We start from the raw sequence: 240,830 nt of genomic DNA on the forward strand, positions 1-240,830 counted from the left end.
TGCAAATAGATTTGAAAGTATTAAAAAAATGCTACAAATAATGTCTTGAAATTTAAATGACACTTGATTTTGATTTTAATTTTAATTCATATATGCGCATGTTTCTAGCAAATGAAATAACTAGATTAATCTAAAAATACCCAAAAAAATCTCAAAACCTAGGACGTCTAGACAATTGCCTATTGCATTTACTTACTTATTTATTTATTTTTGATAACCCAGCCTTGAATATATGTAAAAAGTAACAGTAAATAATTTTTTATACAAACAATATAAAATAAAATAAAAGTCCATTGGCAATAATTTGTTTACATAGCATCAAGATCCCAAACATCGACATGTAAAGATTCCTTTCTTTTTTTAAAAACTCTTTTCAAAAAGGGGAATGTATTTTTCCCTTCAAAAACCACAACAGTAGCCAACTGGTGCAGTCAGTGGTAGATTTCCGTTTAGACTGATTAAGCAGTTTTCTTGAGCCGCTGAGCTAAGAATCATGGCCAAATCAATAAAAAGACGTTATTAGTATCTTTTTAAATAAATTTATAAGAAAGATTCATTTCATGAATTAAAAATTAAATGAATTATAAATGAATAAAAAAATAAATGAATAAAATTAAATGAATTAAAAAATATTCAAACAATACTCACTTTTATACTTAATTGTTAAGGTTTCTATCTGTTTCATTCTGTTCATTTAATTATTACTTTATATATATAAACCTTGAACATCTGCTTAATAACACTGCGCACAAACAGGGATCCTGCGCATCCCTGTTTTTCATGAGTCATAATAAATAAATAAATAAAAATGTATAATTTTTTAAATAAAACTAATATAAAAAATAATTATAGATAAAGCATTAACATTCTCGTTTACTTATAAATGTGTGGAAATATGAAACTTAACGGACAATTGCATTAAATAAAGAGCTTTATTAAGTGCATTCTGCGAATCGCAATACGTCTAAATTCGCCATTGGGTGCATGGCCAAGTTAATGAGAGTCTATTACTCGATTGTCCTATAGCTTAGATTCATATTAACAATGTACTTTTTCAAACATCTTATAGCATTTGAAATTGATTTCTTTCTATTCTTTCATAGAAATATAATATATTCAAACTCAAGAATTACTTCATTCGTATTCTAATGAACAAATTGTTTTAATAATATACTAATTTAAACAGAATATGATGTAGAAAAAGATGCTATTTTGTGAGGATAAGACATGATTCAAGCCAATAGGAGTAAATCCCTATCACAAAGGAAACTTTTCACAAATTTTTGGTTATTATTATCCATGTATCTTGTAAAAAGATAAATAATTACGATTATCACTATATAAAGAGAAATTTTCGAATTTTTCTTTGAAATATTCGTTTTAATAATACAGTCTATTTATATATTATTAATCCCACAAAAAATGTTTTTCAAAAACATATGCAGGATACTGTTTTGATTCGTTTAGTCAAGCAAACTGTTTGTTGAAAGGATGTAAGGATCGATACAATAATGAAAGAAAATAGAAGCTTTTCCTTGGTGGAGGAAAAAAAAAAAAAAAAAAAAAGGAAAAGATGGAGATGTAATGAGGCGCCATCTTTCGAATGATTTACACAGAAACAGTTAAATTATTGTCTTTTTTTTTTTCCAAAATATTTTTAATCGGAATGTTGGAAGATTTTTTTAAAGCAATTTCTATTAAATCTATTTTGGAATTTCTATTTCATACTGGGTAACGGGATGTACTACAATTTTGAAAGAGTTGAAGAATAAAATCACTCTCACACAAAATTTAAATGTTAAATTTTTAAGGGGGAAAACGCTATCACTTTTACGAAGAAGCACTTTTTATTTTTATATCTCTTTTATTTTTTAATATTTTTTGCTACTTTCAAATGATGTTGGATGATTAAATCTATTAAATAACACCCTGAAATTGGTATTCTATAGTCTGTAAATAATTTAATTTTTAGCAATTATTTAAATTTTAATATGATCATTATTTCAATACAATTATTACTTCAAGAATAATTATATTTAAATTTAATCATTAATTAATTTTATAATAATTATTAATTTTCAAATATTTCGATACCTGATTATTAAATACTTATAAAATAACACCAGTTTTTCAAATCAGGTTCGTTAAAATTTGTCATCATTTTGAAATTTTCTAGTGAGTCAAATTGAGGGAAAAGAAATGTTAAAAATACCACTAGTATCTCAAATTTATTTAAAACAATGCAGTACAAGCATTTAACAAAAGCCGAGAATTTGCAGTTTGTGATGAGGAATTAAATCCTGCACAATTGTCATGCATATCCCACCACGAAATACCCAAAGGCAAAATACAGGACAAGCATTACTGCATCTGTTTAAGGAATTCATTTGATTTAATTTCTTTCACGATATAAATATGGATTTAATTATGCTTAATTGTAAGCTAATTGTTAAGTTTAGATTTTGATGAAATTATCATAACAAAATATGACCATGATGGATATTTTTTCTAGCAGAATTCTTTTTGGGCTATTTCGAATTCCATACAACATAACGCTCTGATTTATAAAAGTCAGATTAAGGAATGGAAAAAAAAAAAAAAAAAAAAAAAAAAAAGAAGGGGAAAAAAAATCCCAAATCCAAAAATCGCTTAGGGATGTATGAGAACTGATCTTTCATATTCGTGAAATTTAGGGGTTCAAAGTTTAAACAGCTGAAAAAAAATTGCCAATTCAATGTAACCAAAAATATATAATTTTCGTAACTGATAACATCATATTCTGAAAAGTATTACCTTAATTTTTTAAAAGTAAATCTGTGTATGTATATGTGTTTCTCTTAAATAATTGGATGAAATTCAACCGAATATTGAGCACTTATTTAAGACAAAAGAAAGAATATTGTCCACTTAAAACTCAAAATCTTTCCATTTTACTAATATCAGTTGTTTATACATCACAATATTTCTTTCAGACATTATTAATTTTTGTTAAGAAAATTTAAATACAGTAACATTAATGTAATCTTTAACTACTATACAACTATTTAATTTTAATTTTTGTTTTTAATGCATATTTTTTTATTAGGTTTTCATTTATTTCAAAGTAGAGATTCAATAAAGCCATAAGTTCAAACGTCCATTAAAGCCATTCAATAAAGCTAACACAGCCATAAGTCAATCTCTCAAACAGAGACAAGAAAGGTATACTTCTATCGAGCAAATGAAACTGATGTTCGACAACGGCAACGATTTTAGGCTATGAGAAAATAACCAATAGTTTGCATTTTCAACACAAAAACATGGTAGGAAATTATCCGTCAGTGGGCTTGTCTATGACAAGTGCCATTAGAAACAACAACCAACACATTTTTCTCACTTTTTCATAAAATTGATGTATAATGTTTTACGCACTACAAGATCACAAATCGAAGAAGAAGAACCTCAGTAATAGTTATTGTAACATTGTGTTTTTAAAATGTATTTAACAGAAAACTTACGGAAACCGTCAATTTAACATGTTTCATTTTTCTAGTGTTAAATGTGTCAAAAAACATTAATATTTTGGATTAGAAATATATATTGATTATTAAGAACATACTAAAGCGTATATTTATCTCAATTATCTCTCCAGGCGCTCATATTTCAAGTATCCGTATGCAATATATCTATTTTCCTGAATACCCGCCAAATTAAAGGATCATTATCTCAGCAGTTTCTTGTTCTTGTTTTAAAAGAGCATTGTATTACCCTTATGGACTTGATAATTATGAAAATTTAAACATGTTACTCAAAGCGCAACACAGATACTTATAAAATATGTAAATGTATGACTAAATCCTTTCACAAGTAGCGATAGTTGATAAACACAATTTTCGCAAATTATATCTAAATATGATATTTATATTTATTCGTCAATCAATTGTTATTTGTCTCACTTTACAGTGAGGAGCGCAGTTTGTAGTTTTATAACGGTTATATGAGTCGTAATTGTAATGATTAAATCTGGTTTCGTAATAGTTTTTATGTAAAAAATAAAAGGAAATTACGTTAATATACAGGGTGTTTATAAAGTCCCGGACCCATTTTGATGTTTAATAACTCGTAAAATAATAAAGATATAAACAAACTTATGGCATTTATTGATGAAATAACTCATATATTTTCCTTTTCAGGATTGAAAATTTTTCTTTTGTAAATATCGTCTGAGCGTGTGGTTAATTTCAGATAATTTCATTTTCCAGTCTAAATATCTGTACTTTTCTAAATATTGTCTGCTTATTAATTGCATTTTTCTCTCTTTTGTTTTTGTCAACTATTGCAATATTATGTTTACTTTGGATGTGTTTGTTCTATGTAGTACTTTTGTATGTGATGTTTTATTCGAGCGGATATTAAGGAGAATGCATACACCACAAGAGAAAGCACAGATTTTATGGTGGTTCATAGAAATGAAATCGATAGTGCAAGCACAGAGAAATTTCAGAAGAATTTACCAAAAAGATCCTCCATCCAAAAACAGCATCTTGCGGTGGAAAAAGAATTTTCTAGAAATTGAAAGTATCGAAGATAAGAAACGTTCCAGACGTCCTTGCACAAGTGATTTTGATGTTGAGCGTGTCAAAGAGACATTTTTACACAATCCTAGAATATCTGTGAGATCAGCGGCAACAGAATTGGATATGCCAATTTCGACGGTGTACAAGGTTATTAAGAAAAAATTAAGACTGCATGCATACAAAGTTCAAACTGTTCAAGTTTTAGAACCGAACGATAGGCCTAGAAGGATGGCCTTTGCAACAGATATGCTAAGGAGGATAGAAGATGCTGCTGATTTTCTGAAGAGCATAATGTTCTCCGATGAAGCATCCTTTCATGTTTCTGGCATTGTCAATCGCCATAATGTGCGCAAATGGCTCTGTGGATGCCGACATGCTTGTCGCTACCTGGCGTGAAATTGACTATCGACTTGATATTCTCCGTGCGACGAAGTGGGCACACGTGGAAGTTCATTGACAAGGGTCATGAAACTTTTTGAGTCTATTTAACCATTTATGTTATTTATTTAAATCTATCTTTATTATTTTATGAGTTATTAAACATCAAAATGGGTCCGGGACTTTATAAACACCCTGTATTAAAAAGTGATTTATTTCACCTGACAAAAAGGCACATTTCAAAATCAGGTATAGAACCAATCCTCGTAAATTTAGAGTTACAAGAGAAGAGAAAGATTCGCGCCCAAGCATAAATTAATTGCAACAAACCAGTTTATTACATAATTCATCTTGCTACATTCATTCTTTTTACCTTAAAGCCATTGTATCTTCTTCATTACTGAAACATTCTTGTCTAATTTCATTAATTATCATGAAAAAAATTCAATAAACAATTTTTAAAGTATATTTTTAAAAGTGCACTGAAATGTTTTATACTATTTTATTACTTTCATAATTAATCAGCATAAAGTTTTATGAATACTAGGTAACTTTGGAGAATAGATAGTACATTTTGACTAATGGTTACAAAAATTTTGAAACTAAATATTTTATATAATTGTTCTGAATTTTTTTTCTTAAGAAAGAATTTTTAAATTTCAAAATTTGATAGATGTGCAAGACACACAATATTAAAAGACTTACACTCTACTGTTCATTGTACTATCATCTTCCTAATTTTCTGTCAGTTCTTCCTAATTTTTTGAAATTGCAGCTTTAATTTAAAGCTGAAATGATTACATTTTAATTAATATAAAAATATTCTTGCTAAAAATATTCAAAAAATATTAGATTTTAATATTTTTTTCGTCATTGTTTACTTATGGAATTAAATCTTATTTACAAATATAAAAAATTATTAAATACATAATTCAAGGAGAAATTTACTCATCATGGAACAAAAGTTTCGTAATCAGCAATGGAACAACTACATCATTCAGTTAATAATTCTTCAGGTCTTCATTATCAACAATGAAAGAAAATTCCAGGATGAAATGGTAATAAATAAAATAGATTAAACAATTAAACGGTTTGAGTTTCTTATGAAAATATACTGTTGTCTGTCTTCAATTGTGAAATATATGCTGTTGTAAAAAAGCTCAAAATATTTTTTAAATGAATTAAAAGCTGTACAGAAATTAAATAATTATTATTAAAAAGATAATTTTTTTGATTTTTTTTCATTTTTTGTTATAATACTACCAACAATTATAAGACAGGATTTTAAAATAATGCTTAATTTTTAGTTAATAAAATTTGTAATTGAAATTTCAGAAACAGTCTCTGAGTTGACATTCCTATCCTTCAAAACTCATCTGTGACAAATTTAGTAGATCTGTGCCTAAAATTATGACATGTAAATGAATAAAAATTATGAAATTTTTAATTCATTTTTTTCAAATTCACTAATAGTAAAGAATTCGTCTTCTTATGATATTAAAATTTAATTTCTTTATTCAACTAACTGATAAATATGCTATAAAATCTAAGAATATTGCATTATGAGGTCGTGTTAATGCAAAGAACCTAATAACTATAACACAAAACTGAGTGAATATAAAATCGATTACAGAGTTCTACTTTTGCAAGTTACAGTTACAGTTAGCCAATTAAACTAAATTATTACAGTTAGTAACTGTAATATTACCAACTAATTATTACAGTTAGCCAATTAAAAATGTACAATGAAATGAATATGACAAATAGACTAAAATACAAAACAAAATTTTAATACAAAAGACGAGGTTTGCTAAATGGTGATATAAAAACAGGAACAAAAGGTAACAGTTGAATTATATACACTATGTACAAACATTTGAACCCTAATTATTATTGCAGAGAAGATTTATTCATTATCTCGTCCCATTATCAAGGTGTTATTGTAACCGATTGGCGGAAGAACTTAAGTCTTTTCTTTTGAGTCTCTATTTTGTCACGGATACAGTCTTTGAGCTTAGGATTTTCCAGTTCATCTAGAACGGAAGTCGACGAATGCGGCTTTTCAGACATGCATCTCTTGATCTTCTCCGATGGATTTTCGGTGTCTGTAATCATTGGAGTCGGTTCTGGTTCGTACCACAACTTCTTTTCAAAGAACATGAAGGGTGCCGCGCAAGTGACGTAGCATATGGCTGAGAGAACAACAGTAAAAACGATGTATGCTGTTGCATATACTGCCTGTAATACAAATAATTATGTCAATATGTTGTTGAATTGTAAATTTTGCTTGTACTGAATAAACACTATTTCTAGCATAAAATACAAAACAATATTGTTATGATATAGTCTGGTAATCAAAATATAAAATAACGTCATGGAGATAATGTATAATATCTTTTGTTAATAGGGATCGCTTTATTAAAAGATTATTTTCTCCCAAATACTTTTTCGCATATTCTCTAAGAAACTTGCATGGCGTACAATAGATACAAAATATTAATTTGTGGCAGGAATTTAGCATTTTTACTGAACCTATCGCTTGATGCTTGGCTAATGTTTTGGTGAGTAATGCCTAGAATGCGGTTAACAATGCCCCAAAATCGAATTTGGCTTTTAGATACGTTTTCCCCAACCTATTGAAACAAAAATTTGGTACTTGTAGAATTGAAAAATCTCATACCTAATTTCATATATTTAGGTAACTGCGAATTTGAAATATCGTGTTGGCATGCTTCTGAAAAAACAAACCAACAGACAGTCAACTATTTGTTTATTTTGGCTCAAACTTCGGCACGTGTCTGTCCTATATATGTTAAATCTGAGTATCGAATCTTATCCATATAACTTTCTTCGTTTTGTAGTTATCGGTAAGAGAGACTTCCTCTGAAAATGTTTTACTCAAAATTTGATAGAAATCTGCAAATTTGACGTAAAGACCTTATACCAAATTTCAATTGTATAGCTTTTGAGTTATATTTGCCATAGATAAACAGACAGAAATTTACCAAAAATATGTTTTTCGAACTCAGGAAGATCTAAAACATCCGTCCAAATCTTGAGTTTGAATTTTTTGACGGTTACTATACTTTCTCTATACTACTTATGCGAGAAAGTAAAAAAATAGGTGGCCACAGTTAGAAAATCTATGAAAAATTTGATTTTGAATTTCAAATTTTCCTAGAATTATGCAAATTAATTTTAAATTAAAATTGTTACTCTGAATTTTCATTGATGCTTACTAAGAGCAAAACACCCGATTGCAATAAACTGTGATAAATTAAATTGCTACACAATAAACACGAAAGAATACGAACAAAAAGGAAGAAATTCTTTTCGTATTTTGATAAGAACAATGCATAATTATTTGGGTGTTATAAGGTATAGTAAATAAATATTAATCTATTAGTTGTGAAGGATTTCTGATGACGTTTATCTAAAAAAATCTTTAAGGCATTTTTTTCCTAAAGTGTTTAAACTTTTTATTTTTCAAATAAATGCTCAAAATATGAATTGTTAGTTATAATATATATGAAAATATATTAAATGTTAATGATCATTTAGTTAATTTAAAATTGATATTTAATGTGATATTGCAAGAAGAAAATTGAATTCACTTAGATATGTTTGTTCTCAAGGGTATACAAAATATGGAAAGAATTATTAAGCACATTGAAGTTAAATATTGAATTGTTGTACAAACATAAAGCTATACTAACCTGATCCAAATGTCCCATGTATATTTTTTCCCTGAGTTGGCCTTCACGCAGGAACAAGATCAATGGATGCAGTACATAAAATAAGACAGCAAGTCTGTCAAGTGGTATTAAATACTTCCAGGACAAAATAGTGTTGACGATACCTAAGGGATGAAATTTCAAATTTTACTTTCGAAAAATAAGACAATTAAAAGAAATTTCTTAAAACTATTTTAATTTAATTGAATGAAGACAATATCCATATGTATTTAAACACTCATGTAGGATATTTTTTAATTTAGCATAAAATATATATTCAAGTTACTTTCTATTGAAAATTTTCAATAAATCCACCTTTTGAGATTTAGTTTCTCACAAATTTTTTTCATGATAACCTTTTACTATGGTAGACGATTTGTGGCAAAATATTTATTGTAGCAAAAAAAAGTTATTGTAGTATTTAACCATTAATTTATTACTTAAAAGTTTTGATACAAATTACAGATGCCCTTCATAAAACGATTCATAACCTTAATATTTATTAAAGTTAATAAAAAAAACGATCTTCATAAACCTTAATAAAACGATTAATTTAGAATATGTCTGTAGCTCAATAAAAAGAGTAGCGGACTGTAGGTTTATAAACCGTTTATTGTGAAACTCAACAAATATGCTAATTAAATTAACCTTCCGTCGGGCGCAATGCAAATCCTAACACGATCGGGTGCAATTCATCTAAGAGATTAATGTACTCAATTAATGCAATTTTTGAATGTATGTTAAAAAAAACATATTAAACAGAACTTTTCACTTACATTTGAGTATATTTAGTATGAGTATTTGTGTATATATGAGTACTCAATTAATGTGACTTCATCTCACAGATTAGTTGCGCCCAATGGAAGGTTAATAAAGCTTTAAAATATTGAAACTTTTCATCACCCCTCACTTAATAGGAGGAAATGTAAACAATAATAAGTCAGAGTATTTCGTCTCCTGCTTAGTAGAGGAGCAATTATCTCTGGGTTCAGCTCGTACAACTCAGTCTGAACTGAGGGGTTTCTTCTTTCGCCACCCCAGGGGGAGTTGGCGCTGCAAGTGCGCGTAAACAGAATATATTTCAATAATTCGGTCCAAATTATTCACAGTCAATATCCTCAAATCGCACAACTTCTATACATCATTGTTCAAAATTTGAAGCAGATGTGTTTGAATACGGCAATCGATCTGACATTTTTATTTTTACATGGCTTGTTTTAATAAACTTGAGAATACCTTCTACAACAGAAAATTTACTTATAAACTCTTTTGTATGTACTAATCTCATTGGTTTAATTTAGCAAAGGTTTGACATAACAAGGACTGATTCAACTGTGCTATAGAAGTGGTGAACATACTTGGGAAACTACTTTGTGCAAAAAACTAAGCACTTCTAACAATTAATCGCTTTGTATAATCTTGACTGATAATAAAGATGAATACGTGCGCGCGCGTGTATGTTGGCGATCTACAGGCTACATTACACCATTCTACAGCTACCAAATTTGGAACATATATGCATTGGAGAGTGGCAATGTGCACTTCTGAATAGGTTTCTAGAAATTTTAATTAAATAAGAATTGAGTTGAATTTTAGAGTTTTTCCGCGATAACTTCCGAAAATATTGTGGCACAAAAGATAAATTTGACACTTTTTGAAAATTTAGAAAATTTTTCTTTTTATTAATATCAATTTAATAGTCGTGTAAATCCTTTTTTCAAATTTTGGCAATTAAAAAATCTTTTGTGCTTAATTTTTAACAATAGATTACATTGTTGCCTGGAAGTTCAAGCCATTTTTATTGCTTAGTCAATTATCTGAATTTAATCTCTGTGTAGTTTACAAGACATGTAATAAGCGGGAGTGGTCTCTTCAAAACTTTCTTTCATGCTCTGTAATAAACTTGGCACTCCATAGATGCCTTTTATGGAAGAAAGTGTAGAATAATTATGGCGTAGAAGGCGTAGAATAATTATGAAATATAAACTTTTGGCTTGAATTTATTATTTTTTATTGACTCTATTGTGTAACCTAATCTGATATATTTAAGTCATTGCATTTTTGAATTATCGGGTCAACATATTTATGAAAGTTAAGACAGACAGACAGTCAACTCGTTGTTGATTTTGTCCCAAACTTTGATAGGTGTCTACGTTATAGATGTTACATCTGTGTACAGAAATTTTTCTGTATAGATCTGTACGTTTTGTAGTTATTGTGCTATATTCGAACTGACGGACTTCCTCTGAACAGAATTTATTCAAAATTTGGTAGAAAACTGAAAATTAAGTGTCAAGACCGTATACCAAATTTTAACCATCTAGCTCAAAGCGTTTTTGAATTATCTTTGTCACAAACAGACTGATGGATATTTCCCAAAAATGTGTTTTTCGAACTTAGGTTTAAAATGTGGAGATTCGTCAAAATCTCGAGTTTGAATTTTTTGATGAATACCATATTTTCTCTATACCAAGTTTATGTGAAACTAAAAAAAAAGATTGAAGTTACAATATGGCGGAATTTATAAAGTTGATAAGCCACACTTTTGAATTTAAATAGCGCTATGATCTCACTGGACTTATCTCCTTTAAAAAAGTTTCATGTATTTATGAGCGAAGCATATGTAAGATAATTAAAGTAACGCATCTTTAAAGTCTGGCAATTTTACAGTATCAGGGATATGAAGTTATATTTAAACGCTTTTATTGGAATTAAAGATAAACAATGTTCTCAGCTAGCCAGTTGGTCACAAAAGGCGACTAGTATTGTAATAATTTTTTTCCTGTTGTTTGTAGAGAGCGCAAAATCCTGTTTGTTGTTATAGTGTAATAGGAGTGATTGTTGTTCGTTCACTAAATTATCATAGCGCTACATCAGATATGTTGATAATTTTTGCGTTTAATTAAGAGATTTTTTAATGATTTTTCTGAATTATATGCTTTTTTACTAAAGAATTATCGAATTACTTTATCAATAGGGATAGAAATTAAAACATTTATGCAAATTATTTGCCTTCATTTTAATAGGTGTGCAAATAGAAACTTGGCACCTAAGTTTAACGCATACAATTCATCCTCCATTCCGGATATATACTTAGCCATTGTTGGGTTTGTTTTTGTTTTTGTTACTTAAGCTTCAGTCATTTACTAGGTGTCATTTCGCGTATATCAGTTATATAAGAAATGACTGTCGTTAAGGCGCATTTATGCCATTGCATTCTATTCTGCTTTCAAATAAAAAAAAAACTTCTCAAGCTATGGAATGCAAGGAATTGATTAGTTCGACGTTGAGTAATCATACTGTTAGTCAAAAGCGATTTGCAAAATTTCTTGATGGAAATTTTATTCTTGAGTACGATTCACGTCCAGGTATAATAATAAAAATTTTCAAGACGAAGAACTTTAAGTTTGATTGGATGAAAATCCATTGAAACTCAAGAAGACTTGTAGAACAGTTAGGAATTACTCATCAAGCAAAATCGCTTCGATTGCATGCAGTGGCAAAGAAACATAAGGAAGGAAAACGGATTTCTCATAAACTGACGAAAAAAAAAAAAAAAAATCGAAGCTTTGACATCTGCAAGAAATTGCTTTTTCAGTAAAAAGCAAAAAGAAATGTAACTTTTTTTGTTCAAAAAAAATTTTTTTTGCACTAAATCTTTACGGATGATGAAAAATGAATTTTGTATGACAATCCCTAAACACAGAAAAGTATGTGTTGATCCAGGCCGGCCATCAACATCAGTTGAAAAAAGAAATATTCATGCTAAGAAAGTGTTTCTCTATATCTGGTGGGGTTGAAAAGGAACAATTTACAATAAGCTTCTATAAACTCATCAAATTTTGCAGCTGAACGTTACCAGGCCCAATCGATCAAATTAAGTGATGTCTTGGAAGTAAAAAGACCATTTATGTGCCAAGCAAGCTGAAAAGTGATATTGTTACATAACAACGCTAATCCACATACAATAAACGAATCTAGGAAATCATCTCCTTCGGCTAGCAAATTTTCTGAATGCGTTTCATTCTCTAAACTTCTGATTACGACATATTTAGAACGATGTCATCATATTTGAAAGACCAGCAATGAAAGCTGAAGATATTCGGAAATGGCTCGATGGTTGTTTTGTTTCGTAGTCGCCAAATTTATAACGCGAAGGCATGCATCATCTATTCGATAAATGGCAAAATATAATAAATAGTAAAGGTAGTTATTCCGATTGTTAATCTTTGTAACAAATACCTTTTCAATAAAGATGAATTTGACCAAAAACGCTTTCTTGCACATCTGTTATATTGAAGAGATTATTGTCTTTCTCTCTCCCTCTCTCTGAATAATATTATTATAAAACTAATTGCTACACATCTTACTAATCAAATATATTTTATCACATGTTGGCAAGAAGATTTGTTGTATGAATTTTAAACTGAAGAGCATTTATATTTTGATCCTTCTCCGAAACGTTCAAACAATTTATCCGAAAACTTTTTAATACCATTTACATCTCCTACATATCATAAAAGAAATGATATATTATTTCGCATACTATGCATTATCTTACCTCCATAACCGTAATAACATGCAAATATTATCCAAGCCATTCCTAATGACCACACGCTCCTGTGAACAGATGCGTAAGTTGCTGACAAAGTCATCTCCATTGTTTCACCATCGTGGTAACCGTACAATCCACATAATACAGTCAAGCTGAGCCCAGCGGCAAAGAACCACCCGACACAAACAGCTATCTGAAAGAAAAAAAACCATAATAAATATTAAGTTTGAGTTTGATGTTTATGGTGCAAGAGCCAGGCTTGGCTATACTACGCCAATAATAAATATTAAAACTCCTCCGTCTTATACAAATTATAACAATCATTTGTTCAGTGATTTTCAGATAATAATTTTCATCTTTAAATTAAGTAGAAAATTGGATTTAAATAGTATTAGTTTTATTCAGATTTGCTTTTTTGATATCCCATGACTTCATAAAGAATGAATTCATACATTTAAAATAATCGCGAAAATCTAAGAAAATGCCCCCCCAAACTCAACCACAGGTCCGTTTTTTCCAATTTTTGCTTCATATGAAAGTTTGTGATGTCTAGATTTGCCATTAACGGCAGCTTGCCTCCCACCATTATCCATTCTTGGGGGGGGGGGAAGAATCTCGAAAATATTTATTGTACATTCACTATGGTGGAAAACGAACACACAACAAAACTCTTCAGCCTCAATAACATAATCTATTTCGCACATTTTTATTTCATATAAAAATTTATAATTTCTAGATATTTTATCAGTGCTTGCGCCTATCCTCACTATCACCATAGCTCCCATTTTCGAGACAGCTTCACTAATATAATTTCGCTGGATTCTGTGGCTTTTGAATATGGGTTCATATGCATAAAAGCCATAAAACTATCAAGCAATTATCTTTTGGTGGCTGCTTGTATGAAAGTTAAAAACAAGTTCAAGAAAATGCTGCGCCATTTTAACCATTAACTGAGAAATTTAAGTATTAAAATTTAGTTCAAACATTAAAGAATTTTTTGTGCACAGGTAATATTCACATACTGGTCGTCATCGAAGGCAGGCTAGTTAATAAATAAAAACAACAGTTTGAAGTGAATACAATACATCATAAACTTCTTCATCATTACATCTTGCATGCATGAACTTTACATACCCATTTCTATAAAAATTGAATAGTGAAAATAAAAATAAAACTTTCAGTAATGTTTTTAGTCACAAATATTTTGTTCATAAAATTCTTGATTAATTGAAAGGATCTGCCTCACAAATAATTATCTCATGAATCAAAATTCTAAATTACTAAAAAAATCGAAATTAACTTTATTGTAAGAAAACCCATGTTTCTCCAGAAAATCCAATTTTATTCCATGTTCTAAGATAAATTTTCTAGAAAAAATTATCTTAATCATGTTTATTATTGTAAATACATACTAGAATTTATTCAAAGTATAGTTCATTATTTCCATAAACGATTCATATACCGATAGGAATAACTTATGAATTTAGAATTTTAATTTCAAAATCTGTTTATAATTACTTACCTTACTCAGTTTAACTTTCTCATACCGTGTGAGAAAGAATCCCAACAATATTCCTACGCAGAAAGGTCCAACATGATCATAAGCTTGAATAAATACTTTCTGCCAAATTGATTTAATATTTCTACAGGAAGAAAAAAATCTTTTCAAAATATTGTTTCTTACGATATTAAAAATAAGTTTTATAAAAAATGAAATATAAATTTTATGCAAAAATCCAATAATAAATAATTATTATGCTGGTTGTCTTCTTCTTATCTTGGAAATGTGTAAAATGTTTATGCTCCAGATATTTTGTAAAATATAAATAGTTGTTTAATTTATCTTTAAAATTTTATCTTTGTTTTAATTACTATCTATATTTATCTGTTAAATCACATTCACAAATAGCAAGATCTCTTCAACACCAGTCAATGGCTAAGATGAAAGTGTCAATCATCAAAATTAGTTTAAATTCTTCCATCTTAACTGTAGTACTCCATTGTTAATTATCATTTATTCTTTTCCTTCCATCTTGTGCTCATTCAACTGGTCAACTGTGCTCATTCAATTCAATTATCAGTCTGTCATTATTTAAATCGACAGCCGTAATTTGCTTTTTTTTGAGTAATTAGGAAGTGACAACTCAAACAATCAGCATCAATACATGGACTCTAATTTTCAGGAAATCATATCTAATACTTTTGGATGATTTTATCCACCAAGTGGTGATATGCATTGAATAAGATAAGCCCATTTCCAAAGTTTTTTATTTTTAATTTAGATTTCATTGGTGTCTAGTAAGATTAGTTTTCTCTCAGTTCTTTTCTTACCTGCTTGTCATTTTAAGCAGTGCAATTTTATTTTAAAATCTTGTGCAATCATTGTTCATTTGGCTTGTTCATTTTTGTAGATTATCCCTTATTATTATGCCTCCTAATTCCACTGATAATCGAGATATAATAATTACTAAATAAAATGTAAACATCTCCTTCGCTATTTTTTTTTTCATTTTCTCGCCTATTTTGGTAAAATAAATACCTTCTGGCGCATGCTTAAAAGCGTGGAACACCGTATCTGAAAATAGATAGTACTTATATTGTAGTGTCTAGACTGAATTTCTCAGCTTTCATTTAAATAAAATGCAGTTTTTTGCTGCAGCACAATTACTCATTTTAGTTCTATAACTATTAAAAAAAACGTAACATTTTATTATGTAATAAATAATGCATTCATTAAATGAGATTTTTTTTAACTTACACAAAACTTAAAAAGTAAAATGCTGGTGATGGTGGTAGATCATTCATAAGAGTGACCATGGCAATAGCAATACTGCTGCCCATTATGATGATGCAGTTGACAAATACTCCCACAGTTGTAGATCTAAAAAAGATATGTCATTAGTCAGTGTGAAAATTTATTTAAAATCAATTGATTGACATCTATTTTAATGTGCTCTTCAAATCTGATACTAATATGGCAACCCAAAAGTCCAAAGGAATATTTTTCATAGCAAGCCTTCGATGGCCTTTTCACTGCCTTTTTGCCTTGGTAGCCATTTTACTTTTTAGTATTAGCGATTTGGCATCATTGGTGATATGAACGGGTAGATTATAATTCAACTTTCTTTAAAAATTTTTTTAGATTTATTGATAATGAACTCGAAACAAAATAATACACTATCTAATGAGGTTGTGTATAATGATCCATCTTGAAGATGAAGGGGTATTTTAAAACGAAGCGGGTAGTTTTGATTCTTAGTCACACAGTGAGGAAAACGATCTAGTGACACTTTTCCAAAGTTTCACATGACAGATATAAGAAATAATTTTAAAAGGGTCTGCAAATTTAGAAACTAGCTTTTAAAAAATTATTTTGCAAATTCAAAAAATATCAAAATTGATATGAAAAATATTAAACGTTGTAAATGTAATGCATTAAGATTGAAATCTAGATTTTAAAATATGATTGTTGTTTTTACTTTAAGTCACAAAATGCATAACATTTTCATAAGTGAATTTGTATGCTGAATTAAAAACCTCACATAATGAATTCATGACTATAAATACAAAAATGAAGGAAAGAAGAAAAGAAAAAAAAATATTAAGGGAGGATCGTCCTTTATTAGGGACTATATAATATGAAATAAAAATATGAGCCATCTTATTTTTCAAAATGTAATAAAAAAATTTTTTAAATGTAAATTTAAAAAAAAAAATCTTTATTGTAACACAAAAAAAATATAACGACATATTTTTTAAACCAAATTTATGTTACAGAATTATGTTTATGTTTTTTTCAGGTTACACAAAAATATTTTAAAAATTATTGACTATATTAATAAATTATACAAATTAATATCGATATTTTATTAACAGCTTGTTTTAGAAAAAAATTCAGGTGTGGCAATAGCTCGTAAGTGTTGCCAATAAAATCCTTTTAAAGGTGAAAAAAAATCCCTAACGGAAAATTTTAATAGTTATTAACTCTAACTAAGATTATAAAAATAATATATTTTGTAGAATAATATGTAGCCACTAGCGAGCAATTTCAATTGAATTTTTTTCTCCATGACAGAATAATATATAATGCAATCAAAATTACCTGCTTAGAATGAAAATCAAAATAGGAGAAATCAGAAACAAGTGAAACATGCAGCACATCATCCACGTGTGCGATAAGCACTGTAAAAAAAGTAATGTTAATAACGAAAATATATTTAATTAAAAATCAAGTATCTATGGTAACAAATGACTACATATGAAACATACTTAATATTTAACAATTTAATAACATTTCTAAAAGTAAAAGTTAATGCAATAAAGTTTAAAAAAAGAAAAAATAATAATTTTGTAATAAAAATTCTTGAAAAAACACATACACACACAAAATAAGAAATTATTGATTTAAATTACGCTGAGATAAATAATTTTATATATAAGTTTGTAATTAACACTTTATAGAAGTTATTAATATTTTATAGATGTTATTTTCCAAAAATAATGTCACAATTTAATAATTTTTAAATTTGTATATTAATGCTAAGATCAAATAGTCTAGCTTATAGAGTGCCAAAATTTGCATCTTCATTATTGGCCGAGATTGCACAATGAACAAGAAAGAAAAAGTGGTAAAAGCTACTCACTGTTGTATCAGAAGGCCAAAAGTTGTTCAGAGCCAACAGATTTAGCCACCATCGCTGCTTGCAATTTTTGATCACTGGAGCTACTATGTCATCCCAAATAGGTCCGCTTGCGATCAAAGGTAACAACAGCAGTAACGTTATGACAAGAATTTGCAACAGTGCGAACCTACAAAAAAGAAATAAATGAAATTTTGAGTAAAATTATTACAAATAAGAAATTTATTACTTCTTATGAAAAATAGACTTTTACAAAGAAGGAAAAGGTCATTCATATTCTTTCGGTTTCCCCATTTCCGTAAATCTATTTCGTCTTTTATTTAATTACGGTGTTCTAATGATACGCATCTAATTTATATAAGCATGGATTTTACGATTCTAGGAATTTATGACTTCTAATTTTTTGTATGTATTATTTTTTTTTGAAATATCAGTTAACTATTTCTGATACAGAATACTGAATGAACAGTTAATGAAAGAATTAATAAATATCTATATTTTAAAAATTTAAATTATTTTATTTTGATCCGTGCATTAATTTTAAATTAATGGCTAAGTATGTTATGAGGCTAAGCAATGTTATTCCACATATTAAGCGAATTGTTGTGTTCCACAAATGTTAATAATTTTATTACATGACCGATTTAAGATTAAACTACATCTGATGGATATCTTCATTTCTTCATTACAAACTTACCATTTATACTTTAAAATAATATTAAAAACACTGGAAGATCGTTTTATCTATACTAATAATGAAGATGAATGTGTGTGTTTGTGTGGTTTCTCTACAGATCACACCGAATAGTCCAGAATTACTAATTTTAGCAAGTATGTCCTTGAAGCGCGGAAATGTGTATTTGCGAGCGATTTTTTAAATTATTAATTAGAACTTTAATTTATTAAAAACAAACTTGAATTTTGGTGTTTCTCTGCCATAGCTTCCATATAATTATTATACAAAAATAAATGTTATATTGTTTCCAAAATTAAAAAAATAAATCTTTTTAAGGTTGCTACTTTAATAATCGGGAAAATTTTTTAAGGAATTTTGGCAAGTTAATTTTTTTTTTGCCTATTTTCCTATAATAAATTGCATAGTTGCTCTAAATTTCAAACTGTTTTAATTTTTTATCAACTTTTTGATCGCATGATTTTTTTCCATTGTTGAAAGCGAAAGAAGGAAGACTTCGGTTAATATCTGTGCAATTTACAAGACGGTAAAAATAAATGAAGATAAAATACTGAGGAACTTAGGAGATAGATAAACCGTGAATTTACGTTTTCAATAATGCTATGATGTCGTGGGATTGATCGCCAATAGAAAGGTTCATGTATACAGTGAACGAAACTTATGCAATACACTTAAAATGACACGACTTTAATGTCTGAGAATTTGCCGGAGCAATGAAACTGAAGTATGTCTATACAATTTAAATAAAATTAATAATCAATATTCCTGGTGGATCAGCTGATCGCCAAAAGCGACTAGATCCTCCCTATCAATAGGAAAAGGACTCAGTAACGTCTCATGACATTACACTAACAAGGATGATTTAAAAATCTATGAAAGTCGAATGATACATCTTAAAATATTTAAGCCAGCGTCTTTTAAAAAAAATAAGTTTTTAGAGTTTTTGATATATAGAACACTTTTTTGCAATAATTAATCCAGAAGTTACAAGATGAAATAACGTTAAAGTCAATCAAAAACACTAAAGTTTGACAATTATTTTTTATTTAACTATATACTTTAAGAAATAGTTAATTAAAAATAATAAATAGCAGAAATATCACAATTACTTAGAAACAGACATTAGAATGGCATGTGCAAATTTCATGTCGTAAATATTTAATAATGTAAAAGTATTTCATTTAGGAAATCGTTAAAACACAGATTCACAAAATATTTAATTTTTAGCAATCATTAAACTCAACGTACCTATTGGTCGCTAAAGGTGGATAGTATATAATAAAAAGAATGATTAGAAAACTTAAAGAGAGAGGACAAATATATGTTCTCGAGTAATCACTAGGTGTATATATTTAATCATTTTAAATTTTATCTCAAATAACCTAGCTTTGGAATTGAAACACATTGCTTTTTTTAAAGGTTAAATTTAAATCATCTAAAATCTAAAGCAGGGACCCTCTAAATTAAAAGCATTCTGAATTACGAACACTTTTATAGGATACAGTTTCAAAGACTTTTTTAAATAACTGAAAATATCTTAATTTTGGGGAACATAATTTTAGCCAATTACTTTCGCCGCAATAAAGAATATTTAATGAAAAGAAATCATTTAGAATTTTTAACATTTAATTAAAATTATACAAAAAAGGTGAAAAATTCGAATTTATAAATACATTTCTATTGAATTCATTAATTAATTCCATACCTCGTATACCACCTAATTAGAAACTTATGAGCTTTAACAGCTATTCTTTGGCTGCGGCTGTTCTTCCAATAATTGTACGCCACTTGAAAACCACTGAAATAAAAACATAAATCTTTAATTATCTCATAAAGCGAAATAAAGCTTATTTGATAAATAATTGACACAAAATATAAATTATATGAGAAAAAGGATTGAGGTTTTTAAATAAATTTAAACTAATTTTTGACGCAACTGCACTGTTAAAACATTAAATGAAATGATGCACTTTCTTGCTGAAAAGAATTGAAAAAATTAAAAACTGAAATTTGTTCTTAATACAAAATTATCTATGTTAAAATTTGGGACAATTCCTTGAAGCAAAAGGAAATATGCGTAAATACCAATGTAATCCAGAAGCTATGGTCTTTCCCAAACTTTCTCGTATATTCTCTCATAAAAGCGTTATTCCTCCTCCATCAGCATAAAACTGTGGATCTTGTGTATTTTAAAAGTCACAAGCACATGAGAGTTTCGTGCTTCGTAGTGTAGTAAAAATAAAACAAACTTGCATTTTGGATGCCTTGTTTTCATTCAATAGAAATTAAAATTTAAAAAAAATACAATTTTAATAGAAAGCTCACACTCCAAATTTTAATTATTTAAATTATGTTTTTATTTTCTCGTATACGAAGAATAAGGAAAAGTGTAATCGTCAAAAAATTCGAACACGAGATTTTGACGAATTTCCACATTTTTGACCCTCTCTTGAATTCGAAAAATACATTTATGGAAAATGTCCACCTGCCTATTTGTGGCAAAGATAATTCAAAAGCGCTTTGAGCTAGACGGTTGAAATTTGTTATACGATCTTTACACCAAATTCGCAGATTTCTGTCAAATTTTGAGTGAAGTCTGTTCCGAGAAAATTCGTTTGTTCGACTGTTTTAATATAATTTAGCAGGATTATTAAAAACACTATGAGAGCTAGATAGATAAGATTCAGTTAGTTCACAGATTTAGAATCTATAGTGTAGATATCTGTCAAATTTTGAGCCAAATCCAACAGTTGGTTGATTGTCTGTCGGTCCGTACTATATGTAATCATTAATGCAGACTAAAAAATGTAAAAAAGAATTAAAAGTTTATGCATAATTATTAAATACTTACGCTATCAAGAAAAGTGAATCGACACCAGATGCGGCGTTTGCGAATAGAGAGAACCACCACTGCTTCATAAATTTGAAGAAAGAAAAAGCATCTCCTATAAAAAATAACATTTATAAAAATATTATACAGTTTTTGCAAAATACCAAAAAGATCGTTTCTTAAAAATATCTTTGCTTTTTAAAAATATGGAATAAAATATTTTTTAATTATAAAAAAGTAGGACTTTTATATTTTTTTATTAAAAATATATACTTACTAAATTTGAAAAAATGATAGTCTTCAGGTGTGGCATATGTCCATATTAAAAGATATAAGCATATGGTGAAAAATTTCATTCCTCTGAGGAAACCAATTTTTGAGGTTTCTATAGAAGTCAGAGAAAATAACTTTCGAGTATTTCTGGGAACAGAGAACGCAAGCAAGGATTGTACCCATTTGTCTGAAAAGTAATACAGAAAATCAATTGATGTTTTTAAAATTTTTCCAAACAAAAATTAGAATGTTTAAATTTGTTTTTGAAGTATAGTGGTGGAGGAAGTGCAATAAATGCATTTGTTTCTTGATTTAAAAATGGAAACACCAAAAGAAAATTATACAAAAAAATTTACATAATTTTCTTTCTTATATATATTATTCTATATACTATTATTTTCAAGATTGGATTTGGAGAGCATAATGCTTGTAAAAACTATTTAAATTTATTCTGCTTTTTTTTCTGATTGCATGTTTTACTTTTTATATTTATGAAATGGATAAATAATTTAAAGCATCTTTCTAAAGCGCATTCTAATGAAGATAAAGTGCTCGTCTATCTCAATTTATAATGCCAAATTGAAATTTCACAAGATAAAATCAATTGATAAATAAAAAAAATTAAAATCAAATACAGTAACCATTATAATTCTGTTAACATTTAGAAATTTCCCATTGTGCAATCTCATAAATAGGCATAGATATATGATCAAAGAATTCATTTTTTAAATAAAATTCTAAATTGAAGATGAGAAAATGCAATATTATCGAATATTTCTTCTATTCATAATTTTCAAGATTCGATTTCGAGAACATAATGCTTCCTGTAAGAGCTGTTTAAATTTATTCTGTTTTTTTTTCTAAATACATATTTTATTTTTTATGTTTAGAAAACGGATAAACAATTTAAAGCATAAATATATTGCAAACATTATTAAGACAATAATGTAAACATTCAAATGAAAATAAAGTACTCTTCTAAAGAAATTTATAATGCTAAATTCAAATTTCACAAGACAAAATCAACTGATAAATAAAATAATTAAAATAAAATTCAGGAAACCCTTATAGTTATGTCCATAATATTTAGAAATGCTCCATTGTACAAACTCCTAAATTGGCAGGGTTATAGGAACAAAGAATTCATTGACTATATTAGAAAACTGTAGACACATGATGTTCAATGTCAATTTTAATCTTCTTTTTTGTAATAATATATGACTAAATTACAACTTTTAATTACTTCTAAACCATTCTAAACAAAAAAAGATAAATATTAATATCAATAAGATAAATATTAACATTACAGTATTCTGAAACTTCAAAAAACATCAGTGTCTGTTCATGGCCGACATGTACCAAACCAAAACTTTTAAAGTAATACAAATTAAGAAGTGCATTTGCTTATTTGCATGTCTTTTTACAACATACTACTACGTTCAAGATCATAAATGTAATTAAATGGTCTCCTACAAGGCCAAATAATCATAGAACGGAGATTACCAGTAGGTCTCTGATTTATTTTAACAAATCCTCATTTCAATTGAAGCATTTGTTAAGATTTGAAATGACCTTATCTTTCAATTAAAATAGGAATCTATAGAGATTTGATTTTCATTCATTATAAAAAACGTGTAAGGAAACGAAAACTACATGCTTAATTCATATTTTTTTGTCAGATAAGACCAAATTATGTTTCAACAAATCCTTTAATCGATCAATTCAAATTAAACTATAAACAATTATTTTATTTAAAATGTATACATTAATTACTTCTGAAGTAATAATGAACGTTTCAAACCTTTTAGTAAAACACTTAGAATTGGTTGCATTTCATATTCACCAATTTATATTTTATTATTTCTTTTTAATATCTATAAGACGATTAATAAAAATATGATTTAAGAGCATGAATATATAAATATAAAATACATTCTTTAATCCACCGATTAAATCAGATGAATAATACTTACTTGTTTTTTGTATATAAACGTCATCTATTGGTTCTGTCTTCGTGAAACGAAAATAGACTTCCAAAGCGGTTCCGCCAAAGATTAGCAATCCTATCAGTCCATAAACACAGCTAATAAAGAAACATTTATTAATCAAATAGTTCTCTTAAATTATGCTTTAGTAAGATAAAAAAAACATTTTATAATTCGAATGATTACAATATGTTATTCATAATGGAAACTAATCTTTAAATTAACCTAAAATACTGCTGCTTCATTTAGATTATCTTTTAGGAAAATAGTTTTAGAATTCTTGAACAAGAATATGTAGATATATTCATACATTATTTATTTTGTAGAATTAATCATATTTATTCTTACCTTCAGTTTATGTAAGAAATATTTACAATATTCATAATTTAATTATTAATTATTTATTTTCATAATTAAGAATATTAATCATAGGCTAATTTTCCATGATATCTTTGATAATATAATTGATCATGATAGAATACTTAGTGTTCTCTTTTTTTACCAGAACTTTAAGATACCGAATGAAATACCAGAACGTTTTTATAAAATTTAATAATGTAGACATTTTCTGTTTAAATTTTGTATTTTTTAATAAATACTCTGAAATCTTGAAATTTTCAATAAGTATTGATAAGGATAATGTCTACAACGTTTCAGCTACTAAGCGATTAATGTGTTGTTTCATTTGGCATTTATATGGGTTTCATAATGTGAAAAAACATATTATGTTTATTTTACAATTCATTGTTGTTTATTTTTTGCAATTGTGTTTACGGTTTAATCATGTTGCACTGTAACTGGATTTTCTGTGGAGAGCATTTTTAACTAAATAAATGAACCTAAATATGTATCTAAATAAAGGACAAATTTATTGAAATCACTTTTGGAAATCTGATACTGTTTACATGCTATGGCATCGAAATAATTAAAAAAAAAACTCTAAAATACTTTTTTGGAAACATTATCCCTTTTATCTTTTAGCTCATTTTGCAAATAAAACGATTTTCAATAAAAGGTTTTAAAAGATTAAACCTTTCCGGGGAAGAAAATGTTGAACTAAGTTCCTGAGTGTAGAAATTCATGTCGTAAAATTATAAAATTTCAAAATTGCTTTCATTTTTAAAAAATAATTTTCTGACTTATACTGTACGTGATAAGAAAGGAAATATTTCATCTGTCTTTTTTAATGAACTTTTCATAATTTTTCATTCTTTATTCTGTTTGAATTTGCTTTTCAATTATAATAGCATTCGTAGAACATTTAAGGTTCTCAATGTAATAAGCTATTTAAAAATGGATCATAATTTACGAAAAAGAATTGTTGATTGAATTATTAGAATTATTGATTGAATTATTTTTTAAAAGAATTATTCATTTTAATTTTATTAAAAGTAATTTTAAATATCATTTTAAATCAAATGCCTTTTGCGACCTGCTTATTGTTCCTGAATTCCAGTTACTTCCAATTTAAACCAATTGATTCAACCAATAAGTAAGATGGTAGCTGATAAAGAGTAAAAGAATTTCAAATAAATTAATTTTGACTGAAAATCTACTCGCGAATTATTTCTTTAAATAACGCATGAGTATGAATAAAACTTTTTTTAAAATTTTTTATAAATATGTTCCCAATTCCTTTTATAAGGTTTACGATTTTTGTTTGAAACACTAGTCGAGGTTAATAAATTTTCATGTACAAAATTGTAGTAATTCTCTTTCAAATACTTTTTTTACCAATAAATATAAATCGTGTTTTAAAGTCTTCAAAATAGAATAATTATCACATTAAAAATTTAATGTCGAATTCGGTGAGTTATATTTTATAAATTGTCAGCACCAATAAAATTCCTTAGCATTTAAAAAAAACTTCCTCTGTGTTTTTCACTTCAGTAAAATTAAATGCAATATTTTAATGCATAATATAGACATTTCAATATTAAAACGGAACAAAAAAAAACTTACAGAATAAGAATCTGTTCCACTTCAAAATGTAACTTCGGCTTTGTTTGGCACCTAAGAGCACTGGCATCCAACAAAATGAGTTTGGAAACTGAAAAGAAAAACAAAGGAGTTAAGAATATAATTTGTACGAGGGCTATAAAAATGATCAGAAACTCTTTAAAAAATCTACTATACAGGGCTTAAACTCTATTGAACTATTTCTTTTAAAAATTATCTGTAATTTTTCATATATATTTCCCTTTTTTTAAAGAAGAAGAAGAAGGGTTAGATTCAACTTTTTACTTTCTCGTATACGTAGCATTTAAGAATAAAGTAGTGAGTGGTAAAGTAGCAAACAATATATATGTATATATATATACATATATGTAATGATATTTTAACTCTAATTTCAATTGAATTAATTTTCAAGATTTTATCTTAATTTAGCCCATAGTAAGTTCATTCTCTTATTTCGTGATCCAATTCCACTGTCCCTACTTAATTAATTCAAGAGAAGCTTTGTTAAGTTGCTGAATCAGCTAAAATCTAACTTTCCCACACTCCGCGTAAAAGGACAGAATACCACTGACGAGACGAATTCTTTTTTGAAATCTCCCTGTGTTTCCCCTACCTTCTCCGCGCATGTAACGAAAATCCCTATCGAAATCTCGTAATATATTAGTACTATGTAGAAATGTTTTCCCTATCAAAATCATAGGTTATATAAGACCAGGGATAAAATGTCCAAGAGCTTTTTCCTCATATTCCTTTCTGTGTCGTTCTGTGTGCTCATCGCTTGCACATATGCTTGCTTCTTCAAAATGAAATAAAACGACGTCACGAAATCAAAAGTATCTTCACTGTCTTCAAACTGCATTCTGCTTCACATAAAATAATGTTACATATATATATCAACGTATTCATATCTTGAGATTTTTGATAAATCTCTATAGTTTAGATTTCCTTAAGTCGTAAAACACATTTTTCAGTCTGTTGTCTATCTGTCTATCCGTATGTGAAGATAGCAATTAAAAACTACAAAAATCTGAGCAAATTGCATTTAGCAAATGGTAAAAATAGTAAATATTTTATCCAAACAGAAGATCTGAATCATTCTTTAGTTTAAATCACTTAACTACACTAAAATAAACGATTCATTTTTTTTTCGGTATACGCAAACTTAAATACAATACGCATCGTACTATAAAAGTATATGGGATGAAAAAAGACACTCCCATTTGCTAAGTCACACTATTGAATCAAATGAGATGCCTTCTTATTTCATGCATGTGAATAAACCTCAACACAAAGGGACATCCGATCAGTTATGTTATTTGAAAGATTAATACAAATCCACAGGATTTTAACTCATTCCGCAGAGTGCATATTCAATAATTAATATGCTACTTCTTTCTTTAATATTAAAAATAGCGAAAGTAGAATGGAATAGCGATAAACTGTGACCATTGATTATTACAGTATCTAAGGAAATATATTAGTATTAATAAAATGAAAGCAAATCTTAAATAAATTAAAAAAATCTTCATTTAAATTCAAAAATGATTTATTTTGTTTGATCAACATTTCGAACTTCAGTTATGCAATGAAAATGTGAAAATGGCATTTGAGCTACCATCTTTACATTTTCTTTCAAGTCCTGAACTTTCCAATGTTTTCTCCTTTTATTGCTATCATTATCTCTACTTATAATAAAGATGAATGTGTGTGTGTTCCAAATTCTGCCCAGATATACGTTGGAGGAAGGTAAAAATTTGCATTTCGGATCGCTTTTTTAAAATTTTTTAATTAATTAAAATTATGCTAAATGTTGAAGTTTTTTCGCTATAACTTCTAAAGAATATTCCCGCATAAAATGATTTTTTCATCTTTTTCCAATCCAAAAAATTATCTTTTTGATGATACTAATTTAATTGATGAAATATCTTTAGTCTAGAAATTTCACAGTAATATTTTCATTAGTGTATGAAATTATTTTCATTGTTTCATCAAATATTTGATCGCGTGATTTTCTCCCATTGTTAAAAACTAAAGAAGGATTTTATTTAATATCTATAAAGTTTACAAAACGAATAGAAAAGTGAAATCATAATATCACTATATAAATTTAGAGATGAACTGGTCATAATAGTGCTATAATATTGTGCAACTAGTTCTTAATAATACTGAGAAGGTTAGTCTTATAAAAGTATCTCATATTTTATCTTTTTCCAATTAATTTCTAATCAGTTTTCGACCATTCCGAAGTTGCCGTAAATCATGCGTATTTTTTCTAAGCAGAATTAAGAACATTTTAAGAATTAAATAAAGGCTTTAAAGAATCAAAACATATGAAACATCCTGATCAAATTCTTACTTCTGTCATGATGTTAAATGACTTATGACTTTATTTAAATTTGATATAAGGAAATATTAAACAGTGACACCAATTATTTCATAAAAAAATATTTTACATGGTTTATCTCACACTTATATGACAAACCGTAAATTTATCATCAATTTATGAGCATTACGTGCATACTTTCTGGTCACAAGATTTGAATGAAATATTTTGGGCTAATTTTTCCTTGTCATGAGTTTAATATATACAAAATGGCATTATGTGCCTTTTATTACATTCCCAAATCCCCGTACGCATAGAATATATATATATATATATATATATATATATATATATATATATATATATATATATATATATATATATATATATATATATATATATATATATATATATATTTCCAGTTATTCGATGTCATTATAAATTGATGCTTGAGGAAATTGCGATTATTTTTTGTTTTAATGACGGAATATGTTAATTTATGAATTTTCTTTCTGATGGTAAAAGAGATTTTGCCGAAGGGCATATTTTTATTGCTATTTATAAAATTAAGGAAATGAATGGTTGTATACTTTTTGATTGAGTGACACTGAAAATTTCAACAACGAAATACAAAGAGGTGTATTTAATCTTTTAAAATAGTTTATAAGGTTGTGATTCAATAGCGATTTACGTTTTTCTTTTTAAAAATTAAACGCACGTAATTTTATAATACAACAAAGAAAAAACGGGAGAAGGATTTCTGAGAACGAATTTACGGAGAAAAACTTTTTTTTCCTTGAAGACATCGAAGTGAAAACGAAAAATATGTATTATATCCGAAAAATTTAGGCTTAAAAGCATTTTTGCATGATTTTAAAATGATAGAATATAAACGTTTGGAAAAGAAATCAGATTTTAGCACCAACATACAAGGCTGAAAAAATTATCGTTCTTTTATAGAATATTATAAATTCTTTTGTTCGCAAGTGCACATTATGTTTATTAACTATTGTCATGGAACTGAAACTGCATATATGAAGAAAAGGTATCTTCAGACATCATTAAGTTCTAATGCTATCAGGGTTTTGAAATCATATTGTTATCAAAAAATAAAAGAATGAAATTATACATCTTCTGCTTTTTCTTTAAGTTTTCCTCTCGGTATTTTCAAAATTAAATTTATGTTTTCATCTACGTTTATCACTTCAAAGAATTATTGATACATCTATAAATTTCTGAAAATCGGAGATGAATAATTTACTTTTTCGCCGAAATATTTTAAAAAGAAGGAGGAAGATATTTTGATAGCTTTTTTTTTTCATTGTATCATTAATTTTCGAGAAATTTCTTTAAAAAAAATAAAAGAAATTTCCATAACTTTTTTTTTTACTTTTCGATTTTAACAGAGATAAAAGAAAAACAAAGGAAAGTGTTTTGATAGACTTTACTTAAAATCAAGAAATTAAATTCACTGAATTGAAAATGTAAGCTAAAATATTTCGTTTTAGTCCGTCCTAAATTTCAATCTTATTATCAAATGCATATTGGCTGTCAACCATAGGCAGATTAAGTAGTAGCAGAGGTCTAAACAATAAAGTAACCCATAGATTTGAAATATGGTTTATGCATATGCATCCAGTTATTTAGAGGCTAGAAAAATAAAGAAATGATTGCTTGGAAATCAAGTTACTGCAATGAATTCTAAACCATATGATTAATATTAAAGAACAATCACGCGAAATTGCCTTTAGTAAAAGTCTCCATCTAGGATTCTCTTGCTATCCAGTTATGATGATCATGCCTACGTCATGCCTACGGGGCGTGGGCGTTCCAGGTTTGGAACCTGATTCCACCAAGGAATCGCTGTGTAAACAATTAATCAATGCGTAACATCCTCTCGATAGTGGAGTGTGAAAGTTTGAAATGCTTACTCTCTCGTATCTGTTACGCGAGAGAAAAATCACATATGCGTTAAGTGAATCGTTGTAGTCTGGTTGCGGCTCAAAATCATAAAATTTATCCCAAAATAGTCTTAGTGTTGCTTCAAACTGTATTTTAATTTTGCTAATTTGAATTAAATTCCTATGTAACTAGTTTTCATCAAATGTATGACTATCAAGCGTCGGAAAGATAACACAAATGTTTCTTTTAATCATTGTTCATTTATTCATCGGAAGTTTAAATATTTAACTTTTTGGCATTCACTTTTAAGCTTTATATCGAGTTCCTTCCCAACAAGAAACGTGAAAAGTAATATGTAATTTTTATCTCTGTTTTAAAGTAAGATACAACTTTTTAAAAGTCTATTAAATTTTCATGAAGATATTATTTGCGTAATTAAATTACTTATTTCATGTAGGGGAACGGAATGCAAAGGTGGTATATATTTATGAGATAAAATTTTCACGAAAATTCACTTTTTACGTTCTTGTATACGTAGTACAGAGAAAGTACAATAATCTTCAAAAAATTCGAACTCGAGATTTTGACGAATCTCTATGTTTCAGACCTACATGAATTCCAAAAAGGCATTTTTGGAAAATGTACGTCTGTCTCTGACAAAGATAACTAAAAAGCGCTTTGAGCTAATCTGCTGAAATTTGGTATACGATCTTTACACTAAATTTACAGATTTCTGTCAAATTTCAAGCAAAATTTGTTCAGAGAAAGAGCAGCTTTCCGATTGTTCGAATATAAATTAACACGATAACCGCAGAATGAAGAGAGCTAGATCGATAAGATTCGTTACACATATTTAACGTTTATAATGCAGACACATGTTTGAGCCAAATCCAACAATGTATTGATTGTCTGCATTCTATATTTTCAGAAACATGTAATAACTCATAAATACAGTGATTTAAATATATCAAATTTGGCATGGTATTTTGTGACTACAAGAGCGGTTTTTTCAAATTTTTGTTTTAATCGGTTGAGAAAAACATGTCTAAATCACAAATTCGATTTGGGGATATTATTAACGCTTGCCAGGGATCAATCGCCAAATAACTCGCCAAGGATGATACGATACATTAAGTAAAAATTCTAAATTCAGGCTAAAGGTTAATATTTCGTAACTATTTTACTTCAATGCCATGCAAGGCGTTGTCTGGTATAAGTTTATCAGAGAGTATGCGAGAAAGTTTTGGGGAGACTATTTCCGTTAGTTGTAGATAATTTTAGGTTACCATATTTAATAAAAGTTAATATTTAATAGGCCAATGCTTCTTAACTATATATACATATAGTATTATTTACGTGTTTCTTAAAGTAATATCAATGATTTTTTAAAAAATTTATTAAACTGATCATTTTTTATAAAAGCCGAATTTTGATGCTTATTTCATACATAATAATACCGTATAGAATACAATTGACATATCATATAAACTTTTAATTTCAGAATAGTTTATACATTTTATGAAGATTTTATTTACGCTCAATAACATGTAAAATACAAAATTTTTAAAAAAATTCTGAAAATTGTTACTAAATTATAGAAGTATACTTCTCAGTTCAGATGGCAGCTTGTTATCACTCACTTTTCCGAAAAAAAATTGTTTGCAAATTCTAGAGTGTCATTCTGTAGCGTTTAGCAGATGATAAAATGTTTTATGTAACAATTGTAATGAATTTGGTCATTTAAAAAATTCTAATTATTTTTGTGGCATTTTATGTTTCAAGATGTATCCAAAAATTACAAAACAGTTGCTACGGTGTAAAATTTTAAAAAATGATTTATAACAATGACAGTAACAGAGATTATAATAAATTAACGTCGTTGAGATAAAATGAGACTGAAATTATAAATAACTGGAAGAAAAATAAAATCAAAAACAAAATGTTCTTCTTTACATGTGATCAATTTTTAAAGACAGTTAGAATTGAAATTTAAAAAAGTTAATTTTTAAATGAAAATTATTGTTTTTATCTGCTATTACTTTAAAAATTATTTTCTCAAAAGCATTCATGTATAAAGTTATTTCAGGCAATAAATAGATAGCATGTTTGAGAATAGGTAGAAGCAAAAATTCGCCCAACAAATGACTTAATTTGAAGTTTTTCAAAACGAATCAAAATATTTGTTTGAATTTTTCCTGATACAAACATGATCAATTTCAAATGACAATTATGTTATCAGAAGTGGGACACATTGTTTGACGCTAATAATTGATTATTTGTCTTTTGTTCTAAAAGTTTTCTTTCATTTCCTCTATTTTTGCTTTTCTTTAATGTAAAACAAGGTCAAAAATATTTGATTTTTTTCCATTAAGCACAGTAAATACAATCATTAAGAAATATTACGAATGATTTTTGTATTCAGAAGTCATCACCATTGAAAGATTGTTCTAAATTATATATACTTAATATAGATTTAATCTATTAAATTATACATATCAGGTATTTTGATGTTTTCATCTAAAATAGTTTCAAAAATTTCCGTAATAAATTAATTTTTATCAGCAGGTTGCAGATATATTTAGTAAAACCTGTTTTCTTTATTTTTTCCACTAAAATTTATAAATATCAAACAATTTTATGAATAACTAATTCAGAATTCCTTTCTCAATCATTGCTGCTCATTAGATATCTTAGAAGTGCAACGAGTACAATAGAAATAATTTTCAATAAAAATTTTTATTATGTTAAGACAAGAAAACCTGAAACTTGCATATGGTAAAGCAGAATTTCTGAAATCTTTTATTTAAAATATTTCGAGCATACATTAATTGTGTCTTTTTTTTGGCATCAAAGAAGAAGTTATCTATCATTCAAGTTAGACAATATAGGAATTGTTAAGCAGTCTACGTTCCTAAAATTGTGACACATCCAAAATCTCCTCCATTAATCAATACTTAATCAATTTTTTTACAAATTTTTAAATCAATCATCAAATTTTTAAATCAATCAATCATGAAATCATTAAATTTTTAAATGGATCATGCTTGCCATATTTTCAAATGAGTTATGCTTATCAAATTTTTAAATGAACCATGCTTATTACATTTTTAAATGAATCATGCTTATCAAATTTTTAAATCAATCGTCTTTTTATATTTTTAAATCAATACTTCAATTTTTTTTAATTAGAAGAGCTTTAACTTTCTCTAAACTAAATAATTTTCAATTATAAAAATGTAATAGAAATAAAAAGGAGAACTCGAAATAAATATACGAGTAAAAGTAAGCTTACTTACAGAATATTGAAGTACTATAAAAATCAAAAAGATAAAAGGTTTTCTTTATTATTGTCAGTTGTCAGCAATAACCAGACACCAACCAATGGAAAAGATCTCATAAAAATTTTATCGTATACACTCTAATATATCTCCTTCCCTGCATAAAATTTTGAACCTTGGAATCACGAATGTTTAGCTAAGTATTGGCGAACAATTTTTATAAAAATATAGATTTTTTTTAAAAATAAATATACTATTTTCATTGTAACTATCGTGCGATCCTTGACTATTTTTTTAGCAATTAATATCCCTGCCAACTCGATTATATATATATATATATATATATATATATATATATATATATATATATATATATATATATATATATATATATATATATATATATATATATATATATATATATATATATATATATATATATATATATATATATATATATATATATATATATATATATATAAAACGCCTTTTTTATAACCAAATAAAACCACCAAATTTCGGCATAAAGCTATAATTCTAATCATAAAATTGCATACCAAATTTCCTTTAGTCAATTCATGCAGTTTTTGATCAATTATATTTACATACATGTGAAAGTACGGACAGGCAGAGGTCAATCTTTTGGCAAATTAGACTCAAGATCTAATAGGAATCTACATTTTAGATGCTCAGTCTGAGCACCAAATTTTATCTTTCTAGCTTTTTACATTTTGTTGTTAACAAATTCCTTTCTACCTCAACAGCCAGACAGAGAGACTTCCTCTAAAAGAATTTTGCTCAAAATATGCTAGAAATCTATAAAGGTTGTCTAAAATCCATATACAAAATTTCATCTGTTTAGTTCTAAGTCTTTTTGAGATATCGTATTCAGGTATATCGTTTGAGATATCGTATTCACAGACAGAAAGACATAATGTGAAAAAAGTTTTCTCCGACTCAGAGAGACCCAAAATGTGAAGATTCATAGAAAAATTATCATCCATCAGAGAAAAACTATGATGCGTGGCCTCAAATATCAAATACTTGAATGTTGATTTGAAATTTTGATGGTATTTTTGAATAAAAGATTATTGACCATACAGCAAATTTTAATTATTTAACTTAATGCTTTAAAAAATCTAGCACTTGTGCTTCAAAAGTAACACGAATGGTTTAAAAAGTAACACTCGTGATCATGCACACAAGTACAGGCAAATAGATTGACATAATTTCGATTTATTTTCAAGGTGTTCTAAAACATGAAGAATTATCAAATTCTCGTGTCTGATTTTTTCTTACAATTACAACAAATTCTCTTAGTACACTTTGTATTCGCGAAAACAAAAACAACAAATTAAAACTTTATTATATATATTTCGAATGAAATTTTAATGCTTTTGAAAAATAGAGAGTTTGCCGCTTAAAAAGTAGTTATAAAAAGTTTATTACATATTCTTTGCATGAGATTAGAATAATTGAAAAGTATAAGTTTATTGCATGAATATCTTTTAAGGTATAAAAACTTTGTTACATATTCTTCGAATAAGATTAGAAAATCTTAAAAATCCTTATAAAATTTAAATTTAATTTTATTTCCTGTGAGCAGATATATTCCATTTCACACATTTTTTTTTGTACCAGATCTAAACTAATCACATGACAAAAAAGCCTATACATGACTCTATTTTATAACATTTTTTTTGTTTAAAACTTTTGTTTTCCTTAATTTATAATTTTTTTCAAATAAAACAATTACTTTTAAAAATATTTTTCGTGCATATATTTAAATAGAAACAATTCTTTTTTTAAAGAAATATATTCAACAATGCTTACCTTCTTTAATAATCAGTTGCAAGTCATCCATAGTACATAGAGATGGAATACAAACTCCCATACGAAACGCTGCAACATCGGCTCTTGGAGCAATGTTAACCAGATTTCGAAGGAACTGTAAAAAAAGAAACAACATAAATATTAGATTTGTATTTTCTAAGTTTTAATAACGTGAAATTAAGGAAAAGTACTGCATCCGTTCATTTTATTTTTGATGAATTAAATAATATGATAAAACATTTTCGTTTGAAGTAATGATAAATTTGTTCATTCTTATATCGGTGATTTAGTTTCTTCCGATTTTTTTAGCAGAGATTTCCTTATTCCTGTTTTTTACATTCCTTTTGTATTTAAAGAATATTAGAAACTTCCTTTTTTAAAAAAACTGTCTTGTAATTGAGAACTATATAATTAATTCTAAAATATTTGTATTATTTACTTAGTTTGCCGAGAATTAAGAAGACAAATATTTTTTTGGTAAAACTCTCAGGAAAACATTTATAGAGGTTTTTTCTTTAAGCTGTTGGAGAAAAACGCTAATGTTACTATAAAAAACGCATTTTTACATTGGAAGAATTTTCAAATGACCTATTTAGTTTTTATAAATGTGTTGGATTTTGATTATAAAATCACATTAATTTGTTATTTTGGAATAAAATGTAACATTAGGATGTTATCATGATAATAATATATCAGAGTTAAATTTATAAATATCGATAATATAAAATATATGATCACTAATTTAGACCATACTACTTCAATTTTCATATTGTACAGAGTGATTAGACAACAATATTTAACTTCTGCAAAAACTATCTGTAAGCAAATTGTTATAATATTATTTGCAACAATAATATTATGTTGTTGAAACAGTAATATTATATTGTTGCAACAATATTTTGTTACAATAACAGCAACATATTGTTACAATAATAGCAACAATAAATTGTTACAATAATATTTGCAAATATCTGTTGCAAATATTATTGTTAAATATTTTTCAATTATATCCTTTTCTACCCGTTTAGAAGCTAATTTAAAATGCTTGTCATTAGATTGTAAAAGTTAAGACAAGAAAATTCCTTTCCGAAAAAGTGGTAAATTACTTTGCATCTTACTGATTTTGTAAAAAAATTATTCCTGATTAATGCATCGTATTTTAATATCCAGTTTATTGGTTGCAATTTTAATTTTTGTTTCCATGACGGTTTATGCCGAGTAAAAACAGCTAAGTACGCTTAGTCCAACGATTTTATTGAACGAATGCCTTGATTAAAGTATCAGTCGATTACTCATTTTTCCGTCTGTTGACGAATGGGGCAAAGGGTTTTGAATTATCATAATGTCATCATTGCAGTAATCAATTCTCAAGGATATGAATGCCAGATTTGCTGATGTGTCAAATTTGTATCGAATGGGGATAGACTGATTGACTTGATTAAGTTTCTGTTATTTGCCTCTAATTATCACATCACTGAGAGTAAACCGACAATTTGGTCATAGTATGGAATATCCCTTTAAAACAATGTATACATAAAGGAATGCTTCATAAGGAAAAAAACATGACATAGAAAATTTAAGATAAATAATAAAATAATTCATCGCTTGCATATAAAAAACATTTTATGATTTAGTTTCGGTTACTCGTTTCTAATAATCACATCACTCAAATTAAATCGGTATTATGGAATATCCCTTTAAAACAATATGCGTAAATGCAAATTTCATACATAGCACGAAATCCATAACACAGAATATTTCACATAAATATTAAAAGAATACATGGTTTGAACATAAAAAAACGTTTCAATTTTTTTTTCTCATCCTTCAAAGTCTGCCAAACGTAATAAAAACATATTTGTCTCGAAAAATAAAAAATAAATCTATATTCTTATTAGGTAAGATAATTAAAAGTACATGGCAACAGAAATTTATAAACCACTATCAAATAAGAAATATAGAAAGGAGAAATGTTTTGAAGTCATTTCAGAACAGGATGAAAGCTAAAATAGTGTAAAATAAATTAATAATCATATTAATTCGTTAGTTTAGATTTGGTATATTTATTTATTAAAATAAACAGAATAACATTATTTTGAGGAAGTAATCGTGAGACAAATTCAAAATCGTTTGCAGCTTATTTCTGAACTGAAAAACTTGGCATTCTTTAGATCGTCTAACAACAGAGGCGATTAGAATTTTTTTTAAATTTAACAAGATGATTTTATTTTCTGCTCATAAAAGCATTATCTATAAATAATTTGAAACAACACGTTTTCATAAATGTTAGTTACTTATGAATTTAATTCTAAATTATTATGATAACACTTAACAGTTTAAAATATTCATTTACGATTCAATAGCATTCTCTTATTTTTATCTTCTCAAATTTCTGAATTAAAAAAAGCATTTAAAATAGAATAAAGAATTATATATAATCTTACATCTTCGACAAAAATTAGACAGATAAGATTTAAATATTGGACTCATCTTTTATTTCAGTAACGTACCGAATAACGTCAAAAAAACCTGTTCTGTCAGCGAAAGATAATGCAAGATAAAATGTCCGAGGTTAAATATTAACACTTTAAAAGATGCACCGTTTGCTTACTGAAATTCTAATTATTCAGTTTGGGAAGTAATTTATCATTTTGATGTTATCTTTTTTTTTTCTTTTCAAACATCATAGTATTCGTAAACATCTTTCACGTTCATTCAGGACGTGTTGTTCGTGACAGACCTCGTGATCGCTGACGTTAAAAAAATGTACGTGAAACATTTTTTCCACGGTTTTTCTGGATTCTTATATTCTTCTCAATGACATTTTTAAAATATGAGACTGAGAATATGTTTGATGAATATAAATTATTTTAATAATTAGGAAAATATCCCTAAATTTCCAGGCCGCATTAAAGTTTGCAACATTTGCCAATGGCCATAATAATATATTGTATTGATAAAGCGAAATTGGTTTGTTTATTTGTTCTGATCTAATAATTGTTGTTAATAAATTAAATTGACTTACATCCTTGAAATCTGGCTCGGTTTTTCCTTGAAAAAAGTTGGTGGATTATGACACAGAATCAATGTAATTTGTAATCAGCAATCGATGTAGAATAAATTTATGTGGCAAATGAGAGTTCATTAGTAATTGAAAGAGTGTGGAACATCGGTTTAGTAATAATTTGAGTTTTAAAAGGTTAAAATAAAATTTCATTTATTTTAGAAATAAAATAAAACTTGGGGTAAATTAATGATATATATTTTGACGATTCTTTATTTTGGAATTTGCTTTTCTACATAAGATACATTTAAATATATCAAATATTGTGCCCACAATTCCTCGCAGTAAGATGTTAATGGCTCCTTTTTATTTTCATTAATTATATTTTTCGATAACTTCCTTTATTTTTTATGTAAACAGCTTTTATTAAAATTTTAAAAATGCACCTTCAGTTATTAAATACGTAATCACAAACCGTCTTCGAAAAACTGCGTTACGTTTCTTTTTCTTACAGGAATAAGTGTCCGTTCCAAGATCTCTGGAAGGTGTTTTTTTACAAACAGCGAAAAACTAAATAGTTTCCGATTAGTGAGAATAAATTAAACTTATTAAAATATATTACAATTTACTCTATTGAAAAAATAGCTAAACCAGAAATGTATTATAGATTTGTTAGTTAACAAAACAACAAGAACTTTCCTTCGTATAATCATCAACATGACGAGGGTAACTCCGATGATTGTAACTCTGATTGTAAAAAATATATGGTTTAAATTTTTATGAACGAGAATTAATTATTGCATTTGTCATGTGCTGAAATTAGTAATTTCGGCTAAGACTTCTTTTAAATTACAGTATTTAATTACAGCTTTTCTATTGTAATTAAATAAGTCTGTTTGCTTTATTAATATTCTAGTAATTTGTAGGAAGATGGAAGGAACTTTTGTTATATGCAATAGATTTTTAGACTAAGTATAATAGTATACTTTAAACCATATCCTATTAAAAATGATTAAAGCATTGAAGTTTTATAAATCCTAAACTAAAATTATATTTCATTTCTTCCAAAATGATTACTGTAAATCAAAAAAAGAAATAATAAAAATGCTAGTAGAATTTAAAAAAAGAACATTTTTTCTCTACCAAATTCGAACTGAAATCATGAAACATATCAATTTTAGTTTTTAAAAAAAGTAAGTTTTTTTTGGAAGGAAAAGAGATTCCTAAAAGAATTTTAAATTTCTCACACTTGGTAATTTTTAAAAATATAAATTAAAATTAATATAAGTAAAAAATTAAAATGTTTGTTTTACTAAAAAAGTGCTTTTGTTTTTCAAGCTGAAGTATTCTGTTAAAACATTACACTGCAAAAAACTAATAAATAATATACTCTCCTTTTTCTTTCACATGTTCAAGATAAATGAATGCAGCAGATCATTTGCAATGAAAACATTTCATATGCCATACGTGAACCGCACAAATATTCCAGATTAATACAAATTAATTTACAATTTTTTCTCCATCAGAAAATCCCAACAAATAAAAAACAATAAACATAAAAGAGGATCTTGTCTCTAAAAAACATCTCCAGGCTACGAATACTAATTTCATTACATTGTATAATAAATACATTTTTTTTTATTGCTTGCATAGCGATATTAAAGTTAGGATGCTTCTTTTAACGTTGAAATGAAAGTAGTAATTACCGCTCATGTAACATGATTTTAAAAACATCTTATTTCTGATCACTTATGTCATTTATTTAATATGTTATCAAATACTTATGACGAGTCCTGATGACATTCTGCTCGACATTCTATTTGCAAAAAAAAAAAAAAAAAAAAAAGGTTTATACGTCAAGAGACGACGTAAACAAGAGGTATCTGAACGGGAATTCCCCCAAAGAATTCCGAATGTTTAACCTTTCACACAAGATAGATAGTATGCCTTTCAGGGTACGTATTCTTGCTATTTATGCTGGGAATTTTTAGTCATTAATTCTGAGACCATGCTTTCTGATTAGTATAGGATACTAACTTTCCCTTCTCTCTACGTTATAAACCTTAAGACCAATTAAGTTTCAGAATGAACTGTAAAGAAACTGGTTCAACAAAAATATTTCGCCATCTTCCTTATATCAAGATAAAAGATTTTGAAGGTTGTTGCTCGTTTGAAGGTCATAATTATGCTTTTAATACAAGCTGAAAAAATGCAAAAAAAAAAAAAAAAAAAAAAAAGATTTCTTATATATATATATTTTTTTTAGTTCGTTTTATGTCCAGTTTCTTATATTTTTCGAGGCAAATTTACATTGGTTGATTTGCTATCTGTATTATAAATAACAAAATACAATTAAGCCTTATATCAACATTTATTTTCTTGCTATAAAACTGCGCCAAATTTAAATGAGACTTTTTTTTCCTTATAAATAATTACTGTTTTTTTTTTTTTTTTTTTTTTTTTACTTTCTCGCATACGTTATATAGATAAAGTGTAATAATTAAACATAGCAAGAAAAATTTAATTGTTATTAAAAAATTACCCTTAGAAACAAATGCATTGCTTGAAAGATTTTTTTACTAAAATAACTATTAAAAAATAATTTTTCTGTACATGTTTTATTTACTTTAAGCGGAATTTTTGAATAGTCGTAACTAACTTTCAGATTATTTTTTTATATCTAACAAGAATATAAAATACATCGAACATTGTCTACGCATTAGCAAGAGTGAAATCAACAATAATAAGGCAAAATGAATGCGCTGATTTTCAAGTAATGATTTTTACTTTCTCTTATACGTAGTATAGAGAAAGTATAGTAATCGTCAAAGAATTCGAACTTGAGATTTTGACGAATCTCTCCAATTTAGACCAATCTGAGTTCGAAAAACATATTTTTGGAAAATACTCATCTGCCTGTGACAAAGATAACTAAAAACGCTTTGAGCTAGACGGATGAAATTTGGTATACAGGCTTAAAACCAATTTTGTAGATTTCTATCAAAGTTTATTCAAATTCCATTTAGAGGAAGTCTGTCCGGTTGTTTGAATATTAGTTAGAACGATAATTACAAAACGAAGAGAGCTAGATAGATAAAATTCTGTGCACAGATTTAACAACTTTAGTATAGATGCTTTCCAAATTTGGAACGCAGTCCAACAACGGATTGATTGTCTGTAAATCTGTACTTTCAGAAACATGTAAACGCGATTAATTCAAAAATGCACTGACTTAAATATATCAAATTTGGTATGGGATTTTGTGACTTCAAGTAGTTTCTTGCCAAATTTTTGTTTTAATCATCTGAAGTATAAATGCTATGTAGCGAAGTATCGATGCTATTAATCGCACACCAGGAATTAAACGCCGAAACACTCGCCAAGAATCACACGATAGAGTCAGTAAAATTTCTAAATTCACCCCAAAGGTTAATATTTCGTAACTATTGAACGCTAAAGCCTTGTAACACATTCATTGGGAGAGCATCTTCATTAGAAAGTATGCGAATGTTTTGAGCAGACCACTTCGACTAGTTTTTCAAACCTTTATGGATCGAACTAAAAGCATTTAGTATTCAGACTTATTTGAAATTATCCATCATGATTTAAAATTTCTAAGGCATAATATATTTCCTGTATTATTGATAAAAAAAATCGTCTGAAGCAGACAAAACGTTACATTTAATTTTAAAAGGAAAAATATAAAGTGGAAAGAAAAGCAATTAAATGGATTTATTAAGTAGATTCCTTTTGGCTTCGTTGGAAAGATAATTGATCTAATAAGTTTATTTCGATCTTGATCAGAAGTTCTTGTGGTTTGTCCAAAGTTTTACCTGAAAAGTCTCTCCATCTTTAGATGCAAGATATTCTTTACTGATACTGATACTTGACGATAATTGATATAAGGTATGTATTGACCTTCATTTTTTCCATTGCTTAGACTGATAAGATATGAATGAATAGCAATGAATTAATTTCCTTTCAGAATCCCCTGCAATCTTTACAGACATTAAACAGCAATAGCTATAATTTAATATAAGAAAATATACATATTTTTATTTGTTCTGAAAACAAAAACAATATAATGTTTTAAAATATTCTTCCATTTAGATCGAATCCCATAATAATCATCTCATATAAATATGTGCGTCATTACTATGATGTGAGATTCTTCTGAAAATAATAATTTCATGTTATTGCTGTTAAAATATTTAATTATACTGTTAATTATGCAAATTGACTAATAACCTACAATATAAAAAATAAACTGTATACTTTTTTTTTAAAAAAGTCATATCAAACATTGTAGTGACTTAAATTTATATTGTAATTCTACAGACTATAAAGAATGGAGTATAAATATGCTGAACTAATATTCTATCTCTTCCCCCTCAGATTTAGTTCTTTAAAAATTAATGTTGCTTCATCTTCATGATAATTTTTTTGTTTGGAAAATTTCCAACTCGCCTAAAAATAAAATTTCTTCCAAATAACCATAAGCTTTCTAAAGTATTAAGTTCATGTTATATTAATAAATATTATGATGTAACAGAAATCGAATTGAAAAGTAAAAATTAATATAAGTTTTATACTCTTAACACTAAGAGGAAAGAGTATTATTAAAAGTGAAAATTTATTTTTAAATCTTTGGGATAAAAGTAAGTTTTCGCCTAAATATAAAACTTTTAACACTTTGAAATTATTACTTTGAAGGCGAAAATATTTCACAAGAAATACTATTTTCTTTTATTCTATGAACTTTAAGTACATTTTTTGTCATTTCAGACGATTTATATATCTTGTTTGCAAATTAAGCTAAATTATATGAAAAATATGAATCTTTTTTGAGAATGTAAAAAAAAAGATTAAAAAGATTGTATTATGAATTCATAATTGTTCCAAACTTTCAAATAATTAACAGGAGTGGCCTACTCGAAATTTTCTGCCATGCTCTTCAATAAATGTCCTATCCCTTCTTTCCCATTTAAAATTATTGACCTTGGGTAAAGCCACGAATTCTTTGCATGCCATTCGTGAACGAACTTACAAAATATTGGTCTAGCATTTTTACTGATTCTATCACAAGAATATATAATTTGGACGCCTTTTTGTTGGAGGACTGACATCAATTTTTGATACAAAAATTTAGTTGCAGCCATAAGGTAGCATATTGAATATCATTGATTTAAATCATTCGTTTAGATCCATGGAAATTACAAAACAGCAGACGGTCAAACGTTTGACGTATTTGGTTCAAAATTTGTAGGTATCAGTATATTAGATGCTAAACTTAAGTCCTAAATTTTATCTGCCTAGCTCTTGATGCTTTGTAAAAATCGAGTTAACTTGTACTAGAACACCTAGATACACGTATTCCCTCTGATTATATATCATTAAAAATTTGATAGAAATTTACACATATGGTGTAAAATCCATACACCAAATATCGAGCGACCAGGGGAAAACGTTTTTGTGTTGTCGTGTTTACCAGCAAAAAGACATAAAATCAAAAATGTGTTTTTCCAACCCAGAGATGTCTAAAATGTGGAGATTCGTCAAAAACTCAAGTTCATATTTTTGAAGATTAGAATAATTATTCTATATTTCATATAAAAGAAAGTAAAAATATAAGAGTATTTGGCGCTATAAACACGCTTTTAATTAGGTTGCAGAAAATATATATTTATTTTCTATAGTAAATTTTCTCATAATCCTAAATTAAAATTAATTGAATGTAAAGTTTTTGAAAGATTATATTTGTTCGTAATCCTTCAAAGATATTTTAATCAATTATTCATAAATTTTTAAATGATAATTTTATAAACAGGAGATTTTTAATTATTAATTCAAAGTAAAACATAAATTTAACACATCAAATAAAGCACTAATTTTTTTTTTAATTTGGAAAAAGAATATAATTAAATGTTTAAATATAAATATTAAATATTAAAATAAAAAAACAATATTTAGAAATTTAATAATAATAACTAATGTCTCTTTACTATCATTAATGATAAATGCACACAAATATTTAAATTACTTTAGGTTTTTTAATGAAATGTTTGGAACTTCAAAAAATTTTCTCTTCAAAAATAAATCTTATTAAAAACATTTTGCGTAAATTTTCGTTTTCTTAATCAATAGCATTTCAGCTTCTATTAAAATGTATCCATGTTGCTACTAACGCTATATTCTGCATTTCAGTATAAAATATGTAATATATCTTTTGAGATATATTTTCATGCTACTTTTCTTATCTATAGATTCGGTGTTCGAACAAATCGCTATGTTCTATCATTTATCGAAATTATAGAAATTAAAAATATGTAAAACATATCCAATAATGCTACATTATTATAAAATTACCTTTCTTTTTATTCTGCTCAAGAAAAGAATTAATGTCAAGAAAACCAATTTTCGTCTGGAAAATAAAAGGATTGATAAAATCTGTGGAAAGTACCAGATCAAATATTTTGCTCATCATTTCTTTGACAAAAGAGTTCTCCTTTTGTATTACAATTTCTTTCTGAAATTGTTTTATAATTTTCCAGTTAGGTCTTCTACAAACAAATAAATCGTTTTTTGTTTACATTTTCCTCTTGCAGTAGATTTTAGCAGGCGATAAGCATCATTATAGAGAAAGTTCTTTGATTTGATTTAGTAGGGAAATCGTGATACTGATGTTTTCATCTGATTTAATGTAGAACTTACGCAAATCCCATAAAACTATGGAATTTTTCTGTTTTTCCATTATAAGGAAAGTGGTGATTTTTCTTTTCTTTTGATAAATTTATTGGTACACATATCGGTAAGCGTTGCTTTTTTAATACTATTCCGTGTATATTTTTGATTTTTGTTTTAATTTTTTAATTATATCTTATAAATTTTTATGATTTGTAGATTTTTATAACTTATAGATCTTATGACATATAGATTTTTATGTCTTATAAATTTTTATTACTTATAGATTTCATGACTTATAGATTACGACTTACAGATTTTTATGATTCTTACAACTTAATGGTGTTTATAATTTGATGATGCTTCTAATTTATTTAAGTTTTTTTCATAAATGAAATACCAATGCATCATTATTATTTTCCACTAGACATTTTTTTCATTTAATATTTGCATAATCGATCTATTGATAATTTCATATCTATCCCCAAATGGTTTTTGTGATAATTTAAGAAATGATCCATGTCTATGTTTTTACAATTCTTAAATTTTACAGCAAATTTATTTAAACAAAATTATATAAAAAGAGCGAAAAAGAACGAAAAAAAGCTTATTAATTAATGGTTAAATTTTCATAATCATAGAATGCGGAAGGAAAAGTTTATTTTTTTCGCAAACTGATCAATAGACGAACAATCTAAAATATGTCTACTTTCCCAGATATTGTAGAAAATTTCTCTAGTTCTTTGTATAATACTCACGAAACCGGAATTATATTTTGTTTCACTTTTATTTTTATTTTAATGTTTAAGCAATTTAACTCAATACCATCTGGTATTCTTCTCCGGGCTACAAACATTAAACGTCACAGTACGTCATAAACTAGTTATATACGTCACAATGTTGACTTCCGAAATTATAGCTACCTCCCTAATTAAGTCTCTAGACAGAAAAGTACTTATTAGAGATTGATAATATAAAGCCGGGTAGAATAAGGTGTGTTCTTAAAAGAAGAAGCACTGGAAAGTTCCGAGGTATCACATGAATGAGGTTTTGAAAAAGTGCTTTTACTTCGGTAATAATCTTGAACATTTAGAAATTCTTATGGAAGTCTTTTCAAAATAACTTCTTTGAAGTTTAAATTAATCTGCAGTTTGTCGCTAAAATTGCTGATGAGTTGTAATTATAAAATTTATTATGCTTAGACTTGATTTTTTAAAAGGATATTTGTTTTAAATGGATTTAAGTAATAAAAAGTATTAATTATATTGATGATATACATTTTTAAAATATAAAAATCAATTCTCAACGAAAATATAAAACATTTTTCATCGGATAGTTTGAAATTCTTACAGTAGAAGACGTAAAAGAGTTATCTCATAGTATCTCAGAAAAAAAAATTCTAAAATTATATGCTTTTGAAAATATAAAACATTTTTTCATCAGATAATTTGAAATTCTTACAATGGAAGACGTAAAAGAGTTATCTCAGAATATATCAACAAATTCTGAAATTAATGATTCGAAAATATAAAACATTTTTTCATCGTATAATTTAAAATTCTTACAATAGAAGACGAAAAAGAGTTATCTCAGAGTATCTTAAAAAAATCTAAAATTATATGCCATCGAAAATATAAAGCATTTATTTTCAGCGGATAATTTGAAATTCTTACAATAGAAGACATAAAAGTATTATCTCAGGATATCTCAACAAATCAAATCAAAGCTAATTGTATTCCCCTTTATCTTTTATGTTAAATTTCCTTAATGTTTGCTAACTTTTGTTCCATTACATGCCTCAAAAATGCTCTTGAAAATTCACAAAAATCAAACATCAATCTGTCATCCCGTGCATATTTTAAGCATGATTATTATCTTTCTAAAAAACATTTTCCTTGATCATTTTTAAATCACTTTGAGCCCATATGATTTCGGGATAGATAACAATTTGTCATTTCCTTGAAAACAATTCAAAATATAATAGATATGATGTTATCACTAAAATGTGTTCTTAGAACTTTGTTAGATATCTTTGTTTTAAATGAATTATGGCTATTATAGCAGCTGATTGTTCACATTTCAATAATTTGGAAGTTCAAGATGCATTGTATTTGAATACTAAGTGTTAAAGTTTTTGCAATGAATTTTGAAAATTTCTCATTTTTTTAAATTATAAATTCAATCAAAATTATTTTTGTTCTTTTAAATTCAATAGATTAAAATAATGACAGGGAAACTACTTATATTTAAATAAGGAATGATTTGCAATTCATAAATTTTCATTGAAATTTTCGTTAATTTGAAAATAAATGTTCGAACAATCCTTTAATGTAATCACACATATTTCATCGCTTTAAAAATATTTTGTATTACCATTAGTGTATTTAATATATTTCTTTGCATTTCCAGGTCATCATGTAAATATTTTATGTATCATGTAAATAGTATATGTATTTTAAGCAAAAGCAATCAAGAAATAATTTGAATACACAATAAAACTAGAAAGCTTATCTTTTATATATCCAAAACTTTAAATTCTATCGAATGAACTACAAAATAAACTATACCCTCAAGATTTTTTTCGTTCTAATTTAATTTTCATTAAAACAAAGCTATTTGTATTAATTTTGTGAACATTTTTAGAAGACAAAGAAATAAAAAAGTATGTTATGTACTTTTGTTATTTAAGATATTATTCTTATCACAAGTTTTGTTACTAACATATTAATCAAAGTATATTATTATAAATAATTAGTATAATAGTATATTATTATATTATTAATTAAAGTATATTCTTAAGTATATTAAGTTGGATTTATGATAGGCACATCTTTGTTCTATAATAGTGAATTCTTTTTGCTAATTCTTAAAATATTTAATGCAATATGCTGAAAAAAATTTAACAAATACTTATTTATGAGAAAAAGTAATGGAAGATTTAAATTATAATTAATATTAAATAGATGCTTCAAAATTATCAGATTAAATTAGATGGCATCAGAATAATTCCTGTGAAAGTAAAAAAATATTCAATTTGTGATATGTTTGAAAACATATTAAGAGAAGTTCTATCAAACATTTTACATTAAAGTATAAAGAAGAGTTGTAAGGGAAATGTATGATAATATACAGCATTCAATTAGTGGATCTTTTGATTCCGAACAAGAGTAAAATTATTAAATATCTGATTAAGTAATGAAAATGTTGTTTATTTCATTCCTACAATAACTATGTTATAAGAATATATACTTAAAGTTTGATGAGAAAAATCTAATAAAATTAAGAAAGAAAAAAAAAACTACTGAACATTTGAAATCTAGATGATATCATTAAAAAATATTTTTTTTGAATTTTAAAACGGTGTCCAAATCGTTTTCTTGCGTGTTTTAGATAGAAATTCTTAAATGCTTAAATGTTATTGTATTTTAAATTTATTTTAAATTTTATTAGACTATCAATAGAAAATTATTATGCTCATTTAAATTTGGATGCCTGAAAGTCGAAGCCTCTCTTATAATCCTTATACACAAAAGTATTTTACTTTTTCCATTATTGAATATTTTTGTAAGTTAGCAATAAAATTTCATTATTACAAATCTTTAAAGAAAAGAAGATTTATGATGTTATTTACAGCGAAGAGTCGCAGCATTTATAAACTGACACATCTTAATAAATACAGTTTTTCGTTTAATCGTTTTTCGTTACATTTTCTTGTTCTTTTTAATTATTTCAATTTCGGTATTCTTTATTATTCTGTTTGAAAGTAAAGATAAAAGCTAAGAATTCAGAATAATTGCTCTATAATATATATATATATATATATATATATATATATATATATATATATATAGAGAGAGAGAGAGAGAGAGAGAGAGAGAGAGAATATATATATATATATATAAGTAACAATGAAGGTCAAGATTTTGAAAATCCAGTTCCAAAACAATTTCGTAGGTGTGTTGAAAACTCGGTTCCAAACACATGCCATTAAAATGAAAACAACAAGACGAAAGAGAAGAAAAAGAAACTATTTAATTCTCTGATTTAAGAGACCAAGTTATTGAAAAAAAATTACTTTGATATAATAATTATCTTTAACTTTTATACTTTCTTGTGCATTAAATTCATTGATGGTCGAATGATGGGCTAAAAATGTAAGTCCAGAAATGCATATCCTACTTTTATTTTTCCTTATGCGAAGTACTCACAGACACACACAAAAAAAATTTAAATCGTCAAAAAATTCGACTCCGAGATTTTGCTGATTCACCAAGTTTTAGACACCTCTTAGAACAAATTTCTGGAATCATATCTGCCTGTCGCTCTGCTTGCCTGATTAGGAGCATGATAACTCAATGATGTTTTGAACTAGACAGATGAAATATGGTATATATGCACTTAACACTCTTTTTTTTATATATTTTCATCATATTTTCAACTAAATCCATGCTTAAAAAGATAAAAAGACTGTCTGTCCTTTTTGTCCGAATACATTGAACTCTGTTATTAGAAAAAGGCAAGAGTTAGAAACATAAAATTTGGTGCATACGTTTTTAGCTCCTAAAATATGGTTACTTACAAATTTCAAATCAAATCTATCATAGATTTAACCGTCTGTCGGTTTGTTCTTTTTCATGAATGTAAATGCAATAAATGGCTTAAAGAGATAAAATTTGTCCTCTGGTATTGTGACTAGAATTGTAGTTTCATATTAAATACTGGTTTCAATCCACCAAAAAAAAGCGTCCAAAATACATATTTGATTTTGGAATATTTGTATATTTTACCGAATGCGAAGGATTAATATCCTAAACCCGTTCGTACGCCTATGTTAAATTAAAATATTAGATTCAATTCAAATATTTAGATTTCTTAACTATCGTTCGTCAGTTCTATTCAAGGCATTCGGAGCTTTACTCGAGGTCCACAATTTAATGTAGGGTGAGAGGGATACCACTTTTAGTATGGGAGAAACTTTTGAGGAAGCCCCCCCCCCCGCACTGCTTAGATGAAAAAATTTCCATGATATAATATTTGTAATTATAAATTTGACATTGGAAATATTTATAACCTCAAAACTTATGAAAACAATCTTATAAATCTTTTTACAGAATATAGGGAACGTATGTAAGTCCTTCATGTTAACATATGAAATTAATTATTACATAATTAACCTCTTATCCCACATGCAGCTTTTGATGAATGTTACTGTTAGTAAGCATATTATGATCTATATAAAAATAATTTTTTCTTCTAAAATTATTTTTAATCTATATAAAAATAATTTTTGTTTCAACTTGAATCTAATTTGAAATATATATTCTTATGCACGAATTATTTAATTAAATGTATCTAAATTAAACAAAAAATTCAAGTGATTTTTAAAAGCAAAAGAAAGCTTCCAAGAAGCTGATAATTTTAGACAATGTTATTGAGGTATTTATCATTTACATGACATCCATTTATAATCCGATGATGTAAATTTCTGGCATGATATTTCAAACTCCAATCACATATTTTCAGTTTTCCCTTACCTTTCTTGTACCAGAACACTATACATAGAATTATATAACTGAACTATTAACTCTCTGAATATCGCAGATAGAAAAAAATAAAAATGGGACACAATATTGGTATAATATAGGGCAAAAATTTGCTAAACGATAAAACATTATTAAAAATTGTTAAAAGAAATAAAATGAGTTTAATATTCATCGTTCTTTATAAAAATCTAAATGTTTTAAAAATTATTATCCAAAATCGTAATGTAACGTAAGACTAAATTAAGGATTTTTCATGGTTGATGAAGGATTTTTATTTGAATATATCAATTTCTTTTAATAAGGCAATAAATATGATGACCTTCTGAAAATCCAAACTATAAACTGCCTTGAAAACTTTAAAAAAATTAAAAGCACTTTTTAAAGAATATGAATAAAATCCACTAAGCAAGTATCGTATAGTTCCAGCAAAATTCATTATATTATTGTATATCTCGATTCTAAGATTAATTAATCGAAATCTGTCAATTACCAAACGATTCAAAGAACACTTTAGACGGGGTTTTTTTCTTTGCTTTCGTAATGTAATGTGATTTAATGATGCAATTGAATGTGTTCTACTGCATTTAATGATGCAATGCAACATACTGTTGATAAAGGCCATTTTTACAGATCAACTTTCACTGCTAACTTACAGCAGCGTTTTTTATAACTTTCGTCTAATAATTGTTCCAAAAACGTCAGATTTGTGCAAGTTCCTTGAAGGAAATTGTTAAGAAACATTGCTTAACGTTAAAACGATTATATGCAATTGAACGAACAGCATTTAATATGCAATGGATTGATTCAGATGATTTCTGATAATACTTGAGGAAGATTCATAAATTTGTTGTAGAAGTCACTATTGTTCCTTTTTTTCATAAAATCCAGACACTTATAGATCATCCATCCAGATATCAAGACACTTATAAAAACATATATCTTATTTAGTCAAAATGTATTTTTCATTATTCATTTATTTTTTTGTTTCAGATAAAGAACCTGAATTTTCCCTACGCCATTTTTTACAAAACATATTTATAATTTCGAAAAAATAATTTTTACATGTCCTAGGGATTTCTAAATATTTTATTTTTTCGAGAATGGGGGAAAATAATCACTATTTCTTTAGGACCGATTATTAGTGTGACGATATAAATTTATTAAGGACTTTTCAGATTACCCTAGCTATAGTTATATGCCGAGCTAGATAGGAAATTCAATATTTTTTATTCTGTATTCAATATTTCTGAAGTTTATCTCTTCTATTTTTTAAATTTTACTATCCTAATTAATTTACTATAATAAATGTTTTAGTTTATTTATTCTGCTTATATTAATTTAACTATTTTGTTTTTATAGATCTTTAATTATTCAAATGGGGTCTGTTTTTTTTCCTTTATGTACTTTGTCCTGCAATGTAATAATATTGATTTCTATGACAGAATTTTCAAGAATGCTAATGCAAATGCTTATGAAGATCAATGCAAATGCTAATGAAGATCAATGCAAATGCTAATGAAGATCAATGCAAAATGTTAATTTTGGAATGATTATAACTCTTTTAATGAAATTTGTATAATAGAAAGTTTCAATAGCTAAATAAGGAGAATTTTATCAGCCAAATTGTTTTAAATTGAAATTTCATGTTATAAATTCAAAATTGCTTTTCAGCATTCACGATTTTTAGTTACTCCCTTAATTGTTCTGGACTAGCAAAACTTCTCCTTATAAATTACATTCTTAGTTTATTCTTTTGGAGCTGCATATAGTCATTGCATTTATTTAAAATATATCCAGATATAAGCAGAATTAAAGTAATCTTCACGTAAATAGATGAAGTCCAATTTAAATTCGATCAAAGTTAGATCCCTTTGTTTTCCATTAAAAATTATGTGTTTGATTCTAAATAACTTTCTATAAAGCCAAGAGTTTATGTTTAAGTATTGCCAGGTTTCTAATTATTGCACACAAACCAATCAAAAAAAGTACTGAATGATTCCTAAGGAAAATGATATTGTGTGATCCATGTATTTCGACATAATTAATTCTATTGAATGTATTTTTAAGCAAAGCATTTCCTATCTGAATAATTAAGAAATGTTAAACTCGCGGTTAGTCCAAATTAAACTTTTTTTATTTAGTAAAAATGGAATCTCCAAAGAAATCATTTTATTATATTTGCTAAACTTAAGGATTTTTCCTGTAATTTTTGCCTTTAACTGATGGAAAACAATAATACGATCAATTAAGAGGCTTATCTTGTGTATATGAATTGCATACATAGCTTGCATATAAATTGATGATATTATATTTTATCAATTATATAAATAAATACCAAAATATTTATCTCCTTACCGTTTTGCTGTTAGCCAATTCCGAATTACTTCTGTTTCCAATTTGATAATCCATTGCTGCTTTTTTAATGGCTTTTGGCAGTTCTATTTCCACCACACAATACTGCCCATGAAAGGCAATTTGTTTCTCAGTGTAGGGTGGAACAGGAGTTGGTCTCATTCTTCGTGGTACCACAATATCCAGACATTCATCAAAGTCACCCATGGCCGTTGCAGTCCCTTCCAGGAGGCCAGCAGATGGCTTTCCCAGAGCGTCCAGCACTATTGAGAAAGAAATGAGGATTTTAAGAAAATAGTATGCTGAAAAATATTAAATACATTATTTCTCATTTTCCACTGCAATTTGGCGAGAATTCAGAACTTCTCATCATTAAGAGGCTGCCTTCAGAACTAGGTTGGTTGTGAGTTTTAATGGTATAAGAGTCAATCTTCTCTGAATTTTACCAGACGTATGGTTAAAAAAATTGGAAATTATGGATAAGAAAATCATTGTAACAAAGGATATTTTTAAAAAATTACATTGAAAAATTGAATTCTACTCGATAAAAAAGTGAAAAATGTTATGAGAAAAAAAAATAAAACTAAATATATCTATAAAAGCCAATGACCCTTAAAAACTGAAAAATATTTCCATGGGGAGGTGCTCAAATTAAGTTTCACATTTTTAGCGATGAAGATTTAAAGAAACGAATAAGTAAATTATTAAAATTTGACCACTCAAACAATATATGATTGACACTAAAAACATTATTGCAAATAGGACATGGAAGTGTCCTTTCCCCGAATAAGAAATGTTTGTGAGGTCAGCTTTACATCAAGTCCTCGCAAAGGCGAAGTTGGCTACAAATTTATTGAAGGTTTAAAGGCATGCAGCTTGTTATTGATTCTTTGATTCCACGAATTCTTACCATAATTCATGTACAAAACTATCGAAGGATCTCCTGACATCATAATAAGCTAGAGGGTGCTGTAGAAGCAAGAAAGCATTTCTAACAACTTTGTCTGCCAATTCATTGCCGAACATTCCGATATGGCTGGGAACCCAACAAATTAGGATATAAGTAGGAGATTTCTAGTTCCAAAATTGACTGCACTTTAAAACACAGCCTGTTTTACGTTAATTCTGATTTCGAGAATCAAACAACTTCTCTCTGGCGTAGTGTAGAAGTTTGGGAGAAGTTGTCGTATTAGTCATTTGATGACAACTCAAAATTGCATGCTACATTCCAAAATAGCTTTCATGGTGCCATTAAATGTGGTATTACAATAACTAACTGGGAAGAGAGAGATAATTAATTTCTATAGTATTAATATTCCAGTATCATGCATGCTACTATGATTACCTGTAACAATAAAAAGGGTAACAGCATCTTAAATACTACATTTAATTTCATTTTGGATTATAATTGTTCTGTCAATTCAAAAATTTAATAGAATGAATTTATGACATCCAATATGAGCAATGAGAGCATTTCATAGGGTGAAATGTAACAAACTTTTATTTTATAGTATTACGAAGTCCGATATAGTTTATTTATTAATATCATAAAGATTAGCATTATTATCCTAGTTAGACGTATTCAAGATGAATTTTTATTACGAGTTTGAATTTTCGCCAAGTTGCAAAATAACTTTTACTGAAATAAAATGAATTGAAGAAAATTTTATTAAAAATTCTACTTGTTGTAATGAGTTTCGTTAAATATAGAATTTTATGTCATTTTCGGGCGGATTTTAAAATCTGATTTCCCTAAAATGTAAAATTATAATGTTTAAACGTCATTTTAAATTCATGAATTTCTATTGAAAAAAAGAGCAAAAAATGAGCTGAATCATGCTATTAAAAAATAGGAGCACAGCGAAAAAATTATTTAACCTTGCTGTGCAGTCTTGTATTCACGTGTTCTTGTGCTCACGTGAGTTTTATCGACCAAAAAAGAAAATTGTAAGTTTCGAGGTATTTGATCTGAGGAAATAATTTAACTTCTCTGTAAATGGTACTTCAGGTCGAGAAATAAGAATTATATTGTATTAGAAATTACGGAGAGAAGATAAAAAAATAAGCATAATGCAAATAACTTCCTTTTAAATTATTAAATAAGCAACACAAAAACTATTCAGATAAAATCTAAGTATGAAAATTTCCATGCAAATAAAAGGAAGAAGGATATGTAAATGAAGAAATCACTATTCTCACGTGTCGATATTCTTTAAATTCAAGATCAGTGTCAAAAAAAATTGTATAATATAGAATAAACTCTGTAATTGCAGAAAGTAGTTACTTTCTTTTGTTCAGAGTTTTCCTTCTGTCAAAAAAATTCATTTTATTACCTTCCGTTTGTTACCTATTGTCCGATTTTTGAAACATCACAGGACAAAACTGAAACAATAAAAGAATTGAACTTTTTATGTAATCTAATCGTGAAACTATTTTTGGAAATCAAGTAGAATTACTAGAGTTAAATAACGATTAGTATGCTAAGGAATCATCATATGCAATCATTATACATTATACATTCAAAACTAAAGTGCGCAGGTATGTAAAAAAATCTAATTTTCATTTAAGACAATAAAATAAATGATAAGTTCGCCTGTCGTTTTTATGAGTTTTAGCAATTGGCAATATAAAAAAAGTTAAATGCGCATGGTTTTTTTAACAATGGAATAAAGACACGCGACCACTTTCTAAAACGTTTTTTTTTTTTTTTTTTTCCATTTCCAAATGCTAAGAAAGTTTTAAGATACCTAGAGGATAATAAGAAAGAAGAAGAACTCAGTAGTTGTATTATCCATAAAAAATAATTTTTTTAACTGACCTATGTTTTTAAATGCTGATTTAAAAAAAATAAACAAATCATTTTGAAGATTTCAACACACAAAAGGTTTTATTAAATCTCTTATTATTATAAATTGTAGAATTTGTGTTTTTTTTCTTCAGTGTTTAAATTAAATTCGTTTTGAATTCTTTCATTTTTTTATTTTGGGAAGTGTTCGACAATACACCCTAGCAAGACTTTTCAATTTTTCGCTTTTCTTTTTTGAAACAATTCAACTTGTGTCCTTTTAGGCAAAGTTATAAAGACAGATGTTTTCCCTCAAACTATAATTTGTAACGATTGAAGTTCAAATGATATTTGTCCCATTTTCTTTATTTTCTAGGTATTAATAACGTAAAATGTATTTAATAAATTCGAGAACAAAAATGAAGTAATATTATCATTTTATGGGATTAGCCTTGTTTCGTATTTAATAATGTCGTTTAAATCAATCAAATATAGTAATCATCAAAATATTCGAATTCAAGGTTTTTACGAATTTCTACATTTTAGACATCCCTTCGAAAAATACATTTTTGGAAAATGCCCATCTCTGTATCTGTCTGTGACAAAGATAACTAAAAACTGCTTTGAGTTGGATAGATAAATTTGGTGCACAGTATTTATATCAAATTTGTACAGTTCTACCAAATTTTGAGCAAAATCCGTTCGAAGGAAGTTGGTCTGACCGTTTGTTCGAATATATGTTCACATGATAACTACTAAACGAAGAGACTTAGATATACAAAATTCGGTACACATATTTAACATCTATAGTGTCAACAGATATCAAATTTGGGACCAAATCTAGTGAAAGTTTGATCACCTGTTGATCTGTACTTTCTTTAACATGTAAACGCGGTGACTCAAAACCGCAATGATTTAAATGTATCAAATTTGGTATGGAATTTTGTGACTGCAAGTGTAGGTTTGTGTCAAATTTTTATTTCAATCATCTGAGAAAAATGGGCTTAAAACATTAAATCGATATCAACCGCATACCAAAGACAAATCGCCAAAACACTAGCCAAGGATTCAGTAAAAATTGTTAAATTCACGCCAAAGGTATTATTATTTTAGCTATTATATGCTAATTCCATGCCAAAATTTGTCTGGGATAACCCTTTTATCAGAGAGTATACGAGAAAGTTTTGAGTAAACTATTTTTGTAGTGTTTTTTTAAAATTTTTATTTATTTGTTTATTTTATTTTATTTTATTTATTTATTTTTTATTATTATTTATTTATTTTTGCTTTTGCAAAGGGACTCATTTGCAAAGGGACTCAAAGGGAATTTGCAAAGGGACTCATACTACTAACTTTAACTCGTCCATACAATTGATACCATATAATGATGAAGATGTCGTGTTCGCGTTACCACGGAAAGGGATGCAGTAGCTTCTGAGGGTAAAGACCCCTGAGCACCCGAGGGCAGCTGACTTCTAGCTCATATGAAGATGAAACTTACACATTCGCTTGCACACCCCCTTTTTACAGGGGGCACATTTACACACTTCATAGATAGAACACAGATGAAGAACAACCATGCCCGAACCGGAATTCGAACCCAGAACGCCCAGTTGCGTTACCTTTATGCAAGGACGCCGGTATACCATATTTTTAACATCCATAGTATAGACGCCTAGAAAATTTTCAGCCAAATCCATTGAAGGGTTGATCATCTGTTGATCCGTACTTTCATTAATATGTAAATGCGGTCACTCAAGAAACGCAATGATTTAAATATATCAAATTTGGTATGGAATTTTGTTACTACAAGTGTAGGTTTGTGTCAATTTTTTTCAATCGGTTTGAAAAATGCGTCTAAAGCTTAAAATCGATTTTCGGATTCTATCAACTGCATGTCAGGAATTAACCCCCCCCCCCCCAAGAAAAAAAAACTCGCCAAGGATCACATGATAGATTCAGTAAAAGTGCTAAATTCAAACCAAAGATATCATTGTATTAGCTATTGTATGCTAATATCATGCAAGGCATTTTCTGGGGTAACACCTTTATTAGAGTGCACGAGAAAATCTTGTGGAGACCACTCTAACTGATAGACGGATCACATGACAGATTCAGTAAAAATGTTAAATTCAAACCAAAGGTATATTGTATTAGCTATTGTATTTTAATTTCATGCAAGGCAATTTCTGGGGTAACACCTTTATTAGAGTGTACGAGAAAATGTTGTGGAGAAAACTCTAACTGCTAGGTTTTTTTTTTCTTTTGAAAAAGCAGCAAAGTGACTCACACTACAATAACAGATCATTCACTGATGGATACAATAACCGTCCATATAACTGATTACCCATCTTTTTAATATTAATCATTCCGTATATGTGATAGTACATCTAATAGAAATTGACCGATCATAGAAGCAATTTCATTAGTAATCATTGCAAAGGCATGCTTTAATCATTAATGACGGTTAAGGGCAAGTTGGCCTACTTAACTGTGGATTTTCCAAACTATAATAACATGCATTGCATATTTTATTAACATAAGTACGTCGCTTATTAATATTTCTCTAACGCAAATCTTATGCATTTTTTTCACACCATCAAGTGTTCCACCCGTTTTTAGTATCTATGTGGTAAATTCTAGATCCGTTACGAAAGAGTTCGATATAAAAAAAAGTGACGGCTACTTCAAGAAAACGTTTCAAAGCCATGCACTCCTTCCAACAAGAGAGAAATTAATTTATCTTCATTTTTCTGAAAGAAAGACATTTGAAGTATCCTACGTAGTAAGTAGTTCGTTTGAATAGCGAGAATAGCTAGTTGTTCCTCATTTAGAAAACCGATCACGCCAGAAGGTTGTAACTACTCATTCAAATTCCCCTTAATGTTTTTTTTTTTTTTTTTTTTTTTTTGTATCTTGCTTTATTTTTCATATCAGAGTTTGATACCGCTCGGGGCATTTACCTTGTGGAAATTAGTAAAATTTCAACCTTGAGAGGGGAAAAAAAGCGTGGTTTCCTACCTTGACCGTACTGAATCAGGAAACTTTAATGTGAGCGCGCGCTTGTAGAAAGTTTGGAAGGAAGATTCAGGAAACTGAAGTTGAATTACCGAAAGAAAAGGGAAATTAAACCTGGCATGCAAATGCGGTTTGGAATTAAAATTTTTTTTATGGTTCTTGTAGCGAAACACGGAAGTGGAATTTAGCCTTTGTGGTACTTTCAAGGATTGATGTTTTATTGCAGTTTTAAAGCATAAGCGCATTAAAAAATGGCAAAACATTGATTGTAGTGTTGTTAATTTTCCAATTTTGATTGAGATTTAACTTTCGCGTGTATTGTTTGTCTTTCATTATATTTTAAATGTTGTTATTTTTTCATTAATTTTTTTTTTGTATAAAATGTAATTTCAATTTTATATAAAAAAAACTTATTCCAAGAAAATTATTTTGAATATTATTTTGAAAATAATTTGTACCTTACATATTTAATTCATTCTAAAATAAGGACTTAATAATACCTACAGAAATAGCGAAGGCATGAATAGAAAAAAATTGAAAGGGCTAGATTAACTTCGAATTAGCCATATATATATATATTTTTGATTCATAAGGAATAAAATCTTGAAATTTTTATTCATTAAAAATTCATGATTTATTGAAGATAATTTAATGAACACGGATAGGAAAAGGGTTAAAAAAGCGGTCCTAAATGTTCAACTATATTTTTGATTATAAAAGTAAAATTAATATTAAATTTTATATTCGATTCAAATTTTAAAATTTTAATTTCAATTTTAAATCTTATTTTAATTTTAAGTTACTTATATTGGATATCAAAATGCCGTCATATGACATCTTTTCTATTTAAATTCTGAATCTTTTTATATGACTGCAGATAAATAAGAAAGGAATTATGCTCTGGAAAATTGCCTTGACTTTTCTAGAACTATATATATATGTATTCAGTTATAAAATAAAAAAAAATTCATGAAATAATCTATTTTTTTAATTAAATACAGCAAAAAGAGTATGCGAAATCCTGTAAACATTTTTGTGCCGAAAAATATGACAGATGCAATGATTAGCTAATACAAAAATTAATATAGTAACTATAAATAAGTTATCTTTTTTTTTAATAGAAGGATGAGGGGAAGGAAATCAAGCTCAAATTATTTAAAGAGTTTGGTAGGTTGAATCTTTCCCTTACAGGATAAGAAAAACAGTTGACCAGACAATTCCTCTATTTTCAAACTCTGTCAATTCGCTAACATTCTTGTCCCAAACCATAGGCTTTGCCTTTATCAACAAATAGAAGCTCCATAAATTGGAAAATATTTAGTGATGTGTTCAAATCTATTAAATGGCCACAAGATTCTTTCAAGCTATTAAATTCATTTGGAGAATACAATTTTATATTCTAAAGAATGAATAATGATGTATAACTATTTTTTCATCATTTGTCATTAAAAACATCTAACCGCTTTCGATAATCAGCCTTAATCCACCATATTAATAGCATATCAAACAATTTTGATGAATTGTATTCTGTCCCACCAAACAAAAATACTATTTTAAATTAAAATATTTTACTTATACAATAAACACAGAGAATTTTGATTGTTTGGCTGTGCAGAGAAGTGCAGAAATTAACTGATATATAAAATAAGTGAAATCAGTCCAGTTGTTAAGGCTGAAGTTTGCGTTATGGTTTTAATCAGTGATATCTCTCGAAAGTGGAGAGCGGAGGGGGACAGACAACTACTGATAGCGCATATAATGGTCATTAGCAGTCAAATGATATAATTTTTTTAAAAAATTAGGAAGGTGATTGAGATTGACAGACTCTGTCAGCATTCTTTCCCATAGAGAGTATACAGTGAATTAGTATTTGTGAAATTTACTCGAAAATGGGTGGGGCTGGGAGACAGGCGATCATTGTTGACATATCTAGGAATCATTGTTGACATATCTAGGAATCATTGTTGACATATCTAGGGATTATGACCTTTCAAGTGAAATAAAAATTCGACCGGCTGGAGAAATATTTTTCCCCATTTATTTTAAATATATAAATGACAATCAGAATATTATTTCACTTTGAAATATTAGTCATCAAAACGCGTAAAATAGATGACCATATTATAGCACAGGAAGTTCTTTGAACTTTAATGTGCAGAATTTAAAATGTCAAATCATTAAATTTTAAAACTTTCTCAGCTGTGATTGTCTTTTAATTCCATCATTTAATGCTCTTTCGCCTTCAATTATTTTATAAAACAGTATTATTTCATTCCCATTCAATCAAAACAAAATTCAAAGATTTTATACAATAGAATCGATGGAACTTCGAGAATTTCCTCTAATTTCTTCTAGAAGCCTAAGGCACTTTCATCTCACGTGCGTCATCGCATTTCAAATAACGCGGTTGAGAAATAGTTTTTTTTTCAGTAGTTCATTATTTGCCAGAAACGTATAGATAAAAATGTGGGTCAGTAACCCTCTATTTTTAAACTGGTTCTCTATAGTAAGAAAATGGTTGAAAAAAGAGCCTTTAAATTGTGTCTAAGTGTAGGAAAAGGTACATGCAGATTATATTGAAAAGTTGTTAAAAATTCATAATTCTTATAATATAATTCAAACATTAAGATCATCACATTTTTCTGTTTTTTTTTTTCTTCCACATTTGCCGTAAAAAAAATGCAGCAATTTTTTTTTGCAGTGATAATTTTTAGAATATCTGATTCTTTCAATAAATAAACTTTTTTATCTAAATTATAAATTGTTATTCTAATGGAAAATATTCTGATTTAATTTTGGCGACTGCGAAATAATAATTTTTTAAAACACGAAACACGTTTTACTTTTTTCTCGTAACATGGATTCTTTTACGCCTAAAAAATGAATCATTGTATTAACTCAAAAAAAAAGTTTGCATTTCTGAAAAAAAAAATGTTTTTCTTAAATAATAAGCAAATAATGCTGATAAAAGGGACATGAAGGGTCAATATTTTTGGCGAAAATCAGACTCCTCACAGAAAAAAATTCCCGGTTTGAATCCTTCCTGAATATGACCCTAGAGAAAGTCTTCAGGCTGGATTCATCATTTCTTCTACTGTATATCATTCAATGAATCTTTTATTAGTTTGGTTCAGGAAATATTTATTTTTAACTGAATTACATAATGTTTGCTTTTGGATTGATAGTTTCTTAATGCTGATAATTCTAATTCTTTGAAAAGTTTATGCATTCGAATTTTAGAAATCGTTTGCTAGTTTCAGATGATAAACTGCAATTTATATACTTATTATGAATTTCTATGTATACGATATGTATACATAGTATACGATAAATATACTAAGCTAACATTCTTATAGAAGTTTTAGTCTTAAGAAATGAATTTGAAAATAATATTGATCAAGAGAATGGAATAGAACTTTGCAGATTTAAAATTTTATGCAGAAATTTCCGTTGGTAATCGATAGTAAAGAGATTAATATTCCTTCTGAGAATATTGCTTTCGTTTTTAGTTTGGGGTCACTTTTTATTACTTTGCAATATAATAATTTACTTTGTTTCTCACTACAGTTACCGTTATATTATCTTGTTTTTTCAATGGAAATGACAATTTTCTTACAAAGGGAAATAGCAAATTTAGTTAATTATTGTATTATGTATTAGCGTGTAGAGTAGCGTCTTTATATAGTTATAAGGTAAAGGTCTTTGTATAGTTACAGAAAGAACAAGGAAGAAATATGCTTGCCACACGCAACGCTGTATAATGAATTATGAAACAAATGGATTTCAAACGGAGATCTTTTGTAACAAATGGGGTAAATGTACTTCTAAACAATGAAAAAAAAAAGGAAGATATTCTTTCATATCATAAACCTAAAAAAACCTTTCTAGATTAATTGTATAACTTCCCTTCTTATTTATAATATGGTTAAAATATATTATAAATAAAAAGTTATAATTATGGTTGGTTAAATAGAATTGTTACAATGATATTTTATAAAACTGCTGGGAATTCAACCGTTTGATATCAGAGTATTGCAGTGGAAATGGTGATGAATAAAAAGTCTCCAAAGATTGGGTCCGACAAAAAGAAAGATTTAATTTAAATACAATTTATTACGAGGAAATAGAATTGAACACATGATGAACTATTTACAGATATGACGGGGAAAACTTATAAAAACATAAACGGCCATTACAGGACCTGAGACCAATACCGAACCAAAACATCTTAATTACATAACGACACGTATTTATCTCATGTCTTAATTCTAAAGATTTTATATTAGCTACAGTTGCTAGGTTACATAAATATCAGATGCGATACCGATTAAATAGTTAAATGTTTAATGTCACGTGAAGTGATTTATTCATATCAATAACGCACAAAAGCAGGTTCAAAATCCATTGCATCATTTTTTCAATAAAGTACGGGAGATAAAATAATTTGGAATTTATAACCTTAATGCCGAAATTTCCTGACAAGAATGATATATTACTTTTGATTCTATGTAAAGAAATTGCAATATTGCTGATTATAAATGAATTAAAAACAAAACTATAAGATCGATATGCTAACAACGGACATATTTCAATTAATATTCATATATATCTTCATTTTGCCTAAGTTCAAGTTATTGAAATCATATTTCTGATTAAATTTAAATCAAACTAAGCGCAATCAACGTTGAAACCTACAGAAGGACAGAAATTGGGTGTGTGGAATCGCCTGAAAATCTTGTTTGGTTTAAATGAAAGGGCGTCACTACAATGGAGCTTTTTGAACAAACAAGTTTTTTTTTTTATTTAAAAATAATAGATAAACTTTGTTTGGAAGAAGGCTAAGTTAACTGTTGCATGCCAGCTATGAAAATAAAACTTTTGTTATTAAAATATTGATCAAAGGCAAAACTATATTTTTTAGAAAATTCTCTAATCGCATGCAGCAGGCCATCTCACCAATTTTAGTTTAAAGTTCAGATAATACTTGATTTATTCAACAGAATTTGTCATTCTCCTTTCATATAGCTAAATCTTCTTCCTTTCTTTCGATTTTCTATATTATATGATCTATACTGGTATTTCCATGAAGAATAAAAAAAAAAAGTTTTGATCTCAAGTGCCTTAAATCAACAGTCTTAAAATTCTTTTACATGCAGTACTGCCCTTAAATCTTTCAGGGGTTTGGAATTTGAATTCCAATTAGTTAAAATATAGAACCAAACTAATTTCGGCATTTTGTCTAAAAGCTACATCACATCTTTTAATTCCATTAATGCAACTACTACATTTAAAAGAATAAACTCAGAAGGTTCACTAAATAAAATTGTAAAAGAAAGGCTCTTCTAAATAAATATTTTAACTTTACAAGGGAACCCTATAACAATAAGTTGATCTTCATGGAAGATGAAAGTTTGTCTAAGGTATATGACTACGTTTGGGATGAATTTTTTGAAAAACATTCGAAAATAGTTATATTTTTAAACATTTACATAAAAAAAATATTGAAAAATATCTATGAAACCAAAATATATAAATTAAGTTGCAAAGGTTTTTTAAAAATTGGAAAAAGGGGCTTTTTTTGACTAAAAATAGGTATAAAGCAAAAATCTAGGTTAGAGGTTTAACAAATGATTTGCTTAAACTTATTTAGATAGCTGAAGAAATATAATACCTAATTACTGAACTAAAAAGTAAGCTATATTTCTATACATTTATTCAATATTAGAGTTTCATTGATGAAGAACATGAAATTTAAATTTTTTTCACATTATGAATTCCTAAAACAACTATAAAATATTTTTAAATGATTAGATTAATTATTCTGCAGTTCAAGAACTACAGAATTTACTGAAAAATTACAAACAAAATATGAACAAAAATATGTGTTACATTTTAATTTATGAGTTTTAATTCTACAGTAATCTATATTTGAGAATATAGCATTTGAAGATGCAAAATAGCATTAAAATGTATGTAAATGGGAATACAAAAATCAGTATAACTTAACAAAAGCATATAAAATATCAGCATAACTTCCACTTAGAAACAAAATTCTAATGGTTTTATAAAGAAACAAGTTCAAACATTAAGAATATTAAATTTTAAAAATTTCATAATTGCGCAAAAAAAAGCGTTTTTTTAGTGTAGTTTCCTTCCTTAACAGAATAGCTGAAATTTACATATTTTAAGCTACTTTTCAAACTGTTAAATGGAAATTTTCATGAAATGAAAGAATATTGTAGTTGGGCACAAAATGATTCAAACAAAAATAACTGATAAATATTATTGAATGCAGAAAGGAAGATGTTTCTACTCACTTTTTACGGCCCAGTCTCTAATATCCATCACACCTTTCACTAGCATTAGAAGTCCTTGTAGACAATTCCTACTTAGCCGGGTTTCAGTTACAATTGTCATCAGGTAAGGGAGAGCAAGCTTAAACCCAGAATTTACAAGTTTTTTTAGCCTTTTTTCGGCCTCGGCCAAAGATTCGATTCGATCATCTTTATCTACAGCTTCAATTTTTTTAGTAGCCACCGCTCCATCAGAACATTCAAGCATCAACAAGATGCAGCAAAGCGCCCCAAGCGCAAGAGACAGAATCCTCATGCTCTTCATCCTGCCCTGAAGATGAACATCAGATCAATGAGCCACCATGGTAAAAGAGTGGACATTTCAATTTCAGGGGGACCTTGAAAAAGCTCAGAGTAACTTGCGTCAATTCCGGAATCCAATACGATAAGCGTAATAATATGTGAGGAAGGTAGGGGGGGGGGGAGAGATTCGTCCAGTCTGCTTTGCTGTGCTAACCGGTATACCTTGAACATAACACATCATACGCTCTGAGAGGAAAACAATTACAGAAATTCATTTATCGCGATAAAAGGTGAAAGTATTTTAGGGGAAAAGATGTTAGTTTCTTTGTTTGTGTTCGTTTTCCGCCGTTTATGTAGGGTTTTTTTTCTTTGAGGTAATTATTTTTATTTATATTCAAATAGCGTTATCTCTCTAATATTCTTGTACTGGGATTCCTCATGGAACATTAAACTAATGGATTAAATGTGGTTTTTGTCGTGTGTCTAAATAAAAAAAAGCCATTTAATTGGATGTTATCAAATACTGAAGATTTGATCTAAATGATATCTTGACGTCAAAGTTCGAATTAAACGTATTGTGTATTTTTAAATACGTTTAAACACGTGCTGATTTTAGGAAGAATTTGCTGTGTGAACATATAAAATCGTTATTTATTTCTAAACAAAGTTTAGGAATTTATTAACTTTCTATATTTATGCTTTGCATACCCAAATATATTTGGATTTTACAAGCATATTTTATAACTTTAAATGAGCAATTCTTGTATATACAAATTTATTTCGTGTATCTCGAAAACGGTTCTAACGATTTGGAACAAATTTTATATTTAGATAAAGTTATGCTTTTTAAGTTTATCTATATTGGTGTCTTTCCAGAAAAACTTCAATTTTACACAACAAAAAATACAATTTTTTTAATTAAACATTGACATGATCGCCATAAGCATATCAGTGATGGAACAGTGGTTAGGGTTTCGGACTCCCGTGAATTTTTTTTTCATGTTCGATCTTGCTTGTGCAATTCATTTAGATTTCTCTCATAACTTTAAAAAAGCCATGGGATAAGGTCTTAGAAAAAAAAATTCTTCAGAGCGAAGCTTGATTTCTCATGCACTTTCAATAAACAATAATCAATCTCCAACAAATTAATGTCCCATCTAACTTTGTTACAAAAATTAATTAAAACATGAAATTGAACATCTGTATCTGTTATGTCTTCTGAAGAGGGCACCAAGTGTAGGTGGATGAAATGTCGCTTAATAAGTAAGCGGGTTCTCTCTTCCTTGTGGAGTATAGTAATAGTGCTATGTTCTTCATTCCTCCTATAGAAGCGAGTGGTATAATGGCCAATATTTGATAATTTGTAACTGCTCCTTATTATTCCCTTATTATCAGAGGGCAATTCAGACGATTAGTCAGCACAGTCAAGTGACAGGGCTGGGTGATTTCATTTGAAATGAATTATTGCTGTTTTGAGTTTTGGGATTCTGATGTGACAAGGCTAAGCTCAATAATTCTAATTTATATTCATTCGTACAAAAATTATATACATTTCTATGATTACAAATATTTAAAATGCTATATTAAATAAACTTTTAGTAAAGAACATGTGAAAAATTAATTATCTCTTAATATTTGTAGCATTTGTAGCTGGTTATTAAGTAAAAAAAGTAAATTAAAAAGAAACAATAAATATTAATTAACTCAAATTTTTTTAAATATATTTTGAGTAATATTTTGCCCATATGGGCATGAAAAATAAAATTGCACTTAATTTGGAGTCTGAAGGCTTTATATAGAGAATGATATGAAACTATCTTCATACATCTGTTGCTGTTTCTAATGGCACTTGTCCTAGATAAGCAAACTGACTTTAAAAAGTACTTGTGGTTTAAGCCAAGGATACGTCTCTTGTTTCTACAGTAGCGCCATCTAGGATCAAGAGAACTATTTAGCTACACATACGTCACAACCTTTTTACGGGGCGGACTTCATTCATGCATTTCATTCACTGAACCACAGATCGTTATTCAGACCTGAATCAGAGAACGATCACCCCTGATCCAGTGCCCCCAGTGGCATTACTCTCGACATGGAGGACTTTGTGACCACGATAGATTTATACGTGAGTCAGTCACCCCACACGTGGGGAGTCTTCGGCCGGATGGGTTCGAACGCGAAACCCAAATGACGTGAACCCAACGTCCTACCAACCAGGCTACTCCGGCCTTCTACGTGCATCTAAACAGGCAAAGAGTCATGCGTCTCTTAAAAGGATGTTCAAGGGATACAGATACTGCAAATGTAATGTTTAGAGAGTAATTATCGGTGAAAACATGGGACAGCTTAATAAAACAAATGCTTGTGAAACTTGTTTGTTGATCGTTTTAATTCCGTCTGAGCAACAATTCATAACCAGACTTAAGAATATAAATTACTGTAATTAGTCACATCACAATCCATTTAATAATAAATTGCGTAAATATCAAAATGGACGTGCTTATAAGAAGTCGTTTTTCAAGTTTCAAAAATAGAATTATCATGGCGTATATTTCCTGATATGTGAAAAAGAAAGCTTTTCCATTTATGGTGGTTTGACTTGCAGCAATTGCAATTCTTTGTTTATCTTCAGCAAACACAATTTTTACGTTCTCATATAAGAAATAAAAAAGAAAGAAAAAAGAGTATAGAAATAAGCAAAAAACAAATTAGTCTTGAGATTTTGATGTATTTCTACATTACAAACTACTTTATTCCGAAAAATTCAATTCAGAATTATATCTATCTGTCTGTGAATACAAAACTCAAAAATACTTTGAACTAGAATGATAAAACTTGGTGTGTGGTCTTTATATTTGTCGCTATTTTTTTCAAATTTTGGTCCAAATCTTTTATAGAAAATATGTATGAACGTTACAACTACAAAACATAAAGCGGTGGCCGAGTAAAATTTGTGCGCAGTTTTGACACCTAAGAATGGAGATCTGTATGTACTTTTGAACAAAATTCATTCAAAATTTGGTCGTTCTGTTGATCTTTATATTTGAGCAAATATAAAAGCATTAATACAATAAAGCTAAGGCTTATATTAATGAAATTTGGCACGAGACTTTGTTAATAAAATTATGCTTCTGTATCAAATTATGGTTTCAATTAATTGAAAGAAAGGAATCGAAACAAATGCTCGTTTTTTTCACTAAATAATAACCTCAAAACGCTCTTGCGCAAAACTGTCTACATGAGAGTTTGAAAAAGAGAGCAGTGCTCAAGTTCCAATTGTGCTGGTATACTTCCGCCTTGTCCACATCTCTGATTCTGAGAGTAATAGAAATCCGACCACTCATAATTTTCAAGGACCTGCCGAGATCCCCAGTTTTCATACGGGGTTAGGGGGTTGGAAAGGATAATACTTTTATTATGAAGTATTTGAAAACCTTTTAATTTTTTGGAGATCCACTTTTGCTGATTTATGTCAAATGAGCTACAATAAAAAATAACACTGAATAAAATGCTCACATATCAAAGATGGACTTTAAAAATTTTATCAGTAAAACTTTTTTTAAAATAAAATGGCCACATTGAAATCTAAAACTGCAAAATTTTGGTTTTTAAATTAAGAAAAAAAAACCTATTTCCGTACGGAAAAAAAAATTGTATATTCTTAGAAAAACGTCAGAGAAAAAAAAGTTGGCAGTTGTTTTCATTTATTAGGTTTCGCAAGATTTTGTTATGCTAAAAAAATCTGTAATTGCCTAGTTAATGCATGCGAAAAGAATTATAAACAATTGTTTGTCAATATTGAAGCAAACTTTTTAAAAGGTAAATAAGTAAGGTCAACAATTTAAATTTTTTCCTAAATTAACTAATTTATTTATTTTTTAAGAAATGCATCCGACAAATTCTTGGGTAATTTGATTGCTCAAAAATTCAAATTAGCTGCATATTTCTGCTGAAAATTCCGAGCTACCAGTTTTTGCTCAAATGTATTGCAACTAATCCTATGATGATTCAGCGAAAGGTATGAATTGAATGATTCATAAAATTCAAATTAGTTGAAAAAAAAGAGAAATAGTTTTTATTTTTCTTTTCAGGTTATATTATATTTATATAACACTTCTCATTTTATACAAATTTTTGATGAAAATAAAATAAAACATTTTTTTTTTTTTTGGAAAAAAAATGTTTCCTGTAATAAAAATTCATAATTCACTACATCAAGTAAACTAATGAAATAGGAACCAATTCAATAATAATTCACATTTTTCCAAAGAATTCCCATAGAATTTTTTAAAGATATTTCAAGATTTGTGCAGACAAAATTTTAATGCAAGAATAAATTTGCGTCACACACACACACACACACACTCAATAAGTATATTTAAGTGAGAATCTGCTAATAACTCGTAAATTGTAAGAAATTAAAAATGAACCTCTGAATTAACAAATAAGAACAATTTAAAATATAAGTGCAAATATTTTCCACGTAATAATATTTGTTATTTGAAATAATTAATCTATCTAAATCATTAAAAATCTTCTAATAGGAAAAAAAAGCATCATAAAGGCCAATACATCTCGTATTTAAGATTAAGCCCTAACAATATCCAATTCGAATACGCAATTAGCAGCATGGAATCTGGTTAAAGTTGTTTAAACTGTTTGTTTAATCATTTGGCTTTTTAAATCTCTTGAACTACACGTATTCGAGCCTTGTCTCTCACAAGGGCAATTCTAAACTAAAGAAAAAAGGCTTGTCAATTGATTTCATTTCCTCCTAGAGCGATTTATTTTCACAAAAAAACTTTTACTCGCTCTTTCAAAATGATTGATAAATACCATTATTTAAATCATTTTTTTCAAGTTCTTTCAATCTTGTATCATGAACGTAATCATGTTGGGGAGTCAGCATAAAAAGTTATTGCTTTTCCATCTTGTCGTTACTTAAAGAAACGCTTAATCTTAACTGAGATACAATTGCCTTAAAAGTGTGATTGAATGAACATTACTGCAATTGGAAAAATATAGTCCTAACAGCCATGACTTCTCCCTTAAAAATTAGGCTCCATCATTGAAATGAAAGTTACTTGAACCAAAAACATTACTACATCTGACAGGAAGCAAGAATCTGCAATATAATTGGTGACTCCTCATCTTCACCGGACCTAGGTAGCCTGGAGGTAATGTCTTAGTTCCGAAACTCCAAGGTTTTATATTCCACAGGAGAACGGTGTTATAAGCGGGTCTGGTGCACGTTAAATCCCGTCGAAGTCATGCTTCCTCCTGCTGGTGTGGTATGGAAGTTTGGAGAGGAGTATGCCAGGTCAGGTGTAATCCTCGTCATCGGGCCATGGTTCAAAATTACGAGGTCGATTCCAAAATAACCCTAGTGTTGCTTTAAAATGGGACGTTTATATGACTGAACTAAACTGAACTTCCCATCTCCAGACGAAAATGTTTAATCCTAAGCAAAGAACTTTTTAATTAATTTTTTTTACTATATTGACTATCATCTATTTTAACATTTAATGAAATGAATTTTTTCTGATTATCTGATTGAAACAAGATATAACAAGTAAATAATGAAATGCAACCAAAATAATTTAGTAATAATGAAAACTCAATTTGGTAATAATAATGTTATTGTTAAACTGAATATTTCTTTGCACTTAAATGCATTAATCATGTTCACTAACAAAAAAAACAATATAAATATGAATCGCAAATCAAGTTGACAATAAATAGGAAACTAGAAATGGCTACAATAACGGTGGTCGAGTTAGTAAGTGTTTCTATGCAAATTAGGCCTGTACTAATTATTTCATAATTTGAAACAACTTTCTCTTTGCATACAGCGTTTCATCATATGGAGCATCAATTTCTGGCCCATAAAATTAAATTTTACTCAACTATATAAACTGTATTTTTAAATTCCAGAATCATATTCAGGGCTATTTTATTGTTCACAACTCTTTCCAGCAATAACTGGTCATTCTTTTTCATGACAGCTTTAAAATCAATTTAAGAATGTGTACGATAGCTAAATTGAGATTTATTCCTATTACGTACATGATTATAAAAATATGGAATGTAAAAATTGTTTTCAAAGTTTAAATTCTCTTGACGGTTTGTTCTATGTCCCGCAGTCGAAAGGTTCCAGATACAAAACCTAATTCTATCTCTCTCTCACACACACACAAATCACCGTGTAAAACGGTGTGGTGCATGTTAAATCTTTTATGACAAAAATGATTATAAAATTGGTTTTGGGTTAAAAAATTGGAAATCGAGATTTTGCCGAATCTCCGCATTTAAATAAATACTCCTCTGAATCCGAAAAAAACATATTTTTTGAGATTATGTCTGTATATCTATGAACATGTTGATCGAAAAACAATTCCAGCTGGCTGGATGATATTTCATGTATGGTCTTTGTAATAATTTGTTAAATTTATCAATTTTGAACGAAATCCAATGCGGGTACATTTGTTTGATTGGCTGTCCCATTATAAGTGACCACTATATCTACGAAACATTAGAAACTAATTGAGTAAAATCTGATTCAGCATCTGAAGTATTGATAAGTATAAAATTTTGAAGTAGATCCATCAAAGATTCATTCGCCAGTCAGTCTGTACTTTCGCATGCAGCGTCGCCACAGCTCAATTAATTAGATAAATAAAATTTAAAGCAAAACTTTAACATCTGAGGTTTAAGTTTTTATCAAACTTCGAATTAAATCTATCAAATCAAAATTTATATGCAATATTTATATTACGAGTGAAAGTAAACTCGACATTTCAATAGAGCAATGTTTTAGATAAAAGCAATTTTGGGCACAGTTTTAGAATCTGAAAACAAATAATTAATTGTGAAATTTTGAATGAAATCCCTTAAAGGTTGGCCATCTGCTGACCTGTAAATTTTCATCACGTAAAAGTAATTACTCAAAAAGGCAAATGAATAAAATTAATTATATGTTTTGGTTAAAGAAATTGTAGTTTTGCATTAAATTTTGATTTTAATCGACTGAAAATAATGCTTCAATATGAATGACTGTTTCAATATGAATGAATGCTTTAATATGAAAATAATGCTTCAATATGAATGAATGCTTCAATATGAATGAATGCTTCAATATGAAAATAATGCTTCAATATGAAAATAATGCTTCAATATAAATGAATGCTTCAATATGAATGAACGCTTCAATATAAATGAATGCTTCAATATGAATGAACGCTTCAATATGAATGAATGTTTCAATATGAATGAATGCTTTAATATGAATATTCGTTTTTTTCATTTACTACGAAGTAGAAAATGCTCATGTACAGGATTCTGAAAATAAGAATCTGAATATTCGTGGCGATCACGGCCTTGTGTAAGATTCACATCACTTTGCTGCGAGAGGAAGGATAAATCTTTATAACAGAGTATACGAGAACGTTTTGGGGATATCATTTCCGCTGATTTAAGTTAATAAATTTATTATTCATACATAAATAGTATATTCGCATTTCCTAATTTGATTATATCAAATTATAAAAATATTAAATTTCTTTATATGCAAAAACAGACTTTAACACCCTATGAAGACTGGACTAGCCACAATTTTTTTCTTCAAGGTATACCTGTTGGCATACTATGGGAATACATAACACGAAAATCGATAGTATTTGATCGGTAGAATAAAATGAACAATATTTTCTCTTATTTAAATTTTTATTTCATGCGTAAGGCAAACTATACAAAATAAGATTGTTTAAATAATGAAAAATCTGGTAAACAGAGAATTGATAAATTATTTTATTTAAATTTATGTGTATGTAATTTGAAAAAATTCATGCTACTTCAAATATGCAAATTGCTTGATATTCTTGTTTTAAATCAAAATTATTTTCATTTTTTTAATTAAACGGTTATAAAAAGTGATTAGTCCTAAAGAATCGAAATTTGAATTATAAATTTTGCATCTCTTTTAAGAATTTGGAAATCCCGAGGAGGGAATAAGAAATAAGAGATGATAAAATGTTTTAAAGTTTTTTGAGAAATTGCTTAAACAATTAAAAAAAATTCTGATAAATTTTAAGAACTCTTCACAGAAGGGGGTTTGCAATGCTTGTTATAAAGCTCTCATGAAAATTACTATTTTCATGATTTTTAAATTGAATAATTGCAAAAGGGTTTATATTATATATTATGATATATTTACAAAGTCAATCGATGATTTATTTCAATATTTCAATAATTCTTAAGAAAGTAATTATATATCTGAAATTAGAATAATGAATTTCATAAATAATAAACATGTGCTATGTGTAAATAAATAAAAGATAAAATTTTGAAAAAAAATCAAAAATTATTATAGAATCAATGAAGAAATATGCATGAAATGCATATATTACGTGGGAAAATAAATAGTCTTCTTATGAACAACTAGGAACTCTTCTTAATGCTTGTCATGTTTTTTATTTAAAGGAATTTTTACATTTTCACATTATTTTTATTTGTTTTATTTTTTATACAGAAAAATTAATCAGAATCGTCATTTATAGATGGAATTAAAACCTGTGTATACTTCATTACCAATGGCACTAATTTACATAATTACTACTTTCAGCTGGTGTCAATAAATTTTTCAATCTTTATTTTGTTCAATTGGAGATTTTTTTTAAATATACTGATATTTAAAAATTTAAATTTTATATATCTGTATATAATAACTGAATGAAAAAATTTAAAATTTCCATAAGTTCAGTAAAATGTTTATAGATTACAGAAATAATTAGACTCAATTTTTTTTTTAAAAATTGAAAAACATTTTAAGATAAAAATAATTTATGAAAACGATTTTTATTTCTAATGCCCCTTTACAATATATTTTTCCTTCTTTACTTTTGGTATTATATGGATTTACGATAACTGCTAAAAAAATGTAATTTTTTTAAAAATAACTTAAAATAAATGACACAGTGTAAATTATTTCTGAAATAAATTAAAGGAAAGGTTACTAAGTATGACACAAATCAGGGATTTACTTATGTTTATAAAAATATAAGCTTATGTGAGAGAATTGAAAATGCATCTGCATCGCATACTGTAAATATAAATTCACCGGGGGGGGGGGGGGAATATGAAAATTCTTGAAATAAGAAAATGTGGTCAGATACAAACCTATTTTTCAATTTAGAGGCAATGCTAATTTTTCCATTTTAGTATTTACAAAATTTCCAAGATAAAATAGATAAATTTTGAGTCAGATACTTTGGGATTTTTCGATTTTATTGAGTTGATAAACTCATTTTCAATTACAAGAGTATGATTTGACATTAACTGAGCTTTCTGCTTGATCCCATTATGAAACTTTTTGATTGATTTTTTGCTTAATTTATTTTATAATAATGTAATAAATTTCATGTATGTGTGTACGTGTTTTGCTTATGTTAACAATATTATATATTTCAAAAACTGAAGAACAAGAAAATTGAAATTAGATATTATATATAACATAGCAATGGTATTTATTTTTTTAAATCAGTTTTTATTTTCTTTCTATGTTAAATCATGATTCTTTTATTAATTAATATATCTTACATCTTGAAGAAAGTTTATATATTTGTAAATATGAATTTTTTGGCAACAAATGAAAACTTTGAGATTACAGCTTTGTTGAAATACGAAAACAATCATTAAATGCACTTTAAAAAAAGGGGTTTTTTTTTTTTTTTGCATTTGCATGAAATCTAGAGTAATTTTATTTTGAAAGAAATATAAATTTTGAAAAAATTGAAATTTGGAAATTAAAAACAATTTAATCATTTATATGAGCCGGAAGGACATGGCAAATATTTAATTTCTTTCTTTCTCATTATCTGTCATTCCCTTGAATTTTCAAGAAAAATATATTATCCTTGGGTGTCAGTCATGGTTGCATAATCAAGAAGACAACGATGAAAAATGAAGAAGCGATTGTTTATAAAAACTAAATATTTATTGCTGTTTTTGCTAATTTCAAAATCATAATATGCGGAAAAATGTCCAGATAAAAATCAGAGAGATGAACTTTGAGACACTCTAGAAAGTTTTATTTCGCTTAAGATATATCTGATAAATAGACAGAGAAGACGACTTGTAAAATTTATGTATATTAATTTTTTCAGTTAAAAAGTAGAAAATTCTAGAAAAGAGAATTAATGACTGGAAATTAAAAATAATTTACTTTTATGATATAAAAAGTGAAGGTGGAGTTAGTGACGCATATGGCATTTTCAAACGTTAATTAATATTATTCTGGAATATGCAAAGTTTTGAATTCGATAAAAAAAATTATTAATAAATATTTAAACACTGAGAAAATAAAAAAAGAGAAGCATATAAAAAATATGCAAGATATCCACTCTAATCTTGGTTCAATGGCCAATTTCTGAACTATCAAAGACAAGTATGCATTTACAGTTAGTAAAATCCTTTAAATGATGTAAAAAAAGTTATATTTTATGTTTTTAAAGTCGTAAATATACTGCCGAAAATATTAGAAAATGTAAATTTTTCTATACCTTTTCTAGTCTTATGAGTTATATTTGTAAAATATTTTTGGTATATTAATTTTTTAAACCAAAAACTCCATTCTTCCTCTACTGAAACTAACTAAGTTGTGAACCCTTAAATATCGCGATTGTAAATCATTTCTTTGGATGTCTCGAAGAAAATCAATAAATCAAAAGAGGGCTCTTAAATTCCAATGTAGATTGATTTGAATTCGTCGCCTCAGAATCTGATCAGCATAAGTTCTAGAAGATTGGAATTTGTTTAAAAAGTTAGGGTATAAAAAAACCCCTTTTTAATGTATTTAGTTAATAAGATCAAAAAGTGATTGTATAAAATTTGGACTTTCCAATATTTTAGCAGTACCTTTACTGATTCAAAGAATATAGAATATAATTCTTTAACTCATTCAAAGGAGTTTTCTAACTGTAAGCGAGCTTCTTATTGAAAAACAGTGAGAACAATTCAAAGTGTGATCTAAGGATTTAGTAATTCGAAAACTAATTCAAATTTAACTCTCACAAAACATTCGTTAAACTTTTCAAATGTTTACTATTTTGTTTTTCAATATTTGTAATCAAAATTTGAGATATTTAAAATACATCACTTTTAGTAAAAGTTAAAGAATTCATATATGAAATCAAAGAGGTGTAAACCTCATATGAGAAAAATTAATCGCATATTATGTATCTATCTATCTATCTCTCTCTCTCTCTCTCTCTATATATATATATATATATGTGTGTGTGTGTGTGTGTGTGTGTGTGTGTGTACATTGAGAAAATGTTTTATATGAAAGATTTTTAAAATCTCGTACTTTTTTAAAAAATTATAGTTTGTTCCAAAGAGAACCTAAATATCCTTCAGTTAGTAAAAACAATTCACCAAGCTTTGTATCAGTTTTTAATTAATGTGAAATTTCAACAGAATTTTCACTTTAAACAAACATTTTTTCAGTATCAATAAGGTAAAGAAATCTTACTAAAATATCCCCTTAAATTATTTATATTAATTTGCTTTTGAATGGAATAAAAAATTATTAATATTTTGGGGGGGGAGGGGTAACGATTTTCTGCTCAATGATTAAGAAGTCAGAAAAGGCAAAAGGAATTTCACTCGATAATATTTAAAGGTAAGGCAGTGAAACAGTAGTTGAGAAGACATTACAAATTATAGCTTGTGAAGAATATCCATGATTTTGTTTTATTTCCCGATCTAACTTCAGTCATTCTTTAGTATTATTTACTAAGGAATCTGCAATTAGGATTTAATCGTTCCAAGTTCTGATGCAGCAATGAAGACATTCTATGAAAGACAAAAATCGTCTGCTTTATTTATTTTTTTGTATTATTTAATAACATAAATATTTGTAAATAAAAATATAAAGCAATTAAAATTTGTTTCGTAAGGTCTGTATTCCAGTTGTATTGTTGTGTTCATTTTTATTTGAAACATCAAAAAAGTTTGGATGTATGTTTTATTAATTATATAGAAATGTTCTATGTATTTGATGCAAAATATATTAATGTCTGTAACACAGTACATCTTTTTGAGAAATTTCAGAGTGACAATAACAAAACCATCTTCTCACAATGTATGGCAGCATAACCCTTTAAATTCTTTTCTTTCTCTTACGACTTCAAAAGTTGCAAAGCTAATTAGGCACTCAAAAAAATCATCAAAAGTCAAAGAAAACAGTCTAACTTCGTTGTAATACTTCTATCACAGAATGTTTTTGTTAATTTACCATTAAATATTGCAAATACTTCTTCCTTGTCTTTCAACTCTATCTATCGCAGTCCATCTTTTCATGAAAAGAATTATCTGAGAAACAGAGTTCTTTTGTAGCATTGATACATTGAATACTTCAGTTTCATGACAAAGAGCATAAATTTTTCAACTCGGAAACCTTGGCTTTGATTGGTGCTTCAGATAATCAACTGTCCTTGACTTTGACACAGAACTTCTACAGGTCAGCGTCAGAGGCAAGGTAAAAATAATTAACATATAATGTACATTTATCGCTTAAGCGATAATTAAATTTTCTACAAAAATAAATCTAAGTCTCTTAACCAAGTTACTTCATAAAATTATTTTCTAATACAGTAAAAACTACGTGTTTAGTATGAAATGCACCTAGAAGTTAGAAGTTAGAATGAAATAAACTAATATTGTTATCAAAAATTAAGTCTGTTCTTTCTAACTATTTCTGAAAATGCAGAACGCTACAGTTTTGCTTTACGATTTTATTCTCAAATTTATTATTTTAAATAAACTTTCGTTAGTAGTTTTTAGAACATTTTAAAAATATACCAAGAAATAGCAGCAAATGAACATGAAAACAATTTATTCATAATTTTTTAAATTTTAAACTCTATATTTTGTCATACACAAAAATAAAAAGTGAAGAAAAAGAAAGCAGCCTAAAGTGAAAAATGCCCTTTATAGAATATACAAACTTTAGTAAAATTTGTACATTGTTTTATATTGTTTTATTTTGAATGGGTTAGAAAGGCATTTAAGACTAAAAATATTGTTATGATCAACATAAATATTTCCAATTGATGGTATATGATCTTACTTTAATGCATAATGAAAATAAATACTTTGGAACACGAGAGTTGAGTCGGTTTGCATCATACTTTCTGGATTTTTCTTCCTTTTTATTTTTTATTTTACCAAAAATTAGACAAGATTACATCAGAATGTGTTCTAGGTGAAATGCCATTAAACAGAATTTCGGAAAAAATTTAATTTCGAACCTATAGTTTCAAACATAGCATGAAATTCTTTTCAGCTTCATTCGGACATTTTGCTTTCATTAGGCTTAATTCGTTGCATGAGCTATTGCAGCCTGTGGGACGTGATTTTTATGTCACGCTAAAGAATGCCACAGAGATAAAGAATTCCAACCTTAAAATATTATCATTCTTATGAAAGAGGAAGTGAAAACTCTGGTTTGAGTTTTTTAAATTCTATTTTAAAATTATTGCAAAGTAATCTTTTATCATAAGATTAGCAAAAACACGCGTTAGAAGGATTTGATAAAATAATAAAATTGGCTTGAATTTCATTACTACTATAAAAAGCACTGTCATAAAACATGTTTAAAATTAATAATGAAAAAATTCTTTAAAATTCGAAAGACATTGCCCAAAATCGGCATCATGGAAAAGTAAGTTTTTATAATTTTAAAATGATGCAAAAATGGTTCTTATTCACTCATATTCTTCCAAATTTAAAGAGGAAAACATACGCTGAAACTTTGATTAATTATTATATATAATGCTACTTAAAATTTTGGCAATTCCATCGTGATGAGCATCTGCCACTCAAGAAATAACTACGAGTCAATTTTTGTGCTTTTATGTCCAGTGATTTATTTACCTTGTTGAGTATTGCATTCTGCACGATTTATAATCGGCAGTTTGCAAAGAGCATGACAACCTAAAAGTATTATCTTAACAAAAATAAGTAAGTAAATAATAAAGTTCTATTCTCCTTAGAGAGTGAAAGAATAACTTGATATTTTTTGAGCTTCTAATTTTGATTTTTCAATAAAATTTCATAAAATCGTTGGTTATAATCAATGTTTATAAGACAATGTTTTAAATGTTTTGTATATATATTTACAAAAAATATCAAAGTACCATTAATCGAAACTCTCATTATAAAATCTGTCAAAACAATCAAGAGGTGGAAATTTTATAAGTAATTACTTCTTGAATAATAGGGGTCCACTAAAATAGAGTGTTTCTAAATTTTAATTAAAATATTAATTAATTAAAAATGTATTGGATTTTTAGAAAGGTTTATTCGCTATAAATTCTATGTCCATTATCACATCAAAAAATATTTTGCTTCATCTTTGAACTAAAAAAAAAAAAAAAAAAATTAGCTTTTCTTTAATGGCATCAACATTTTTATGCAGCAATTTAATTAGTTTTATTTAAATTCTCTAAACTCAGTTTATAACAAAGATTTTGATTGTTATAATGAAATTCAAACTGATTTAATTGTTTTGATAATTTTTTTACTTCTATTGTTCGTTTCAATATTCTGAGACAACCACTTTCCGAAGGTTCTATCTTACTAAGAGCTGACCCAAGGAAGGATGTGCGCCATTTCCGGAATTTATTTTATTGTTAAATGTAAACATCTCCTCCTTCCCTCTCCCCCCCCCCATTTTTCCGAATTAAATCCCTCCTAACGCATGCTCAAAGACGCAGAGGGTTTTAGAATCCGTTGGCAAACAATATGTTTTTTTCTCTATTGAAATTATGATAACAAATATTCTTTTGATATTTTCTCGTCAAATATTAAGTTAAAGAACGCTTAAAGACATTTAAGTAAATCGCTTGCAATCATCTTAATGGTTTGACAAAAGTGCTGCAAACTTAGAACAGTAGGCTTACTTAACAGAAATTATTGCTTTTTTGGGATTGAAGCAATTGGCTTGAAGTAATAGTAATAATAACAATCAAAATAAGAACCACGAGCAAATTAGCAAAGAGTTATTTCTTAATATCATATTGGCAACGGGGTGATTTAATTTCTTTGGCGAAGCGAGAATATAAGGCCGCAAATTTCAAACGCAGCAAGTTTTTACCATATGTCCATTTCAAAGCACTTTTGTTATTTCTTATTACGTGATCAGACAAATAAAATCCTTTCATAACTCTTCTAGTTTCACATTTTGTTTCTGTTAACTATTTTTCATTTTATAAACAAATATTTTGAAATAATGATTCAATTACGAAATGCGTATAGTTTCAGCACTGTTCTATTGTGTTCATAAGTGTTCTTCAATTCAAGTGACAAATGTTAAATAGACTTTACTTTTTTCCTTGAAGTTCAAATTTCGGATAAGATAGCAGATCACCAAACAGAGGCATGAGCGCACAAAGAAGCACAGACACAAAACAAAAATTTTAAATCCCGAATATAGTAAGAAAATAATTTATGCATTTTGTCATTAAACAAATTGCGAAATCTTTAATCTGGGTTCTCTGAAATATTCTTGTTACTAGTTATTTTCAAATACATACATTAAAATATTTAGTACTTTGCATTGAAACAGAAGCTTTTTATTTCCTTAATATAAAAAATAGTATTTATCTCTAGTTTCTCTTATTTTTCTTTGTTAATTTTCAATGTGCTTAATTGGAAAACTATAAAAGCATATAATTTAAAGTATCCATTTTTTTCAAAATTTAGATAATTTTATTATTTTATATCACATTCAGATGAAATTAAGAAGAGATTCAACAAGACATTCGTGTTATCAGCTGTTGAGGTAATTAAGTGAAAGAATTAAACAGGAAAAATACACTTCCATTTTATCATTAATCGAAAATAATTCTTTGTCAAAAAGTTTCTTATTATGCTTAATGTGCTTGTTTATATGCCGAAAAAAAAACACCAAAATTGTTTTTTCCTTTTTCTGGAATAATATATTTCTAGGCGAATATTTTTTTTCTAATGTTCTAGAATTTCCCCTGAAGAGAAATTGAATTCTTTTCTATCTGAATATTTGACGGAAGAGAAAAGAATAAAATTGTAGTAAACAAAGATAAAATATAAAAAAGAGTTATAATTTATTTTTCTACGTCTTATAAAACCCGGAGTTCTTTGAAGGTGGACATGAAAAACTTTTAGGATGAGCTGGTAAGTCCAGAAATAATTATATCCGCTGCACTTTTTTTTCAAATAAATGGCGACAATGTTTGGAAAATAATTGACACTTGATTTAACACTATTCTGTTATTGAATATTAAAAGAAATATCATTGAATTTTTTAACATTTTCTTCCCTTTCTCTAAAGATTTTAAGTATTTTCATAATAATTCTGAATATAAATTCAAACTCATTAGATTAATTTTTTAAATACATCTATCTCATCTTATATCACTTGCATTTCAAAAACTTTTAATGTGAAATAATTACTACAATTTTGAAAAAAATAGCAATTTCTCTTGCATTTAGGTTAGAAAAGTTTGTTCTGGAAATTTTTTTCAACATTCTATTAATTCTTGCCCTATATTTCAAATATATGAAAATTTGAAGAGTTTTGCATCCAGATTTTGGAACAATTATTGATAAATGATAAATCAATTAGAAAATGGTTACAAAATTTTATGCATTCTAACAATAATTTATTAATGCAAAAAGTACAATATTTTTCAAATTTGAATTCAGATTTTGATATTTTGTGAATTTATATATTTAACATTTGTTGGTTAGGTACAAAAAGATTTTAAAGGTTTCCTGTTCAACCTGTCAGAAATTTCACATCACCCTGCAACAGTTTAAAGAAGCATCTATGAAAACAAACACTAGTTGCAACGATGTTACCAAACACTGAAGAAAGCATTGCCCTGGAGCTTTTTTGCAGTACTATTGTCAGCCAATAATCGAGATGACTGATCATTGTAGAGAGGAAAGTCGTCAAAATATGATCTTAATGGTGGCCTTTTATATTAACTTGCTTTGAAGGTCGAAAACCTGCCATGGGATTGGTGAAACCACTGACATCGGCTTACGAACTGTCAAGAGTATTATTAAATCTTCAAAAGAGGACGGTGAACTTTGGTTTATGATGGAAAATGGGCAAAAGGAATGGGCTTGAGCAATCCTCGCAAAGGATCGTTGAAATATTTGCCGGAACTTAAGTGCAAAAAAATACCTAAAAATTCACAACATCCTTTTTATTTTTATTAGTAAAAGAAGAGAGGATTAAGGTGCCATTATAAAAGAATAAAATAAAGAAAAAAAATATTTGTTAATTTGGTTTATTCGGAACAAAATTTTGTATGTCAGTAGCTTAACAAAGAATAACTTTCTGACCAATAGAGAACATTCGAGATAAGAATTGTAGAACATTCAGTAATAGAATGTTTACAAATATTAAGGATGAAAATAGTCCATTTCTGAAACCGTAATTGTGTCCATCAATATATCTTTTACAAAATCATTCAAATTTAGGTTCATGTCCACCTATAGATGGATATTTATTGCTATATTCGGGTAAAATAAATGTTACTAATAAGTTTTCTTTATGATACAACAATCATACAAGCATAACCGTCCATCTGCCGAAGTATGTAGAATACCCTAATGAACGCCTTAGCGACAGCACGGAGGACGAGATCTAAGATTCAGTCTTAAGGGCTATTACCGACCACACTATTACCAAACCGATAAGAGGTGCGTCTCTTCTAGGAAGTGGAGATAACTCGACTCCACAGCCTTAATGTACTCGCCTAGAAGAGAAAATTAACTACCAATCCAGAAGCTTTTCTTCTTCATATTTGAGGTACACTCTGACTTAATATTTAAGACTTAAGTGTACATCAGGATAAATTGTAAACTGTGACCATATGCTAAATAGACAACATGCACAAAATAAAAAATTATTTTAACTTTTTTTTAAAAGCAGAATGTTTGTTCGTTTGTTGTTTGTTTCTTATGGCACTTGCCACTGACAAGCCCGCTGTTACGAAGACAGCGATTTAAGCCTGAGGGGGAACGTCTCTTATTTTTTATAGCAGCGCCAACTAGGGCCAAGAGTACGACTTTGCCACTCACGCATCATTCATTCGCTTGCACAACCCCTTTTCACAGGAGGGCACATTCACACATCTCACAGATAGAACAACCATGCCCAAACCGGGACTCGAACCCGGGACGCCCAGATCACGGGGAAGACGCGCTACCCCTATGCCAAGACGCCGGCTAAAGCAGAATGTAATGTAATAGACATCATAGCTTATAAGATTTCTAGCACAGTGTATATTAGAATCCTTTAAATGTAATTTTCTTTATGAAGTATGTCCACATGTATAATAGATTTTGATGGGAAAAAATTGTTTCGCATATTTATCATCAACCGATTAAAAATATTATAAAAAGAAATTTACTCATTCTATTTAGGTTGTTAATTCCTTTTTCTCAACCAAATCTTCCAACGAGAGGATTGTTTAATTATTATAAAAAATGGGATTGATTGATATGAAACTGATACATGTATTTCAACCTTTTAAATTAAAAATGCAAGTTATATATTATTTAATGGGTCTATTAGGATAATACGTATCTCTTTTAAAATGTTTTTCAGAATGACAAGTGTTAAAGTGTTTATTCAGAATGACAAGAGAAATTTTAATGATACTTAGCAAATATTTTTATTGCCATTAAATTAAAAATACTATAATCGAAAGAGATAATGTTATTATATTCTTAATTCATGAATTATTTTTTTAAGTTATTCTCCAAGAATAGATAATATTTTTTTTTTTTTAAAAAGCCGTTATTTACGTAACTTTCCATCTCTCACAATGTTCTTCAAGAAAAAGACCGGGCAATAATAATAATAAAATACTAAGGCCGTGCATGCAATAAAAAATATTGTATTATTAATTTAACTAAAATTTATAGGAAATTTAGAAAATATTTCGAAAAACTTTATAAAAAAATTTAAAAGTTGATTTTTCCACGTCAATAGATTTGCCCAAATACACGTACAGTGGTACAGTAGTGATCTTTGCCAAAAGTCCAATAGATATACATTTTTCGCTTTATTTTTATTAGATTGTTCTTGTTTACTGTCTCAAGTTGTAAACTATCGTAAACAATAAATTATCTCTTTTTTTTGTAAATATACGATGCGATATAATGCACGATAATTTTTACTCTTCGAACACGATTTCACATTATTAAAATTTGATTCAGGAAAACCCAGATTTCATTAGATTTTTTTTAATTACTGTGGGTATTGATGAAGCTGAGTGAAATATATTTAAAAAACATTAAAAATCTTTATTAATTCATATCTCTCATATTTTGGAACAATGTTTACAAAAGTTCCATGAAAAATCATTGATTTGAAGAATAAAATTTTTAATATATCACATTCCCAGTATTTAATTCAAGCTAACGAAATTCATGTCATGATGTCATGTTTCACCTTGTGATCTAGACGACATCACAGTACGTCTCAGAGACTGATTAAGATCTTAAGATCTCACAATGCTGGATTTTTTTTTTTTTTTTTTTTGCCAGAGCAGTTAAAGCTTATTTCAAATAAAAAAAAATGTGCCTTAGATATTATTCAAATAAGATAAAACTGGTTGCTACCGGTTATTTCAATGGTTTTTTGGAATATGTTTCACCAAAAATCTTACAACGCAATGGAATGTTGAAAAAAGATATTTTATTATTCTTCAAATGGCTTCTCAGACTATTAAAGTGTTTTTATCTGATCTCAATACTTCCTTCCCTGCAAGTGGGAATTTCTATTAACAATATACTTTTTTAGAGAAATCAGTATAATTGTATAAGCATATACATAATAAGTTAGTAATAAATTATTGTCCAAAAAATTAAGCACTTACGAATTTCTAACATAAATGTATATGTATTGAAAATTACATAAATGTTTGATGTTTGAGGTATATGACTACGTCCGGAATGAATTTTTTGAAAAACGTTCGAAACTAATTACATTTTTGCATATTTTGCGTACAAACGTTTGGAAAAATATCTATAAAACCAAAATGTTCTAGTTAAGTGACAAAGGATTTTCAAAGATTAGAAAGAAAAAAAAGAGCTGTTTTTTTTTTTTTTTTTTTTTTTTTTTTTTTTTGGCTCAAAAGAGATATAAAGCAAAAATCTTCAAGTTTAGAGGTTTATCAAATGATTTACTTAAAATTTTGCAGATAGTTTAAGAGATATATTATCTAGTTCCTGAACTAAAAAATAAGCCGTTTTCTTTAAACATTAATATTAGACTGATAAATAGCTCGAAATTTATTTTTACATTGTGATGCACTGAAACAGGTATAAAAAATGTCTAAATAAAAATATTTATTATTCCGGAACTGCAGAGCATATTGAGAAATTATTATACCAAATTTGAACAAAAAATAAGGGTTACATTTTAATTTATGTGTTTTTTCGTCAGAAAATTCTGTCAAAGATCAGAATTTGAAAACATAGCATCTAAAGATGCAAAATAGCATTAAAACGTATGCAAACGTAAATATAAAAATCAGTGTTGTAGCAGTTGCATTACTCTTAACCAATAGACTTCCAGACAATTCAAATTCTGCCTCCTTGCCGGGACGTCGTCAGAGCCAGAGGGGGAGGATGTAGCAGTTGCATTACTCTTACCTTCTCTTTTGGATAGAAATGTTGGCGCCCAACGTGGGGCCCAACGGAAAAGAATTTGTGAGGAAACGAAAGTCAATGTGGTGGTATGTAGATTATTATGATCCCTGGAGGAAGCAACAGGACGAATGTTTTTAGGAACATTTCTTTTAATAATCATGTTCACACACTAAACAAGCACAAACACAAAGACAAGACATTCACACTCGCGGCTTCACAGTTCAGCATCACATCTCATTCTAATTACAATCGCAATGCACTATGGGATGACATATGGGATGGCCTAATAAGGCATCGCCATCTAGTATCCAAAAGAGAAGATAACATTAATGCAACTGCTACAGTGTAACTTTCCAAAAAATAATCTAAGAAAAAAATTCTGACAGTTTTATAAAGAAACCTGTTTAAACATAAAGAATATTAAATAAAAAAAATTCATAATTTCGCAAAAAATCGTTTTTTTTTTATATAGTCACTTAACTTAAAAGAATCATAAATGAATTTTTTTTCCTACGGAAAGGACACAGATAATCTAGATACTATGTTCTTAAAGCCAAATATAGAATTCCTTTTTTAGAACTAACTTAAAAGGTTTGATTATCATAATCAATGAAAAACAAATCAATTATTCCTGTAATTTAATTATCTGACAATAACAGCAATATTTTATTTATTTTTCTAACTAAGCGTTTAAATTAAACCGAATTGTAAAAAATGTGATCAAAATCAGTTCAGGGTCATGTGAAAATAAATAGTTTTACAAATTTATATTTGATACATTAATGCAAAATGTCTTTAACGACATTGAGAAACTCCTGAACGCTTCCTTCAAAAGAAACATCAAGAGTAATTTCTTCTAATTATATTTTCTTTGATCTCTATACAATTGTTGGTGTCAACTGGTGTTCGCGGTTATTATCGCTTTCATTAAGCCTTAACGATAAAAAGAAAAACTGTCTTGTTAAAAGAATTAACAAGACTCAGACAGATTATGCTCCTAGCAGTTGTTTTGAACATAGCTTTCATATCATTCATCAACTAAAGCAATTATTCAAATTATGCCAATAATATTAATACATGAGCATATTGTTACGTTATAATTATCTATTCAGAGCCTAATGAGCACTTTCTCTGCTTTTATGTTCTAATCTTAAACGGTTCTTTTTTCAATATTTACAACACTGTTTTCTCATACTTCCTATGTTCAGAATGGATTAAAATCCTTAAATCAACGTTTATGAGTTTTATCTTTTTCCATCTTTTACACCCTTTTAGGAAGTTCAAGCTGGAAAAATTCCATAAAAAAAGGGGGCGTCGCAACCAACCAAAAATGTTTAATTTGACAAAGAGAATGAAAATATCTTTGATAATATTTATGAATTTCAGAGATAAAAAAGACTAAAAGAATGAGAAATGAAAACAGAAATTCATTTTGAATTAAAGATTGCAGTAGAAAGCAATGATTATGGCTCATTAATGGAAAAAAATCTTTATTTTTGTATAAATATAATATGAAGTATTAAAATTCAAATTTTTAATGTAAATAAAACATTTATTGCATCTTTAGTAATTCCATAATCATACTTTTAAAGGTAATCAAATTACAAGACAATATCGCACAACATTTCGGCCATTCTGCCCTTTACAATTATGCAAAGGCAGAATAGTATCAATGATTAATTTAGTTTAAATTGTTCATTTGAAGTAAAACTAGAAATAGAAACAAAATATTCTTTAATATTGATAGTTTGTGAAACCTTCTCGTTACAAAGAGAAAGTTTTGCATTCGTCAAAAAAATAAAAATTCGAATTCAGGATTTTGACGAATTTTCGCTTTTCAAGTCTACCTTAGTACTAAAAATGCGTAAATGAAATTATGTCTCTCTGACTTCGAACACGATAATTCAAAAATATTTTCAGGTAAAGGAGTGAAATTTAGCAGTTAGTGTTTATATTAAATTTCTAGATGATCATATTTTATAGAATATCAATATTCTAATTCTTTTTTTTTCTCTATTTTTCATAGAGTATTAAATTTTGTACAAAATCTATTCTCAAAAAGTCAATCTGGCTAGCCGTCCAAGTAGAAGTGAAAACGATAACCATAAGATGCCAAAGACTGGATGAATAATATTTAGCACATAGATTTAATATCTAAAGTGCAGATTGGTGTCAAATTTCGAATCTAATTCATTGAGGGTTCGTTATTTGTCGGTCTGAACTTCCGCAAGCATGAAAACATAAAACCTAAAAAATGCTGCAACTTAGATAAATAAAATATTTATATAATCTTGTTATTAAACTCATAGCTATGTGTCAAATGTAAAAAATTTTCAATTGTACAAAAAGATTTTCATATTGCATTTTCACTTTTCTTCACTATATATAAAAAGTGCAAAGCATTCGACTGTGAGAATATAAAAATAAACATTTTATCACTTGTGATTTTTATAGCGTTGTTCGCAATCTCAATTTTTATTTGCAGAGAGAGAAATAAATATCTTTATTAGGGAGTGTGCAAGAAAACTTCCGGGAAATACTCCCGCTGGCTCCTGAGCATTTTTGCATATGTAAGCGGTTTCCTCAGATGTTCCACCTTTACGTCACTATTTCTTTCGTCCCTTTAAAAGTGTAGTGGCTATATAATACTAAAAGAAAAAAATATTTTGCACCGATTTCGTGATTGAAATGAATTGGATTCTTTCATTAAAGTTCGTGTGGAAACCACAAAAAGTAGACTCAAAGGGAGGGACCTCATAATTTGGATAAATAGAATGGGAGAGAAAGGAATTCGTGATTTTCAATATCTATAACTGGGTATGGTCTGCAATATATCAATGGGCTTTATGTCTGCGTGGTCTGCCAACAATGAGTTCGTATATCTATATCTGCGGTGCCTCGCCTCCGTATAGGACACACCCGTTTTACTCATCGTCATCTCATCTTGGGTGAAAGGGTGCCAATTTGCCCCACTTGTCATATTGCTTTTAGTGTAAAACATATGTTAATTGAATGTCCCGATTTTAATGTTCATCGTCATAATTTTTTCTACTCGTCTTCTCTTAACTTGCAAGACCTAGTGGGTGAAAAATACCACCCAAATATTTTTAAATTTTTAAGAGCTATTGGTTTCATCAACTATATATAACACCTATTTCATCTGTTTGTTATTCCTTTTATGATGAATGTTTGTTATTCCTTTTATGATGAATGTTTGTTATTCCTTTTATGTTCTTTTTTATATGATTTGTTTGTTATTCCTTTTATGTTCTTTTTTATATGATTATTTTACATTTACGTTAAGTTTTTTAATATTTGTATCGACACATTTTACGTGGTTTTTATTACTTTCATTTGTTTTTAAAATGTGTTGTTTTAAATGTCTTATCTGATTTTACCGTATGCTTGGCACAGTATAGCCAAATATGGCTCTTGCGCCAATAAACCATATACAACAACAACAACAACGTGGTTTGCCAACAATGGGTTCGTAGTCTATATCTATATCAATGGTTCGTGGTCTGCCAATAATGGGTTTACTGTCTATATTTATATCAATGGTTCGTGGTCTGTCAACAATGGGTTCGTAGTCTGAGTATATCTATATCAATGATTCGTGGTCTGCCAACAATGGGTTCGTAGTCTGAGTATATCTACAATATCAATGGTTCGTGGTCTGCAGAACAAGACATGTCAATGGAATCACATTTATGTAGAGTTTCAGTATAATTAAATTAAAATGAATAAATATTTTCACATTATGAAATAGGAAATGGATTTGATTTAAATAAATTTGGTTTCTCTCTCTCTCTCTCTTTGGATGAATAGTTTTTGATACAACGCAGCCATTAGTTTCGAGGCTATCTTGCCATTATCAGCATATCTGCTTTTAAATTATTGGACCAGTTTATGAATAGGAACTCTAGTTTAAGAATATATGTACATATTATATTATTGGAAATTACTATATAAAGGCGCTAAAATCTAATTTAATTTTTATTAATTAAAATGTCCAAAAATTCTTTCCGAGATGCACATACTCACCCTCCAAGGTATATTTGTACTAAATTTAATAGCTCAAGGTCTAATCGTTTACCCTATAGAGTATCAGTACATAGAAACACCCACTTACACTTTATTATTAGTAATTGTCGCCTTTGGTGTCCAACAGATTCGTCGGAAATTAAGTTATATTTCATTTCAGTTAAATCGTTTAGATATAATTTCAAGTCCATTTTACCTTCAAATTGTCAGACATTAATTTGTTACTTTTTTGTCTTACATATATTATATTGTTTATTACATATATTATCTTAATATTTTTTAACTTCCATGATAATGTAACTTTTTATTCATTTTGTAAACAATACAAATATTAAGCAGGGTTCTTCTTTTATTAGCTTTCAATAATCAGAGAAAATCAAGCAACTGAATAATTTATTAAATGATTATAATAACTTGAATCTCAAGGCAACAATACAATCAATTGCTGGAAATTAAACAAGAAAATATTTTTTAAAAAATTACCGAAATTCAGAACAAATTCGCATTGATATTAAATTAGAGTCAGTGAAAAAATATTTTTTTGAATTTTAAGATGATACAAAAATTATTTTTGTGCTATAATATTTTTTGGTAGCTAAGGTGGGAGAAATTTAAAATTTCGCTTAATTTTATATAAAAATTCTAAAAAAGATTAAGCTAAAGTGCACGTTTCCACTCTTTAAAGTACATATGTTCCAAATTTATAGCTCTAGTTCAAGCAATCTGACCTGTTAGGTGCAAATACACGTATTCATCTTTATTATCAGTAGAAAAAGAGATAACTTTGCAATTGCCCTGTGGAGGATTATATCTAATTTCTTCGTTCTTTCGTTCCCCTTAATCCAAAATTGAAAACCATATAAATTCTAGTTTCAAAGTTTATAAACGCTGTACTAAAGAAAACCCTTGGGGCTGTCTTGCGGAGGTCTTGGTATCCCCTTGATTCACCACGAGCCATGGGTGTGGCGACCCTTTTTGTCAGCACGGCCACGGCTATCTGTAAAAATATATCTATTGCGTTTTCGCCTTCTTACTGTGTGGTTGCATTGATAGTGACAGGCTAAACCTTAGCCTTAACCTTTATGAAATTGCGGACAGATGGGGTTGATTTTACACTCATGTCAAGACCAAATTGGGATGCTCGATAGAGCCTAAAGATTCAAGAATATAAGATAATTAAAAAAAAAGCTTTTTGAAAAGCGAGTGTTACTAATGCTGGAAATATGTATTTTTCTTTACAATCTTATTTCTTATTCTTTTAACATTCTAGAATATATTTTTCAACAAAAGTTATGTCAATAATATATATAAGTGTGAAAAACTCAAATAATAATATAAACTAATTCTAAACGTAAGTTTTAGTTAAAGTTGTATAATTTAAAGCAGCATATTCTCAATTAAAATTTATTCACCGAAGATCTTTTCATTTCAAGTCAAAAATGCAGCAAAAATAAAGCTTTATAAATAAATTATTCAAAATTAATTGTGAAAAGGTACTAATAAAAGGAATACAAATATAATTCAAAGCACGATATTGGATGAAACATTTGCATTATTATTTATTACCTTACTTAACATAATAGTTACTACGTCATATTAAAAATGATAAAAAAAAATATTAACTTTCACACCTAAATTCAGATGGAATTTTTCCCTCAACTCTTGCGGTCCATTGATTTTATTATAGCGATGGTAGCCAGATCCCAAGTTAATTTATAGAACAAAATAAATCAGTTTTAATAAATGGGGGAAAATATAATACAACATCAATTTTAAGGAAATTGAATTAGGAATTTATATCTTATAGTACTGGACATTGGACCTGTTCATCCAAAATGTGATGTCCAGTGTACTGGATAGTGGATAGCAAAGGGTTAAATTCATAATGTATATAGAGGAAATATTTTAATTAAATAGATGAATATGCCAATTTTATGACGCAAAAAAAAGAATATTATTAAAGGAACGATTTACCTAATTTTAAAGAAAGATGCGTTAATTTTATAAAACACTAGCCGCTTTTGGCGACCATCCAGTTCGCCAGAATTAATGATCTCTAAAATTTTATATTAAATATTTTATGTAACTTGTCTCTTAATAGCTTTTTCTGCAAAATGTTTTAAGCTTCAGATTTTGATAGTTGTATAATTCAGGCATACCATTATGTAGGCCTCAAACTGTTTCTGTTCATTGTACTGCTTACCTCTCTCTTTAATTTTCTGTCAGTGTCCATAAAACCTCAACTTTAAATTAGAGTGGAAATTAAAACTGCATTTAATATAAAAACATTTTTTACTGAAACCAACTATGTCTTTCTTTTTAAATATGAAAATTGAAAGCGGAGTCATTCGGCATTGAAGTTGTATGTGCGCTGCAGAATAGTTTTCGCAATTTATATAATATCTTAAAGAGTTATTCAACAAAAATTTCTCTAATTCATTATATTTTAAGAATCCTTTAAACCTAAAGAATCATATTCTGCGAAATAGTCTTGATACTTTAATTTTTAAATAAATAAATAAATGTTTCTATCTTCTGCGATCAAATCTTATGACGTTTTTATGTATCAGTTTAAGAACAATCAACATTTTCATAATCATAGGCCAATCATTGGCGAGAAACCCTGGCAGAAGATTGATGTTTTTTCTTTGAGACGGTCGATGAAGTGATCTAAAATCGGCAGTTTTTATAGAAGAGTGATATTCAAATTTCCTAAATTAGTTTTAGTGCTTTAACTTAAAAAATATTATTTATCATAAACAAGCTAGACCTAGAAGAGTTGCCTCAACTAAAAATTTCTTCATTCTTTTACTTCATTTGGTACTTCGAATAAATGCCTCGACTAATCATACAATAAACTAGATAAAACCTTAAAAAATTGCTTTTTCTACTGAAAATAATATTGTGCTTGTTCCTTTACTTAAAAAAAGAATGAAAATCTTTGAACAAAGCAAAATTGTTCGATGAATCTAAAAGTAGAAATCCGTTTAAAGAATTTTACATGATTTACTGACCCTGCTTTTATTATTGTCTAGAGCCATGATTATTTCTAAGTTAATTATTATAAAAAAGTTAATTTATTTTTAACAGACTATGACTTTTTTGTTTCTTACATATTTTGTTTTAAATTAGATAGTACGCTACTTGCTGGTTTGATTTGGTTTTTTTTATGCAAGAGCCAACCTTGACTAAACTGCATCACACTACTTGGTGAATATGGTTTTCAAAGTTATGTGGCCATATGTTTTTCTCTGCATTTTTACAAGAAGTTTTCGTTGTCTTAAATTTTTGAAAAGAAATAAAAATGCAATATCTAAACTTATAAATAACGACAAAAAAAAAGGATTAATTGAAATGGGACAAAATCTTTAGTCATCCTGGATAAATTGGTGAAAAGTTATCTTATGAAAAGAGCACTTAAGAAAAATATATAATAGTTTCTTTTTATTGTTTGAGATAGTTTGATATTTTTTAAATATTATACACGAATAATCTAGTATGCTATAGAGCAGAGGTTCCCAAACTTTTTTTTCTCGTGGACCACTTTCAAAGTCTTACTATTTTCGGTAGGCCTCCTGCTGCTACATTTCTATTGTATTCCCAAAACACCTAAAAAATATCACCCTAAATTGGGGCTGTTAAGAAGAAAAAAAAGTAGCACATTTTCTTGTGTCCTATTTATTAAAATAATACTTGTGGTTATACAAAATTATAAACATTTATCATTACAAACAATCAACAATTGACAAAAAAAATCAACAATGAACTCTGAAATGTAAATCAACAATAAAAAAATAGTCATACTTTTAATGAGACAGATGTACTTGATGAATTGACAGCAAATTATCAACATTTGGCTTCAGTTTTGTAAGAAGTAATCTCAAATCTCCCCGTTCTGTGATGTTCAATCTGCTCCATTTTTTTTGTTAACAGGTTGGTAATGGCACTAAAACTTCTTTTGACAAGTTATGACGAGGGAAACACTATCAAAAATTTTCTCGCAATTTCCCACTATTCCCCACTTGTACTATTATCTATTGTTCTATTCAATTCTGTGTTTGAACTGAGTCCCGAATATTTTTGAGTACCTACCTAGTGAATGATGCTACCTGCCTACGTTGATAGGTAAATCCAAGCCAAAATTTTTGTTCTTTATTATGAAAACCAGAAAATTTTTCGTGGACCCCCACTTACAACGTGTGAACCCCTGTTTTCTTTTCACGTCTACGTGGACCCCCGTGTGGTCTCCTATGGACTCCTGGGGGTCCACCTGGACCACTTTGGGAACCTATGCTATAGAGTGTGCTAAAATTTTAAATATTTATATAATATAATTTTATTTGTATATAGCTGGTATAGACGAACTCAAACCAATAAAGAATATTAAATATAGAAATGCTAAAGCTAAAAAAAAATTCTTTCTTATTAATGGCTAACGAATCATAGTCTTTTTTTCATAATATTGCCCTAAATGTTTCATTTTTCAAATCTTGGATAGATGGAGGGATGATGGTTCTTATTGCGAATTATAATCACGAATCGGCTGAGAATGAAGACATTATCTCGCGATAATGTGTACAATATATGTGTCGTGTATATCGTTCTAAAGAAAAAAGATATGATTTAAATTTCAGTTCTGAAGAAAAAAAATTCTGGCCCTAAAATGTAAATAGTGAAAAAAAATTGTTTTAAAAGATTTTAAGTAAATACTAAAAAGAAGAGGATCAAACTATTTTCTAAAATAGCTTGTAAAATTATACAGATATTTTTATTGCTGTTTGTTGTTGATTCTTGCATTATTAAAAATATTCAAAACCTTGGGGATAAAAGAGAAATTTTAATCGTTTTTTATTCATAAACGAGAGTTTTTTTAAAATTCACCCATACAAAGACTAAAAATATTCGACAAAATTAATGTTTTTCAGCGGAAAAGCTTGGGTTATTAAGCGTTAATTCAATACTTATATCTTAAAATCATTTAATAAAAAAATATCATTCTTGCGGACTGAAAACAAGAAAAACTGTGTCATTTGATTCTATAAACATGTAATGAAAAATGAACATCTAATTAATGCGGTTGAAAAAGCATGTAATAAAAAAACCAGCTAATAAAAGTTTTATCCTCTCAATACCGGTGTCACGTGGAATGTAAAAAAAAATGATAAAAAAACGCAATTTTCGAATAGTATTGGGAATGGGTCGCACGCGACTTAATCCTCTTTTTTAAAAAAATAAGCTGCCGTTTATATTTCACTTAAGTGTCTATGAGGAAAAGATAAATATCTGATTGCTTGAACTTAAATGTGTTTTCTATATGTGCAAGGTCTTGTAAGAAGATGACGTTTCATTTAATTATAAAAGAAATTATTTTTTTTTCTATATATTTTATCATTCAAATTTAAATTACAATAAAAAAAACTATTTTTGTTTTCACTTTTTAAATATTTTATATTATTCATTCAATATTAACATTTTTCAGTTTACTTAACTAATTTGAGAAGGATCCCACCTAAATTATTATAAAATTTAATAATTCAGCAACTTTGTTAGCACACAGTGAAAACATTATAACTACCAATCTGAAATCCTTAGGTCCCGAAATAGTTTTACTATGGATGATCATAAATTCCAAGAATTTCTAGTATTTAACGGTGAACACTCAATTCGGGGGCCCGTCTAATAATATTACTGAAAAGCTCGATCGGGTTAAAATTCGGAAAATTTAGTGGATAGGGCAATAAGAGAAATTGAGTCACATCCTTGAAATAATGTGGACATGGTCTCGACTGTGGTACGCGAATAGGCGCTATGAGAAAAGCAGTTGATGGTTGCAATGGTGTCTTTGCGAGTTTCCTATGCGACTTTGATATCGTACCGGTTTTAATGCTGTCCTCGTTGTATGAGTGATTACAAATTCACAAGGTTCTTTCTCGAATTTTTCCAGCGTAGTTTCGATCTGAATTCGAAATAAAAGAGTTTTTTTTTAGCAATTAAACTCTGTATTCCTCAAAATTGACGCCAATCGTATAATTCCTAATCCAGAATCATCCAGTTAAAGCATTTTAATAATCAAGGTTCATACAGGAAAAAATTTCTAGAGAAATCTTGAGATAAAGAGAAGAGATTAATTTGCTGTTGAACATTTTAAAATGATTTTTTCTTTTTATTCAGAAATCGTTTGAAATTTTAAGCAAATGCAGTTTGTTAAAGCTAAACAATGCTTTTGATGACAAATAATTATACAGCGTTTTGTAGTGAAATATTGGACATGTTTTTAAAATAGTACAATGTGTAAATGTGTAAATTTCGTTTTTTAAAACTTTTTCTTGGTTTTAATTGCTTGGTATAATGTAATGATTTTACATTTTATAATTATAGTTTTATTGAATAAATTTATCTATTATATTGAAATAACACCAGAGTTATTTTGTGACCTATTTTTATTAATTGTAACCTCCACAGATGACGATGACAATATCTGAGATGGTAATTTATTCCTTAAAATTTTGTCCCCACGAATAAGAGAACTTTTCATCCTATATGGCAGCTTTAATAAACAATTAAGCTAAATGCAAAATGGATTTTTTAAAATCCTCCCAAAACTGAAACACTTCCAGCACTCAATTTTTTTTCGTATATTTGACTAACGATTCATTATAAAAATAGTTATATAATTTTGATAAAAACCGAAGAAAAGGGAAAAAAGGGAAGGGTAAGTAAAAAAAGAGAAAAATCCATTTGAATCCCGAAGTAAAAAGTGGAAAATCCCTTTGACTTTTTTTTGCACTCGATATAGCACTTTTTTTATGGTTCTTCTAATAAAAAAAAGTTCGTACCCTCTGAAAACATGAGATTAAACTATCCAAAATCATTAGAAGAGCCGATGCCTCCTCAAACATACATGACTTTCGCATGCAATGACTTAATATATAGTTTCCTGTTTCATATATAATAAAGAGAACTGAATATGAGTTTCAGATGTTTTTCTTTCTCAAATGATTGGATCCAAATTTTATAACATATATTTGCAGCATAAAATGCTGCATATTTGCAGCATAAAATGCCATATGGAATTCCATATATCTGTATAATTGAGTTTCTGAATTACCTTTACTAAAACTTATGAATTACGAAAAAACACATATGGCCGTTAAAGTGATTGAAAAAAATAAAAAACAAAGCTTATATGTTACTATATCACTTAAAACTTCCGTTTCCGCATCGGGTTTGAGTCGTAAAAAGTGGTCAAAATAAACTGTTTTTCAATAATTGTTTCTTTCTGTCTCTTATCATAGCATTAGCAATTAAATAGTCGAGTTTTCTCCATGAGTATAATTTTGTTGTCTGCAAAAGAATTCTACTACAATAAATATAATCAGGCTATTCAAATTTTTATAAGCATATTAAGATACATATGAAAATTGTTTTATTATCACTGGTAAACTATTGTATAAATTTAATTTCTAATCATTTCCATTTTTACACAAAAATTTCTAAAATATTAGGATAGATGATGAATCAGTAATTAAGGAATTGAATTAGAACGCTGGAAACTGAAAGTTCACAATAATCTGAAATTTCAGGCATTTAAGTAATTTGAAAAATGTATAAAAACAATAAACAATAAATGTATAAAATCATGTAACAAAAATTGTAGGTAGATTTAATCAATTTAAAATATTACCCTTTCATTTTCTTAAGAGTATAGGATTTATAGGATCCGAAAGCATCATTTTATATTTATTGCAGGTAATTTTTTTTAAAAACTCACTACTAGAATATTCCATATTATATTTCATACGCTAACCCCTTTTATTCTTTAGACTAAATTTTTACCGCCATGGAAATTCATTCTTGAGAATAATTTTAATTTCTGAGATATTTTTAAAATTCCTTTGCATTTTTACGTTTTGATGTAGAGTCTGACAAGCATAAGTGAAATTGGATTCTGCACCAAAAAACCTCTAGCAAATCAAACGAATATTACAAATAGATTGGTCACAAAACCAAACCAATCAGTGAACATTTAAGAGCAAGTTCTGATTGCTTAATAAAAGTTATTTAATACCAAAAAGGAGACAAAATCATTTGTTTTTGTAGCATTCAAAAACAAACAACATTCTAATACCCTTGGAAATTTCATTACATAAATTTTATACATGTACACTACACAAAAAAATCGAGATGACTTTTCGAATTTTTTTGTAGAAGATTACCTCCAAAATGCTCAAGAACAACATGATCGTCTTATAGAAAAAAATACCGAAAGAAACTCATGAATAATTCATGAATCACACAATAAAATATATAGAGTATAACTCTCGAAACGCAGTTTATAAGATCTTCGCATTGAAAGTCATTGCGAAGTAGATAAAAAGGACGCTTCGCCTGAGGTTACAAGTAAGGAAATAGATAGCGTACATTACCTTGATTCACTGCAGAACACCGATATTTTGGCATGCATTCAAATTGTTTACATCACGTTTAATAAGCTGTAATATTACCGATAATCCTTTTCGAATAATAATTTATAATCTATTTTGACGTTAATTGCTGTAGAATAGTATTATTTTAATTGACAGAATGTTCTCATTGATCTGATACAGTCCATGGCTAGCAGTTTTGTCTTAAAGTTACTGAAACTTAAAACATTTCATAATTAGGAAGTAAATAAAAATATAGAGATGCTGAATACATAAAAAAGATAGAATATTTTTAATTTAAATTAAAAGTATTAAAATTAGAAGAGCAATGCATTATAGAAAATAAGACCCTGAAACACATTAACAGTTAATAAATGTTCAAATATGTCATCCTTATATTCTGGATTTTAAGGTAAAACAAGAAATGACAATTTCGTAACATAAACATTCTTTAACATAAACATTTAACATTCTTTATGGTATGATAGAACATAAAACATAGCAGTATTTTCAGAAAATGATCTTAAATTTCAAAATATGAAAGAGAGTATCAGACGCTTCATAGAGAAAATTTTCAATAAAATTTTGAAAAGTTTTTTGATGAAAAAAAAACCTGAAATAACTTCGTGTGTTATGAATTGAAAAGTGCAATTTTACGCTAGAAATTTTATCACAATTTTTTTCGTAACTAACATACAAACATTTAGTATTTGATTAACAATTACCGACATAAATCTTTGAGTTTTTTAAATAAGAAAATAAAATTTTTTCTTGATATCATATTGTTCTATGTAAAATATAGAATATATTAGAATACTAAACCATATCTCATAAAAATTAGTTAGCTAAATAAAAAATTATCGAAACCCTTTTAAGGCTTTACTTTGCTGCTTTTCCTCGATGATTATTAAGCCCATCTTCTGATTAGAAGAAAGAGTAATGGCCCGTCTTTTAATGCATTTATATGATACTTTAATAAAAAAAATCATGGAATAACTGCTTTTATTCCATGAATTCCAGAATTTTCATTAAAATCTAAGTCTTCTTTCGCTGCCTAACCTCTGAACTTTTGAACGGCAGAAGCTACAATCATAAAAGCGATATCTAAACAGTAAATTAACTATGCGCTATTCTATGAAACCACTTACAGTTCCATATTTAGATAGAAATCGGAGTTGCAGTTCTAATCTTCGATAAAATCAGGTGCAAAGTTATAGAGTAGTACTGATTTAGAACTAAAAGGCCCAGGCATGCATTAATACTAAGATGGAACCAACAAACTACGCATTAGTTAGATTTCACACGTTATGTCATGAATATACTGCATGTCTCTTAAAAACAAGAGTTTGAGAAATCCTGAAGGAAGTAGATGATTATTCCTATCGGCCAATATTTATGCACCCACCACTGGTAGAGAATTTAGATGTTCCTTACAAACATGATAGGGATGGATGAAATTGCCGATTTGTAGGCGGCTGGACATAGTGCTTGAGCGTCAAAGTTTTTAATAACCCGGAATGGCAGTTGGATAGAGAAATAATTTGACTGATGACGCATACTTTTCATATAATGACATGTAATAACGAAAGAACACCCATAACAGATTGCTAGAAAACAGACAATGTTGTGTCGCAATTTTAAATGAAATACTCTGGTTAGTTTACGTCTAATGTGTGAATTTTCAAAACTAAGGTGATTAGGTTTACATTAATTTAGTGACTTCAGTCTAGATATGCTTTGTAGACGGATGAAAGAGCCTAATGAAACGAAAGGTTGCAATCTCTCTCATTTAGCGATGACTATACAAGTGTGTCTTTTGTATGGTTTCTTATTAAACTACTGCGTTCAAGGTATCTTTTACTGAATCTTTGAACTGTTTTCGTGATAAGAACTCAACTCTCCAATCTTTATGAGAGATGGCATTGGGCGTGTTTTCTTTGTTCGTTTTGCACAGTTACTTAACCTTAATAAGGTACTGTTTTTATGATTATAAAGAGTGCCATTTTAAAGTTGGCAATGAGGAAAAAGAGGCGGGGGGCTAAGAAATTTAGTGGTATTTTTAGTATTCTGTGTATTAAATAATTTATTTTATACAAAAAATATTTCTGTATAAAATGTGTTATATTAATGTGATATATGATAATGTTCTACCGCAGCACACTTTACATTTGGAACAATATAAACTCTTAAAGTATGGTATATTTCATTTCTAAAAACTCATGAAACCCTTTATATAGTATGTTTCAAAATACTAATTACAGCTAAAAACTAAATTAAAAAACTAAAATTAACTAAAAATAAATACTAACTAAAATTAACTAAAAATAATTACTAACTAAAATTAATTGAAAAATGCTTAAAACATGTGTATATTATTTAACAATTCTTATGTCAGAGAGACATATTTACATGCAAACTTAATTTTAAAATCAGAAATCCACATTTAATGTAATTTTCTTCTATGCTTATTTTGTTTAATAAAATGTTTCGAATAAGTTTTTTTTTTTTATCTGAGTAATTTTTTACAGAAATGGGAAATTCGAAATTTGCATTGATTTTTCAGTTTTTTTACTATTCGGATCTATAAATGTATCAGTTTGAGAGGGTATAAAAAGAAATCTATAAATGTAGCAGTTATACTTCAATTGTACTCAAGCAGCCTTAGAGAAGTAAAGTAAAACAGCATATATCTGTCATATCTTGAGGAAATGTTTATGTTCCAATCACTGCTCCAATGTTCAATCTACTAATGTCCCATTTTGGAAGAGTGAAACTTCTTTTTTTTAACTGTATAGATTAGGTTTGTTGGAGATTAGGAGCATACAAATAAAATTTCTATTTTAACTCATCGTTATTAGTTCTTATTTAATTATTAAATATAAAATAACACATGTGCATTGCTGAAAATCAACGAACAAATTTCCAGTTTATTTTTCTTTGATTCATATGTATGAATATTTTTTTATATATTCCTCAAAAAATAAAAAAATTATTTTTATAAAAATTTATAAAAAATTTATTTGAAGATTAGCTTTTTTTCTTAGAATATCAGAAGAAACAGCGTCTTAATTTTTATTTATTGAAAAAGTTAAATTTATCTTTTATTTAAAGAAGATAATCTTCTGAAAAGTGGAGCCTTATTAAGAAAAGAAGATAATTAAATCAAAAATATTTTAACCTCCATATGACTTTAAAAACTCTTTCTGAACTTTTCATTTTTTTAAAAATAAATTTCTTCCACAGGGCTTCGATTTTCTATAACTATGTAACAACTTATGTTGTCACATAGTTTTCACAGGGCTAAAAAATGCTACTTAATTATAAATTAAGTTACGGATATTTAAATATTAATTTTAAACTATAATCTGAAAAATACTTTCTCATATAGTTGCATATTTGAAAAGTTTATTAAACTTTGAAAATTCCATTGAAAGTTTTTATTAACATTATACAATGAAATTTTGTTAGATATATATTATACAATATAATGTTGTCAATTTATTCAGATGATAACCCGGAACTTTTATATCGCGAATGTTATAAATTACAGAATATTTCATCATGTTTATAAGAAGTATAAAAATCGAAATCCGTTTAGAAACTTTACCCACATAATGAATTCTATGATATATTTAACGTGCGTTGTTGTGACTTTGGCATTTTACAAGCCCGCTGACAGTCAGCGATTTAAGCGCCTCTTGATTTTTTAAGTAGCGCCAACTAGGGCCAAGAGTACGACTTAGCTATTTCATGCGTCACATTCGCTTGCACAACTCCTTTTTACAGGGGGACACATTCACACACCTCACAGATAGAACACAGAAGAACAACCATCTCCTAACCGGGACTCGAACCCGGACGCCCAGATCACAAGGAACACGTGCTATCCCTATGCCATGACGCTGGCATATATTTAATAAAGTCATAAAAATACTATTAAATTTTAATGCCAGTTAAAGTAATTTATCGTACATTCTGTAAGACCATACATTTTGAAAAAAGGTTATCTAAGTTTGAATACATCCTCTGAACATAGGCAAATATTTCTAAAATATTTTGAAGAATTTGATTCTGTTAAGAGAAAATTGAAAGTGTAATCGACTGTGTTTTGAATAAGAATATTTATTAAAATCAGCATTGAAAAACATGAAGAGTATATATACATTTCTTATACATGAATTAAAAGCATTAAATCCAAAAAAGAAAACATTATTTCTTAAAGAACGTTTTCATTTATCAATCAGATTAAAGAAATAAACAGTAATAATTAAAATACAATAAAAATTTAACTATTTTTTATACTTAAAAGAATTAAATTTTAAAATCTCAACAAATTGATTATAAACATGAAAATTGCAGAAAAAGGCCCATATAATTGATTAAAAAATGAAAAAGAGCCTTGAAAACAATAAAATAACCTTGTTCTTGAGAAATGAAGCAAGTAACACAATAAATGCATGAAGTAATACTGAAGTAAACCTTATCTGCTCAACAATTCCAAATAATGGTAGGCGTAAAGACTAGTTCCGTAGTAATACAATTCTTAGCGGTCACTGAGATTCTATAAAGGCAATGTTACAGCATCATACATTGTAAAGTTCATCTCGCAATAGTCGTTGGTGGGTGAGTAATGGTATCAAAATCTTTCTGGTACTTCATTTCTGCTGAACAACACTTTTGATTTTTCCGATTTCGTTTCTTCTTCATTTGATGCTTTTTCCTCGTCGTTGCTTTCCAATGTAGTTTGAGAAACAGATACAGGATTTGCTCCCCATATGTTACCGTGTTGTTTTTTGAAAATCAGCCCTTCTAATACTTCATACGGTACTTGAAAAAATAAGTAGCAAATTGACGCCAAAGCAAAACTTAAAGTAACATAGGATAAGAAGCACATTATCTGAAAAAGAATAATTAAAAAAGAGCGTCAAAATTGTTGTATTTGTAATATTGCTAAATGAAACAAATTTCGAAAACTGCTGAAAAACTTATTTAAGAGGTCTTGGTATTTTTAATGCAGTAAGAATTTAAAATTTAATAATTATCAAACAATTGAAAATAAATAAAATTAGCATAAGTTTTTTTATGATACAGTCACAGCCAAGGATCAGATCCAAAATCACGTGCCATATTCCCGCTAATATTATATTATTGCAATGATATTCATAAAGAGTTTTGTAAGTTAAGGTGAAATGCATTTGTTTACAAGCATGTTAATTTTGTATTAATAGAAGCAATTCGTATGATCAGTTTAAATCCAATGACAGCAATAAAATTTTACAAGAATTAAAGACGGTTTTTTGTTTCCTATTTTAATCAACAATTATTGCTGAATGAAATAACCTTTTGACAAATTTAATTAGATTTATGATAATTTTAATGTTTGGTCATTTTTAATTACATGTATTTAAATATGATAATTAATATCAATGGGTCAAAAAGCACTAAATTTAAAATAAAAACATGTTTGCTTTCAAAATGTTAGAGGGTTAAAACAGTCTTCTGTACCAGATAAATGCACTTATCAAATGATTCATATTCAATAATATAACATGATGCTTAGCTCATAGTTTAGCAAAAATTATGATTTGATCTCCTCTGAGTCACAAAGTCTGTAATATTGCATATATCAAACTTATTCAAAACTATGGATAAGGTCATGCAATATTTGTAATCCAAGCCAACTATATATTTAATATCATCTATTATTTTTAGAAATCAAGTAATATATTTTTAGCGATAACACTTTCTAATCTTTATTTGTGCGAACTTGTGTAACAAAAAATACAGAAAAATTAGGTTTGAAGAGCTTAAGTATATTCTTCCTGAATATTTTATCCTTATTTGCATCCAAATGAGCTTAGATTATTTTAAAGATATTGGTGAGAATTAAAACACATCCAATAATCAAGTTCATGAATGAATAAATTATCCAGACATTTCTAATCTTTCATTTGCGTTAAATTGATCGTAATCAAATTGACTTTTCCATAATCTGAATCGTCTTCCCGAAGAGGGGAGAGGGGGGAATGGTAATTAAAGATCCCTATTGCAATCTTGTAGTGGCAGCTGATAGAAAATATTTGAACGCTTATTTTAACTTCTTGAAGACAAATATAACGAAATCAGCATTATTATACTACATCTGCCAATTCTTTACAGTATACTTTGATTTTGAATTCAAAAGAAATGCATAAACAAGAACTCTATGCTATATAAAAAAACATTTAATAAGAATATTTTATTTTTATTGAAATTTCCTGAACGTTTAAAGTCTTAATCTTTTAAAACCAAATAGATTAGAGGGATGCATATTATTATGCGACGGTTACAATTTACCTATGATATGCTACTGCATCTGAGGTCAAAAGAATGCTCTAGAACGGAAACACATTTAATAAAAATGCATCTATCGTAATAAAGGTCCTTCAGTTAGGATCAAAAACAATCAAATTAATTTGCATTCTTGACAATAAAAAAGAACTCATCCGAAAGTGTTTGATGTCCACGGATCTATAACCGTCTTACCTTTAACCTCTCTCGAAATATCACTGATTTTCCGCTATCGTTTCAATCGGATGAAAAAAACGCGCCGACGTCATCAGCATATGTGCATTGAATGTGACCTTCCTAGATTACCATCGCCTGAAACTATGTTTAATAGACAACCGTTTACATATTCAAACTTCAGCAGAGGTAAATGTCGTTTGACAATTAGAGGATGGTCAAAGCACGTGAGGCAGTTGTAGCGGAAAGAATAAAAGTGAGAGGCTGTATAAGGAAAAAGGGGCTGCATATACTATTCTTACCTGGTTGTAGTGACCCATAAACATTCTTTCTCGCTGTACCCCTCCCTGGTAGTACATGAGAGGGATGTGCAGCATGTAGGCCAGGTAGCATAGGCGTTCCAAGGGGATGAACACTTTCCATGTGAATAAGCTATTGATTATTCCTATAAGGAGATCCAACATTGAAACAGATGAAGTTAAAAAGAAATTAAACTGTTAAGGGGGAAATAATTAGGCTTTCTTAATCATTAATAATTAGAACAATAAAACAGGAACAAAAATTCCTCTCATTTTAGGAATTATAAATATGTCTTGTGCTTTTAAAAAAACTATCGTGAATTACGTGTAATGTAATAATTACATTGAACGTGTAATGTTTAGATGTAAAAATGTTAATGTCATGAATCATAAAGGATATACTTGGCTTTATTTTAGTCATCTATTAATTTTGTATTTTTAAGAATTTGAATCGAAAAAAAAAATTAAGTGAACTTATAAAATTGTCTTTTTATATTTCAAGTAAATTTTTCCAGAATATTATAATTAATTTACTTTATATTATTCCTAAATTAATAACATTTTATTATTTTATTTTATTTCATTTATTAATTTTTTTATTAATATTATTTATTTAATTTTATTTATTTTTATATTATTTTTAAATTAATAACATCATTTTATTATTTGATATACTTTTAACTTACAAGCAGCACTGCCTTTGTGTCAGAATTTAGAGAAACAAAGTATCTCGGTTTTGAGACTTCATTCTATTTTGTATCCATTATTTTTGTATCCTGTTGCACATTAAATCTATCATGAGTGAAACTTACCTCTAGGGGGTTGGGGTGCGGGGTATGCAAATTCAAAAATGAGGTATCACCTCAGATGTCATTGCTATCTAGATTTAGTTCACAATTATGAGGTTCACCCATAAATAAGTCTTGTATAAATATTAATTTATTTTAACTAAGAAAAAAATTTTTATTTATTAATCGTAAGAATTCGTTATCACGACACTTTTAATTTGAATTTGAGAAAAAGCTTCTCAATTTGAGACTTTTATTCTAAGAAATTCATCTTAAATACTATTTTCAATAGATAAAGAATTTACTGATTATTTTTTTATCTTTATCTTCTTTATTTTTTTATTCTTAATTATCTTTATCTTCTATAATCTTTATTACGATGTTTTGTAACTATATATAGTTTGATATATTTATTTATTACCATTATAACAAATACTTATAGACTTATAAATTAATTATGATATACATTTCAACACCTTTATAATTACAAAAATCGATTTTTAAAATCCTAGGGAAGAAACGGCTATATATATATAAATTAAATGAGACAATCTGTTTATGAATTCATATCATCGACTAAATTTATTGGTTAACAAATAAGTAATTTCGTGGTTATTGTAATAATGAAAAGTTTACAAAGTATAGAATAAAAACTTGCCATTCAAATAGCTTTTCCGTCATATTTTGGATTAATAATTCTTTTAAAATTTTAGAATTATGTAATTGTTTTTGGTTAATAGTTTTATTTGAAGGAAAAAAATCCTCAAACTATTTGATTACTTACAGATAATATGATTACAGTTTAACGAAATATTTATATTGCAACCGATTTCATTCAATGAAAACAAAGGATATTTTCTAAGCATCATAAGATGAGTAATTTCCTAACATATATAATGCTCACAGAGTTGTAATAACATTTTATTTTTATTAAAATTATTTTATTTTTCTTTAAAAACTCTTTTTATATTTGCATCCTCTGCTTAAAATGCAAATTTCACGTATGATAATCAGCAATGTGTGTCGAATTGAATGCAAATTTATGAGCATGAGACAGAATTCTTATTAACGCGCAGATATGAATCACAATTTTAGTAACAACCTTAATAAAATTTTACAATTTCAAAACGTTTCATAATTTGATTTATTGCAATTTCATGTTTGTCATGTTTTCTTAAACGCTATTTGCCTTACAAAGATAAGACTTCGTTTGTTTTGATAGTTTAAGCAAACTATATATAAAATTTTCCTTGATCTTTATACAAAAATTGCAGATTTCTATCAGATTTGTAACGATACCAGAAAGCTTATCTGTCTAGCTCTCTAAAGTAAAGATACACACGATAGTTATAAAACGGAAAGAATTAGATGTATAAAATTCTATACACAAAAATAGAATTTTTAAGCTCAGATTCGTATCAAATATTATATGAAATCTGTCAAAGAGTTGATCATCTGTTGGTTTGTCCTTTAAAATGCACATAAAGGTGATAAATCAAAGACGCAACGATTTAAATAAGTGATGTTGTATGTCACCTTTTACAATTCGCGTGTTAAATCTGTAATGGTCACAAAGTCCTCCATGTCGAGAGTAATACATTTGGGGGTACTGGATCAGGGGTGATCGTTCTCTGATTCAGGTCTGAATTACGATCTGTGGTTGAGTGAATAAAATGCGTGAATGAAGTCCGCCCCGTAAAAAGGGTTGTGACGTGTGTGCAGCTAAGTCGTACTCTTGGCCCTTGATGGCGCTACTGAAAAAACAAGAGGCGCTCCCCCTCAGGCTTAAATCGGCTGTCTTCGAACAGCGGGCTTGCCCATGGCAAGTGCCATAAGAAACAACAACAACAACTAAAATTGTAATTCTGTGCTCAATTTAGGATTCTATCATCGGTCAAGATATCCAAAAAAAGGTATATTCGGCTGCTATTAGAGATAGCGCCTTTATTAATGGATATGCGAGAAAGTTTCATACAGGCCTCTCCCGCTAATTAAATTTATTTTTTAATCAAAATATTAATTGAAATTCAAAATGCGATCTGCATGATGGGGGAAAAATTACTTTTCCTTGTTCGGAGGCATCTACTCTTAAAATTAATGAGCAGAATGAAAACAAACGTCATATGGAGACAATAGAAAGAATGAAGCAAGGAATTCTGCAAAAAACATATTCGTAACAAAAATCATTCACCAATAAAAAAGATTTCTTCATGATAGCTATGAAAACATTGAAATCAATAATTACAATAGCCGCTCAGAAAATGAATTATGCAAAATTTTATTAAAGGTCCAGTGATAAAAATTGCACTAGTAGAATATAATGAGGTATGTAATTCAAAGAAAATAATCTTTTGTTAATGGGCATTAAATACAAAATTTAAGTGGAACATTTCCAATGTATTTATTAATTTTCAACATATAAAAGATATTGGATCTACGACTTTTAATACTTTTTCACTTTCTCGTATACGTAATATAGAGAAAGTGAAAGTAATCGTCAAAAAATTTGAACTCGAGATTTCGATGAATCTCTGCATTTTAGACCTTCCAGAGATCGAAAAAAATATTTTTGGAAAATGTCCGTCTGTCCGTGACAAAGATTACTCAAAAACGATTTGACATCGATGTTGAAATTTGGCATCTGGTCTTTAAAATAAATTTTCAGATTTCCATGAAGTTTTGGGTATTGAAGTTACAAAAACTAAGGAAGCTAGATAAATGAAATTCGGTACACAGATTTAATATCTATAGTGTAGACACCTGTCAATTTTTGATTCAAATCCAACAACGGGTTGACTGTCTGTCGATCTTTACTTTCAGAAACATGCAAACGCGATAACTCAAAAATGCACTGATTTAAATCAATCAATTTTGGTATAGGATTTTGCGCTTACAAGTACAGTTATATGTCAAATTTTTGTGTCGGTTGGGAAGAACGCGTTTGAAACCCAGATTCGACTTTTTGATATTTTTGACAGCATGTCAGGGATTAATTGCCAAATAACTTGCCAAGGGTGACACGATTGTAAAATGCTAAGATGTTAGATTCATGTCAAAAGTTAATATTTCGCAACTATTGTACGCCAATCCCATGTAAGGCATTCTCTGACATGACAAGTTTATTAGAAAGTACGCGTGTAAGTTTTGTTGAGACCACTCCCGATGGTTTTGTTATCTTATCTTTTGTTAGTTCAATGTCCGTGTCTTCCACAAACTGTATATAAAAAAATGGTTTTATAGCTATCATCAATTTATCACCGAATAGACAGATATTTAGTAGTATCTTTGTTGTATAGACGCTCTGTCCGTTGATAGCTGCAATAGTGTGATAGAAGTGATTTCATTACTGAAGACCATAGATTCGAAACTCCCGTTACCGAAGATTTCCCTTTATATGAGCTTTAAATTATACCAGTTATATCCTCCTTCTCTATACAAATGCACACATTTTGGTATGTTTTTGAATTGTGGAAAAATATATGTGACCTCATGCAACCAACTTCTTTGTGATCTGACCTCATTTCACAATGATGAGGCCCATCCAAAGAAAAAAGTGTCGAAGTTTCTAAACTGAGGCAAAATGTCTCAAATCAAAGGAATTAAAGCAAAGCGCTGTCTTTATTAATTGATTTAATATTTAATTTAAATATTCGGCAAGTGTTTTAATACAATAAAAGATTTTGATCTCACCATTTCCTAAGTTTGCATGCTAATAGATATTCTAAGAAATTTTCACATAAATGTGCATAAACTTTAAATTAATTCAGTTTTGTATTTTTTTCTTCCTTTAAATTCAGGCTGAAGATATCTTTTTTCCCTTCGCACGAATACTCAACTCAAAAGTAACAATTTAAATTAATTTAAAACAAATAGTGATCCCCTAACAGAAGAAAGAGCAATGCCAATTGCAAAATAAAAATACTGCCGAGGAAAATATTTGGAGACATCTCCATCTGAAGGAAGAATACCACGAATCAACATAAATTAAAACTATAAAAACTTCACACCTCAGTTTATTTCCTTTACTACAATCCAGTATAAATGAAATGTAAATAAAACATGAAGGTTACAATCCCATAACTAAATTTCACTAATGTTGCGCTTTATTCGTATACCGACAAATCAATCACTTCAAACATAAATAAAACCTGTTTTGAGTTGCTCGATGCCAAAACAGAATTTGTAATTTTGCAGTCGATAATGATGCCTGGCCGAATGGCCTGGAATATTTTTAACTCCATCCAGTGTTACAGACGGCAGTGAACAATTATATATACTAATAAGTTTATATAATTAAGTTTTTTTTATACATTGTCAATTCTTGAATCTCTTTGAGCAAATGTTTCCAATAACTGAATCAATGTCAAATACACTTCTCATCTTTGCTTACAAATATGCCACACAGTTTTACAGATAAAATTCGATATACTAATTGAGCACATTATTTCTGTTAGGCCACTTTCTGTTTAAAAGTTTTGCGAATAAATTCGGGACAAAAATAAAAGCAAATCCTAATTAATCAAAATGGTGGAATTTCTACTAATAAAATAAAACAAAACATGATAATAAAACACAGAATTAAATAGTATTGGAGTTAACTTTTTGAAAAGTTTAGGAAAACATTTAATATATTTCACAGAATAAAATGCATTTAGCAAACATAATTTTTCATTCTGCTCATAAACACAGACTGCCTCAACCTAATTTTTCATTGCAAAACGTAAAGTTAGTAGTTTCTCGCAAAACATTTTATTATATACCCATTAAATGAAGTGATAAAAAAACAAGGCAGGATTAAAATTTAAAATTATGTTACTGGTTCGAAAACATCAGAATTCTGTGCACGTAAAGAAGTTAAAAAAAATTTATCACCTGTTTTTCGTTTTACTACGTGAATTGCAAAACCTTGGGCAGCACTGTTAAATTTTTATCTCAGTCTATATTTAGTAGTTTATTTTTTTAACATTCAAATGCTTCTGCTTCGGGCTTTCGAAAACTTTTTTTTTAAAAAAATGCAAAAAGAAAAAGAAATGTAGGGCAGCAAGTCAAAATTATGCAATCACTTGCTTGATAAATCTTTTTTTTTTTTTTTTTTTTTTGTAGATAAGAAAAAATTAAAACGAGGAATATATATCTATATAAAAAAAAACATTCAAATGAAAAAAATTAATTTACAAAAATTGAAATTTAGATTAATTGAAGTCTCAAAATGTTATTTAGATTATTAAATGCCTATTCAGATTTTTGCAGATTTCTTAATATCCAAAATAATTCTGTGAGCATTAATTGCTTAATAAGATTATACTCTTTATTTTATTACATAAACTATTGTAATTTATTTGCAATGACTCCCGCAGTTAATAATTGGCTGTATTTTTAAAAACAAATAAACGGCAAAAAAAATTTCAAAATCACTTATCACTTGTATCAGATGTTATCTCTTATCACTTCACTCTTTTCAGATTTAAAATATATATTAACAGCCATCGGTAATTGACTGTTAGCTCATCATATTAAAGGCAAATAAGTAGTGAAAATCAAAACTAAATATATCGTTCAACTTTAATTAATTGACTTTTATAACAGCAAATGAAAATTCAGAAACATTTACTTTCACAATAAATATAGAACATTCTGATTGGGTAGCTATGCCTGTAAAGTGGCGAAATTAATTGGCTGATAAAATTAGCAAAATTAGCAATTGTTGAGACTAGGTACTGCCTCAAGGTTCTTTCTGCAATATTTTTCAGAAACGAAAAAGGAAAGAATTTTATTTAATATTTTTGTGTCAATAAATGAATTGCCGAAAAAATTACAATGTTGAATTTTTATATTTCTCGGTCATGTTAGACATATTTAGTAAAATATTCTTCAAGTCCAAAAACTTTAAACAAAAAGAACTTTCCGTCCTTCTGCTATTCTGTTGCTGCTTCTGCATCATAAACTACCTGTTTTATGATGCTTTAAATTTCATTATTTAAGTCAATTAATCACTGTCTTATGGAGGACTATCTGTTAATTGGCAGATCTTCTTCGATGAGATTATTGATATGGTCCAAAATCATTTAAAACAGTGATTTTAAAAGCTCAATAATTTGGTTTGTTTTAGTCACAAAAGAACGAAATATTTTTTTGTTTAAAACATTGGTAAACTAAAGAATGTTGAAATTTCAAGAATATTTCAATAAGTAGACTAAAATAATTCTATATAAGTCTGAATAATGAAATAACAGATGTTCAGAACAATATTTCTCATATTTTTCAAAAATTTAAATGAAAGTTTGGAAAACCTGTAATTTTATGGCTATTAAAGATCTTAAGAATGCAATCATTATAGTGTATTTGCTTCTTATAATTTCGGAAAGGAAAGTAATACAACTAACCTATTTTCAAATATGCAACTTTCTTCGCCATAACCATCAGATCAGATAGCTTGTTAATCATTTTTTTTTTTGCTCAAATTTTAAAATATTTTGAAATTTTACGGGATTTCGTTGCATTTTGATCGCTTCTTTTTTAATATTTCTCTTTATTTATTTGAAAAGAATTTATCAATAACTACCTGACTAACCTGATCACCTTGTTCTCCCAAATTATTAGCTATAAATATTTAGTTACATCAATCTACCCTTCTATCAGTTCTAGCAGCCATTGGCGACCAACTAGTTCGCTTAGTATTGATAATGTTTAATCTGAAAAAACCGTCATATACTTACCATGATGTTCATGATTTCTTCGCCATAGCATTTTTAGCATCCGACTGCGACAAAATTTTAAGTCATTTTATACGTATTCTGTTCAATTAATGCACATACTATGTTTGTTCTTTCTAACAATGTGGAGTTCAATAATATCATAGCGCCCTTAAAATTTTTTAAGTATCTGGATACTTTTCTTTTCAAAATATACTTTGTCTTTTTCAGTAACATCTTTCCTTATTCTTTTTTTTCATGTAAATTGAAAAATAATAAGCGCAATCATTCTTTATTACCCTTCAACAATGGAAAAAAAATCAAATATTTGGCGAAACAATGAAAACTTTTCATTGTAATAATAAAATCTGCAGTTGAACATTATACAAAAATGATGTCTTGAAAAAAGTGCCAAAAAAGTACAGTAATTTTACATAATAACTAAATTATAACTATTTATATCACTAAAAAGGCAATTTATAAAATTTTCAAAAATCAGTTTTATACTAAAATATTTTTGGGACTTACTGCAGAAAAAAGCCAAAATCTCATTTAATTTTTAATTAAATAAAATTTTAATTAAGGCTTTCAGAAAAATCGGCCTGAAGTACGCTTTCTCATCTTCCAGAGTAGATTTGAGTTAAATATGATATCTTTAAGTGAAACAGCTTATCCCAATCGAAAAGTACATATTCTCCATCATTATTAGTAGAGAAAGGGATTCTAAAATCGAAACACATACCTCCTTGACCAGCACAGCATGCGTATATCATCCAAGCTAAGGCTATAGCCCAAGCTTGTCTATGAACCGCTGCGTAAAAGATAGCCAATCCTCGGTGCATCGCTTGTCCGTCTCGATAGCTATGCAGCCCAAATATAATAGACGAAAGAGTCACTATACATATTATCCAAAAGGGAACTACGATGCGCTGAGAAATAAAAGAAAAAATCATATTAAAAATACATCCATCATTTTGGTGCACCAACTAGTTCAATTAAATTGTACTTTGACTTGGGAAAAATGCAAAGTAGCAATTTTATTGGTTTAAATTTTTGAATTTTCTATCCATTGTTTGTATCCACATATGTTATTGGATAAGAAAGAGAGGAAGTGGGAGTTAAAACTCCGGCATTTCGAGTTTAAATAAAAAGCTACTAATATGAGAGGAAATGTTTAAGCTAAAATATTTTTTTAATTAAAAATACCTACAAAATGACATACAATTAGTTAAATCAGAAATAAATTTTTTTTAAAAATAAATGTGGAAAAAAAAATTTTTTTTTTTGTATTCTTGCAATTTTTTTTATATAATTTCACTTAAATAAGTGTTATAAGAAGAAAGATTGTGCTAAAATTTCCCTATCTGTATTTGCATTATTTTTTAAAGAATTCTACTTTGTTGCAAAAACAAAAAAATGCTAACTACTTTGCTACCTACCTTTTCCTCCTTGAAGTTCTAAAAAAAATCGTGTATGTGTATGTATATATATATATATATATATATATATATATATATATATATATATATAAACTGATTTTCGAAAAAAACTGGTAGCTTCCGTTTCCATAACGATCATCGGAAATGAATACAGTATGATATTTCAGACAAAATATTAACTTTAATTTAACCTTCATTGACGAGTACAAGCTTAGAAATCTGTTTTGAATAGCCAACTAAATAATTTAAACCAATAAAACTGCTGTGACGTATTTTTCTCAAATTTTGATATACATTCCATAGCAATTTGATCAGACGAAGTATTTAAATCCATTTGATGGCTGGGTATTAATCAATGACTATTCTATTCTTACGCTTTCATGCATATCAAACTGGAATTAAAGCAGCATTATTACTATTATCTAATATAATTCATATTAAAAGATAGTTATTCAAAACTGAATAGCAATCATAGAAATTTATTTATAAATTTATTTTTGTAGCACTATATATCTTTATTTTAGTTCGCTCCTTTTATGAAAAAGATACGATAATAATTGCTCTCATTTCTTTTAGTATTTTACTTTTGTTATTTCTTATCCCTCCCCCCTTTGGATTGAACACCAATTCAAGCCAAGTCCAAGAGATCGAATCGCATGATAAGATTGTAAATTGACTCCCCCTCATTCACCAGCTGTCTCACAGAGGTGCCAATACATTCAGTGATATGAGGGGGAGAAGCGTCGGTCGAGCAGTGGCAAGGGAGTATACATCTTTTGGCCTCTGATGACCAGACTTTAGCCTAGACAAGAGCTTTTGAACACTCCTTGGACTGGTGCACGCCAAGGACAAGCCTGGATACCTACCGGCATACCAGTCATGCTCTGGGGGAATCCTCCATTTCATCTTAGATCTTAGTTTAAACAAGGCGTGGATCTCTGGTGTCTGCAATCTAGAAGATAGGGGGGGAAGAATTAGGCTTCCTTCCTTAGCCAGAGCATCTGCAATTTCATTTCCGTGGATGCACGCATGGGAAGGGATCCACTGTATTCTCACTGACCCGGTCCTTGTGAATGTAGTTAATTTGGAGACAATGCTTTGTCCCAATTTGTCAAGAATGTGTGGCCAGTCCTTTAAATATTGTATTGAGGTCTTGCTGTCTGTGAGGATCCAAATTTGGGAATGATCAGTCTCCAAGGCGAGGTCCAAAGCTTTGTTAATAGCAAGAAGTTAAGATCGAAAAGCTGAACTATGGTTTGGGTTTCTAAAACATTGCCCCTATTCCCCTCTATTTGATTTTAAAAATATGCCACCTTCAGTTCTCCCAGACTCCATTTTGCTTCCATCAGTGCAGATTTTCAAGGCTTGATCGGGGGTAACACCAATGACCTCGAGGGCCAGAAACTGGATGTTTTTGTAAGATTAATTTCCAATATTTGTTAAAAACAATATTATCAAACAAAGAAGTTGGTGTCATTTGAGTAGAAGGAGTACATAGCTCAACATTTATATTCACCAAACACCCTGTCTCCTCATCAAACCAAGAGGAGTGTCTTTTTTCAGCCTGTGATTTCTCGACAAGTTCAGTAAGAAATTTGAGATCCTATTATGAGGCGCAAAACTTTTAACCTTGGCCAAGTACTTTACGAAATTTGCCTCTCTTCGCAGAGATAATGGCTGAAGATCGGCTTCGTGTAACACAATTTCATTTAGGCAGCAGTGTCTGAGGCCAGTGACGATTCTGACTGCACTTAGCTGTATTCTCTCTAGTCTTTTTAGGTTAGATGGTATACAGCTACTTGATAAATCTGATATCCGTACTCAAGATTAGACCGGATAAGAGTGATTCTACTTTTATCATTCATATGTCTGCAAATTTCTATCTTTTCCATATGGTTTAAGGTTACTCTTAATTCCTTTCCACACTGAAATTTATCGGAAAATGAGACATGATTCTTTATTCAGCTATTCTGTCCTGGTATTCATTTCTCGTTAATCGCATCTGTCTGTCAGTTGTTTTTGTTTCATGCCTTTTAAATATATTACTTACTTTATTTTTTTCCAAGTATTATAGATTCTTCTAAAGCTTTGAACTAAACAATATTAGATTGCCGATCAGCCTCTCCTTAGAGACATTTGTTGCCTTCATTTTCGAATTCCCGCCTCATTTTATAATTAGTTAAATGTACAAGACAATCTTTATCAATACTTTTATGATCTAAAAGTCCAGAACTGTCTACCTTTGTTCAAGCAAAATTTATGAGAATTGAAGAAAAAAATCAATTGAAATTTAAGAATTCTGTGTCATTTCTCTTTAAGAATTCAGACAAAAAATATATCATATGATGTACATAAAAAATATTCGTACAAAACATATATCATCTAATATATCATACGGAATATTTTATTTAATTAAACAGATGGTTGAATAGTCTTAGGAAAATATCTTTACCACCAACATTTTAATGTCCATATATTCCAAAGAGCTATTGAAGCAAATGAGAATTTTTTATTAATATTGTTACTTATTACAATATTTCTTTAAGTTTTATTTATTTACTGAGCCATATTTAAAAATTTCTAATTTTTAATAATTAATTTTTTTTATAAATTTGACACCTACTTCCTACTTTTTAAATAGCATTTTAATCAAATATGTATCTTTCAAGAGTTTTAAAATTTTACCAATCTTACATTGGCGAATTATTTTTATTCCATTCCTTCCTTTTTTTTAGCCTTGCATTATTTCAACCGTTTACCTCTAAAATAAAATCCGTTTGTGCAAATGTTAAATCGACTGATATTTTCAACACAAAATTTTAAACGAATTAGTAGTGAAGTCTAAAATGTTTTTATCTGCCATCATTCATTACATTTTCTTTTATAATACATTCCTTTTAAAACCATTGGGTATGGTCTCCCCAAAACTTTCTCGCATACTCTCTAATAAACTTGTTGTGCCAAATATCGCCTTACATGGCATTGGCGTACAATAGTTACAAAATTTTAACTTTTCGTGTGTATTTAGCAATTTTACTGAGTCTATCAGGTCATCCTTGGCGAGATATTTGGCGATTAATCCTTTACGTGAGTTAATAGTATCCAAAAATGCAATTTGTGTTTTAGACACGATTTTCCCAACGATTGAAAAAAACGTTTGACACAAAACTGTAGTTGTAGTCACAAAATCTGATACTAAATTAGATATATTTAAATCATTACGTTTTTGAATTAATCATGTTTGCATGTTTCTGAAAGTACAGACCGACAGACGGTCAGCTCATAGTTGGATGAGGCTATAACCATATAGCAACCCGTAGTTGGAATGGTGTCTAAACTATATATGTTAAACCTGTGTACCAAATTTCACCTTTCTAGCTCTCTCCTTTTTGTAATTACCGTGTTAACTTATATTCGAACAGCCTGACAGACGCAGTTCCTATGAACAGAGTTTATTCAAAATTTGATAGAAATTTGCAAATTTTGTATTAAGACTGTGTATCAAATTTCAACTGTCCAGCTCAAAGCGGTTTTGAGTTATTTTTGTCACAGACAGACAGACAAATGGAAATTTTCCAAAAATGTGTTTTTCGAACTCAGAGTGGTCAAAATCTCGAGTTTCTAATTTTTTGACGATTACTATACTTTCACTATGCTGCGTATACGAGAAAATAATAATTAAAAAAAAATCCTTTTCCAACTTAAAACTCATTTGCATTTAATACATTAATTATGAAAAAAAACTGTATTTGAAAATTTCGTACAAAGAAAAAAAACGAGGATTAAAAGTCTTCAAAACATTTTTGAAGGAAACTAAAAAAATTTCTGATCCATCCATTCTTTATTTTCCTACCCCAAATTTAATTTTTTATCTTTTAATTTAATTTAAATATCATTCGCACTTAATTCAGTAGTAATGTTAAAAATATGAGGAATATTTTCAGTACAAAAACAATTCCAAGGCATAATAATTTCCCACTTAAATTGGGAAATTATTATGCCTTGAATTACGTCTTCCCTTGTTATTTATATCACTGAATGACAATCGAATATTTAATATTCCTAACCATCTCAAATTTTTATTATTCTATATGTCAACAAAATTTCATAGATGTAGAAGAAAATTTACTATGCTTAAGGCATGTGATCACATTGATTTTATATAAGGTACAAGGTATTCATAAAATAATTTTCCCTGAATGAATAGGAAAAGTTATTCTTTGGTCATCCTATTTATTAATATCGATAAAATTGTCTTTGCAAATTATAATCATCGAATTTAAACAAAGAATAATTTTATCCCACGTAGTCAAAATTGATGAATTTACGGCTGTTTCTCAGTGGACTTCAATCTCAATTGCTTCTTTTGATGGTTGAATATAATAGCTGAATCTAACAATAAAATTACATTTACATTTCTTTTCCTCTATTGGGTCACTTTCTTTTATATATTAGCTTACATTGTTTTTAATTCAATCATAATTTTTTTTTTCAAAAGTGCATGAACTGTTAACATCTAGTAGATAAATTGAGATCAACTCTTAATCTCATGGGCTCCGGAAAAGGTTTTTAACTTAGAAAAGTTCAATACATTTTCTGGAACTTATCTCATCTCATCTCAATAAAATGAAAGTGGAATGACAGTTATCAAAGAAAAGATCTCCCTCTTATCATTCAAATGATATGCTTGATAAGATATGCCAGAAAACGAGAAAATCTGATAATAAAAAGTTCTACCATCACAAGTCATCCAACTTCGAATTCGAAATTTTTTTATATTTAACATAATGCCATTAAGCAGTGTTATATTTTCAAGACTAAACAGGCATGTAAAATATTAAGATTATGATAAATGATGTAATTAATTACATTTAAAATTAATAACATTGAATCCTTAGTACCCTTAAGGCATCTCGAGTCATGAGTCCTCAGAAAAACATCACGATTTCATGATCCGAGTCGGGAATCAGCTTTAACTCCATAAAATTTCTGACGCTATAGGCAGAACTAATACCAGTGAAGTCCACCATATGATTTTGTAGTCACATGGCATCTTATAGCAAGTAGAATTTAGTCGTATTCTCTTCTTTCCCCCACAGGGATGGCATCCCAAATATGGGACAAAGAAGCATTCAGGATGGTTATTGGTTCTAACGCCCTTCGTGGGTATATTAAGATTTTGGGGGTCGACGTACCTCCACTTCTATAAAGGAAATGTACTTCCTTTGGGAGGGGTTTTTTTAAAAAACCGGTGATGGTCATTGGGATTCAACTTTGACTCCTGCCTCCGTGACAACGGTCTAAACACCACGTAACCGGAAACTCTGGATGCGTGGGCAGGACGATGTTTAATCCGATTTGATTATTATATCATTAAATGTTATATTCTCTTGTTTTCAGCAAAAGAACAGGAAGGAAACCACAATAACATTAAGATTTTTACCTTCTATATGTTTTTATATTTTTCAAAGTATAGAGACAGTATTGTAATCATCGGCGAATTCAAATTCCAAATATTAATAAATCTCCTCGTTTCAGAACTCCAGAAATTTGAAATATATATTTTTGGTGTTATGACTGTCGGTGTATTCGTCTATCTAATTATGAAGACAATAACTCAAAACCATATTTGGGTCAAACGGATGAAATTTGGTATATAACCAAATTTGTAGATTTCTATCAAATTTTGAATGAAATCCATTCAAAGGAAGTCTATGACTCCAATGTCCATGTTCCAGCAAAATCAATAACTGCGAAACTTAGAGAGCTAGACAGATGAAATTCGGTATAAAAGTCTTGCGTTTAAAAAGTATGTTCTTATTAAATTTTGAATCAAATTTGTCAAAGGGTTGATCATCTATCAATCTAAATTTTTTGAATGAACAAATGGAATCTATAATGGGAATGAAGAAAATAAAACGAAGAATAAATAACAATTATCTCCTACTTCCTCCGAGAGTAGGAGATAATTGTCACCTCCTACATCTGGAAGTCGACAATTATCACCCTCTCGTTCACAACATGCAATCTTTCGCAGCTGGAAGATTGCGCCAAGCGTTGTCTTAACCACTTTCTTTTAATAATATCTCGTGTTGTGTGTGTGTGTGTGTATTATCACTGAAAATTACAGCGAAAAGCTCGCTTAAATGCCGGCCTGAGGTATGTAATTTCCTGAGATATTACAAGTCGATAAATTTGAATTGTAATAATCTCAGGAAATTTTACAGATAGAAACATGAAACCTATAGATGAGAAATATATATATATTTAAATTAAATCATAATTAATTTCTAAAATTATATTTTAATTTTACCCATATTAACTTAATTCTAAAATGTTCTTTTATTTCCTGATCCAACTCTATCTTTTTTTATTTAATTAAATCAACACGAGCTCCGTAAAACTGCTGAAACCCGCAATTCCCACACTCTGAGTGAAGTTTAGTTTAGTTTAGTTATATTAACGTGCCGTTTTAAAGCAATACTAGGACTACTTTGAGACGGACTTCTTAATTTTGAACCTCGGTCAGATGATGAGAACGACACCTGAGCTGGCACCCCCTCCTCTCCACACCTCACCAGCGGGAGGAAGTTTGGCCAGGACGGTTTAACGTACACAGACCCGCTTGCACAACTTTTCTTCGGTGGAAGCGGATCTCGAACCTGAAACCTTCCGATACCGAAGCCGAGACCTTACCACCAGGCCACCGCGGCCTTCACTCCGAGTGAAAGGATAAAAATTTGTCAAACTACGCAAATTCTTTTAAAATATACCTATTTTCCTCTTACCTAAATCGACACGTGTAAAGAACTCCCTATCAGAATCTCATGGTATATAATCATCGGGAAAAATATTTCTGTAGCTTTTTTCTCTTTCGCTCTTGTATCATGCTGTAGATTGACGCATCCCGTCACTTCTTGCTTGTTCATAAATTATGGGATAAAATAAAGCGATTCAAAAGTGCTTTGTATATCTCTGGTCACGAAAACTGCTCAAAAATATGTATTTTACATTATATATATACTCGACACCTACAAATATCAGTATTTTATTAGTTGTATCGTATGTCAGTGTCACGCATATGTCCCAAAATAGCTTTAATCTCTAAAGAATCATTTTTTAATAAAGACATAATTTGGTACTAAAAGATGATTCGCTGCTTTTCGTTGTAGAAGGAAAATGTTGGAATAACATCATAATGTTTAAATGTTTTTCGAATTCCATTATTTTAACTAATAACTCTTCATCATAATATGATAAAGAGTCAGCAGATATCGATTTCAAACAAAAGAATGATTCTGCTACTTCCTTTATTGCTGAAATTGCTTCGTTGCTCATTTAAAAATTAGTTTCAAATTAAATATTTGAAATTGGTAATTTATATACATATAAATAAAAAATAATCAGTGTTTTAGATTTGAATGAAAGCTAAAGATGTTTTGTAATGGGGAAATTTACATGCTTCGCTGTAAATTGATGCTAGCATTTTTTAAATAAATTGCAAATTAAAAGTTAACAAATTCATAAGGAAATATATTTCCATGCAGGAAGAGAGTATATCTAAGTAATTTAATGGTTAATTATTCTCAACAATTTTATTAATATACCATTTTTAGATGAAAAGGAAAAGGACTTTTTAATAAACTTCTTATTTTGAACCTTATTCAGAAATTTTCTACGAAATTTAAAAACGTCAGCACTTTTTTCAAATTTCCATGCCACATCAATGGGTGGACATTTGATTTTCGATATTAAATAGGCTTCATATTCTTTGGACATTTTCGGGAAAATCGGGATTTATCTCTGATGCAAAGCTGAAACTTACATTAAACCTTTTATAATGTATAATAACAAAGATATTTATTTGAGAAATCTGCATTTCAAATAACCATCTATTTTTTTATAATTAAGTAAATTTATTCTTCCCAACAAATAAAGATTGATTTTTGATCATAGTTGTAAAATTTATGAAATAAGATTGTTCAAATCAAGATTTAATTAAATAAATAGTATTTTAAACAAAGAAACTATTAAACAAATTATTCATTTTGTGAATTATTACATAATTAATTAGATTACAAACTTAGAAATAAAATAACTTTAGATTATCTAAAAAATTTTTTTGAAATCTGAAGAATTGATATTCCAGTTTTATTATTAAAATAAATTCAATTACAAATAATTTTAAACGTTAAATTTCTTTAACTTACTTTAAACAAACAAAAAAAACAATAATCGTTTTACAACCAAAAAAGAAAACAAATTTTCCTTTAAATGAACGTAAGTTTTTTTTTTTTTTTTCGTTTATTAATTATTTTTAAGCATCTTTTTTACTTATTATAGGTTTGTAAAGACTGATTTTGATTGCAACTCTTATATATATTTTTTTATTATACGTCGTATAAAGTTTTGAATTTCGTCATATTTGTATATTGGAATTTCGATAACAATAAATAATTTTAATAATAATAATAATTTTAGAACTGAATTTTAGATTATTCAATTTATTAAATAAAATGTTAATTCCATGCAGATACAATGCTTAGAAACTTGTATGGAAACTTAATTCCCCGCAGGTTTGTGTAAAATGGATTTCTATATTTTATATTTATAATTATTAATAATAAATTAAAATTTTAAAAATAAAAACTAATTAAAATAATATATAGATATATATATTTAGAATTCTAAATAAAAGGGTTTATTTTCAAAACAATTTGTATTGAAATTCTTATTTTCTATATTATTCATGTAAAGAGCTGAAAATAAGCATACTTAAAATAAAACCCACTGAATTCAGTTCATATCACATTTCCATATAAAGAAATAAACAAAAAATTGTTATAAATATTTGAATGAAAACTAAAACCGTATAACAAATTTCCAATACCTTACTAAAGAAAATACTCATTACAAATAAAAAATACTTGTAAATGCAAATGTAAAAGTTACATCATTGTTCAAAAAAGTTTAATCACCTTGTCAACTTTTCGAATTGGATACTCGGAAATAAAATATGCTAGCAGCATACCAATGCATTGAGGTCCAATATGAGCATAAAATTGAGTATACAGATGCTTCCAAAAATAAATTGAAGTCCTATAATAAAAAAAAAAGTTTATTCAATAAGTAAATATATTAGAGGAAATGACACAAAAGTACTAAAATTTTTATTTCAATTGAATATTCTTGAAAACCATGTCTTTAATTTGAAAATCGTCGTTTTCTTCCTTTGATTGTTAGAAATAGATGAAAAAATATCATTAAAAGTTCTTCATTAAATTATAAATTAAGATATTCTACAAATTATAATTTGAGATTTTATTTTTTTTAAATTGATCCAATTCCTTTTTATTTATTTTTACATAATAAGAGGAATAAAATTTGAAAATAGTTAATCCAAATAAAGTTATAATTTATTCAGTATATTTTCTTAAATTAAATAACATTCTGGGAGTTTGTCATTTTTGTAATTGCTGATATTGAAAAAAAAGAGCGGTGGTGGTCTACTAAAAAGTTTTTTACATTCGCTCTAATAAAGGTGTTATCCCAGAATGTCTTGTATCATATTTGAGTTCTATAGTTACGAACTTAACCCTTGGCATGAAGTTAGCATTTTTATAGAATTTCTCGTCTAATGCTTGGCGAGTTTTTTGGCGATTAATCACTGGCATATGATAAATAGTATCCAAAAATCAAATTTTTATCAAAAATTTCAAATTTCAAAAGAAAAAAATTAAATCAAATTTTAGATGCATTTTCTCATCCGATTGAAATAAAATTTAAACGCAGATCTACAAATATCAATCAGAAATTCACATACCAAATTTGATATATTTAAGTCACTGCGTTTTTGAATAATAGCTTTTAAATGTTTCTGAAAGATAGATAAATATATAGAGATAAATTCATTCTATAGAGATAAATTCTTGTATAGAATTTTATCCACCTAGTTCTCTTCTTTTCCTAGTTATAAGATTAACTTATATTCGAACAGCCGGAGAAACAGACTTCTAAACGGATTAGAAATCTGTAGTGATCATAGCGCCATCTTTCATTCATGTCATTCTAAAGCGATACCAATTTACTTTCCCTAATACAATCTATGTTTATACTTCGCCCGGGGAAATCCCCGTTGTATGTATGCGTGCGCTAAGTAGTGATGTTCCGATGGTTGTTAGTGGAATAAAGAGTTTATTTTTCTTATAGCGATGAAATGCTTTATATAACACTCTGCATGAACATCACCAAAAATCTACAAATTTGGTTTAAAAACCATATACCAAATTTCAACCATCTAGCTCAAAGTGTTTTTGTTGGGATGAAGCGAGTGAACTATTTTCCCTCGTGTAAGAATATCTGTGTGGTTACGCTGCTGACTTCGTTCCGGCGCATTCCTCCCGCGAATTGCTTAACATGCTGTGTGCGTAACCGTTAATACCTGTGTTCTTTTCTTTTCTAACAAATGTGCTGTCTTCAAGAGCCATGCTGAGATTTATAGAAAATTAACAACAAATTGGTAGCAGAGCGTGGTTATGTTTCGTTAAAATTCTAAGTAAACTGTGTGGACTAAAATGAAACTGACAGAAACGAAATTGTCAGCATGGGCAAATTAAACATCCCTAAACTTAATGGAGCTAATTATTTATTTGGACTTTGAAAATACAGGCAGCACTGAGTTTGAAAAGATTGGACTGTGTGATATCCGCGATAAAACCAGACAATCTAAATGAAAAAGATGCAGCAGAATGGAATCAGAAAAATTCTGTCGCCGTAGCTTAAATTAAATTATCATTGTCAGACAAACATGCCCTATAGTTCGCAGTAGAGGAAAATGCAAGAATTCTTTGGGATAAAATAAAGTTAACATTCACGGGTAGATACCGGCAATGAAACTGCAAAATAGATACCGGCAATGAAATGAAAAATCTTCGAATGAAAAGTAATGAATCGGCAAACGATTATGTTGCCAGAGCAAGAGGATTGGCTAAGAAGTGTCATTCTTTAGGACTGGATGTCACACCTAGGAAGCTCGTTTATTATACAGTGCGCGGATTGAAAAGAAAATTCTCTAAAGTACGAGAACTTCTCAAACCCCAACGTGACAAGTCAATGGATGAAGTATTAGAAATTTTATGTGAAGAAGAAAATGTCTGTTATTCGCCGACGAGCACTCATGCTGAATGAATCAATGCTAAAGTGTTTTATTCTAGAAAAAACAAAAGTTCAGATGCAAGGCTCTGTTACATCTGCAGACGCTCAAATCCCAACGTGACAAGTCAATGGATGAAGTATTAGAAATTTTATGTGAAGAAGAAAATGTCTGTTATTCGCCGACGAGCACTCATGCTGAATGAATCAATGCTAAAGTGTTTTATTCTAGAAAAAACAAAAGTTCAGATGCAAGGCTCTGTTACATCTGCAGACGCTCAAATCATACCGCCAAGGACTGCTTTTACAATAATAAAAATACTAGTCGAAGTGCTCCATGTGATGAAAATAAACAAAGGCGAAATACACAACATCATGTCAAACAGTCAAAAAAACAACGAAGTATTAGTTATAATGTTTTTACTACTACTCATTTGCAAGAAAGTCAAAATAATAAAATATGGTTGTTGGACAATGGAACTTCTTGTCATATGGCCAAAGACAGTATGTGGTTTGAAGAAATAATCCCTGAAACAAAGGATATTTATTTAGCAGGTAAAGACTCTAATATTTTGTGTGAGGGAGTCAGAACAGTTAAAACAAAAATTGTGTAATAATCCTACAAATTTAACAATTACTAATGTTAGTTGTGTTCCTGAATTAAGATATAATTTATTGTCAGTAACTTGTTTTTGAATAAGGGATGGGGTGGATCCTAGCATAGCCCACCTCTTGGCGTCTTTTTGAATTCTCGCCAAAAGAGTGGCGATAACGTCACCAATGTGGCAACCTAGACTGATTTTTTTATTTATTTTTATTTTATTTATTTATTTTATTTTTATAATTATTTATTTATTATATTTATTTTATTTATTATTATTTCTGGTCTTCAAGTATCGTTTTTTAATTGAAAAATAATAATAATAACAAATATTCAATTCGTAGTCAACTTGGCGAGATTTCAAATAAGTCGCTAAGAGGTGGACCCATCTAGGATTTTACTTTATTTTATTTTATTTATTTATTTTATTTTTATTATTATTTATTATATTTATTTTATTTTTATTATTATTTATTATATTTATTTTATTTTTATTATTATTTATTATATTTATTTTACTTTATTTATTATTATTTCTGGCCTTCAAGTATCGTTTTTATTTGAAAAATAATAATAATAACAAATATTCAATTAGTAATCAACTTGGCGAGATTTCAAATAAGTCGCCAAAAGGTGGGCCCATCTAGGATTTTACCTACAAAGCGAAACTTGAAGAAGCAGGTTTTAATCAAATAAAAAATAAAGATTATTCCGAGTCCTATTCACCCATTGTAAACATTGAATCCATCAGAATGTAATTGCGCTTGCATCTAAATTAAATTTATTTTTTAAATTCTTTGATATTAAAACTGCATATTTATATAGTGATATTGAAGAAACTGTTTAAATGTTACCTCCACCTGGTTATGAAAAATTAATAGGAGATGAAAAAGTTTGTAAGTTGCAAAAGAGTCTGTATGGTTTACCACAATCTGATAAAAACTGGTATATGACTATAAAAGGTAAATTAGAAAAAATTGGATTGATGCAGCTGGCTTCTGAGAATTGTGTGTTCATTAAAATTGTTGGTAAAAATATTTATATATTATGTATGTATGTTGATTATTTGGCAATTTTTCTAATAATGATGAAACGTATCAAGTGATTGCAAATAGCATCAAAAGAATATTTGAATTACATGAGGTTGGTTGGTTGGTTGTATTTTATTGGCGCAAGAGCCATGTTTTGACCAAACTGCGCCAGTCAAATGGTTATTGAATTACATGAGAACAAAACCGGTAGGTTTTTAGGTATAGAAATAGTTAAACATGAAAATGGTATTAGTTTGTATCAATCTGAATATATTGAATCATTATAATAATCATTAAACATAATCTAGAAAAATGTAGAAGTGTTAAAAGGAGATGCTAAGAGTTTCCCTTCCACAAATGAACTGATTGACATTACTATGTATCAAGAATTAATTGGTGAACTTTTACATTTAGCTAATAGAAAGCGGCCTGATTTATAATTTGTAGTAACATATTTGTCAAAATGTAATCACAGACCAGAAAAAAAAAATGCACCATAATTTGGCTAAAAGAGTACTAAGATATTTAATGGGTTCAAAAGGTGAAAAATGCTCTATGACAGTAAATTTGGTTTTCTTAATGCAAGTTCTGATGCTAGTTGGGGGAATGCAGAAAATGACAAATCATTCTCTGGTGGTGTAATTTTATAAGGTAATTAATTAATTTCATGGAAATGTCATAAACAAAAAAATTTTAGTCTTTCAACATGTGAAGCTGAGTTATTTGCTATTTCTGAAATATGTAAAGACATTATTTGGACTGTAAATTTATTAATCGAGTTAAACTGTAAAAAATTTATAAATGATGCTATAACTTTAAAACTAAGATAATCAAGTAGCAATTCAGTAGTGCACCAGGTCTTGAAATAAATCAAGACATATGAACTTAAGTTTTCATTTTGTGAAAGATTTGTTGGAAGACAATGCAATTAAATTAGAATATTTTCATACAGAATGGTTGATTGCAGATTTTCTTACAAAAGCCTGTAAGTGAAGAAAAGCTAAAATATTCTGTAAAAAATATTTCGTTAATTTCTTAATTTTTGTACACACATGTAATTTTTGTATTGTTGTGCGTACTTAATTTTTACGTATATTATTATAAATGCTTGAAAAATATCCCTCGCTGGGTGGGGGTGGGGGGGTTGGGATGAAGCGAGTGAACTATTTTTCTTCGCATAAGAATATCTCTGTGGTTACGCTTCTGGCATATATTTTTATTCTAACAAATGATTTTTTCAAAATCCGTATAGTTTTAAAATATGTGTAATACAAATGATTTAGAATATTAACATGGAACGAAAAAAAAATGCATAAAATTAAAAGCAAACAGTTTTAAAAATGTAAAAAAATAAATTAGGGTGATAAAAAAAAGTAATATTTTCATAAAATTTTACTTTAAGAGAAAAAGTAACAAATTGGAAAAAAGCATTCTCATCAATTTCGCAATGACTATGACATTTATATGACCTGAATAAATAAGGTGAATAATGAAGTAATAACGCCATTATCAAAAATCACATCATTAATCACATTATAAAATCACATTTATCAAATGTAAATAAGACAGGTTTACCACAAAAGATAACTTTGTTATTTACTTCTATTTGCATTTGCTTTTATTCATTAAACTTATCGCATATCAGTTCCCAGAAAGTGCTATTATTGTAAAAATGTTCTTTAGATTTTATTCCGATATTTGAGACATGTAAAATTATACTAAGAGCGTATCAAGTTTATCATTCTAAGTTAAAAGATAAAAATAAAAAATAGAGTTATAAATTTCTTAAAATTTGTAACTAAACAGTTTAAATATACAAAGGATGATAATTTCTTAATTTGTTTATTTTTTCCAAGTGCTTACGCACTAAATTTTCTAGTTCCATGTCTTTTGAAATTTAACGTAAAAATTTTTCTAACTCATATTGATCATAAGTCAGTCTACCCCACTACCTATCAAACAATATGTAATCACTAAACGACTACTTCCACCCGTCCACAAGCACACTGATAAAACTGAATAACCGGACCACAGCTATAGTAACACTTGAGTCCTAAGGGCCATCACCAGCCACGGCGCAACCCTTCCCCTTGGAAGAAAAGTCTCTTCATCGATGGGAGGTAGCCAACCCCCTCCTCTTTCTATACCCACCAGGGCCGCGAGAACCAACCACCATACCAGACGCTTCTCATCTTCATTTTTGAGGTGCTCCCCAGAGGGAATCAAACAATATCTATTCCATCTTCATAAGTGCGAATGCGTAATCTTTTTAAGCGTATTTCTAACTTTCACTTTTGTATCTCCCAACGTTACCAGAAACTCCAATTCATATGATTTTCAATGAAAATTCGTCATATTTCAAAAATTTCCCAGTTAATTTATGAATTTCAACATAAAATTTAATTCTACATATTTTGGATGATCACAAACGGAAAACAAGAGGTATCACAATTATTCCGTGATTGATGTTTCATAAGGAAACAGATTGAATAATTTTAAATGGCATAATCAGCAAATATCAAGGAAAAGAATTCGATGGTTCAATCATTTTTGATTGAAAGTAATAGTATGTTTTGTGTTGTATGTTCTTGACACTCAAGGACATTTTATAATTTTGTCAAATCATTTTCTGCGTATGATAATTGCAGCAAATTGATTTATGTTAATTTGTGGTTGTCTTTTTATTTTAGATTAATAAATTGAACTCAACAAAATGCATAGGAAAATCTTTTTAAGATAATCTTTTTTAAATCTTTTTTTTTTTCAAAGAAATATTAATTGAAATTTACAATAATCTAGCATCTCTACTATTGAGAAAGTTGTACGCGGCAAGGTATATAAGTCATTTTTAAATTTATTATATGAACAAACAAATGTGTGTGTGTTCCCCACGATAACTTCCGAAAATATTAGTGCACAGAAATTATTGCCACATCTATTTAAAATTTAAGAAATTAACCTTTGCAATGATATCAATTTAATAGTCAAGAAATATTTCCTTAAATTTTGAAATTATTTAAAAAAAATATTATAGTTTATACTTCATAATTTTAAATTTCATTGCTGAAACAAAATTCAAACCGTTTTCTTTGTTTTATCAATTATTTAATCGTGTGGTTTTTACCCATTCACTAAAGAGTTGGGATGGTTTTAATTTTTATCTGCAGAATTTACGAATGGAATAAGAAAATGCCTTTAGAAAGTGGATTGCATGAATAGTTGCAAATTTAATAGCACTGTGCTGCCACGGGACATGATTCCATTTGAAAGTTTCATTTGCTCAATAAACAGAAAATATATAAAGCTATTTTAATAATACGGTTTTAATGTCTATCACGATATTTAAAAATATTTCATTGAAGAAATCGTGAATATCAAGTTGTGTATAATAGATTTAATTAAACTGAAGTACAACCAAAGACAAACCAGTGAAATACAGGTGACTATATTAAATAAAACAATGTTATCTCAAAAATATTTTGCATGTCGAAATCCACAATTTCGGAAACTCGAGTTCCAAAATTCATTATTGCAATATAAATAATTTTGCTCAATGGATTCCAGTTGATAAGATTTTCGACAACAAATTACGAAATCTAAATCTATAAAATGACATTTGTTTCCTTATTTCATAACTTTACTTATTGCATAAGTTTATTTATACCTTTCTAAGTGAAAACTAAACAATCATTACTATTTTATTAAAATTATGCAATAATATTAATTTTTTTGCATGCTCCTCTTTGTGTGGAGTGTTTTAAGATGAATCTGAATTAAGAAGTGTCAAAAATTTATTTATATATATATATATATATTTAAAAAAAAAAAAAAAATTACCAAAGTATTTTTAGTTTTTGCAATATAATGTAGATGGCAGCACGATCGCAAAGGAACTTGCCTTGGAAACCAGAATTCAAACTTTGATTATAAAGAAAACAAATAAATAATTTAATAATTCAGTTGAGTTGTTTGCATCTGTAACATATGACGGTAAACAAACACATTATTTCTATTGCATGAGAAGATTTGAATTAAAAAATCGTTTTGTTTTGTATAAAACAACCATTGCATACTAATAAGATGAGCCATTTTAATGGTAGTACGATTGTATTGCAAAGAAAAAGTAACAAATTGAAACAATTAACTATAAACTTCTTTATATTAAAGAAGCAAAACTCTATCATTAGTTTCTGCCGCCCAATTTAGAATTTTCTCAAGACGTTTTATATGTAGCTAGATTCTATTTAAAAGGGTATGAATGAATACTTTATGTTTTAAATTATATACACCATTTGTAAACTTACTTTACAAATTAATAAACTTTGAAAAAAATTATTTCACATTGTATATATCCTATATATCTGGATAAAGGGAATAATTTATTATCGTTTATTTTTTTACGATAATGTATGTTTTTACGATTATATGTTTTTACTATCAGTGGAATGCTTTAATATCACAAGACAATAGTGCAATACTTTTTTAAAGTAATTTTCAATATTCACAGGTTATTTTTAATAAAATATAATTTTTTTTCTTTATTCGAACATAATTAAATTAAATTATCATATTTTTCTTATGCCGCCAAAAATCTAAACTTTGTGTGGAAAATATTACACTGTTATATTTGGCTCCCAATCAAAGCTGATTCAAACATTTTAAGTCAGACAATTTTTAAGTCAACTCTTCTTTTAAGTTGAAATTCTATTCCCTTAGTTAATTAAAAAATTGTTCTAATGCTAGAGTAATTGAAAAACTGGGACAAAAGGAGTTATTGCATTACTGAAACATTAAAAATCAATTACAAAAATATTTTACGCTGTGGGGCAACGAAGAAGCAGAATAACATTTTATTATTGAACTTGGAAGTTGTGCAACAACTCAACTCTACCTTGTTTATTGTCTTGTATTCTAAAGATTTGAAATATGCTTTAACGCTACCTCTGTTAATCTGCGATCATTATATTTAAACGTTTAAAATGTAAACTAAATGTAAATATTAAATGTTTATGCCGTTCTACTTTGGATTGAATTACTTTAACAAGATCACACCAAATGCATGACAGCACGACTTCTTTAGTTTCGCTTTAGCCATACCATAACACCATTTCAAGAAATATGGGTTCAAACAAGAGGTTCCAGTTGAAAATTTCATTGATCGGAATTCGATGATACTGAAAAGGACCAGAACGGAACGATTTCACTTTTGGAATATTTCACCGCAAATGATTAAAAATATATATTATGTGATATCTAAGTATGTTAAAAAAAAATAGTGCTTGAAGCATGATGGGCCGGCCAATCAAAATCGAAATAACCATTGCATTTGTAAGAATCCTATTAGGTTAAGATATTATACGATATTACTACGACATTGTTCGATATTACAGTAAATATTGTGAAGAGATATTAAGGCAATACTATTAGGTATTTTATGCAAGGGGAATTTTAGGACGAATAAAAACCACAGATTGCCGCACTTACAAAAATCATTTTTTAAGTAAATCACCAATATCTATCACAAAAAAAAAAAAAAACTTTCCCAATCTGAAAAATTACCAATCAATAGTTTATGATAGAATAAAAACTAAAGGAAACAAGTAGAATTTAAAGTTGAAATACAGATGAGGCAAATATAATAAAATATTTACAAAATATATAATCAAAGAAATGTATGACACTGAAATAAAATGAATTCTGTAATTTGAATTTACCTATAATCATAGAAATATATTGTAAGAGTTGCTGGATAATCGGCCACTCCAGTCACTACAGCTATTCCTACCATCGCCAGAATCAAGGTGAATATTGTAGTCAATATTCCGTATGTTGGCCATCTACGAAGGAAAAAGATTGAGTGACACCGTAAAATAATGTTGTTAAAACTTCTGAGTTTACTTTTATAACATAATATCAGAATAAATGAATAAATTATTTCAATTATTTCTTTTGAAAAATCAAAGTTTATAGAATAGTTTTAAGATGTTTTTACTAAGAATATTTATTTAAAGACATTTACTAAGAATATTTTATCAATTTTATTTTTAAAAATATTTCAAGAAATTCTCTATTTGCTCAAATAGTTATCAGCTCCTTTTATAATTAGATTTTAAACTTTTATAAAAATAAGGTGCATAAAGGGTATGTTAATAACTGCTACTACAGATGTTGTACTGAGAAATTATCAATGTAAGTCTCTATAAAGGATTTTTTCCTATTGGACGAAGGTGTTTTTTTTATTTAGTTATAGTATTTAACTTCTATATTTTTATAATTAATTCATACGCACATACCTTAAAAAACTAGAAGCATATATTTAAAATGTGCAATAAAGTCACTTTTAAATTCAGCTGCAAAAATAGAACTTTGGGTGAATCTAGTTTTAATTCCTCTTTTTTTATTTTCCCTTTGATTCCTTTTATTTAATTATTTATATGCTCTAAAATTCTATAATTAAGAATGACATACTATTATTTATATTTTTACCTTCTTATTTGATGCTAGCTCAAACATTATTACACTTACAATGAAATTTTCAGTATTATATGATGGGTTATTTTCATAACAGTCGGGAACAAGCAGGATAGTTATAACATGGTTTTATGCAATGCTATTGGCATATTTCTAAAAACATTAATAATGATAAATTTTCACAGAAAAAAAATATTTCGAAAATACAGGAGGTGTTAACATGCTTTTAAAATAATTTTGGGGTCGTTGATTCATATTTAAAGTGTAAATATTGTTTATTTAAATCTTTGATCTGATAACTTTCTTTTTCTGGATTCTAGATCGTGATTTCTATGACAAAAGGACTTTTTAAAAAACTTCCAGGTGTATTTTTTCCATTCATTTTCCATTACTTTCCAAAATCCATCAATCGTGGTTACTTTGCGCTTAGAAAGAGCTCTTTTCTACAGACCAAAAGCACAATAGTCCATAAATGAAACGATAGGCGACTTTGCAGAATCATGATGAAAAGGTGTATATGCTATAACTGTATCAATTTTCATCACCATTTATTGAGATAAAGAAATGACTTCCCTTCTGTAAATATCGGACTTGAAAATCTCTCTTAATATTACATTGAGTTGATTTTTCTATACTTCTTATTTTTAATTTCTCATTCTAGACTACTTACTGACACTTTCTTTGCATTGATGGTACCAAGTGTGAAATTTTTTTTCTCCGTTTTTGATAGTAAATCGACCTGTTTTTGTTGCAGTCGTTTAAATAAACTCAGGTTTTAACAAGGATCACAATGTGTTTCAAATTATTTATTTCCTGTTAATTATTTTTCATACAGAATTCTATAAACTGCTCTGCGTTGAGCCAAAACTGTTGAATTGTTCTGCGTTGAGCCCTCAGTAAAAACTGATGAATATTATTTTGTTTTGTTTTTTATCTTTGTTAATCTGTAAATCTTGGCTCTATTTTATTCATTGTTGCTACAGATGTATATAAAACTTTGCAAGTAATTACTGAATCAGATGATTTTTCTCTTGTTACCAATGATTTGACTTCAGAAATATTGGAAACTGAGCGTACCTTTTATTCGTTTGGGGACTTCTTTTTATGTAGAAATAATGATCAACAGTTCTTCCCTTTCCGAAAAATAATGTAGCTTCTTTTTCTCTGAGAAAATTTAATATAATGCATTTCACAACATATTTTAACCATAGTATAGGAATATTTCTATCCAGTGAACATAAAATCAATCCTTCAAACCATGGTCTGTTTACATGCGACATTTTGAAAGGAGAATAAATTTATAAGTAGCAAACGATATTTCTCGTTTCAAATAATAAACTATTACTAGAATCTTTTATTCTAAAATAGTTCCCTTTCCTTTTAAATTCTTTTTTGAAATAGTTCTAAAAATCATCTCGCTTCTATGTAAAATTTCTCATTTTCGATTAATATATTCATTCTATGTTATTGGATGAATTTTATTTACTTATTTACTTTCCAATGCCCTATCTTTATTTCCAAATAGTTTTATTATTTTTTTAAAAATAATGATGACGAAATGCATTTCTAACCTGCGAAGATAATTTGCTTTGAAGGGTTGCGAGGGTAAATTCTTTATGCAAAAATATCTGTATATTAACAATACAAATAGATTGAATTAAAAAAAACATAAGGATTCCTATTTTTATGAAGAAAGTAGTAGATCTGTACACCGGACATCCTTTATTAATTATAAAGGCAGTCGGATAAGCATTTTTGTGCTTCTTTTCGTTAGCGTATTACGTCTAAAATTTCTTGACTACTTTTTTCTTTTTAAATCTACGGTTTTAGTGTCAAGATAACATATCAAATTTCATTTTTTTATTATGTTTTTGAGTTATTATTTTCACACACGTACATATAGATAAATAAATACTCTATCTGTTGACAAACTTTGCTCTCCCTCCCCCCCCCCAAAAAAAAATTCAACCAGGTGGCAGTTATTTTTTGTGGCATGATGTTCACGCACGCTGGAATGGACACACCGACAGAATTACTGAATACATGGTTACCTGAATTGATGGTTTAAATACCTGAATTGATGGGACCGATACCTGAATTGATGGTTTAAATTCAAAATTTGAATGCAGGTATTATAAAATTTGGTGTATTTAATAAGCAATTCTGTTAATAAAGCCATATGTCAAATCTCGTCCATTAAGAACACTGCATTTGCTTTCACTTGCTAGCGAACAAGAAGACTAATTGAATGACTAAATTTAGACGAATTTCGTCCAATATATATTCGAAATCTTCTTATCGATATAAATAATATAATAATATAATATAAATAATCGATATAAATAATATAAATCGATCTTATAAATCGATATTCTTATGCACAGTTCGCGCAACACATTTCATCAATTTAAATTGTAGCGTTTCTTAGCTGTATAGTTAATAGACGGACAAACGTAACTCCAAAAATGGAGTCTCAAAAATAGAAGAAAAAAAATCTTTCGGTTTAAAGCATGCACATTCATCAAAAGGCCAAGGTAAATTTGTCAAAGATTCCAACACTTTCTTCTCGTATATAAGTCGCATACTAAAAAAGTGAGAGAAAGAGAGTCGAATTTGAATTTAGAAATAATGAATTATGTTTTATTGTCGTTGCATTCTGAATTTTGTTGAGTGGTGAAAACAATAAAATTAATGCAATATTATATAATAAATCAATTATATTCATTTAAAAACTCCTGGTAGAACCATAAATTTTAATGTGATGCGAAAAATACTTCTAACTGCGCAACTTTTTTTCAAATGTACTGCAGTCTTCAGTTAATAAAATAAGAATGTTTGTCCTTCAGAAAAATGAAACGTACTTTAGAACGTACTTCATTTTACAAAATACAAAATCTTAACTCCAATCAGGCGCCTTAATCAGACAACTTTTTTCAATAAATATAATAATATCTGATTAAATAAATATCTTATATCTTATATTCAGTTAAATAAATATCTGATAAAACGTGATTCAAAATTTTTTTGTTGAGGCAACTTGATTCTGGTGACATCGATACGTTTATTAGATAATATCAAAATTTCCTTTACTGTGAATACAATCAAATTTGCATTTTAAAATGATTTCCACAAAGAACAAAAGATTTATGGTCCTAATCTTATCTAATGAATCAGCACAAATGAAATATTTGAAGAATATTGAGCAATTTCAAATTAATATCACGACCAAAAGCATTTACATTTTTTATGACGCTGTCATAAAAACATTTTTAAAACATAATAACTTTCTAGAACAAATTTGATTGCCGGCACAAGATTTTGAATCATCTATACATTATTTTTCAAACTGATTATTCCATTTTCTCAATTATCTAAAACATCAAAGGTCATGAAAATAAGAATTTTTCAAGTTTCAATTTGGAATATCAAAAATGGTTTAGATGATTTATCTAGTAAATGTATTCTTTTAATATAAAGAAAAAATGTTTCTATTCAATGCTCAATAAATTTAAATAACCAATAAAAAAAGATAAATTTTTTTAATTTAATTCGTTGTTCAAGTATATGAAAATCGTTTATTTATAAGAACATATAAGTCAGTAAGATTCGTTGTAATTTATAAATTAAAAATTATACTATATAAAAAGATTAAGTTGAAAATAACTCAAACTAGAAATGTCTGTTTAACTCAAAAGAAAGAATTGTAAAATCTAATATATAAAATAGAACATAATACATAACAAATTGTATATCGAAATAGTTATCACCTGTGCATCAAATAGACAATGACAGTCGTAATCAGAAAGATTTGCATTATCGTTGCCAGAATCCAAGTTTGATAGAGACACTGGAAAAAAAATATTATTATGTTGTTGATTTCTCATTTTACATAAAAAAAGTAAAATTATAAATATAAGAACTCTTTTTGCTACTTATTTCCAAAGTCATTAGTACTGTGTACATTGTATATGAAAAGCACAAAATATATGCAAATCTAAAAATAAAAACGATATTATATCGTTATTATTAAAAAAGATGAATTATAATAAATGTATGAAGTTTTTCTTACAGTCACTAAATTAATAGTAGACATATTATTTCAATTGTTTTGGTAAAATTGTTACCACGCCTTTTCCCCCACTCATTTATTTTACTTTTGTATGATATATTTGTTATGCCTTAATTATTTCCCTGAAGTTCAAATTTTAAAGGTTAAACCTTTTATGCGTCATTTCAAAAGTTTGGAATTGGCGCACAGAATGCACCTTTAAAATTTCTAAAAAATTGGAATACATTACTTCTTTTATGAGACATTATTAAACCACTGAATAAAAAAACTATGTATTTCATTCAAACTTTAAATGTTAATTAAAATTTTTACATCGAGTAAAATGTAAATAAATTGCACTTATTTTAAAAGTTGAACAGACATCACTATTATAAAGTTGCATACAATTTACAACTTTCTTAACTGCAAAATTATTTTGAATTCTCTGCAGATTTTGCATATAAATAGCTATTAAATATTCGAAAAATTGTTATGGCAATTAATATATTTTTAAAAGGAAAAGGCAGGGAATTATCCCTAGTTGAAAGATTGTCGTATTAATACTTAATGAAACCAATTTGGTTTGAAAATGAAATTACATATTCTTCTTATTATAAAGAAGAAAAAAAAAGATAAATATTCAACAAATTTCTATGCTCATATATTATGCATAGTCCAATCTTTATCATGCATATTTTAAGTTATTATTGATCCTTTGTGTTCAAAGTCCAAATCTGAGTGAGATATGATTAATGGTGAATGAGATTACTTTTCTTTATATTTTTTTCATTCCGAGAGGGAACAAAAGGGGGTATTCTGTCTAAAATGCCTGAAAAAAGGGCACCCAAAGTCAATGGGGCTTTCCTTAAATTTAATTTCATCGATGCGAGAATGCTTGCAAATATTTGGCATGAACTGATTTCTCATTGGCACGTTTTCATTGTAATAGAGAAAGATTGAACTTTTCTGAGACAAACTTAATTTGATATGTGCATCATTATATAAATATTATTGAACTCATATTTAACTAGATACTATATATATATATATATATATATATATATATATATATATATATATATATATATATATATATATATATATATATATATATATATATATATATATATATATATATATATATATATATATATATAATAAAGCATTTTTGTGCACAACTAATTTTAGCTCATTTTGTAACTGACAGCGCTATCAATAAATATTAGGATAACAGTTATGTTACAAGGTAATTATAAGGTTTATTAAACCTGATAAGATTTATACTGCAAAATGTGAACAAAGTAATTAAAAGATAATTTTGAAGTATATGAATTTATTAATTCATTACTCTTTCCATACAATTTAGATGCCCGAATTTTCTATTTATTAAGGAATAATAAAGAAATGAGCCGCATTAAATTTGAGGAATTTTAGTTTAGATAACTATTTATGTTTCTTTTAATGTATACCACGTTTCCTAATCGTAATACTAAACTAATTCACTATATGAGGTTTTATATTTTTGTTTTTTGAATGAGTTTTTTACGATACTTGAAATTTACTTATATAAATAATAAAAATACGGGAAGAAGGGGTGAAGCGATGGAAATAAGTATGATCTTTTACTTTACTTGGCAGTGTAGTGAAAAGAAACGTTCAACTTCTTTCAACAACATTTTATGATTTAAACGTGAAGCAAATTATCACATATGGATTTAATTAAGCAGTATAGGGCCAATGAATTTAGTTTCAGGCACTTTAATATATTTGGAAATAAATAAGTAATAAATTGCTTGATTTTTTTAGAATTAAATTTCTAATTTTGGATTGGAAAAATAGCAAATAAGGCAACTAAATTTCGACATAGATTGTACAATATTTAATGAATTTGGCTTATTCTCTTAAAAAAAAGTTACAAGGTCATATGGTTAAACGAAAGTCATGTGCATTCTATAGTGTGTAACACCGAATTGCTAAAAAGGAAAAGGAAACAATCTCTTTTTCATAAACATGGAAATTTAAATGAAATTTTCTTTCTAGACTAATGATAGCTGTTTTGATGAAACGAAAAAACAGTACAGAACACGTGCGAGACAACATTTATATGACGTTCGCTCACACTTTCGTCACGTTCTTAATAGCATGCCTTCATCGGTTTTATCGAAAGGAAGCATTTTACACAAATAACATGTTGCAAAATATTCGTTTGTAATCTTCATAAAATATGTTTTTAATATTCATTTTTCCTTATTCTACTTACTATATCATACGGTCCTAAGAAATTCTGAATAAATAACAAATTCATCCACCAATTTTCTTTGCAATTATCTATGGGACCTTCGACAAATTCTTCCCATAGAGGTCCTGATCCAAAAGTTGGCATCAGAAATAAGAAGCTCCCAACGAGTATCTGTATAGCAATCATTCTGTGATAGAAACATACAACATCACATTAATTTATTGAAATTCTAATAAACAATAATCCTCAGCGTATATCAATGTATATTATATTAAAATTCCTTCCAAAAAGTAAATTGAATTAAAGCACCGTTAATAAATGGTATTGGCAATCTCCACTATGAAACTTAAAAATCATATATGCAATATTATTCTGTTGTAAAGTTTTTCAAACGTTTTTTGTGACATTTTTTCAGAATAATCGTTGTATAACGCAGGGAGTAAAGAAAATCCTTAAACAACTTGCATCTGCAAGAATGATCAGGAACTCTTTAGGGAATACAAAGAAAGCGCTTAAGACCGCATAAAAGGTTAAAGATGGGTACGTAAATATGGGATAATGCCGTATAATATTTTATTTAACTAAACATATAGTTGTTTTTGCATTTTCCGTGGGTTATATTATTCACTGGTTTGCATAAACTCATAAGCAGTAAATTAAACTAATAAAGAAACAAAAGGAGCCGGTCGCTCATCATAGCGTTTGCTAATTTTCCTAACCATAAATTATTTTAAGAAATTTAGGAACCAGATTTGAATCGATTGCTCTGAATGTTACAATGTGTCTTTATAGAAGAAATAACTCTAAATACTTAACTCTCAGAGACTGATTAGGTTGAGAGGACATGCTACAATGAAACAGTCACTTCCTTATTATTGCATTTCAAGAAAAAAAATTTCTCCAATTTTGTCTACCAAGTCTGAAATTGTGGATTAATTACCCATCGAATAATCTTTTTATTTTACTTTAATTCGCTTTATTTAAGCTATTTTAAATAATTCACAATTATGCACCACTTCAGTGGCAACAAACTATAGAATGACACTTTAGAAATTTCCAGAAAAATGTGTCGCATGTGTAGAATGATACAAGAGCGTGTTGCATTTCCTTTAATTAATATAAAATTATTCAAGCTACCATCAAAGTACATATTTTATGTTTTGTTATTAAAACTTTAATAAAACGGATATCACATGTAAATAACATAATTAATTAATGTAATTACTTGTTAATAAAATAATTAATTAGTATAATTGCTCGTTATTGAAACAGATTCTATATTTTATAATATTTAAAGATCTTAGTTGTAATTATGGGAAAATTTCGAGATTGGAGGAATTGAATTCACATCAAATCAGGTGAAAAAAACTTGTCTTTTAATAAATTAAAATTTGGTGAAATCCATTGAGTATTTGAATTTATGTTTTTGAATTTTTATTCTAAGACATTAATTAAAAAAAATAGAATAACTTGGAAACTAAATTATATTAAGGATGTAACTGCAAAACTTTACGCCAAAGTATATGGATAAAAAAAAACTCTTAGAACTTTGGTTTTTTTTTTTTTTTTTTAAGATAAAACTTTTTAATAGACTTTTCCCAATCAAAATATTTTTCCTACAAATACATGCATATTTTATGAATACACGCACAAATTTGATTACTAAACATGAAAAAAATCTCAGTCATCAAATCAAATCACCTGATATACATTACTGAAATGAATTTCAAAATATATGAAAGGATATTTGTTCTCTTGACCATTCTCCATCTATTGTATATGAAATGAAAGCCTCTGAAACAAATTAAAAAGAGATACTCAACAACAGCAGCAGTTTTTTTTTATTTCTCAAATAAATAAATATATATTTGAAAATAACAAGGAATTCGAATTCGAATACTTGCAATGGAAAATAAATTACTTACGCTAAAAAGAAAAATGTATCGGCTCCAACTGATGAGTTAGCAATGGCTCCAAATAATACTTCATCTATGAATTTTGTGAAATTCAGTGTGTTTCCTGACGTAAAAAAATGAGAATGTATTAAACTGAATATTTCAAAAATTTAATATTTTGTAGAAGTGAACAAAAAAACAGCTGATTTTTTTTTATTTGTGAAACCATCAAATTATGGGATATCGATATCGAATTTGGTATGATTTCTTACAATAAAGGTTATTAAGTGCACAGCAGGGTACCAATCAATATCTGCCATATAATAAATAAGCATACATAAAATCATAAACCAGATGGCATAATACATATGCTAAAATAACATACTAGATCTTGACAAATGATATTGTGATAAAAAGGGAAAAATGGATTATGTTTATTTATTTAATCAAAATTTAGAGAGTACTATCCTTTGCTTATTTCTTGAGCGCTTCTTTTCAAATAAAAAAAATATTTTCATATTATTAGTTCCAGCTAAAAAATTAGAAATCGCTCCAAATTTGTGTACATCAATAAATTTTGTAAAATTCAATATACTTTCAAATTCAAATAAAACAAAATATAATTAAATATAATATATAATAATAAATAATATAAAGTAAATAAAGTATAATTATAAATAAATAAATATATAATAAAATATAAAATAATCGAATCATTCAAAAATTTAAGTATTTATAAAAGTGAGCAAATGAACTGCTGTATTTCTTTATATCTAAAACTATAAACAATTAATATATAAAATTATTGAACTTGTTGTGTTTTCTAATGAGGATTTAAGTACGCAATATTTAATCAGTCAGTATTAGGTTTGTAAGCATTTGCCAAAGAAAGAAAATTGCAATCATCTTTACAAAATATTTATGACGGACCTTCCGAAATCAACTTAATGAACCAGGTCTATTGATTCAATTTATTTCACTAAAATATATAAAATATGATACCTTCAGCCATCAGTCTCATTTTATATTCAACAATTTTATTTTCAAATTATAAAATGCATTATTCTTTACCTTGCCAATCAGCGTTTAGCGTACACTTTTAGACAATTGCTTCAAATATGACAATTTAAATAATTATTCATGGGTAAATATTTAAAGGAAGAAAGGAAATGGCAATCATCTCCGCAAAACAGTTATGACAAACTTTCCAAAAGTAACACAATGATATATATTTATTGATTTATTTCTTTAAAATATATAAAATATTACCCTTTCCATCATTAAATTTATTTTACATTCGTCAATTTTATTTTCACATTACTAAATGGATCCAATCAGTACTTAATGTATTTTTTAAGCAATCATTCTAATATAAGACTTTGCAAATAATTAATTATGGATAAAAAAGATAAATTTGCATTGTCTTTTGTTTCTGCCTGTCATGAAAGCTCGCTGAAGAAGATAAAATTATTTATTTATTTTTATTGAATGTATTATCCCAAAATCCATAATAACTTCTTCACTTTGAAATTATTTCAGATGTTTATTGATACTTTAGTTTATATAAGAGTCTAAAGAAAATCTGAGTTACTTAAATGTCTCAAAGTATCTCAAAGCGTCTTTTTTTTATGTTAATGGTCACTATGATTTAGCTTAGAGTTGAATTTTAAAAAATTCCTTAATTCTATACACAATTCAGGCACGTAATTGTAAACAAAGGTCAGTAATAATAATTAACTATATTGTCTCAAATTCTTGATCACAGCATAGATCATAACAAGACGTTTCTTTCAGCTGACATAATTACCTTAGAATAACTATTACTTTACTTTTTTGACAAAACCATTGAACTAAACGAAGAAATTAAATCTGATGCTTGGAATGAAATCTAGACATCCGTTTGCTTTAGTGATGTCGGAATGCTAAATATCTTGGAATTTACCACCAAATTCTATCTGAGAGATTCTATCTGAGTTACTTTCCATAAAAGTCTCAGTAATGCTGTCGTCTATTCTTAGCCTGCCAGAAAATGTATACCTTCCCTGTAAATTGTCTGTCCGTCTCCCTAATGCCGGACATGTACTGTAACATGTACTGAACCTCTGGTTTTGAGCTTTCAGCTATCTCTAATTATTAAACACCAAAACTGATACAAAGTCCCTTACAGTTTTTATATCAACATATCAGAAACCATTTACTGTAATAATGAAAAAGAAGGCCCGCGCACAAAATTAAAATATCTAAAAATGATAAATTCTTTATAGTTAAAAAAAAAATATTTTGCTTGAATTAAATTCATTCCGATATAATTAAAAAAATTTATACGAAATAAAATTAAAATATTTTCTAAGTGAAATGCGAAATGCATTCCATGCGAAAATTTATCTGAAATATTACTTTTCGACTAGAATACTGTAATTGAATTTTTTTACTGGTCAATAATAAAGTTCAAACACTTACTTCATAATTCTCATTACTCCATAATTTAATAAAAATAGAAAAACTTCAAAAAATATTATAATTTATTAGTGTTTTAAAAAATAGAAAGATATTTTTAACCAAAGTCATAAAAGTAAATAAAATCATAAAATTTATTTCCAACTTTTCAGCACTCTAATTATATAACCTTTTTAGATTTTTTTTTTTTTTTTTTTTTTTTTACTTTTTATCATTTTTTCCTGTTTAGTCTATAATAAAAAAAAATTTCTTAATGTACTTTTATAATTATTATGGACTTATGAGATATATTTTCCTATGGATTTACTATCAGGTAGCACCATAGTTGTATGGAACGAAATTTTAATTATATTAATTGATTTATTCATAGTTAAATAATAGTAGTGTTAAAAGTGTGAATTATCATCGAGAAAAAATACATTTGCATAATATACCAAAATTGTAACATCAGGAAAGGACTGAAAATTTGATTCTAAAATTCCATTGTTTTAAGCACGAAATAATCCAAGTTATATAAATATGCATCAAAATATTTCTAAAAGCAGATGTACAAAAGTTTAAATAAAAATAGACTTTTAAAATACACTTTTATAAATGTATTTAAAAGCAGAATTCTTTTTATTTCAATTTTTTCTACTTTTTAGTCTTTAATTTGTTATTTCTTCTTACGAATAATATGAGATTTTTTACGCCATTTTTTTCGAATTTTCGAAAAAGAATCAAAATCTACATAAATTAATTCATTCCTTCTTAATTATGTTTTGAAAACATAAAAAAATAACAATTAGTCATTGAGAACACACAAGTGCAGAAGCTTTAAAACTTTAATCTCATCAGGAAATAAGTGAAAAATTGATTTCAAAATTCCATTGTTACGAATATCAAACAATTCATGTTAAATAAAAGTGTATAAAAAATATCTTAATGTTACAATTCGTTTCAGACAACAAATATTCCAGTCAAAATGAACTACAATTTACAATACTCCTTGGAAGCCAATTGAAATATCAAAGACATTCATTCATCTGCGAACATATGATGTAGATTTATGAAACTATTTTACAAACAAAAATATAATAAATGTTATGAAATACACCTACATCAAGTTTCTTGTAACAAATAAGGGCAAAAAAAAAATGAATATTATTCATGCATTTCTTTTTTTGCTATCCTTCCGTGACTATTTTGATGGTAATCAAGAGACTTTACTTCTATTGTATCCAATCACTTAAAAATAAAGTTCTTAGGAGTAGATGCTATATCATCCGTATTGAAGTCTTAAAAATTTCTTGTAGTCTGAAATAACGCGTCGACGAAATGTCGGGTGAAATCCAGTTGCTCATGAATCTGTAGCGGTTTGTTATGAGCGAGGATAGAACCTGGGACCTAGTGGTTCGCAGCCGAGTAACAAGACCACAAGACAAAAGCAATTGCCCGTGTTTCGTAGCTGTTAACTGGCATATAAGCTTTTCTCCACAGTACTCTCCCTCCAGGGAGTCGGAGGTGAGATGAACGATATGGCTGTTGAGTGGTGATATATTAGCTGTTATCTAATGTGCCTGTACCTATTTGAAAGCTTCAAGCGTTATGGCGAGCGTGTGTGGGTGAGTGGTTGCTGTTGCTGATGTTGTTGCGCCAAGTGAGTTTGACGGCTTTGTGTTGCTACGGCCTTTTATGTGTGTGTGTGTGTGTGTGTGTGTGTGTGTGTGTGTGTGTGTGTGTGTGTGTGTGTGTGTGTGTGTGTGTGTGTGTGTGTGTGTGTGTTGTTGCCTCAAGTGAGTCTGATGACTTTGTGTTGCTGCCTCAAGTGAATCTGACGACTTTGGTTAACTGTGGGTAGATGGCGCCACAACAGCTGTACGAAGGTTGAAGTCTCATTGTCCGAGATCACCAATGTAGCGGATTGTGACGCGCAAGGATAAAACCTAGGACCTTGTGGTTCGCAGCCGAGTAACAAGACCACAAGACAAAAGCAATTAACTGGCTTATAAGCTTTTCACCACAAATCAAAACTCACCAATTTCTTCAAACACTTGAATAGTTTGATTAAAAGTAAGAGCTAAAAATTATTTTTTTAATTGAGATAAAAAGTGAGGCCATAAGAAATATGATATACTTCTCGAGATAAACAGTAAAAAAAAATATTGCGATGACAGTGAAAATCGATTTTGTGGAAACTTGATAGATCAAATAAGATATATGAATAAAATTCAAAGAATCCTAATAGAGCAATCAGATGGTAATTCTGCAAATAGAGTTAGTTCAACTGTAAAAGCTGATTGAAAATTAATATTCCAACGATATACAAAATGGGTACACTCTTTAAAAATGTATTGAACAAAAATGGAACAACAGATTAAAGAAAAAAATCGTTTTTAATACATCTCGTAACCAATTAACTGTCGTGTGACCTAGTATTTATACGTTTAGTGACGGGTTTCAGCTGAGATAAAAGAAATTGTAATAAAAGACACATATAAATTAAAAACAAAAATGTCAAACAATGAAATGTTTATGAAAGCGTCATTCTAACACGTATTCATAGGTAGTTACAATCCTCATTAAAATGACAACTATCAGACTACAACTATTCAATCAAAAAAAAAAAGATGATGTGTAGAAGTACTCACGAAATCTATACAAATGCAGAGGATGTGGCAAAGCATAAGTGTGAGTAAAAATTGCAAATATGATCGTCAATACTTTCATTCCTTTTATGACATCAGACGCGTCCCCCTCGGAATCACAGTTGAGTAATCTTTTTATGTTATGACACAAAGACAGCTTCGAAAAAGCATCCACGCATCGATGAAAACAATGGTATTGAGTTTCCGATGTTTCAGTACCTATAAATAGAAAGTGTTATTTTATAGTCGTATATCTTTTGATAGAAACATTTTTGAAATTAATATCATGGCTAATATTCTAGATTCTACCGTTTAAAAGAAATTAAATATTTTATAATTCATATTTTTTTTTAAATTTTATACAATGTAAACAAATTTTCTAGCGTTATGCTAATATTAATTGCTGTATGAATTCAACACTTGGGAGTAGGTCAAGATACTTTTGAAACGCAGTGAATGTTAAATTATATAAATCATCATAAATGTATAATCTAGTTAAATGCTGTAACAGAAAAATACACGTGAATCAAAATTTAGCATCTAAGTAGTGGAGTGTACTGAAAGCACAAAAGAAAGCTATTTTAGCATTGAAAATCCACATTAATAAATTAATTCATTCATAATTATGTTCTGAAAACACATAATCTCGATGATTATTACACAAAAAAATCATCATCGAGAACATATAAGCACAGAAACTTTCAAATCTCAAGCATATCAGGAAATAAAGGAAAATAGATCGCAAAATTCCATTGTCACAAATACCAAATAATTTAATTAAATAAAAGCGTTTTTTTTTTTTAAAAAAAAGGCTTTAATGTTACAATTTTTTACACGCAGCAAATAATCCATTAGAAATGAGCTACAATTTACTAAACTCCTTGGAAGTCAACTGGATAAACAAAGGCATGTTTTCATCTGCGAACATATGATGTAAACTTCATCCGAATAAACTGGAAAATTCATTAAGATCCAGAAATAATAAATCAATGGCAACTGTACATGTACACGTCCAACTTCATAACAACTTCTAGACTATCTTATCATTTACAATAACGAACGTTTCACAAACGATTGCATATACATTTGCGAACAATTTCAGAAAAATCATCCCTTTGTGATTTATTTGTAGCGACTTCCTTATAAATTAGAACTGCAAATGCTAAATGAATTCTTATAAATCAGTGCAGGAATCCAATTCCAATACAGGAAAATAGTGTCCTTCAATTCACCTATTTAGCATTTCTGGTCATACCTTCTTCCTATGTGATTTTTGCTTTCCATTTTGTATTTTTTAACTCCTCCTGACTACTTATATGTTGAATTTTGTATAATCTTGCATAATAATTCATACCTTATGAAACTGTATGGAATAACTGAAATATCTTTTCTACATTGCCAGATGCCCGTGAATGAGTTTTAAAATATTTTTGGTCTTAAATTCTTCCTTTATCACAAATCATTTGATGTGAAATCTTGCTTTAAGCAATGCTTAAAAAATTATAAATTTGGAGAAAAAAATTCTAATAATATTTATTCTATTCCAGATATTTGAATTTCGATTTATATTGGTAGAAATTCACCTTTTAAATGTACTGAGTGGAAGAAGCGATAAATTGTGTTTTTTTATCTCGGCCTCTTTAGAAATTTAAAACGAAAAAAAATTGTGAATTTGTTATATTAGAAATAGGAAATAAGAAAATTCCGATTTGGTTGATGATAAAAATATAATTAACTGCATCTTTTCCTCCGTTTAAGTCAGAATAGATTCCATTGTAGACAACTCATATAATAGTTAAAATGAAGGCTAAAAAATCAATATGTCGTAATTTATTTAAATAACTGAGAATTAAAGTAAATAGAATGGCAAAATATCAAAGTGTTCTTTTAAATGGAAAATAATTGCGATTACAAAATGAAAAGGCACAAATTATTTTTAAAAATTAGAGCGCATGTCATATTATATTGAGATAGAAAATCATTAGGGTATTTGATTTTAGTTTATATGGTGTCCTATCTGTTAACTTGAATATTCAATTTTTCATTATTGAATTAAGAGCATTTATGTGCATAGCATCCCACCATAAGCGGAGCTTTATAGATGACATTTCTAATTTGGTCTTGTATACTTAATTACTGGAATAAACAATGCAACCGACGACTTTCAGATATTCTTTCTGACTATTCTATTAATACAGACTAAAACGAGGAAATGTTGAAATCATAGCCGTGTTAGTAAAAATTTCCGATTGGATCTTTAAAATATTTCCAACATATTTTAATGAATTTCAGAGTCGTATAACTTTCAGATAGAGCAGAAAATGCGAAAAATTATCAATTCAATAAGAAACGCTTATCATTTCAATAAGGCATTCATTCAATGTATTCAAAATACAGAGAATGCCTCTTGAAGTAACCACTTTGAGTCCAAGCCACAGTGACAGTCCTACAAGTATAAAGGACAACAACAACAACAAAAACCCTTACTGCACAACATCATCAACATCATTCCTATTGTTCATTTATTTTAATCAGAAACAGAAAGATTGACATGATGTGCAAGATTGAAAAATATTCCTACATATTTAATCTTTTATATTTTATTCAAAAAGTTATAATGATTAAGTGTAAAAAATGTAGGTTTAGATGGAAATTCCATTTTCTAACAGGACAATGATCCCAAACAGAATGCACGTAACGTCAAAATATGGTGTCTTTTTCATTGTAAACAGCACTTAAACATACCACCACAGTACCGCGACATCAATGCCATTGAATATTCGTGGGCCATACTCGAAAAGGTGGTTCAAAAACACAAAATTAAAAACAGAGTCTTTTTAAAATAAATGTTGCATGAAAAATGGGATAAAATATCTTCAGATACCGCCGAAAATGGGTCGAATCGGTACCATGACGTATAGAGCCCGTTATAGGAGCCAAAAGACATGCAACTTAACAGTAACACTTTGTTTCTATGCGAGATATTGCAAAAATTTGATTGGCGTACTCTCAATTTTTTGAGACAAAAATCTGCATATGTTTATTTTAAATGTTTCTGAAATTTTTCAATTTAGAATTTTTTAATTGATTTTTCTTTACTTTTACTCTAAATTAAACCATTTGTTATGGCTAAAAATAAAAACATGTTTTCACTTCTCGGTAATGTGTTATTTATATTGGAAGTCGAATTTATCAAGTAAAAGTAAAGTGTACTCTCAAGTGTTTGAGCCACTGTATATCTTTCTATTATATTTTTTTCATAGGAAAGTCAATTTTATAAGTAAAAATAATTGCTATGTTCAAAAATAATGATAAAGTTATAATAAATATAACATCAACGGGCAGAAGAAATTTCTAGAATATAATTTATTTTTAGAAAGAAGAAAATAACAAATGTACAAAATTTTAAATAAAATTTTAGCCAAATTTATCGGTAGAGAAAATACTATAATAAAGAAACTTTTTTTTGTAAATATTTTAATTATTGCAATATCTGCTTCATAACTATAAAATTTTGTCAAAATTCCAAGAATGTGGAACATATTTTATCGATTCTTACTAAAATTCAATGACAGTTATAAATTTTACAAAGTAACGGTATGAAAATTAATTTACTCAAATGATCAATTTATAAAAAAAGCTTACATCAATAGAAACATACTTACTAGAGTTCCCGTCTTTATCAGATGAAGTATCTGTAGATATATTTTTATGAGTATTAACTGCTGAAACAACAGTACCAAATATCACGAGAGCGATGAGAAGCAAGATGAATGATCTAAAAAAATTCAAGAAAATGGAATTATATGTTTGCTTTAATTATAAAAATTATTTATAATTATAAATTAATTGATATAATTATAAATTAATTAATTGATATAATTATTAATTAAATATATAATTTAATTATAAATTTTATTTAAATAAACTTTAGTAAGATTGATTGATATTAACTTATCTATTGTGCTGATTCAATTTAATTATTACACTGATTTAGTCTAATTTAAACTTTTCGTGAGTCCCCAATATAATTGAAATAAATTCTCCATCTGTCTTTTTATACAGAGGTTGTTAAGCAAATTTTTTGAACATTTTTAATATTGTATATAAACAATCATTAGATTTCAAACTCATTAGGTAATAAACTCATTTAATTTTCAGTAAATATTTTGATCAAAATTTAAATCATCATTTTATAAAGTAAAGCTTTCCTTATTTACAAATTAGGGTTTATAAATAAACAGTAGATGGTTATGAGTGAAAAGTTGGTTTTCGAAACAGTAGATGGTTATGTGAGGAAAAAAAGTTAACAGATTGTGAAATTCTGTGGGTAATAAGTGAGAAAAATTACCCATGTCAATTTCTCAAAAAGGAATATGAAGAGCTTCAGTATGAGTTACTTTGAAGTTAGGTGATGAATTCCCAATAACAGTTTCTATCACCTTTATAATGGAAAACCTTTGACCTCTAAATCAATCAAAAATTTAAAAAAAATGCCTATAATAGGAAGACGATGTAAAACTCCTTGAAAGAAAAAAATATCTCACCCTCTCCGTAATTTTCCCCTCTAATTTCATCATGATTCGACTTTGAGAATAAAATCGATTACAATTGATGAGAGTTTTTTCCAACAATATGCCACATACTTAGGTTAAAAAGCGGTCGGTATTAAGAATTGAAAATCATTTTTCAGCCCATTACTTCTAACCAATTGAATCTATCAAAAACTTTTCAAAACAAAAGTTGTTCGTTACGACAAAATGATAATTCATTTAATTTCAGTTATTTTTTTGTCTCCGATTGTAAGGTAGTTTGGGGAAAATAAAAATTTTCTCCGTTCTTTTAATATTTTTCTTATAACTTATATAAGTTATAAGAATATATAGACTACCTATAGACTTATATATAGACTGCCTATCTGTAAATCAGCCGATGTACATTGTTACAAAATTGTAATATTGATTCCCTGCATAGTCACCGACATAGTAAGAAAGTAAAGTTTTTAGATAGTTTTAATAGATACTGAATGAATGTTGGATGGCAAATTTGGTGACTTAAGTGACAAAATAAAAAGTTTCTGAAATTGCTGGAATTTTGACGATATATCGATAAGGAACAAGTGATATCTTTCTAAAATTTTCTTTGTTCTGTCATAGAAATTATAAAAATCCGAGAGACAAAACGCAGTTAGTCAGAAGAATTAAGCTCTAACGAGTAAGTAAACGAGTTCTCTTTGAGAGCTTTACGCTGTTATAATTGTTTATTATCAATTTTCTGTTTCTGTGTTGCTGTTTATTTGATTTATTTGCTTTTGTGTATGTTTTGCATGCTTTTTGCAATTTGAGTTCGTATTATCCGTTATCGAGCCGGTTGGACCATGTTTATCATAGACCCACCAAATAGTTTTAGGGTGCCAGCTCAGGTGTCGTCCTCGTCACCTAACCACGGTTCAAAATTACGAGGTTCGTCCCAAAATAGCCCTAGTGTTGCTTCAAAACGGAACGTTAATATAACTAAACTAAACTAAACTTGAAAATATATAAACATTTGAATTACCCATGATTTTTAGCTCTAGGAACAGTGATCCGAATAAATGTGATGTAATTTTCTCGAAGGCGTGTCATGAAAACCATGAGAATTATTTGTATTCCTATAAAAAGTCTACTTAATAAACAATAAATTTTATTGATGCATATTAATAACAAATTCAGTGTATTTTTTATTTATTCTTCATAATTGATCTATCATTTCAGAAAATACTTACATAATCACAATTTCGTATGTCTCGAAAATAAATTCATATTTATAATCACAATGAGCTACTTTTATTGGTAGATCGAAGTCTTCAAATGCTAAGAAAAATAAACATAATTTATATGTGAAAAAAGAATTTTCTTGACAAAAATTATAGATAAACTTTTGTTTATAAAAAGTATAGCATTATTAAAAAAAGATATTGAAACGACATATGTGACAAATTTTATACATATTGTATGATAGGCAATGCAAATGGTGCTTAAAAGCATCATAAGGAATGCGCAAATGAATTCGCTCTAATCTAGAATATTGATTTAATTCAAGCATAAATAAAACCATCAACCATAAGTAAACAAAAACTTAAATCCCTCTATGGTGCAAGATTTCAGTTGCTTGTAATAATATGATACCATAATTATGTGTGTGTGTAATGATATTTTAAAATCTAATTTAAACTTAATTAATTTCCTAATTTTTAGCTCAATTCAGCACATATTTTCATTCGAAAATATGCTTTTATTTTCTGGTACCATTCCACTTTTTCTATTTAATTAAAGCAACAGAAAGCTCTGTAGAAATGCTTTCGTCAGCAGTTCCCATTCTCCGAGTGAAGGGATAAAAAATTGCTGACCTAAACAAATTCTTTTTGAAGTTCCCTATAATTCCCTTACATAACTTCGACACGTGTAGAAAACCCTGTCAAAATATTCACAGAGATAAAACTTTCATCAGCTTTTCCTTTTTCGCTCTGTGTCTTTCTATGTTGATGTGCTCGTCGCTTATGCGTGTACATAAATCATGCCTCCCGGGATGAAATAAAACGAAATTAAAAATTCAAAGTTTCTTCTCTGTCTTCGGCCAAGATTTTTCTTTAAAAAAAGCGAAAGAATTTATATATATATATATATATATATATATATATATATATATATATATATATATATATATATATATATATATATATATATCTTTTATATGAGTTCTTGCTTTGGATTTAAAAAAGGTGTATGCATGTCAATATTTTAGTTTCTATTATTTACACTTTGTGTGCGTGTTTATACACCTGTCCAAGAATTAATTTCAGAAAAATCTTCTTGTATATAAATAACATTCGAGGTTTAACAGTAAAGTGACTTTTATTTCAAGTATTTAGAACCATTGATTATAATCTCATTTCAAATGTTACTTTATAATCGATTAAGGATAAAATTTCCAAGATCTTTTCTCAATTAGCAACTCCTTTTTTTTATTTTCATTCCTTTGAAATTCATATTTTGTTACCAAATAAATTATATACAATTTTTTAATATCTCAGTTAACTACATCTTACTCGAAATAGCCATCTATTAAAATTCTAGATACAATATGCAAAGCAAATTGTTTAAACACTATAGAATTATTTCTGTTCAAAATATTATTAATAAAAAGAATATCAAAAACGATTTTTCATAAAGTGTAAACATAAATTGAAAAAAAAAAATAGTCCTCCATTTTTTGTGGGAGATGAGATCAAGATTATTAGCATTTAATATAAGGTAAGAGAGTAAGTAAATAAACTGTCGATTTTTAGTTAAAATTGTCTATTTCTAACTTCACTTAAATATTAACTTACCGAGATCTAATAAACTCTGGATGGCTTTCTCTGAACATGACGATGGCACACAAATACCTAACCTGAATATCACATGATCAGGATTGGTGCGAACCTTTTGTAGAAAACCAATAAACTAAAAAGAAATTTTTGAAAGAGAAATTAAAGTTATATTATTACTTATATTTATTAAAATTATATATTTCAGAAAATTTTGTTGCAAAAATAAATATTTTGAATAAGTGTGAAAAATATTTATTATAAAGTTAAATAAATAAAATGCTATAATATTTTGCATAAGTATAATATTTTATTACGTTCAAATAACATATAAATCAGCAGTTTTATGAATATTCATAAAACAAATTTATAATTTTACGAAACTGTCAACTACAGAAAGCTGTTCTTACAGTTTTCACTTGTATGGTTTAATCCTGATGAAAGAACATAAACATCAACGTATTCAGATATTTTTGAAATATGATCCAGATTTTTTTTTTTTTTTAATTCTACTCAATCTCAGTTTAATGTTTTCAGTTAATGCTGTGTAGTTTCAAAAAAATTCAAACTTAACGTATTATAGAGCTCTTAGGAAAGATTTTAAAAACAAAATGAACACATAATAAACTGTACAAAATTACGGGCAGTTTGCTACTTTTAATCAGAAATCTATAAAAGAATAGCCTAGTCTTAATAATATAGATGCGTTTGATTGCAATTACGGAAAATATTCATCCATTTTGTATTGTTCCCTGTCATTTTTAATGAAGAAGGAAAGAAAATAATTCTCTTACGACAGCCTTTTGCGACAAGGTTGCAAAAAGGTCACATTATTATATAAAGATGTCTGACTACAGCAGAAATTTACGACCTCGAGCCAACAACCCTAAATAGCAATGGCTAAGATATAATGGATCGACAATAACTGAAAAGAGATCACATGGAATTTACAAGTGAAGAAAAATAAACGCCAAATGAACGCAAAAACGCTATAAAATGATGATGAATTTGCCTTTAATTATTTGAAATGGAATTATATTCTGTGATAACATGTTTATATCAATATATATATAAATTTTATGCAGTGTAAGTAGTAAGCATATTAAACCACGAACCAGTGCTGTTTTTCCATTAGAATTACGTATTTTCTGTTATATGTAACAAATGGCACTGCCATGTTACATGGCATCGGGGAATAACTGCATTTTTTTCCCTTTTAGTTGTCATCAATTTCTCAGTAAATATAAATGGGATTCAGAGTTTTGTGGATTTTTTCCTTCCCCTCATGTCCGGCTTTAAAAAGCAATATAAACGCACCAACAATCTGTCTTCGTGGTGACCAAGACTTCTATAACTCACTGGCTATAGTATTGTATACAACCATTGTAATCCTTATTTATACTACACGAAAAAAGATGTATTGTTCTAACGACTTAAGTTAAAAACCCAAATTGGAATCAGGAGAAGAGATATCATAGTTACAGATTTTGTGTTTGCTATAGAGTGGTTAGTTCTTTCCTTGTTGACTTGATACTCTTTCATAGCATCGACGATTGATCCGGGTGGCTTTATTTCCAACAAACAGTACTCTCCAGTGACCGGATACCCCGCGGGGGATCTCACATCCAAGCATTCATCATAATCTCCCAGAGCTGTGGATGTCCCTTCCATAAGACCTCCAGATGGTTTTCCCGTTGCATCCATCACTGAAAGAGAAATACAAGATTACATTAGATCTTATTTCATAATGTAAAGTTAATTTATAAATATTGTGTATGGAGTTTTTGTACAATAAAACGATATATTTATCTTTACATTGAAACATTACATTTCTTTATATCAATAGACAAGAAATAATTTACATATTTCAAAAAATGTCTGGTTACAAAATGCTAGAATTTCAAAAATCGTGGTCTATTTAATTCTTATTTGACTTTTTTGGTATACTCAGCAAAGAAACAAACACTGAAATCAAGGAATAATTATTCGTATAATTTTAATGATTGCACATGTTCGAATTAAAATTAAACCTGAAAACATTTTTATGAAACTCTGGATTTATCAATAAATTGTTGTATTGACATTGTTTTGTGAGCCCCCCCCCCTTTTTTTTCGATCTTTCATATGGAAGTGGATGACTTCAATGTGAAGGTAAAAAGAATCATCTGCTATTTTTAGCGCCATCTGCTGGACAAGATCAAAAATATAAGTGCATTTGAGAAGAATATCTAGAATTAATTTAGAAAGATCTGACAACGATAAAAATAAAATCGAAATTTTTGCGTTGCATTTTTCTCAAAACATAATGAAAAAAATTATTTTTAAATGTTACTCATTTTATTCAATTATTTTTATTTTTTTAATTTGGGTAAAATAAATGTCCTTTTGGAAGTATCCTTTTAAACTTTTAAACATTTATTATTGTAATCCTGTATGTCTGATTGTTTTACTTATTTTAAAATGCTTTGTATGTGTGAAGATGGAATTTTGTAATTTATTTATTGTTCAATTTCTGATGAAATGGAAATCTGAAATTTTGTATAATTATTTGTTCACGGTGACAATATAATAGCTTTAATCCTTTTAGAACTCTTGCCTTTTAATTCATATATTACTTTAACGAAATATTGATCAAATAGTATTGATTAGTATCAATTCGAGAACTATTAATTTTAAAAATCAGTAATATTCATAATTACGAATTATATACAATAAAGACTAAAAGAAAAAATAATTAAAATGCAAAAAATTAACTGTCTTGTATTAGAAATAAGAAAAAGGAAATAAAAACTATTGATACAGAAACAAGTACTATTGTAAATAAATTAAAGAGAAAGCAATAAATTAAAACATGGATGTCTCACATCCAGGATTCCAAAATAAAGAAATAGACGTACATTTTTACAAAAATTACTCTGGTAAAAAAAAATTAATTTAATATAAATCATAAACATGTCAACTAAAATAAGAATGCCTTGAAAACTGACCATTTTATTAAAAGATCGATCTCATATTATGCAATGTCATAGAGCCATAAAATACCTAAATCATCCACTGGGTCTAAACAACCACTTTTGATTTTAAAAAAAGAGTAATTAAAATAAAGAATCAAAATCACCACAAAAAGACAAATAACTAATAAATATTTATTCTTGGCAATATTGCAAATGCGAAAAGTTTATTTAATATTCAAATTGAATATTAAATATATAGACAATATGTGAATTAGAATATTTATTCTAGAATAGTAACAGAAATTAATATGTTTTATAGTTAAATTTTATATTACTGTTTAATATTTTTGTAAATGATAAATAGTATTGATATAAACTAAGGGAATATTGCCCAATTTTGTAAAGGTGTTTGCGAGTAGCATTGAAAGTTTAGGATTACTAAGTAGTTTGGTTTTTAAAAAAGTCTTCAGAATTTTTATAAAATTCTAACTTCTCTCTTAAAAATTGAAATAGGTATACGCTTTGGTGAGTTGAATAAATATCTGAAAATTATAAATGCAAAATAAATGCTTTATCATTAAAAAGAAAAAATTATCAAAAATTTTAAAAGTCTGAGTAAAAAAAATGAAGATTAAAATGCATTACAAATGTAATTACAATTTCAATTTAATTAGATCATTTCTATCCTCACTTCACACATTTGCGATTTTTGATTTCGCATTCTTTTGATAGAAAATAATTATTTTTCTTTTTAATATATAACAGATGATTTTTAATATTTATTATATTTCTGTAGACAACTTTCCTTGCTTCTAAAACAATGCACATACTGCCCAATGATTTGTCAAAGAAGATTATAAATTTTATTATAGTTTAATAATTTAATTTACAGTTAATTATAATATTAATATATTTAAATTAATTTAGTTTAAGAGTTGTATTTACTCGTGACTAAATGCTGCATTTCATATATGCAGCTTTATGTAACTTTTTCAAGCGTCATTTAATCTCACAATATTTTTATATCCAGTACTAAAAATGACAAACAAAATATTCAAGATTATTCCAAATATGTGAATTATAAATGCGTTCACATCAATGAACTAAGTACTTTGGGTAAATACTTTGCCAAGTGCTTAATTTCAATAATCAATCAAAAAAAAGAAATCATTTTTGAGAGCCGAGAGAAGAAGAGAAAACAACGTTTCATTGTACGAAAATCTTACAATGATTTGCTAGTAGAAAACGACTTTTCAAAATCTTTTTCTGTTATTATATCTGCAACTTTAACTTAAAACATTCATAAATTTTGGGTCTCTGATTATGTTTTGTGCTTCATAATTCTTTTCACATTTATTGTTTGAAATCTGAAAATAATTTAGCTGAAAAGCTATCTTCTTTTTGTGTATAAAGGAGTTTTTAAAACTGATTTCACAGAATCAAATTACTCTTTTTTTAATTCAATCATCTAATCAAGATTATTTTTCTCCTTTTGCAATTCATAATTATAAAAAATTTCTATCTTTAAAATTAAACGCAAAAAAAAATCGAATTAATTAATATAATTTATACTTTTATTATCAAAATATATTATCTTTCTTTTCTGTCTTTGATAATTATATAAATTTTCGCTTATTATTGGGAAATTATTTCATTAAATTGTTTCCACTAATCGAAAAAATTCAATTAATAGATCATAAACCAGAAATTATTATATGATAATAAAAAGTTTAGAGAAAATGTTTTATTTTCCATAAGGCTTAGATCAATTTCAACTCAATTTTGTTCTGTAAATACATAGCAAACAACAATCATTTTATATTTTGAGACCACGAGATCATTCGAAATCTAACAAGGTAAAACTGCAGTAACGAAATTGTGTTTGAACAGAAGTACTATCTATAAACTGAATTTAGGATACAGCTATGCTAATATTTTTCTGGTTGCTATCCGTTTTGAAAACAAAAAAATATTATTAATAATAATAATAAACCATTTTAAAAAATTCAGACACAAGCTGACTCAGAAATCAATGCTTTAGGTGGACTTAACGACTCGGTCACATTTGTGATGATATTATGGGTTCATTTGCTGCGCTTGTGTATGAAGTCCATGAATGTATTCCATTACCCCCAGTCTATAAGTATCCGTTAATCACGCAAAGAACCAGGAAGTGATGTTTCAAATGTACAGCATTTCCCTATTTTCATTAGCTCGAAAAATACATCTGCGTGACTTTTGGGGCATTTGAAATGCATATATAATTTCCTTTGTAATATATTCATTGATGTTCAAACACGCTATCGCATCTGGAGAAGTTGCTTTCCTTCAACTTTCATATAATTCCATTTTAAAAATAAATAAATCAATAATAAATAAATGAATTTCCCCATTTTAATCAAATATTTAAACAGACAATAACAAAAAATTTCAGTTTTAACTTTTATAACATAAAAGTATTGTGGTTCGATACAGCAAAAAAGTATTCAAAAACTCTCGCATAAAAATATTTTTAAAAATGCAAAGCAGATTCAAACCTTTAGTACAAAACATGGTAGCATGATATTGTTTCAGACTTCATTCGCGTATCTTTATTTTATTTTAAAACTTACTCTAAATTATATAGTAGAGATCACATGCTTCAAAATGATATATTTGATATGATCAAATGATAATGATGTATGATTTGAAATGATAATGACACTTGCAATGTGCGAAATAATACAGTTACTAAAACAATGGGAAAAGTATTGTAGTATTGTAAATTATAAAAAATTAAATATATTATGAAAAAGAAACTTATTAAAATTATAGAAAATATGTGTGGAAACAAAACTGATTTCACTTACAAATTAATTTTTTAAAATTTAGAACAACATAAAAATGGGTTTTGTGTAATAATAAATTCTGAAGTTATTGAGGAAAAACGCAAAATTTTCGATTTATTTTTAACTGAAAATCCTTCAAAAATTTGAACATCCTTTCATTATGAACATTTACTACTCAAGGAATAACTCATTTCTAAATTTAATAAATCTTATGTCCAATGACTTGTCATACAGAATATTTTGGATCATTTTTATATCATACACGCTACATGATACAACAAGCAATTTTCACATAACATCTAGCCTATAAATTTTATCATGTTAATTAATATATATTACTAGCCGCCTTTGGCGACCAGCCGGTTCGCCGATCTTAATGCTCCTTAAAATTTCAAGTTACATACAAATATTTTATGTGTTTTCAATTGCTTTTTCATCAAAATATTTTATGCTTCAAATTTTGATAGTCATATAATTCACTCATACTTTTAAAACGACCTTAAGCCAAAATGTACTATCTCTCTCTCTAATTTTCCATCAGCGCCTGTAAAATTAAAGCGACAATGATTAAAACTGCAATCAATATAAAAAAAGCATTTTTTACTGAAACCACTCATTTTTTAAAAAAATATGAGTACTGGAAACGGAATCGTTTAATATTTAAATCATACGTGCACTACAGAATCATTTTCATAATTTATGTAGCATCTTAAGAATTATTCTACAAAGATTCATCATAAAATTCAGTTTTTAGTTTTATTTTCAAAAGGATTTAAATGACGCTAAATATATATATTTTATTTTGTTTGTTTCTATAAATATACTTAAAACAGTTATGAAATCTAAATTTTATACAGTCCTTTGGTCCTAAGGGATCATATTCTCGAAATATTCTTGACATTTTAAATAAGTAAATGATCTATCTTTTGCTGTCAGATATGATCGATTTATGAAGTTTTGAATAGAATAGTTTAGAACAACATTTTCACAATTCTAAGCCAATAAGTCTTGAGAAACCCTGGGCGCTGATTGAGTTGGTTTGGTTATATTAACGTCCCGTTTGAAGCAACATTAGAGCTATTTTGGGACGGACCTCGTAATTTTGAACCGCGGTCAGATGACGAGGACGACACCTGAGCTGGCACCCCCCTCTCCACACCACACCACAGCAGTGGGCGCTGATTGAGATATCATCTTTGAGACGGTCGATGAAGTGGTCTAAAATCACTCATTTTTATTAAATAGTGATATTCAAATATTCATAAATAAGTCAGTTTTAGAGACTGATTTAGTTGATTGGAAAGCAACTCTTTTTATTTTAAATATTAGTCTCTCAAGAATATTTTGTTAAATATGATTCGCAGAGCAGAGGATCTAAATAAACATTCGTCATTTATTAGAGTATTTATAGATTCAAGTTATATAAAATATAATTGTTTACTTCATTTAGATAATTTTACTACATGCATTTCTATTATTAAAGATTTACAAATTAGCCATTGGGCATTGAATTGAAAGGATATATATTAAACCATGTTTACCTTAAGTATAACTGATTTATAGAATTAACTAGCGGCCTTTGGCGACCAGCCGGTTCGCCAATCTTAATGTTCGTTTAAATTTTAATAATTAAATAGGTTGAACCGGAGTTTAACCCCCTTCTTCGCCATGTTCCGATAATGCGCCAAAGCTGGCAATCTTTATTATGCACTATAATTGAACATCTGCTCCTTTGCTTTTGAACATTTCGCAAGGCCGTTGTTGGCGATTTTAAAAAATTGCGCCAAGCAGGGGGTTAAATTCCGGTCGTACCATTAAATATTTTACGTAATTCCAACTTTAATAGATTCTTCAGCAAAATATTTTAAAACTTCAAATTTTGATAGTCATATAATTCACTCATAATATTATAAAGGCCTTCAGTCATAACGTGATATGCATCTCTCTAATTTTCTGTTACCCCTCGTAGAATTTATGCTTTACATTAAAGTGTAAATGATTAATCTGCAATTAATATAATAATATTTTTTACTGAAACAAAGCATTTTTTTTAATAATATGATTACGGATAAAAGAGTCACTGATCGTTTAAACTTTATGGGCACTTATCTTTCTTAATTTATGTAATATCTCAAGAATTTATCAACAAAATTTTCTCAGATTCATCATGAACAGATCGATTAATTAACAATTTTTAATTTTAAATGCATCAAACACTAAGAAAATAAAATGAATCGTTTAAAATAATCGGTCGACAACAGGTTTAAAAAAACTAATTAAAAAACGATGTACTTAAAACCATAAGCATATACAAAAAAATATATAACTAACATAAATACAATTTAATTACAAAAGCATGCAACTAACCTAAAAAATAATTTAAATCATTGAAAACAGGTTAAAAAAACTACTTAAAAAACGATGTACTTAAAACTATAAGCATATACAAAAAATATATAACTAACATAAATACAATTTACTTACAAAAGCATGCAACTAACCTAAAAAATAATTTAAATCATTGAAAACAGGTTAAAAAAACTACTTACAAAACGATGTACTTAAAACTATAAGCATATACAAAAAATATATAACTAACATAATACAATTTACTTACAAAAGCATGCAACTAACCTAAAAATAATTTAAATCATCCGTTGATAATGGTTGCCATGTCAACAATCAGAACACAATGTGCATGCGTGAATTTTCTTCGCCAGTTACGGTAACGCAAATGCGTGAATTTTTCTACGCCAGTTGGGGTAATGCTATGCAGATTATACATTTTTAATTTCCTTTATTCTGTGTTATTTTAATTCAAAAGTACTTCAGAATGAATCTGAAACATGGATTAAATGACAATGTTTAATTTTAAATGCATAAAACATTAAGAAAATAAACAGAATCGTTTGAAATAATCCGCCGAAAAATGTTAACTCTAGCCTCATTACTGTTGGCAGAAAAAAAATGAAGCCTTACTCATTTGGCGGTGGGGAAAATGGAAGATTTTTTTGGCGGGAAAGTTAGTTTTTAATTAATAATTAAAATTTCAAAAAAAGGGACCCCAGGTGCACATTCCCGACCTCTAAGGTATACATGTACAAAATTTGGTAGTTGTATGTCAAATGACCTGGCCTGTAGAGCGCCAACACACACACACACATTGAGCTTTATTATAAGTATATAGATAATGTAGGTATTATAAAAGATCATAGAAATCTTTTCTTTGCATTTACTTTTTATAAAATATCCTATTTCATATTTATTTCATTTTATACAGACGCATGCTGGAAATTACATTTTTGTATGCTTAATTTGCAATAACAGTTGATTTATTATTATTATTTTTTAATTTAAGCCTTTATCATTATGATGGCAACATATTGATAAAAGATAATAATTGGATGATTTTTTCCTATACACACGTAACGTGCTAATGCAAGTTAAATTTTATTTTTATTTTGTGCGAAATATTGTGTTGAAAAATATGGTTAAAATCTATCTTTAAAAATTCATTAAAAATAAGAACTTAATTTATAGGTTAAAGCATTGGTATCATTAAAAAGATAATTTTTTGAACTTTAAATCACTTAAAATCAATTTTGTGCTGAAATATTTTCGAAAGTTATAGCGGAAAAACGCCGAAATTTCGATTGACTTTTAATTAATTAAAATTCTAATTAAAAATTTAAAAAACTTTCTCCGTGGTGCACATATTCGGCCTCAAGGTATACACATGCCAAATTTGGCAGCTGTAGGTAAAACGGTATGGTTTGTAGAGCGTCAACACACACACAACACACACAAACACATTGAGCTTTATTAACGACGGGTTAATTATTAGGATATAGTTCATAATAGAATATTAAAATCGCGATTAAAAAATGGGAGGGTGGGGGTGGGAGGGTGAAAATTTGTGGTTATAGGTATTTTTTGATGCCAAATTTAAAAAAAAAATGTTAAAAAAAAAATTGGATAGTTACACCCTAATTACCTAGCGTTATGAAATATACTTTACGACCTATTATCATACCTACCAAGTATACATAAAAAATTTCATAAAAATCGGTCGAGCCGTTTCGGAGTAGTACAAACACAAACACCGTGACACGAGATTTTTATATATTAGATGTTATATATATCATAAATTTATCTGCTACTTAGTAACCTTAAATTCCTTTGCACTTTTGCATATATTATGACCTTATATTGAATTTTTATGCCTAAAATTTACTTTATACAAAAATTTCTCTTTTGGTAACTATATTCTTTAAATAAATTAGGTTAATTTTTTAAATATTAGTTAGAGATCTTGGTGCTGAATTTACGATTATAAAAATTGCTTATTTTTTTTGAAATAGTTTGCAATATAACATTCTAAACTTATTAATAAGGAACAGTGATAACAAAATATTACTAATGTTGTGTAAAAATATATTTCCAGAGTTTTTTGTAAAATACCAACTGTACATATTAGTATATTTGTTTCATTTAATATCTTTTATTTTATTTTTGTTCCAAGCATATTAAAATTTAAGTGGATAAGAAAAATAATCTATTCTTTAAAATATCTTACAAAAATTTTCAAAGAATCAAAAAAATATTTTTAAAATCTTACTTGTAAAAACCTCTCATAATTGTCTAATTTTATACATTCATATTTCTCGCATTCTTCATTCAACAACAAATTATAATACGCACAATAGTTTAACTAAATACTTGGCTCCAGATAAACATTTAGATAGGACTTTTAGAAAATTAAACATAAGCATCATTAATAATAAATGATAATAATGAAATTAATTTTCTGCAAATTAAATTATTATATTATATTGAATTTATATTAATAAAATTATCTACATATTTAAAACAATGGTAAAAAAAACATTCTTTAACTGAAATCAGTGGTAGGATTTTGCCAGTTTTCATTTATATGAAACTCATGATGCTTTGACATGTGTATTGCAATGGTTAAATGCCTCCACCGCTTTCCATTTTCGAGAGATATCGCAAAATAAAACTTTGATAAAAGTTTCAATCTCAATATCGTCAATGATTTCTCCAATTAATTTCATCACTTAGCAGACATATCTATTCTGTCCGAAAGCTCTTTTTATACAGAGTAAAAATAATTTAACCCTTTCTAGGGCCGAGGGAAGTATGCTTCCCACCAAATTTATCAATCTTTGTATGAAATTATGCAGGTTGGCATAAGTTCTGACAAATTTTTTAAGTACGTCAGAAACTTAGATGCTTCAGTTCTTTATCTCAAACAAAATGATGTGCCTTGATTTGTTACTTAATTATTAATTAACCAAATTAATTAATTAATTAATTAAATTTATCTAATAAGCTAAATGAATCCCTTTTCTTATTATAATTTCTAATATTGAGTTAAAAATATTTTAACATAATATGACTAGAGAAAAATGACCCTTTAAAGGGTTAAAATAGTAATTTTATTTAATAGGATAAAGCGTAGTTCACCAAAGCTTATTGGCACGACTAAACATTACTCTTAATATGGTGGGTGTGCAGTGACTGCCGAATGTAAATAGTTTATAAATTTCTAAAAATGTAAGTCTTGAGTTATTTCATCAAACTTTATGATGCTGTTAGTCCAAGTTAAATGATCTTAAAGTTTAAAAGTTATAGGACATTTATTTTCAATTTTATTTACAAAAGTATGAAAAGCCTGAAGATTATGGTATATAAATAAATAAGAATGAAATTGAAAGACGGAATACAGTCTGAACATTTTAGCAAGATCTCCTTCGGCCAAGGATTCAAACCAGGGATTTTCTTCTGTGAGAGCCTAATTATCGTCCAATAATTAAGTTCTGGTGACCCAAAAATCCCAAGAATTGAGGTTTCGGAAACTTTTATTTCTTAGAATTGAATTATCTGTGCGTTTAGATATCGCAGAATTTGCGCATTCTAATCATAATGTTTTTTCCTTAAAAAAAATTAATAAACGTGTTTCATTATTTTTAATTTTAGTTTTAATTATTTTTGAATTATTTTTTTTTTACTTTGTCCAACCTTTTTTGTAAATTGATATTTCTTTGAAATTAATTAAAAAGCATTATTTCTGGCTTCCATTCCTTTCCTTTCAACAAAATTGTTTAATGCTACTTCAAAATCCACTGATCGAGTCTACAACAGTTTAACTGATAGTACTGTTAGCTTACGTAATTTCTCTCACCATATGGAATATCTCAATAAGATTTTATTAATTTTGAATTTAAAAAATAAATGCTCGACAATAGCAATTGCGTCATGAAATTTCACAAGTAATATCATAGCACTGCATATTTCAAGAACACCTAATGGCATCATTTTTTATTATTAATAATAGCTAAGTTGAAATTTTCCTAATAGTCCAAGGAATAATCTAATCTGGTTCAAAAAATTAACAATCAAATTAAATTAGCTAAATCTGACTCAAGTGTTATAAAAATCATCCGAAATATTAATAGATGACAAATTCTCTATTTGATGGCTAAAATCTGATATCGAATTTTATTTGATCTAAATTGAATAATTAAAAACTTTTTTATCAATCAGAAATATTTTGTTTTTACAAACCTATAACTGTTTTGCTTTTTTCTGAAAGTTTTATATTATTGAAATGCATGATATTTGGGACTGACATTTAAGACAATAACATTATATATGTAATTGTAACTTCTTAGAGAGGTGCTCCTTAAAACAGTGAGGCCCTGGTATTTAGTCAGTCTTGCCACCCTATAGCTATTCCACTTAAATTTTCATTATCCTTTTTTTTTTAATTTTTTATTCGTAATGTCAAGTTTACACATTCAGTTATTAATAAAATTCCGTATTTCATAGCTAGGAATTACAAAAAAAACTGGAATGAATTCTTTAAAAATTTGATACAATTATTACACTATAAAATTTACGCTTGGGAGATTTCTGTTGTAGTAAGATTTAATCTAGTGTAAGTACTAAAAGCAAATATAAGTAAGTTAAAATCATGCCAAAATTGATTGTAAGATACACCTATAGTATAAAAAAATAATATATATAATTATTTTCATATATTATTTAGTAATCGCCTTTGGCGACCAGCTGATTCGACAAGAATATTGGTCATATTTAATTTCCAATAAATCATTTAAATATAACTTCATGTTCATGATTTCTCCAAATTAATTCCAAAATTTGTGTTATTTTAATTGCTTTACTTAAATTATGTATATTGTACAAATGAAGCTTTCTAATGTAGTCAAGTCCCATAATAAGTTAGCAAAAATTCACTGTTCATCTATCGTCTAAATTTCGTAACTTTGTGCCTTCATTTCTTTTATTTGACTAATAAACTACACGGATATTAAACAAAATCCATATTATTTAGCTTTCAACAATGGAAGAAAATCAAGAGATTAAATACACTCATGTACATAAAGTAAGGATAATGTTAGTTCAGGAAAAGAAAGAATCAGAAGCAAAACAAATATGACTTATTTGTAAAGCCTATTTATTAAAAAAAAGGTAAAGAGCAAAAAAGATGTTATATGTTTAATATCATTAATAAAAATTGCGATTTTTTGCTCCCTGGAGCAAATTACAAAAAAAATAACCTATTTACAAAAACCAATATTACATGGTTGGTATGATGGTCAGTACATAGTGTGACTCCCACACGATGCAATATAGTCCGCACAACGCCTAGGCATGCTGAGTATCAAATTATCGATCTAATCTTGGAGAATATTACACCATTCATCAAACAATGCTCTCCGAAGTTGCGGCAGACATGTAGGAGGTAGTTGACGAGCTGAAACTCGTCGGCCAAGCATATGAAAATGCTGGCCAGTCCATACGGTTGATATCCTCCATTCGTTTACGATGTTTGCACGGTGAGGACGGGCGTTGTCATCCGTAAACACGAATTCTGCGCCCATACGCCCCGAAACAAACGTACATGTTGTTCCAAAATGACGTCCCGATAGATTTGGCCTGTCATGGTTAAAATTTCAACATACAGATCAGTTCTGGAACCCAGAATAATTCCTCCTCAAACGAACAATCCTGCACCACCGTAACGGTGTCGTTCAATGATGATCTCTTGGTTGTAACGGGTACCTGGCGCTCTCCATATGAAAGTCCGGCGAGAATCCGACTGCAAGCTAAACTTGGACTAGTCGGAAAACATCACACAAGCCCAATGTTGCGGTGTCCACAATGCATGCTCTCTACTCCAGGCTAACCGCAGGCGACAGTGAGTCGCAGTAAGTGAAACACATCTGACAGGCCTACGAGCATATAGACAATCTGCCCTAAGCGTCTGTACAAGGTCTGTCTTGAAACTGCCGTACCAGTGGCTGAAGGGAGCTGACGAGACAGGTCTGATGCTGTGCTCCGTCTGTTTCTTTTGACAGTAACTGCCAAATACCGGTCCTCATTCGGCGTCGTAACTCAGGAGCAACCTGTGCTGTAACGTGTACTCACATTACCATCATCTTGGAATCGTTGCCAAAGCCTGGAGATGACACTCTGGGTGATTCTAAGTTCCTCGGATACTTCCAACTGGGTACGCCCACATTCCAGACGACTGATAATTCTACCATGTTAAAGATCATCCAAATGCGTAATTTGTGTCATAACTATGCGGTTATTGCACAGAAAGACTTATATAGCGCTTGCGAACAATTTTACTTCTTTGCCTGTATTCCTTATATATCACTCTCTTACATTCCCGTCATTTGCATATGATTTTTGAATTTGTGTGTGGTCATTTTACGGGTGATATGTGTATTTTAGAGTTCGATTTCTGCGTGATTTTGAATTATCCTTAATTTATGGACATGAGTGTATTTGATGAAACAATGAAAAGAGTTTAAATTTCAGGGCAGAAAGGAAACTGTTTTTTATTTGAATATTTGTTTAAAATATATTTGTTAAAAATTGCTAAATAAATATTTGTATACTAAATTGTATTTGTATACTAAATAAATATTTGTGGAAAAAATATTTGTTAAAAATTGCTAAAATTTAGAAAATATTTTCACATTTGCTGAATTATTATTGCTTAAAAGAATTTTTTTTTTAATTGTGAGATGATGGAAAATTTATTTTTGTATTGGAATATTTTCTGAAGTTATCACGAAGAAATGCCAAAATTCAGCTTAAGATTGGCAGATGTAAGTTATATAGTCTGTGGTAGAGCGCCAACTCACATATGAGCTCACACACATTCGTCTTCATTATAAGAAGAGATTAATTCCTCAATTTAAAAAAGATTTCAAGCTTTCTTAGATAAAGATCTCTTTCAAGCTATGAGCATTAAATAATTATTGAAGAATCATAAATTATTTAGATTTAACATCGTCTAAATCTAAAATCTAAATAACTATAAAAACATTTTCAAACTTTATTTTCTATCAAATCACCAATATTCCTTCCAAAATTTTCAACATTATTCATATATTTTTATAAAAATATTTTTACGCTTATAAGCAAAATCTATAATTTTTTATACCGAAATAAATATCATAAAATACATATTTCTTCCTTTTTAAAAAAATAAGACTCCAATTAAAATTTATGTAATCTACCATATTTCTTCAACATTAGATTTCTATTTTTATATTAAAATCTATTTAAGACATTAAGTCAAGGCAAATAAACTTAATCATCGCAAGTTATAAAAATTATTCAAGTTGAGAAACATTCAAATTTGAAGTGAAACAAAATAAATATAGATTATATTGTTATGAATGTTCTATTTGCATTTTAAAATTCATGATGTACCACACCAGTTAGAGAATTCAAATATTGCAGGAATCCATTTACTTTAATATAATTAAAAATTCTCTCAAAAAAAAGTTTTAAAATTTTAATACTGAAAACTTTATTAAAAATCGACCAAATCCAGATCATTTTTGATCCAATAGAATGGTATTTTAGATTGACCATGATTCGTTCATAGTTTTTTAATTCTTTGCTAATAAAAAAAAATTTTGGATATTAAAATTTAGGAAATTTAACTTTAAACAAATGCCTCTTGACTTCTTTATATAAATAAAGGATTTAATTATATGGATTTAAAGGCATTCTAACACATCATCATAAGTGGCTCCATGGCTATTCATCTGCAGCTGAAATAATAAGAAGCACAAAGCCATTCACCGACAGCTGCTGTTTGAAATTGTCTGATGTTTAAAAGGCCCTTCGAAAATTTTGTTTCGATTTTACATTTTGTAGTAACATGACGACATTAAATAATGAATCTCGATTCTGAATGGATGTCAGATGAAGAGGAAAAAACTAGATCCGGCAGTTTAGCCTCATCTAATTGAAAGCACTAGATTTTTTATTGGTACTTTAATAAAAGAGAGAAATTCAAAAGACCTTGTGCATATATTGAAGTATTACGACTATCTTTCACGAAGACATAATAACTCTCATGAATGAATTCTATATTTTAAAAGGAAATCATGCGCTTGATGAAGAAGAAAAAAAATGTTGGTCCAAATTTATTTAAATATATTTTTTTTTTTTCGTTAGATAATAGCAACACAGCAATTCTTTCAAAGAAAAATTCAACAAATGTACTTTTAAATTAATTGTTTCGCTCAGAATTCGACTTATATTACGTAGCACATGATAAAATTTATTTTAAATTATGCATAATTATGAAGTTATGCATTTTTAGTAATAACATTATAAAAATCATTTAAGTTATAAATTCAAAATAATATTTCATTAAATGAAGTTCAAATATCTCTTCAATGAAATAATCGTCCAATGAGCACTTATTAATATAAATCAAGTATTTTTTTTAAAGTTTAGTTAAAGTTTTTTTAAAATTATTTTATAATAGACAAGAGCATCAAAAATTTTAAGTTGATCAATATTAATCTAATACAGTTCAGTTTAGTTATATTAACATCCCCTTTGGAAATTTCCGGCAAATAATTTGGAACGAACCTCTAATTTTATAGCATTTATATGTTCAGATGAAGAGGACAACGCATGAGCAAGCATCCAACTCCAAACTTCTCCGCAACTAAAATTACATTAGAAAATTGACTATTTCAGTAATTTAATGGGGAAAACAGAGGTGTTATGGCAAGTTATTTAATAGTTAATTACAGTTTTCTGTAATTGTGTGCAGTTAGTCATAAGGAATAAAAGAAATTTCAGTCCTGGAATTACAATGTTAGTTAGTATCGTTATGACTTTGAATTTAATTTTAGTTACATTCTATAACTTTGAACATCAACAAATTATTGGCATCATGAAAATGCCTCTTCTGGTCCCGCATATCTGTATAATACTAATAAGTCTTTCAACACTTGATTTTTTTAAATTATTTTGACGCATAATGGTGAAACAGTTTGTATATATATGTGAAAAATGCTTTTTTAACCTGATTTTTTTAATATAAAATTACTGTAATTAACTTTCACTGTTTAACCAGCACTTGTTAGCAGCTCTTCGAAATGTTAAACCAGCGATTTCATGTCTATTGCATTCCAAAATAAAACCAATCCCATTTTCGAAATTAAAAAACTTTTCTAGTTTGAAGTTTGTCGTGCTATTTCACGCCCAATTTTTCAAAATGGCCGTGTAGCGGAATCACTGAAATCTTCGCCAAAAAGTTTTAAACCAATGCTTTTTATCCTCGAAAATCGAGCAAAAATTGCAATTAAAGACATCAAAACAAAAAAAAAAGACAAAAAAATATTCACTGCAAACAAAATTATTTCGCATTTGAGACTAAAAATTTTAACGAAGTTAAGCGAATATGCAGTCAATTTAATTAAAGAAATATGCAGATTAATTAAATTATTAAATTATAACAAATTTACAAAATGCAAATATTATTCAATTGAGTTTTAGTAGATTTTTCACCACGTACAGTAGTTTTAAAGACAGAAAATGTCTACAATTTAGTAAAAAGAATCGAAAATTCCAAAAAGCAAAATTTTGATATCTTTACTCACGAATTTAAAGCAAAAAAAAAATACTTACTTCTGACAGCCCAGGCATCGAGATTCTGAACACCTCTGAAGATTTTCGTCAGATCAAACAAGCATGACAAAGATGCTTCAGATTCCATTCCAATTCTTATTGCATGAGGCAGCATTTCTTTCATAATATTGTTCATAAAACTTTTAATATTACTTTCCATTCCAGCCACACTATTTTCAAAAGCATTTACAACTATACTGTTATTTGTTTCTGTTGAAGAAATTTCTTCCGCTCGTGTTAGCACAAACACGGCAAAAAGAGTAAAATATGTAAATACAAAAAGATTCATGATAATTAGTTTCTATCGTGCCAATAAGTTCAACAAACTCGAAAAATACGACTATCTTTTTACTTTCCACCTGCAAGTCCTCAAGTCAAACTGATGGTATTATAAATTCATTATATTTCGCAGAGTTCTTTTCCATTTAAACTCAAAGTTAATATTTGTTGAAAACAAAGGAATTTTGAGACAAGAATCTTCAGTGCGTTAATTGTCAAAGCGCGAAGAGACAAAGAATCTCCTCAGGGAGCATCATCATTTTCAAACCACTTGAGACAACCCTACTCTGACCACTGACAAATATGCTGCTTTTTCCCTCTAGTTACACGCTACAAACTACTTTCGTTTCTTCTGTAAATCTGAATGCTCGTCAGTTACGATTACATACTGGGTCGCGTGCTAGTTTTATTTACTTTCGCTAGAAATTAAAGCCCTTGAACTTCCAGTAGACTGATCGTGCTTGTTAAAAAAAAACTACATTGCAACACTACCACCTCTTCATTATGAAACAAAAATACGCGATGATATAATAGCGCCATTTAAAACTAGACAGTGCCTGAGATTTTCATTTGTTTTATGTTTATGTTTTTTTAACTAAATTTAAAATGGTTTCTATTTTTTTCATTCCAAATCTCAGTCTCACAGTTCAAGTCTCAGTCTCTTTTTCACTTTGATGAGGCATTAATTCTTCCATATTTTCATTCACATTTGGCATTATAAAACACGAAAACTATTTACGAACATTTTTTACTTTAATTGTTTTTTTTTCACAAACAACTATAGGCTAAAATAACATTTTATTATCAGAGGAGCAATAATCAATATTAGTATTGGAGATGCCTTGTGTATGGAACATTTATAATTATATAAAAGAAAAATTTCGATCTCATATAAATTCTAAAAGGTTTTCTATGTAACAGGGAAAAAAACATGAATTTTTAAGATATTTATGCTAATCTTCCCAAATTAGTGGCAGACTATTCTATACAGAAAAGGGCCATAAAAAATTGATCGATAAAAACTGATTCCGTGCAGTTTGCGCTTTTAACGATTTTTATTACCTTGCTAATGTTAAATTATGTAAATCATCTTGTAAAAAGGGAGAAAAATTTATTCAGGATATTCTAAAATCTAAAGCAACTAAATCACGATCTAAATTCTATCTAAAATCTAAAACATAAACATAATTTTATTTTTTCTGTTTTAAAAACTTGCATGTATACATTCGGATATAATTTAAAAATGTAAAGTCCATTAAAAGTTTGGCGTATCTAGATATTTTTTACTGTATGATTCTTTTACGAAGTATGCAAAAGAAAAGAATTGTAATAGTTAGAAAATTCGAAATCAACGTTTGGATGTCTGTACATGTTTTAAGCCACCTTCATTCCGATGAAGTCAGTTCTGGAATTCTGACTGTCTGTCTCTAAACACGCACTACTCATAAAAGCAAAAAGCTAGAAGGAGGGACCTTGGCAAACAGTTTTTTTTTTTATTAGAAATCCAAATCTATATCAAATTTTAAATTAGATCCATCATTCATTCGATTATCTTCGATCTATCCTTTTCTGCTTCAATAATGCTTTGAAAACCACAAGCTAGATAAATGATTTTCAGTTCATGATTTTTAAACCGAAATTCCCAATTTTTAGATTTATATGGTAAAAGGAGAAATCCAAAATACCCGTTTATACTTTATTCTCTTAAATATGCTACTAAGATATAAGCTTATAATTCGTCATATTGATTAAGCTTTCGAGAAAATAGAAAGAGGCTCCTGCTTGTAAAATCTAATTTGTTCTTTTCATATTAGTTATGCATTTGTATGAAAACTAGATAAACTTCTGTTGACAAAACCTAATTTGTTTTTTTATATTAGTTATGCATTTGTATGAAAATTAGATAAACTTCTGTTGGCAAAACCTAATTTGTTCTTTTTATATTAGTTATGCATTTGTATGAAAACTAGATAAACTTCTGTTGTCAAAAATTAATTTACTCTTTTCATATTAGTTATGAATCTGTATGAAAACTAGATAAACTTCTGTTGACAAAAGATAATTTGTTCTTTTCATATTAGCTATGCATTTATATGGAAACTAGATAAACTAATGTTGGAAAAATTTAATTGTTTTTTTTTGTATTAATTATTTATTTATTTAAAAGTTACATAAATTCTTGCTGAGAAAAACTATTTTTTTTTTCTTATTAGTTATCAGGTTATATAAAAACTAGATAATTCCTATTTCCCTAATTTTCTCTTTTCATAGTTTTCTAGCTGTACAAAAACTAGATAAACCGTTGTTTGTAAAACTTAGTTTGTTCTTTTCATATTAATTATCTAGCTGAAAATAAACTAGATAAACTTCTGCTGGTAAAAACTAAGCTATTCTTTTCATGAGTTGTTACCTGGCTGTATTAAGACTAGATAATACAAATCATTATTTAAATCGCTTGATAACATTCATTTAGAAATTTGAAGTAAATCTCTTGCACAATCTTCAACTTAATTTTGATGATCTAGAAATTATATATAATTATTTTAAAATATCAAATTGATTCTTTTTGATAAAATAAGATAAAGTTAATGCCAAGATTCTTAACTAAGTAAGTTATTTTTGAAATAATGAATTAATGAAGAAAGAAAAGAATGAAACACAAATTGGAATTTTAAAAAAGTACCATCCCATTTGCGATCCTTATTTTACCTATAAAAAAAATTAAAAATAACGTGCAAACAAATTTTTATACAATAAATGATATAAGAAAATTCCCTTCATGAGAGTGAGCTTCACCCATAATATTAAATATTTATTTAGCAAAATGCAAAATTGTTAATCGTTTTTGAAATGTCAAAATACATTTTTAAAATATGTTTTGTTCCAAACAGAAATATTATGTTAAAAAACGTATTTCTCCGTCAATGCCAAAAATGGGTTCGAATCACATGAAATTCAAAAGTTTGCATCAAGTATATTTGCTTTCATCAGTTTTGCCTCAACAATGAAAATGTTTATTCATGATAAAAAATTATAATAATGTAACTTTGTAAAGGAAATGATCAATGAAAATAAATGTAAATATAACTGTCGTATACTAATTATACGACAGTTACATCTTTATTACATGTTTATGACTTATTAATCAGAATTTAATAGGTGATATTCTAATGATCATTAATGGCATAATAAAAGCACACAATGAAAAGTTTAATTTTTATCAGGCATTTGCCACCTATCTAATTTCAGAATGATTTCAACATATCTGTCACAATTGATCACATAAAGACAATATAAGGATAGATTTCGCTGGCCGTTTAAAAATATATTTTGAAATCAAAGACTTAAAAAAGTTAATTAATCTAAATGTGTTGTCATGACTAACCAATAAGTATTAAATGGCAAGTAACGATGTTTGTAAATTATTTTATTTTGACCATTTAATGAGTCACATTAAAGTTTCTAGACCTTCTGCAATACCATCCATCTTTAAGTTTTTTTTTTTAATTATGTTCTACCAGAATTTATGATTTTGAAATGTTTTCTTGATTGTTATTTAACTCGCTTTTGCATTTATAGAATAAAAATAAATAGTTTCGAAAAAATTATTTTTGATACATTTATTCTGTTTTAATTCTAATTCTGTTTTTAAGGCATAGTATATCGAGTTTTAGGATTTTTTATATTTTTGTCCAAAAACGGTGTATAAATTTTTCAACCATTTGCACAAATTTGCAAAATAACAGCGTTTTCAAACCCATTTACATTCAGGCATTCAACCAATTATTTTATGTTGTAAATAAATTTCGATTAGGATTGAAATTTCTGAGATTCCCCTCTTATTTCCAATTAATTTTTACGAATTACAATAGTGATTCCATTTTTCCCCTTTTCCTATGCTCCTGCTTCTAAATGTCCTTCAATTAGAATAGATTTTGCAATATATCGTTGAGCTCAGTTTGTTGCTAATTGCTTATATTTGGAGTCCTTTCTTTCCATTGTAGCACTATTTTCTCCCATTTCGTCAGAATCGCGCATAATTTTTCGCTTTATTTACTAGAAACATAATATTTGTTTTTCGACATGAAATTAACTAAAGTCAATCATCCATGAATCTTTAATTAGATAATCACGGTAAATTAGAGCAGTCAGTTTTTACTCAACTTTTCAACGTATGCAATGTAGTATTCTTCTGAATACAGGATTGTTCAAAAAGAAGAAGCAGATTTAAAATGTTTATTTCTTATGAATTGTAATAGATAGAGAAAAGAAACACAGACACAGTTAAATAAATTTTATTTTATGCTTTCACTGTAAGCTCCATTTGTCATGCAACAAACATCAACTCGGATGTTCATTCCTTGTCATAAGGAAGCAAATGGTATCTAGTTATTGAACTCACCACATAAACAATACAATTTCATAGATTTTGTAGAATATTAGCCATAGACAATATATATATACCATGTTTTTTATGTATGCCCATAGATAACGCAAGCTTTAAAAGCTGTTTAGTGCATTCAACACTTTCATCTGATGTAAAAGAACGACTAATGCTTTTCGCTTTACATGCTTTCGAATTTCTTGTACCAACTGGAAATTTGTTTCTGATGAAGTAGTTCTTTGTTAAAATTACAATGAAATGAATTCACTCTTCGCATACTGCGTCAAACAAAACTTTTCCTGAATAGTCGCCATTTTTTGGTAAACCTTTTTTACTAGGATTTCTTTAAATTCTTTGAGAAAAATTTTGAACTTTCAAATATTTAGAAATGTACGTATGCATCTCTATCTATTGCCAATCATCACAAATAAATTTTTTTAATCTGCTTCTTCTTTTCCAATAAGCATGTTAATAAAATGTTTCCGAGAAGTATAAACCAGCACAGTATTGTAAAAAAAAAATGGTTTTACCTATCCGTTTTAAACGATATCAGTCGAATTGATTAAAATTCATAAATCTAAAAATGTCTGCAATGGCTTTTTTTTTTTCGATAGACACTTTTTATTTTGTAATTTATCTATACAATTTTTATTCTTATTTGCAGTCATGGAATAAAGCATTGTACAACAGTTCATTATTTACTTCTCTTTGATTTTTATTACATTTGATAGGTGTACTGTGAAAACAAAATTTTAATTATATGAAATGAAATTTAAATTATTCTCAACTAATATTAAATCTAATATAATTTCGACTATTTGAATCAAAATCTAAATTTCATCAGTTTACATAGGGGCAAAGTATTCTTGCTTAAAGCTTGGATTCCGAAAAGCACAATATATTGTTTGTTCCATGAATAAGTTGACGCATACTTTTACTGAAGCTTACTTGCAATCGGAATTCTACTATTACAAACTTCCAACCCAGCAGAAAGCTTTTTAAAAAATCTAGAAATTTTGCCTGATTTTAATTGGTTTTATAAAACACTCAAGAGAACACTAATGCGGGGTTTGTTTGTTTTTACTTTCTCGTACACATAGTATAGAGAAAGTATAGTAAATCAGTATTCGTCAAAAAAATTCGAACTTGAGATTTTGATTAATCTTGACCCTGACTTCGAAAAACACATTTTGGGAAAATGTTCGTCTATCTGTGACAAAGATCATTCAAAAATACTTTGAACATGACGCATGAAATTTGGCACATGATCTTTACACCAAATTTGTAAATTTCTAACAAATTTTGTATAAAATCCATGCAACGAAAGCCTGTCTGTCTGATTGTTCGAATATAAATTACACGATAACTACAAAATGAAGCAATCTAAATGGATAAAATTTGGTACACACAATTAATATAAATAGTATAGATATCTATCAAATCCAATGACGGGTTGACCGTTTGTCGGTCTGTACTTCCAAAAACATATATACGCGATAGCTCAAAAATCTGATGAATTAAATATATTACATTTAGTATGAAATTTTGTGACTACAAATGTAGCTTTTTCACACATTTTTGTTTCATTCAGTTAACAAAACCGCATCTAAAATATACATTCGATTTTTGGATGTTATTAACCGCGGCTTAATCGCCAAAGAACTCGCCAAGGATGATACGATAGTTTCAGTAAAAATGCTAAATTCACGCGCCAAAGGTTAATATTTCATAACTATTGTATGCCAATGTCATGCAAAGTATAATATCTTTATTAGAGAGTATGTAAGAAAGTGTTGGGAAGACCAATCCCGCTGGTTTTGTTTATATCAGAGAATTTCTTCAAGCTGGGTTATGGGATTTTTTTTTGTGTGTGTGACATTTATTATCGAAAGGTTCCAACAGTTAATTTGTTCGGACATCGTTATTTACTAATTAATCTGACATGGTTCTTTTTTTTATGTATAAGTTTTGTCCAAAAAGCTATAAAAACGACTGCAGGTCATAAAATCATTAGACAGGACCAGAAATTAGTAAAGTCATTTACATAATGCATCTGTTTCTCTGAAATCATTTTAGTGACATACCTTAAGGTATTTCGAAGCTGCTTGCGTCCTTTCGTTATGAGTTTTGTCGATTTGATTCTAAAACTAATGTGTTCCTACTTAATATTCCGGAGGTGTAGTATGTCCGACTACCCTTTTCATATTTGTTGGTCAGGTTCAGGTCAACACTTTCACTTTCTCAAGGCCAAACAAGGTCAGTAGGAAAGTAGGTTATTCTCTTAATGTAGGCCATTACTTTCGATTCACCCATGATGCGCTAAATGAAGTAACGCCAGATTGTATCATTCTTATGCAATAAAAACAGCTTATGGCTAAATAAGCCGTTTGAGGCGTTTAAGTATCGATTCTCTTCCTGACACCAGACAGTTGAAGCACGTGTGACTACAAAAGAAATCTAGCATGTGTATTTATTTTAACTTAAGGCCCAATGTTTGCTTTTTTTTTTTTTGTAGATTTATTTTTTAATATGAGAATGCTTGTAAGCTGGTAAACTATCTGTAAACTGCGGCATGCATGATGGAACATATATGATGAGTAAATCATTGAAAACTCTCTGTAAAGCAGAGTGTTAGATACAGTCTTGCCAATTCGGCAGGTAGTTATTCTTGAATGGTAGAAACTCACTAAAAAAGAGGTTTTTTTCTTATTTTTTTTTCTTTTTTTTTTAATTTTGGAAATAGTATTACCAAATTTGGCAGGTAGTTATTCTTGGATGGCAGAAGCTCACTAAGTAAGAAGTTTTTTTCAAAATTCTGGCCATAGTATTACGAAATTTGACAGGTAGCAATTCTTGAATGGTAGGGGCTCACTAAAAAAAGTTTTTTTTTTCCGAAATTTTGGGTAGATTTTTTCATCTAAAATTAATTCAAACATTGAGCGTTTTTACTCAACAACATCAAAGCACATGACTGCACAAAAACCCTTTTTACATCATTTTACAATAAAATAAAAAAAATACTTTAAAATGAAATCAATGTTTTTCTATACAGCTTTCTTTTTTGCCAAAATTAATAAAATTTTGAAAACTCAGGATGATCATAGAGCAACTTGGTCTAATACTGGTGAACAGAATGAAGCCATATTTCTCATACAGAAAATGAAAAACGCAGAAATAAATTCCTCAAAGAAATTAATAACAAACATCTCAGTTAAGTGATTTTGGGTCTTTCAGAAAGTCGTTAGTTTCTTGAAGCTATTTAATTATCCAGAAAAAATGTTTTCCATCATCGGGTGTATACCATAGCTGCTTAATAAAAGAGATATGACTGTATTAAGAAAACTCCGCCTACCCTTTAGTTTACGACTCTTCCCTCCCTTTCTCTGCGCAACTTAATTTTTGAACTAAAAAAAATCTGTGTACCAAATTTTATCTGTCTAGCTTTTTTCGCTTTGTAGTTATCGTGTTAACTTATATTTGAACAGTTGGATAGACAGACTTCCTCTTAACAGAACTTGCACAAAATTTGATAGGAATCTACAAATTTATAGAAAAGAATATATACCAAATTTCAGTAGTCTAGGTCACAGCATTTTTTGAGTAATCTTTGTAAACACAAACAGACAGACTGATGGACATTTTCCAAAAATGTGTTTTCGAACTCAAGGAGGTCTAAAACGTGTGAATTCGTCAAAAATCTTGAGTTTGAATTTTTTTCAGGATTGCAATACTTTCTCTATATTTCTTCTCTATGCTCTTATTATTCTTTTATTCATTTTTTTTTTTTTTTGAGGATTGCAATACTTTCTCTATATTTCTTCTCTATGCTCTTATTATTCTTTTATTTATTTATTGAGGATTGCAATACTTTCTCTATATTTTTTCTCTATACTCTAATTATTCTTTTTTTGAGGATTGCAATACTTTCTCTATACTTCTTCTCTATACTCTTATTATTCTTTTTTTGAGGATTGCAATACTTTCTCTATACTTCTTCCCTATACTCTTATTATTCTTTTTTTTGTGAGGATTGCAATACTTTCTCTATATTTCTTCTCTATACTCTTATTATTCTTTTTTTGAGGATTGGAATACTTTCTCTATACTCTTGTTATTCTTTTTTTGAGGATTGCAATACTTTCTCTATACTTCTTATACAAGAAAGTAAAAAGCTTCGTAGAAAAGAATGGAATTTGTCTACGATTTTAATCGTAAATGTAAAGAAAACCACTTTAAAGTTTAAGAATGACAAGATGAACTAAGTCTAAAAAATTGGACATTGTGTACTTTGAATCACTACCCATAATCAAATGTGTTGCCATTTAGGGGCAAACAGTTGAACTACTCAAACAATCAAACACTATTAAATAGTGAACTATGCTTGCTATTACTGTTTTTATTGGCCAGTCAAATCTTGTTTATATGTTCAACCATAAAATTGCTTATTTTAAGGAGAAAATAAAAAAGTTTTTGAAGAATTATATATATATATATTTACTTACAATTTCACGAATTGTTTGAGGTTTTCCAGTATATTCTAATTTATATTTTTATTTGTAAATATAATGTAAATAAATTTACATTACATTTATAAATCGGAGTATAACCTGTAAAGATTACCTCGGTTATAACTGCGAACTGCATAAAATCATCCCGCCCAAAGGATAGCGGATTCGAAATAAATAATGTTGATTAACGTGGTGCTTTACAAATCATAATACTATAAATAAGGGCCTGAAAATATATATCCTGACGTTATAAATTAAGGAATGAATTTGTGTATGTACTAAAAGAGAAATTTCTGGAGTATGATGGCTTGTAAATTTATATTAACCAGTAATAAAATTCGAACTATCATGCGGAATGAAAAAATAATAGCTGGTGAAGAATAGTTGTGCCTATTTATCACTAGGCACATTGCAAAATTATCCAATTAAAAGACCAGAAAAGACAATTTTATTAAAAGAAAAGCTTTCAACTCTATCAGTACTGATACTTCCTTTAATGCCTCAAAACGCACAATTGAAATGTGGTCTTTTTCCTCGTCATCACTTCTAGAATCAGGACGAACCAGAACTAACAACAATTCAGACAACAGTATGATCCAAGGTGCAAAATATCTTGTATTATGGATCACTTCGCATGTAATTATAATATTTTTTTGTTCTTATTATACTATTTAAACACAGTGAATTAAAATTGAATATATATCACATAAAGTAGAATGCGTATATTTCAAATAAAAATTTTAATTGATAGTTTTTAATCATATAATATAAAAAGTTATCAAAGGTACAACAATCTTTCTAATTATTTAATTTAAAGAATATCCCGATTTGAAGTCCGAATTTATTTCTAAATCAATTTGAAAACAAAATAACAGAATGGAATTTAAACCGAAACCAATTATATTTAAACAACATTTTACTGATTAGACAGTATTGTAGTTTATGAATAAGGAATATAAGACTTTAAACTTTAAAATTTTCAAACTTGAGATAATAATTTTGAATTGCAATAAAATTTGAGAATTCCATCTATGTTTCGTAAAACCTGAAAAAAAACTTTATCTTACACATATTTTATATTAAATGCTTCAAATATTAAATTCAGATTCAGATTTTTTTTTTTTTTTTGAGATTTTAAATTTAACTGTGTTACAGATTTGTTTTAACTAGTTGCGTCTGCTTTATTACAAAAAAAAGTAAGAATAATTTATTTATTTTTTTGGGGGGGGTGCGCATATTAGGAATTATTTTTCTATCATTATATGCTTTTATTCAACATTTTCAAGTTCGTAAAAGTGAAATTTTGTAATCTATTTATCATTCTCGTCCTGATGACTAAATAACAACAATAAAAATAAATACTGATAATTGAATAAATAATAAATTTTAATATCAACTTATATGAGCAAGCTTTAAAACAAACCTTGTATAACGCATTTCATAGAAACTTTAAAATTTCGTCTATTCTTTATATAAAAGAGTAAATTTGGCAAGTAATCGTTCGATGCTTCCAAACTGCTTGCTGGCGCTCTACTGGTTAGACCGTTTGACCTATAGTTACCATGATGCGCCAAAATTGATATATATATCTATATCAATTAATATACCTATATATATATATATACATAGGTATATATATATATTTATATATAGGTATATTGTAGGGTATAGGTATAGGTATAGGTATAGGTTGTATATATATATATATATATACACACAAATTTGATATATATATAGCCATATATCGGGAATGTACACTCGTCTTGAAATGTTCTTTTTTATTTTGAAATTTTTAATTAAAATTAAGCTGAATTTTTCTGTGATAACTTCTAAAAATATAATAGCACAAAAATAAATTTTACACTTTTTTTAAATTTAAAAAATTGTCTTTAAATTTAAAAATTGCGCAAACTTTTCCTGAAATTTGGCATTTTTTTTTCTTGCTTAATTTTTAGCAATTGATCCCTCTTCTTAAATTTTAGCATTATTGTCCTCAAACTCAAGCCATTTTCATTGTTTCAGCAAATATTTTGTATCTTGATTTTCTCCCATTGTTGCTTGCTGAGGAAGAAGAATTCTGTTTAATTCTAAGTAGTTCACAAGACGAATAAAAAAGTGAAATTATAATACCTCAAAATTTAAATGATAGATGAAACGGACATTTACATTTTTAATAACAATTAGATATTATAAAATTGATCCTCATTAAAAATGCTCATAATACACCATAAATAGAACATATTTGAGGCAATTAAAATAAAACAGCTTTAATGTCTGACATTTTGACGGAATTGTGGACATAAAGCTATATTTGAGCGATTAATCAACATTCCAAGTGAGTCAGCTATCGTCGCGACTGCTTTATAAAAATGTATGCATTATATCATGACTTCATCATTTAATCATTCCTGTGTTTTACAATGCGAGAACAATATCTGGGAGAGGACAATTCCTCTAAAATCATTTGTCTACCAAATATATACCGTTGGTATAATAAGAACTTTTCAGTTTCATCATAACGATAATAAGAAAGTGAAATTCTCTCGTTTTCAACTGATATATAATCTTTTAACAAATTTATTTATTTTCTCTGTTATTAGAAATCCTATTCAATATTGGAGATTCATGCACTCGTGATACGCTATGAAAGCATCTCGCTGATTTTTCTATTGCGTAACTTGTTTGGGAATCTATTGCGTATCTTGTAGTCATAGCACAATATAATATATTGTACAATAGTGTGTTAACGTAACGGACATGCGTAATTATCTTTACTATTTTGCCTACAATCTAAATCGATTCTATTACGGTAGCAAAAAAAAAAAAAAAAAAAAAAAAAAAAAAAATTGACACATGAAACGGTTTTGTTAAAGTTAGCAGAATTGTTTAAAGTCTTTCACACCTACGATTTCCAAATAAATTAATTAAGTGAAATGAATTAAAAATAAAAAAAAAGTAAATCGCCAAATAATTCTTGAAAGACTTTTTGAAGTATCAGAAAGGATACGATAGGGAATCGGGATTAACTGACACAAGGGATAATCATACTGGATCAAACACAAAGCTTATATCTATACTTATAATAAAGCTCAATGTGTGTGTGTGTGTTGGCGCTCTACAGGCCAGGTCATTTGACATACAGCTATCAAATTTGGTAGATGTATAACTTAGAGGTCGGGAATATGCACCTGGGGTCCCTTTTTTTTTTTTTTTGAAATTTTAATTATTAATTAAAAACTAACTTTCGAGCCAAAAAATTCTTCCATTTTCCCCACCGCCAACTTTTCCGCCAAAAAAAATCTTCCATTTTCCCCACCGCCAAATAAGTAAGGCTTCAGGTTTTTTTTTTTTTCTCCCAACAGTAATGAGGCTAGGGTTAACGTTTTTCGGCGGATTATTTCAAACGATTCTGTTTATTTTCTTAATGTTTTATGCATTTAAAATTAAACATTGTTAATTAATCCATGTTTCAGATTCATTCTGAAGTACTTTTGAATTAAAATAACACAGAATAAAGGAAATTAAAAATGTATAATCTGCATAGCGTTCCCCCAACTGGCGTAGAAAAATTCACGCATTTGCGTTGCCTAACTGGCGAAGAAAATTCACGCATGCTCATTGTTCTGATTGTTGTCATGGCAACCACTATCAACGGATGATTTAAATTATTTTTAGGTTAGTTGCATGCTTTTGTAAGTAAATTGTATTTATGTTATATATTTTTTGTATATGCTTATAGTTTTAAGTACATCGTTTTTTAAGTAGTTTTTTTTAACCTGTTTTCAATGATTTAAATTATTTTTAGGTTAGTTGCATGCTTTTATAATTAAATTGTATTTATGTTAGTTATATATATTTTTTGTATATGCTTATAGTTTTAAGTACATCGTTTTTTAAGTAGTTTTTTTAAACCTGTTTTAGACCGATAATTTTAAACGATTCATTTTATTTTCTTAGTGTTTGATGCATTTAATATTAAACATTGTTAATTAATAGATCTGTTCAGGATGAATCTGAGAAAATTTTGTTGACAAATTCTTGAGATATTACATAAATTAAGAAAGATATTCTTTAGTGCCCATAAAGTTTAAACGATCAGTGACTCTATTATCCGTAATCATATTATTAAAAAAATGCTTTGTTTCAGTAAAAAATATTATTATATTAATTGCAGATTAATCATTTACACTTTAATGTAATTGCATAAAGAAGAATGTTCCCCATTCTTCTTTAAGTAAAAAAAAGTGTAAAGAGACTAAAAAATCTTTAAAAGCATTAACAATAAATTAGAATAGTGATTTCCATCCTTTCCTTCAGAGAAAGTTAAAAAAAGACAAAAAAAATGTTCATCAAACCAATTAGCAAAGATAAAATTTTAAAAAATTACAATTTTGGAAGCATAAAAATAAAATGTCACTCTTAAAAAATAAGTATACATATTTACTAATGATAAGTTTTTATAAAAATGTATCATTAACATAGCAAGCATTTAAATATGAATTGTTTAAAATCCCATTATGGGGAAAAAATTCAATAGATTCTGTAAACATATCGAAGTTAAAACATAATTGAATCTCAAATAACAAATGGTTTAAAATTATTTGAAGAAAAAAAGAAATAAGATGATTAAATTGCAGGTTTTTTCAAACAATTCGAATTTAACAAAACGTAAGTGTTCATTTATGACAGATCAAAAACAGTATTAAAGAAGCATGTGCTTTTTCTCACCCTCTAATCCTGCTTATAAAGTAAGACTCCACAATAACATGAGTGTAATGGCACTTTTCACATAAAAAGAATCTGCAGATTCATCATTTTTTGTTAGTGGCTTAAAGAGTGTAAATGTCGCCTGGACGAAATATGATGTATCGCCTCTTCCTCATCAGTGGCTTAGCAAGTGTAAAATGGTACTTGTAGCCATGTTTATTTATTTATTTATTCTGCTCCTTTTTAGTATTTGGTTTTAAATGGTAACATTAAGGTACTAATGTTTCATCTCTATGACGCTCTTTAAGACTAGAGTACCTATACCTATCCCCTAAAAAATGTAAATTGTATGCAAAATTGATAAAATGCGATCAGTCATTAAACCAAATAATTTGATATTTCTCAGACAAAATTCCATTTCTTCTTTTTCGTCTTGTTATTATGTGCAAACAAGTGGCTGTCTCTTTCTATTGTGTCCAGGTCATGTGTTAGAGGTGTCTACTTTTCATCCAGCTCTTGCGCGATATCGGCTTCCGGTGGAAGAAAAGATTATCCGAAATGGCAACAGAAGAATGTCAGGAGGTGTAAACTGTAAACAATTCATGATTTGAATATGAATCCGAAACAGTTTTAGTTCCCATTTAGTTGTCTGCTATGATGAAATTTCTTATTGCTATAGTTCATACCTAAAATATAAGTCAAACCTTTGATTGTGTTAATTTTACAAAATGGTTGATTTTTTGGCAGAAAACAATGCTTGTGGGCAAACCCTTTTAAGACTTGTGTCCAGAGGAAATGCAATAATTGCTGAACTCCTCCGTTTATCTGATGTTATACCGCGTGTATTTCGACTTGAATTTAAAAATGATATACAAAAATACAGTGATGTTTTGTGTGATTTTAGTTATTTTAAAATAACGGATTTCTATGAAAATAAAATTGAATCAAATCCAGTAAGTTTCAGTTTTCTTACTGAATTTGTTTTGTCTTATATAATATGCTGTTTTAAAGCATTGTGAGATATTGCATTACATTATTAAATTCTTAATTTGTATAATTTCCCAAATGATGTTTTGTTTTAATATTTTTGAATATCAGTTAATTTTTCTATCGGATTTTACACAAGTATTTTTGAAATGGTTTATAATCGATTATTCGTTTCACTAATCTGTTAAAATAATATTGATTCTTTTATTTAAATTTCATGTAACCAATATAGTGATTTCTAAATGAATTATATGAAAATCTCTTCATTAATGTGATAAAAAAAATGTAGGGCATTTTCCTACTATCAGTTACCTAAGTTTCTGCTATTGTGATACTAACTTTCAGTTAGTGAATTGTTGTTTATTATTTTTTCTTTAAATTCTCTGGAAGTTTGTTCATAATCCAAGAGAAAGAAGTTGCAAATAAAAAGATTAGATATCCTTAAAAACTATTTCACTTCTTAAACTAATTTCAAAAAAGAAGATAACTTTAATATAAACGTTTTATATAAATAATGTATAGACATATGTAAAGCTCAAATTTATTTTATTACTTTTCAAAATTGATTTTTAATGTTATCAAAAAATATATTCATAACTTACTATGGCAATCTTATATTCATAGTTATATTAAGTTAAATATCATGAAATATGAAATGAGTTTTAAAGTTTATTTGATTTTTGAATGAAAGTATTCTATAATTATATATCAGTCAATGAGTTAATAGATATTTTTAGTAGTTTATGCATCTAATATAAATAAACTTTTTTAGCTGCATACCAGTGATTAATTATAAAAAAATGCATTATTAATTATTTAAAGCTTAAGATTATTTAACTATGTATTGATTTATTTTTCTAAATCATATTAAAATGCTGTATAAAAATTATGGAATTGTTTGCATGCAATAACTAAACACATTTTAAAATGAAATCATTTCATAAAATTATTAGTTTTTTTTTCCATTTTATTATATATGTTATTTTTATTATTTTAGTATTTTTACAAAATTTTTTATCTGTTGCAGCAATTGCAAGATCGAGATGAAGAATTTAAGGAAAATTATATTGATATTTTGACAAGATTTTATTTAGCTTTTGAAAGTGTTCATAAATATATTACAGATTTTCAGCAGTAAGTATATTTTAAATATTTATGAATTTTTTTGGACGATAATTGTCTGTTTAACTGAAAATGCAATTAGAATTCAAAAATAAAAATATGTACATTTCTTGTTAGATATGAAAAATTTATATAAAATTATAATATAAATTACATCTCTTTATTTAATACTACATATATTTATTCATTTGATTATAGCTTTTTGGAAGACTTAGATGAAGGAATATATATTCAGCAAACCTTAGAAACTGTTTTGGGCAATGAAGATGGTCGACAACTTTTGGTAACTTTATTACTAATAATATTTTTAATGCATTTTTATAATTGATATTCATATCTGTTAATTGAAAACATTTTATGTAAAATTATTTTAAGCATATAATACCTGTTTATTTTTTAGTTATTTTGCCAGTTTTCTGTCAATATATAAAAACTATATGCAGATGTTTATATTTATTCTGCACTGTTTCTTTTATTTCTGTAGGAAGCTTTTACTTCTCTCTCTTTGGAAATAAAAAAATTTAAAAAAATAACTTTCTTTTATTTGCTCTAATGCAGGGATGGGCAAACTTTTTTCGATCACGGGCCAAAACTCGAAGAAAAAGAAAATTTGGCGGGCCAAGATAAATTTTTCTAAAATTTTAAAAACAATATAAAAGTATTACAGTTTAAATATATGTTAATGAGATGAAGGAAATTGCGGTTTCATTTTTAAAAGTTCCTTATATTAAGGTTCGAAGTGAGATGCACTGATTCTAAGGAACAAGGCTAAATGCTCATCTGTCAATCTACTTCTGAAATAATTCTTTCTAAGGTTCATAGTTGAAAACACTTGTTTTTATGTATAAGATGAAGCAAACATAGCACTGATTTCAGGGCTTGAGATATTAAATTTGGGAAACTGACTTTCGATAATGATTTGTGAAACTCTAACTTTGGCATATTTAGAAACAATTGCTTGAAATGATTGCTAGATTGCAACTCAATTAATTCAAGCTGCAAATCGACCTCTTTGCTTGTCAATTTATGTTGAAAGGCATGGCAAAAAGATCCAATTTTGTTTGAATGGCGCTGAAATCTTGAACTCAAAATGAACTGCGTTCAAACTCAAAATGCAATTTTTTCAAGCCATCTTCATAATTCTTAAGCTTTTCTTCATTTACTGAGGGTATTGAATTTAGCCTTGGTAAATGAGACAAATCGTTCTTAGCTAGCTGCGCAGCAAACAGATTAAGATTTAGTTTCAAAGCTATGAGATGGGCCCAGATATAGTCGATAAATTGATTTTTCCCTTGCATCTTGACATTCAAGTTGCTCATATGACAAAGAAGATCTGTGAAAAATGTAAAGTCAGAAAGCTATTCTGTATCTTCTAACATTTCGCACTCAGCAGAGCACTGTTTCTCATGGAAGAACGACACAATGACGTCTTGCAGCTACTAAACTCGCTCGAAAACACATTCTGCACTAAGCAACCTAACTTTCGTGTAATACAGTACATCAGAGCATTCAGATTGCACAGACTGAAGAAAAATCTCGAAATTGCTTGTGAGTAAGCCCACAAGATTGAATAGTATTTACAAGCTTCATGACTGCATCAAACACAGGTTTCATATGATGTATAACACAATGTAGAAAAACAACATTGTTCCTGGGTTAGTTTTGATTAAAGAGTCCAAGAAATCCAGATTTTTTTTCCCTGTCATATTTGGTGCTCCATTGGTCGTAATATTACATATATTTGTTATAGGCACTTTTAAAGTTAAAAGCCCTTCCTGAAATTCACGAAAAATGTCACATCCCTTGATAGTTCCCTTTTAAGAACGCATGCATGCCAGTTCCTTAGTAATTTCAAAGTTCTCATCAACATCTCTTATAAATAATACTAATTGAGCAGTATCATTTATATCTGTGCTTTCATCGATAACTATGGAGCAAAATTTAAACTGGCCAATCTTTGTCTCTAATTGTGATGTCAAATTTTTATCGATGACTTTGATTCTAGAAGTCACCGTTTTTCAAGATAAGCTTACAGTCTCAGAATTATTTTTCTTCTCTGGACATAGAACATCACAAACTTGGAGCATGCATTGTTTAACAAATTCCCGATCATTGAGAGCTTTATTATTTTTAGCAATATTGTTTGCTACAATGTAACTTGCATGTGTAGCTGCTTCTTGGATATTGCTGCTTCCCTTATTGAAAAAATTTTGTCTGCCTGATAATTTTTTACAAAGACTTTCTGCATTTTGTTTTCTTTCATATTCTGACATTGCTTATACTTAGATGTAAACTGATGGGGAAATGTTATATTCTTTGAAGACTGCTACAGCTTCATTGCAGATGAGATACACTGGTTTATATTTTACAACGGTAAAAATATTTTGAGGTCCATTCATCATTAAAAGCACAGCACTCTGAATCTACTTTACATTTTTAGTAACCATTTTGGGGTTGAAATATTTTAGGAATAACCCAAACAAGTGCTAGCTACACCTTACTTTTAATAATTTTACCACTATTCACAATGAGGCTGTATGTCCGCAATCTTTCCATACGCAATCAATAATATTAGAACTCTTGGGCCGGGGGGAAAAAAGCCGCTGGCTGGGGCTTAAGATGTGCATATTTGAAGTCTAATTCACCTATATTGGATGCCCATATGTCTGATCCCCGAGAAAGAGATAACACTTGTTGGCACCAATCTACAGCTATAACTATCAAAGAACTTCCTCTTTTAATACTTTACCGATAGAAAGATGTCTGTGCTTGCTATTTATGTTTTGTTGAACAAAAGTAGAGAAAGTAAAATGGTCAGCAGTCCTTTGAAAAAAAAGGAATATAAAAACTAATATTTATCAAAGTAGAAAAGGAGATCAATATATAAATATGTATTTCTTTTAATTTGCCTAAAATTAATTATATCCGCGGGCTGAATAGAACCTTCCGGTGGGTCAGAGTTTGCCCATCCCTGCTCTAATGTGTTAGTACTTCTAAAAGTTTATTATTTTAATTGCAGCTCTTATTTATTTTCATTTTAACGTAAGGATTATTTCTTTAAAAAATTACTTTTTGAGGCTAAGAATAAAAAAAAAACTGTGCTTTAATTGAAAATTCTGTTGACAATCAAGCAAATAAAGTATTTTATCATTAAAGAACCTGTTCTTAATTCTAGAGTGAATATGATATGATTTTATATGATTTGCATGATTGGCATGAGGCTGAAAAGAAGATAAATATTATCTGCTTGAAGCTTGTGAAATGACAAATCAAAATAATTTAATTACTGGATAAATTATATAAAACACTTTTTTTGTGAGATTTTTTTAAATATTACTTGTTTCAATGTTAAATGAGTTTAAAAGATTTAAAAAAATATGTAGGTTTGTGAAATACCCCTATATTATGATTGGAAGTGTAAGGAAAATGAAAATTCAACTCAGCATTAAACGGATCATGTATTCGAATTTTAGATAAAAAAAATTGCAAAAATTCCAGTTATATATATATATGTATACATTTTGTGTAGGTATGAAATTAGCATAGTATTTGTTATTTTTATTTAATTAGGTTCTTCAAAATATGTAAATTAATTACGGAAAAAAAAATAATATAACAAGACGTAATTCCTGACTAAATCTTGTAATTTTAAGTTCCTGGCATTTTTTTTTCAGTGTGAAGCACTTTTCTTATGTGGTGTTATTTTGTTAGTTATTGATCAGAAGATTGAAGGAATTGTTAGGGAAAGAATGCTAGTTTCATACTACCGTTACAGGTAAATTTTGTGTTTAGATGTTTTGATAGAATTTTTTAAGCATATAATTAATTTGCTAACATATAAAAATATATAATGTCATTTAATAACTAAATGTGAATTATTTTCACTTTTAATTTATATATTTCAAAATAGATAAAACAGAATGTTGTAACATTTCATTTTCATGTTAAATGTCTGTCTTTTATTTAAAAGAACTAACATTGTTATTGCAAGTCATATTCTGAATAACAATACATAACAGATTCTTTTTAGAAAATTGACTTTCTGGTTCACTTTGTATTTTCTTTGACATCATTACATGCATTAATTGATTTGATTATAACTCATCTTAAAGTTATTCTAAGACTGTTTGAAGACAGTTTCATAATTTTAAACTGTAGTGATTTGAGATTGATGGCATCTAAAGGTGATTCTCACTTTCAATTTTTTTGTATCACATTACCAAATGTGATATTATTTTTTTCACGTTTTCATGCAAAACTTTTCATGAAACAAAATAGGTGTTAATAGATTTTATCATTATTTTTAAAGAGATTGTATCATTTTAGAAAAAAAAATATTTACGACTCAACAATTTTTTTATGACTGATTCTTAGTGAATTACAAATTTTGGATGGTAAATATCTCAAATTTTTTTATTAAAAATTAATAATATATAATCCCATTGAGTTATCAGTTCAGTGGGATTAGAATTGAGCTCAATCAATTGAGTTGAGCTCTTGCAATATTAGAAAATAAATCTCTAGTTAGTTTATACTTCAAAAATTTATAATTATAGTATTCATAAATACATTATAATTAGCTTCTTTTAATAAAATGAATTAATTTTTAGTATAAGTTTTATCTATACATTTAAGTTTGTAATGAGATTTACTAGAAAACATGTAGATCCTTAATGTAAATAAAATTTTAACAGCGTTCTAAAATACTGTGGAGATAAATAATCATTTTTAAAACTAAACATTCTAAATTCCAAAAAGAAATTTTTCTCTCCCTTTGTTTTACCATCACATCTTATTCTTTCTTTCTTTCTTTCTTTTTTTTTTTTTTTACTTTGTACTTTCCTTTGGAATGTCATAAATTGTTCCTCTTCACTTAGTGCTCAAAGATCGAACATGGATTCAAATCTTGATGATGTATGTAAGCTTTTACGTAGTACAGGCTATAGTTCTACTCCTGGTGCCAAAAGAATCCCAAATTATCCAGATGAATATTTCAGGTAAAGAATTTTTTTTTCTTTTATATACATGCATAAACTCATAAATACAAAAATTGAAAATATATTTTTTAAAAATGTGAACATGTATTATGGAAATTTAAAAGAATGAAAACAATGAGAAAAGCTTATTTATTAAATGTTATGCATTTCAAACAAAATATTACAAAAACTTGATGATGTTATTTTATTTACAACAAAGATATTATTTTATTTTATTCTTAGTTTGTAATAATATTCACATAAAGTGTATGAAGCAAATTCATTTTCTGCTCTCTATTAAATCAAAAATATTTACTGAAATAAAATATTAGTTGCAAATAAAGAGAGTAAGAATATTCAAATTAAGATATTATATTTTAAATAATAAAAAGCATTGTTTAAAATTTACATTACAGTATTGATATTATTGTAATATAAAAGATAAACATTGTAATATAAATTTCAATGAAATGCAAAAAAGTATATATATTCTCAGATTTAAATATATACATTGAACATTAATAGTATTTAAAAGTCTGTTTCCTACTGAGGTATGATTGTTGTGTTTTCACTTGGCAGTTTTAACTTTTGTAATTTCATCTCTTTTCAAATCAGAAGTTATTTTGAATGTAAGAATAATAAATTTGTTATTACTTTATATTCTACTATGTTTCTTTTTCATTTATATTAATAAATTGATCACATAATTATATAAATTAACCTGCCTTTTTATGGTAAAATGGGAAAGAATTTTTATATCCTATTTTAATGACAGCGCATTCTTTCAAATTCGAAGAAACATCTGAATTGAGAATTTTTAATCATAAAAGTTTAGTAAAACTGACCATTTCAAAGATTATTTCATTTGGCATGATACTCTTACCAAAAGGGACAGGGAATTTCATTTTGTGCTCTCTATTAAATCACAAATACTTGTATTTTAAATTTGTTTTGTGATGAATATTTTATTTACATATTCCTTTTGATGTATTTTTTTGATAAATTGTTTAAATTTTAGGAGAGTTCCTTTAAATTCTACCTTTGTTAGCATGATAATTGGAAGACTGCGATCAGATGATATATATAATCAGGTATTTTTACTTTTTTTGTTGTTGATAAAACATATAATTTAATTTAACTTGTTTGTATTTTAATTATTTATTATCAAGAGTTATATGCATTTATAATCCATATTTTTGCATAGAATTGCACTACCAATTTTCCTGCTGTAATGCAAGTTTACTTGAAAAAGGAATAAACCATTTAAAAATTTTGCAACTATATTTTACTGTGCCATTATTTCTTTTAATGTTTAATATTCATTGTGTTTTTACATTTTCTTTTCTGAATCATTGCGACTGAAAATGTATTAAATTTAATAAATTAAGTATTTATGGACTGGATTGGTTATTAGCCTTTGATGTAGTCATAGGCCAAACTTTTGGATATTGTTTTTTATTTTGGAATTTAAACTTAATATTGAATAATATTTGAAATATCTTTTTTCTAAATATTTCAAAATTTATACAACTCATTTAGGAATAAAAAATTTTAAATAATTAATTTAAAAAATAATTCATTTTTAAAAAGTTCTTAAGCTCTTACAAGTTAATTTTGTGGAATAAATTTCTGAAAATAAGTTTTCCTTCTTTTGCTGATAATACTTTATCAGAATTAGTGACTATTATGTAGTTATTCATAGTATTAAAAAGAAAAAAAAATTTTTTAGTCATTATTTAATTGAATTAATATTATATATTAATATCATTATAATTATAATATGAAAATATATTGATATATATTTTTTAAGTGCTACTTGTGAATTAATTCTAGGTGTCTGCTTATCCTCTTCCTGAGCATAGAAGTACTGCATTATCAACTCAAGCAGCTATGTTGTATGTCATTTTATATTTTGACCCAGATATTTTACATAATCATCATGCCAAGATGAGAGAAATTGTTGATAAATTTTTTCCTGACAATTGGGTATATGATAATTTTTATTACCCTTATTCTATTTATTTTCTTAAAAATTATCTGTAAGAAAGAATTTAAAATAACTTCACTAGATTATTATCTATAAAAATGCATTATTCAATTGATATGCTTGAAATCTATTTGATGGATCCGTTTCAGGTAATCAGTGTTTATATGGGGATGGTTGTGAATCTTGTTGATGCTTGGGAACCATATAAAGCAGCCAAGCAAGCATTAAGCAACACTATTGATATCGCAAATGTGAAAGAACAGGTTGTTTATTTTTTTTAATTTGTCATTTTACTATCAGTAGCCATTTAAATAATTTTTTACATTCTAAATGTTTTCAGCTAGTTATGCTTTTTGCTTTTAAGTTTAATCTATTTGTCTAAATATTTTTTTTTTAATTCTTCCCTAAATGGTCTAGAAAATTTTATATACATAAATATAGACATTTATAAATTAAGAAATAAGCATATTTCTAATGTATTTCAGTACCTTCGTATATTTGGAATGTATTATTATGGAGGCAAAATGACTTGAAAGGGACTCCAATTTCATGTTTTACTATTACATAAACACTGTATCAAATTATAGATCTTTACTGGCACTTAAACTGAATATTTGGGGAAGTGCAATTTATGCATGTATAATTAAAACTGAATTATTTCATATTAAATGATAGGATATTTTTAAATCATTTATCAATATTATAAAAAGTGATTAAGAAATGAAGTACTTTTTTGAATTAGTGATGAGTTTAATTTTCTAAGGGCTCTATCTAAAGCATTTGCTGAGAGACATGTATTATTTAGTTCTTTATAGAACTAAAGTTCTTTTTAGAACTCGCAGAAAGTTCCAAAATCTTTAGGCACAAGGACAAATAATATCTGGATAAGTCTCAGTTTTGTACATTGTATTTTCATGTATATTTATTTCACATGCTGAAATATATTATTATTATTTTATGTTTCAGTCCCAAAAGTATTTTTCTCGTGTTGTGAAGATGATACCTCAGTGTGAACAACTTTTAAAAGAAGGTGCTCTTTCTGAAGAAGTTGTTCTGGATAATGTGCCAAAACTTTTAAGTGTTGCTAGAGAATGTAATGTCACTTTAAGATGGCTATTTTTACATACTGTTCCATTATCACCAGGTATTTTCAGTTAAATTTTTTATTTCAAATATTTTAGTTAAACTTGAATTTTAAATGTTGGTATAAATTTAATGGGTTTTGTGTAACAGAAAATACACATACATTCATTAGTGATATCTTGTTAGCAATTTCAAAATATCAAAAAAAAATGCTTATGCTCATTATATTTAGAGGGGATTTGGCTGTGTGATATTTTAGTTGAAAATTCAAAAATTTAATTAAGAGAAAGAACTTGGATAAATTTGATAAAAGAAAATCCTTTGTATACTTTTTTGTCTTTGACTTGATATAATTCTGTACTTTATTTGAAGATTTACTTGTGATAAAAACTTACATTTTAATTTTGCATACCTGAATACACAATGATATGTAATTTGGACAGCAAGCTTAAAGTTATTTGAATTTATATGAATGATATTTTTCATATTTAATTACAATGTTAAACTTTGATATGGAACTTACTTAAATCAAACTAACAAAAATCCGAATAATAACATGCAGTTATTGTTTATTGTTGTTGAGAAATTACTATTGTTGAGATACTTATTGAATGAGATATTTTACTTGTATTAAAATTGGCTTCTAAATTTGTAAAATTTAACAGATCTAAGAATTTGTCCAATTCATTTTTTTAAAGTCTTTTCCCCTTATTAAAGGATTTTACTCTTATCTCTGAGCAATGATTTATAATCTTTATTACAGTTATCATTATGATATTTCCATTCCTTATATATATTTCAGGTCTTTTTTTTTATTTTTTTTATTATTTTTTTTTAATTTTTTTATCTATTTATTTATTTATTTTCATTTTTAAAGAAATTTTGTGGAAAAAAGCATTAGTAATATATTTAATTCAGTTTTGAAAAAATTTGATATATTTATTTATATTTTTATAGCTGTGGAACAAAATAAAAAATGCAGACAATTAAGAGATCAAGTTCTGAATGACAGTCATTATCAACCCCTTCAAGTATTTCAGCTCTTGTTATATACAGCCCAGTTTGAATTGAAGTTGAAAGAGGTAAAATTGGAGAAAAGTTGCAGTAGAGAAGCGTTTATGTATAAAATATTTAAACTAAATTTTATTATACTTTAGAGAAATTAAAATGATGATAAAATAGCATGTAAAATGTATTGTGAGTTTTTCCTAATAAATGAGCATTTAATTTGTCTAGCATGATGTATGTGTATATTCTCTATGCAATGTCACATTAATTAAATGGGTGTCCATCTTTTACCATCTGTATACATTAATTGCCATAGCTAAGATACCATTAAATATTATGGCTTGTAACTCAGAGCTAAATATTGCCTTTTATTTTTTATAATATTTAGCTTAAAAACTAAAAAATAATAAGTTATTATTGTATCTTTTCAATTCTCATTTTATCTATAACCTCTGCCTACTGATGCAGGTAAAAATTCAATTAGTATTCTAAATTCGCAATTCTTTTTTCATTAATCAGTGAATCAGCCAAACAATTTTAACTTTTGCGCATTTGTTGAGTTTTTTCACATTCCTAAAAGATATATTTTTATTTTAATGTTTTTTTAATCATTCGCAGCTGTTCAAGCAATTATTATCTGAGAAACATGAAAAATGGGCAAAATATAAACTAGAGAGCACTGAAAGAATGAGTGAATTAGGTGATGTGTTTTCTGGAACAAAGCCTTTAACAAGAGTTGAAAAAAATGGTGAGTTTCAAAAAAATATATATATATATACTACAATTTATTTATCTTTTAAACTATGAATCAGTATTATTATGTTAATTAATAAAATTATTAATTGTTTATTTAATAAATGTTTATACTTTTTTATAGTTAAGAGGTATAATTTATTATCAATTAAATAAATAAATGTATGCATAGTAATGATTTGTAATCTACTTGCATCATATTTGTTGATAAATATATGGGAGATGCCGGCTCATCTATAAATTCATTTGAGGAATGCAGTAACGATGGTAGTAGCAGTAGGGAAAAGCTATTTATCATATAATTTTTCTAATGTAAATATTTTAGTGCTTAAAATTTTAATAATGTATTATTTTTTAATCATGGACAAAAAAATGTTATGGGAAGGGAAATATGTATATTAAAGTAATTTCCATTGAGTGAGTGTGTGTGTGAGAGAGAGAGAGAGATTTACCAACTATCAAATAATCTTTCATTCGTTTAAATAATATGGTTTTAAACTGAAAAATTATGTTGAAAATTAATGTAAAAACTTGAAATTAAATATTTTAGAAATATCCATACTTTCTTATAAAAAAAATGACACATAAAATTTGGCAGTACTTTAAAAATGTGCTCTTTGTTGAAAAAATTAAATTTTCTCTTAACATTTAAAGAATTTTTTTTCCACGATTCTAATCATAATAAAAAAACTGTTTCCTAAATAATTCTAATAGTATTTTAGGATATGTAGTTCCTATCACTTAAGATTATTATCTCAGTCTACATGGAATTCATAAAATAAACAACATACATTTATTTTTCTGTTATATATAGATTATAGATTTAAATACAGATTATATATACAAATTTACCTACTATGATTTATATGATTTTGAGTATGCAAGAAAAAATATTAAATTTCATATATGATATTTTTTATAAATTTTCAATATTATTACAAACCTGTACTTTTGCTTCTCATTATGACTAGTGTCATCGTAAGAAAGACAGGATGTACGATCTGTCCTGTGCGTGCTAAGCGTCAATGAACTCAGAGCTTGGTGACTTGGTGACGAATTTGGCAACTTTGGTGCCAAAATAGATTATACCCGAAACATCGAGAATTTTATCAATCCGTCCATTAGGAACCGAGATACACCTCGAAAGTTCCTGATTGGTTGAGAGGCTGCTAGCCCCGCCTCCCGAGATCTATAAAAGGAGGCAGTCTGCAGCTGCTGTGGTTGTAATGGTACCGAAAACCAGCCAAAGCCACGATGTGTTTCAGATGTTCTGGCTTCTTTCATAGCGCACGAAATTGAAGGTGCAATCCGCGCTGCATCAAATGTAATGGAGAGCACATTACTGCAGAGTGTAATATCAAAGAGATAAATCCCTGAGCCGACATGCATAAATTGCAAAGAGATAGGACATCTGGCTTCGTGGAAGGGGTGTCCTGCTGATCCGTCCTCAACACCAGTAATAAGATCCAGACGAACTTATGCTGAGACACTCAGAAAAGGATCTCTGGAAAACAATCCCTCTTCAACTCAAATCCCAACATCATAGCAAAGACCCAGAAGCCAGCGGAAACCTACTGAGTACCTTCAAAAGCCCAAACCCCACCACAGAAAATTCAGAAATCCATGACATCCTAGAAGCCTTCAAAGAAATTATTAGAAGAATTCCCTGGACTCCAGAAAATAGCAACCAAATTAAAAGAAGCAAAGTCAAAAGAAGAACGAAAACTCATCCTCCTAAATGCTCTTCTGGAATAAGTCGCAGCTCTCCCGCCCAACTGAAACTAGCAAGCTTCTGATTTGCTGCACTGGAACAATAGAAAATCCACTACCTGACCCTCACCAAAATCAGAAAACCTTCCTGCATCACCCTCACCTACTCCCCTGACAGCCTGCATTCCTATTAGCCAAGACATCCCTCCCACTCTCCTCCACCTGCCATGTGAATTTTTCTCCAGAGGACTTTGTTCATTTCTTCTTCTTCCACCTTCTCCAGCTGACGTTCACAGCTCAGGGAAAGCTATGTTAAGCCAAGTTCATTCATTTGCAAGGTTTGGAGGTAGCTCATCTCGGGCGGGTACTCCATCAAACGTTGTCATCTTGTGCTGCCGTGGTTGTAGTCGGAATCGACGGTAAACAATGGGTCTTCCAGAGATTAGCAGAGCAGCGACGGAGTCAAGCTAGTGCTGAATTAAGCTGTGCGCTACTGTCTGCAGTAGAGTCTTGTTGTGTGCTGCTGTGTGCACATCTCGGCTGAAGATAATTGTCTTCTCTATGCTGTATATAGTTGTCATCTTTGTGCTGTCCTGTGTGTCGTAGTGTCAATAAACGTGTTGTGTGTTCGTATACTGAAAGGACTGATCATTGTGTTGTGTTATCTTCATACCATACACAACCACTAAATACACACAAATAAACAAACCCAACGGATTGATAGTGATAGAGGGAAATCCATAACAATATATTTATATTACAAATATATCTAAAATATGTTAAATAAATGCATGCCGTAAGGCTTTAATTTCATATGACATTAACAGAAGGAATGGCATGTTATTAAAAATTGTATTTAAGAAGATTTTATGTAAAATTTGTGCATCCCCATTCTTATTTCTGCCATCCACAACCTGAATTTGATTGCTTTAAATAAGATGATGTTGAAAGGAAGTTTATTTAATGTTCCTTTATTTCTGTTATCTTTTTTGTATATAAGAATTTTTCATTAAACGTAGCAAATCATGTAAAGAAGGGAACTCATTAATTGCTCAATTTCAAGTCATAATATAAAGAGAAAGTGTACATTCTTAGTATATATAATTATTTTGCATAACGTATTTCAATGTTTTATCAATTAAAATTTTGCAGTATTGCCAGCTTATATGTTGATGAATTAAATATTATTGAAAAAAATTAGTTCAAAATTTGAAGTTGTGTGTAATTTTTTATTGAAATATGAAATTAATAACTTTTACTGTAAAAGAAATTTTGTTTTGATAATGCTTTTGCTTCTTTTAGAAAACTTACAAGCTTGGTTTAAAGATATGACAAAACAAATTGAATCATTAAATTATGATGATGCCACTGCTACTGGTAGAAAAATAGTTCAATTAATTCAAGCTCTTGAAGAGGTATATAATTATTCGATATATTCCAAACATAATTATTCATTATTCTATCTATAGCAAATATAATTATTCTAAGCTTGTGTTTTCACAATTTGCTGAAAAATGTTCTTATTTAAATCTGATTTATGATAAAAACTTAGGAATCTATAAGTTTTGCTGTGTCTAAAACTTCATAAATTATTACTGTAATCCCTGGTTGTTAGTATTAATTACTTCATAATAAAACTTATATTTACATTTATATGCAGTTTCCAGCTAAATCCATCAGCAAGAACTTTTTCAAAATACATTCTTTATTTCTGTCTGTATGTTGACATGATATATTTTTGCTTCTTCCTATTCATAAAGTATTATAATGTTCAAAAAAGTTATCTTAAGTTTCTTAAAAAAATCTTACCTAAATATATATATATATAAACTGGAATTATGCCTCTATATATGTAAGTGAACTCAAAAACACATTATGCTTATGTCAAAATTGGTAATAAATCCATTAATCCCACTTATGTCAAAATTGGTAATAAATCCATTAATTTAATCTATTGTTTATGCACATGTGAATATGAGATTTCAAAACATTTTTGTATTTACACCAAAACTGATTATTTGTATGCAATTTTAGGCCAAATTCAGCAAAAAGAACTGCTACGCTGCTACTACGAATGGCCAAGAAAAATATGATATATATTTCCTTTGTTTACTTGCTCTTTGTCATACATGGCTTGAAAAAATATTGACTGTCCACTCTGTTACTATAATTTAAAATATATTTATTAAAAAAAATTGTTGAAATTAAATAAAAACTCAGAAATGAAATATCTAAATGGTATGGTTTCTTTCTTTAGTGTTCCTGAAATTAATACCTGGAAATGACAAATTCAAGGATGAAAATGGACTGAAGATTGGGGGGGGGGGACAGTTTTAGATACTTTTGGAATTTTTTTTATTGATATCAATGAAGAAAATTTTAGTTGCATTCTTATTGTTATCAATAGCATTTTGAAGGGGGGAAAACTATAGATTTTTTTTTTTTTTTCATTATTGTCCTAACAGATTTGCTGTAAAAATTTTCAGTCTGTTGTTGACTTGATTATCTACATTCTTAGCAGTTCCATATATTTTATGTTATGATCATATTCATGAGTATAGGTCCTCTAAATACTTATAAATCTGCAGTAAATAAACTAAGATTTTACATTTTAACAAATTTAGCTGTATTATTATGATAATAAAGAGGTATACACTAGCAATAACAAATTTAATCAATATGAGAATGTCCCAAATTTTGCCTCAATTTGTATATATGTTACCTAATTGTATTCTTTTATATTGTTATCCCTCTGTTTCAGGATGCAAATATTATAGAGAATCGGTATTTGTGAAAATATATTATGCCGTATGTCAAATATTTCTGAATATTTCATACCAATTATATTTAGTGAGAATAGTGATTTTTTTTTCTTTCTTTTTGAAATATGCTGTTGCTTTTTTATTACATTCTTGTATTAAAATTTTTTTCTTTATATATGAAAACCAGTTTAAAAATTAATTTAAATTTTTCTTATTCAGACTGTTTTGATTATTCATCTTTAAATACTAATTCTTTATATGGATTGTTCTGATATCTAATAAATTATCAGAAACTGTTTATCTATTGACATATTTATTTTTAGTTATCTTCCAACATTTTAAGTTTTGAATTATTCATTTTTTTTGTTTGTTTGATTTTTGCATTCTGAAACTAAACAACTTCAATTCAATTTAATATATCTATTGTCAATAATTCATAAATAAAGATAGTTAAATTTTTGAATACAACTTATTTTAGTACATTGCATCAATTTTATTTTGCAACATAATCTTTATATAATATTCTGATGTCTATATCAAAGTTGCCTTTTTTATCAGGATGGAAAAAGAAATAATATTTAGACTGAAATTTCTTTAGTTTTTAAAATCTCTTTTAAACTTAATTATCATAATATAATTTCAGGTTCAGGAATTTCATCAATTGGAAAGCAATTTACAAGTGAAACAGTTTTTAATGGAAACAAGAAAATTTCTACATCAAATGTTACGAACTATTAACATAAAAGAAGAAGTTTTAATCACACTTGAAATGGTAGCTGATCTCTCATATGCCTGGGAAATTATTGACAGGTTAGCATTTAGACAGTTTTTTTTTTATTTATTTTATTATGTTTTTAGAAAAAAAAATTATTTTAATAAAATAACTTCTAACAAATAATATTTAAATTTATTCCTGATGAGACTGCAGCAAAATGTTTTGATTTTATACACACATTATATGTCTGTAAATCATCTTTTTCGAGCAACATACTGAATTTTCCCTCATGGAAAGTGCCTCGTTTTCCAATCTTTTGTGCTATATCTTAGATTTTTTTCCCTTCTTCCTTTAATTATATATGTACCTTTGATTGCTCTATTTCTGAATTAAAGAAGTTTATAGTTTTCCTATTGCAACTTTAATTTACATTCAAGTAAAATTTTATTTGATGTTTGTTATAGCCAAATCATAAATACTTTTTCAATATTTTCAGTTATACTACTTTTATGCAACAAGGAATAAAAAAAGATCCCACTTTAGCTATAAAATTACGAGCCACTTTCTTAAAGGTATTTCTTTGAAATTTATATTTACATAAGGCATTTAGTTTGATTTAAAAATTATACTTGTGATTTTATAAAATTTTATCTTTATATTTTTATCAGTTAATCATTTTATTACTACTATTATTTTACTTGTTCTTCTTTTTATTTTATTCCAGCTAGCATCTGCTTTAGATCTTCCTTTACTTCGTATAAACCAAGCTGCTAGTCCAGATTTATTATCTGTATCACAATATTACTCAGGTGAACTGGTATCTTATGTTCGTAAAGTCTTGCATATTATTCCTGAAACAATGTTTGGACTTATGGCTCAAATAATTGATTTACAAACAAATGTAATCAAAGAAGTTCCCACTAGGCTTATGAAGGATCAGTTAAAAGCATATGCACAACTTGATGAACGTTATAAGGTAATACTTATTTATATTTTATATATGACAAATTCTGAGTAATAATAAAAAAATATCCATCAAGAATTATATAAACTTGAATCATGCAATGACTAAGCCATGTTTGGAATAAGTTAGTCACTAATGTAAAATTGTGTACTAACTAGAAAAATTTCTGAAAATAATTTAATATTTTTCTATTTACCCATGCATGCTTTGGTAATTTTTAAAAGTAAAGGAAGTTTATAATTTTTGATTTGATTAGTTTGCATTACCATTATGAGACATTTTACTGTCTTGATGATAAAAAATATAATACATTAAAAATTTAAATTGCTTTATTGTAATTGTACTGTTTATTGTAATTTCTTATTTATCCATACATGTTCGGTAGCTTTTAAAAGTAAAAGAAGTTTATAATTTTTTATTTAATTTGCATAACCATTATGAGATATTCTACTGTCTTAATGAAAAAATATATAGTACATTAAAATTTTTAATTGTAAATTGTTTGACTATTTTAAATTGCTATATTGTTTCTATTTTCTTTATTACTTGCAATATAGGTGGCTAAACTTACTCATGCAATATCTGTGTTCACTGAAGGCATTCTTATGATGAAACGAACTTTAGTTGGTATTATTCAAATTGACCCTAAGCAGTTATTAGAAGATGGCATTCGGAAAGAATTGGTACGAAAGGTTGCAGTTGCTTTGCATGAGGGTTTGGTTTTCAATCCTAAAGCAAAGGTGTGTAATACTGTTTTTAAATATTCACTTTTAAATATTATATAACTAAATAGATGAGTTGCTAACAAAACAAAATTGCCAAGTTATGTTCCTTAGGAAATTTACACAATTTTAACAACATAACATTTACATAATAATTTTAATAACATAAATAAAAATATATTAAAATTTAATTTTATTGGGGTTTTTTTTATATTTAAAAAATATTGAGGTTAAAAATACTAATTTCATATGAAAGTCTAGTTGTATATTAGTTAATAAAAAATATTTAGTTGATTAACAACAAAAGGTTATATTTTAAAAATAGACTTTGCATACAGTATAGATTCATACTAATTCATTTTATTTCAGTCAAGTGAATTAGTCCCAAAACTCGAAGCTATTGGTCAAAAAATGGATGGTTTTAGAAGGTCTTTTGAATATATTCAGGATTATGTGAGCATTTATGGATTAAAAATCTGGCAAGAAGAAATGTCTCGAATCATCAATTATAATGTTGAACAAGAATGTAATGCTTTTCTTAGGCATAAGGCAAGTATTTTATATTTTTTTACAATGACATTGCAATTCATTTTTTTTTCCTAAGTTATACTCTTGGGAAAATTATAAAATAATGTATTGAACTTTTCTATAACTGTAAATTCAGATTTCAGTATCAGAATTAGAATTCCATGTATACCTTGAATTTTACAAGCTGTGCTAAATCTGTCTCACTAAATTTTGATATTAAATTATTTCTTCTAAATCTCTATCCATACGCCTTCCATTTTTTTTTCCTTATAAAAATTATATTAAATTGTTTTCTCTTGCTGTATTCTTCTTATCCATTAAAAGAATCTGCTTAATAGTAGAATATTATCATCAATTAAATTGTATTTATATTATTTTTTAAAATGTTACATCGATTGTTTCTAATATTATTAAAACTCTTTATATTGTAAAAAGAACATTGAAAGTGATAAGTGACATGAAGCATCAAAAACAATTCAGACACCATTTTTCATGTTAAAATGTAAAATGAATTATACTTTATAATAAGGTAAATTTGAAAAGCTCTTAGCATTCTTCTAAGTAGTTTTCTTCCCTCCCTCCCTCCCTCCCAAAAAACTATTCAAAGAATCACTAGTGTGATATCCATACTGACTGATCAAATAGTTTTGTGTATGTTTATATGCATGCATGTGTGTGTAATTTTCCAAGATTCTTATTTTGTAACTTACAATATTTGCATTTATTTCATTTAATCATTAATTTTTAATGTTTAAAAATTAATTAATTTTTATTGTTATTATCTTCCTGTTTATTGATGAATATGGTGCATATTAATTTATTGTATCAATTTTTTCTGCAGGTCCAAGATTGGCAAAGCATTTATCAATCACGAACTATTCCTATTCCCTCTTTTGCTCCATTAGACAATTTATCGGTGAATTTTATTGGACGTTTAGCTCGAGAAGTTCTTAGAATTAGTGATCCTAGGTATGCATTTTGATGAATACTATTTGCTTGTAACTTGCAGATATAAAATTACTGTATATTGCAGTTTTTATTCATAATTCTAATGCAGGAAATAAAGCACACCGATTTATACCCTTTTATATTAACAACTTCAATTTAACTTTTCCTTATACTTTAAATACTTGTAAAAATTCTATAAAAATGGTTTGAAAAAATTTATTATATATTTGGGTTTTAATAAATTACTCTTTGTACAATACTTTTTTCAAATTCTGTAACAATTTACTCCTCTTGCACATTCATTTCTAATTTTCAATATATAAAATACTAAATTCTAAAATATTAATATACCAATTGATACAATATTGATATTATTAAATGAAAGAATCTGCTTAATACATTCACTACCAGCTGTATATTTGTTTCTTACCAATTTTGGATGGAAATTAATTTTATATCAAATAATTGGGGTATTTATTTATCCCTTTATTTTATGCCTACTTTCAATTGCATAGTAATTCAGCTTATACATATGTGAACCAACATACTATGTTCCAATGACATTACTGAGCTTCTTAATGAAACAAAAGAAAATAAACAAAATTACATTTTTATAAGAGAATTTATTTTTTTAATTCATTGCATTTCAATAGTAATTTTTTTTCTCTTTTTTTGCTGTTAAGAAGAAAATAATTATTCACCATTTTTTTTTTCTAGAATAACTGTATATATTGATCAAACAACAACTTGGTATGACTTGAAAACACATAATGAAATAGTGACTTTGAAATTGTTTTCACTAATTCAGGTATTGGATTTTTATTATGGTTTTTACTTTTTCATATTGATAATGTGTTATTTTATTTTTAACTTCCAAATTGTTTAAACTTAAGTTGCATTTTTAATATCTTTACTCATTTCAGAAAAGCATTGGCACTCCAGGATTGACTGGTCTAGACAGATTGTTATCATTTATGATTGTTACAGAACTTCAAAGTCTTCTTCGTGTGTATGAAAGAATGATTTTAGCTGATAAATCATGGCAAGAAGTTTTTAAAAGTCTTCATCCAGTTTTAGAACCTACAACTAAATTAATAAGTATGAATATATGTGATTCATTCATATTATTTAGAATTAACTATCATTTGCAACTGTCATTTGGTTTCGTATGTTTTAATAATTAATTTTAGGAATGGCATGAAATAATCAAAATAAATTGTAAAGAAAATTGAAATGTTCACTATATTAACAAAATTGTCTATGTCTGCATATAAATATAACTTCAGATATTTTAGAATTCTGCATTTCCTAAATTAGTATCATTATTTTACAGTTCAACCACCTCGTGTATATGGAGCAGCTATTTCAAAAGCTGGAAAATATAATGTCTTTTTAGAAAGTTTAATGAAGGTATGATAGCTTCCTTCTCTCAGTTTATTTTAAGCAGTTATTTAATATATTATAAAAACAAAAAAATATTGCAAAAATATATTACAAAACCAATGTCCTTTTTTAAAAATATTTTGTATAGGTTGGACAAATGCAACTTCTCAGGCGACGTATTGCATATGAGCTAAATACTTCTTGTAAATTTGATTCTAAACATTTAGCATGTGCCTTAGAAGGAATCAATGAGTAAGTACATTATCATTTAACATTAATATGAAAGCAAAACCATAAATAGTTCCTTGCCTTATGCCTATAATGTGTTGTATTCGTTATTTCTTTGTCTTATCCATGAAATAATGAAACCAATATCAGGCTTCTATTAGTCATCTTATTATTTTAAAGAAAAAAATGTTTGAAACTTATTAATATAATGATAATGTATTTTTTCATATTAATCATTCTATTAGAAGTATAAAGTATATTCGTTATTCCCTATATTTATCAAATATATGATTTGTAAATAATCTTAATAAGTCAAATTTGATATTATTTATCAAAATGAAATTCAGATTTTTTTATTAGATATTATAAAAATTTTTATTTGCAATAGTTTTAATGATGTATTATCTAATCTATTAATATATCTGTTAATTAAAATTACTTATAAACAATTATTAGCTGATTAAACTACTTGAATAAACGATGTTGTTTAGAAGTTGGATTCATTATATTATTTCAATTATTATTCATATTATTGTTTCAAAATGAATAGTTTCTTCTTTATTATCATCTAAAGAAAGTAGTTTTTTCCTCATTTGTTACTGTTATGTGATGATTAATAAAAGTTGGATAATAGAAAGGTTTCTTTTTTAAAAATTAATTTCAAACAATATTTTCTCTTATAAATATAAACCATTAAAATGTTTTGGAAGAAATTATAAATAAAACTCTTGTTAATTTATTGAGGTTAAGATTTTTGATAAAATCTATCAATTTTTAGTATTAATTATAACTGCATGTTACTTATAAAAAACTGCTGCATTCATTACTAGCACTGTTATCTCAATGAAATGCAATTTAGTAAATTTAAATTCTTTTGTTTTATTTATTTTTTTGAAAATATTTTTCTTTGTTTGTAATTATTTATCTATTAGCCTCTGTTTGTTTACTATCATTTCAAAGAAACAATAATTTAATTATAAAATATTATTTTAGAGATAATGAAATGTAAGTATAAAATATTATTTTAGAGTAATGGAAAGCATGAATGCATCAAAATCATTTATTGCTAGGTGTCATATTAGACTTGGATTTGAAAAAGGCTAATAAACTGCTATAGAGTACATGCGCTCCTGTACTTCTGTTCAATATTACTAGTTCTAGAATTTTCTGTTAAGTCTAAAGGATAGAAAAAATTATATAGTTTTTTTAGGAACAGTTGTTTACTGTATAATATATATAAAATATTGCATAGATAAACAATATCAATTTAGAAAACATTTTTATCTATATGATATGTAAAGAATATACAAAACATTTGTATTATATATTCTCTTTTTAAGTGCATTGATTGCAGACATTGAACTTCATTACAAAGATCCCAGCAAACCATATCCAAAGGAAACAAACCCGTTATTGTATGAATTATCTTCATATTTAGAATGGGCTGGAATTTTCAATCCACTTGCAAAAGTAGGTTTATATTTTGGTATGTAGTATTATGTATTCCCTTTTAATTAATATTAAATATATACAATTTTTTAGAAGTTTAAAACTGATAGAAGTTAAAATTGATAATAAATTTTAGTATAATGCTGTATTTTTTATTTGTGAATGATCTCTATACTATTTCAACTAACTAGTTATTTCTCTATGCTAGTTAATATGTGGAATATCAATATATGTTCATAATAATTTTGTATCGAGTTTCAAGTTATAATTTCCTTCCAAAAGGAACTAAATGAATTAAATAAGCTATAAATATGTTCAACAATAAAATCATTATTTAGATTGAATGACCATTTTCCCTTAACATTCTTTGTTTGTTGTAAGGAAAATTTCATATGATTTTAATTTGTATCTTTGTTCTCATGTTAATTACATTTATGTATTATATTACTTTTGGAATTTGTATTTTATTTCATTTATTTATTGGTTACCAAATATCAGTAATGAATTTTATTCAATTAATTTATAACAGTTTAATTCTGATTTTATGCTTGTTGTTAATTTGTATAAAAAATTTACAAAATGTTACTCTAAAATGAATGGTTACTTTCCAAAATTATTAATATTTCAGCAACTTTTTAGAATTTTTTTTCTGTACCATTTAATTTGTTTATAAAAGTTAAATTGTATGGTATTTTCATTAATTTTAGAGAAGTGGAGAAAAAACTTTCATTTTGTGAATGAATATATTTTATTAATCTATAATTGCAATGTCTATTTAAAATTTGTTATAATTTTTATAAATGCATTGTATTTTATGTAAATCATTCAGTTTTTCCAACATTTTATAGATCTACATTACTACTAGACCTCTGCCTCACTTAACACTATTTTTGTTTTTATTTACTACTTCCCAAATGGCAAAACTAAATTATGAGAAAAATATTGGTGAGTATATCTCATTTTTCCTTGTTTTTTAATTTTACCTGAATAGAAAGCACTATGCTTAATATGATACCACTAAATTAAGGCAATAAACTTACTTTATTAAATCTCCTGGAATCACTTTTAATTTTACCATTACATTCTTCTTTTTTTGAAACATGCATTTATAAATATGTAAAATCAGTTTTTATTTTTGTGGTAAATTTGTTGTTGATTTTAAATTGTATGTTCTGATATGAAGTTTTTAAAGCAAATGATAAATATAAATTATAGAATTTTTTTAATTGTGTTTCTAATTTTGAGTATGCTTTGCTTAATTTTTTTTTCTGTGACAATTTTAATTGGAACATATTTCACCGTTTTCTCTAAATTAATTGTTTAGAGAAAAAGATATTTTCTCTAAACAACAAGTTTTTGACAAAAAAAATATTTGGCTGAAATATTATAAGCATTGCTTTTAGAGACTGTGAATAATAAAATATTTGAAATTAAAAAAAATTTTATGTTATGTGATGCATTGAAATAATTAAGAACTTGAAAACTAGGAATATCTGAATTTATCTTAAAATACCAAATAATATCATTGTTTATGAGTAGCAATGTAACTTTATACTTTACATTGCTATTTCTGCTAATAAAACATATCCAATTTTAGGAAATATGCATTAAATAAATTGAGTTTTATTTTATTGAGATTCTAATTCAATCTTAGAAATTATTTGTTAATGTGTTTTTATTATCAATAAATATTTAACCAATATCAAATCAATCTTTTTAAATCAATACAGATGCTCTTATTAGTCGAAGAATTACAGAGGGCATAGATGGATTACCATTCCTTATTGGAACTTTAACCTTCTTGCATCAGTTTCATCAAGAACACAAAAACATGTTCTTAGCTTTCATGGGTCAATACGTCCGATCAGTTATGGACTGTTTAAAGTAAGTTTTATTTGCTATTTTTCTTTAATTTGCATTTGTATTAATCTTACAAATATTATAATTGAATTTTGTATTGCTTTGACACCTGGAATATACTGGAATAGTGAATTTTTTTTTTATTTTATATTAATTTATAATATTAAAAAACTTTATACTTTACATTTACTTCACTACAAGTAGATGATTTTAATTTGTAGTATTGTTTTATTCATAAAAAATTATCCATTTCATTTAGTCATTAGTAAATGTTATTAATGATTAAAACCTGTTATTTTTGTTACCTCAAATTAGCTGAAATATTACTCTAAAGCATTCTAATGAAAGTGCAGGTTTAATATGCTTATTTTACATTTATTATACACATGGAAAATGCATCTAGAGATCTAAATACCGAATTCAGTAGAAGTAGGCATGCCATAGTTCTTTTTTGCAATATTTTCAGGATAATTTAATTTTTTGATTCCATTTTATTTACAAGGATAGAATACTTAAACTTATTTAAATGAAATATCTTTAAATTTTAGAATATTTTTCTTGGGGTCTGATTTAAAATTCACATGTCTACTCTTATCAATTCCCTTGTTGACTTTTCAATAGTTGACTGATTCTTAATAGCCCTCGAAAACTTAGTTATTGAGTATTTAGATATGTTTCTATGTAAAGTTACTTTTAAATAAAAAATGTTTATAATTTTTTTTATGCAAGATATTATGAACCATTCATCTTGAAAGTGATCAGCTATTAGATGTTTAGTTCATCAGTTTGCTATAATATTTGATGTTGAGAAATGTTAAATACAAAAATTAAATTAAAATCAATATTAAAAAAATTGGGAAGGAGGGAATTTAGTGAAAAACTATCATTATCTAACTATCACTAATGGGTTTTAAACCAACTAGTGTACATCCAAATCTAAACTTATGATCATTTTCACTAATTCATCTCATTTTTTTTTTACTTCAAGATTTTTTTAAATTTAAAATTAAAATTTTTTTACTTTTTTGCGTCTGACAGACATCTACAAAATAGATTGGAATATAATTAGTGAGTCTCATGTTGTCTGCAATTAAAGATAAAACTTATGATGGTGTTCCTTTTGCTGCCAGAACTACAGGAACATAAAATTACATATTAATGAAATTCATTACAGTGAAATAAATTTAAAGTCATATAATTCTGATTTTTAAAAAAGTTCCTATACATTAAAATTCTATAGCTTTATATTGCCATGTTCTCCCTTATCTATTGTTTTAATTAAATTAGCATGTTGTACAATGCTTGAAAAATACAATTGTCTGTTATTATGTGCATGAAATCATATAGATTCTATGAAATGACCAATATGAAACAATCAATAGTTCTGAAGCAGTCATTCTCTCATTAATATATTTATTCTTTTTTCAGGGATAGTAATAAAAATGATATACCAACTGAAATGGTTAATTCTTTAGTATATCTTGAGGAATTTGCTAAATATGGCCAATTACCAAGAAAGGTATGCATTATGTTTCTCATTTATTCTAATTACCAAATCGATTTCTTTATCTGTGTTAATACATTTAAGTAAAAATTTTATCTATTTTTAAATATTAATAACTTTTGTTAGATGCAGCTATTATATTCTGAACATTATGCATGATGATCACTCAGAATATATTCTTTATTTTCATCTACAATATCTTAATCAGTCATTTTTATAATTAAATGCCTAAAACATATTTTTGTATAAATTATTTTATTTTCTTGAAATTGCAAGACGAATTCCCAGGTTTCTTAAAAATTGTTCTCAATTGAAAGATTTATTTCTTAAACATAATTACTCCCTGTTAACATAAGATATTAGAACATCAAATAATAATGTGTCGTGTCTATGTTGTTTGGTTTTTTTCTGCTAATAAGACTATGAAACTAAAAAAATTAATTAGCATCACTTTAGGCAACAGTTAAAAGAAAACCTAAAGAAAATTCACTTTCCATATTAAATCTATTTTGTATTAAACATATATTTGTAAACAACTTTGTATATAATGTAAAATATGTAATTAAAAAATAAAGCGAATGAAGTGAAAAACAATTGACCACTTTGTTTCTAGTAAGCTGAAGCAGCAAAATTGAGGTTTTGAAGTTTTGATAATTGGAGATTGAAGTCAGATCTTCATTCATCTGCAATTCACAAAAATCTATAAAAAAAATAGCCATAAAGCCATTGGCTACTGATTTCAAGAAGGAACTTAAAATATATTCAAACAATCTATTGAAATACCCGTACCAGTGTATGTGAAGGAGAGGGCAATTTTTATTGTATAAATTCTTCTTAAGACTTTAAATATTACTCTTATTATTATGAACTAGCTTCTCAAAATTTTGTTTATAAAGTAATTATAAATCAGCTATCAATTGAAGAGAAGATTACTAATAACACAATATAATTAATGAAAAATTAAATCTACTTTCTTTTTTATTATTGTTATTGCTGAAGAAAAAATCTTTAAAGAGAAAGTAAATTATTTGTTCTTGTTATTCAAATGAATTATCATAAATTCACAATAATAATGTAACTTTTAACATTTGTATAATTTTGAATCTCATGTTTATTTTTTTTAACCTTCAGATTAATACATATACATTTTTTTAAATAAAATATGAAACTCAAAAATCTCTTCAATAAATTGTATGTTACTGAAAAAGAAATCCATGCTCTTTTTTTGTTTTGTTTTAATTACTGAATTGGGGTATTTTGAGATTCTTGATGTGTGTAACATAAATTTATATTTAAAAAATTTCAGATATATTCTCCTAAAAACAGACTTTTCTTTTAAAACAATCATTACTATTTTTCCATGAAAGTAATTTATTGTTTAGTTTAATATGTTTTTATTATAAGTACATTATGACTTTAGCACAAAAAAACCTCACAAATAGTAGAAGTATCACAGAATTTTTTTAAAAAGTATTATTAATTTTTTTTTATGATCAACAAAGATTTTTACAATTCTTTTTACAATCTATTCATATTAAAAGTAGTTTTTTTTTTTTTTTCCCCTTCAATAATTCAGTTTCAGATTCATAATTTTAAAATGCATTTGTATTGTAACATATATAGATTTTAATAATCTTTTTTTTAATTTACTGTTTCAGATTAAATTTATTCAAAATTAAATCAGATTTTCAATTTACCATACTTATTTTAGGACTGTAAACTAGTCAGTGTTTTAATACATAAGTTAACATTAAACATGGCTTGGCATTTAAGCTATGCCTTAAACAATTTTCTCTCTTCATATACAAGTTGAACATCTTCTAGAAAAAGGGAAAAAATCAATTATTTAATAATTTTATTTTACAGGTTATTACAAATCACATTCCAGACCTGGTGATTGATGAAATAAGAGGACAAGGAAATTGATTTTAACTTGTATATATCAAATATTCCAACATTTATAAATCAGATAGAATTTAATGAAGCTGGGCTTTTTGTAAAATTGTTTATTTTTGTTGCAATTCAATAAATTCTTAAATTTGTTTATTAACTTACTGGAACTGGAAAAAAAATAATAATTCATAATTTTAGAGCAACAATTTAAATCACTATTGAATATTGATGGTGAATTAAATCTTTTTAATAGATCTATATCAATCCTCATAATAAAAGTATTTCAGGATTTCATGCCAGAGTGTTCTTTGAATAATAATAGCAATATCATACAATGATCCAAAAACATTGTTCTAGGTTGTTTATATTTCGTGTACAAATTGTATAAATTTAATTATTGCTATATTTTAATATAATGATGCATGATATATTGATACACAGAATAAATTATGTAAATGTTCATTATTATTTTTGAAAAGTTTCTGAATACTTATTCTCAGCTCATAAATGAATCATAGAAACTCATCTCTACCAATAATTAGTGTGTGTGTGCCAAATAAGTATTTTGGAAGGTCAAGATCTTCATCTCAGAATGATTTTTTTTAAAAAAGGAAATCACACTATTTTGAATTTAAACAGTTGTCTTAATCATTCAAAATTTTCTGGTCTCCTCCATTAGGTTCATATACACAATGAACATAATTACTAATATAGCCTATAACAGATTGTTAGCTTTAAGGTTTTAGTTCAATAGGGCTTTAAAATACTCCAAAAATAATAAAGCAAACTATAATTCAATTAATAGTATAACACATTAGAATTTCTTCCCAATATAGTCAAAGTCTGACTGCTCAAATAATTCAGTAGATTTTATTAACATAAACAATCAGATTTTTAATGAGGAAATACAAGAATTAAAAATTTTGTCTGTGGTTGTCAGAAATTGATCTCTACCAAAGTTTATTTTAAATTGCAATTTATCAATATTTTTTCCCCCATCCATTCTAAAGGTCAAAACTTCTCAATATGAGGAAATTCATTTCCTAGAAAGACATTAAATAAATTAACAAAGAAATGTAAAATAATTATATATATATAATATTACATTTCAGAAATACAACAGATTCATTCAAAAATAATTTGCAACTGATACTGAAAATAACAGCTTTATTTTGCAAATACATTGTGTCCGCAACTATGTAAAATGTAATATTTCTTTCAAAATTGTTACATAAGAGCTTTTAAGTAATTATCAAAAACTGAAAACATCAAAATCATCAATAAAATTGAAAATGATTGTTTATCTTTAAACTTCTCAACAGCAGATTTTTTTAAAAAATAAAACATGACATGAAAACTTTACTTGGCAACATGCAACCACCCTATATCCACAAATAAAAGAGAGAGGGAGAGCAGGGACTCCCCTCCATCTTTAAAACTTAATATCCCAAAATGCATACTGTAAAAATTTATTAAATACAACTATGGGGGAAATATTGCAATTTTAACATAAATAACAAATACACAAAAAAAATCATATTTTTAAAGAAAACAAAAAATCTACATTTTGTTTGTTTAAAACAGATGATTATCTTTTGAGGCTTTCCTTAAACTTCTAAGCATTTATGAAAAATAAATAGTTTTACTTCATTAGACAATTTCCAAATTTATATTTTTCTGTGGTATTGACAAATTTCTGAACAATGGGGAATTCCCTCCCACCTAAATATCATAACATATAAATATTCTCACAAATGCACAAACAGTTATTTAAAAAGGTTCAGTCTAATATACAAAAGAACAAAATAGTTTTTAAAAAATGAGGTAAAATAAAAATGCTTTTAATGGAACAAATCTGAAGAGTACAAAGATTGGCATAAGATGACTGACTTTTTACAAATGTGTGAAAGATCAAAATACAGAAAATCTTATGAATCACTTTTCCAGATCTTTATGGTTTTGTCATTTTCCAGAGCAGCTGATGCAATGATATTTTCAGTTGGATGGCAAGCAGTGCATAAAACAACATCTGAAACAAAAATTTATAGTGAAAAATCAATTAAGAACTACTTCTTAAGTTAGCGAAACAAATTAAATATTTATAGCAACGAATACATTCGATATCATTTTAGTAATAATTCTTCTGTTTAATTCTTTTGTTGTTGTTGTATATATATCTCATTTTAAAAATTGTCATATTCAAAGGGTATATTTTATATTAAGAACAGCATCAATATATAGGTTAATTTTAAAAAATTTCACTTTGCTTTTCTTTGAAATTAATTCCTTAAACTTACAAAAATTATTCTTAAATGAAAATATAAATATCAATAATTATTCATATTATATATGTCTGTAGATTCAAAACTGCAGTTACATTGTAAAGATAGAACATTTGTTTTGTGATAAGCAAATAGTTGTATTAAAATAAATCATTTTATTCTCAAATTTTACATAAAATTATCAAATGGAAATTTATTAAGATAGTTAAATTATTCAAAAATTATTTACCAGTGTGCCCTTCTAATTTTTGCACAATTTCTTTTGTCTGAAGATTCCATATATAGACCATGTGATCTTCTGAACCAGAAACTATCCACTACAATGAGAAGAAAATGTAAAAATCAGAAATTCTAAAAAACTGCAATTCTAACTTTTGGATTATTTATTCTATAATAATAATAATAATAACATTTCTTGTTTAAATTTAAATATTTATACAACAATTTAAAGCATTTATTTGGAATTCCAAAACATATGAAGAAGCCATTAAATAACCATATAAGAATTAATTGTAAATAAAAGGTAAGGTAAAATTGAACATTTACAAGATTTAAGTTCATTCAATTACAGAAAGTATAGATAGTCATTTCTAAAGTGGCTTATTTATGATATATCTAAAGAAAATTGTTTCAACCTAACTGAATATAATCCTCCCCCCCCCCCCCTGATTAGCTGAGCTATGTATTTTATCAACAAAGTTAAGGAAAAGATGCAAATAAAGAAGAAACACACAGATAGTTATCAAGAGTTTCTGGCAACTGATATCTATATGATTCAATCTCAAAGCAACACAAATTAAAAATGGAATTTGTAAAATTTAAACAATGCATATTTAATATGACATGAAAACAAGATATACGTTAATAAACATATTACATGGTTTAACAACATTGTTATGTGCAGCAAATATTAAGATAGAGCCTTTAAAATTTATTTTTCTCTCCTTACAAGTAGGAAAGTAGTAGTGCCTAAATTTCTATTACGTTGTGACACACCAATTAAGGGCCTAAGATCATGAGTTGCTGGCAATTTACTAATCTATCTATAATTCTATAATTATGTTAGAGCATATATATTCCAATCTTTAATATAAATTCTTATTTTCCCATTGAAATTTTTTTAGGAATCCATTATCAAATCTGAATATTAAATTTACATGCAAATAATGTCATTCAATGCAATAATAAATATTTTAAATTTTCAATAAACAAAAATAATAACATCAATGCAAAAACCTTATTTCCCCTTCAAGGTTAATACACCAGAACTAGTTTCTAGAAATTTATTCAATAAAGCATTTAATATGTTTACTACTGTTCCAATATATCTATTGGTCTTTTGTTTAAATATATTTAGAAAAAGGCAACTATGTGCTATTCTCCATTTCTCTATATCATATGCAAAACTAAATCAAGAAATAAAATGCTTAATTTTAAAAAGAAATCACAAAAATGAACAAAAATCACATCAATAAAAATATACATACCTTGCCACCAGTGACAGAGAAATTTGCAAAAATACAATATTTTTCATTTTTATGTCCTGTATATGTTTTCAAACACTGTAAAAAAAAGTAAAAAGTGTTAAGTACAGAAAAAAAAGTATAAAATATGTTGACATTTTTATACTAATGGACATAAAAAAAAATACTACAAAATTTTAAATTTTGAAAATTATATTTGTTTGTAACCCAAAGGCATTTTCACCACTTTAATTGCAGGTAAATTATATGACATTTCTCAAAAACATTAGAAAAAGGAAATAGTTATAATGCATGAAAAATATTTTTCTAAAAATTCCTTGCATCCAGAGTAATGACTTTCAAGCTGGTATTCAAACACTAGCTTTTAGACCATAAGAAGAAACAGCACAATTATTAAGTTCTGGCAAAATAAAGATTTCTTTTAATTTCTATGTTGAAAAACCTGTGGGAATTAAAGAAAATATATCCATAGGTATAACTGCTTGTATTTATAATGTTGCATTCAAAGAAAATATATACAGGCTTAAGGAATTTTTTTAATTAAAATTGTAAAAATCCTTAAAATTTCATTTTTAATAATATATAGCAGAAAGAAATATAATTAACAGCATATTCATATTTTGCAAAAATAAATTAAAATTAGCTGAAAATAATATTCTAATATCGAAGCAAAGCATATATTCTCTGAAATATTTTCTAAATATCCAGCACAATTTTTACATTTTGAAACTAAATATAATACCTCAGGAATTGCAACAAAAAAATTCCCCTACTGTTCCCTAACATTTAAACATAAACACATAAGTAAAAAAAAAAAAAAAACAGAATGACACCATAAGAAAAAGAATTAATATTTAATGAATAAGAAGTTAAAAAAACATTTAAAAAATATTATCTTATTGAAAAGACATTACCTTTCCTTTACTATAATCCCACAACTTCAGAGTACTGCAAGAAAATGAAAATAATTTAAACGTTTTTAACTGCAACCAACATAAAGAATAACTTTCATAAAATTATAATCACAATATTTCATGAATTGTTTCAAAAGTAATATTTCTAAATATTTTTTTTTTATTTCTTAATGTTTCATTAAGATATGCAGGTTCAGTTAAAATACCTTTAAATATTTATACAATTACTAAATTTGAAAGGATATAACGAAAATAAAAGACAGCATAATTGAATGTATACTAATGTAATTAGAAATCAGTTAAAATTTTATGCAGAGTCACCATTAAAAACTGTACCTCAGTTTATGTAGTTTGCCATTCAACACTACTGCAGTTTATTAAATATCAAATTTCTCAAAAATGCAATAAATAATTTTGGGGAAGCATAAGAATTTTCATTTAAATCGTCATAAAATGTTTAGAAATTGGTTCCTCCATATTTTTATTTAAATATAAGAATAATTTTGCACAATAAAAGTAATTAGAAATTTCTTAAATTTTCTTAATATTTACATATATAGGATTCAGGCTAATCTCTTGAAAGTATTCCATTATGACTAACTTCATAAGATATCACAATATATATGTATATGTATTGTGCTGTAAAAACCCAATAGGATATATAAAGTTGATATGAATAATTGAAAGTATTAAATATTTTTAATATATTATATAAAAAAAATCTTGTAAATTAAATAATCTCAAATATGCCAAATGTCTATCTTTTTCTACTATTATTCTTTTCAACATGAAATTAAATTTCACTTCTTATCCCCCCCTCCTCCCACTTCTAAATTATTTGATTCTTTCATAATATAAGATGCAACTCAATAATAAGAATTTCCTTCTATATAAAATTATCAATAGTAGACAAATTTTAATCAATATCTTTCAAAATAACACTCACTTATCTAATGTAGCCGCCAGAATGTACTTTCCATTTGGTGAAAACTTTACAAACGATACAGGAGGATTGTCATCATCTACAAAATTAATACAATTTAAAAATTAACACAAACATAATGATTTTGACAGATTTATTCAAATACTGCAATTGATTTCTACTATCTACATACTTTAAAATAAAAAACAATTTAGACTTTATTTACTATTACAAATAATTTCATGATTGAATTAAGTTACTTTTTGTATTTAGAAAGTTAAAAAAAAAAGACAATCCAAATTCAAAACATCAATGACTCAATAATTCATTTGCAAAATATTTCTATCTTCTGGAAAGAGGAATCCATTTATAAAATCTTTGTTATATTATGCATCAAGCATTTAAATAATATTTTTAAAAAAACAACCTAAGAGTACTTTTTTAAAATAACTTTTTGACAAATTATCACTTCATCAATTCTAAGATAGTGATATAAATTTTTAAGTGAAAATATAATAAATTAATTAACCTACCAATTAAGGTTTTCAAGCATTGTCCAGAAGCTGTATCCCATATTCGACTAAAAAGAAGAAAAAATAATTTTTAAATTAATTAACAATTCTCATAGAACAATTCTTCAGAACTTTATAACAGTAAAAAAAAAGTGTCAAATCATGTATAATAAATACCATAAGGACATTAATTGACAAAATTAATTAAGGAAAAGATAATACTATATATTTTAGAAAACAGTAAAAACATTTTTCAACTGGAAAAAAAAAAAAAAAACTTTTTTAAGCTAACATTTCAGATAACTATTTACTAAAGACAAATAACATCATTTTCGTGGTAGATTATGGGGAAAAAAAGAAAAAAAGTTTGCAATTTTATACAAATATATGTTACTTCATCAAAATAAATTTTTACAAGCTTTATTACACAATAATTCAATGTCTCTTTTGCTATAATACATACATGAGAAATTTTAAATAGTTAATCTATATAACAATTTAAAAAATCATATTAATATCTACATGAATTTGTTAAAAATAAAATGTTAAATACTCATGTAAATTGGAACAACTTAAGGCTTAAAATAGTTTTTAATGCTAAACTGATAATGAACATTTCTTATGCAGCAAACCATCAGAAAATAAAACACTCAAAAGAATAAAAGCATAGATTTTTTTTTATGAAGTATTAAAAATTTGAAAAATCCTCTTAATTTTTACTTTTATTGAGAAACCTTAGAAATCTGATATAATTAGAGCTCATATCTATAATTAAGGAGAATCTGGATTATCTGGGAAATTTGATAAAATGCTTTTGACACAGCAAATGCAACAGAGTATTGACTCCAGTTTATCTGTGAAAGAGTACATAAAGAGCTAGTGATATTTCAAACAGTATAGTAAACCACAGACTTAGAAGTAAAGAATGATCTTGAACTGGAGTAATCCATAGTTACTATGGAAACATGCATTTAAAATAGTCTACTGTATTAATAGTGGTACAGTTCATTTTATTTATTTTCTTGTCCACCCAAATCAAAAGAGTATTTGACATTTCCTGCCCTATCAAAGCCTGTCATTGTTAACTTGCACTGAAGTATTGCTCACATAAAGTTAAAGTATGTGCTGTGTGAAAGAATTAATTCTTATTGAAGTATGGTATCATCATTTCCATTCCATTCGGTCAAGAATCAAGATGAAGATAATACCAAGGAAAGTGAAGAAGACACCTCAACAGATCTTGTATCACATGCAGATGGTGCTAACGCACTCAACTTGGCATTATGCTAGGTAGAAGCACATTGCTGCTACATTGGTCAAAGTAATGTTACGCAGTATTGACACAACATTACATTTTTAAGTAAATTTAGTTCCTTATGACAAAAGAAGACAATTTATTTTGTTTCTACTGATTAAGGTGTTGTATTCATTATTGTATGCCAATTCAAATGTTTCTTTAAAATAAGGAATAGATATTAATTTTAGTCCTGATTTATAATTGTAATTTGTAAATAATACATAAAACCAAAACAATTCCATTGAACATTTCCATTGATTGAATAAAGTAAAAAAATAAAATAAACTAGAAATTAAACAAATTTTACCATAATCCATCATAACTGCAAGACACTATTAAAGAACCATCTCTATTAAAATGAACCTATAAAAAAGCAAAGACAGAAGTTTATTAAATGAGTACAAATACACTGAAAAATGTAGAGATTTAGGAATTCAGTAACTTAATTCCCTGATTAATTAACACTATCTGATGCATTATCAAAAGCTAATTATTAGACTTAATCTTTGAAAAAATTTACACATAAGCTTATATTAAAACTGCAACAAAAGGATTATTTTGGAATGGACTTCATATTTGCCCTTAATTTTAAGTTGAGAGTCATATGACAAGGAAACCACATGTGGCATCACCTGCAATAAATTCCATACCACACCCATGCAAGAGATTTGAGTTCCTATGGTTTTAAATTCACCACACCCTTATATAAAGTGGTTCTTCCATTGAATCATACCTTAAACCCTTAACCCTGTTGTCAGGACATTGGGCATCATAGCATAAGATTTTATAAGCAGAAATGGAAATCTCAAATTATTTTCAACCATAAGAGAACTGCATATAAATATTTTAATAATAACAATATTAAGAAGTTTAGAAATAAAATAGAAAAAAAAATAAGCAATAATTTACATTTTGTTTTTATAATAAAATGAATTAAAAGAAATAATTCCTTATTATCCATTAGATATTGAAAAAAATTTCAATATTAAATAACAAATATAAAATAATTAGAAGTCTGGTATCCAGTTTAAAACAAACTGGAGAAAAAAAATTACAAGTATTTCATACAATCAGTTTTGCACTCAAACATTAATTTCCAATGTTTCAGATATCAGCAAAATAATAATTTTTACTGATATCACAATTGTGATATTCATATAAATATTACCATAGATTTTCCAAGATAATAAAATTAAAATGTTCGGAAAAAATTCAATATTTTTATTAAAACAAATACTAAATAGTACATAAAAAATTGAAAAATATCTGCATGATATATGATATAGCATGCAAATATAAGCAATAATGAAATTCAATTTTTACCTTTTGAATGTATTATAATACTTACAGCAGAAACAGGGTCAGAATGGGCTGGAAGGGTTTTCAAGCATTTACCAGTCTTTACATCCCATATGCGGACACTTTCATCAAACTAAAATTATATTTTCAAAAAAATTAAAACAGATGCACCAAATACTTTAATACATATAAGAGGAGTAGATTAATTAGCAAAAAGAATCAGTCTCAAATATGCTAAATTAAAGTATTTATGATTAAGTAATTTTGCCTGTTTGAATTAAGTAAATAGTTCTTTCAATATTAATACTAAAATTAAAATAACAATAATTGGATTCATGGAATTTCTACAAGCTAAAGAAAAAAACCACGATTAAAACAATAAAAATGATAAACATCAAAGCAATTGTTGAAATTTATAAAAACAATAAAGCAACAATCAAAATTAATTTAGGGCAGAAATTTGGGAAGTTTGTAATATGAACTAATAGAACTTCTGTTTCTAAAAATTAGTTGTTAGCTGTTCAATAATTGGGAAATAAAAATTAGGAATTGCTGCTACTAAATTTGCTGCCAGAGTATTCAGATACTTTCTATTCATAAAAATTTTATAAATAAGTGGGGTAAATAAATAATACTTATCCATAACCACTTTAAAATATATTTAATGTCAATAAGAATATCTGAAGTATATTTTATCATAGAGATGTTAAACTAGAATTTAAAAAAAAAAACCAAAAAAAAAAAAAAACAGAAATTGAATGGCAGTGATAATAAGTTTTTTGGCGAAGCTTAATAATTGAATCTAACCAACAACATAGATTATAGTTCCCAATTCTAAATATCACAGAGATTACAAGCCATAGTAAAGATAATTTATTAATGGCAGTAAATCTATAAAGTTAATAGTAAATAATTAAAAATTATATTAATTATAAAGAAAAAATTCTTTCCAATATTAATTTAAACATTAATTTAAAAAATAATTCACTGAGTATTTATTCAAAAATAATAAATCATTCAAATTAAATATATGAAAATAATTTTCCCAAAAAATATCTTATATTGAATATTTTAAATACAATATAAGTTATATATTTTATAGAAAGAAACAGTGTTGTGACTCACCGATCCAGAGACAACCAAATTAGATTGAGGATTAAAATTCGTACAAAATACATAATTAGTATGCCCCTTCAAAGTTTTCACACATTTACCCTTTAAAAAGACAGAAAGGAAAAATACATATATACAGAATCAGAAATGTAGTATCATAAAAATACATTACATTAAATATATATATATATATATATATATATATATATATATATATATATATATATATATATATATATATATATGCTGAAAAACCATGTTTGTGACATACTTTGTATAATGTATGTTTCAGATACATTTCTAAAAAATTATATAATAAAGTTATTTACAGTTCTTAATTCATAAAGTTAGAACTGCAAAACCATAAATTGGTAAGGCTTGGTAATTGATTTCAAAATTATTAATATTAAACATCAGTCTTCTGTTCTGCATAATACTTCTGCAATGATTACCAAAAAAATGCTATTAGGAATCATAAGTTATTATCTATAACAAGCATTATGTTAAAGTACAATGACCTAAAGTTATAAAATAATAGAAGAACAATTAAAGAAGCATTAACATTTATTATAACAATAAAACAAAAGCATGAAAATAAAACATATTCCCATCATTTTTGAAAACTTAAAAAAAAAAAAAAAATTCCTTTAAAGATGGCAATGAACTGCTGAAAATTTTCTACAATACTCTATACTAATGCAATGATACAGTACATTAACCATAATAGAGTACATAGTGAGATATTGCTGCAATAATGAAGTACTTTTAAGCACTTTAACCAAAAAATGAAGCACATTTATGTATATATGCATAAGTAATCCTGTGCATTTTCGAAATATAGGATGTTTTCCATTTTATAAAAATGCATATTTTTATAGTAACTAATTGTAAAAAATTTAATTAGTTTTAAATGGGTATTCTTTAAATGTTAACATTTATTTCTACATTCATACAATGTCTTCTATTGTAAAACAAATATCATTTTGGCATTGAAAAAAAAATGATAAAACTATCAATGCCAAAAAATTTAAGTCCACTTTTGTAAGATTAATAGTAAGGAACTGTGACATTTTTCAGCCTTTCTTAAATTACCAGTTTAATTAGTGCCAATTGAAGCACTTTTTTTAAAGTATTTTAGCCAGACCAAAATACTATATTATATTGCTCCAAAATTTAACAGGGTTTTTTATTTACTTATTTATTTATTCTTTTATCACAACTTTAACAGCTGTAAAATAATGTGACTGAATTGAAGAAGCAATGTTATAATTTTGAATTTCCTTATAATAAAAATTGTTACAAATTGTGTCTAAACTAATTTTTCAAAAATTATCAAGACTACAGAAAAAAAATGAATTAATTCAAACAAAATTGGTGATATCAGTAAAATCATTTTTTTTTTCAATCTTTAAAACAGTTTAAAAATTAATTTTTGTGCGATAATATGCTTTGATATTATATTGAAAACATGTTAAAATTTTGTTTTTATTTTTTTAATTAAATTTCAAATTAAAATTTTGAAAATATGCTAATACCCAAAGAATAATTTCTCAAATTTCATGCTTCTAAGTTCAATGGTTTATACTGCACTTTGATCTATTAATCAGGACAATCTTTTATATGTAAAGAAGGGTTACACTAGGGAAAAAAAATTCTATGAGCATTATAAAACAAAAACCTGTTATAAAATGGTAGAATCTTAAACCTTTAGAATTTTAAGTACCGAGTATCCCCCCCCCCCTGTGAAAACTAAAATTTGGCAAGTTTGGCCTAACAAATAATAATTTTGAAATGAATAGAGGCCTTAATTAAAAAAATGTTCTTGTACATATAACATGTATCTTGTAAAAATATTTGAATTTCCATTTTGGCAAATTTATAAGATTATTTGGAGCAATTATGAAATAATCGGCAGTTTCTCATTTTTTATATGAAGCTATAAGAACAAATTGTATTTACTATAAAAAGCAAAAATAATATATATGTATGTATGTATATTATAAGAAGTAAGTTCATAATGGGTATAACTAGATTTTCATATGCCAACTGTTATTCTTTCCAATGTTAGATAAATTAAATCAAGATATATTAAAAACAGCTATCAAATCTCGAATCTTATCCACAAATATATATATATATATATAAAAGGTCAATTTCATATTTATTTCAAGGATTAATTGGTTTAGATTAACATCTTACTTTGAAGCAAAACTAGCATTAAGACAAACAGCATAATTCGGAACCATGCTCAAGAGACAAGAATTAACCATAGCTTATAACATGCTTCTCTACAAATTTCTAATCCCATCTGAAAAAAGATGCTTGAGCAAGCACATGAGACCTTACATATGAAATCTATTGACAATGACAGATATCCCTCAGAATTGGATCTGAACTCGTAATCCTCCAATCTTAAAACTGGCATTCCGCCATGAGATCACAACAGCTTTCATTTCATGCAGTCGCATATTATAAAGTGTAAAAATCCAAAAGCTTTCAAATTTTGGTGAAAATTTATAAGCATTAAGATAAGATGACTCAATTCAAAAATTTATATCATTAAATATGATGTTTAATTTTTAAAAATATATTGTATTGATCTTTTATTTATGACTGTTCGTTTTACATTCTAACTAAGAAAAAAAAAAACAGCAATATAATTATATTATTTTGAAGTAAATCATATATAATATAACCACAAAAGCATCATACTTACTGATGACACTTCCCAAATTTTTAGAGTTTTATCATCTGATGCACTGACTAATAGACGGCTGTCAGTTGACCAGGCAACATCAGATATACCCTATAAAATATTGAAAAATTAGGCAAAGCACTAAAACTACAAACAAATAATAATAGCGAAAAGAATTCACATAACTCCTCACAAATAAGAATATTCCAAATAAAAAGTTAATGAGAAATTTCAATTATTTAAGATACAGGATATCTGTTCTGATTATGGATCAAAAGTTAATTTCTAAGCTATTAGAGATAGACTAATAGTTCAAATTAAAAAAATACGTTAAATGCCAGAAAAATTTATATTTTATTAAAATGATGCATAAAATTCTCAAAAAGTTATAAAGAACTTTTTATACAATTTCCAGTCTTATCAACCATTTTTTAAAAATATTCTTGAATATACACTATAACATTTTAAACAAAAATCTACTATTCCATGCCTCAAACTGATCGTTACAAAATGCTGAAAATCCATATTACAAACTGACTTTTAAAGCTAAAATTTTAATTCTAGAGAGATCTTAAGAAATGATTTGCAATTATGTTACGTTAATTTTTCAAACTGTACTTTAAAATAATTTTTATGGACCTCCATTTAGGCTAAACAATCTAAATCTGTCAATTTTTGTCATAACACAATGGATATTCAAAGTATCAGCCATTTTATTCTATAAGATAACACCAGAAGACTGTTTGAAAAAAATTAGAATACGCAACTTTTTCAGAAACACATTTGTTGACATAACATGAAATATAATTATTTGTCATTTAAAGTATTTTTTCTACTACAATTATATGTCAATTTCTAACAGCTTAGAAATTAGCTCTATGCATTAAAGAAAATAATTATTTTAAGAATGCAAATAATTTGAAAATGTTATACATATAATTTTGAATAAAAAAAGGTGACAGTATAAAAATTACAAATACAGTATAAGTACATACTAATTTATGACCAACAATTGATTTTTCAAATTTCCCATCCTCTGAACACCATAGTTTTATAAGTTTATCAGCAGCTGAAAAATGAAAAATCTGGCTTATTAACTAATAAATAAAGTTATAAGAAAAATGGAGAAAATTGGCAGTTTTATTTTAACATCCTGAAAAATTATTCTGAAAAAATGATAATTCATTTTTTGATAGGGTATGCTTTAAATTATAAGTATCAATATAGTAAAACAGCAAATAAAGTACACAATTGATAAACATTAGTTAATACAATCCCTTCCAAAATTTTGCCAGGTTTTTTTTTTAAATGAAATTTTTATTTAAGATAACCTTCAGAATGTGGTTTATTTGTAAACAAAGAAACAGTAATTTTTGAAAGGAAAGAAATCGAAGGAAGGTGAGCAGATAAAATACTACGTAAAAATTTCTAGATGTATAAATATGTTTAAATTTGTAAACCAATAAATATCTAACAATGGCAAATATGGCAATTTACAAAAGATAAATTGTATTCTGGCTCTAAAAAATTTTTTATTGTTTTATAATATTGTAATTTAAAAAATAAAATTGATATATTTTCAATTTTATTTTAAAAAATAAAATTGAACTTTCCATCTGTTTAGCATGTTATAAGGTAGTAATTATACAATATAATAATAAATAAATAAATAGACTTTCTACAAATAATGACATTCAAAATCCAAAAATGCAAAATATATCATCTGACTACACAGTCTATAAAAAACAGAACTTCATAAAATAATTAGTTGGTCAAATATAAATACCCAAAAAATAAAATAAGTATGATTAATTGAACAATAATATGAATAAGTTTATACAAAAAGTTTTTGAGATATTAAGATTAAAATATTGCAGGATTATTACATAAAGAACATTTATCCATCTTAAGAAAATAAAATTCAATTCTAAAAACACTGAATTTTGCATATCTGCAAAAATGTGTTGTGTCTGTTAATTTCAAACAAGTAAAATGTTTTCAAAACTATAAATAATATGTCTCAGTTTGGAACTGAGACATACTGAATTAATAAATACTTTTAAGGATAAATGCTTTTCTAAAATATAACAATTCAGTTAATACTTATGTAACTAATAACTCAACCACTTTTTACTTTATTAATATTTCCTATTAAATTTAGTTCAATATATTTCTCAGTGAGCAATTTTTTCATTTAAATCAATTAAAATACAGTAAACTCTCAATCATCTGTAGGTATAAATTTTAAAAAACTAAAAAATAAAGAAAGTGATATTTTAATTTTGAAGAGTACCTTTTGATTTTGGTTCATTTTGCAAGTACAAAAATTAAAAAATTTGCAAGTACAAAAATTTATTGTGTGTGCAGGTCATTTTCTAACTATGTCTAAATAAAAATTATTCAAAAGTTATTTTCATGTTTATTTGTGTCCTTTTTCATGTATTTATGGTTACTTCACCATGTAATTCTGCAAATAATTAGAAATTAATCAAAGCTTAAAATGGTCATAACACTATAAACAGATGCATACTTACAAGAACTTGCTAGCCATTCTCCACTTGGACTAAATTTCACAGAAGAAATAGCTTTGGAATGTCCAGCCAAAGTAAATTTTAAAGTATAATTTGGTGACTAGAAGCAAAAGATTTAAAATAATTTTTATTACCATATAAATAAACTAAACATTATCTTAAACATCATAATCAATCAATGATATAATAAAATTGCATAAAACCTGTAAAGGAAGCATATTAATACTTTAACATAAATTAATGCAGTCTTGCTTTCAAATGAATAATTATATTTCTAAGGTAAAAAGTAATATAAACAACTAATAGTTATTCAAAGATCTGTAAGAAAAAAAAATTATTTTACTAACAATCTTAGCTACTCTGGATGGATCCCATAATTTTGAACCATTGTCAAATGGCAAATATGACATCAATACATCAATGGATAGACAGTTGACATACAGAGCCAAATTTAATATAAACTAGGCCTGCATACATGATGAATCTATAGCAGAATTGGATTTTAAACTGGAATCCACTAGCTTCAAAGCTAGGGCCTTATTCTTAGACCATCACAGCTACAAACTGAGAAAGTTCAAAATAAGCTTTAGAACTGATAAGAAATATTATACATAATAGGTTAGGAAAACAAAAGTTATTTCATAGATTTACTTTCACCAATTTTAGCAAAATAAATTTTTATAATTGTAATTGAACCTGAATAATCGAATAATGAGATACATAACAACATAGGCTACAACCTGCTGAATACCAAAAGGCTGTAATCAACAAAGGTCAAAGCATTTAAAAGCTTAAAGGAAAAAGAGCAGATGTTTTTTTGAACAAAAAAAGCTTGTGATGAAAAGTAAGCTGCATGAAACATTTGATTAGATAATTTTTAATTTTTCTAAAGTTTTTCTTTATAGATAGAATATTTTATACATTTTAAAAGTACACAAGAGATGTTGTTAACTATAATGCAATTATTGCAAAATGGCTTGGTGTTTAATATGAATTTATGTAGGTCAAAAGTAATGATCATTTTACTTAAAACACACTAGGAATCTGTCCTGTCTCCTTTTGAGTCCAATTTGTGATGGAAATAATACCCAGGATGTTTTCAAATGTATCTTGGTATTTGCTCCTCTCATAATTTTCTGAGGTAATTTGAATTGAGTACATTTTCATGTTAGAAATATCATCTGGTAAGATACAGTTAATGAATGATAAAAGTTACATAACTTTTTTTGGAGAATGAATCTGCTCTTTTTTTCACTAAAAATTCCTGAATGACCAGGTAAATCACAAGAAGGATTTTTCTTTTCAAGTAAACATTTTATACTAAACATCACTGCAGTTTCACCAGTGTGTTTCATGACATACTGAATGGATGAACTGGAAAATTTTAAAGACAATGATGTGAAAGGCATTAGAAATGGAAATAGATTGATAAAAAAAAGCAAAAAAATATATATAAATTTAAAACCATGTGTCAGGAAAAGCAGATTAATCACTTTCAGAGATCCATATAATGAGAAATTGAAGAAAAAACTGTACTAATCTTTAAATTGAATTTTTACCCTTGAAGGGACAAAGAGAAAGAGGAGAAAAAGAAAGTGAAAAAAAAAATGAACAATCTTACTGAAATAAATGGGTCTATGAATCTATAGAATCAATAAAAGAAATTAAAATTTCTGTAGGCGAGTTAAATATGAACACATATAAGTTTGTTAGCATTATGATTACATAAATAAACCAGCAAAAGCATTAAAACTTTTTTATATATATTACATAATTATTTATTTATTGATAGACATTATTGGTACAAGCAAAATAGCATATTTAATAGAATGAATAGAAAAGTTAAATAGTATTAGTAGCAATTATGTGACATTTCTGTAAGAATTAGATTATTTGCACACAAATGCTTTCTTTTCTTTCATTAATCATTAGTATTTATTACAAATTATTTATGATTCAATTTTTGAAATAAGGGAAATTTTTCAGTGGTGCTTTTGCTGTTGTTATGCTATTACTGCCGTTTGCGCCACATTCGGTCATTTCGCTAAAATTTGCGATAAATTATTTTCTTGGAGAAAATGATTGTAAATCAAAGCTGCTCCAAAGAAATAAATTTAAAGATATCTCTGCAATTTTATTTTAGTACAATGCTGAACTTTTATAATTTATTTACTAAATTGTTAGATTTTATCCATCAGTAGTTTTATGCACAGAGATGATATAAAAATTTGAATCTTGCATTTTTAGAACATTAATTCTTTGTGAACTGTATAGATTTCACAAAATTCTGCAGCCATTTTATGTCACTTTTATTAAGCATATATATATTTCTAGAATCGAAATTTAATTCTGAAATCAAGTTATATAAAAGTATCTATGATTAATTTTAACTTCTTTTATACTTACATTATATTACTTTAGTCAAAATATTACGCCTATAAATAAAACCACAAATAAAAAAAAATTTCAGAAATGTATAAAAAAATTAGTTTTAATTTTTGATTTAGAATAATTTATTTCTGTAACACCGTACTATATTTCTTGATTATTAATTTACCATCAAATATTTCCTATGTTCCTTATTGTTTTCTTCAATATACATTTTTTGCTTGAAATCTTATTTAATCATTCATGTATTTAAATATAATCTTTAATAATGTAATACATGTAACATTTTATATAGTTGAAACAATTTACAACTTATATTAATGATGAAGAAGAGAAGAAAAAAAAGGACAGAATTAAATATTTTGATTGAATTTTGTAGCTAAAATGAGATACCGTATTTTCAAAAACAGTAAAATATTCTTATAATTATCAAAAACTATTCTGTTAATTATTCTATGAACTATCAAAAAGGCAAATTAATGTCTCCTGTAGCAAATAGTTGAATAATTAAAGATGGGAATTTGCATTTCGAATAAACAATTAAAATGCCTTTTTCAATAAAAAAATAAAATGTTCATTTTTGCATTTAATGTCAATAAAAAAAATTTTGAATATATAATTCATTAACTACACGTTTATATCAAAGCTACAGCTGATTAATTAATAATTCTAATTAAATATATACATATTTCACACCAATCAGGTTTTAGGAAATTATATATTATAGAAACAAGGGATAAGAATTATGTCTAATATAGAACTATAAAACTGATACTCAATATAATTTATACTAGAAAAAGTTTTTGAATATACTTTGTATTTTATATGCAAATTAACAAGAATAATGTTTACATAACCGAGTAAACACCGATTTAAGAAAATAACGTATATCCAACCTAAACCACAAAAAATATGAGTTTCATAAATACTGTGCAATTTAAATAATTGTATATGAAATATACCAACTTACAGATGAGAAAGGGAAAAAAAAATCTAATAATTTATTTTCGGTTTTGATACAGTTCATACCACTTCAATCACAATGTGAAGACACAAATAAAAAATTCAATTTTAAAAAGTCATCAGTATTCGTATTTAAATTATTGTTGTTATACAGAACTACTTGGTGCAATGTAAAAAACAAAATAAGAGCATTACTTTGACTTTGTTGGTCTCATCACGTCCATTGCAAGTAGCCATGCTTATTTCTTCCGCAGCTGGGTAACTTCAATTGAGTAAATAATTAGGAAAGAATTTCGAATCACAATATACGATGTAGATCAAAACAATGAAAATTTGAATACTTTCCCAAAATTGCTAACTAAAATAAATGCCTCAATATGTGTATTCTGAATTTTTCTATTTATTTACTCACGGATTACTTGATTGGCCAAAATATTTGCCACTAAATGTAGCAAAGTACCCGAATATCGGTTCAATATTCATGTAGAACGCATTCGACATGAATCGCCGGTAATATCTGTTATAAAAATCATATTTTGAAAACTGTGACATTTCCTTCTAATCTTTTTAAAGTTTTAATTTATGCGTATAGTTTTATTTTATTTTTAATTATATTTTAGTATAAGCGAATTTGTACCAATTTGGGTGAATCGGAGTTTAACCCCCTTCTTCGCCAAGTTGCGATAATGCACCAAAGCTCACAACCTCTAGACTGGCAAACCTATTATCTTTCGCCTTTATTATGCGCTATGATTGGACATTTCGCAAAACACAGCGCAAGACCTTTGTTGGCGAATTGGCGGTTTTTCAAAATCGCGCCAAGCAAGGCGTTAAACTCCGGTCGTACCATTAGAGTCAATTTATTATTAGATATTAGGAAGGTAGTTTTTTTAATGCTATTAATTTAGGAATTTTATCAAAATTATACAAATCAGCATTCATTCCATTGATGTTTTTAGTTTATTCTATGCTTCATTTTTTGTTTTTCATTTGATGTCTTCATAAGTGGGATCTGAATATATTTTTGACTTAATAGATTTAGATTTTCTTTAATAGATTCTTTAATATTTTTTTCTTTAATAGATTTTCTTACCTCATCATGTTATAAGTACATTTTATTATTATTCTATTTTATATTAAATCTTTGCGCCATAAGTGTTAATGTATGTTTTTCAGTGTACTAACTCTTGATAATAATCTTTAGGAGGTGCAGGTTCTGAATGGTATATGGATATATGGAATGGTTTAATATGGTATTTATTTATTTAGGATGATTTCTTTATTGACAAACAATTTTATTTAATTGATATTTTGTATCTGACAATACTTTATTAATTTAAATTATAAAGAGTTGAAGCATGTACTCAAAATTGTATTTCTAAGATGCATTTTATTCATAAATTTAAGGGTAGAGACACTTATTCCAGCATGAACTGATATAATTCTGAAAATTCAATGTAAATTAAACCATTTTGATCACAAACATTCAAAATAGTGCATTTTATTGAAAATTTCATATTTGTATATTAGTTTCATTTTTGTAATGTTTATGTATATATATATATATATATATCAATTGTTCTAAGCATACAATAAAGCATATTTATAACAAATAACTAATCAGGCTTTAAAACATTTTAATTTTTTTTTATTATTGGTAATTTTTTTAAATTATTCAAATCGATCATATTGTTAGCATTTTGATTGTAAGATAAAACCACAAATGAAAATTTTTTATTCATTTATTTACAATTGTTAAAAAGTAAAAATTCCACAATGGAAATTGCATTGCATTACACTTTATAGCACCCTCCCCCTAATAAAGTGTAATGTTTAAATTCAGATTTTGCCATCTTTATTTCATTTCAAAAATTTATCTATCTAATGAGGATTTTTTAAAAGCTAATTTAATTTTTTAAAGTTAATTTAAATTTTAGTTCATTAGTCAAATAAAATTCAACTGCATAAAATCAAAAAAAATTATTCTGCTGATATAATTTCATTATTTTTTTAACATAAATTATATATATATATATATATATATATATATATATATATATATATATATATATATATATATATTACTTTTTTCATTATCAAATACCAAAATTTAAAAAAAAAATCTTCCTTTTTTTTTTTTAATAACAATAGTTACCACCTTTAATATAATGAAACAACCTGATATCTTTTTACTTATTAATTATCATGAACTAAGATTTTTTATAACACTTCAGTAAACAGAAATCATTGGAAATTTAATTTTGAATCTTTTATTTTATTTACTTTGTGTCTTACTTTTTATAATTAAGTTGTGATGAATTTTTTATTAAAAACAATATTTTAAACCTTTTTTTAAACGGTAATTAATTTTAGTGAGCTCTACAAATACATTACCTATGTTAAGCGCTTTTTAAAGCAACATGTTTTCTCATATATTTCATTTTCACAGATCTGAATTTTATATGGTTCTTGTAATCTACGTTGCATCTCTTTAACCAATAGAAAATCCGAATTCCTTTCGGATACTTCTCAGTATGTAGATACTTATTTCGTTCACACTGTATTACTTCACTTTAATTCTTTATTGAATTTGATGGTACGGATATATTTTATTAGTATCACTAGAAATAAAAGGATTCCATTTCTTAAAACTAAAAAAAAAAGTTACATAATCGCTTTTTGTTGTTGTTGTTGTTGTGTGTAGTACTGAAATTAATATTTCTAATGTTGTGCAGTCGTCAACAATAACAACAACAAAAAAGGAACACCTTTGCAATTTTTTCATTTATTATTTCATCTTCCCAAATTTAATGTCGATGAAAATGATTCGAGAGGACAGGTTTGCTCCAAACAACAAACTAATTAATCATATTGATTAGCATAGTTAATTAACTACTATATATATTTTTTTTTTTTTGATGAATTGACTTTTTTATCTTGAAATTAACCTCTCAATAAAATTTTATGGAATTATGATAATAATTTTCAGAGATCAGGATTTTGAAAAATGACATTTCCAATGTTAAATAAATATTATGAACTTTCGATAATATCTAATCTACATTAGAATTCAAATTACTAACAACTGATTTTCAGTTTAATCCTAAAAAATAGAAATTCGTTATAGTAGATCATTTAACCAATGTTGGTAAAATATGTTTTACATAAAATTTAAGGAACTAGTATTAATTTAAACATGATATTAAAAGACATTCATTATTATTGACTTCTGAAAAATAATGCGGTGTTGAAATGATAATGCGGATTTTGACAATCGATATTGGAATGGTCACATATTCTATGTAAACTATCGATAATAAGAAAACAAGCTTTTAACTTTATCGTTACGCTTATATTTTAATATTTGTTATTTAATTTGAAGGCATTTCTCTATATAATTAGTTACTGCGCTATAATGTTGATTTTACTTTATTTCGACAGAGAATATTCTTTATTATTTTCAAAGTATATAAACCATGTTATGTGATTCTTCATCATAGAACCTTTGCATTTTAAACATGTGTGTGCATGTGCGCTTTTCGATTAATTCGAGCAAAATATTTACAACACTTAAGTATGAGTGATACAGAAATCCATATCTGTCAGAAATTTCATATTGTTTTATTTTCCGAGAAAAGACTCGTTGGAAAATATCTATAAGTACTTTTCCATCTATCCGGAAAAAAAATTTCAAAAATATCAAATTTTTTCTCTGAGTTAAATTTTGAAAAAAAGTAAATTACTTTTATAAAAATTATTTCTTGAATAACATTAAAATGAAGTGTTCGAAAGCACATCAGTGAATAGTTTGAGATATCAAAAAATACGCTTTCATCACTTCTGAAAAATACAGAAATCGTTTGAAATTGAAAAACAACATTTTTAGAATTTCACTCTTTTTTTATTCAAAGAAAGAAATATTTGTAGTCATATTTCGACTTGACCTCCTCCCTTTATATCCCAAATTAGTTAACTTTTCAAAAAATAACTTGGTTATCATTCTGAAATTTTTGCCTGATATATCCACCTGTATAATACGTACTTTACGGAAGTAACAGAAATTTCGTGCATATATATATATATATATATATATATATATATATATATATATATATATATATATATATATATATATATATATATATATCAAATATTTATTACGCGAAACTTTCCATTTCGTGTTTAAATCCATGCGAACAGTCTGGTAGATAAACTTTCCAAATTTGACAGATTTCGTCTAAAATTTCATAGAAATCTATAATTTTTGTATACATGCTAAATTTTCTACCGTCTAGTTTGTCATGTTCAGAGACGTGCTTTCTGAGAGCGGAATGGTCTAAAATGTGGTGAAAACCTCATAGAAGAATTCCTTTACCTTTCCTATACAATTCCTCCCTGCAAGTCTTTTTAGAAGTTTAAAATGATCTGTTGGTCCAAGGAGTTCCAGTCCTGTTAAAAACTGTCGATTTTCTACAGATTTTTTTTTTTTTTTTTTTTTTTTTTTGTAGTTTATCTATTTCAGGCATACAACAATGACCGATCATGCTTTGTGGTTAAACCGCAATTGGTTTTTCTTGAAAAAGGAATTTTAATGATTATTAAGTGTCATTGAAATTAATTTTTTATGGAATAATCCCGGTTATATTTTCATCAATGACGATATTAAGCCTTAGGCAGCGGTACTTTTTTAATAAAATGGTCAATTTAGATACACATTACAACACTCTGTTAGCTTAATCAAAGTATTATGACATATTTAAGTAAATAAGTTTTTTTACTTTTATTTAATCTTTGTGGAAATACATATGTTTTATTAATTACTAGCCGCCTTTGGCGACCAGCCGGTTCGCCAATCTTAATGTTCGTAAAAATTTTAATAATTAAATATTTTATGCAATTCCTACTTTAATAGCTTCTTCATCAAAATATATTAAAACTTCAAATTTTGATTGTCATATAATTCATTCATAATATTATAAAGGCCTTCAATCATAACGTAATATGTATCTCTCTAATTTTCTGTTAGCACCCGTAGAATTTATAATTTAAATTAAAGTGGAAAGAATTAATCTTCAATTAATATAATAATATTTTTTACTGAAACAAAGCATTTTTTTTATAATCTGATTACTGAAAATAGAGTCACACAGCGTTTAAACTTTATGGGCACTAAAGATCTTTTTTAATTTATGTAATATCTCTAGAGTTTGTCAACAAAATTTTCTTAGATTCATTATGAGCAGATCGATTCATTAACAATGTTTAATTTTAAATGCTTCAAACACTAAGAAAATAAAACGAAACGTTTAAAATAAACGGTTGAAAACAGGTTTAAAAAAAACTACTTAAAAAACGATGTACTTAAAACTATAAGCATATATAACTAACATAAGTACAATTTACTTACAAAAGCATGCAACTAACCCAAAAATAATTTAAATCATCCATTGATAACGGTTGTCATGGCAACAATCAGAACAGAATGCGCATGCGTGAATTTTCTTCGCCAGTTACGTAACGCAAATACGTGATTTTTTTCTACGCCAGTTGGGGTAACGCTATGCGGATTAGAAATTTTTAATTTTCTTTATTCTGTTTTATTTTAATTCAAAAGTACTTCAGAATGAATCTGAAAGATCGATTCATTAACAATGTTTAATTTTAAATATATCAAACATTAAGAAAATAAACAGAATCGATTGAAATAATCCGCCGAAAAATTTTAACCCTAGCCTCATTACTGTTGGGAGAAAAAAAATCTTAAGCTTTTCTCATTTGGCGGTGGGAAAAATGGAAGATATTTTTGGCGGAAAAGTTGGCGGTGGGGAAAATGGAAGATTTTTTTGGCGGGAAAGTTAGTTTTTAATTAATAATTAAAATTCTAATTAAAAATTCGAAAAAAGGAACCCCAGGTGCACATTCCCAACCTCCAAGGTATACATGTACCAAATTTGGTAGCTGTAGGTCAAACGGTCTGGCCTGTAGAGCGCCAACACACACACACACACACACACACACACACATTGAGCTTTATTATAAGTATATAGATGACTTATGACTGTATTCCACTTACTTACACAATTTTATTTAAGAAAGGGCTCGGTGTCTATAAATTTTGTAATAACAAAGTGAAGGTAATGAAAGATCATACTTGACCAATTGTACTTTACAAAATGCTAATATTTTATAATTTAGACAATTTGGATTTTTTAACAAATTTATTTATTTCTCAATTTGGCTAATAACATTTCTTAATTGATTTTCTCATACACATATACCCCGCTTTCAGACGAGCGGTCCTAATTTATTGCCTAGGTGAAAATCCTCGGCTGTTTTGAATCACGGTATTTTTCATGAAATCTTTTGCAACAAAATAGGTTATGGTTATTTCTTCGTTTATGGCTGATCTAAATCTCACACATCCTTTTAAAAACTGCATCTTTCTCAAAAACCAGGAAGTTCAGTGCACCTCCCTTTTTTTCTAAGACATTAAAACACCAAATTTGCTGTCTCTTTCGAATATTAGTAAGTCGACGTTTACTTTTTTCTTTCATTAATAATATAACTATATTATATATATAGATTATTAAACAAAACAACAAATTCCTAAGTAATACATTTAATCAGAAATAAGCCTAAAAATATATTGATATCCTTAATTCAGTAATTCAGTCTGTTAAAATATTTTCTGATAAAGTAATATTAAATAAACATTTTTGAATTACAAAGAACAAATAATTCAAATTAAATTTTAAAGCGAGCGCAAATAGACATACTGAGTAGCATTAAGACAATACTTTTGAAATGGCAGTAAAAACATTTTTAAAAAATAGCAATAAAACTTTACAAACACAGAAATAGATATTGAAAGATATCAAAGCACTAATATATCATTTTTTCTACTTTTAACTGAGAAAAGTTGACTATAATCTTTTTCATAATCTACTACGCCATTTTCACATAATAAGAACGACAGTTCATTTAAGTACCGTTGATTTATTCTATTCAATAATTCATTTTTTCCCAACCGATTGAAACAATAATTTGATGCAGAATCATGATAGTATCAAAGTATCAAAATCACATTTCATATATTTAAATTATTACGTTTTTATGTTAACGCGTTTGCATGCTTGTGAAAATACAAATGGACAGACGTCAAACCCTTGGCTGATTTGGTTCCAAATTTAATAAGTATCTACACTTTAGATATTAAATTTGTGTACCAATTTTTGTGTTCAAACTTGTGTGTCCATCTAACTCTCTCCGTTTTGTGATTATCATTTTAAATTTATTTGGTCAGCTAGACAAGCAGACTTCCTCTGTATGGATTTAACACAAAATATCACAGAAATATCTAAAATTGGTGCAAAGTTGTGTATTACTATCTACAAACAGAATAACTCAAAAACCCTTATTAGTCTCTCACAAACACTCTTATAGGGTCTTTAAAATTTGGCACTTGGTTTCTACTCCAAATTTGTGGATTTCTATGAAATTTCGAACGAAACCCATTCAGAGGAAGTCTGTCGGAATATGATTAAATCTGTCTGTTCCAATATAAATTGAAAAGATAGCTACAAAACGAAGAAAACTAGATAGTAAAATTTGAAGCACAGATTTAACGGCTAAAGTGTATCAAATTAAAAACCATGTCCGTTTAGGAATCGATTGTTCCGTCGGTCTGTAGTTTCAAATATATAAACGCGATTACTCAAAAACGCAATGACTTATATTTATGAAATTTGGTATGTAATTTTGTGACTACAATTGTAGTTCTATGTAAAATTTTGGTTTTAATCGGCCGAAAAAAGTGTCTCCAAAATATACATTTAGTTTTCTGATATGTGTGTATTAACCAGATCCTTTAAATGAATCGCTAAAGATCGCACTCTAATTTGCATTTTTCGTGACTAATGTTTGCCAGTATCTTGCAATTAATAACACACAATTGCATTTATAAAAGAGTATGCGAGAAAGTTACGGGGGGGGGATCGTTCGCATTAATTAGTTATAAAATTTTAAGAATTGAAAGGATATTGTTATTGTTTTCATATAATTTCGAATTAAAACTATTTGAAGCTATTTAATTTTTACACATAGCAAGCTATTATTTTTGAGAAAGACAGTGGATAAAATTGAAATGTTTACTAAGTTTAAAAACAAAGTAAAACATTTAAGAAAGCTTGAATTTTTAAATGATTCCAAATACAAAGATAAAATTCAGACGCATTAAAAATCAAAAATAGAGTAATTTTAAGTCACGGTAATAAATGAACCATTATTTCAAGTTTTTATAATATTCGTGATATATACATAAACTAATTCTTAAAAAAAAAAAAAAAAAAAAAAAAAAAAAAAAAAAAAAATTGTTTTTCGCAGTTTGGGAAACCAAAAATTTTCAAGACATTATAGTATTTAATTCGATCCTGTTTCCCAACGTCGCCCAATTTGAGCGAGATTTTATTGATTAAGCCTAAAGTAGAAAGATTCATTT

General features: G+C 27.4%; 4 protein-coding genes across 4 annotated transcripts; 1 reads left to right on the forward strand and 3 right to left on the reverse strand.

Annotated features, from left to right (window-relative positions):
* Positions 1-6,703: 6,703 nt before the first annotated feature.
* Positions 6,704-65,028, reverse strand: LOC129964151 (nose resistant to fluoxetine protein 6-like). The gene is made up of 15 exons (XM_056078860.1): positions 64,641-65,028; positions 52,524-52,783; positions 34,941-35,055; positions 25,608-25,695; positions 23,634-23,743; positions 21,665-21,847; positions 21,409-21,502; positions 20,263-20,355; positions 17,867-18,032; positions 17,326-17,405; positions 15,982-16,104; positions 14,746-14,866; positions 13,230-13,416; positions 8,651-8,793; positions 6,704-7,172 (listed from the first exon to the last, which is right to left on the reverse strand). Exons 1-15 carry the CDS (start codon positions 64,939-64,941, stop codon positions 6,864-6,866), a joined length of 2,373 nt encoding a protein of 790 aa, XP_055934835.1. The 5' UTR covers positions 64,942-65,028; the 3' UTR covers positions 6,704-6,863.
* A 37,455-nt stretch (positions 65,029-102,483) lies between these two features.
* On the reverse strand, positions 102,484-172,087 carry LOC129963631 (O-acyltransferase like protein-like). Its single transcript, XM_056078114.1, has 15 exons — positions 171,474-172,087; positions 155,171-155,394; positions 153,710-153,824; positions 152,105-152,192; positions 150,006-150,118; positions 146,344-146,559; positions 141,287-141,380; positions 141,063-141,155; positions 139,383-139,548; positions 136,842-136,921; positions 132,318-132,440; positions 122,799-122,919; positions 113,124-113,310; positions 104,905-105,047; positions 102,484-102,995 (listed from the first exon to the last, which is right to left on the reverse strand). Exons 1-15 carry the CDS (start codon positions 171,760-171,762, stop codon positions 102,735-102,737), a joined length of 2,313 nt encoding a protein of 770 aa, XP_055934089.1. The 5' UTR covers positions 171,763-172,087; the 3' UTR covers positions 102,484-102,734.
* A 13,837-nt stretch (positions 172,088-185,924) lies between these two features.
* On the forward strand, positions 185,925-214,090 carry LOC129963024 (WASH complex subunit 5-like). The gene is made up of 27 exons (XM_056077028.1): positions 185,925-186,304; positions 187,366-187,472; positions 187,659-187,743; positions 191,135-191,235; positions 192,338-192,457; positions 193,455-193,527; positions 194,270-194,422; positions 194,573-194,686; positions 195,390-195,567; positions 196,464-196,588; positions 197,133-197,262; positions 200,280-200,392; positions 202,383-202,549; positions 202,951-203,026; positions 203,179-203,430; positions 203,976-204,158; positions 204,510-204,689; positions 205,510-205,637; positions 206,334-206,424; positions 206,540-206,714; positions 206,950-207,026; positions 207,148-207,251; positions 208,568-208,697; positions 209,525-209,621; positions 210,407-210,560; positions 211,965-212,055; positions 213,907-214,090. Exons 1-27 carry the CDS (start codon positions 186,080-186,082, stop codon positions 213,964-213,966), a joined length of 3,489 nt encoding a protein of 1,162 aa, XP_055933003.1. The 5' UTR covers positions 185,925-186,079; the 3' UTR covers positions 213,967-214,090.
* A 1,663-nt stretch (positions 214,091-215,753) lies between these two features.
* Positions 215,754-232,779, reverse strand: LOC129963025 (WD repeat-containing protein 5). Its single transcript, XM_056077030.1, has 13 exons — positions 232,529-232,779; positions 228,986-229,082; positions 227,447-227,520; positions 226,473-226,562; positions 223,769-223,858; positions 222,693-222,776; positions 221,652-221,707; positions 220,069-220,115; positions 219,560-219,635; positions 218,614-218,647; positions 217,703-217,777; positions 216,445-216,532; positions 215,754-215,962 (listed from the first exon to the last, which is right to left on the reverse strand). Exons 1-13 carry the CDS (start codon positions 232,568-232,570, stop codon positions 215,862-215,864), a joined length of 954 nt encoding a protein of 317 aa, XP_055933005.1. The 5' UTR covers positions 232,571-232,779; the 3' UTR covers positions 215,754-215,861.
* Positions 232,780-240,830: the final 8,051 nt, after the last annotated feature.

Source organism: Argiope bruennichi, chromosome 3 (assembly GCF_947563725.1).
Source record: "Argiope bruennichi chromosome 3, qqArgBrue1.1, whole genome shotgun sequence".
Lineage (NCBI taxonomy): Eukaryota > Metazoa > Arthropoda > Arachnida > Araneae > Araneidae > Argiope > Argiope bruennichi.

Coding starts and splice junctions, on each gene's coding strand:
- LOC129964151 (XM_056078860.1), bottom strand. CDS start 64,941: ATGAAGAGCATGAGGATTCTGTCTCTTGCGCTTGGGGCGCTTTGCTGC. Junction 16,105..17,325: donor TTGATTTTCATTCTAAGCAG/GTAATTTTGATT, acceptor TATCTTTTTTAG/ATCTACAACTGTGGGAGTAT. Junction 14,867..15,981: donor TTTTACTTTTTAAGTTTTGT/GTAAGTTAAAAA, acceptor TTCTTCCTGTAG/AAATATTAAATCAATTTGGC.
- LOC129963631 (XM_056078114.1), bottom strand. CDS start 171,762: ATGAATCTTTTTGTATTTACATATTTTACTCTTTTTGCCGTGTTTGTG. Junction 153,825..155,170: donor CTATAGCAAACACAAAATCT/GTAACTATGATA, acceptor ATTTCTTTTTAG/TTTATTGGTTTTCTACAAAA. Junction 141,381..146,343: donor TCTGCATTTGTATAGATTTC/GTGAGTACTTCT, acceptor TTTTTACGTCAG/GAAACACACTGAATTTCACA.
- LOC129963024 (XM_056077028.1), top strand. CDS start 186,080: ATGGTTGATTTTTTGGCAGAAAACAATGCTTGTGGGCAAACCCTTTTA. Junction 203,027..203,178: donor TACGAGCCACTTTCTTAAAG/GTATTTCTTTGA, acceptor ATTTTATTCCAG/CTAGCATCTGCTTTAGATCT. Junction 207,027..207,147: donor TTTTAGAAAGTTTAATGAAG/GTATGATAGCTT, acceptor TATTTTGTATAG/GTTGGACAAATGCAACTTCT.
- LOC129963025 (XM_056077030.1), bottom strand. CDS start 232,570: ATGGCTACTTGCAATGGACGTGATGAGACCAACAAAGTCAAA. Junction 226,563..227,446: donor CAATTGTTGGTCATAAATTA/GTATGTACTTAT, acceptor AATATTTTATAG/GGTATATCTGATGTTGCCTG. Junction 222,777..223,768: donor ATTTGGTTGTCTCTGGATCG/GTGAGTCACAAC, acceptor ATATAATTTTAG/TTTGATGAAAGTGTCCGCAT.